The sequence below is a fragment of the Clinocottus analis genome, unplaced genomic scaffold, assembly GCF_023055335.1.
Source record: "Clinocottus analis isolate CAN_PGR_092001 unplaced genomic scaffold, fCliAna1.0.p SCAF_6, whole genome shotgun sequence".
Classification (NCBI taxonomy): domain Eukaryota; kingdom Metazoa; phylum Chordata; class Actinopteri; order Perciformes; family Cottidae; genus Clinocottus; species Clinocottus analis.
Genome location: NW_027176218.1, coordinates 2,268,437 through 2,517,586, shown reverse-complemented (window position 1 = coordinate 2,517,586; position 249,150 = coordinate 2,268,437). Strand labels below are relative to the sequence as shown.

Genomic DNA, 249,150 nt, shown 5'->3' with positions numbered 1-249,150 from the left:
AGCAGCTCTGCAGCTGAAGGTCAAGAGAGGTCGACCCTTAAGGTCAAAAACACTGTAAATGTACAAGCGCTCGAGCCGGAGGCCGAAACAGAAGAAGATCCCAACGGATTGACGTTTTGTTAAAACGTATAAACACCAACCACCCGCACATGAACCCTTGCTGCTTCCTCCTCTTCCTCGTCCTCTCCCTCTGTCGATACACACAAACTGTTTGCAGCATCGCTCCCAGTAGCTGCAGCTCTGGGATGCGTTCCAGTGCATCTGGCAGTCAAAGCGCCTCCCTGCGGGGAAGAGAGACCAGGTTCTCTGGAGGACCACGGCAGAGCGACGGGGTCCTTCATGTTCTCAACTGCAGAGCGATATGCACTTCCTGTTTGAAGACCTGCGTTCCCTCAACAGCTGATCATCTCTGGAGACGAGGACTTCCCACTTCAGATTAATATTCTCAACAAAACCTCCAGCTGATGACGACGAACACGCCGAGCTGCAGCCGACCGTCTCTGAAGTATGATCCAAGTGCACAAGTAGGAATGTGAATATGATGCAACTAATCCTCCACCCACACCTACACACACACATACGTACACACACACACACACACACACACACACACACACATACGTACGTACACACACACACACACACACGGATTACTGAACCGGCCTACGAAGCTCAGTAGCCCAAAGTGAGACAAAGAGACAAAAAACAACATGAATATATATATATATACATATATATGTATGTAAATATATATGTATATATATATACATAAATATATATATATATATATATATATATATATATATACAGTATATATCATTCATACTGCATAAGTAGTGATACATGGATGCATACTGCGTGTATTAGTACATCAGTAGTGATACATGGATGCATACTGCGTGTACTAGTACATCAGTAGTGGTACATAGATGCATACTGCGTGTACTAGTACATCAGTAGTGATACATGGATGCATACTGTGTACTAGTACATCAGTAGTGATACATGGATGCATACTGTGTACTAGTACATCAGTAGTGATACATGGATGCATACTGTGTGTACTAGTACATCAGTAGTGATACATGGATGCATACTGTGTGTACTAGGCTGGAAACTGAACGACAGCTTATTGCAGTCGTGAAAAGAGAATAAAGTCTGAATGCGACGGCAATAATCTGAGGTTTGAATTCATTTCCTAGAAAAAAGCAGCAAAGTGAAGCCATAACGTTTCACTTCTTCATTTAAAGGCGCAGTACACGGAAACTACGATACAAGTACATTGACTTAATGTTGTGTTTCTTCTTGTTTTTATTTTTATTCTCATCTCCTCTCCTCTCTCCGAGGGCGTGTCCTGTGGAGGCTGAAACACTCTGGTCATGTGAATGTATGAAGATGTGTGGTGATGATTCAGGCCAGCAGCGCCCCCATTAGGTGGACCTGCATCATTACAACTCAGTGTAGTCTGAGAGGCCTCATTGTTCATTATTCTGCTGAGCTTCATGTGTAACAGTGCAGTGCATCTCTTAAAGGAACGAGGCTAAGCTCACAGTAATGACAATAATAATAATATTTATGGGTAAAGAACGGCCTTAAAAGAGGCAGTCGAAGACAAAACGACTCAAAGCAGCTTTTTTTAATTAAAAAATAATCACCTCTAAAAGATCTGGGTTTCCTTCTCACACTGCAAAGTCTCATCACAACACATTAAGCATGGACTTCTATACAACCAGAGGTGTCGCCCCCCTAGTGGTCAGCAGAGAGAATGCAGCTTCAACACACGAAGCATAGACTTCTTAATAGAACAAGATGTAAAGTTTTTTTTTCATCACAAACAAACTAATGATCATTTACATTCACAGAACAAAAAGGATATATAGAACAACAAAAAAAAGATTGTCCTCCATTTTGACAATCAAGTGATGAGGACGCAGACTGGAAAAAAAAACCTGGTCCTCATCAGCGTCCACCCCGACTTCCATCCACCGCTCAGTGTTCCTGATGCAGAATATAACCTCCCATCAGAGTGGGCGGAGCTTCCCATCAGTGGGTGGAGCTTCTATTCAGTGGACGAAGCTTTCGTCAGTCGTCGGGCTCGGTGACGCACTGCTCCACGATCTCCCTCAGGTTGGGGTTCTCCATGGCGGCCGCCACGCGCTCCTTATCGTTGATCTGCTTGTTGACTGAGACACAAACATTGACCAGATAACGTTACTAATGAAGTATTAATCATCTTTAATAAACATAACTAAGTATTAATCATCTTTAAACTTAATTGAGTAACTTACTATCTTCTTCAGTCGAATGCGTTCCCTCTGAAATGTAAATTTCCAGCTGAAAGAGAAAGAAAAATGTGTTAAACCGCTTCTTTGTGTTTTATTTACATTATTCTTTCTCCTGACCACCAGGGGGCAACTCCTCTGGTTGTATAGAAGTCTATGCTTCATGTGTTAAAGTTGCATTCTCTCTCCTCACCTTGTGTTTGAAGGGCAAACAGCGCTGCAGCTTTACTTGTAAGCAGAGGCCTGCGGACACAAAGACAAATGGAGGAACCGGTCAGGAACAGAGGGGAAGACGGGGTTTTGAATCCCAGTCCAGGGGATGTGAACCAGTCTCTTCAGTGTCAAATAAAGAGCTGCAACAGGAAGTCAGCATCATTGTATTTCTTATATATATTTTTAAGAGCTATACATTTCCTCAGTCACAACTTCTGACATATCGGAATTATATATTCTGTAACAATTTAATAGAAGTCCCTTCCTGTAACATTATTAGCAGCATATAAACATTTAATTGTCTCACTAAACAATAATGTATTTGTGAACAGGCACGAGTGAGACGTTATATTGTCTAAAAAAACATATTAAATATTATTAAAGTTTATTACCATTTAGTCTCATTACTTACGTAGTTACAACCGTTTAAAAATGCATTAATAAACACTTAAATCTGCGTTCATTAGATGATAATGACGTCAAATTGCTTCATGTTGTAAGCTGCTGAGCGTTGTGGTGTTGTTGCCTTCGTCCGCCACTAGGTGTCAGCAGAGGCTATCGTGAGTTTCACAATGTGACAGGATCCGATGCATCAAACCCAATATAGGATTTATTGAATGGAGTTTGGTGAGAGTGGAGTATTAAGAACATAATAGTCCTGGAACCAGACTAAAACACATAGTTTCTTAATGGAGTTTGGTGAAAGTGGAGTAAAGGCCACAACGTGAAGTTAAAGATGTGTTTTCTGTTGTTGTCAGACTCACCGATGAGAGTGGCCAGAGAGCAGTGAGGGACGGTGGGAGAGAACTTGATGACGATGAGGTACTCTTCTTCCCCGAGCTCGCGGACCTCCACACATTTCTCCGTCACCACGTCCAGCTCCTCCAGGGTGCTGGGCTTCTCCGGGTCGCGGATGGATCGGATCACGTCTGGTGGAAGAACGGAGACGTCGTTTGTAAAACTAGGAAGTCATTGGTAACTGCTGGAAAACCCTTGAGGGTGAAAAAAAGTTTACGAGGATCTTTCATATGTATGATGACTGGAGCAGCCAGAGACCTCCAATATCACCAAACTCCATTCAATAATTCCTCTATTGTATATACGTAGTCTAAAATGTGTCATTTACTTCACTCTCACCAAACTCCATTCAATAAATCGCATATTTTAACTTCGGCTCCAGCAGCTAACTCCGTCACGTCATTAAAATCAGATCAAAGTAGTTGCAGCAGGAACCATCTGGCCTGCTGGGAGTTCCTCTCACCGTAGACTTCTAACGCCTTATCCTCCATCTTTGTAGTCCTCAGTCGATATTGTGTAGTCCTGCGGGCATTCCGGCTAAATAACAGCCCAGAACACCGTCACGCCTCGGTGGCAGTTAGCGACACGAGACCGAGCCCCGTTGCCGTTGTGTAGAAAACAACATGGCGGGGAACGGGACCTCTTGCTGGGACTTTGACAAGAGAAGCGCGCGAGCCGTTTGCTGCGAGCAGCTATCAGGAGAGCGCTATCTAAACCGGAAGTACGTTTAACGGACACCGGAAGTATACTTGTATTTATCTTCCCGCAGTCAGAATGCTTTTGGCCTCAGCAGGTTCCGGGTCCGTGTACGTTTTGTTCGTTCCGACCTGTGTGAATTTTTTTATTTTTATTTATATATTAGAATTATTTCTTCAAATATTGAACATTTACGATTTCATAAATTGTAATAATAAGAATTCATATACTCTTTGTATATACTCTGCATGTTTCTTATTATTTCATATATATCAAAAATTATCAAAATTATGTCATATATATAATATATGTATATATATATGTATATATATAATATATGTATATATATTATAATTATTATTGATTTAAAATAATGTAAAATACATTGTATTTTATATGTTTTCATATGTTTTCATGTTCCATCTTTAATCCATAATGTTGTAGTGTAAAGGTGTTTAGAGTTATTTTATCACGTGTCTCTTTGTTTACCTTCTTTTTTTTTTTTTTTTTACGTCCAAGCCTCCACTGGGAACTTCTTGTTTAACCTCATGTTGCAATGCATTGTGGATTATGCATTATGCATTCCCTGAGGCAAAGTTTTCATAAACGGCTCAATATGTCTGTCAGAGACTCAAGTGCTCCATGATGAGATAAGGGGACAGAACTGAACTCTCAGTCCTTCAGGCTGGAGACAGACTCAACCACCGCCTCACCAACAGGATGTATATTTTACAGTAAACTGTTCCGTTCATAGTCGTTAAAAGAGAACCTTTAAAGAATGTGTCAGAGGCTCAGCGACTGAAGTGTGTGTTTCATAGTTAGTCAACACAGGTCTTGACAGGCTGCCCCTACGCCAACATGAACCAGTTCATTAAAAACCAGTACACCCGGACCAGCGGGTTAGTGGGTGTCACGTGGGTCCTGTGAGGTACAGTAACCGCTTCATCTCCAGTCCACTCTTTAAAACACACAAGAGTCAGTTTCCTTTCATCTCAGCATCTTTTATTTTACTTAAGTTATTTATTTTATTTCATATATTTACTACATTTATCATTTAATTTTACTTGATGTATCTATTCAGTCCTCCCTCCTCATTGAACTCTCTTCGTCGAGTGTATAAAAGTACATGCATGTGTGAAGGTGTATGTGGATGGTTGTGTACATGTATAAGCATTTATACTCACTGTAAAATGTAAAAGCAGTCCAGACTTACATTAAATTAGGTAACTTTACTCGGCTTTCAAAAAATATCACTTTTTACTAGTTTTTACTAACTAACAGTTACTTGCAGGTTAAAAATAACCAATTTACTAATTGTTTTCAGTAAAGCTAACTTGATATACTCAAGTAAAAAATAACGGCTGCGGTCTGATCATGTGCAGAAGCCAACATTCAGTCCATGCAGGTTCAAGACGTGATGTAAAATGTTTAGCGCTTCTTACTTCTGCTGAAAGACACTTCAACATGTGAACTATGGGGATACCAGGGATCAAACGGGTCACTGCGTTTTACAGGACAACAACTTATCCCCCTGAGATAGTCAGGTCACCTAAAAACTAATTTAATTGTCACATATTAAAAGTTGACAAATGCATTTTGGTCGCAGGGACATGGAGCACCGGGAAAGTCCGAGTTACAAGTGAACGCCCCACGAGCAAGCTTTCTGCAGAAGCAACGTTAAACAAGGTTGTGTTGAAAGTTGCAGTCCGTGTTAAGAGACATATTCACTGTTTGTGACCAACATCTGTTTCCCTGGAGAACTGTGTTGAAGGTTTGCAAGAGGCTGCAGCAACAGTAAGGTGACGTGTACCCAGCATGCATCTCGGCGGTGTAATTTTATAAATGTACAATTATTAGTGTTACAAACTGTTTATCTGTCACAAACCGTTGTGTCGTGGTGTTTTACCCTATTAAAGAACGTTAGTTGAGGGTTGTTAATTGTTGTTATGAAGTCAAAACCATGACTAAAGTCATGGCTCTGATAGGTAAGTAGCTCAGACCGCTGTCTCTTTATATGAGAGCATTGAACTTTACATGTTGTTGCATGCTGAAAAGCGACAGTAGCTCTAATGGTTAAGTGAAAACCGTATATGCAAAGTTTATACGTATGGCTGGTTAAACTGGTGTACTGCACAGCTCTAATGTGCTGTTAGAACAACACAAAGTATATTTCCCTTGAAATATTTTAATTTTTTGAAGTAGATTGTACTTGTCAAAAGTGCATCTTGAGTAAATTTTAAGTACTCCTTACACTGCACTAAATAAACATGTGTTTGTACAACATACAATACATAGTCAACTTTACTTGCCTATAATAAGTTCCTTTACTTGATTTTTTAAGGCGATCGGTTTGCAAGCTTTTAACAAGTAAGGTTAACCAGTCGGATTTTACAGTGTAAAAGCTAAACTATTGATTATAATATTACTGTTTGATTATTTACTATTTATTTTATTTCATTATGTTTATGTCAAGAATTGTTCTGTTGTGTTGAATAAAAAAACACAGGAGCCTTTAGATTGCTTCACAGTCCATTAGATATACAAGTTTATAAAATAAATCTATAAAGTAAATCATAATGTTTAGTTAACAAAACCACCTGTCAGGAATAAATTATAGACAAATCCACTAAATTGGTATCGTGGTTTATTTGATGAATGAACATAAAAAACTCACAAGTATATTTCTTTTCTTAAGACGCTCGAGCTACAAAAGCATTAAAATAATGAAGCTCAGCGATTGCTCCGACAGTTACTCCAAGTCTTGACAACTACTCGTTAAAGAGGACCTCACATTCTGAGATGGCTCCATATTTACTGAAGGTCTCTCTCACGCTCGCTTCCTTGGTTTCTAGGTTCAGTCCCCCGACGAACAGTTTCCCCTCGACCGTCATGATGAAGCGTGACTGAACCAACTAGAGTCTCAACGAATCTGAGCTTCAGTTGCTGTTGCTGCATGTTCATATAAAGAGATCCGGTTCCTGCTTTGCGATTAAAAAAGCTTCTCGCTTCAGGCACTGTCAGTGGAATGTTTAGGAGCTATGTACTCTGTGAAGAACACGCCTCCATAACGTATGGAGCTAAATGCCAGAAAATGTTTTGTTCATTTGAAAAAAAGATTTGAACCTGAAAAATCTAGTTTTGTTGTTGAACTGGCCTCAACCATGCCTTAACTATGACTCACTACCCTCAAACCATGAACCCTACAGAGGAAACTCTTCTCCTTCCTCTATCTCTAAGGCTGAGCCCTACAGAGGAAACTCTTCTCCTTCCTCTATCTCTAAGGCTGAGCCCTACAGAGGAAACTCTTCTCCTTCCTCTATCTCTAAGGCTGAGCCCTACAGAGGAAACTCTTCTCCTTCCTCTATCTCTAAGGCTGAGCCCTACAGAGGAAACTCTTCTCCTTCCTCTATCTCTAAGGCTGAGCCCTACAGGGGAAACTCATCTCCTTCAAGGGACAAAGAGCTGGTCCACTGGTCCACGACCGAGACAGAATCCACACTGGTAGTCTTGAATCTGATGTTCGACAAGGTCCTGGTGCCGCTCACGCCGGCCATGGTTCCTCCATTCACTGATCACGGGCAGCACCGACACTTTTCCGACCTAAAGAGGGGTCCTCAAACACCAGGGCAGGAGTGTTGGAGGTGCAGGCAGCCCGAAGGGAGTGTCCGCTGATGGAGGTAGGCCAGGTGATCCGGGTTGCCGGCCCTCCGACGTCTCCCCACCCCTGGTCCGGGAGAGGCGTACCGCGTTCCGACAAGAATCCAGGAGGGTACACATCAGGCAATGGTGGATTCGGGCTCAACGCAGTCTATGATCAACCAGAGCCTCTGTCGACCCGGGGCATTGGTGGAGGCATTGTAGGTGGAGATCAGATGTGTGCATGGGGACGTTCACAAGTATCCCATAGTGTTTGAAGCAATTAGATACACGGGGAAGAAGCACAATATAAAGCTTGCGGTTAGCTCCCGCCTTACACACCTCCTAATCTTGGGGGAGCGGTCACGGCAGACGGAGTCATGCGATATGTGCGCTGTGCTCAGCGATTACACAAAGGCAGTCCGACATTGCGGACGGGAAAGGGAGAACCGGCGTTGCCTCCCGTGGAGACTCCACCGGCTCCCGAGTTCTCTCCATGGAAGATTTTCCAATCAAACAGTCTCGTGATGATACTCTACGCTCGGCCTTTGACCAAGTGATCGAAGGCTTCCGTGGCCTAGTGGTCGTTCAGAAGACACAGTTTCAAACGGTTTTCATTTGCACACAGTGTGGGTTTTGAACGGCACAACCAGGCATAGTGTATTGCTCTTACACTGCGATAAGTCTGGTCTACAACAAAGTTTATAATTCATTCCTGAAAGGTGGTTTTGTTAACTAACGTTATGGAGGAGCAACAACGACTCTCTGTTGCCATTTTATATATTATATTTATATATTTATTTTGTAAACTTGTATATTTCATGAATCATAAAGCAACTTCTAGGCTCCTGTGTGTTTTTTGTGTGTTTTTTAACTTTTTATTTAACATTTTCAACAGTACAATCCTTAACATAAACATAATGAAATGAAATAAATAGTAAATAATCAAACAGTAATATTAGTAACGATAGTTTAGCTTATAGTGAGTATAAATCCTTATACATGTACACAACCATCCACTTACATGCCCATATATACCTTCACACATACTTTTACACACACACACACACACACACACACACACACACTCACTCAACGAGGAGCGTTCAATGAGGAGGGAGGACTGACTAGATACATTAAGTACAATTAAATGATATATGCAGTAAATATATACAGGAAATAAATAACGAAAGCAAAATAAAAGATGCTGAGATCAAAGGAAAGTGACTCCTGTGGGTTTTAAAGAGTGGACATGAAGCAGTTCCTGCCTCTCACAGGACCCACGTGACACCCACCAAGCCGCTGGTCCAGGTGAACTGGTTTTTAATGAGCTGGTTCATGTTGACGTGGGAGCGGCCTGTCAGGACGCGCGTTGACAAACTAGAAAACACACACTTCAGTTGACACAGAGGCCTCTCACACGAGTAGATTAACCAGTTCATCTCCAATGTTAAAACACACAGGAGCCTCTATGTTGCTTCATAGTCCATCGGATGTATAAATATATAAAATAAATATATGAAACAAAACCACCTTTCAGGAATGAAGCACAAACAAATCAAAGAGCACTTAACTGGAATTAGAATCATGGTTTATTTGAGGAATGAACATAAAAACTCATGGGTACATTTCTTTTCTTGAGATGCTCGAGCTACAAAAACAGAATAAAAAACCATGCTCAGTGATCACGCGGCCACGTCAGGTACCAGAGGACCGACAGACTTGAGAATTACTCTTGTTCTTGACCGGATCCGTTGCCGCCGCCATGGTATCCACCATCGCCACTGCCAGAACTGCCGCGGTATCGACCGCCGCCGCCGCCGCCGCCACCGCCACCGCCACCGCCGCCGCTGTAGTATCCACCACCGCTACCGCGGTATCCACCGCGGCCACGGTATCCACCGCCATCGCCGTATCGATTGCTGCCGCCACCGTATCGATCGCCGCCATATTCATCGCTGCCGCCATATCGATCGCCGCCATATCGATCGCCGCCATATCGATCGCCGCCGCCATATCGATCGCCGCCGTATCGATTACCGCCGCGGTGTCGCTCGTCGTTGTATCCGCCTCTGCCGCCTCTGCCGCCTCTGCCGCCTCTCCCAGTTGCCACGTTCACTTTTATGAAGCGGTGGCCCAATTCCGACCCGTTCAGGCCCTCCATCGCGTCTCTGGCGTCCTCTACGTTCTCGAACGTCACAAAGCCGAAGCAGCGAGAGCTGCCCGTTTCTCTGTCCATGATCACAACACAGTCGTCGATGGTTCCATACTTTTTGAAGTGCTCTCTCAGCTCGTCCTCTACGGTATCGGGGCTCAGTCCCCCGACGAACAGTTTCCTCTCGTCCGACATGGTGGAGCGTGACTTAACTGCCCGGAGTCCAAACGAGTCTGAGCGCGCGGCGGGGTTGACAGTATGCTCGTTCCAAAGAGCTGCGTCTCACCTGGAATGCAGCTGAGAGGCGCGGCAGCAGCCGGGGGCAGTGACAAAAAACGACGGTTTAGTCGGAGGCCCAATCCCAACGCCTCCCTTAACCTCTCAAATCCTGAAACCCTCAGTGACTCACTGACTCCTAAGGCCTCGCATATCATTTATTGGTTACTTGTAGTTCTATATTTATCTAATTGTGTGGAAGTCAACCTTTAAAACATAATAATATGAACCAGGTTGTTTATGTTAATAAAGTAATGCGATGACCTAGGTTGAAATGGGACGATCACAGAATTTGTCCCATTATTGTTTAAAGTCTTCCAGACAGCACCAAAGCTGCTGCATAAGGGAAGGATGACACTTTGAGGAGGTGGAGGGGCAAACATGTCAATAGTAATTGTAGTTGTAAAGGTTTTCAGGGTCAGACCTCCGAACCATCTGGAGTGAAGTGCTCTGTCCATTCAATTTAAGACATTCAAGTGTGTCACATCGCATTTGTTTTCTCGAAAGGAGATCGATTGAATAAATTATAAACAAATCAAAGAGTCATAAATCATTGTTTATTTGAGGAATGAGCATGAAAAACTCATGGGTACATGTCTTTTCTTAAGATTCTCGAAATACAAAAACAGAATAGAAAACAAAGCTCAGCGATCACGCAGCTGCCTCAGGTACCAGAGAACAGACGGCCCTGAGAATGACTCTTAGTCTTGACCAGCGTATCCACCACTGCCGCCACCGGATCCACCACTTTGGTATCCACCACTTTGATATCCACCACTTTGGTATCCACCACTTTGATATCCACCACTTTGATATCCACCACTTTGGTATCCACCACTGCGGGGTCCACCACTTTGGTATCCACCACTGCGGGATCCATCTCTGCGGTATCCACCACTTTGGTATCCATTGCCGCCGCCGCCGCCACCATGGTATCCACCACCGCCGTGTCCACCACCGCCTCCCTCGCCTCTGTTCGTCGCCACGCTCACGCGGATTGTGCGGCCGTCCAGGCTCGTCCCGTCCAGGCCGTCAATCGCCGCTTTGCCGTCCTCTAGGTTCTCGAATGTCACGAAGCCGAAGCCACGAGAGGCCTCCGTTTCTCTGTCCCTGATGACAGCACATTTTAGGATGGTTCCATACTTTTCGAAATGCACTTCCAGGTCTTTCTCTTCGGTTTTGTAGCTCAGGTTTCCGACGTACAGTTTCCTCTCATCCGACATGGTGAAGCGTGACTTGATGAACCAGAGTCCAAACGAGACTGAGCGCGCGGCGGGTTGACAGTACGCTGCCGCGCCTCTCGTCTGCATTCCAGCAGCCGAGAGGTGCGGCAGCAGCCGGGGGGAGTGACAAAAAACGTCTGTTGAGTTGGAGGCCCAATGAGTGTGCTCGTTCATTAGAGCTGCGCCTCACCTAAAATGCAGACGAGAGGCGCGGCAGCAGCCGGGGCTGTGACATTAAACTGCGATTGAGTCGGGGGCCCAATCCTAATGTCGCTCCTCAAACCCTCAACCCTAAACTCTGAACCTTCAAACCCTCAACCTTTAAACCTTGAACCCTCAAATCCTACATTTTCAAACCGGGACGACGTGGGGAGCCGTTGTTGCTCCTCCATAAATTTTAGTTAACAAAACTTGTATAACTCTAACTTGTATATCTGATGGACTATGAAGCAACTTAAAGACTCCTGTGTGTTTTTTAAATTTTTTTTAACATTACCTTTAATTAGCGCATCTCTACTGGATATTAATAATGGGTCTTAATAGATACAATAAGTACAATTAAATGATATATGCAGTAATTATATAACATGAAATAAATAAGTAAAATAAAAGATGCTGAGATGAAAGGAAAGTGACTCGTGTGGGTTTTAAAGAGTGGATTGGAGATGAAGCGGTTACTGCCTCTCACAGGACCCACGTGACGCCCACCAGCCCGCTGGTCCAGGTGAACTGGTTTTTAATGAACCGGTTTTTAATGAGCTGGTTCAGGACCCGTGTTGACTAACTAGGAAACAAACATTTCAGTTGACACAGAGGCCTCGCACACGAGTAGATTAGTCAGTTCATCTCCCATGTTAAAACACACAGCAGCCTCTAAGTTGCTTCATAGTCCATCAAATGTATAAATATATGAAACAAAACCACCTTTCAGGAATAAAGTACAAACAAATCAAAGAGTCCTTAACTGGAATTAGAATCATGGTTTATTTGAGGAATGAACATAAAAAACTCATGGTTACATTTCTTTTCTTAAGATGCTCGAGCTACGAAAACGAAAAAAAAACGAAGCTCAACAATCAAGCGGCCACGTTAGGTACCAGAGGTCAGACGGCCCTGAGAATGACTCTTAGTCTTGACTAGAGTATCGGCTACTGCCGCCATAGCTGCCACTGCCATAGCTGCTGAATTCACCACCACCACCTCTGCTGCGTTGCTCTTCCCGCCGCCTTGGTATCCACCACCGCCTCCCTCGGGTCTATCATTCGCCACCACATTCACAACAATGGAGCGCTATCTCTGGCGCTCCTCAGAGGGGAAGCGGTGGAACAGCTTGTGTTCAGGTGATCTAGACGATACCACTAGAGTTCATCTGATTCCTAAACCCCCAAATATGTACTTATTCTTGACAATTGGAGATTCGTTAACACAATAATGAGTTTGATTAAGTAAATTGTTTCCTATTGTATTTGCCAAAAGATTTTCAAAAGTTCTAAACTCAATTAGATGAAAATCAATCTGGATTTATGAGTAGCAGACATATTTTTATTAATATAAGATTGTTTTTTTTCAATCTTATTGAATATTCTGCACTGATCACTAAGGATAGTCTGAAGCATTTCACACAGCTGAACTTCATGTTCCATCGTCTGGAACGATCTGGAGAATACTTTAGCAATAAAAACCTTCGATGCTGATGGGAATAGGTGAGGTGAAGCGATGCACAACTCAAAGACTGTGTAGAAAGAGACACACATCCAGGTTGTCCTGCCTCTCTTTACTTGCTCTTCATTGTTGCTTTATTTACTTTATTCTTGAATTTTTTACAGGTGAAACCTGCAATCATAATTATTGATTAGTTGTCAAGTTGTAGGTCTCTTGTCTGAATTTAAAGAAATGGGAGTTATGAGGGTAAAGCATGTATTATTTCATTAATCATCTTTGACACATTTTAAATTGACAAATATAAATTTACAAACGCAAAACCTTGTTGTTGTTTTTTTACAAAGAATTCAAATGAAATATAACTCTGAAAGGCTGTTTCAATTAATAGTATTACACAATTGTGCCTTGTGCAAACATTTAATCCATCTGTATATTTAATATTCTTCTGACAGTTTAATTAGCGTTTTGTTTATATTACTTGATTTGCATCTTTTATTTACTGGCGAGCAATGCTTCTGTAATCCTGTAATTTCCCCACTTAGGCACTAATAAAAGATTAATTTATCTGCTTGTGTCAATTTATGAAATTGTACTTTAAATGATTGAACACATGTTTAATTAGAAGACACTGGTCGTCAGAGCCATGCAGCCAAGTTAGAGAAGCAAGTCTATTCTGAATATGAAAAAATAAAAGAACCCAAATGTGGAGAGAAAAAGCAGCGACAGAAATGTTTACTTCCGGGATCGTTGACGTCACCAAGGCCTTCAACGACAGAGGTCTCGCACACGAGTAACCAGTTCATCTCAATCCACTTTAAAAAAAAAAACAAAAAACTTTAAGTTGCTTTATAGCGCTATTTAGAATTGACTCCCATAAAAGTCAGTTGCGGATAAAGTCTATTAAAAAAGCCCATCGGAAATATAAAATAAAATGGCGGAGTTCTGGACCACGCGGGGACCCGTTCTCCGTTCCATAACGTTTACTTTTATTTCGACTTGTAACAAAAAAACACTAGAGAATTAGATATAAACAAATCAAAGAGTCCTTAACTGGAATGCCAACATTGTTTATTTGAGGAATGAACATAAAAAAAACTCAAGTGTACATTTATTTTCTCTTAAGATGCTCGAGCGACAAAAACTGAATAAAAAAAACGAAGCTCGGCATCGCGGACATCTTTGTTAGAGGAGGTGCGCGTGCTTAAAGAGACGCAGCCGAGCTACGTGAGGAACGCCGCGCCGGGGTTTAACTCGTTGCTGTCCCGTTATGATGGCTGGAGTAGCCGCTGCGGCCTCCTGCGGTAGTCTAGTACCGGTCCTGCCCTGAGTAAGAGTCCTGGCCGGAGCCCCGGCCGCCACCACCGTAGCCGCCGCCGTAGCTCCTCTGGCCGCCGTAGCCTCCGCCGCCGCCGCCGTAGCCTCCACCGCCGCCGTAGCCGCCGCCACCGCCATAGCCTCCACCGCCGCCGCCATAGCCTCCACCACCGCCGCCATAGCCTCCGCCGCCATAGCTTCTCTGGCCGCCGCCTCCCCCTCCACGTCCCTTATTCGCTTCGTTCACGCGGATCTGGCGGCCGTCCAGGCTCGTCCCGTTCATGCAGTGCATCGCCTCTTTGGCGTCCTCGGGGTTCTCGTACTTTACGAAGCCAAAGCCGCGAGACCGCTGCGTCTCTCTGTCCATGATCACGTCACATTGCTCGATGGCTCCATACTTTGCGAAGGCCGCGGCCAGCGCGTCGTTGTTGGTGTCGAAGCTCAGCCCTCCGACGTACAGCTTCCCGTCTTCCGACATGGCGTTGCGTGACTGAGCGAAGGAGCGTGCAAACAAATCTGAGCGCGCGGCGGGTTTACAAAGAGATCCGGGTTCCCTTGTTGCGGCTTAAGAACGGCTTCTCACTTCCGGTTCCGGTGTTTTCAGGGGAAAGCAATCGAGGAATCTTCTTCTTCTAACTAACAAAAAACTTAAAATAACATGAATAACCCCTGTGCTGTAGCCTTCATTTCCATCGTACCCTTTAAAGAACACTACAGTGCTCTTACCTGCTCACTACTCCCTTCAGTGAACATTCATGCACCCTACTTCCTTCAGATTCATCATCATCATCATCGCTCTGCTTTACACCTCACCACTGCAGGCTCACCTTCCTAAAGTACTGAGTAGCAGAGGTACATTTTCTATTATATTTATGGGAATAACTTTAACAAAGAAATGTCCCTCTATAAACTGTGTTAAAAAGCCTTGTATCTGTTTGTGAGAGTTGTTCATGTCTTAGTGTTCATGTCTTTCTTGTTTTAGCCATTTATGCCTGGAGAGTTGTAGCATCACCGTTGATTAGGAAACACCACAGAGGCATAATAACATACACAACATGCTGACTTTCACATGCACACACTCGACATAATCACATTATTTGTCTTTCTTTTTCTTTTCTTGTCTGTCTTGTGCATATTTCATTTCATAATTAACATTTTAAGGTGAAGGCTTCACATAAGCCCAGTTGTCTGTTTGTGTCTTCCTGCACTGTGATGTTCATTTATCTCCTCCACACAGCCTGTCTGCTGCTTGCTATCATCATCAGTGTGTTGTTTAGTGCACTAAGGCCCAGCACCAACCTGTCAGAACGGTTTCCTCTCTCCTGATTCATCCTCCTACCCCGTTGACTTTAACGCTCTTTTTAATTTTTTAATATAAATATCTCCTCTCTGTCCCACCTCTTCTGCCACATTTGGTTGATATTTTTCCAGTTAATACACTTGACCTCTACCTCACTGATACTAATCTTCATTTCTATATTTCCTTTCTATAAAGCCCTCTCACTCCAACTTTCTGCGACTGAAGCTGCATCGGAGCATAGTAACACCTTTTCCACCCATTGTAGTGCCCCTAGACCCCTGTAACAACATGTAATATGTACACATGTAACAACATCCAACATGTACACATGTAACAACATCTAACATGTGCCAACATGTAACATGTACACATGTAACAACATGTAACATAGACACATGTAACAACATGTAACATGGACACATGTAACATCATGTAACAACATGTAACATAGATACATGTAACAACATGTAACATGGACACATGTAACATCATGTAACAACATGTAACATAGACACATGTAAAACAGTTTAATCATCAATTTAGCTTCCGAAATACTTATATGTAAATTAACAATATTTATCCAACTCTTCAAAGACTTTTTTTTGCTTCTTTATCCGCCTTCTCATTGCCATTGACTCCAACTTGGACCGGGACGGACACAAAATGAACCCCCATCTTCATTTGATGGATTCTGAGTCGCGCTTGTAGAATCTCATCCAGTCAATCCTCTTTGCTTCTGGAGCAACTTGTCCACCTTGTTAGCGCTGCACATGAGTCTGCTGCAGCGTCCCCTGTGGCTTGACCTCCTCTCCCACAAGGCCTTCATCCCACATGTGTACACACACACACACACACACACACACACACACACACACACACACACACACACACACACACACACACACACACACACACACACACACACACACACACACACACACACACACACACACACACACTCATCCTGGACTTCTGGGATTATTGCTGCTGCTGTTCTCTTTCAATCATTTTATTTTAAGTTTTTACAAGTTACACATTGCCTCACATTATTAGACAACAACATAAACAACAAATAAGTCAAATAAAATTTAAAAAAACACAACAGCACCACAATCAACTATACGAACAATCAGACTCGGACAGAAAGCATCATAATCCAGATTAAATCTACACAAGATAATAATTATATTCATCTCATTATTACCACTATTTTATGTTCAGTTCATGCAGGCCACTTATCTTAAGATTATGTTCAACATTCTCGCTACACAGGAACCAATGCGAGAAAGAAAAGGGTACAATAGAAATGCAAAGATCAGGAAACCCTATGTTATGTCCGTCAAAAGCATTAAATCATAATACATATACATATTGTGGAGCCATCCCTTCAGAGTCACCTGGGTCCCAACTGGGTCTCACTGAACTCATCATTCCACCACGGATCTAACTCACGTCTCTTTGTACAGGTTTTCTTGAGAATGTCAGATGTGATTAGATGAGTTTTTAGCGAACAGTCTAATGAAATATTGATAAAACTTATATTATATTGCTATCTATGTCTGTCATATATATATATATATATATATATATATATATATATATATATATATATATATATATATTATAAATATGTGTATATATATATCTACATGTATTATAAATATTGTAACGACCCTGCGTCAGGACGTTGCGAGACGTTGTTGTTGACTCGTTTGTTGATTTATTGTAGAACAACAGAACAGGCTACTGTTGGCCGTAGCCTACGCCAAAACAACAGAAAACACACTTCAAGCCGCATCTTCAGGTTCACTTCGGCTCGTAGACGTAGACACACACACACACACACACACACACACACACACACACACACACACACACACACACACACACCCCACCTCACTCGCTCTGCCAATCACAGCCACGCTCTTAGGCAGCTACAATGAGTGACAGGTTATACAGCAACACATCTTATGTGACATTCACTGACCTCCCGAACCAGTAACTTTAGTAAACACTTTAACATAACAGTACATGTCACTGAGTTCGTTACAGTATGTATGTATGTATGTATGTATGTATGTATGTATGTATGTATATATATATATGTATATATATATGTATATATATATATATATATATATATATATATATATATATATATATATATATATATATATATATATATATATATATATATATATAGCTACTATCTGTCTATCTATATTTATTATAAATATATATATCTCTATCAACGTTCCACCATTTTGTCACAGTAAGATCGTTCCTCGATTGCTTCCCCTTGACAATACCGGAACCGGAAGTGAGAAGCATTCTTACGTCCAAACGAAGGAACCCGGATCTCTTTGTAAACCCGCCGCGCGCTCAGATTCGTGCTTCATCATGTCGGAAGAGGGGAAACTGTTCATCGGAGGCTTGAGCTTCAAAACCGAACAGGAGAATCTGGCCGAGGCCTTCGGGAAGTATGGCCCCATCACGGACTGCGTGATCATTAAGGACAGAGAGACGCTCCGGTCCCGCGGCTTCGGCTTCGTCACGTTCGAGAACCCGGAGGACGCCAAAGACGCGGAGAAGGGCATGAACGGGACCGAATTGGAGGAACGCACCATCCGCGTGAACGTAGCAGAGAGGGGAAGGGAAAGGGTCGGCTTCCGATCCGGACGCGGTGGCGGCGACCGGAGCAGCGGTGGCTACGGCGGCTACGGCGGCTGCGACAGGAGCTACGGCGGCGGACGCGGGGGCTATCGCGGCGGCAGCAGCTACGGCGGCGGCGACCGCAGCTACGGCGGGAGCGACCGCAGCTACGGCGGCAGCGACCGAAGCTACGGCGGCAGCGACCGGAGCTACGGCGGCAGCGACCGGAGCTACGGCGGCAGCGACCGGAGCTACGGCGGTAGCGACCGGAGTTACGGCGGCGGAAGCGACCGGAGCTACGGCAGCGACCGGAGCTATGGCGGCGGTAGCGACCGGAGCTACGGCGGGGGCGGCGGCGGCCGGAGCTACGGCGGCGGTCGGCAATCTGACGGGAACCAGTACCAGAGTAGCGGCTACTCACGCCAGTCCTACCGGGACAGCAACGAGTAAACACCGCCCCGGCGCGACGTCCTCACGTGGCTCGGCTCTGCGTCTCTCAAACACGCGCACTCCTCTAACAAAGATGGCCGCGTGATCGCTGAGCTTCGTTTTTTATTCTGTTTTTGTAGCTCGAGCATCTTAAGAAAAGAAATGTACCCATGAGTTTTTTTTATGTTCATTCCTCAAATAAACAATGTTACCAATTCCAGTTAAGGACTCTTTGATTTGTTTATAATTTATTCCTGAAAGGTGGTTTTGTTAACTCGACGTTATGGAGAAGCAACAACGGTTCCCCGCGTGGTCCCGACCGCTGCCATTTTAGAGATTCATTTTATATATTTTATCGCGACGGGCTTGCTTTTATTTTATTTATCCTCAACATCCTTTTTGGGAATTTTACGCTAAATATGTGTTACTGTGAAGCAACTTAAAGACTCGTCTGTGTGTTTTAAAGAGTGGCTTCAAGATGAACTGGTTAATCTACTCGAACGCGAGGCCCCTGTGTCGTAGAAGGCCTCTCGCAGGACCCACGTGACGTCGACGAACCCGGAAGTAAACATCTCGGTCGCTTCTCCGTCACGTTCTTTGTTGCTGCTGTTCTTCTTTAAAGACTTTACGCGGATAAGTTCGATGTAAACAGTCACTACCCGCTCGTGAGGCTGCGGCTGAGACGTCACTGAAGATGTTTTTTTTTATACCTTTTATTGATTTCCACAAAGCCTGTGACCCAGTTCAGCCCCTTCATGTGTAAATAGTCTTACAGATTATATAACGTGAAGGTTACATAATGAGCTCTGATGTCAAGCAGTTTAACAAAGGTGGAGAAGATCTGACCCTCTATAATTTAAACTCTACCTCTTGAACAGAGACTCATCTTTTAGGTTTTGGGGAAACGTCGCAATGTATTAGCGACTTAGCAATATTATAAAGCATTATTTAATGAGCATGTTATATTTGGATTCTAGCTATGACAGATATGTTAAGGAGAGGGTGTATTCATACATGTATTTATTACATTTGGCAATGACAGATATGTTAAGGAGAGGGTGTATTCATACATGTATTTATTACATTTGGCAAATTCTATATTCATAAGTAAGGTTAGAAGCTAAAGATCTATTTTTGTGGGGGGTTTTTTACAAATAGTTGAAATGTATATACAAACTAAACGGCATAAGTAACAGAAAGGCCACGAGGACAGTAATGAATGTGTTGCTTCTGAAATATGTTTGTAATTTACAATCACTGTCTGTCTTAGTGTCCTTTATTTTTATTGCATGCTGTTTTTCTGCCTTTTTGTTGTTCTGGGGTCTGTTACTGACTGCATTTAAATGTATTTTTACTTTTTTCTTATTGACAATTCAAGACACTGTACATGAAGACACTAGTAAGGACACTTGGTGAGGACACTAGTCAGGACAAGAGGAAACAACAACGTTGGAGGTAGACGTGACGATGCCTGTTCAAAACAACAAATAAATCCTTTATAAAACACTCCAGTTGTCATATATGTGTATTATATCTCATTTATCTGATGTCAGCGGTGGAACTGAGATAGATATGTATATATATATATCTATATATATATAGATATAGATATAGATAGATATAGATATAGATAGGTATGTGTGTGTGTGTGTGTATATATACATATATATATACACATATATATATATATTTATGTATATATATTTGTATTTATGTATATATATTTGTATTTATGTGTGTGTATATATATATTTATATATATATTTGTATTTATGTGTGTGTATATATATATCTCCACAACTGACATCAAAGATTACAGACATTAATCTCATCATAAGATACTTTATTTATCCCGCAAGTGGACATTGTTTTTTTGCCAAAGAAGCATTTACACATTATCGTAAGGTTGTGTTGTGTGTGAGCCAACGCAAGAAAAAACACAGAAAATAAAGTATACAGACACTTGCAGCATAGAATCACAGGAAGACTGTCCACATACTTTTTATGTTACTGCCATTTTTCAAGGCCTCCTTTCGCACAAACATATTTTTTAGAGAACAAAGCTTCTAAATGAATTAAATACGTTCTCACACTAACACTGTGTCGTATTCCTTCATGGGTTATATGCAAATTATAATCTGACCATAACAATATCCAGACAATAGTTTATGACATTATTTACATGAGGATCGTTTGTTCTCGTGAATGGCCAAATGACGCATCACTTTACACGTGGCCACCGCAAGGGATCGATCTCTGTAGTTTCATTACAGGCGAAGACGAGCACAGATTACACTCAAATTACTCACGTTACATTAGATCTGTTTTAAAGCCTGTTTCCTCCACAAAACATCCACAATATCATCATTATGAGAGAATAAAGTCGAAATTGTGAGATAAAAAGTCATAATTGTGAGAGAGTAAGTGTGCTTCAGTGACGCTGGCTTCTCTTCTCATGTCTCACCATGCAAACGATATGCAGGCTGCTGTTGACATTTTAGCTCAATAATTAGTAGCATTGCTATTCCTGTAGCATAGACTTCACATAGGCCTACTAGCGATAATGCAGTATGTTAAAAAGTAACACATAATTATTACTTTTTATCTCATAATTTGAACTTTATCTCATAATTTCATAATTCTAACTTTCATCAATATGTACCCTCTGTACAGGAGGACTTGTGGGCTCTTTCATGAACGTTTTGGTTTTGTAAAGATGTAAAAAAAAATTTGAAAAATGATCTCTCTTTTTTGACAACAATACTGAACAATACTGGAATTGTCACGCATCTTACTAAGCGGCCTGACAGCCACTAACAAAATGTTAGCAATGCTCTGGAGTCCACCTCAGACTCTCATAAAATCCAAGTGGTTAGATAACTTTATTGTGTGTGCATACATACATACATACATATCTATACAGTATATACATACATATCAATATATATATATATATATATATATATATATATATATATATATATATATATATATATACATACATATCTATATCTATATATCTATACATACATATATCTATATAGATATATATCTCTCTCTCTCTATATATATATCTCTATATACATCTCTCTATATCTATATCTATATATATATATATTTATATATCTATATATATCTATATATATATATTTATATATAGATATCTATATCTATATATATATTTATATATAGATATCTATATCTATCTCTATATATATATATATATATTTATATATAGATATCTATATCTATATATATATATAGATATCTATATCTATATATATATATAGATATCTATATCTATATATATATATAGATATCTATATCTATATATATATATAGATATCTATATCTATCTATCTATCTATATCTATATCTATATCTATCTATATATCTATATCTATATCTATATATATATATATATATATATATATAGATAGATATAGATATAGATATACCAACCTATAGAGAGACATATCTATAGATATATAGAGAGATGGATAGACAGATAGGTCTATCTATGTGTCTGTCCACGTTCCACTTCTGAGTCACAGTTCGATCGTTCCTCGATTGCTCTCCCCTGAAAATAGCGGACACGAGGAGCGGTCTTACGTCGCAACTAGGGTCCCGGATCTCTTTGTCAACCCACCGCGCGCTCAGATTCGTTTGGACTCTCGTGAGTTAAGCCACGCATCACCATGTCGGAAGATGGGAAACTGTACGTCGGAGGCTTGAGCTTCACCACCGACCAGGAGGGCCTGGCCACGGCCTTCGGGAAATATGGCCCCATCTCCGACTGCGTCGTGATCCTTGACAGAGAAACGGGATCGTCTCGCGGCTTCGGCTTCGTTACATTCGAGAACCTGGACGACGCCAAAGAGGCGGAGAAAGGCATGAACGGGACGGACCTGGACCGCCGCACCATCCGCGTGAACCCGGCGACTAAGGGAGGCGGCGGACGTGGAGGCGGCGGCGGCGGAGGCTACGGTGGCGGCGGCGGAGGCTACGGCGGCGGCCAACGGAGCTACGGCGGCGGTGGCGGCGGCTACGGCGGCGGCGGCGGCGGCTATGGCGGCCAACGGAGCAGCGGTGGCTATGGCGGCGGCGGTGGCTATGGCGGAGGCGGCGGGGGCTACGGCGGCGGTGGATACCGCGGCGGCCGAAACTCCGGTCAAGACTCTGACAGGAACCAGTACTAGGCTACCTGACGCGGCCGCAGCGGTTACTCTAGCCAACCTAATGGGCCAACCTAACGGAACAGCAACGAGTAAACACCGCCCCGGCGCGACGTCCTCACGTGGCCCGGCAGCGTCGCTCAAACACGCGCTCCCCTCTAACAAAGATGGCTGCGATGCTGAGCTTCGTTTTTTTTTTTCATTCCGTTTTTGTAGCTCGAGCATGTTAAGAAAAAGAAATGTACCCATAAGTTTTTTATGTTCATTCCTCAAATAAACAATGTTACCATTCCAGTTAAGGACTCTTTGATTTGTTTACAATTTATTCCTGAAAGGTGATTTTGTTAACTGCGTTATGCAGGAGCGAACTGTGATTCTTTTTTGGGTTGGAGTTGAACAGGTAAATCTAATTGTGCGCGAGGCATCTGTGGGTACGTCCCAAGTCTTAATTTTAAGTTTCTTCGATGTTCCTTTAACCGGAAGTGCGCCACCATTTTGACGGCCTTCTCTAAGCTCTGCTCGGAGGAGGAGCCACGAGCGCGGGCTTCCAGGACACGCCCCCTCATTGTTCACCCGTCATGTGATTGGACGCTGCAGTTTATCTCTGGACTTTCAGCCCAGAGTGAAGACGAGCACAGATTACAAAGTACATCAGTTGTTTTGTCTCAATTAGAACTTCAAACCCTACAGATGTAAATAATTAAACAAGACAAACTCATTCTGCTGGAAACCAGTCCTATAGAACACAGTATAACTACTGTGTGCAAATACCAGAGTATAAATATCTGTATCGACATACATATTTATAATACATAGACAGCAATATAAAAATCACACAACTCCATTCAATAATTCCTCTATTGTGCATAAAGTCCTCCCTTTACTCCACTCTCACCAAACTCCATTCAATAAATAACATTTTTTTTAAACTTTGGCTCCAGTAGCTAACTCCGTCACGTCATTAAATTCAGATTATATTGCAGCATGAATCATCTGTTCTGCTGGGATTTCCTCTCACCTTAGACTTCTGATGCCTTCTCCATCTTTGTAGTCCTCCAGCTATCAGGAGAGCATTTTTTATGTCGTATTGCTGTCTTGTAAGTATAAAAGCTGCTGTAGCGAGAAACAAAGTAACTATCTTATGAGATGAATGTACGCAGTCTTTGATATAAATATGAGCGTTTAAAAAGTACCTCATGTGATGTATAGATGAAACCTCTGGCCATTAATAAAATAAAACAAGTTCAGGTTATTCTTGAGAAAAAAAAAACCTTTATTCACATATTTAGAAAATGTACTTTTTGTATAAATATGTACTGTAGTTATTAGTTCTGTTGACATGGTCCAGAGGTCTTCAGGCAGCTGCTGGTCTTCAGGTAGCCTGGAGGTCTTCAGATACCTGCTAGTCTTCAGCGGGCCAGCCGGTCGCTCAGGTATCCGGAGGTCTTGGCGTCCTGCAGCAGCGTCTTGGTGACGTCGTACAGGTTCTGCTGGTAGGCCAGCCGGTAGCGGCTGTACACGTCCTCGCAGTGCGTCAGCAGGCGCTTCACGTTGGCAGTGACGCTGCTTGGAGGGCCGGCGTCCAGCCTGAACAACAACAACAACAACAACAGGCCGTGAGAGCTGTGCCCTGGTGATCGGGCCTTGGGCCAGCTGCCGGAGAGAGAGACTCACTTGTGGAAGACGTCCTCCAGCAGGCTGGAGGTCAGCGGGCGGTGCCGCTTCAGCTCCTCCAAGTACACAAAGTCTCCGTCCAGGATGACCTTCTGGTACAGGACTTGGGCCCAGTCCGGACTGTAGCCGTAGGCCTCCGCCACCACGAACACCTGAGGGGACGCAGCATGTAACTACTGCTGATACATGCTACACCCATGGGGCTTAACTGAAGGGAGAGGCTTCCCTCACCTGGAAGCAGCGCGGCAGCGCCGTCACGGCCTCCTGCAGCTGTGCCGCTTTCAGCTGGATGACACGCAGCTCAGAGCCAGAGTTCAGGAAGTGTAGCTGCAGAGCGACGAGCTTAGCCAAGCGCACACAACGGCTCGCCTGACGCACACATGAGTCCTGCACACACACATAAATGTAGAATATATATATACACACACACATATACAAAATATATATATAAAGAAATAAACATATTTATATATATAAACTGTGTCGTTTAGGGTTAACAGGTTAACCCTTAAACCTCTACGCTACATACTACACAAAGGGTTTACAGGTTAAAGGTCGCGAGGCGTTCAGGTACCTTGGAGAAGCTCTCTGCAGCGTCTCTCAGCAGACCCAACACTTTGACCAGCGAGCTCTTCAGTTCCGGAGTGACGACTGAGAGAGACACGAGACCCACACATCCATATATGTATGCACTGTGTATACACACACACATACTTATATACTGTACATATACATATATATGTACTCACCCCAGGCCTGAGACTCGATGATCTTCAGCTGCGTCCTCGCTGCCATCTCGTGGTTCTCTCCGATCTCTCTCCTCATGCTGAAGCACAGCGCCACCATGTTGTGCTTCTCACTGTCTGCAGGGAGGCAGCGCTTTATGTAGTCCAGCAAGGCCGTCTTCAGGGAGGAGCTCTGGGTGGGGGGGGATAAGGCGTTACTGACCCTGATTGGGTCTGTCCCCCCTTACAGTGTTTGGTTAACTATCAAGGTGTAAATAAAGTTTTATCCGCCAGTATCCAGTAGCTTATGTGATCAGGACATCATAGATGTTTCTCCCTGATTTCTGGTCATGTGACTTTGAAACCAATCAATCAAAGTTTAGACTAACAGGAGCAGAGCTAGTAACATTAGCAGCACCGCTAACAGAGAACCAACAGAACTTCAGTTTCATGGCGCATGATTCATGGTGCGTTCAGGCTCTGCTCAGTGAACAGGAGTACTGACTGAAAGTAGATAACGGATATGTGTGTGTGTGTCTCTGAGTCTACCTGTCCTCTGTCGATGTCCATCTTCTTCCTCAGCAGCATCTCAAAGCGATGGTTCTGATGCAGCAGGTCGAAGACGTAGGTCATCTCATTGTACCGGCCGATGCCCGTCAGCAGGCGCACCTGCACACACACACACACACACACACACACACACACACACACACACACACACACACACACACACACACACACACACACACACACACAAGCACATAAATATTTCTACCTACATTTAGATATCCTTTTGCAGGTGTGTTTGTGGGCGGGGCTTACCAACAGGCTGTAGTGCTCTCCCGGGGCCAAGTAGGCGTGGCTTAGGTGGCGGGCGGCCTGCAGCACTCTGACGATGCCCTCCATGTTGCAGGTGAGGCTGAAGCAGTCGTGAGCCACGACCAGCAGCTCCACAACTACGGGAGGAAACGCGATGACGTCACCTCGTGATGTCACCTGCTACTTGATGACGTCACTTCATAACGTCAGTCATACTGCAGCTCAGGTCTTGTGTGTGTGTGTCTGTGTCTCTGTATGTGTCTGTGTGTGTGTGTGTATATGTGTGCATGTGTGTGTCTTACTGCAGTTCAGGTCTCTCAGTGGAACATTGTTTAGGTTCTCCAGCAGTTTCTCTCCCACCAGGTTCGGATCGTCACACAGTTTGATGAGCTGGACGAGAGAGTCATGACCTTCTGACGGCCGAAACACCTGCCTCTCTGCTAGGACACACACAGACACACACACACACACACACACACACACACACACACACACATTATTGTCTGATGTCGAATGCATTCATACATGACTCAATAACAAGATGAATGACCCCACCGGGCTGCAGCTCGTGGGCCAGCAGCGCCTGCACCACAGCAGAGGCCAGCAGCTGGGCCACGGCCGGAGCCTCCAGGCCCTGAGCCTTCACCAAGGCCCGAGCCTTCCTGAAGCGCTCCGGCTGCTCCGACAGCAGCAGCTGCTGCAGCACCGAGAGCGGCTCCTCCTGGCTCATCTGGCTGAAGGAGCACTGCAGCTCCTGTTCAGGAGGGGGAAGAGGAGTTTAACTGGTTGGACTGGTCTGTAAACAGGACACAGCTCTACGGGCACTAGTGGGGGGAGACCGGTACCTTGGACAGCTGGTACAGGCTCAGGACTCGCTTGCAGTAGTTCTTGCCGTGACGACACTGATCCACTAGTTTCTGGAGCTGGACGGCCACTTCGTCTTCAGGGAAGGGGAGCATCACGAAGGACGACAGGCTGCTCATCGAGGCGGCTACAGGTCAGGAGGTCAGAGACAAGGTCATTAAGGAGGTCAGAGACATTAAAAAGGTGAAAATAGAAGGTCGTTTAGGAGGTCTATGAGGTCCTTAGGGGGTCTGGGTGGTCCTACAGGAGGTCTAGGTGGTCATACAGGAGGTCTAAGTGGTGCTACAGGAGGTATAGGTGGTCCTACAGGAGGTCTAGGTGGTCCTGCAGGAGGTCTAGGTGGTCCTACAGAAGGTCTAAGTAGTCCTTAGGGGGTCTAGGTGGTCCTACAGGAGGTCTAAGTGGTCCTACAGGAGGTCCTGTAGGGGGTCTAAAAGGTTCTACAAGACCTCCTGTAGGACCTCCTTTCTAGGTGGTTCTACAAGAGGTCTAGGAGGTCCTGGAGGATACAGAAGGACAGGGAGGCTTACAGCTGGTAAGGTTCTCCTTTGGCAGAACGTCTGCCACCTCCTCTTGCGGTTCTGGGTTCAGGTCTCCAGAGGCCAGACCCCTACAGCGCAGCACCCCCCACACGTCCCGGTGGTACAAGGAGAAGTACCGGCAGACCCGGCTGGCCTCGTGGACGCTGCCTTCGTCCAACAGCTGACCGACGAGCGCGTCCAGAGCGCTCCTCTCCTCCGGGCCAAGCGACTCCTCGCGGTCCTCGCCGGGCCCCGGGAGCCCCTCCAGCCGGAGGCAGCTCTCTGTGTTCAAGCTCGGTATGCTGGCGAAGGAAAACTCCTTCATGAGTGCCTCGTACGTGCTCGTCTCCGTCGTTCCGGCGGGCGGCGGCAGCTCGAAGACGCTCTCCTTCTCCACGGCGGCGGCAAGGACGTGGCGGCGCACCCGGCTGGCCCACAGCCGCTCCTCCAGGCGCTGCAGGCGGGCCGGCGGGCCCTGCGGGGCCAGCCAATGGGCGGCCAGGCAGAGCAGCAGGCAGCGCTCCTGCACCGCCAGCAGCTCTGTCGCCGGAGACTCCGGCAAGCCACCGCCGGTCACCGGTGCCGCGGCCGTCGTCGCCTCGGCCTGCGACAGGAAGAACCCGGAGGCCGATTCCGGGTCGGCGCTTTCGGCCTTCAGCCGCTCTTGGCATCTCCTCCAGAGGCCGACTCGGGTCTCCAACCGCCGCCACTGCTGCCTGGACCTCTGGGAGGTGACTTCCTGCAGGAGCTGAAAGGATGAGAGGCCACTGGAACGTCAGCGCTCCGACCGATGCAGAACTTTTTCTAACTACAGGGTTCGTGCACATTCTGACCGATCACTTTACCATCACTTTTCGCTAACTTTCCATTACTTTTGAATTGTGAAAATCCACTGGTCTAAATGTGTATGAACCCTGCGTTTGAAGACTTCAAACCAAATTTCCATGACATTTAACCAAATTTCAATAACTTTTAACCAAACCTCCATGACATTTAACTAAATTAATAGTAGATGCATATATTTGAGGGACAATAACAGATAAATTATTTTGGCTGCTTCATCACATGTGATGTGTTTAAGGACCGTCGGAAAGATGTAAAATCTGACCTGGCTGAGCAACAGGCGCTGGACGGGCAGGCCGGCTAGCAGGGCGACCTGCCGGGCCCGATTGTAGTGGCCTCGGGCCTGCAGGGCGTCCACCGCGGCCTGGAACTCCTCCTGCTGGACGGAGGGAGAACTGCACTCCAGCAGCCTTGGGGACAGGACGACCTCTGACCCCTGAAGCAGCTGACTAAGCTGACTGAGCTTCCTGAAGTCTGGACCTGCACAAACACAAATTATATATACACAGACATTATATACACACACACACACACACACACACACCTAACAGCGTGAACCGTTTAGCGGTGCGTTCGGGCTCCACTCTTACCGTTAGACTTGAGCAGCTTGTCGACGTCGGCCAGCAGCTGCAGCAGCCGGTGGAGGTCGTACTGGGAGGAGCAGCGCTGCAGCATGATGAGCAGCAGCAAGGAGGCCTGGCTCTCCACCCACTGCAGGGGAAGCCCAGCAGGGGGCGCCGGGGTGCTCCTCAGCTGATCAGAGAGAGAATGCAGCTTTAAACACATGAAGCATAGACTTCTTTACAACCAGAGGAGTCGCCCCCTGAGTGACTCACGGTGATGAGCGTCCTCTGGAAGTCCAGCAGCTTGGCTTTGGCCTCAGAGAAGTTCCTGTAGTCGCAACACAACTCAAACATCCTGAGCACCAGAACCAGAGGACAGTCCTGAGGGACACAAGGAGAATTATTTTGTTTCAATCGAGTCGAGCGAAGTCACTCGCCGCGCGGCCTCGTGATCTCACAACATTTTATTTTTTTTTACCCGCTGGAAGAGCTGGAAGCCTCGTAGGAGGGGCCTGACGAGGCCCCGCCCCAGCAGCGTCCTCCAGATGATTGACAGGTCGTGCAGAGTCCACTCGTGGTGCTGGGGGGCGTCGGCCAGGTGGGCGACGGCTTCTCCCGACGCCACGGCATTGACGGAGGTCAACAACCACACGCAGAGAGGCGGCAGAAGCTCCGCCCCCTGGGACGACATTTATGATGGTTAATAAAAGAGGGGGGGGCGTTTTTTATTGCCTTTGATATTAGTTATTGATCATTAGTGATCCATATTATACTGAATATAATATATACTGAATATTATATAAGTGAAAAAAACATTTAAAAAAACTAAACTAAATGCTGTACCCTCCTAGTGATTTATTCTTCATGAAAAACACACAATTTAAATGATAAGCAAATTACAGACAGTATTTTTATCCATCTTTAGTGTTACTGAAGTGTAATGATGAGCTTTAGGAAGTTAAACACCATAATTCATCTTTAATATCTATTTATTCTAATCACCAACACAACATTTTACTAGATTACACCTGAATGCATCACGTGAATGTTATGTACCTTCAGCCAGTACTCATGTTCACTGAGCAGAGCCTGAACGCATCCTGAGAATGTCATCACTTCCCTAGATTCGTGTTCACTGATCTGTGTGTATTCTGTTACCTGTTGACAGGCGGCCATGACGGCCAGCGTTGAGCTGCGTTGCAGCAGCGCCTCCTGCAGCAGGTACCTGCAGGGCGACGCCTCCTCCTGGCTCTGCAGGAGGACCTGGAACAGCTCCACGGGGCGCTCCGGGCTCCCGGCGGCGTTCGGGGACGCGGCCCGCTCCCCGGAGCCGCGGGGCCGCGTCCTCTGGCCGCTCACCTGCAGCTCCTGGAACGCCAGGCTCAGGTGGGCGCGCAGGGTGGGGCCGAACCGAGCCGCCAGCGAGCGCACCTGCATGGAGATCCAAATATGGTCAGAGGAAGCAGCTCGACACCGACGATAGAAGCTCCGTGTGACGGTCACACGTGTTACAGGTGTGTATTGTCACCTGCTGGGGCGGGAAACTGTGCAGCTGGACGAACAACAGGAAGTGGATGAACTGTCCGTCGGCGGTGCAATGGGCGGGATAAACCGAGCTGAGCTTCAGATGGTGGAGCTGACAGAACTGAACGGGCAACGCCCACTCCTGAGCCGCCTCGTAGGACGACCTGCGCACACACGCACAGTATACATGTGTAACCTTCTATGTGCGACAGCCACAACAATCACCTCGATGACTCGTGGTTTTACCTGCTGATGCCCTTCTGCTCCAGGCTGTCCGTCACTGCAGCTTCCAGGTAGCCAATCAGCTCTTCTGCTGCACCGGGCTCCGCCTCCGCCAGCTTTACACCTTTAGACAGTGAAAAGACACAAATCAGTGTGTGTACCTAGAGCATGGGTGTCAAACATACAACCCGCGGGCCGGAGGTCCAGTACGGCCTGCCAGGGTCTCCAGTCCAACAGAAGAATCCAAATTAGCAGAGCTTGGATTCAAACCTCTGATCTTCCGCTTGTAAGACGGACATGCAAACCATTGTTCCACAGTCGAGATTGATGTGACCGCTGATATTATTGTGTTGGAAGCCGTTAAAAATGGATCCCGTCATAAAAGTGGCGTCACAAAGCGAGGGAATCTGCAGAGGAGAGCCCAGGCAGATAAACAGTGGGCTGATGTGTAGCTGCTGTGTTCTGTGTGTACCCAGAGTGTGTAGCTGCTGCGCGTCGTCCTGGCTCCAGTGCTGCATGACGGCGTTCATGGCTCTGAGGTCGACCCTCAGCTTCAGGCTGCAGACTCCCAGCAGCTCACAGAAGCAGACGGCCGCCGACGTCACAGACGGGACGTTCAGACTCTGGAGGGCCAAACTGTACGTCTGCTGCCCGACCTGCTGCAGCCTAAAACACACACACATACTAGTAACGTGCACTTGCGTGCAGTTGTGTGCAGTCGTGTGTACTTGTGTGTACTCACAGCAGCCGGACGTCGCTGCAGCCGCTCAGCTGCTGCACGAGGAAGGTGGCGAAGGCAAAGGCCGGTCGGCCGTGACGGAGGTAGTACAGGAAGTCCAGGTTCTCCACCAGAGCGAACCTGCCGACCAGGTGAGGGCTGGAGAAATGAGGCAGCTCTGACGTTTCTGTGGAGGAAAAGACAACCATTTATAATATGACAAAGTAACCAAGGAAAGCTCGGCTTCATGTGCTACAAAGGCTACGATGAAACGATGAAAACAGCAGACAACTTCACACATGATGTCACCGCATGATGTCACACATGATGTCCGAGCCTACCGGTGGAGTTGAGGGTGTTGGCTGCCTGCCAGCCGAACAGCCTGGTGGGGTCCAGCGGGTGGAGCGACTGCAAAAACAAACACAACGTAGCGTAACAACAGAGGCACCGGGGGGAGGAGGGAGAGGGGGTTTCTGAGTCGCAGGTGTGCGAGCGTACCTGCAGCAGGTGGTACACGGAGACGTCCGAGGACGGGCCGGTTCCTCGGGGCCCGGAGGGGAACAGGGCGGCCCTCAGCTTTGGGTGGGGGGCCAGCGCCAGCTTCAGGAGCTGCGGGTCCACCGTCCTCTCCGACCTGCCCGACCTTTCACCCTGAACCACCACCTGCACACAGGAAGCTCACTGGAGGACCGGACGTATGGAGCACATCGTATTCATGTTTACGTCTGCATCTCCAGCGGCTGAGAGGTCAGAGGTCGCAGGGGAGTTTACCTGGTTGATCCCTCCAGGGGCGAACATGATGGCCGCCAGGGCCAAGAGACTGTGTCCCTCCAGCAGCAGACTGCTGAGAGACGCCTGGCTGCCCGGCAACAGCACCTGAGCGCTGGTTAAACTGGCCTGGAAGACCAGACCCGGATCTGGAATCAGAGACACAGAGACAAGGTCACACTGTGGAACCCAACACCAGAACCGCTTCACCTCAGGAAGGGTTCTTCTTCTTCTATGGTGCACTAAGGAGGTCAAACAGCCACAGAACTGATGTATTGTTGGAGCAACGAGGCTCTGTTTGTGTTTTTCACAAAAACCAGAACCAGGACTAGAACCAGAAACGGGAGCAGAACTAGAACCAAGACCAGGACTAGAACCAAGACCAGAACCAGCACCAGGACTAGAACCAAGACCAGAACCAGCACCAGGACTAGCACCAGGACAGCGGTCTAGCAGCAGTCGGTACCTGATAGATCTCTGGTGATCTCCTGGATCCTCACCAGCATCTCAAACCAGGGCTTGCTCTCAGAGAGGCTCTGATTGGTCAAGAGGGGACAGTTCCTGGGCGTCAACCTGCGGAGGCGGAGACAGATTATCATCAACGAATAAGAGGAGGAATGTTATTGATCCATGAGCACTGGCTGAAGGTGGATGATGACGTTCTCGTGGTGCGTTCAGGCTCTCCTCTCTACCTGTGGTGCTCCAGGTAGGAGTACAGCAGGTACTGCAGGCCTCGGTCCACGCAGAAGGAGATGAAGAGGCCGTGGAGGTCCCGGCCCAGCGGGGGTCGGTACTGCGGCGCTTGGGGGGCCGAGGCCATGACCCCCCCCGCCTGAGCCAGCCTCCACAGCAGCCGCTCCAGGTCCTCCAGCTCCTCCGCCACCAACAGGCCTCTCCTGGATAGAAACAGACAGCAGCGTCATCCAGCAGCTACGGAGACCCGGAGAGGTCAAAGGGGATTAGGTGTGTTCAACCTGTTAAAGCAGCAACTGGACGCACACAGAATCACTGGTTTTACTGGAAATAACTGTTAAGAAAGAGGAGAAGAAGAAGAAGAAGAAGAAGAAGAAGAAGAAGAAATAGTAGTACTTGGCCAGCAGGTCCAGGATCTGCTCCCTCATGTATATGCTGCAAGCGGTGTTGTGGTCGACCAGCTCCGGGGTCAGCTCGGGCCAGTGGGACCCCTCGGACCCGCCTGGGCTCTGGACCCAGTCCAGCACCCGGCGCTGGTCGTGCAGAGCGGTCAGGTAGCGCCACAGCACGGCGGCGGAGCAGGAAGTCACATCTGATGACGCAACCACACAGAGAACTCCTTCAGAACGGGGTTCTGGACTGATGGGGGCGTTCAGGAGACCTTGAGAGCTTTGGGGGCGGGGTCTAACCTGTGTGATGCAGTCGGGACAGGAGCACGGCGGTCTGGCAGCTCGGGTCCCAGTTCCTCACCCAGTCCAGTCTGAGATTCCTCCAGAGCCCTGCCTCCTCCTCCTCTTCCTCTTTCCCAGCCCTCTTCGGACCCAGCAGCTCTTCCAGAACCTGCTGGCCTCCACCCAGACCTTCATGGACCATCTGGACCGGGACCGGCCTGTCAACGGGGAGCGGGACAGAAGGAGCGTTTTCATAAGGAGGTGCAAAGGAGACCACGATGAGGAGCTCAAACATTTGTATATCTAAAGATACAGTACCACTATGATTTGCATATTTAAAAATACAGTATCACTATGATTTGCATATTTAAAAATACAGTAACACTATGATTTGCATATTTAAAAATACAGTAACACTTCAGAAAATTTTATGTTGCCATTTATTCAGAATTAAACGAACACTCAACGTCTTTCTTTTTATTATCATGTTGATATCAATCAAGATTGGAAGAAGAAGAAGAAGAAGAAGAAGAAGAAGAAGAAGAAGAAGAAGAAGAAGATCTGACAGGAAGAGGCGGCAGCAGGCTTCCTGTCTCTACCTGAGAGGGGGCGTGTCTGCGGGCAGGCGGGTTGCCGGCAGCGAGCTCAACCGCTCCATCTGCCGGATGAATGCCACGCTCTGTAGCTCCTCCTCCGGGAACTGACTCCGCCCACACAGCTCCTTCACCTGTCCAACCGACCAATCAGAGGCATGAAGGGCTCGTTAAGACTCAGAGGCTGCCGCCAATCATCAGGAAAAATGCAATAAAAAGACAGACACACACACACAAGATATGCGCACACAAAAGACACACAGTAAGACACACAGGGAGCCTGAACTCACCACAAACTCCCGCAGGTCCTTGTCGTCTGTGTGGAGGCAGATGCTGTGAAGCTGTTTCCTCACGCAGAACCCCTGAAAGCACCACGGCTCACATCATGTTCAGCCGCGAGAAACGTGACTCTGTTTAGGTTTCACGCTTTTAAAACCACTGCTAATGCTAGCATGCTAATGTTAGGCTAATATTCATTTTAAAACATTTTACTTTTAAACGTATTAATGAATTTTTTTTTAAAGCATTGACATTTTTTTGACAAAAACAACTGGCCTTTAATCAATGAGCTAGCGAGGTGCTAGTAGGTGTAAGCTAAGCCTTTATGCTAATGTAGGCTAACCCAGCCCTCATCCTAGCTTTGAACACAGACATGACATCGCTCAGCGTTTTTCTTAAAATGTAGAACTGTTTCTTTAAAACACACAAACGCCATGTGACGAGCAACAGTAGCATGTGTGCAGTTAGCATTTTTATCTAGCGTGAAGAGAGTAAACTCTGATTGGTCGAGGAGTCCTCACCATGTTGATGAGCAGCGTGTTGGCGGTCTGCAGGTCTCGGTCCTGCAAGCAGCAGAACACCTGACGAAGACCCTCCATCCTCAGAGCCGACAGACGCTGCTCAGGCAGGCTCCGCCTCCTCAGGACGGCCTGAGCTCTGGGGATCTGATTGGTCAGGACGGATTGACGGACCACTTCCTGCAGCACACAGTTGGAGACATGAGGAGAGTGCATTCTCTCTCTTGACCACTAGGGGGCGACTCCTCTGGTTGTATAGAAGTTTAACTACATGCTGAACATGTTTTGTGTAAATATCTAAAAGTCACCTCCGTCGGCAGCTGCTCCCACTCGTCTCTCTGAGCTTCCTTCTCCACTTCCTCCTCCTTTTCCTCATCCTGAGCGCGCTCAGTAGAGTCGTGGGCGGCGCCCCCTGCTGGCCAGGGGAACCTCTTCATGTAGCTCCTCAGCTCGGTAACGTAGCGGTCCAGAGCGTCCACGCAGCCACGAACACCCTCGTCTTGGACTGCAGACAGCAGAGAATAACCAAGCTTAGTGTGTGTGTGTATGTATATATATATATATGTGTGTGTGTGTGTGTGTGTGTGTGTGTGTGTGTGTGTGTGTGTGTGCGCTCACGTTGGTTGTTGGACAGGACCGAGCGGATCTGTGTGTTGACAAAGCTCATGGTGATGTTGAGCAGCTGCTCAGAGAACTGACGGCTCTGAGCTTCACTGTTTGAATCTCTGACGGCTGAACAGAGAAGATCCAACGCAGGAGAGAGCTGCTGGAGACCTACACACACACATAAACACACATACATAGATAGACAGACAGACAAGACAGACAGACACACACACACACACACAGCTTTATAAACAGGCTTTGAGACGCAGACCTGAAGGTGGAAGCTAAGCTGTGATGTCAGGAGTTTCACACGAAGATGTCTGCCATTATATCTGACCTTGTTGAGTTTGTCGTGTGACACACAGAGTTGTGCATTCCTCCGTTGCATGAGGACACGAGCGTGTGTGCAGTGTGTAGTTCTTGGTGTGTACGTACGGTCGTTCAGGCTGCTCGGCGGCTCGGCCTCAGGGACCAGCAGCTTCTCTTTGCTCTTCAGGTAGAAGTCCACCGTGTCCAGCTGACGGTTCTTCAGGCCCGCCTGCAGAGAAAAAAACCCATGGCTGTAAAACCAGAGGCGTAGCAGACAGACGGGTCTCCCCGAGGGGTCAGAGGTCGTCCTCTACCTGCAGGGCGTGGACGGGGATGGAGCAGCGCCCCCAGCTGTTCAGGTGGCAGACTGCGTCCACCGTCGCCGCGCTGCCGAACAACATCAACCTGCTGAGCAGATCCTGCTGGGACACCGAGAACAGGACCTGGAAGACTCCAGACTCTGGTGAGGGAGGAAGGGAGGGAGCGACAGAGCATGTTGACTACAAATGAGCATGTGGGACATGTTGGACTACAAATGTATTCCACATCCTCCCCAGCAGAGCTGCAGCGTGGCCTCACCCTTCAGCAGAAGTCGGTGCTGCCTCTCTCCGCAACGCTGGAGTGGAGCCGCCTCGTCATCGGCCCGGTGGTGGCTCACGAGCCCGGACTCAAAGTCCCACAATGCCACGGTTGTCTCCCTGTTGCCAGGGGAGGCGAAGGTCAGCTGGGCGGAGAACTCGGACACGGTGAGCAGAGACGGAGCAGAGCGCTCGGGGGCGAGGAAGGCCGCGGTCGCCCCGCCACAAGGCACTCGGCTGTGGGCCGAGGACGAGGCCCTGTGGGACCCCGAGGGCTGGAGGGAAGAGGACCAGGAGCAGAAGGAGGAGGAAGAGGAGGAGGACGAAGACACAGACTTCTGGGCTCGGCTGTACATGGAGGCCAGACGAGCTTCCCAGGAGCTACAGAGGAGTTTAAGTTAGAGGTCAGAGGTCAACTAGCGGTGAACAAGCAGCAGCGCTAGCTGGCTACAGTGGAGAGCTAGCAGGGACACTCACCGAAGGTAGTAACGGCTTGTAACCCGACTTTTATGGTAATGATAATAATAATGCAAAGAAAAGCATTAAATACTCAATTTGTTGTTACTTTATTAGATAGATTTTTTTGCTACTACTGTATGTATTTTCGCCTAATATTTAAATGTTATGAGTGCGAACGGCATCATGTGTCAGCAAATTAATGAATTAATTAATATTATATCCTAAAATAAAGTATGTAAAAGAAAAATAAAGGTCTGAAAGCAGTGAAAGTTAAGCCTTCTTTGCTATTAATCACTTCTTTCATTTTGTGTGATCGACAAGTTGAGTAGCAACATAAAATTATAATGTATGTTAGGATTCTGATTCATATTAACTGCCTTCATGTTAAAAAGCTCCATTTTGAAGCCCAGAGATCATGAGAGAGTCCTTAAAGTTTGGAATTTATAAGTCTTTAGAGAGTCTTTATCAATGTACCGGTCGGCGCTGAAGGGCGAGCCAAGAGAGGCGAGGCTGCAGACAGAGCTCGCCAGGCCGTCCTGATCTGAGGAGGTCTGGGGCTGGACAGGGGGTCCAGCAGGAGGTCTGGACACCGGCAGGCGGTCTGGGTGCAAACTGGGGAGACAGACAGTTTGTGTCCTTTCTCTTCCATTCAAATGAATAACAAAAAGTCAAACACGCTTGCGGCTCGTTTTTTCCCGCTGCTGCACCTGAAGTAGCGGTCCAGGTCCACGGCGACGGCGGAGTGAGACTGAGTGACAGCGACCGCCGTGCTGAGGTCAGAGGACACCTGCAGGAGGCAGAAGGAGGAGGGGGAGGTGGAAGAGGAGGAGACGAGGTCATCTTCAGTCTGGAGAGACGTCAGGTAAGCCGGGAGGTCGATGCTGGCCAGCAGACTGCCATCAGTGACCTGGTACACAGCTGGAGGGTAAGTTAAAGATACAGGTTCCTCTGTGGTTCTCCAGTCAGTCAGTTAGTTAGTTAGATAGCTAGTAAGTCAGGTTAGTTAGTCTTGTTAGTCAGTTACATCAGTATCAGTTTAAGTGAGTGCTGTGTTTAGAGTCTTTTCACCTTGATGTCAGACAGGAAGTGAACTGTATCTAGGAGCTTTTCATCGACACCAAACTCCATTCATAAAATCAGTGATTTAACCTCTCAGAGCAAAGGAGTTACTGGCCTCCTGCTGCCTCCAGTTACTGAGAGATTTTGGTGAATCAGAATGAACCTTTTAAACATCGTCCCACAATAAGACTAACTAACTAACTAACAGCAGTATAGCAGCAGAGACGATGTTCTCAGAGGTTAAATCCCTGTTTTTATGAAAGCAGTCTGGTGACCAACTAACACCTTTTAGCTTCAGGTTCGCCTTGTTTGGTTTAGTTTCACTCTTTAATTCAGACTAGTTCTGTTATGAAGTCACGTTGCGCGAGCAGCGGCACCAGCAGCAGGATACTGATGAGTCCGGTGGAGCTGAGGACAAACAGGAAGTCTCTGCAGACGCAGCTGTGGACAGCAGCGCGTCTGCCATCGTCGGTCAGCCGGATGTTGCAGCAGGACACCGTCTGCGGCTCCTCCTCAGTCGTCGTCTGCGGCTCCTCCTCTCTCGTCTGTAGCTGCTCCTCCTCCTCTATCTGCGGCTCCTCCCCCATCTGCCTCCACTGCAGCTGCAGCAGCCAATCACGGTTCAGCAGCACACAGCCGCGGCCGGCAGCAAACGACAACACGTGCACCGACTGCAGTTCACACACATCTGAAAGGAAAGGCCTTGTTATTATAGGACAGTGCACAACAATTATTATTATTGTACTACAAATTAGCGTGTTGGACTAAAAATGTACAACAACCGTTGGACTACAAATGAGCATGTTGGACTACAAATTAGCGAGTTGGACTACAAATTAGCAAGTTGGACTACAAATTAGCGAGTTGGACTACAAATTAGCGAGTTGGACTACAACTGTCGGACTACAAATTAGCATGTTGAACATGTTGGACTATAAATTATTAAATTAAAAAATACTGGAGTCTAAATATCTGTATAAATCAAACGGTTAATTTTATACGGAATATATAATAAGACGTGTAGGAAGAAGATATCTTCATAAAATATCTCAAAGTTGGGAAAGTTCAATTTGTGAAGCACTCACCGGGGTCCTGCTCTCTGACGGTCTGCAGCAGGCGACTGGCAGGACACCCAGAGACCCGAAGGATGGCGATGGAGGACGATGGCTCCGCCCCCGCCTGCAGTAGGGAGGGGCTACTGCTGGCTCCGCCCCCTGGCTCCTTCCTCACCTGCAGCAGCGTCAGATCCCCCTCAGCCGCCACCGCAAGCAGGGAGGAGCTACTGCTGGCTCCACCCCTTGGCTCCTCCTCCCAGGAGAAGCTGGAGGAGAAACATTGAGTACTTCTTATTGTACTATACATAGAGTACTTATTGTACTACACATGGAGTACTTCTTATTGAACTACACATGAAGTACTTCTTATTGTACTACACCTCAGATGTACACAGTACTTTTTGGTACTACACCTCAAAAGGTAGATAGTGCTACATGGAGATACTACTTGGAGGTACTACACCTCGGAGGTACACAGTACTTCTTGATGCTACACCTCAGAGGTACACAGTACTACATGAAGGTACTACATGGAGGTACTACATGAAGGCACTCACTCAGCGTAGCAGCCGTCCACCACTGCCGGGGCCGCCCCTCTGTCCGCCGGGTCGCAGAGCTCCAGGCGGCCCCGGGCCACCAGACATGCAAGCAGCGAGCCCCCAGCAGCTAGCGCGGCTCTCCGGATGTCCGCCACCCCGCCACATTGCCGGTTCTCTGGGATCACGCACACCTCTATGGCGCTGCTCTGCGGCCGCGGAGCCGCCTCCCGCATCTGCTGCGTTCAGGGGCCTCACCGCGGAGACGTGTCTGGGAAAAAAGACAATTACGTTAAACGTGTCACGAGGACATAGACGGTAACGGAGACAAGTTTGGACGTTTCTTCCTCTAACGCAAAACAAAGCAGCTGACACCGAGTGATCACGTGTTCTGTCAGCTGACCGGGTCTGACCAATAGAAAGACGAGACAAAAGTCCAGTTAATCGAATGACGACGTTGGTTTCAAGTAAACGATTATTTAGACAAACAGCATTTTATAATCATTTTTATTTTTGTATATCCTTTAAAAAAAAAGTAAAACATGTAATAATACAATATATTTAAATAATAATAATTAAGTCATAAAATAAAAAAATATTTATAAAATAAAAAAGAATGAAATGTATTCATGTATTTATACAAAATGCCTGTTCTCTATTTGTGTGACCAGTGAATTTAAACTTATACATTTTGTAAAAGCAAAGTGATAACCTACCTAAAGAGTACACAAACTTTTGGTTAGTTGGGAAATTTATTGGTGTTAACTTTTTTTTTTTTTAAACTGCACAGTTTTGGCTAAAATCTATGAGGTAATGTTTGTATCGTTTGGTGCATGTGACATTTCCAAATAGTTGTGTCTGCCTGTCTATATTTGAACATGTGTCTGTCTATCTATCCATCCGTCCACGCTCCATCACAGTCAGATGAGCGATTTTGTTGGCCGGCCAGAAGTGTTCGTTGTCGGCTGCAAACAGATTCAAATGTAAGGGTAATTGAAGATTTTATGGGTCAACGGCAAGGGTTACGGCAACTAGGTGGGAGGTTGGAACGGGAGAGAGGAAACAGTGCTGACGAGGCTACGAATGGGACGTACTGCACTTAATAAGACACTGAAAATGATAGAGAAACACCAGACAGGGATGTGTGAAGGATGTGGAGAAGAGTAGTCAGTGGAGCATGTGGTGGTGAATTGTAAGGCGCACGAGACTCAGAGAGAGTTGATGAGAAAAAAACTGAAGGAATTGGGGGTGCATGAGTGTACATTGAAGGTAATATTGAGCATGGGTGGGAGAGGCACAGTACTGCCAGCATTCTTACAAAAGACAAGGGTTTTTCACAGGATATAATTGAAATTTAGTGATGAGGGTTAATTATTTATTTTTCTTTTTTTAAGTTATATATATATATATATATATATATATATATATATATATATATATATATATATATATATATATATATATATGTATTAAACAATATATTTATGTTTTGTTGTTTTTTTGGGGGGGGGGGGGTGTTTTCTGGTGTAAAGAGAGCCTACAGTCTGATAACCCGGAGCAGAAGATGGCGGTAATGCACCAAATGTATGGTTGCCAACCGCCGTTAAACTTGAAGAAGAAGAAGAAGAAGTAGACGCTCACAGTCAGGTCGGTCCTCGATTGCTTTCCCCTGAAAAACCTAGAATCCGTTACAACGAGGCACCCGGATCTCTTCACTACCGCGCGCACAGATTCGCTTGGACTCTCGTCAGTGAAGTCACGCTGCACCATGTCGGACGAGGGCAAACTGTTCATCGGGGGCTTGAGCTTCAACACCGAAGATGACGATTTGAGAACGGCCTTCGAAAAATACGGAGTCATCGAAAAATGTGACGTGATCATGGACAGAGAAACCGGCAGGTCTCGCGGCTTCGGCTTCGTGAAATTCGAGAACCCGGAGGACGCTAAAGACGCGATGGACGGCATGGACGGGAAGGACCTGGGAGGCCGCCAGATCCGCGTGGACGAAGCGGGAAAGGGCAAAAGCGGCAGCCGGGGGAGCTACGGCGGCAGCCGAGGAAGGGGCAGCTACGGCGGCGGCGGCGATCGGGGCTACAGCCGGGGCGGCGACCGGAGCTACGGCGGCGGCGGCCGCGGGGGCTACGGAGGTGACGACCGGGGCTACGGCGGCGGCGGCCGGAGCTACGGCGGCGGCCAGAGCTACGGCGGCGGTCAGAGCTACGGCGGCGGTCAGAGCTACGGCGGTGGCGGCGGCGGCCGAAGCTACGGCGGTGGCGGCCGGAGCTACGACAACGAGTAAACACCGCCCCAGCGCGACGTCCTCACGTGGCTCAGCTGCGTCTCCTCAAACAAACGCACTCCTCTAACAAAGATGGCCGCGTGATCGCTGAGCTTCGTTTTTTATTCTGTTTTTGTAGCTCGAGCATCTTAAGAAAAAGAAATGTACCCATGAGTTTTTTATGTTCATTCCTCAAATAAACAATGTTACCAATTCCAGTTACTCTCTTTGATTTGTTTATATTTTATTTCTGAAAGGTGGTTTTGTTAAGTAAACGTTATGGAGGAGCATCAACGGCTCCCGCGTGGTCCGGACCGCCGTGTTCTATATTTAATTAATATATTTATATATCAGATGGACTACGTAGCAATTTAAAGGCTCGTGTGTGTTTAAAGAGTGGATTCAAGATGAACTGGCAAATCTACTCGAGCGCGAGGCCTCTGTGTCGTAGAAGGCCTCTCGCAGGACCCACGTGACGTCGACGAACCCGGAAGTAAACATCTCAGTCGCTTCTCCGTCACGTTCTTTGTTGCTGTTGTTCTTCTTTAAAGACTTTACGCGGATCAGTTCGATGTAAACGTCACTACCCGCTAGTGAGGCTGCGGCTGGGACGTCACTGAGGATGTTTTCATACCTTTTATTGATTTCCACAAAGCATGTGACCCAGTTGAGCCCTTTCAAGCATGATAGTCTTACAGATATGGATTAGGAGAATACTTTTACAAAGAAACCTCTTAATGCAAATAAATGACATGAAGTGATGGTAAATATTGTTGCCGAGTCATCCGATGAAGCCTGGAGGTCATATAATGACCTCTGATAAACCCTGAAGGTCATCTAATGACCTCTGACCTAGTTTAGTTCTAGTGTACAGACCTAATGTTGATGATTATGGCGGAAGAAATAGCGCTTGCATTCTTGATAGCTTGATATGAAGTGAAATGTACATAATAGTTATACACTTCGCTTTATATACACTACTACTACACTACACACTTTTCATTTGTGCACTTTCTCTATTGTTTAAATTGAATGGCCTACGTTATTTCTCTCTGACCAGTGCAGATCTTTCATCCTGTTATTTTCATTGTTGTATATGTAAGCTGCTACTAAATAACGACAACTAAAAGTATATATATATATATATATATATATATATATATATATATATATATATATATATATATATATATATATATATATACATACACACTGTATTTATCACCATAGTGAAATTAGTTGTCAGAGTAGCAGCTTACATATACAACAATGAAAATAACAGGATAAAAGATCTGCACTGGCCAGGGGGTCTGTGGCTGAAAAACTATTTAACACATCACTGAAAAAAGGTTGAGAACAGTCCTATGGCCAACTTGAACACAGTTCTATTCCATCATTGGGGTCTCACGGGGTCCTTGGTGCTTCAACGTGTCCTCTGTTGAGACATCTGATGAACCTGCAGGGACAATGACACCTTACCACCAACAACTGCACTTTTTACCTCAGTTACTCTTTTATTTTGATGAAAGTAGTGACAGACCACATTTCTACTCAAAAAAAATCTTTTATTTATTTACATGTGTCTACCATTGTATTCATATATTTTACTTCTTTTGTAAACCTAAGACCTTTGGTAAAACAATTTCCATCACCAAAACAGTTCTTTCACATGAGTAAAGTTATGTTTTCACAAGAGATATGAAGAATTTTTAAATGATCAAGCTTACCACTTTCATTTTACAGAGTAACTGTCTTATCTTGATAGTTAGCTAACATTGGATCATAATGTCAGGTAATCATGATAGTTAGCTAACGTTGGATCATTATGTCAAGTGATCTTGATAATTAGCTAACATTGGATCATAATGTCAGGTAATCTTGATAGTTACCTAACATTAGATCATAATGTTAGGTATTCATGATAGTTAGCTAACAGTGGTTCACAATGTCAGGTAATCTTGATAGTTAGCTAGCCAGCGAAGGAGTGTGATGTTTGTTATTGCCATTCAGTCTAAACTGTCATCAGACTGTTTGTGTGCAGAAACCCTAGAGGCCCTCGGGGGTTCTGGTGAATTAGGCGACCGCTTCTCTTCTTGTCCAGTTTTAGTTTATCAAAAAGACATTTCTCACAAACACAGACACGTAAATATTGTTCTTAACGTTCTTTATTGCCGTTTTTCAATAAAGAAATGCATTCTCGTCTCTGCGTGACATGTGACCTGTGCAGGCCACCATTTTGTTATCACACCTCACCCTCTGGTCTTTGAGGCGCTCGCTGCTCAGTGGTGACTTCGGTCTGCACGAAGAACAACAAGGTTGTCTGTTTGCTGTAACAGGACACAACATGATTCTCATCAAAGTCACATATACAAAGCGGTTATTTCTAGTTTGTGTTACAGAGTTACCATTGTAGGTGATAAAAAAAAAATAGAAGACGAACACTCAGAGAGCAACGGACATGTAAGATGTGCTTACCAAGAAGCTCACAGGAGATGTCGCCCAACAGCGGCTTTTTAAAATCTATTTTTAAATATACTTTATTTGGGAATATGGATGATATAACGAGGACTGTGGTGGTCTAATTGTTAGGAAGAGGACTGTGGGAGTCTAAGTCCGGAGCTTTAGTCCTGTTGGCCTTTTTTTAAAAAAATGTATTTTATTTGTGTTACGTGATTTCTGTGTGTCTTGTGACTGTTGAAACTTTTGTATGCTACTGTGTTGGTCAGGCTTCCCTTGGAAAAGAGGTCATTGTATCTCAACTGACCGACCTGGTTAAATACAAGTTAAATTTTTTTTTAAAAAAGAAAAGTGTTAGTAAGAAGATTGTGTTGGTTCGGGTCTGAAGGCGCTGTGGGCGATATGTGAACGAAGTTCAGGAGCTGGAGGACTCGGTCACAACGCTGTTAGAATACATATAAGAAAGTTTCAGATTCAACTTCTTTGTCATTACTGACAAGAACTGAAACAATGAAAAGTTTTGCATCTGTCCACAGTGCAAAAGAAGCAGTTACGGTGCAGTGTGGTGGATAATATAGACAGTATAAACAGGTATTTACATTATTTGTGTGTGTCTGGTGATGGGGGCTGTCACCGTGGTGCAGAGTTAAAGAAGGACTTGTGTGCATAACATGAATCACCTGGATTTTCTTCTGCAGCTCTCATTTGAGCAATTGAGCTTCTGGAAACAGATGGAAGTCCTGACACACAAGGAACAAAGTTATGAAGGAACTTTTCCGTTTTAGTTACTCACTTTCAGCTGCATGGCTCCTCTCGGCTCTCTCAGGGTCACCGGGAGATTCTGTCGTTGACGTCAAACCGAAGTTCTGCAAAACCTTTTGGACCCGAAGAATGTTCTGCCCTCATCTGCTGGAAATGAAGCGTGTCGGTTCTGCTCAGAACTGGCTCATCTCGAACAAACCTAATATATGACGTTATCAGAGACTCGCCAACAATATGTACCATCACTTCATGTCATTTATTTGCATGAAGAGGTTTAACAACTTTTGTAAAAGTATTCTCCAAATCCTTATTTGAAAGACTATTACACATGAAGAGGCTCAACTGGGTCACATGCTTTGTGGAAAACAATAAAAGGTATAAAAACATCCTCAGTGACGTCTCAGCCGCAGCCTCACGAGCGGTAGTGACGTTTACATTAAACTGATCCGCGTTAAGTCTTTTAGGAAGAACAGCAACAAAGAACGTAACGGAGTAGCGACCGAGATGTTTACTTCCGGGTTCGTCGACGTCACGTGTGTCCTGCGAGAGGCCTTCTACGACACAGAGGCCTCGCGCTCGAGTAGATTTGCCAGTTCATCTTGAAGCCACTCTTTAAAACACACACGAGCCTTTAAGTTGCTCCGTAGTCCATCTGATGTATAAATATATTCATTAAATATATAACATGGCGGTCGGGACTAGGCGGGAGCCGTTGATGCTCCTCCATAACGTTTACTTAACAAAACCACCTTTCAGAAATAAAATATAAACAAATCAAAGAGAGTAACTGGAATTGGTAACATTGTTTATTTGAGGAATGAACATAAAAAATCATGGGTACATTTCTTTTTCTTAAGATGCTCAAGCTACAAAAACAGAATAAAAAAAAAAACGGAGTTCAGCGATCACGCGGCCATCTTTGTTAGAGGGGGTGCGCGTGTTTTGAGAGACGCAGAGCCGAGCCACGTGAGGACGTCGCGCAAGGGCGGTGTTTACTCGTTGCTGTAGCTGTCGTACCCCTCCCGGTAGGATGAGCCGCGGTCCCCGCCGCCCTGAGACCGGTTGTCTCTGTAGCTGGAGTAGCCCCCGCCGCCGCTGCGGTACTGGTTCCCGTCAGACCGGGACTGGTAGCTCCGGTCATCGCCGTACCTGCCGCCGCCACGTCCGCCACCATATCCCCCTCCTCGCGAGCCTCCCCCGCCATATCCTCCTCCTCCTCGTGAGCCTCCCCCGCCATATCCTCCTCCTCCTCGCGAGTCTCTCCTACCGCCGCCATCTCCTCTTCCTCCGCGCGAGTCTCTACCGCCACGCCCGCCCTTTCCCGCTTCATCCACGCGGATCTGGCGGCCGTCTAGGTCCTTCCCGTCCATGCCGTCCATAGCGTCTTTGGCGTCCTCAGGGTTCTCGTATTTCACGAAGCCGAAGCCGCGAGACCTCTCAGTTTCTCGGTCCCGGATCACATCACATTTTTCGATTGTTCCGTACTTCCCGAAGGCCGAGGCCAGACTCTCCTCGTCGGTGTCGAAGCTCAGTCCCCCGATGAACAGTTTCCCCTCGTCCGACATGGTGATGCGTGACTTAACAAACGGAGTCCAAACGAATCTGAGCGCGCGGCAGGTTGACAAAGAGATCTGGGTTACCTCGTTGAGACGTGAGAATGGCTTCTCGCTTTCCGGTCCGTTATTTTTTAGGCGAAAGCAATCGAGGAACGATCTTTCTGTGATTAAGTGTTGGAACGTAGATAGAAAGACGGATGTGTGTATATATAAAATAAATATAAGTATACACATGCACCATAATACATACAGATAAATAGATCAAAATACAATATAAAAAACCCCGCAATATAATAAATATTAATAAAAGAATAGCATCGTAATGTAACTGGGTGGAACTGACGGGGAGATGTGATTGGGTCCGCCGGACGGGTGACGGGGTGCACGGGCCCTGATCCAAGCGGGGGCGTGGCCGGACTGCCGGTGGGTTGAGGCAGCTTAAGTGGGGGTTGGTGATTTTTTTCCTTTTTTACAATCAATTTCATAAATTAACAAAGCAAACGGCAAAATGCATTAATTTACAGCGAATCCAACAAGTCAGGGGGCAACCACAGCGAAAAAAGACAAACAAAAGAAAGACAAAGAATGAAATAAAATAAAAAAAAGAGGACACTAAGGCACGATTGTGTAATTACAAACATATATTACTGTCAGCACATGCCGCTACAAAGAAGGAAAAAAATAGATTTTTGGTTTGTAATTTTACATTTGTTAATATTAGATTTGGCAAAGATGATTAATGTATTCATTAAATATGCCGTTTTCTCAAATTTTCCGTCACAGCTAACAAATCTAAATGTAACATGTTCATGAAGTAAAACATCGCTAATAAATCTGGAGGCATTTTTCCATAACCTTTTGGAGATCTGACAATGCCAAAATACACGAGGCAGAGTTTCAGGTTGAACTGTATAAAAGGTAGGAGACAGGAGCTGATCAATGAGAAAACAATCCAATAGTGAAAAAATATTATAATACATGTTGTGTATTTGTGTGAAACAATTACGTTATAAAAATATATAACTTTTAATTATATATTTTTTTAAATGTGTGTGTGTATATATATATATTATATATATATATATATATATATATATTCATATATATATGTGTTCATCAGTGATGCGATAGGACACGCCCCCTTATATATTATTGTTAATCAGTTATGTGTTGTGATACGCCCCCTCATTGTTGATCAGCAATGTGATAGGACACGCTCCCTTATTTTCATGAGTGATGTGATAAGACACGCCCTCTTACTGTTAATCAGTGATGTGATAGGACACAACCTTCATTGTCCATCAGTTATGTGATGGGACACACCCCCTCATTGTTCATCAGTGATGTTATAGGACACGCCCCATAATTGTTCATCAGTGATGTGACAGGAGAAGCCCCATAATTGTTCATCAGTGATGTGATAGGACACAGCCTTTATTGTTCATTAGTTATGTGATGGGACACACCCCCTCTTATTGTTCATCAGTTATGTTATGGGACACCCCCCCTCATTGTTCATCAGTTATGTGATGGGACACACCCCCTCATTGTTCATCAGTTATGTGATGGGGCACACCCCCTCATTGTTCATCAGTTATGTTAGGACACGCTCCCTCACTGCTCATCAGTTATGAACACCGCTGGTTGTCTTTTCCTAACTCTTCATGAAGTCTCCTTCCCATCTTTCCTTGACCCTGTGACGTTTTCACAGAGGTCAAGGAGAAGTGGTCAAGGTTAGATGTCAGACAGTCACTTTTTGACAACTGCCCATGTCTCTCATAACATATTTCCTCGTGTCCTCTCTCCTCGCATGGTTTCCTTGCGTCTCTCCATGTCTGTCTGTCTGTCTGTCTTCCATCGCTTGTTCACAGTAAGATTGTTCTCCGATAGCTTTCTCCTGAAAATACCGGAACCGGAAGCGATAAGCATTCTTACGTCGCAACGAGGTTCCCGGATCTCTTTGTCAACTAGCCGCGCGCTCAGATTCGTTTGGACTCGTTTGTTAAGTCACGCATCGCCATGCCGGACGAGGGGAAACTGTTTATCGGGGGACTGAGCGGCTCTACCGACGATGAAATGTTGAGAAGTGCCTTCGAGAAGTACGGCGCCATCGAAGACTGCGTCGTGATCATGGACAGAGAAACGGGCAGGTCTCGCGGCTTCGGCTTCGTGACATTCGAGAATACGGAGGACGCAAAAGACGCGACGGACGGCATGGACGGGAAGGACCTGGAGGGCCGCCAGATCCGCGTGAACGCGGCGAATAAGGGAGGAAGGGGGGGCAGGCGCGGCGGCGGCGGCGGCGGCGGCGGCTACGGTGGCGGCGGCTACGGTGGCCGCGGCGGCGGCGGCGGACACGGTGAACGGAGCTACGGGGGCGGATACGGTGGTGGCGGCGGCGGCGGCGGCGGCGGCTACGGTGGCCGCGGAGGCGGCGGCGGTGGCTACGGTGACCGGAGCGGCGGCTACGGTGACCGCAGCGGCGGCCGGAGCTTCAGTCGAGGCGGTGGATCCGATGGACGGTCCGACAGGAACCAGAGTAGCGGCTACTCACGCCAGTCCTACCGGGAGAGCTACGACAACGAGTAAACACCGCCCCGATGCGACGTCCCCGCTGCGTCTCTCAAACACGCGCACTCTCTACAATTTTTTTGTAATTCTGTTTTTGTAGCTCGAGCATGTTAAAAAAAGAAATGTACCCATTAGTTTTTTTAAATGTTTATTCCTCAAATAAACTGTTAACAATTCCCGTTAAGGACTCTTTGATTTGATTAGTTTAATGTGTTTTATGTTAACGCGACGTTATGGAGCAACACCGGGTCCGCGCGCGGCCCAGAGCGCTACCATTTTAGAGATTTATTTTGTATATTTGTATTTCCGATGGGCTTGTTTTCATTTCATTTATCCTCAACATACTTTTGGGGGGTTTGTGCTAAATAAATGTCCCTATGAAGCAACTTAAAGGCTCGTGTGTGTTTAAAGAGTGGATTCAAGATGAACTGGTTAATCTTTTCGAGCAAGAGGCCTGTGTCGTCGCAGGCCTCTCACCGGACGTGACGTCGACGAACCGAGAAGTAAACATCTCTATTTTGACAGTTATAACACTGTTTTAATAAGGATGCCTGTTTAAAAACGAAATTTTCAATTTCATAAATTGACGATAGCAAGCAAGTCGGGGGGCAAGACGAACGAGACAAAGCACAAAATAAAAGTAAAAAGGACACTTAAGGCAAGATTATGTAACTACAAACATATTATATCTCTGTCTTTCATTGAAGTCTTGAAACGGTGATGTCAGATGAATGGAGCGTTTGTGTGAACTGATAAACATTACAAGTGAAAGCCATTCGCTATACGTAAAGTAAAGGACGTGCATTCGGTGTCGCTGTCATCTTTTCTTGCCAGTGCATCAGCATGGTGTCGGTTTGGTTTTGGGGACATATCTGTTCTGATCCTCTCACGCCCATGTTAGAGGAAGAAACTTGTTCACGTCACAACGTGCTGCTCTTCTATTGAAATCATTTTTTGTGACACCTCAACCTCTTTGACCTCGTTAATGAAATAAAGTGAATCTGCTTCAAAGAGTATTTTTATTCTTAAATTAAACTCTAATCACAACAAGACCGCCAAGTGGACGACAACATTTATTCAACAGAAGATGCTTCTTCTTCTACTGTCGTGCACTTTCATTTTTTCTGCAATTTACAATAGAGTAATAAACTTAACATCAGTATGAAATCCAGCAGCGAGTCTGCACGTCTGAAAAGTTCTCTGACGGGTTTTAAAGTGCACGTTCAGGGAGGAATCATCTGAGTCACCTGCAGGCTCGTGCACGGCATCTAGCTGCAACAGCCTCGGCTCTTCAGCAGCTGAGTGATGTCTCCGCTCTGCTTCAGCGCTCGCAGCTCGGAGTCGTCCTCGCCGATTACTGGCACGTCCTCATCTCCGTCGCTGTCGCAAAGCGAGCAGAGGAGGGCGTCGTTTTCATAGGTCGGGAAGTAATACCTGAGGACAGAGGCGGGGCTTAAGTGATACCTGAGGAAAGAGGCGGGGCTTAAGTAATACTTGAGGAAGATTAAACCTTGATAAATATTTGGTAGCGTAAAACAAAAATCTATTATTATTGGGTTTTTATTCATTTGGTTATTCTCTAATTGGGGAGATCATCATATGCTGAGCTTTGGAACTACAGTTCCCACAATGCTTGGACCAGGATGCTTAGTTACCACAGCCCGCACAGACAGCTCCGTTCCTCCCTCACCGGCTTCCCCCCAACACTATCCTGATGTAATAACAATAATAATAATAATAATGGTAATAACAATAATAATAAGATGGGCTTACTGTGGCTGGTTCCAGGTGGCGGCGTCCGGCAGTGTCATTACGTGACCTTCGTCCTGAAGGTGCTGCAGGACTGCGTCTCTGGACTCAAACGTCTGCTGGCAGCCGTAACAGCGACTCTGGTGGAGCTGCCGCCGGATGAAGTTCACCAGTTTGACCTGCTGGTAGAACCGAAGGTCTAGGGATGGGGGAAGGGGACGACGACACAGATATTGTGTTTTTCTGTCTTAATTCAAAACTAAAGCCACAGATATGATGTTTTTCTGTCTCAATTGTCCACTTATGTCATCAGTGAACCATTTTATTTGCATATTTAAAAAGAAAATCCTCTTAATGCTTCACACTGGCCTTTTAAACGAGGTGATAATGATGGTTATGGTGATAATGATGGTGATGATGATGAAGGTCATTCTAAGAGGATCAACTGGGTTTTACTTACTGAGCTCTGTCCTCAGATGATGAAGGTCAAAGCCATGAGCTTCCTTAAGAAGAAAAAAATCGGAACAAAGATCAAATGTTTATAACTTGTAAGTCTAAGCTCGACCCCGTTAGTCTAAACCAAGTGAAAGTACATCATCAGTAAGTAGAACCTTCATGTGGGCGTAGATCTGCTCCATCGTTTCCGACTGGTCGTCACAGAAGAGACAGACGGCGGAGACCGGATGAGCTCTCCAGTCCGACCAATCACTGCGGAGCGACAAGGAGGCGGAGCTTAGTCTCACAACACAGGAAACAGGAAACGTAATTTGTGGTGGACCAATAGGAGCTCCTCACTCGTCCTCGTCCAGCAGCTCCCGGTCGTCTTCGCTCTGCACCTCCTCCCAGGTCTTCCCCAGCTCCTGAGCGCGGGACATTTAAACAACAGTGTTGTTTACTTGAGCTCAAACAGTGCAGCCACAATACTGAGTTGTTTTGCTGAAGTTGTGTTTGAACTTGACGCATGCTAGCGGGGCGTACTGCTCTGCTTTGTTGTGCTCGTGCTCCCTGTGGAAGGAGCCTCACCAGGTAGTTGATGACATAGAAGCGGTCGTACAGCCGGTTGCTGGCGTTGATGCGGCGGTGAGCCTTCTTCCTCATGTGGTCCTTCAGCGTGGTCTTGTCCCTGAAGGTCTTTTCACAGTAGAGACACTGCAGGCTGACGGGTGAACAAACCCGTGAGCACGCACATACGGCCTCATGACCTTCGGGACGTTCCACACCCCCGCACTTACCTGTCCAGCTTTCCCTGCAGCGTGTCCAGAAACTGGTCGCAGTAGACGATGTTGTCCGGCAGCCCGATGCTGAAGGAGTGCTCCCGGGCCATGTGGTTAAGCAGAGCCGACCTGTGGAGCCACGCGTTAGTGTGCAGGGGAAACCAGTGGGACCTTCGGCTTCCAAGCCAGCGGGACCTTCGGGTCCAGAGCGCTACCTTCGGTGATTGTCGGGGAGCTAGCTGCTGCAGCTGGCGCTAACAACAGTTTGTGTCGGTTGCAGCTAGGGCTTGCTATCTAGCGCCCGAGGCAGTGCTGTTTGCACCATTTGAGCTTAAGTAAACAACAGTGTTGCCAGCGCTAACTCCCGGTTTGGTAGCCAGCGCTCGCCAGCTTGCTGGGTTTGGACCCCCTGCAGTCAGACCCATCTTCCAACGCGCCTCATCGTGTGAGTATTTCACGTACATTTTGTACCGTATGTCTCTGCAGCTGCTGCTAAATTTAGAGTCGGAAAAAATCCACAAAGTAGCCGCACGGGTCAAAGTTGAGAAAAAAAGAAGAAGAAAAAGTAGCAGCTTATAACCTGCATTTTACGGTGGATACCTGTTTCCTGTGAACTCGTCGCTGCAGAACATGCAGAGGCGACGGAAGCCGCCGTCGTCTCTCTCCTGCTGCTGCTGCTCTAGCACCTCCTCCTGTGGGACGATGACGACAACAACAAAAGCGTCAGAAAAGCACCACCGAAAAAGAAGAGGAGTGGCCCTCAGAATCCTCCTCCTCGGTCCTCACCAGTCGCTTCTGCTGCAGTTTCTCTCGGAGGATCCGGTCCTCTGGAAGGACGTCGCACAGCAGGAAGTAGTTCTCCTGCTTCTCTGTGACAGCAGGAAACAAGTTTTACATTAAGAGAACTCATAAAGACAACCCATGATGTTATGGGGGTGAACTCATAAAGAGAAGCTATGACGTTCTGGTAGTGAACTCACCCGCCGGCCCGTGTGAGTTGGTCTTGATGACACTGCAGAAGTCGGTGAGCGGCTGCTGCAGGAAGCGATGCCTCCAGTATGACACATACCTGAGGATAGAGGCATCTATGTCATTATTATTTAACATTATCCACTAATAGTATTATATATGTGAGGCTCAAAGGTCTTTGTGATTTTGGGCTTAACAATTGTAATAGTAAAGAGACGTTGGCTGTTGCATTGTGGGTATTGTAGTGTCTAAACCTACTTGGGGAGGTCGGCCACCAGCTTGACGTCGGCGATGACCAGCTTGTGCTCCAGCAGCAGGTGCTTCAGGAGGACGTCCAGGGGGGCGGACTCAGCACAGAACAGGCACAGCAGGGGGGCGTCACCCAGCGCACTGGGAGCACTGGGAACGCCGGGGGGGAGCTCTGGGAAACACAGCGGCTCCAGTATGCTATCCTGACCTGGTGGTTGCACACACACACACAAACACACAATGCTGTAAGACTCAGTGACACACACACACACACACACACACACACACACACGATACTGTAACCCACACAAAGAATAAAAGTGAAATACTATGAAAGTAGACTTATTTATTTTAGACATGTAGATTTTATTTGAAATACTTTACATACTGGGTATTTTAACCTATAATAACAACAGCAATATTATTCATAATAATAAAATAATATAATAATAATAATAATAATAATAATAATGGTAAAGTGCAATAAATCAACAACAGGCGGTGTCAGTTGATTATACAGTGAAACTTAGCTAAATAGCCGTGTTGATGGTTAGTCTGTTAGCTTAGCCTGTTAGCTTGGCCTGTTAGCTTCATGCCAGTCCGCAGAGCGGAAATAGTTTCAGACTTTATTGTTTACTGAGTTTCATCTCTGAGTGAATCATCTCTTCCCAGCAAAAAAAGCCGCTTCTTTAAATCATCATGTTCAACGTTTAAAACCAGAAACATCAACTCACCATCACGACTGCGGTTAGAGGCGGCCATCTTGGATGTCACGTGGTCAAAACAGCGCAGATTGGCCAATCAGAGGCAGGAAAACGTGAGCGTGCTGCGTTCACGGACTTTACAGAGAAAACGTTTGTTCCACGGTGCGTTAATGTGTTTGAAAAAACATTTAGAAACTCACGAGTTTGCAGTTGAATTGAGCCGCTATGTTTGAAACCAACGCCTTTATTCACCAGTGATCACGATGAGAACAAAGTTCAGACCACAAAATATTTTTAATATTACATTTTACCTATATACATATATGTAGCCCCTCTTTTAGTAATCACCTGTCTGTCTCTCTCAGGTTTTTTGAAATCTTATTCCCAAAGCTCTCCTATAACATATGTTTTTAGTTTGTAGAAGAACAACAAACTAACTTCACATTAAATCGTTGAATAATTGATACTTGTGTCATAAACATCTGGTAGAAACCGGTTTGAACAGCTGTTTTTATTTCACATTTATTTGTTCCAGTCGATGAGCACTAGGTGGAGCTCTTTTTCTTCTTTCATCTTCTTCAACCTCCCGAAGTCGCTCTTTTAAAAAATGTTTTTTTTGTATTTTTTAGTTTTTCTCTAAAATGTCAGTTAGTGTTATTTGTTTTATTGAAGGTAAAACATGTAAATAAATGCAGACATATGAAGACTTACGATACAATACAACTATATATATATATATATATATATGTATATATATATATATATATATATATATATATATATATATATATATATATATATATATATATATATATATATATATATATATTCACACACACTTCAGTTTAAATAATTTAATTAATTAAAAATAAACATTGAAACATTAGTTTTAGGACCCGGCGGGACGACACGTGACGTCAGACCACAACAGGAAGCCGGAGTCACGTAGCTGGTAGGTGTGTTAGCATTAGTAGCTTCAGCTCTCGTTTCTCTCAATTCTCGCGGACGCTTCCGGTGTTTTAAAGCACGTGAAATGAGACTCGCAGCTTTCTCCCCTCGCGTTCCTCTGGCCCGCTGCGCATGCGCAGCTCGCCGTGTCCGCGACGCGGTTCTTTAGTCGTGAACCCGCCGCTGCTGCTGCTAGCTGCTAGCTCCGCTAGCACACAGGTCAAAGCACCGCAGAGCGACCGACACAGATTTAAGGCGGAATGGGGAGATAGTTTGAGGACAGTGTTTGTTAAGGGGGACGTGTGGAGATGTTGGCCTGTTTCTCTGAGTCTTCCGTTTGTTGTTGCTGCTGTTCATCAGATGTACTCATTACATGTACTCCAGTACTGTAAAACATGATACTTTTTACACATTCATGCATTAATTACACCCAATAATAATATTTCGAATGAGCTATTCTGCTGAATGAATACTTTTACCTTCATTTCAGTGTGTGTGTTTTTATAATAGTTTTAAACTGTGGCATTTGAGTAACTACTTTTCCTTTAGTTTTTCTTATTGTCTCCGTTAGTGATTAAATCACAGATCAGAAAACGTATAAATCACAGAAGTTTATGAAACAGAGGAAGAGTTCATATTGATATGACGTTATGAATCAGATGTGGAGATCTAATCTGCTGTTGTTTGTTTCATTAAAGCACCTATCAATCATCTTGTCAAGCTGAAGTTAATATTTTCTCTGTTAAACTGTATAACTTGCCGGTCGGCACCAAAAAGACATTTGAAGACGAAATGATCAATAAATCATAAAACTTGCTGAAGCTGTTCGCTCTGTGGTAATAACCAGATGAGTCTCACTTCATGAAATGTCAGATATTCAGATGTAATCTGACATTATGACTTCATATCACACATCTATTGAATATTTGTAACTATATCTTTAATTACTTCTATTTGTATTACCGTTATAGATTTTTAAAAATTATTAGAATACAGCGGATGTAGACTAGTGATTCAGTATCGATCCCTCTGCTTTCTCCTCGGCTCTCAAATCGTCTCTGTAGAGCTCCGCGGCTTCCCATCGGTGGCCATGTTTCCATATCGGTGGCCATGTTTCCATATCGGTGGCCATGTTTCCATCGGCAGCTACGTTTCCATCGGCGGCCATGTTTCCATATTGGTGGTCATGTTTCCATATCGGCGGCCATTTTTCCATCGTTGGCCATGTTTATATATCGGCGGCCATGTTTCCATATCGGCGGCCATGTTTACATATCGACGGCCATGATTGCATCAGCGGCCAAGTTTGATTAACACAATATGCCATGAATGAACATTTAGATTGAAGCGAACATTAACCGTCGACTCCAGAAGATCGTAGTTCTGGTACTTCGGCCGTTTTTCCTTTTTTTAAATGTATTAATTGTTTGAATTGAGTTTAATGTTTAACTAAAAAAAAACAGTAACCTTCATTAAAACGTGACCCCCAGAGAATCGTTTCTCAACCCAAACAAAGTGGTAGTTGATATGTTTTCATGGTGGTATTGTGTATTTAGTGCTTTAGCACATCAGCTGCTGCCCTTCCTCCTGAGAGGCGATGGACACACAGGTGTGTGTTCGTCCTTCTCCTGATGGGGTTTCATGTAAAGTGGAGGTGATGATGAGCTCCAGCATGAGGACGTCCATACGAGGCTGTCAGGTGTTCTTGCTGAAGGCGGCGGTGTGTGACCGCCGGCTGGTCATTTCACGCCTGTCTAGGCTTGCTGGAGCGGCGCGCAGAGCCGAGCGGATGAAAGATGGCGTCCGGGGAGAAGCGGCTCGGCAGAATGCGTTTTCAGTCTCCAATCAACAAACCTGCAGAAGAAGAGAACTCTCTCTTCCGGTCGGCTCATGTATGATGAAACTTTACACCAGTTGGTCCGATAGATGACGCAACGTGTCCTTTTCATCGGGGAGGGGCGTGTCCAGGTCTGTGCGGAGCGCTGTGATTGGTCGGAGAGGTAAAGAAAAACCGAACCGTTGGGTTGTTGTTCCTTTACTTAACTAAGTCTCTTTTATTTAACATAACTATCTTTCATTAAACTTAACGATCTTTTATTAACTTAATTAACACCTTACATATTGATACGAATACATAATCTTGGTATTTAAGCTGCGGTTGGAGATCTTACATTCCTCGGTCAAGCCCAGTCAGAGCGTTTCGTCCATCCATCGGAGGATCGGCGGTTCGATATCCGGCTCGGCGAGCTGGCTCCCTCTCCTGCGTGTCCCCAGTGGCTCTGATGATGATGACTTCCTGTTTCCCCGTCCAGGCGATGGCGCACCGGGCGGCGGGGCGGCGCTACCTGCGGGCGTTCGTTAGCGGCTTCTTCGTGGCCGTGCCCGTCACGGTCACCGTGCTGGACCGCTTGGCCTACGTGGCGCGAGTGGAGGGAGCGTCGATGCAGGTGAGAGGCGCTTCTTCTGGTACCTGTTCAGAAAAGAAAACATTTATAAACTATTTATGTATGTTAACTTGCTGTTGCTCCAGAGTGCCTGTTATATTGTTCTGATAACATTACTTTTGAAATAAAAGCTGCAATACACTAGTTTTGAGATTAATCACAAAAAAATCATGAGATATACGCCGTTTGAACATTCTTCAAAACAAGTCAAACCCTAAAGTTATCAATGTCCAAATATCAATAATATCACGTGTCTCTGTGGAGGGCCCTGGAGGCAGATCTGTGAAATGCACTTTATAAAGAAGTGATAACGGTCCGAGTCCCGATGTCTCGTGACAGCGACAGTGGAACCATCGGCCATGTTGGAGACGAGTCTTCCTCTTCATACACACAGGAAACACCTGCTGCTCTCCTCATCGAGACACAAAGCGCCCGTTGGGTTTTGACCGAGTTGGTTTCCTGTCATGCGGCGTATTCTTATGCATCATTATGCATTATGCATGAAGCAGTCTGCTCTCTATCTTTAATGAGCATGAATATTAAACCGACCGGCGTGTCGCCTCTTTGGTTCGTGTTGTATATTCATGTAGCGCCGGATGTCGGTCACGAAGACGACCTTTGCGAGGACAGTTTGAGGTCAAAACGCTCCAGAATCACTTTTAAAGGAAGAAAATGCTGAGAACGCAGCTTTAACACATGAAGCATAGACTTCTATACAACCAGAGGAGTCGCCCCCTGGTGGTCAGGAGAGAGAATGCAGCTTTAACGCTGCTCTGTGTAACCTGCGTCTCTCTCCATGCAGCCCTTCCTGAACCCAGAGGGCGGGTCCGACTGTGACGTGGTGCTGCTGAACCGCTGGAGCGTGAGGAAGTACGAGGTCCAGCGCGGCGACATCGTCTCCGTCATGTGAGTCACCTGTTTGCTTCAATTTTATATATATAAGTATTTGTATATATTTATGTCTATGACACACTGAGGTGCATCTTTCATGCGGTCTGGATTCAACAACCAACACATTCATCTTGTTTCGTGCAGCAGAAACACTTTAAAAATAATGTTTTATATGTATTAAAAGCTGCTCTCGTTCGCGGCTCCTCGACATGTAAACCTCCAGCGTGACGAACAGGAAGTCTTCCTGCAGTTTTACACCATTTTGTGTTTGAATTAAATCTCCAGCCGGCTGATGGGCTGTAAAGTTGTGATTGGAGTGTCAGCTCTGTGTCATCATTCAAAGAGATGAGTCCCTTCTCTCTGAGGTGGAAGGAAAAGTACAAAACATACAAAGAAGTAAACAACTCATTGTGACGTGGTTACGCAACACATACAGAATATCAGACTGTCAGTATTTTAAGCAGCAACAACGCATCTCCGTATATATTCTTTACTTCTCCGGGAGCGAGAGCGCCGGCTGCAGGGAGATGAGTAATTTATGTAAATGATAAAAACGCTTGTGAAGCTGTCGGAGCGAGCGGCCGGTCCGGCAGCGTCGCTTCAGCACTTCAACGTGAGCCTGAATCTCCTCCTGGAGGGACGGTGAGTTCAGGCGCTGCGTGTTATTTACGTTCATCCAACTTACGGAAGAGGCGCGGCAGCAGAACCAGTCGGGAGGAAATATTCAAACACAGCTGCAGGGATTCAGTGAGAATCCCTCAAGAAGCCGAAACCCATCATCTGACAGGAGCGTCGCATCGGATTTAAATTCCTAATGTGATCCGGCTGCAGGTACAAGGGGGGGGGGGGGGGGGGGGGGGTTGTAATTGGCAGCGGCTCATGTGAGAGGAAACCGTCTGCAGAGTGATCTCTTATTTACAGACGGCCTCGTGCTGATTGTCATGCAGCGCGACGCCTCTGAACCGGGACACAACATTTTGTTCTGCAGGACGAGGAGGGGAAATTATTTCTCTCCGCTTTCATCAATCTGTGGCAGGAAAAAGATGAAACCTCCTCGTCCTCCTCCTCCTCCTCCTCCTGGCTCGCTGGGGTTTCGAATTGAAAGGTTTTGATGACAGCCGTCTCCGAGCTGCGAAGTTTGATTATGAATATTCATGGCAGCCTTCAGAGCGACGGGCTTCAATCGGCTCTGACTCGAGGACGAACATCTGCTGCTCCCGACGGCTTCCTGCTTCCTGGTGACGCGAGCGCTGGGGAGAGGAAACGCCAACTCCCAAACAGTTATAGTCTATGCTTCATGTGTTAAAGCTGCATTCTCCCTCCTGACCACCAGGAGGGCGACTCCTCTGGTTGTATAGAAGTCTATGCTTCATGTGTTAAAGCTGCATTCTCTCTCCTGACCACCAGGAGGGCGACTCCTCTGGTTGTATCGAAAAAAATCTTATTTCCAGGCCTGGAAAAGTCTTTGAAAAACATAAAATCCCCAAAGTGTAGTAAAAGTCCCGTAAATGTGTTATATTCATGTGTTCATGAGGTTCATTTACGCTGAGTTTAAAATGATGAATATGCTTTTAAAAGAAAGAGGCTCAAAATATTAGCAAACACAAAGGGGTACCGGCCCTTTAAATCTTAACTCTTAGCGCTTCGCTTTCGAAGGTAACGGTGACGAATTGAGTCTCCTTCCCTCGTCTCCTTTACTGGTCTCCTTTACTGGTCTCCTTTACTGGACTCCTTCTCTCATTTATTTTACTGGTCTCCTTCACTCGTCTCCTTTACTGGAACCATTGGAACCAGTAGAACCAGTAAAACCATTGGAACCAGTGGAACCATTAAAACCATTGGAACCAGTGGAACCATTGGAACTAGTGGAACCATTAAAACCATTGGAACCAGTGGAACCATTGGAACTAGTGGAACCATTAAAACCATTAGAACCATTAAAACCATTGGAACCATTAAAACCATTAGAACCATTAAAACCATTGGAACCAGTGGAACCAGTGGAACCATTGGAACCAGTGGAACCATTAAAACCATTGGAACCATTAGAACCATTAAAACCATTGGAACCAGTGGAACCAGTGGAACCATTGAACCCAGTGGAACCAGTGGAACCAGTGGAACCATTAAAACCATTAGAACCATTAAAACCATTGGAACCAGTGGAACCATTGAACCCAGTGGAACCAGTGGAACCATTAAAACCATTAGAACCATTAAAACCAGTGGAACCAGTGGAACCATTGGAACCAGTGGAACCAGTGGAACCATTGAACCCAGTGGAACCAGTGGAACTGTGTTCCTGTTGCATGAAGCATCAGAGGACTGTGTTGTGAGCATCAGTGGTCGTCTCCATGGTGACGAGGCCTTCAGGAGTCCTGATGTTTCATTTCATTGTTTAAAACAACAACAACAGATAATCATTGATCAGCTGCTGATTATCAGAAGTGTTGCTGGAACACAATCAATAACACAACATGAATAAATATATATATTTCTTACACACACAGACACACACACACACACACACACACACACACACACACACCGACACGTAGGCAGCACAATAGAAGCAGCCTTGGACACGAGCGTTGCTGTGGCAACTGCTTCTAACGAGTCCACCAAAACACACACACACACACAGACACACACACCTACTGACGCAGGTTGTTGACCCATAATGCCTTGCAGCATCGTGGTTGTTATTTCTTCTTCCAACACTTCCTGGAAGTCGTTAGTGGAAATAAAGCTGCTGCCTGAACACAGAGGAATAATAATATAATTATAATATAATATTGTTTTATACAAAACAAGCGTCCAATAGAAAGCATGAGAAATACAGATTTTACACCTTTTAACATCTTTGATCAACTAAATGAAAGTGAACTTTCTTCCTCAAACCTTTTAAGTGATTTCTACATTTTCATGTTTCTCTGCTGGGGAAGAACCTCTGCACATGAACCCATCAAAACCATCGAAACCATCACAACAAAATGCAAAAGAAACATTAAAAATCAAAAAACAGAATATGCACATTTTAAGTCCCAGCATGCACCATTCAGACAATGTTTTACCATTTCTTTTAACTGAACGACAGTTTTTTGACTGAAACTCCTTATTGTGATTTGTATTGCATTCTAGGTCTTAATCCTTCCAAAAAGGTGTGTTATTAGTATGCGAGACCGCTCCAGGAGACATTTCTGGATTATCTGAGCGACATTGATGTCTCTGGTTTCCAAATGTTTGTAATAATTCACGAGAGAAATAGTGTCGCTCTCCCGTCGACTTCTTTTTATCTGCCGACGAGCGGCAGAGAAATGAGGACATTTTAACTTTAGTTTTTTGAAAGCGGAAGCGCGGTAATGAGAGGTATTAGTTCACTTCACACAGCTCATGGTTAGCAGGAAGGAGGAGGAGCGGCGGGTAAATCGCAGTGATGTGGCGGTGTATGAACGGACCGATGTGAGTCCTCTGGGACCCGACGCGCAGCCGGAGCTCATGAAGCCGGCCGGCTGGTTCTTGCTGTTATCTCAAGCGGCGCTCTGGTCTTTGATGAGGTCGCTGTTTGTTCCTCTCGCTCAAACCGCTCAGGACTCAGAGAGAAGCTTGGCCTGGGGGGCGTGGCCTGGGTGCGTGGTCCGGGGGGGCGTGGCCTGGGGGGGCGTGGCCTGGATCCTTCTGCTGCAAAGAGCCCCTCCAGGAGCTCGTTATGCACAACCTCAAAGTGTGTTTTCCCCTCGAGCGCCTCGCCGCTGCAACTTCCCACGCTCGGCATGGAACGGGTCACTTTTTATATACGATGTATATACCATACAGGCGTCTGTCTGTCTGTCTGTCTGTCTGTCTGTCTGTCTGTCTGTCTGTCTGTGTCTGTCTCTCCGGGTCACACCAGGGTAACAGGATGCTGACCCGCTCACTGCCTCTAATGGGTCATATTTTATCTCCTGAGGCGGTGACGAATGGCCGCGCTCTGAAAGCGCTGTCCAAGGTGCTGAAGCTCAGGTGATCTATGGCTGCCCCCCTCCTCTCCTCTCCTCTCTCTCCCTCCCTCCCTCCCACCTGATAAATGCCTCCCATCAGTTTGCGCGTGATGGCGATTCATCACCCGCTGAGGTTTGTGTTGGAAATCCATATTGGATTTTTAATGAAAGGGTATATAATGCAATTCAAAGTCAACGAGGTGGCCAATGTCCTCGCTCTATACAAACACACACACACACACACACACACACACACACACACACACACGCACGCACGCACACGCATTCCCCTGACAGTAAGAGCATGTTGAAGGGCAGTGGCTGTAATCTTGTTTGTCGACAGCAGAACTCACACCACAAGATTTATAAACCGCAAATGAATGTTTTTGCATTTCAAAGAGTTTCCTTTTTTCTTTTCTTTGGCAAAAAGACACACATTTAAAGACATATCTTTTGATAAAAGAGTGTCCGGATTGTCGTTATAAGTCACCACACAGGTTTAATGAAAAATGTATTTGTTCATAAAATTGTTTACATTATAATCGGCTTGATTGTCCACGAGACTAAGCATATTGTTTTCTCTCTTCCGTTGTTATAAGCCATCTTCGCTTCTACGTAACACAGCAAAGAAATCATCAAAGCATCTTCAACAAAGTATTTAGGACAATTTTTCCGTTGCAATAATGACCAGCGTAGATTACAGCCCCATGAAGCTCTTTATGACGCAGGTCTGAAATACAAAATAGTCTCTGCTTTTAGTCATTTCTGTCGATGTTCATTCCTCTCGATGCGACCTGCTGAGCTGCAGTCCAAAACGTCTTTTTTTTTTTTTAAGAGGGTTCTAAATCACATCGTCCGGCGTCTTCATCACTCTTCATCTTCGCTTAATCCCAAAGTGCTCCTGCAGACAAGGACGTTTTTTTTTACATCGAGTCATCCGGTAAGTCTATTACAGTGGCCTTCACCTCCATCCCAGACGCTCCGAATTCCAGTAAAGAAGAAGAAGAAGATGAAGCGGAGGAGGAATGAGTGCTGGGAATCAGCCGCGTTTCAGCCGGGTCCGCTACGAGCTTCCTGTAAAACATTTGGCTGTACAGAGACGTGTAGACGACGGAGCAAGACACGGCGACCACGATGAAAAACACGGCACAGGAAGCCATCACCAGACCGTCCCGGTTCTCGGTGTATGCCCTCGGGGCGGCGGCCTCCTTCGTGGTCACGTTGACGCAGGTCCTGCTGTAGCCGGCCGGCGCTGCGGTGAGCTCGACGCAAACCCGGTAGCACGTGGAGGCCTTCAGTCGCTTGATGTGGTGCTCTTTCACATCGGCGGGAAGCCTGGCTGTGAGCGGCATCAGGAGGCTGCCGCCGCCGCCGCCACCACCGCCACCACCGCCACCACCGCCGCCGGGGGCTAAAACCGACCAGTTCAGTCGTGATACCAAACCCCTGGCGCTGTCCCAGGAAACCGTGAAAGAATGAGACTGCACGGATGTGACGTACACCTGTGGAGGTTGTTTGTTTGAGCGCAGGGCGACGTATCCGTCGACGGTGACCACCACGGACTTGAGGTCCGCCCCGACTAGATTGCGGGCGAGGCAGGTGTACGAGCCCGCTTCCCGCTCTGTGGCATCGTAGAGGTCAAAGGTGCCCTCGGGGTGCATGTAATACTTATCCGACGCGCCGCCAGGTAGGACCTTGTCGCCCGACGGCGTCACCCAGAAGATCTCCGGCTCCGGTTCCCCGAACGCCCGGCAGTGCAGCGACACGGACCTTCCGCGACCGACGTCCACCCGAGTCGGGAGGCTGCCGGGCGAGATCAGAGGGAGGCAGATCTCCGTCATCTCCCTGAAGTGCACCTGTCGGACACGCCGGCCCCGGTACTCCGGCGGCTCCGCGCAGAACAAGGAGTCGGGCTCCATGAAGCGAACGGCGGTCAGGTTCATGTTGACCCAGCGGATGACGCAGTCGCAGCGGATGGGGTTGCCGTGCAGGCTGACCTCTCGCAGGTTGGGCAGAGCCTCCACGGTGCCGTGGTGGAGCGCGCTCAGGGCGTTGCCATTCAGCATCAGGGTCTCCAGCCGGGGCAGCCTGTGGAAGGCCCGGGGGTGGATGTAGGACAGCCGGGGGTTGTTGGTGGCCTCAACCCTGGTCAGCTCCGGCAGGTTGTTCAGGGCAAAGCTGTCGATGGACACAAGCTCTGGCATGCTGTTGATGCCGAGCTCCTTGAGGTGCATCATGTCCACAAAGTCCCCTCTCTGGAGCCTCTCGATGGGATTCTTGTTCAAATCCAGAAACTTTAAACTCCGCACTTTCATCAAGGCGCCTCGCGGGACTCGACTGAACAAGTTGTCAAAGAGCGAGACGCTCTCCAAGTTCTCCAGGCCGTCCAGAGCATCCTCGGGCATTTCGGTCAAATTCATATTGGCGAGCACGAGGCTCCGAAGGTTCGCCAACGGTTTGAAGTTCATGTCCGACAGCTCGACGACGGGGTTCTCTCCCAACATCAGGATCTCTAGGTCGGGCAGATGGCGGAACCACCGGCTATCGATGCTCGTCAGTCGGTTGGAGTTGAGATGGAGCCTCAGCAGCCGGCTTAGACCCCGAAACGCCGCGGGGTGAATGGAGAAAATCAGGTTGTGGTTGATGTAGAACTCCTGGAGGTTGGGCAGCGACGCCAGGCCGCCGTCGGGAAGCTCCTGAATCCAGTTCTCCTCCATGTGGAGCGACAGCAGCCAAGGTAGCGACCCCAGCCGAACGTCGCTCACGGAGGAGATGTTGTTCTGGGACAAGTCGATTTCAGTGACCTTGGCCAAGTGCTCCAAAGTGTTCTCCACGCGACTGATGTCGTTGGCCTGCAGCAGAAGCACCTGCGTCTCCGGGGGGAGTCCGGCCGGCAGCGCCGAGAGGCCCAGGTCGTTGCAGTCCACGGTGGCGGCCTCGGCATATACGGAGCCGGGCGAGAACCAGGGGCGCGTCTCGCACCGGCACAGCGCGGGGCAGCGAGCGGAGGCCAGACCCACGGCCAGAGACAGAAACGCCACAAACGCCGGCTCCTTCATCTCGGCCCCCGGGTTCTCCTCTGCCGATAGTCGACCCCGTATGGAGTCAGCTGGTACACAGCGGAAACTTCACGAATAAAAGCTCATCTGCATGAGGAGGCACGAGTCCTTTAAGGGCCAAGAGTCCTTCAGGAGGCACGAGTCCTTCAGGAGATACACGTCCTTCAAGGGTCAAGAGTCCTTCAGGAGGCACGAGTCCTTCAGAAAGCACGAGTCCTTCAGGAGGTACGAGTCCTTCAGGAAGCACGAGTCCTTCAGGAGGTACGAGTCCTTCAGGAAGCACGAGTCCTTCAAGGGCCGAGAGTCCTTTAGGAGGCACAAGTCCTTCAGGAGGCACGAGTCCTTCAGGAGACACGAGTCCTTCAGGTGGTGCCGCGGTGCAGTGCCGGAGCGGCGGAAGAGCGCTGAGGCGCCGGCTGAGGACGAACCGCTCTGCTTTCCATCTTTATTATCCTCCGTCAGCTGTCGCCCGCATGGGTTTCCATCTGGAGGAGACAGGAGAGAGAAAGAAAGTCCGATATCACACCGTGATGAGAGATGGAGACACACTGACATTTGGGAATATTGAAACGTATTCAGCTTTTTCTGCCTCATTTGATTTTACTGCTTTCCTCGCACCATCGGAAATTGTAAGTTATGATAACCGTGACCTTATGTGTGTGTTTCCTGACTGGGTTGAAACAAAGAAACGATTGTTTTTGAGTCTCTCTCTCTCTCTCTCTCTCTCTCTCTCTCTCTCTCTGTGTGTCTTGATTGGTCTTTGTGTTGGGAGAGATGTCTTCTCTCTAAATCCCTCCTTCCCTCCTCACTCCATCCGCCATCGATTTACCATTAAACCAGTCCCATGTGAGTCTGTTCCCTCCTCCTCCTCTTCTTTCTCCTCCTTTTCCTCCTCCTTCCTCCCTTCCTCTGCCTCCTCCTCCTCTTTGTTAGCATCACCAGCATCAGTATATGCACTTAGCCTCCACTCCCACGAGTCACATTTCTCTCTTTAATTAGCAGCCGGTCTTCTGTTAATTACACACACACACACACACACACACACACACACAGACAGACACACACAGCCCTCTCTGACCTCTGTACATGTGTGCGCTGTGTGTTCTCTGTGGAGGCAGCAGGTGTGTTTCTGTCTGCTGAGACGAAGGCGTCGATTCCTTCTGATGAACGACCTCACAGGATGAGGCTGCTGTGACGCTACATCGTTGCTACTGTAGTGAAACAATGTGTCCTCCTGCAAACAATGTGTCCTCCTGCAAACAATGTGTCCTCCTGCAAACAATGTGTCCTCCTGCAAACAATGTATCCTCCTGCAAACAATGTGTCCTCCTGCAAACAATGTGTCCTCCTGCAAACAATGTAGTCGTAAGGAGAGCTACTCCTTGGTTTCTGCACATTTCTCTACTAAAGTCGAGCTAAAAGATTGTTTAATACTCAAGTTAGGTTTAGAAAAGGTTGTAAAATACTAAGTTAGTTTGAGGAAATATCGTAAAATACTAAGTTTGCTTTAGAAAATATCGTAAAATACAAAATTAGGTTCAGGAAAACATCGTAAAATAATAACTTAAATTCAGGAAAAGATTGTAAAATACTAAGTTAGGGTCAGGAAAATATCGTAAAATATTAACTTAAGTTCAGGAAAAGATCGTAAAATACTAAGTTAGGTTCAGGAAAATATCGTAAAATACTATTTTAAATTCAGGAAAAGATCGTAAAATACTAGGTAAGCCTCAGGATTTATGTTTCTAAACCGGCTTCTCGGATTTAAGATCAAACCCAAACCCCAGAATATGAATATATAAATCTTCAGGAACGGCTTCAGATCAATCGTCTCGTTGGTCCAGATCATTTGTGAGCCGGAGTCGAGCGTCTGCTTCATGCTTCATTAGACAAATGAGTTTCCATCAACATTAATTACAAGCTGCATTGGTTTTCCATGGAACTGTCCCTCAAGCATCCGTCAAAGAAAAGAGATCATGAAAAATCATGCATCTTTAAACAAACGTCTGAATGAAACAGAGGCAAGAAGAAGTTTGCCGGTCTCGTTCTGACCGAACCAGACGTGTGTTTTCGTTTCTGTCGTTCTTTCGTCAGCACAACAAGTTACGTTGTTGTTGTTGCATATAAAACTAACAGGAAGTGAACAGTTGACTGGAGGACGCTGCTCGGTGACGTGAGGAAAACGAGTTTTGGAAAATGTCACCATGTGCACTTAAGAAGTGGCCTTTCATGGAGGAGAGGAGGAGAGGAGGAGAGGAGAGGGTGGAGAGAGCAGATGAGATGAGAGGAGAGGAGATGAGGAGAGAGGAGAGGGAGCTGAAGTAAGAGAGGGAGCAGAAGGAGGTGAAGGAGCTTTTCCTATACTCGTCTAAACTGCTGCTCCGTGTGTTTGCTGCCTCTCTCTTTTGACTTCAGAGTGAACCTGTGGAGCGACACAGAGAAACAGAGACTCAGAGACATAGAGACTCAAAGACTCAAAGACTCAGAGACACAGAGACACAGAGACTCAAAGACTCAAAGACTCAGAGACTCAGAGACACAGAGACTCAGAGACTCAGAGACACAGACACTCAGAGACTCAGAGACACAGAGACACAGCGCTGCAACACACGAGCAGGGGCAGCGTCCTCGAACGCATCTCAAAAGCCTGCGACAGAGTAATCCCCTCAGCCTCTTTCTCCTCTCAGCTGTCAGAACCGCAGAAAGGACTACCGCAGTCCTCCCAACACACACACACACACACACACACACACACACACACACACACACACACACAGCTGTGAGACACTCACCAGTAGAAGCTCTTATCTATCACCTCCCATACAGCAGATATTCAGCAGGTATTCCTGGCATGGCTGCAGCTGAGTGTGTGTGTGTGTGTGTGTGTGTGTGTGTGTGTGTGTGTGTGTGTGTGTGTGTTTGCTTTAAGGCTCGCAGCGCTGCATGTTAACGTCCAGCAGCAGCAGATATTTTTACCTCGAATATCTCCAAGAACCCTCTGTGTGTGTGTGTGTGTGTGTGTGTGAGAGAGAGAGAAAGAGAGAGAGAGAGAGAGAGAGAGAGAGAGAGAGAGAGAGAGAGAGAGAGAGAGAGAGAGAGAGAGAGAGAGAGAGAGAGAGAGAGAGACTCCTTTACCCTTAATATTAAAACACACACACAGTACACACATCGATACGATCCGGTTCCCCAGAGACCGGCCAATGAGCAATCAGCTGTGTGGTTGTGGGAGGGTCCACTGAGCTGTCTGTCAGGAGGAGGGGCGAGGGGGGGGGCAAGAGTAGGAGGAAGAGGAGGAGGGTAAAGTCAGTGGCAGGTGGTCAGTGAGAAAGAGGAGATTAACTTTAGAGAGGATGAAGGTTGCAGGTCCATATCAGACTTCCTTTATTATTGGTATGAATAAACATAACTCATTATAACTTGTTCTGTCCCCCAGGTCCCCCAAGAACCCTCAGCAGAAGATCATCAAGCGGGTCATCGGCCTGGAGGGAGACTTCATCAGGTAGGAAGCTCCTCTCTCCTTTCCTCCTCCTCTCTGTCCTTTCCTTCTCTCCCTTCCCTCCTCCTCCTCCTCCTCCTCCTCTTCATCCTCCTCTTCCTCCTCCTCCTCAGATACTAAACATGAGCGAACATGAAGCTCAACTTAACATGCAGTTCAATATGAAGCTAACATGAAGCTAACTTCAGATCCTCCAGCCAGTCGGGCGAGCTCAACCAGAGGAGGAGGCGTGTTCACGATGTCATAAAAACATGGCGGCGTGTCGCCCGCTGTAAATCAAGAGCGCTGCTTTTACTTCTGGCCGCGCGGTGCTGACCAGACGAGTGTTTTACAGGTCGTCTCCAGACAGAGACGCTCATAAATCTAACGCGCAACCAGCTAATGGAAACTCATAAATAACGTTTATCTGCGTGTTAAGTTACGCGAGTCCTCGCTTCTCCAGGAAAACGTCACACGGCGACGGACGCAGAGAGTCGAGGCCTCGATGCTCTGAAAGCATCAAAACACATGTTCACTTAGTGCATGACGGTCATTTAGAGTCAAGCAGACCATGAAGCAGGGAACGCTTTAGGGGCGGGGCTACAAGGTGATTGACAGGTGTCTTCCAGAGCGTCACCCATTGGCATTGTGTCTTTCCTGTTTTGTTTGTTTTCGCAGCCAGTGGTCGTGACCATATTTGGGCACTGGAGGAAGTGATCGTATTTCATGACTCACTCGAGACTCGTTTTCACAGGGAAATAATAATCAATAATCAGGACACCAGAGAGAGTGGAGCGCATGAAACTGGAGGAGGAAGAGAAGGAGGAAGAGGAGTTCGTCCTCTTCCTCCTCCTCTTCGTAGCTGCTTCAATAAGCTCGTCATTTTTATGAGGAGCGCTCTTCATCATCACTCTGGACGGTTATGGGCCTCTAGCCGGATTTATCATTTAGAGTGTGTGTGTGTGTGTGTGTGTGTGTGTGTGTGTGTGTGTGTGTGTGTGTGTGTGTACGCGTGCGCGCAACTGAAGAGGCCTTGGATACATAAATATTGTTTCAGCCGCAGAAGTTTAATTGACTGACTCGCAAAAAAGGGTAAGGGTTTTTTTTCTTCTTCACAGCAATAATAATAAAAACATATAAAGTTTGAGCTGGTATGACTCCAACGTCGGAGACGGAGCAGCTGGGAAATGTTCACAGCACGAGGACGAGTGACTTCATTCGGAATCCTTTATGTTTATTGTTTTCGGTCCAGAGGGAAAAGTCCACTAAGCGGCAGGAAGTCCACTATGTGGCAGGAAGTCTTCTGTACACTGAAGTGTTTGTTCTCTGGTCCCTGCAGAACTCTGAGCTACAGGAATCGATACGTCCGAGTTCCTGACGGTCACTTCTGGATCGAGGGAGATCACCACGGACACAGCCTGGACAGCAACAGCTTTGGACCGGTGCGTGTGTGTATGAATATATACATGTATTTCTAAATGTATTTATTTGTATTATACATGCATTTATACTTATATTTATATATGTATGTATTTCTGCATGCATTTATATGCATTTATACTTCAATTTATATGTATTTCTGCATGTATTTATATGTATTTCTGCATGTATTTATATGTATTTCTGCATGTATTTATATGTTTTTCTGCACGCGTGTCCCAGGTGTCGGTGGCGCTGCTGCACGGTCGAGCCTCCCACATTATTTGGCCTCCAAGTCGATGGCAGCGCATCGATGCGTCGCTGCCGGAGAACCGAGGACCGCTGTACATGGAGGAGGAGGAGGAGGAGGAGGAATGAAGAGCCACCAACAAACACTCTTCTTTTCATTTGTTTTGTTTTAAAATAACCGCCATGACGTCATCTAGACTGAAACCGGGCGACCGCTGAAGAACATTCAAACCACGAAGTGTCTCCTGTGGAACTGTGGAGAGATTGTTGAAGTTTGTGGATGTGATTCCAGTGGAGACATTTCTATAAAAGTACTGTTTCCTTCTCCATGGGTGTGACCTCTTGACCTCTAGAGTCTCATTACATTACAACTTACATATGTTCTATACACCGGAGGCACAGCACTAAAGGTTATGTGTCTTGCTCAAGGACACATCAGTATGGGCTAGCAGCTGCGAGCTTGAACCACAGACAACAAACAGGTAGCTAACGGGACAACAAACAGGTTGCTAACGGGACAACAAACGGGTAGCTAACGGGACAATAAACGGGTAGCTAACGGGACAACAAACGGGTAGCTAACGGGACAACAAACGGGTAGCTAACGGGACAAGAAACGGGTAGCTAACGGGACAACAAACAAGACAAACCCTCATGAGGTTCCTCGTGAGCCTCTAACTCACTGAAATGTGTGTTTCTGTTCATTCAGGGTTCATGTTGGAGGTTAATGTGCATTCATTAAATTATATTAATAATTCAACTATTCTGCCCTCCAGAGATTGTGTTTGAACGTCTCTTCAGACTTTACATTGAGTTTAGCGTGTGTGTGTCTGTTTGTGTGTTTGTGTGTGTGTTGCTAAGCTTCTGCTCTGTTTCCGTGCCAACAAGCGCTGCAGCTGCTAGGATACCAGCGTTGCCGTGGTGAGCTACAGACGAGCAGGAAGGAAGCAGCCGGTCCTCCGTTCTGCAAACACGTTGTTTGTTTGTGAATCTTCATCTTCGTCTTCAGTGCATTTTACACAGAATCATAAAGAAGGCATTACATACAGGCCGGAAGATGAAATGATAAAGTCATGGAGATGGATGACCACATAAGTTGTAATATATATATATATATATATATATATATATATATATATATATATATTATAATTTATACAAAATATGATTTATATATATATGAGCTTGAAGGATATTTATCAGGATGGATGAGATTAACTCAGCGAGAGAGCTGCCAGTGACCTTTCCACGTTCAGAAGGGCGACGCTGTTTTTTTAAATTTTTTAAATTGCCGTGCGATGTCATTACCTTCTTAATGGGAACAATAATTGCTTAGCACTTAAGAAATGCTTAAAAAACAAAAGCAACTTCACAAACCATCAGCGACAATAAAGAGAAGAGTTCCCCTCTTCACTGATTAAAGCTATTGTTCAGGCCGACGCAGCAGATTTCAGAAAGACTCTTAAATGACCAAAACCTCAACGCCGGATTAGAACAATAAATTATCACAAGTTGCGTGCTGCACAAAGTTTATAGTTAAGTAAAGTTTTTACTTAGCGATTGGAGTTTTGTAATTGTGTTTCCTCCGAGAGGTTTAGAAGACCAACGTTGATGCAAATTAGTTTTACATTGTAGTGATGCTGAAGATACTGATGCTCAACATACAATACTAAAGATACCGACGCTGAAGATGTAGATACGGAAGATATAGATGTGGAAGATGCCGACGCTGAACATACAGATGCGAAAGATACCGACGCTGAAGATATTGACGCTTAAGATATCGACTCTGAAGATATCGACGCTAAACATACAGATGCTGAAGATACTGATGATGAAGATACAGATGCTGAAAATATAGATGCAGAAGATACCTAAGATACCGATGCTGAAGATATAGATGCTGAAGGTATAGATGCTGAAGATACAGATGCTGAAGATACAGATGATACTGACGCTAAAGATACAGATGCTGAAGATATATATGCTAAAGATACAGATGATATTAATGCTGAAAATATAGATGCTGAAGATACTGACGCTGAAGATACCTTTGATACCGATGCTGAAGATATAGATGCTGAAGATGCAAATGATGCTGAAGATCCAGATGCTGAAGCTACAGATGCTGTAATACAGATGCTAAAGATACCTTTGATACCGATGCTGAAGATATCCAGGGGGTCGTAACGAGCGTCAGGTTGCAAACCCGCGTGCCGGCAGTTTGCCACAGCTGAGTTAAGGAGGTGGAGAGGTTCCCACACCCGGCAGCAGCGTGATGTGATGTAACCGAGTGTATTAGAGAGATTAAAGCTCTGCGTCGTCTTCCGGGCAGAAGCTAAGCTGCTGTACGAGCCGCTTTGATACGTTTCCTCCCTGTGAGCCCCTCAGACGGCACCGGGGACAATTATTTTTCACTCCATCGGATCGGCACATCATGAAATAAAACAAAGAAATAAAAGAAATAATGGTTCGGAGAGATAACTACCAAGTCGTGTTTAAAAATAAAATTTGAGATTAATTTCTTCTTTTTTTCATTTTTCACCTGCTGTGACAGAAGTTAAAGTTCATTATCTTTAGATTTCAGCATCTGGTGAGATAAAGCAAGCCGGAGGAGAGAAAATAAACGCTTATTGGACTTTAAAGCCTCGAGCTACAACATTAAAGTATAAGCATCCACTTTGAATTAGGGTTCAGAGATCCATATCAGATCACAACGCCTTGAATGAATCCCCTCTGATTACTTGAAGGCTTCTTACACACCCTTCAGAAGTTATGATACAATATTGCAGGAAGAAAATGAAACACATATCTTACACTCATATTTAAACACATATGATGAAGAGAGACACAAACACACACATCAGACAAGAGATACACACAAACACACACACATCTGACAAGACACACACACACACACACACACACACACACACACACACACACACACACACACACACACACACACACACACACACACACACACACATCGCTCCTCTTCTGACGTCATGTGATCATGAACATAAAACATAAGAGTTTAATTCCTTCAGCACTTTGTCAACAGAAAGTAGAGGAGAACATAAAGAACAACAACACAATAATAAAGCTACAATAATAATAACACAATACGAGCACAAACACAGAGTGAAGCAGTAAAACGAGACGACGTCGTGAAAAGACAGAAATAAAAAGTAATCGTCTGCAGATCCGTAAACACGATTCTGAGAGGAAATTTGAAAACAGACAAAAGTCTGATGTGTGTGTGTGTGTGTGTGTGTGTGTGTGTGTGTGTGTGTGTGTGTGTGTGTGTGTGTGTGTGTGTGAGCTGAAGGACGAGTCGTGGAGTTATTCTGCTGACTCAAGTGTGACACCTTGTGGCCACCAACACTTCTCAAAACTATTTTTCACAAGAGATTTTATTTTATATATATATATATATATATATATATATATATATATATATATATATATATATATATATATATATATATATATATATATATATATATATATATATATATAGTTCTGTTTAACTGGCAGCACTGAAAAATTTGTATTTAGTTTTTACGTCTCATAAGCTGGAGGTCGTGTTTCGACGACGGACCACTTCCGGTCTGCGCAGCGGACACGTGAGAGATGGCGTCACCGGCCCAGGAGCTCGCGCTGCTCGGTCTGTGTGACGCAGAGGTCGACCCCCGGAGACACCGGTGCTCGTTCCGGACCAGCAAGGTCGGGGGTCCGCCGGACTGGCCCCCGGGCGCCGACCGGAAGTGCCCGCGCTGCGCCCGCTGCGGGGCCCCGCTGGCTCACGTGGTGCAGGTGTACTGCCCCCTGCAGGGCTCGCCCTACCACAGGAACATACACCTGTTCGCGTGCACGCGCGCCGCGTGCAGCGGCGGGTCGGACAGCTGGAAGGTGCTGCGCTCCCAGTGTCTGGAGGAGGAAGAGGAGGAAGAGGAGAAGGGGCGGACATCCGGCAGGCCGCCGCCGGCTCAGGAGGCTCCTCTGTCGGCCACCGAGTGGTGTGACACCGCTGATGACTGGGGGATGGAGGAAGAGGAGGAGGAAGGATGGGGAGGAAGAGGAGTGAAGGAGGAAGAAGCCGCTCCTGAGACAGAAGGTGAGCAATATCAATACTATAATAATAAACTATATAAATACTATAATAATAAACTATATAAATACTGTGAACAAAGTAAACTATATAAATACTGTGTGTGTTAACTAAATAAACGTTATATTTGTGTCACAAACAAAACTATATATTTAAAATCCATCTTTTATTTTTCTATATATATATATATATATATATATATATATATATATATATATATATATATATATATATATATATATATATATATAAAAAATCTTTTTTTCTCTCTTTGCGTTTATTTCTTTGTGTTTTGATCCTTTAACCTCTAACACTCTGAGTGAATTCCCTTCTATCCGTTGACTCGCTCAGCTTCATGAATCAGAAGGACCGGCGGTTCGATCCCCGGCTCTGACGTTTCTAAACGGAAATATTAAATCTGTCAGATGAGCTTCTTTTGGTCATCGACTCGTTTATTTCCTCCCAGCTGGCGAGAGCGACGTCAGCGGCCGGCTTCAGGACCTCCGCCTGCTCGACCCGCCGGAGGACGGCCCGCCGGAGGACTCTGACGTCCCAGTCCTGCGGGCGTTCTTCATCAGCGTGGTGGAGGAGGCGGACCTGAGCGGAGGAGAGGAAGACGAGCTGCAGCACGCCCGCCGGCTGCTGAGGGAGTACGAGAGGCGAGAGGGCGTGGTAGCGGTGGGCGAGCGGGACGACGGCGATGGCGGCGGCGTGGAGAAGTACGAGAAGACCAGAGCGCGGCACGGAGACGCGGCGTTCTCCCGCTTCCTGAAGGAGATCTGGCGCTGCCCGCAGCAGATCCTGCGCTACCGGCGTGGCGGGAAGCCGCTCTTCGTCTCCGAGCCGCCGGCCGAGGCCACGGCGCCGCCGGCGTGCGGCGCCTGCGGGGGAGGACGCGACTTCGAGCTGCAGCTGATGCCGGCGCTGGTCAGTCTGCTGAGGAGGAAGACGAGCACGAGGAGGAGGGGCGACGGAGAGGAAGAGGCCGAGCTGGAGTTTGGGACGGTGCTGGTTTACACCTGCAGGAGGAGCTGCTGGACGGAGGGAGCAGGAGCAGCTCTAGAGGAGTTCTGCTTGGTTCAGCCGGACCCAGACCAGCAGCTCTTTAAGTGAGCCGCCGCCTTCTTCTTTTCCTCCTTCTCCTCATTCTTCTCAATACTCGAGCAGCTCCTGTAACTTCCTGGTCCTCGTGACCTTTGACCTCTTTGTGTCGAGTTTCTGTAAAGGGACAGTGCTGCTGTTATGAAGTGAGGCTTTGAGGTACTTGTACACACTCAAAATATTACTAGTAGAAGTACTGCTGTGGACGTTGTATTCAGAGTATCTTCACCTGGAGGTCAGACAGGAAGTGAAGCCTCAAACGCACCAGACTCCATTCATAAAAATATGGATTTAACCTCTCAGTGATTGTGTTTTATTGTTATAAATAGACATTAAACACTTCAATAAAGATTTATTTTAACGTACTCTGTTTGTTTACCTTCATGATATTTCTTCTCCGTTCAGGCTGAACAGCAATCAGTCAGGGGGCGGGGCTAAGCCAGTGTAAACATCCAGAGAATCAAAAATAGATTTCATAATTAACAGGCCAATAAATATAGATTTTATTTTTCAGCGATTGTTCTGATTACGTAACAGTGACTTTCAGCCCTTTGGGATTGTTTCCTTTGTTTGTTTTTTACAATTCTATGAAAAAGATGAATAAACAGAAGCAGTCTTTGGTTCGAGTCCCGCTGAACATCCCTGAGACAGCAGCCAGGGGGCGGGGCTTCAGTCGGAGTCTTCTGATTGGTTCTCTTCAGGCACTTGAGGATAAGAGAGGAAGCGGCTACGGAGACGCCTCGCGCTGCCAGCCGTACTGCTGGTACTGGTCAGACTGGTCAAACTGGTCGCTGCCACTCAGGCTGAAGATGTCTCTGTCGATTATCTCGCTCACTGCAACAAAAACACAAGACAAAATGATTACTATTAATTTTACAATAACAAAACTAATTAATTAACTTCAAACTCAACTCCACTAATCGATGAAGAAGAAGTAGTGTGTATAATATATATATATATATATATATATATATATATATATATATATATATATATATATATATATATATATATATATATATATATATATATATCTTGCGTAATGTACTAGTTGTTTTGCTCCCTTGAACTTTTTTTCTGTTTGTATTTATTTTTATAAAGAGAGGGGGGGGGGGGGGCAACAACAGCTGCTGCTCGCTGACTGAAGCAGAAACACATTTAACCTCAACGCATGTTTCAGAGCAGCAACAAGAGACTATTATTAACCACACACACACACACACACACACACACACACACACACACACACACACACACACACACACCGTCGTCCAGTGTGATCTCCTGGAGGCCGGAGGAGTCCGGGTCTGGACTGTCGTCCGGCTCCTGCTTGACGCTCGGCCCCTGTCCCTCCAGGGGGCTGGCGGAGGTCCCGAAGGCACCTCTGGAGATCAGGGGCGGGGGGTTCCCCCTCCGAGGTGCACCGGAGGAGGCCTGAGGGGGGGCGGCGAAGGTCTGGAGAGGAACCAAGCTCTGGAGGGCGACTGGGGAGCTCTGAGGGAACCCTGAGGAGGTCTGGGGGGGCAAGGAGGAGGTCTGAGGGAACCCTGAGCGGATCTGGAGGGCGGCCGGGGCCGGAGGGGGGTGATGCAGACGAGGCGCGTCTTGGCCGAGCGCCCGGTAGCCAAATGCATTGTGGGAGACGCGGTCCGCCTCCCGACGCTCCTGCTTGACTCCGGGCAACAGGGTCAGGCTTTGTGACAGGCTCCGCCTCCTCTTCCCGTTGGAGACGTAGAACTGGACCTGGACCGGCTCCGAGGTCTTCCTGTTGTAGGGAGGGACCTCGACCACGAGGCGGGACTGGAACACAGAAACACAGCGATGGGTTCTTTAAAAAATAAAACAAGGTTCTTACAAAATAAAACAAGGTTCTTACAAAATAAAACAAGGTTCCTTTCAAAAGAAACGACCAGAAACTCACCAATAAATCAGCGGAGGTACTTCTACCTCATCTGTATATTACTACAAATCATGATATGGGTAGATGAAATCAAGCATTCTGATTGGTTGAGAGTGAGTCCCTGGGTGTACTGTATTGAGCCATACTGTACTGTATTGAGCCATACTGTACTGTATTGAGCCATATTGAACTGTATTGAGCCATACTGTACTGTATTGAGCCATACTGTACTGTATTGAGCCATACTGTACTGTATAGAGCCATATTGAACTGTATTGAGCCATACTGTACTGTATAGAGCCATACTGTACTGTATTGAGCCATACTGTACTGTATAGAGCCATATTGAACTGTATTGAGCCATACTGAACTGTATTGAGCCATAATGCACATGTTTACAATGTTTACATTTACCAGAGCACTCCATATCAGTGCACACTCAAAATAGGATGAATGCCACTCAGCCAATCATACCACAGCAATGTGAATGAATGAGATGGTGCGAGATCTAGCTAGGCTAACAAATCTAGCTAGGCTAACAAACATGTTTCATGTTGCATAGGAACAGCCCCACATACGGAACTATTTTCTCTCAGCTATTGAAGTGCGATACACAACGTTTGGTGGCTACAACTACTTTGTGCTGAAAGGCAGCTCACCATTTACTTACTGTTTATAATAGTAACCGTATTATAAAAGCAATAAGGTACTCGAGGCAGTACTGTATCAACAATAATGTACCGTTCAAAGGTTTAACCTTGAACTGTACACAGTTAATATATTTCAGTGTTTTTTGGTTATATGAATGTTCACTTACTCCGCTGCTCTTTTCTGGCACAACCCTCGCGTCCGTCTCCCACAGAGATCTCCCGTCTGAAGGGACGAGACACAAACACACACAGGCACACATCGGGTTAAAGCCACCATGAGGCTGACACCCATCTGTGTGAGAGAAGTGAAGGTGAAGGAAGTGAAGGTAGAGCCTCACCAGACCCCTTCTCCGTGAAGACCACCCTGGATTGGGCGGACATGTTGGATCCTCTGATGAGCAACTCCTCCCCGCCGGCCGCGCAGACGCTGCAGGGACTGAAGGCCTCCACCAGGGGGAGCTCCTGAGCAGAGCGCTGGGCTGGAAGAGACTGAGCTTTAGACTGAGCTTTAGACTGCTGAGCTTTAGACTCCTGAGCTTTAGACTCCTGAGCTTGAGATTGAGCTTTAGACTCCTGAGCTTTAAACTGAGCCTTAGACTCCTAAGTTTTAGACTCCAAGCTTTAGAGTCCAGAGCTTCACATAGTCACACACACACTTTAAGGCGACTCACAACACTCCACTGGGCTGGACGTGGTCTGCAGCCACAGCGTCTGTCCGTCCGGCTGCGGGATGGAGACCCTGAACACAACACGCACTCTAGTGTTCTTCCTGCCGATGTCCACCTCTCCTTTCTTCAGCTCGATGTCGGCGTTCCTCAGCTTCAGGATGCCGGCGCAGTCGATGCTGCGGAGCGCAAAACCACCAGAGACCGGTGAGTTCACCATGGCTTTTCCATGACTTTAACCAAATTTCCATGAGCAAACATGCAGTGAAATCTGAGTGTAGACATGAAAAAGGGATAAAATGTAGTATTTAAAGAATATAACACATTTTCATGACTCTTCCAGGTTCTCCATGAGCGTATGAACCCTGAGAGGACGCGTCACCTGGCGGCCATGTTGTTCTCCGGGAGCAGAGGGACCTCCAGGACCTTGGTGCCTCCCAGCAGCGTCTCGCGGCAGGACGTGGTGACCGTCTTGCCCGTCACGCGGTGCGCCTGGTAGAAGGCGTGCGGCCGCAGGCAGCGCTCGTCCGCCGTGCCGATGAAGAGCAGCAGGACGAGCGGCTGCTGGACGTAACCGCTCAGCTGAGGAGAGGAACGTTACGGTTATCTCTTTAGAACGACACGTTAAAGAAATAAACTAAACGTTGGAGAGTCAGACTAGCTTAAAGCTAAGCTAGAAACATTTGCTATTATAAAAAGCTCCCTGACCAGTTCATAAGGTCAATAAATATTATTGACGACAATAAAATAATGAGCAACATATACATATATATATATATATATATATATATATATAAAAAATATATATAAAATATATATATATATATAAAATATATATAAAATATATATATATATATATATAAAATATATATATATAAATATATATATATATATATATATATATATATAAAATATATATATAAAATATATATATATATAAAATATATATATAATATATAAAATATATATATAATATATATATATATATATATAAAATATATATATATAAAATATATATATATAAAATATATATATATATATATATATATATATATATATATATATATATATATATATATTATTAACAAAATTAAAAAAAATAAAAACATTAAAAACTTAAAATATAACAAAATTAAAAAAATTCATAAAAAGGGCAATAAAATAATATTAAGATAATTGCAAACAAAATAGAAGCAAAAATAAAACAAATGAAATGTAAACAACACAGAAGGCTGTCAACAACAATGTAAACAGATAAATCCTGATTCCCTGAGTGAAGTCAAACACGTTGAACGTGACACCAGAGCAGCTGCTGCTGGTGAGTTACACCAGCTGCTCTCACAGGAAGCTCTAGGAGCGGCAGAGATGAAGTTTATTTAAATAAACAAGAGACCAGGCCCACAAACGGAGTGAACAGTTTCCTAATAACTTAAAAAAACATGAATTGATTATCAAAAGTTGTTGTCGGTTAATTTCTGTTAAATAGAGAAAGAAAGAAAATCACAATTATTGTTATTAGTATTATTATGTGTTTATTCTAGGTTATGACATATTTTAGGGGATTGCTCATATTTTTGTAAAAACCTTAAACGCTTCCATCAGAACTTCCTTCACATCATGTGTTTCCCAGATAAACGACAAATAACCCAAAATATTCACAGAGCTACAACTAAATCTATGTGTGTGTGTGTCTGTGTCTGTGTGTGTGTGCGTACTCTGACGACAGGGTGTCCTGCGGGCGTTGCCTTCAGGGACCCCCTGCTGCCCTCCGTTTCATAGTGCGCTCGGTGGTACGATCTGGGCTGAACATCCACCTTCAGCTCATACTGGTCATACTGGTGGGGGAGGGGCCAGTCCAGAGGCGGGGGGGACGAGGTCCTGCAGGACACACACACACACACACACACACACACACACACAATGTGATATCCCTATCATGCCTGTGAGATAAATATGAAGTCAGAGCCCGTCTAGCTGTTTCCCCCCCGTTTCCAGTCTTTGCGCTAAGCTAAGCTAACCAGCAGCTGGTTGCAGATGGGAGTTGTCACGTCATCTCATTTAACTTTGTAATACAAACACCGGAGAACCGGTACGTTTAAGCTCCGACCCACCTGAACAGAGGCGGGTTCCCCGCTGTGGGTCTGTTCCAGCTGAAGTGGGAGGGCACCTGGAAGAAGAGGTCCGCCAGGCCGTCCTGCTGGAGGCGCTCCTCGCCGGGAGAGTCCAGGAAGGGCTCCAGCCCCGGGTCTCCTTGACCGGTCAGAAAGCCCGGCTGGGCCCCCGACGTCCTCCTGGTCTTGGAGGGGACATCCAGCTCCTGGTAGCCGGACATCAGGAGGGGCCCCAGGGCGGCGGCGGGGCTCCCCGCCCAGCCGTCGTCTGACACGCTGCCCAGCGGGGAGGCGCCTGCCGTGGGGCTCGGGGAGTGGTGCGGCGAGGGCGAGCGGGCGTGGGGGTCGGCGCCGGAGCGCCGCCTCTTCCCGCAGGGGGACGTGGGCCTGGACGTGGGCCTGGACGTGGGCCTGCGGGAAGAAAAAGATCGGAATCAGCAGGGGGTCTCGATCCCGCAGAGACGAGTCACATCCATGAGATACAGTTTCATCACATTGAACCAATCATGATCCACAGAAACTTTGGTGAGAATCGGACACAGCGTTGAGGAGCAGCGGGCGATAATGCGTTTTCCACAAAATTCAAATTGGCGGGAAAATCAAAGGAGGTGGAGCTTAAGGGTCTCAATGACTTTTTTGTAGAGCAGACTCACCCGGATGTGTGTCAACTTTCAAGTCAATCGGTCATTGATGGCAAAAAGTGTGCTCTTTCACACCTAAATGGAGCGCTAGAGAGACGTTTTTATAACCAAATGTCCATGACTTTAAATCACATTTACATGACTTTTAAATTGTGAACCCTGCGTTAATGCATGGTTTCCATGGCCTTTAACCAAATTTCCATGACTTTTTTTTTTCTTCCCACAATGCTTTACTGTATTTAAATAAAGTGGTGCTTCAGGAGATCCTTTAGCAACGTTATTAGACTTATTCGTCTCTTTTATGCCGCGGGGCTTCGCCTGCTAAAGGGTCCGGGTACCTGGAGGTGGGCCGGCGGTTCAGCCAGCTCTCCTCGGTGACGCTGGTGCGGGGCGAGTGGCAGGGCGACTGCCGGGGCGACTGGTGGGGCGACAGCGCCGGACTGAAGGCCGAAGGGTGCTGGTATTGTTGCTGCCACAGCTCCACCCCGAAGGCCCCGCCCCCGCAGCCCGGGGACCCCAGGGGGGACCCGCCCGGGGACCCCCGGGCGAGGAGGGGGGACCCCAGGGCGAGGCGGGCGGCGTCGCGCAGCTCCACCTCCACGTCGTCGTAGACGTGGGAGAAGGACTCGCAGGAGGAGAGGTCGGACATCCAGCTCCTGGAGGACAGGCTGCTGCAGGGGCTCGGGCAGAGCGCCGGGTCCCGGTAGCAGGGGTCTAGCGGCAGGTAGAGCTGGCCTCTGGACCAGGACGCCTCGGGGTAACCCCCCTCCGCCCCGCCCCCCGCTGAGACACCCAGCCCGCCGCCCGGCTCCATGTGGTTGTTCGGCGCGATGGAGGTGATCTGGATGCTCGGACAGTCGAAGGTTCTGGGGTTCCCCAGGGCGCCGTACTGGGGCCCCTGAGGCTGGGAGTCATTGTGCTGGAAGAGGAAGCTATGCGGCTCCTGGCTGACCGGCTGCTCGGCCTGAGCGGAGGAGGGGGCCGTTCTCCCGTTGAGATCTGGACCTGAAGGGGGAACCGACAAGGACATCAGACCCGTGTGATGGTTTGCATTGCAAACACGCTTGTTTTTTTTGTGTTTATTTGTTATTTGCCGTGTCGCAGCTGTGACTCACTCATCCATCGCGACACTCTGACACCTTTATAGAACCAAACAACAAAGTTTATCTGCAGAGGAAGTAATTCAAACAGGAAATGCAAAACATTTCTTGTGTTGATCAGGATTCAGTTGCTTTATGGAAAGCCTGTTTTCTGCATTTTGTAACGAAATGAGTGAACAGGAAGAAAGTTTAACAAAGACTTCTACTGATGAAGATGCAGTGTTTCACTCCTCACCACACACCACACACTCCTCACTACACACTCCTCACCACACATTACATGCAAAATAAACGCCAGCTGGGGGCCACAAAGCGGTTAGAAAACCAGGAAGTAAAACCTGCTGTTTGGCTGTAGAAGTGTGTATGTAAAAGTACACAGTAGAGTCCAAGTATAAGATAAAAGTCTGAATGTAAAAGTACACAGTGAGGTAAAAGTAAAATATAAAACTGTGTATGTAAAAGTATTCAGTGAATTTCATTATTTTTAATAAGCAATTAATGTTTTGAGTCATTTTAAGCTTCTTAAATATTAATATTTTCTGGTTTCTGGCGACATTTTATGAAACAATTCAATGAATTGAAGACTATTGGGGAGATTAATGGACAATACAGATAATCATAATAAAGGATAACGCATACTAAGTGATTCCTGACGTCATTGTATCTTTAAAATGTAAAGGTTTATGTAGAATATAATAATGAAGTGATCAATAACACGAGGTCACTGGTTTTCAGAAGACAGCTGGAGGTGTCACATCCACTTCAGTCAGACAATGCTACTTCCGGTTTACGATTTTCAAAGTAAAGGTTCTTATGCCAAAAGAGAACATGCTCTTTTCTCTAACAGATCTGATGCCTCGTTATACATCATAAAACCCAGCATACTATTTTTTTATATACAATACATACATTAATATTATTATACATTATTAATGCTATCACTGTACTATTCACAATACTTTATAATTGTCGTATTTTTAGTTCTGTTCTCAGTAGTTGTGAAATAAATCGAATTTAAATAACAGTAAGTAACACATGATGCAATGGAAAATAACTCATGTACTATTTCCTGAGGTAAATGTAGGTTTTTTTTAACTTACATTTATCTGACTTAAAATATGGGACGAGTTTATAAAACATGACGTTTACAGGATGAAAATAATTATCAATTAATAGTTAAAAAATGAGGTAAAATAGTAGTCATAGTATTACATATAGCAGATGCAGGTTTAATACTACATTTTAAAAGTTAAATATAATTTAAATATAAGATATATAAATATAATGTATATAAATAGAGCCGGACATTAAAATGAATGCAGTGTACTTTAGTAAAGCACATTGGTACGTTATTAATTTTAAAACTACGTTTCCGGATCTGTTCGCGTCCCGCGTTTTATTTTGAAGGCCACTTCCGGTGTGACGCTCACCGGCTGGCCGCTTCACGCGGACAAATCCCCAAAAAGAGAAAGAAGAGGAAAAGAAAAGAAGAAACAGCGAGAGGGGGACTCGAACCTGCGCCGCGCCCGTCCTCCTCAAACACCAGCCGGAAGTCCAGCTCCTCCATGGCGCTAACCCGTCTGTCGCGGAGCGGAACCTGAACCCGTCTCACGCGCTGCCATCCGAGCGCGAGCACAACTGCGCTCCAACAAACAAACAAACAAACAACGTCGACTAATCCCGCCCCACACCCCCTGATTAAAAGTTGTCTCCCGGCATCGACTGGGTCAATGAAGAAGTCACGTGGCTCCGTGGCGAAAGCGGGAAAAGAAACATTGTTGCATGAACTTGTTGCGTTCTTGTGTTTTCTGTTCCTCAGGTTGATCCCAATGCTGCGTTTAAGTCCCCTCGGAAGACTCACACTCTCTCTTATAGTTTTTTTTTTTTTTTTCACAATTTCAAAAAAGTTTTCAAAACGACAAAACATACAGAAGCAAAATTAATAATATTGAAAACTGTAATTTAGGTTTTGGAAATTTGCCTTTTTTTTTTTTCCATTTTTCTTGTAAAATGTATACATTTATATTTTTAAGTACTTTTTAAATACAAATCAAATCATGTCATTTGAAAAATCTGCTATTTTTTTCTTGTTTTCTATTAATATATTTTAGATTTTATTTTCTTCACCACTGCGTTGTTTAGTTGTACTTATGTCAGCACTTTGTGACCTCCGTATGAGCGTTTATGAATACATTTTACTTTTGAAGTTATATACATTTAAAATACAGCGGTTGAAAGTTTAGCATTTTAGCGATGGGAATTTTATGATTGATTTATTAATTAATAATTCTTTTTTTTTAAGTATTTCTCAAATATAAAATATGAAGTCTATTTTATATTTCATTTTAATATGACTCTGGTGGTACAAACTGTTTCTTTGACAGAAATCGAGTCGCTTGTTTTGAACGTGGCAAAAAGCGCGGCGTTGCAGTTCAGTTGTCATCCTCATATCTCCCAGTGACCGTAAAGGCACCATTACACAGCCCGGTGATGACGTCAGCAGCTGGGCGTCGACGCCTCTCAGGTTCAATTCTGGACCGTTTGATCATAAGACCAGAGACTGAGGAAGTATGTACTTCCTTTTCTGTACAAGTAATAATACCACACTGTAGAAAATTACCATATTACAGTAAAAGTACTAGTGAACAAGGTTCTTCAGTACGTCAGTATATTCTGTAAAGTGTAGTTAAAGTGAACGTGTTTCTATGTAAAAATAGATTTTAGCTGGTTGAGCATTTTGAATTAATAACTAATTATTTTTATTATGAATTAATCAGATTATTTTCTACACTAATCGATTAACAATAGAGAAATATCATCACAATTACCCAGAATCCTTTTAGTCCAAACCTCAACATTTGTACTGATAAATATAATTATTACACAATACAACTAATTGTTTCAGCTGTACTCTAAAAACTCCTGTTTTTTATTAACAATATATATATATATATATATATATATATATATATATATATATATATATATATATATATATATATATATATATATATATATATATAAACAAATATATTATTAATAATGGTTTCATTCCAGCGCTGCGTAAATAAAGTAACCAACGGTTTCAACAATCCAGTTGATCAGAATAAAGACATAATAAAGAGTTCAATAAACACTTTGTCTCTTTCTGGTGTTTTTAATGGTTTTATAGTCGAGAGCTTCAGGATCATAAAACAATGAAATAAAACTGTCTGTTGGAAGATTTCTCATCTGAAAACGTTGGTGAGCGACGAAGATTAATTAAATAAAATTGATCAAACATGCTCCTCTTCCTCCTCAGAGACTGAAGAAGAACCACCAGGAGTGAAAGGGTTAAACGGTGAAAGGGTTAACTGAGGTTCCAAATGTCTCAGGAAGAGTTAAAAGATGAATCTTGACTGAAGGCTCTGCTGCGCCCCCTGCTGGCTGCACAGCCTCAGTACCACACAGACAAAAGAAACAGACTATTAGAATAAAAACGAACAATAAAGACTTTGTTCCATCAAGCCGAGGAAGAGGAGAAGTGTTCCAACACCTGAAAACAGTTCTGATGAAAGTAAAACAAGTATTTATTTATATATATAAGAAATATTTATACTTGATGGTAAAATAAGAAGAGAAGCCCTTTCATGAAGAGAAAAACGTTCAGTCTGTTCCTCCGGGTCATGCAGACGTTTGCAGCGTCTCGCCTCCTCATCTCCTCAACCCCTCGCCTCCTCATTTCCTTGCCTCCTTATCCCCTCAGCTCCTCGACTTCTTATCTCCTCGCCTCTTCGTCCCTTCGCCTCCTCGTCCCCTCGCCTCCTCTCAAAGTTTCCAACTCTTCATCAAGTCTCCTGCTGGGTCTCGAACACGTGGCGTTTTTTGCTACGCTCTTCCTCAGCGCCTCCGTTCATCTTCCTCTTGCAGACAAGACCGGAGTCTTCCTCGCCGATGAGCCCCTCCGGCACGCCGAGGACCCGTAGACACACGATGGCCGCCGCCTGCTCGGCGAACTTCTTAGATTTTTCCCTGAGACACGGCGACGGGGGGCGACGGGGGGGGGTTAGGACGTGTGTGAGTGTGTTCATGTGTGTGTGCGCGTGTTAATGTGTGTGCCCTCACCACAGAGTAGATCTGTACTTCTTGCCCTCGACAGTGACGGTGGATTGAAAGGATCGGTCCTGAGAACGCTGCTCCTGAAGAACAAACGACTGTTCACTAATGTCTGACTCAATAAACACACAAACAATAAAAACAAACCTCAAACATAGCATGAACTATTTAAACATTATACTGTCAACTTTTGCAGATTTTATAATCATCCAGTACCCATAACCCAGTACTCCCAGTCCTCCTGGTCTGAGGTCTGTCAGAGGCCTCTTACCATTTCATAGAGCGGCTGCTGCAGCTTCTCCTTGCGGCTCCATTCCAACAGGAACATCTTGGGAGTGATGTGAGGAGGATACTCTCTCCTGAATGAAGAGAGAGAAAAACATACTTATATAGAAGAAGAAGAAGAAGAAGAAGAAGAAGAAGAAGAAGAAGAAGAAGAAGAAGAAGAAGAAGAAGAAGGTCTCACCGCTCAAACCTGACAGCCATCACCGTGACGTCTCCCTGCATCGAGGTCTCCGGCTGGCTGCAACTCTGCAGAGCGTCTCTCTTCACCTGCAGCTGCTGCTGCGTCAGCTGGTAGAACTGCTGCAGCCCGAAGGCCTCACTGCACACACACACACACACACACAGTCAGAACCTCTGGCCCGGGTCAGAACCTCTGGACCGGCTCAGAACCTCTAGCCCGGGTCGTACCTGATCTCACGGCTATTTTGCGCCGCCTGCAGCTTCTTCCCCAGAGGAGACTCCACCTTGTCCCTCAGCATCTGGCACAGGCAGTACTTTGTGTTGAAGGCGTGGTTGTTGTACCGGATCGCCTAGAAAACCACACACCAGCCAGTTAGAAGAGCCCGCCTCCCAGTTCCTCCACTGGTTTCACACACGCTTTTCAAATACATGAGAGTCAAAAGATTTTACATTTTATGTTATGAATGAATGAATGAAAAGTACTTTATTAATCTCCAAGGAGAAATTTTTTGTCGTACTAGCAGCATCCCAATGCCGTAAACTAAGTTAAACACACAGATGATAAAATAAAATAAATAATAACAGGAACAGCGGGTAACAGATGTATGCATAAGTAAGAAATAAGTATAAACATATATATACATACACATACATGCAAGAAACCCAATGTGTTGTGAACAAACACTCAGGGTAAGCGTATATGACTCACTGAGGTAATGGTACATAAGGGTACAGAAGGGTACATAAGCGTGTATCAGGGTGTAGAACTCACGTGCTTGAGGTACTCCTCCATCACGGCCTCCAGAGGAAGAGGCCCTCTCTTTCTGAACACCGAGGCGTTCCACATGGCGGCCCGAGCCAGCATCACCGACGAGGCGCCGCTCGCCCTGCGGAACGCCTCGATGTCGCCGTTCGACTTTACCAGATCCAGAGAGCCCCCGCTGGAGAGAGCAGGGTACTGCATGTAGGACGTTACACTGTAGTGCATCTACATATTATACTTCACATCTCAGAGGTACATGTTGTACTTTATACTCTACTACTTTTAGGAGGTACACATTGTACTTCATATGGTAGTACATCTAGATATTATATTTTATACTGTAGTACTTCTAGGAGGTACATATTGTACTTTATGCTATAGTACATTGCGTGGAGGTTTACTCACTTGGCGATGACGGGGATGGACACGGCGCGGGCGGCGGCTTGGATGTGGTCGAGGTGGAGCGGGTGGCGATTACGCTCCTCCTTCAACCTGAACGCCGAATCAACCAGTCAGTGAACGCATCGTGGCTCTCAATTACTATAAAGTATCATTATTATGAATAATACAAAGCCACATAAAGACATGCTGAATGAAATGTAAAGTCATATTTCACAACGTTTACCTGCCGTGAACGGCGACGGCAGCGACGCCCGTCTTCTCGATCCTCTGAACCAACGCCACTGTCTCCTCCAACTGGAACCGGTAAGAGGACCAGTTACAGGACACGGAACCAGTTACATGACAGAAAAATCCTAAACGGATGAAGATAATGATGAAGATGAAGAGGACTTCTTCGCATCTTACCGACGGCAGGATTCGTATTTTACACGTGATGGGTACGGACACTCCAGAGACGAGCTTCCTGAGGATCTGCACAGGAAAGAGGACGTGTAGAAAAGTAAATGTATGTAAATAAATAAATGTACATGAACATGTATACATGTGTAACTAAACAATAAATATGAGAAAAATAACAAAAATGTCAGAAAATACGACAAAGATGTCTAACATTGTGAGTTAATTATGTGCAACAAAAATGTGAAAAAATGTCAGAAAATGGTTGGTGAGATATAGATATATATATATAGATATATATATATATATATATATATATATATATATATATATATATATATATATATATAGCTCTGTACACACTCACCGCCTCGATCTTATCAGGATCTGACAGGAGAGCCGCTCCCATCCCGCCCTGCAAAAAGTTAAGGTCAAGAGGTCAAGAAGTCAAAGTAAGCCAGAGGTCAAGAGGTCAGCCAGAGGAAGCTCACCTTGGTGGAGTATTCTTTGGGACAGCCCATGTTCACATCGATAGCGGCCACATCCTGCTCCCTACATCAACCGGCCAGGTTCAGCAATGCATCATGGGAAATAAATATCTCATTCATTACATGGGAAATGCCTTTTCTCATAATACCCTCCACAAAGACTTTCCCGGATGACGCTTTGGAAAGTAGCCTTTTAAACGCAGTTATAAAGGTCGAGCGATGGAGCGGGGAACTCACACAAGCCGGGCCACGAGCAGCGCCCGGTCCGGGTTAGCGGTTCCCTAGAAGAAGAAGAAGAAGAAGAAGAAGAAGAGTCACGTCTCTGAGCACGTACAGCGACCTCACGCCCAGTGTTCATGTGTTCATGTGTTTCCGTCTCACCATCTGGAAGACGACCCGGTTCTTCTCTCGCTCGCAGGTCCTGAACATCACACGTTCATCTGGAGCCACAAAGTCCACCGTGTCCAGAACCTCTGAGACACACGCAGTATATAGTGATATGAAATGTATAGTATGTAATATATAATATGTAATTAATAGTATGCAATATGTAATACATAGTATGTATATACATATTAGTTCATTTGAGGGAAGTAACATTTTGAATGCAGGACTCTTACTCACCGTTCACTACTCTCTGACATTGAGCCATTTTGATGTCGATCAACTCCTGAAACAGGAAACACAAAGGATTTAGTTAATATCTCAGGATTATGAGAAAGCTTTTTAAATAATGACTTAGTATCTCAAAATAATGACCTAGTATTGTAGAATAATGACTTCGTATCTCAGAATAATGAGAAAGTTTTTTATAAATAATAAGCTAGTATCTCAGAATAATGACTAAGTATCTCAGAATGATGACTTAGTATGACAGAACAAGAACAAACTCTCTAAGTCATGACTTGCGAGGTACTAACTCTTGTTTCATGACAGTTGGGGGTCTTTAACGGGATCTTTGGGGGGCCTCCCCAGACCTCACCTCGCAGTAGACCAGATCGGCCCCGTAGTCCAGAGCCAGCAGCCTCATGGGCAGAGTCCCCACCCGGACCATCGGGGCCAAGGCGGTGATGTTCCGGAAGCTCAGCACGCCGGCTGCCATCGTGCACGGAGGAGACGCCGGGTCACTGCAACCAGCGGGTCACAACGCGCTCCTGCTGCTCACGCCAAACCCCGCTCAGAAAACCGCTACATTTGCTGCGGTTTTGGTTCCAGTCAAAGTTCACCTTTAACAGCCGACAACTGAAGAATATAACCGTGAGACCTGAATTGTAGTAAGTCATATTTGATTCGGCACAATCACAATGCCACAAAAATAACATTAACTTGCATATCGAGCTAATGTTACTCCGACAGGTCGGCGAATTAATCCGCTTCTCTCCATCGGCAAGAGCCAACATTGATCCATATTTTATTAAAATTGAATTGCAATTGACGATGTAAAAGTATGCCGAAGTAACAACAAAGCGCTATGGATTCATAACATCATCATATTTAGGCTTTGCCAGGTCTGTTAGCAAACCTACAAGCACGCGACCTTTAAACTATGAGATGTCTGAATTGAGTTTGGTGGAACGGATTGATAAGGGCGATGCCATTGCTGTTATTATGGCACAGAGGCTTCTGTAATATCACATATATAATATAATATATTATGTGTATCTGTATGACGAAACGTTCGCATTAAATGAACTTACCGGTATTAATGTTGTCTAATACTGACGACAGCAGCCGGAACGTGGGGGGGAAGGAAAAAGAAGCGTGCTGCTTAAACTTCCTGTTTGGACTCTGACGTCAACATAACGCTATAGATCCGCAACATGTAGATCTGCAACGCATTCAATAGAAACACGGCGATACAGAGCAGGAAACATTCACATCCTGAAGGACCTTACCAATACCACAATGTGAAACATATTAAAACTGTGTCATATTATGTTTTATATTGCAAGATTATTTTTCTTTACGTGTTATTCACCAACAGGAGGAATCTATAATGAAGTCAATAAAATGAGCTCCACTGTTACCAGCTGCAGCATTTAATTGATGAAGCTGCATTCTCTCTCCTGACCACCAGGGGGCGACTCCTCTGGTTGTATAGAAGCTTTTTTAAGTCATTTATATAGATAAATGACTCTACTTCTCTCTTGATGTATTCCCTCAGTAAACATTGTAAACATGAGTTTATGTCTCAATCTCTAGTTTCAAGTCTTCTTCAATAAAGCATGATGTTCATTTAAATAAATTATGGTAATTTAGATTCAAACAGACCATAAAGCAGGAGATGCTTTAGGGGCGGGCCTACAAGGTGATTGACAGGTTGTTGTCGCTGACTGGACAGGTGTACCAGAAGTTTAGTAAATACAAAATAAAGTGACCACAGAGTCGGGATTAACGGAAAGTTGGCTTTGTACCGTTTATAGAGTCAACATGGGTAAAGTGATTAATACCAAGAAGAAGTGGAGCTACATGGATAATATTAAGAATAAAAAAGGGCTCATTCTGTCTTAGTCACACATCTCATTAGCATGGCTTAATAAACACAACAAAAGCTGCCACAACAACGTTTTAAAAGCGTACTTTCTGCTGCGAGTGTTCGTCAGCACGTTCACAGTAAATCATGTCACATTCTTTTGTTAACAACAGATTAATAAACTCGAGCTTGCACTTGGTTTCAGGGGATTCAACAGTGATTTGTGCAAAAATGAGTCCGCGGCGCCACCTGGTTTTACAAAAAGAGAGAAAAAGAAAACAAGACGGTGGAAGACCAAAGTGCTTCTCCAGTAAACAAATGCAAGACACAATAGAAAATAAAAGGCACTCGCAAAAAATATATTAAAAATCTAACAGTCAATCAGTTAATAAACTTTTGAATATATATTTTCTCCCAGTAAAGGCCTTTTCACACAAAGTCTTAAATGTCCATAAAAATAAAAACAAAATGACAAAAAGCAAACAGTCTGCCAGTGTTGGAAAGTACACTTGTACAATTTTGAGGTACTTGTGCTTCACTGAAGTATTTCCATTCTATGCCACTTCATACTTTATAATCAACAAATAACCACAATTAAATCAACAAAAGTGATGTTCCCTTTAGTGCATCAAGAAATTTCATCCAAAAGTTGTGTTATAAACCGCCACTACCTTCAGTAGTTGTACCAGCTGTAGCCAGCTAGCGCTGCTGCTATCTCCCTGCTGTAGCCAGCTAGCGCTGCTGCTATCTCCCCACTGTAGCCAGCTAGCGCTGCTGCTATCTCCCCACTGTAGCCAGCTAGCACTGCTGCTATCTCCCCACTGTAGCCAGCTAGCACTGCTGCTATCTCCCCGCTGTAGCCAGCTAGCGCTGTTGCTATCTCCCCGCTGTAGCCAGCTAGCGCTGCTGCTATCTCCCCGCTGTAGCCAGCTAGCGCTGCTGCTATCTCCCCGCTGTAGCCAGCTAGCACTGCTGCTATCTCCCCACTGTAGCCAGCTAGCGCTGCTGCTATTTCCCCACTGTAGCCAGCTAGCGCTGCTGCTATCTCCCCACTGTAGCCAGCTAGCGCTGCTGCTATCTCCCCGCTGTAGCCAGCTAACGCTGCTGCTAGCTCCCCGCTGCTGCTGCCCGCGTCGGGCGTTAAAGAACCAAAGTGCTCATGAACCAAAGTGTCGGACACATCAACCCGTTAAGCTGATGGTGGCGCTAGAATAAAGAAAATCAGAGGATTATTAAAGTTACCACAAGAGTTATTACAAGTCATCCTGAGGGGAACACGAACGATCGTTTTTATCACAATGCATCCAGTAGTTGGAAAATGTAATTCCAAACTACAATTGTAAATCTCTCGGTGGCTGAGAGGAAACATCTGAGTATCACCAAAGTCATTGGGATTCATCATCAGGGAACATGAATATCTGCACCTAAAACCCTAAAACCATGGGAACCAAAGTCTGCCAATGGGATTAAAATGAAGATTCCTTATTTCTGTTGCAGAACCCAAAGTTCTGGTTTTCACTTCATCTGGACGGTACTATCGATCTCTACTGGCGCACAGACCTAAACTGCTGACTCAACCTCTTTTTCTAGTATGCAAGATTGGTAAAAATGCCCAAGAAATGTGTCTATTAGTGGCAACAACATGCCACTACAAGCAGAAAGAGGAACAGAAATACACAAAGGCTGAAATAATAAAGTATTATTTAGGATACTGGCGACAGGTTGGTTTGGGACTCTGTGTGAAAAGGCCTAAAGGCACGATACAACAGCAGCAACACTCAGAAGAAAGAGCTGCCAGTCGGTCAGAGTTCTGTCACGCTACAGGGGGAAAAAATGGGATCCAAAATGGGAATAAAAGTCATTTTCAACAGCGTGACCGCATTGTCATTAGGTTGTTGTAACTTGACGATTTAGTAGAAAAGAGAACATAAAAAGAAGAGGCGTTTCCACTCGACTGCAGTGGGAAACCAGAGTCTCGGAGGGGTCAAAGGTCAGACAGGAAGATCCCAAACCAGGAAGTAGTGTCTGGACTTACACGGTGACGGAATAAAAACAAAAAGGATCTTCATGTATTCAGAGGAAAAACTGTTTTTTAAGAATTGCCAGACAAACGGCTCCTTCCTGATGACCGGTCCGTCCATTCTGAAGGATCGTCGATCTCAATGGGGTCGATCTGAGGAAAGACCACGAAACACAACCTCTGGCCCACGTACGTCGCCCTCTCTGCAGGGAAACAAGCGCTATGTGTTACATCAGAGATAATAAATGTATATACAGTATGTATATATAGCTTAAACAGACGTGGTCAACATCGTTTTAACTCACCAATGAAGTGGTAGATGCACTTTGGTTTTTCTTTCCAATGGACGCCCAGGAAGTAGACGGGGACGCCGGTGAGCATGATGACTAAACCGACGCCACAAACCACCGGCTCCGAGTAAAGACTGAAGCCCAGCAGCAGCGCCCAGAACATCAGGTAGCAGACAGGAACCAGCAGGTTCACCTGCAGGAAACATGAGGTGTGAGGTGTGCAATCACTTGGTTCCATCCCGCCGGCGGTGTGAATGTGAAGCGTTGGTACCTTGATGGGCCGGAACAGGTTGGGCTTCTTCCAGCGGTAGTACAGCAGGCCGGCGATGGTGACGCCGTACGACAGGTAGTTGATGAAGGAGACGTAGTTGATCAGGTTGTGCGTCTCTCCGATGCAGAGGATCACGATCGTGGCCGCGCACTGAAACACACACAGCAACGCACAACACAACGACGACAACAACGGGAAGAACATTTAAAAAAAAGGGGCCTGGACAGATGTCAGAGTTCTACCTTCAAAGATCAAAAATACAGCACTTCTTGTCGTCATCGAATTGTCGTCGATGTTATTGGCGTCGTCATCGCTGCTGTCGCTGCTATTGTCGCTGCTATCGTCGCTGCTATCGTCGCTATCGTTGGTATCACCCCTATAGCTGTCATCTTCTTATCCCTATAGCTCCAGAGCTTCCTGAAGCTTCTTCCTGAGTTGTGGAGCCGCTTCATCGATGGGTCTGAATCGGAGCTCGCTGAGTTTCTCCGAGTCTCTCTGATCTCTCTCTGGCGGGTTCTTCATATCTGAGTTAGGAGGTCGGTGGTGATGTAATGACCTCTGACAGAGAGGACACTCTGGCGTCTCCTTGTCTGTCCACCAGCTCTGCAGACAGACTCTACAGGAGCTACAGGACAAGATGTTGCGTTCTTTAAGGACGTCACTGCAGAGATCCTCCTCCAGTCTGGAAGCCATCGAGTCTGTGAGAGAAGCCGTGAACTCGGCCGCTCCCTGAACGTTACTTCACTTTGAGTCTTTGTTCCTTGAGTTTTCTGTTCGGTTCACGGATGCAGCAGCTGGTTGAAGTGGTGGTGTGCCAGTACTCCCAGTACTCATTCCTGTGGAAGTGGTGGTGGTCCGTCTCTCAGAGTGTCTGTGTGTGTCTGTGTGTGTCTCAGGGAGGCAGAGGAACCAGTTCCCTTGCTATTTAGCCCTCGGGCGAGTCACCTGAAGGGCGTTCATCGTCGTAGTTTTTCCGGCTGAGTTTCACTGCAGCCGGAGAAGTGAATATGTTGACCTCATGCGATTGTCTTCAGTGAGAAATCATACAAATTTAAATAGTGTTAAATAATGTCGGCATGCAGTGACCGTGCAGCGGGGCTCTGGACGTTGAGGTCATGTGAAGTAGTATTTCTCTTAGCTGTTAGCTATTAGCTGTTAGCTTTTACCGGTGAGCCAAACACGTGGTCTAGACAAGGCGCAGAGCAATAGACTGTTATGAGCCACGAGCCACAGATGTTATGCAGTGTGCTGCAGCAGAATGAGGTCATTATGTGAAGAAGACTTGCAGAAACCTGAAAGTAATGCAGGCCATTTGGTCATTTTGGTTCTTTGTCGGTCTCAGAACAGAAATAACAACACAATACATATCACATGAGCTGTTTCTTCACCCTTAGCTAATCTATAATGCAAACACGTTGTGTACGTACGCAGACCAGCAGGGCCGGGATGGGCGTGCAGTTCTTGTAGTGGATCATGGCCAGCAGGCTGGGCAGGTGACCCTCCCGGGCGCCAGAGAAGCACAACCTGCGGGGCAGAAGCGTCGTCAGCGGCCGCACGGCGAAGGCGAAGCGGGCGGCGACGGGAGTGGGCGGAGCCGCGGACTCACCTGGAGGAGGTGAACAGGTAGCCGTTGATCCCCCCGAAGGTGGACAGAGCCACGGAGATGGGCATGATGACGGAGAACATCCCCAGCAGCTTCTCCCCGAACGTCTGGAATGCAGAAAACCACAAAACGAGTCAGGACGGGGCCGACGGGGCCGACGGCACGGCGCTCTGACCGAAGAGCTCCAAGCTTTCGCATAATGAAGCTGCGTTTGAGGCAGGCGCCGCATGAGGATCAGATATTATGATCGAGTCCAGAAGTCTAAAAACATGTTTTTAACCTTTTGGAAACCAGCACCAAAGCTCCTCCGCGACTATCCTGGGACAACAGCTCTTTTCAAATGTTTCATTCACGATCTCCACAACCAAAGGGTTGTTCAGAAGAGGCCTGTGGTTTAAAAAAGTAACCGACAAGGTTTAAACTTTGTAAGGTTTCACCAAAACGTTCATGAGAACCTTTTACGACTTCAGATTTCAAGCAAAGACACGTAACTGTAGGGGCTCGTGGGAGTCCAACAACGCTATAAAAACAACAACCATTAGTACCTGTGAAGTCACAAAACGGCCAAAAGGGGTTCGTTCTTCTTTTTCCGGTTTACATTTCTGTAGTGCGGAAGCTGCTGAACATTTCATTACCCAGCATGCCCCAATCAGAAGATATTTTACCAAAAAATAAGTAATCTTTCCATTTCTGAACGACACAGTTTTCTGACTGAAACTCCTTCATAACATGCCGACGCTTCGGTTTATTGAGATGTGTGTTGTTTCCAAAAGGTTTTAATTCATGAAATGTTCGATTTCAATCCATGTTTTTTGGCCTTCTATCCGATTCGAGGCCTTTGTACTGCGTGATATTCATCGTATCTCACAGAGGTGCATTCTGGACCCTCGTCCAGGAACATAACCTCTCTGTCGTGGTGTACTTGATGCTCTCCGCGTCTCTGATCTAGAACACAGCGACCTGAAGGCCCCAGGGAGAGAGATGAAGCACGGTGACCCTCGTCATCGTCGTTTACTCACTACGGCCACGGCGTTGGAGGACAGCAGCTCCTCGGGCGACATGGAGGAGAAGTAGGCGATGTTGGTGAGCGTGTACACAAAGGTCACCAGAGGGATGGAGATGTAGATGGCACGAGGAAGGTTCCTGACACGGCAACGGCATGCAGAGAGCAGCACATGCATGAAGGGCGGGCTCACACACACACACACACACACACACACACACACACACACACACACACACACGTATATATATATATATATATACCAACAAAAAACTCTCCAATAATTCGGCTCTTTGTTTTTTTAATTACTTTTATCAGTGTAATGAAGAAAAACATGCAATGAAAACATGCTCCTCTTCCTCCTCTCTCCTTCCACTTCTTCCTCTCTCCTTCCTCCTCTATCTTTCCTTCTCTTCCTCCTCTCGCCATCCTTTCCTTTCTACTCTCCACTCTCCTTTTTACCTCCGTCCTCTTCCTCTTCTCTCCATTCTTCTCCTCTCCTTCCTCTTCCTCCTTCCTCCTTCCTCTTCCTGCTTCCTCTCTTTCCTTCTCTCCTTCCTCTTCTTTCTCTCCTTCCTCTGGAACTCTTATAAATCTCATAAAATGTTCTGATTATAAAAATGTCGCCTTTATGAAGTAGAGAATGAGAATGACGAGTCAAGAAGAGAAAAAGTAAAGGAATATTTCATATCACACGTCTGTTTCAAAACAGCCCCAAAAATAAACCTGCACGTTTATAAAACATTTATAACATTAAACATTTATATTCAAACTGTTCCTCTTCAGACTCGACTCCCCTGAAGGAAAATGTCTTCAGCAAACAGACAAACTGCGTCTGAAGCTGGAAGAAGATGAGAGGAAGATGAGGAAGAGCGCAAACACTCACCGTCTGGGTTCAACCACTTCCTCCGTCACGTAGTTCAGGAAGTTCCAGCCGCTGAAGGCGAAGGACGCCTGCAGGAAGGCCAGCGCGATCTGCCCCACCGTGGGCGTGCGCTCCATGGCGAAGGCCACCTGCGGGGTCAGCGCCTCGTAGTTCCCTGAGAGAGAAACCACACGGCTGAGTTTGAGGGTGGGGGAGGGGAGAGGGGTCGCTCTTCTTCATGAGCGGCGGACGCTTTCGGGGTCGCGGGCGTTACCGTTGCAGATCTGGACCAGGCCCACCACGATGATGAGAGCCAGCGCCATCAGCTTCCCCACCGTGAACACGTCCTGGATCCTGGTGGCCAAGCGGACGCTGGAGCAGTTCACCCAGGTCAGCAGCACTGAGCGGGGAAGGAGAGGAGGAGGTGAGGAAGGAGAGGAGGAGATGAGGAAGGAGGGGAGGAATCAACACGGCCCCGTGTTCTGATGAGGAACCAGAAAGAGAGATCCGGTTTCTGTTGTGTTGACACGTCTGGAATGAGCCACTAGGGCTATACCTCGCTACGTCCAGTCTGCTGGTTAGCTAACAGCTGTGAGCGCTAACCGGTTAGCTAACAGCTGTGAGCGCTAACCGGTTAGCTAACAGCTGTGAGCGCTAACCGGTTACGCCTCTGGTATCGACCTGTCCATCAGCTTGTAGCCCCGCCCCTAAAGCGTCCCCTGCTATACCCTTAAGCTCCCAAAACACTGTCTCATCCATTTCCCATCATGCAACTCTGCAGCATCTTTTCATCAAACGCAAACATCCTCAAAACTCTACGCCTGAAGTTTGTAAGGCCGGCTTTCTGCTGTGAGTCTGGTATTGATTTATTATAATAATAATCACCATAGTATGACATCATCACAACAGTATGACATCATGACTACAGTATGACATCATGACAGGATGACATCATCATTACAGTATGACATCATCATTACAGTATGACATCATCACTACAGTATGACATCATCACTACAGTATGACATCACCAAAATATGACAGCAGAAGACTTTCTCCTGTTGTTACCAGCCGTGATGAGGGAAGTGACTTTTGAAACTCGGTAGCGCTCCTTTAAATGATTCAACGGCCCTGGTGTGGGAGGGGGGGGGCAGCTGGTTGCCATGGGAGGCAGGAATGTGTGGAGCGGGGCGAGCGAGGGAGGGCCCGATTGTTTCACCTCGTCCATCATTGTCACGGCTCTGGCCCGCCGCCCCTCACGGAGGCCTCGCTCTGCGGCACAAAGCTGTCAGCCGGATGGACCGCTTCCGTTCCCCCCCCTCAGCATCCAGCTCCTTAAGAAACCAACTAGTGAATGATGGAGTCAGGAGGAGAGGAATCACACCGAGGAGTCGGCTCAGCGCTGACATCCTCATGACCCAGGATGCAGCGGCGTCGCTCCTTCTCTCTTTACACCATCAATTTTTGATGTCAACAACTTTTAATGTTTTAAAGAAGCTGCTCTCACATCCACAACTTCACTAGACTTCTATACAACCAGAGGAGTCGCCCCCTGGTGGTCAGGAGAGAGAATGCAGCTTCAACACATGAAGCATAGACTTCTATACAACCAGAGGAGTCGCCCCCTGGTGGTCAGGAGAGAGAATGCAGCTTTAAGGAAGTTGCTTGGAAGATAAACATCTTCTCGTTCCTCTCCGATACTGCAGCCATGAAAACGAAAGGTTTTTAAAAAGCTTTTAGCTGTTTCATGAGACTTCACACGTGACCAGTTCCCCTTCTGACTCACGAAGGACTCTGTAGTTTATTGATGAGGCGGATCACGATCAGCATTAGCGAGCAGCAGACATCTCCCTTCATGAATGATGCAGGCGGCTGAGAGCTCGTAGTGGAGCCGTTATGAGCGATGGCGTCCGGGTGAAAATAAAAACATGACGGAGGAAAAGACGTTGTGTAAAGGACCCACGATGCCTCACTTTGCAGGTTTGGATCAGACTGAGAGTTCTCATCCTACTTTATGAATTTATTTCCTCTAAATGTTCCACCTAATCTCTGAGATTATCTCAATCTTTCACATGAATGTAAACACTTTATATGCGAACATTTGTGGCTTTTTTTCTCGGAAACTTTCCGCTTAATCACAGAAAATACCTCTTTGAAATAGATTTTGCAACTTCAACGCCAACGATTTTTTTTCTTCTGAAAATTCATGTTTACATTTTAAATTTCATCTCAGAGAAAATCTACATTGTTCACAACATTTATTTTTTTCATATTATTGATCCATTATTGTGTTAATCACTTTATGTTGATGTGTTTTTTAATGACTTTACACCTTTAATCATACATCATCATTCATTAGTTGATTATATTTAGTGATATAAATATGCAAAGTACCTAAAAGTATTTAAATTAACATTGAGGAGTAAAAACTTCTATCTGAAGCAGAAAATACTGGAAATGTAAATACTTGAGTACCAAAGTGTGCTTCAGTTCAGCTTGAGTATATATATATATATATATATATATATATATATATATATATATATATATATATATATATATATATATATATAAATATATATTAATAAAAGACGTACGCAGGCAGGTGGCGGACAGCATCCTCGTGGCCATGTACGGAGGGACGCAGTCCGGGAAGACGGGCTGCAGAACGTAGCTGGAGAACGTGAGCGCGATGACGGCCAGCGTGGTCGGGTACATGATGAGGACGGCACTCCAGAGCAGGAGGAAGCTGAGGGAGAGGAGGAGGAAGAGGAGAGAAAGAGAAAAAACATAAATAAATACAATTATATATTTATGTTTTTTTTTAATTATTTTTTTTAAAATGTTTAAAAATATATATACAGTGGTATGAAAAGGTTTGGGCACCCTGATCATTTTCAAGTTTTTGCTTTATGTATCATTGGTTGTTCGGAAAACAGCAAATTCAATTAAATATTTCATATAGCAGACAAACACAATGATATTTAAGAAGTGAAATGAAGTTCATAGGATTTACAGAAAGTGTGCAATAATAACTAAAACAAAAGTAGGCAGGTGCATGAATTTGGGCACCCCAACAGAAAAATTACATCAATATTTAGTAGATCCTCCTTTTGCAGGAATAACAGCCTCTAAACGCTTCCTATAGCTTCCAATGAGGGTCTGGATTCTGGTTGAAGGTGTTTTTGACGATTCTTCTTTACAAAACATCTCCGGTTCAGTCAGGTTTGATGGTTTCCGAGCACGGACAGCCCGCTTTAAAACAGACCACAGGTTTTCAATGATGTTCAGGTCTGGGGACTAAGATGGCCGTTCCACAACGTTGTACTTGTTCCTCTGCGAGGATGCTTTGGTAGAACTTGAGCGGTGTTTCGGGTCGTTGTCTTGTTGAAGTAACTTCAACAGGATTGTCAGTACCTGCACTGGCCCCACAAGCCCAAGCGTTCCATGAAAAGCACCTGCTGCCCACAGTAACATGTGGTGGCTCCATCACGCTGTGGGGCTGTGTAGCCAGTGCAGGTACTAAAGTTGAAGGTCGCATGGATTCCAGTCAGTATCAGCAGATTGTTGCAAACAATGTTCAAGAATCAGCAACAAAGTTGAAGTTGCGCCGGGGCTGGATACTTCAACAAGACAACGACCCGAAACACCGCTCAAGTTCTACCAAAGCATCCTCGCAGAGGAACAAGTACAACGTTGTGGAACGGCCATCTCAGTCCCCAGACCTGAACATCATTGAAAACCTGTGGTCTGTTTTAAAGCGGGCTGTCCGTGCTCGGAAACCATCAAACCTGACTGAACCGGAGATGTTTTGTAAAGAAGAATCGTCAAAAACACCTTCAACCAGAATCCAGACCCTCATTGGAAGCTATAGGAAGCGTTTAGAGGCTGTTATTCCTGCAAAAGGAGGATCTACTAAATATTGATGTAATTTTTCTGTTGGGGTGCCCAAATTCATGCACCTGCCTACTTTTGTTTAAGTCATTATTGCACACTTTCTGTAAATCCTATAAACTTCATTTCGCCCTGCACTCACCCCATCAGACCGCCGAATATCTCGGTGACGTAGGAGTAGTCGCCCCCGGACTTGGGGATGGTGACGCCCAGCTCGGCGTAGCAGAGCGAGCCCAGCGCCGCGATGCAGCCGCCCAGCACCCACACCACCAGCGCCAGCCCCACCGAGCCCGAGTGCTCCAGGACGCCCTTTGGAGAGATGAAGATCCCGGAGCCGATGATGTTCCCTGAAGGAGAGGAGGAGGGAGGGAGGAAGAGGAGTAGCATCTCTGTTCGTAGAATGAAAACACAACTTAAATCACACCGGGACGACTTGAAATATACTTCTTCCTGCCTGTGTGAATGTCTTTCCACCTTTAGTCACAGGGTTCATAGTACGGTCATGGAAAACCTGGAACAGTTATGGAGTTTTAAAATGGTTATTTCCAGGTTCTGAAAAAGGCCTGGAAAAAAATAAAAGCCCCGAAGTGTAATAAAAGTCATGTAAATGTGTTATATTCATGTGTTCACGTTCATTTACGCTGAGTTTGAAATAATGAAGATGCTTTAAGTTGGTTTAAAGTCATGAAAATCTGGTTAAAGTCATAGAAGTTTGGTTAAAAGTCAGAAACGTGGTTAAAAGTCATTACAAAATTTGGTATAAAGTCATGATATATAAAGTGAAGTCCTGTTTTGTATTTTTCACAGGTGTGCAGTCAAGTCACAAATCTGATGACTTTAGATTCAACAAAATAAAAACAAAAACATTGATGAACAACTTTTCCTTCAGTATGATATCTTACGAGAAGTTACTACTCATTTTTTGTGCGACAGAGGTCCAGACACACGAGTTGGTTTCTGCTCATTTCAAAATAAACTTGGTTTAAATTCACCACTGTTATCAACATTGACGAGGCAACAAGCTTTCGCCAGTTTGCTGCACAACCTGCATATTATATTGCTGAGTGGAGTAAAATAATGCTTATCTTACATCTTCACATCTCCGTTGTGCGATGTTTGATGAAGAAACGTTAGCTAACAGGACTCAACCGTCACTAATGCTAACGTAGCTTCTTATCATTTTAACAACCTAACTGTTGAGTTACAGTTGTAAGGATTTGGGCTCTTGGTAGTTTTTGATTTTGTTCAAATATGTGGAATTTTTATTCAATGAGTTATTGTTTTTGAGAGGACTATGTCTCTTCGTCACTCCTCCTCAGTCCAAATAAAGTCACTTCCTGGTCACTGGTTGCAAAAAAAACAAGATGGCGACGGCCAAACTCTTAGCTTCATAGCATCAGTCCACAACTCCCCGACCTTGTCCTACACAAAATCTGTAGACCTAAAACTAAACCTGTTGGACTTGTTGTTTTTTGACTTAAAAACAAAGACTTTGCCTCCACTCTGCATATTCTTTCATTTCTGAAATAAATAAAGAACAAACACACATGAATCCAGCCCGAGGACGTTCAATGCAAACACTTTCCCACTCGTTGAAAACACTTTAGCAAGAGCACTTTAGCACTTTAGCACGAGCACTTTAGCGCGAGCGCGGCCACGCGGCACACGTGACTCGTCTGCAGCGTTCTCAGGGTGTGCATCACCCGGAGCGTTGCCAACATTTCTGATTGCAGCAACTTAAAACCACCAGCGACCCGATGAGAGACCTCGGGCTGTTCCCCCTGTGAGTTTATACAACGGGCATTAAAACACAAAGAGCTCTCTAAGGGAGTGAGTTAGAGGAGGAGGTAAAGGCCATCACTCAGCCCGGGACAATCCCTCCTGCCGGAGCCTCAGTATGCAGCGTGGAGGACCAGCAGGCCCACGCATTCAGGCGACAGCGCTACCAGTCGCGCGGCAGGAAGCAGCCAAGTGGCACAGACGGCCGTTACATAACCGGACATAAATTATCCTCTCCGGGGGCTGCGGAGGTGGGAAGTGACCCGCTCACCTTCCGCGTCCTGCAGCTTCCTGAAAGTGACCCCGCCGGGAGAAACAAACAGGTTTGGTGGTGTTGGTTGTGCAAATGAGAGACCTTTTTCAAGCGGCAATCAAACGTCTGCCCGGCATCTGTCGCTGCAGCAGGGAACGCGACACCAGGGCCCGGTTGGGAAAGAGACAGGAAGTGACTTTAATCTGGAGGCAGGAAGTGACTTTAATCTGACTCTGGAGCAGCCGGCGTGTTCACTCGCTGTCTCTCTGAATGGAGAAGTGCTCCAGTATTCTGCTCTCAGGACCTTTTCTCTCGTCTTTCTGCGCACAAAATAATGTCCGCCTCAAAGCGAGGAACTTATAGTCGGGAGGGGAAATACAAATCCGAGAATCCGAGTCTGCCAAAAGACTGCCCGCTTAGACAAAGGTCAGCCTCAGGGGGATCAGGCTCAGGAGGGGTTGCCCTCAGGAGGGTCAGTCTCAGGAGGATCAGTCTCAGGAGGGTCGCTCTCAAGAGGGGTCGCCCTCAAGAGGGGTCGTCCTCAGGAGGGCCGGCCTCAGGAGGGTCGGCCCACCAAGCACCTTGGACAAACTAATGCAAGCGGCATGGCTGGCATTTTTGAGAAGGGTCAATTCCCCAAAAACTTCATTCAGCACTCTGCTTGTCAAAACACCAGAAAACCAAATTTGTCAGATGGTTGAAGAAGATTTGCATCCTCACCACTAGAGGGGGGTGTCCGTCTGGGAACCCGGGATCCAGTTTTTCTCGAAACATTCGGTTTCTACGACTAAAAGATGTCTGATCAAGCTCAACGCGATCCGACCACTGATCCGGACTTTTCAACCCCAGTGCCTCACTGTTCAACACTGAGGTTTATTTGAACTCAATCCCTCAAATTCTCACCAATAAATGCTCTATTTTTTGTGGTTTTAGTTATGCCCCGGGCCAAATGCTATGTCATAGTATGATTATAATCACAAATGAACTGCTTCTAATTTTGTTGTTTTTAAAGATGGACGTCTTTAGTGGAAATCAATGAGCCGCAGGCAGGAAGTCAGACAGCTAAGAGAGCGGACCTGATGACTGTTAGACATTTACGCAATAGACTCAACAAATCCACCAGATCCACACGTCCTTGTCACATTTGTGACTGGACTAAAGGGGTAGTGTTGGTTCTGGTGCCCCCTGTGGACTAAAGAGGTAGTGTTGGTTCTGGCGCCCCCTGTGGACTAAAGAGGTAGTGTTGGTTCTAGTGGCCCCTGTGGACTAAAGAGGTAGTGTTGGTTCTAGTGGCCCCTGTGGACTAAAGGGGTAGTGTTGGTTCTGGTGCCCCCTGTGGACTAAAGAGGTAGTGTTGGTTCTGGTGCCTCCTGTGGACTAAAGAGGTAGTGTTGGTTCTGGTGCCTCCTGTGGACTAAAGAGGTAGTGTTGGTTCTTCTGCCCCCTGTGGACTAAAGAGGTAGTGTTGGTTCTTCTGCCCCCTGTGGACTAAAGGGGTAGTGTTGGTTCTAGTGGCCCCTGTGGACTAAAGAGGTAGTGTTGGTACAAGTGGCCCCTGTGGACTAAAGAGGTAGTGTTGGTTCTAGTGGCCCCTGTGGACTAAAGAGGTAGTGTGTATGTGTGTGTTTGTGCCTGTCTGTCTGTGTCTGTCTGTGTGTATATATGTGTATGCGTGTGTATATATGTGTATGCGTGTGTGTGTGTGTGTGTGTGTATGCGTGTGTATGCGTGTGTGTGTGTGTGTCTTTCTGCTCCAGTAGTTAATGTTCTTCAGGTCTTCACATTATTTTTGCCACGTAAGCTTACAACTCAGTTCAGATGTGCACATGCAGACAAACATGGAGGCCATGGACCCCCCCACTCCCATCAAGACCCCCCCCCCCGCCCTCCGCCCCCCATGTTGTGCTGTCCAGGAGCAGAGATCTTCATCCTAACTGCTGTTAGCGCATCTTTCCTGCAGAGAGACACTTTGTGTGTAGCAGCTCCCTCGTGTGTTGTGTGTTTTGTGTGTTTTGTGTGTGTTTCGTGTGTTTTCTGTCTTACCTATGATGATGGTGCACGCGCTCAGCAGCCCGATCTCCTTCTTCAGCGTCACCCTGTCGGGGATCTCCTCCTCCTTCCTCTTCCTCTCCTCCCGCTGCTTCTTCCTCCTCCCGCCGTCCCCCCGGCAGCTGAGGCCGCCGCTGCCGTTCTGTCCCTCCATGTCCTCCCGGGTCCGGGTCCGTTCCAGTCCGCTTGTGTCCTCCCAGTCCCAGTGCTCCCCAGTCCCAGTGCTCCCAGTGCTCCTGTCCTCTCCTCGCTCCGCATTCATGCAGACTGAATGGGCTGCGCTTGCGCAACAAGCTGCCGCTGTCCAGGGTAGAATGTTAAATACCCTGGACCCGCCGCGGTGCGTTCAGGCACACCGGGAGGAACCTGGACCGCTGCTCCTAACTCCTTTAACTGAAGGACTCCTCACGTGCAGCATCAGCGGTGGAGACGATGCTCAAGAAGTCCTGGAAGTAAAGTGCAAACTATAAGTATTGATGTTTGTATTTGTAGAAAAGTTTCCAACTCAAATGAAATACATTTTGATAATATTCAGCAACGTTTCAATTCAGCCGATGAGTTAAAGGGAACATGTTGTGTTTACTTTATGTACTTTAAAAGTGTAATCAAAGAGTGTTCATGCTTGAGTAAATGTATTTATTTACAAGGAAAAGCACATTAATCAGTGTAAATGTTCCAGAGAGATTTCCATCTGCAGGTTATTATTACAACTTTGTGGCCTATATATATATATATATATATATATATATATATATATATATATATATATATATATATATATATATATATATATATATATATATAGACTTGCTGGAGGAGGTTATGGCATGTTTAGCGGTGACGATCCCCATATCGATGACGATCCCCATATCGACTGCCAGTGTACCAACACTACCTCACACTACCTCTTTAGTCCACAGGGGGCGCCAGAAACAACACTACATGAACAAGTTCTCCTTCTCCTGAAGGCTGATTTATACTCGGGTTTTACGCAGAGACGCAAGCACGCAAGACACGCATGGCCGATCTTGCGTGGTCAAATCGGCCATTTTGCGTGCTTGCGTGCGTCACCCCAAATTTCGCGAGCCGTACGCAGCTCGGAAGGGACTTCGTAGCATAATACCGCTGTTTTTAAAAGCCACAGCAGAAACACCAACAATGGGTCCCGTTAAAGAACGTGTAGCTGAAGAGGTCCACAAATATGAGCATTTATATAACCCGTCTGACGGAGTATAAGGACACGCAAATGGAGGTGAATTCCTGGGGGGAAATATCGGTGAACGTCGGTGTGCAGGTCGACTCTAACGCTCGTTGCACCACCTGCTGTTCTGGAGTATGGAAAACGCAGTGGAACTAAAAATCAAAACGAGTCCGTCAATCCGACTGCGTGGCCAGCAGCAGTTGTAGTTGCAGAAGTATAATTCAGCCTTGAGCCGCGCACCCTGAGAACAATGTGTGTCAAGCCGCGAGGGCGGCGTCTACGTTCATGCAGGAGAAGGTCTTGAAGGTGGAGGCCCTGAACGTGTGAACCAGGGTTACTATTGTAACCACGAGCTTCACTGAGAGGAGGAGCCACTCTGGAAGAGGAAGGCTGCGGAGTCACACGTCCTGAAACAAAAGTGAAAGTTAGTCAGAGCGACAGCAGAGCTGCTGTCCAGACGAGTCTCTCTGTTTCTGAAACATTCACCTGAAGCAGCAGCTTCTCTTCTCTCATCAACGCTACAGGTGCTGTGACCAACACGGTGAGTCCACTGTAAACACACTCAACATGTAGTTTGAGTCACAAAGTACCATCACACCTGCTAGAAGCTAACTAGTGTAGTTTAAATATGCAATACCTCTATTTATCTGACTTTATTTACCCATAAAGGCAGAATGTGACATATATATCAACGAGCAATTTGGTGAATATCCTTGAATGTCAAACCTTTTTTTTCTCAACTGTAGTTACTGCTGTTTGTCTTTGTGAAGCAGATCAACTGTTAATATCTACTGTGATCCAACATCAGGTGTTAACAGAAAACATCACATCTACTCGGACTGGAAGGTCCACTCGACAGATTCACTGTATCGGTCCACTATGTATTTATCAAGTGCGTAGGATCTATACTAAAAATGTTTGTGCGCATAAACGCAGTAAATGCCTCACGGCCAATATAAATTTAATGAGACTTGTGAAACCGGTTGAGCCTCATATCCCAGCCTCTCCACGCCTGCATTCAACCACACACTGTACACACCCTGCATTGGATAGTTGTGACTCACTGTGAGGATCTCGTTATTCCCGTGAGTATCGGTCCAGTATAAAGAGGGCAACAAGCTCTACTGGGGTATTAATGTTCTTTTGTTACGAGGTCGTTCTGATGTGCGCTCTCCCTCAGTATCTCTCGGCTGTCTCGGTCGCGTCCACTCCGCCTCCGCTCTCCCGTTCCACAGCCGCTACTACTGTTTATATTGGGGAGAGACAAGCACAGATGCTCATGATCACACTTGTTCCCCAAACCACTCCCTCGCGCAGTTTCCTCCGCAGCTGATCGCAACCCCGACCCACTGCCACATACCTCCACCGCTAGCCTTAGGCCAGGGACCTAACCTTAGGCCAGGGACCTAACCCTAAACCTACTTCCCTCCATTTTCATGAAAGCAGAAGAGGAAGTCGGCTACAACCATCTGTGTCCCCGGCTTATGGATCACCTTGAAATTAAAAGGCTGTGAAGCCAGATACCACCGAGTGATCCAGGCGTTGGTATATTTCATGCGGTGGAGCCACTGAAGGGGAGGGGGAGGGGGGCGTGGTCCGACCAGAGGGTGAAAGAGCGTCTCAGGAGGTAGTAGCGCAAGAAGTCGACCGGCCACCGGATGGCCAGGCACTCCAACAACACCCTCTACCTGCTGGGACAAAATGACCTCCAGTCTGTTCGACGCATCAGTCTGCAGAGTAAAGGGAAGAGAGAAGTTATGTGTGTGAAGGAGGGGTTCCCCATAGAGAGTCTGGCACAGCTCCGTCCACTGGACCGAATCTGAGGCAGCTTTCAGGGACAGGTCAGTCAGTGGGCTGGTCAGGTCTGCGATAGCGGCGGTCTTGTCCACCTGAGGGCGCACATGCCCGCCGCCCAAGTGGAAACCCGGTGTTGGCTGCAGAAAGGAGGTGGCGGGTGGCGCAGACGGACTAACAGTGGGTGTAGCAGAAGCCCCTGCAGCTGACCGAGCAGCCTAGAGCTCCCTGACCCGTTCCAAGTCTGCGGCAATGGTCCGTAACCCCTCCTGCATCTCCTGGACGCTTGCCCCATACTGGGCATGCAGGGACTCTCCCTGGAGCTGGACGGACTGACGTGGAGCAGGCGAAGTGGAAACATCAGCCGGGTCCATTTCTGGTGGAGTTGTTCTGTCACGGGAGGCTCGGAGACAGGACCCAACTGCAGATGTGTGTTAAAAGAAAGTAACTTCATTCTTTCCAAAAAAAGACGACGAGAGCCTCAAAAACAGGATTCCCAACAACAAAGAGAATTCCGGTGGAACGGAACAGTACAACTCGACCAGGGGACAGGAGACAAACAGGGTTTAAATACAAGGGGAAGGTAACAAGACATAGGTGGAAACAATGAGGGCAGCACAGGTGAAGACAATCAGGAGACACATGTACAATCAGAAACAAGGCATACAGGCGCAGGAAGTGCGAAGACATTTGTTATATACGCTCTGTGTTCCTTGGCCTGATTTTATTGTCCAGTATATATGCAGTCCAGTATATACTCCATTTGACAATGCAAATAATTATATTGATGCTCAAGAGTGGCGTATAATTACATTAAAGCTGGAGAAAACGCAAACTCCACACTGCAAGCCACCACACTGCCCTGCAGATCACTATGTTCCCTCCATCCATTCATTTTCTGCCGCTTATCCAACAAATTTCTTCTGAAAACTTATTAAATAAATTTCCCCTTGGGGATTAATAAAGTATCTATCTATCTATCTATCTATCTATCTATCTATCTATCTATCTATCTATCTATCTATCTATCTATCTATCTATCTATCTATCTATCTATCCATCCATCCATCCATCCATCCATCCATCCATCCATCCATCCATTTGTCTATCTATCTTATCCGGGGTCGGGTCACGGTGGCAGCAGGCCCAGCAGGCCGACCGAGGCTTCCCTCTCACCCGCAACATTTTCCAGCGAGATATAATCGATCCAGCGTGTCCTGGGTCTTCCCCGGGGCCTCCAACCGGTTGGAGATGCCTGGAAAACCTGTAATGTGAGGCATAGAGGAGGCATCCAAATTAGATGTTATCATTTTATATTTTCTGAGGTTGGGAATATCATAGAAATACTACGACTGAGCTGAAGGTCAACGCGTTCCTTCACTGGCAACTCGGTTTAGGAGGTGTCTGCATAACGAGATGCAACTCATATGTAAATCAGATGCTGAATACATGCAGACTGTGACTTACCTTACTTCGATAACCACAGCTTGTATTTGCATTGCACCATTTCCTGAGTAGATTTGTATCTCAGTTGGGCGCAAAATAACAACACAATTGTATTCTAATAACTATATTTGTATTTGATTGAAAACATATTAAAATTATATCATATACGATTTTTGTTTTTTCACTTTTTGTCCTCAGAGTGTAGATATGTCTGCTGCCAGCTGTCTGCTGACTGAAGATCAGTTTCTGTGCTCCATCTGTTTGCATGTGTTCACTGATCCAGTCACCATACCATGTGGACACAACTTCTGTAAAGCCTGCATCACTCAACACTGGAACACTAACGTCCTCTATCAGTGTCCCAACTGTAAGAATCCTTTCAACACCAGACCTGAGCTGAAGGTCAATACCTTCATCTCTGAGATGGCTGCTCAGTTCAGACAGGCAGCTCAACAGAAAGCCAGCAGCAGCAGCTCAGAGCAACAAGAGTCCAAACCAGGACAAGTTCCCTGTGACGTCTGCACTGGAACCAGACTGAAGGCCCTGAAGTCCTGCCTGGTGTGTCTGGAGTCCTACTGTGAGACTCACCTGGAGCCTCATCTGACAAGACCAGGTCTGAAGAGACATCAGCTGATCGACCCTGTGGAGAACCTGGAAGACAGGATGTGTACAAAGCACGATAAACTGCTGGAGCTGTTCTGTAAGACCGACCAGATGTGTGTCTGCATGCTCTGCACTGTTCTAGACCACAAGACCCATGATGTTGTTCCTCTGAAAGAAGAGTATGAAGAAAAGAAGGCCGAGCTGGAGGATGAACTGCAGCAGATGCTCCAGGAGCGACAAACAAAGATTCAGGAGATCAAACGCTCAGTGGAGCTCAGTGAGGAAGATGCAGACAGAGAGATAGCAGGTGGTGTTCAGGTCTTCACCGCTCTGAAGGAGTCTGTTGAGAGAAGCAAGGCCGAGCTCATCCGCACCATCAAAGAGAAGCAGAGAAAGACAAAGAAACAGGCTGAAGGCTTCATCAAAGAGCTGGAACAGGAAACCTCGAAGCTGAAGAAGAGACGCATTGAGGTGGAGCAGCTCTCAAATTCTGAAGACCACCTCCACCTCCTCCAGAGCTTCAGGACCCTGAAGGCTGCTCCACCCACCAAGAACTGGACAGGAGTCAGAGTCAGTCCACTACCTTGGAAGACTGTGAGGAGAGCTGTGAATCAGCTCGAGAACACGCTCAGTAATGAGATGAAGAAGGTGGTTGCCGAAGTCGAGCTGAAGAGGGTCCAGCAGTTTGCAGTGGATGTGACTCTTGATCCTCATACAGCTCATCCCAAACTCATCCTGTCTGATGATGGAAAACAAGTTAAACAAAGTGACGTACTGCAGCATCTCCTAGACAACCCAGAGAGATTTAATAGATCTTTAAATGTCTTAGCAAAGCAGAGTTTCTTTTCAGGAAGATTTTACTACGAGGTTCAGGTTAAAGGGAAGACTGAGTGGGCTTTAGGAGTGGTGAGAGAGTCCATCGACAGGAAGGGAATAAACATAAAGAGCCCTCAGAACGGATACTGGACTATACATGTGTTGGATGAGAATCAGTATTACGCTCTTACTGACCCTCCAGTCCGTCTCTTTCTGAAGTCTCGGCCTCAGAAGCTGGGGGTGTTTGTGGACTATGAGGAGAGTCTGGTCTCCTTCTATAACATTGATGCTGCAGCTCTTATCTACTCCTTTACTCACTGCTCCTTCACTGAGAAACTCTACCCATTCTTCAGTCCTGGTCAGGGTTTTGGATCATTCTTAGATCACTTTAATAACGCTGACCCTCTGATCATCTTGCCTGTCAATGAGTAGAACAAAACTTTGATATTCAACAGAAAGATAATATAACGAAGTGCATGTAGAGGTTTTGACGATGTAAAGTTTACATTGTTGGGTTTTACATTTGATGATGTAAAACCCAACACCCTTTTTTCTGTAATTGTTTTTCTTTGATTTGTCACAGTTATTTTTTTAACAGATCTTTACTAAAGTGACTTATATATATAATGTAGTATTGTATATTGTAATAACTGCATAACTGCCTTTACAATCCTCAATATTGTTAAATCTTAAAAACACAATGTACTCTGAAATAAAAGCTTTTGCATGTTCCTTTTATTGCAGTAGTTTTCAAACTTTTTCTGTCACGCCCCACTTTGGAGGAAGAAACATTATTATGCCCTAATGCCCCAACAACATTTGTAACAAAATGGCCCATGATGAATTTTTATTGAAATAACAACTTTTTGTGACTCCATTTGTGCTTTTATAAATAATAAAATGAAGAAAATTGCAATAATTTTCAAGTAAACTAGATTGCTCCATCTGACAAAAACAAAACAAATGTGCTATCACTATGTTAGAACAATGCAAATAAAGTTCCATATGTGCAAAAAATTTTTTTTACAAGAAGCTAACAAAAAAGCTTCTTTTTTTGGAAAAACTAAATTTGTACAGATATGTGTGAGCCATCACGTTTTATCAGTAAGTATTAGGGGCTGCAATGAGTCGTGCTCCCACAAAAAATATTTATAAAATGGGGTTGCAGACCACTCTCACTTCACCACTCTCACCAGATGTGTGTCTGCAGGCTCTGTACTGTTCTAGACCACAAGAACCATGATGTTGTTCCTCTGAAAGAAGAGTATGAAGGAAAGAAGGCCGAGCTGAAGAAGACTGATGATGAAATCCAGCAGATGATCCAGAAGAGACGAGTGAAGATTCAAGAGATCAAACACTCGGTGAAGCTCTGTGAGGAAGATGGAAATGAAGAGATAGCAGGTGGTGTTCAGGTCTTCACCGCTCTGAAGGAGTCTGTTGAGAGAAGCCAGGCCGAGCTCATCAACACCATTAAAGAGAAGCAGAGAAAGACAAAGAAACAGGCTGAAGGCTTCATTAAAGAGCTGGAACATGAAATCTGTGAGCTGAAGAAGAGAAGCACTGAGGTGGAGCAGCTCTCACTCTCTGAAGACCACCTCCACCTCCTCCAGAGCTTCAGGACCCTAAAGGCTGCTCCACCCACCAAGAACTGGACAGGAGCCAGAGTCAGTGTACCTTCATATAAGGGGACTGTGAGGAGAGCTTTGAATCAGCTGGAGGAGACGCTAAAAAACCAGATGGAGAATGCGGAGGCCAAAGCCGAGCTGAAGAGGGTCCAGCAGTCTGCAGTGGATGTGACTCTTGACCCTGATACAGCTCATCCCAACCTCATCGTCTCTCGTGATGGAAAACAAGTTAAACAAAGTGAGGTACTGCAACATCTCCCGGACAAGCCAGAGGGATTTGATAGATCTTTAAGTGTCTTAGCAAAGCAGAGTTTCTCTTCAGGAAAATTTTACTACGAGGTTCAGGTTGAAGGGAAGACTGAGTGGGCTTTAGGAGTGGTGAGAGAGTCCATCGACAGGAAGGGAAGAAACACAAAGAGCCCTCAGAATGGATACTGGACGATATGTTTGAGCAATGAGAATGAGTACTACGCTCTTGATGACCCTGATACGTTTTTCTCTCTGAAGTCTCGGCCTCAGAAGGTGGGGGTGTTTGTGGACTTTGAGGAAGGTCTGGTCTCCTTCTATGACGTTGATGCTGCAGATCTCATCTGCTCCTTCACTGGCTGGTCCTTCACTGAGAAACTCTACCCATTCTTCACTCCTGGTCTTTCTATATGCTCAGCCTTTTATTTCTGTACAGACTCTAACCCTCTGATCATCTCGCCTGTCAAGTAGAACAACCCTTTGATTCAACAGAAATATCATGTATTGGAATACATGTCGTCATTGACGATGTAGGGCATATACACTGTTGTTGTTCTTTTCAGATTCTGATAAATGTGTTTTTTCTTTTGATGTGTCACATTTCTTTTTACTACAACAACATAGATTTGATCAAACTGCCAAATGTAGTAGTATATGTAATGTAGTATTGTGTGTTGTAGTAACTGCTTTACCTGCCCTCAAGATATATCATCTAAACACAATGTCCTCTGAAATAAGAAGCTTTTGCATGTTACTTTAATGTGTGGTTACCATATTTTAAAATTGTATTATCTGATTTCGTTAAAGAAGCAAAATAAAGTGTTCATGTTGTTTGTCTGAAGTACCTTCAGACAACATCTTTTTGGAGACGCTACTAATGTATGATAATCTGATAGACTATGATGAATTATTGTAGATTAAACTAAACAACAGGAGTTAAAAACATGCACATACACATTATTGCAGCAGGAATATTAATCCAGATACAGCAGATATAAAAAGAAAACATTTACTGATCAATACTTTTACTTTAACTAGCTACAGTTAGCTGAAACGTACAATGTTATAAATGATTTTACTTGCAGTGGTGTGTTTTCACAGTAAGTTATACATACTTTAACAGAAGTAAAGGATCTAAATATTTCTGAATGCCTCCCAGGGGCCAGAAACAATATTTGTAAAACATTACAGTTGTTTGAATTGTTTTTAAGCCTTTCCCCAGCCGGAAAAGTGAGAGTGACGTCATATTGTGGCGACCAACTCTGGCGTGTTTTCTTTTTTTTTAATAGTCTGGTACTGCGCACGCGCAATGACGGTAGTCCTTGGCTGGTCGGCCTGCTGTAGGTTACAGATCCGGTGAGGCAACACACAGACACAATGCAGAGCTGGACGCAGGTTTACCGCTCTCTGGCCACGGTAGGAACGGGTTTTATTACTCTGTCGACCGGTACGTGTTGTCCGGAGCGGCTCTTTGCTTGTCGGGTCCTGGTTGGTACTCGTGTCTGCAGGCTCGCGGGGTTTGCGGCGGGCGGGCCCTGGCTTAGCGGGTCAGCTAGCCGCGGGGAGAACGTAACGCCGGGCTTCACCTGAAAAACTGACAATTCAAGCGTTCTTGTGGTTGTCGGTTACGAAAATCTGTCGCTTAACACGTATTTGATGCATTTTGTAATTCGATAACCCCTCCTTATTAATTCGGCACTACCACATATGGAAAATATTTAAGTAAAATTACTTATTCTGGTGTTTTCTAAATGTTTTAAATCGCGTTATGTGAACTCGCTTGTCAATGTTATCTAACGTGACTTCGTTCCCACACTGATGAACGGCCTCCACGGGCTCCACAGCGGGCTGCTGAAGTGCCCTTGAGCAACACATTGAATCTACAACCTGTACTTGTGACTCCTTCGAAATTAACGTATTATATATACAAAACTAAAGAAAACAACGTGAATATGCTTCCTGTTTCCGTCACGTGACTTTTCTCCATCCGGCCGACAGAAATCTTTTTGACGATTATAATATATATACATATACTATTTTTTATTTATACTCTCCATTTTATTTTACATTGTTTTCTATATTTGGCATTTTTATTATTCAGTTCTATTTTTTATTGTATTAACATTTCTATTTTTTTTGTATACAGTGGCCTGTAGGAAAACATGTTTTTTTTGCAGAATGTATAAAGTAACTATCGATCTTCAATGTTCACTTTGGAGTTTTTGTTTTGCTAAACAAGGAAATAGTCTGTCTGTCTGCCTGTCTCACCTTTCCTGTATCTGTCTGTCTGTCTGTCTCACCTCTCCTGTCTCTCTGCTTCCCTCCAGCGGAGCCACCAGCTTCCCTGCCGGCTGCCCGGCGCCTCGTCGCTGTCCGTGAGGAGCTACGCCGACAAAGCAGCGAGTGAGTCCACTGCTGAGCGTTCTCCTGGGCACGCTAGCCGGATGAGCTGTTCTTTAGCAGGATGAGCGACGCTGTTCTTTAGCTTGATGGACGACTCTGTTTTTGTGTTTATTTCCTTGTGTGGTCATGAGGGAGGTGTGCGTTCTCTGTTCATTTCGGTTCTCTCCGTAGTCGATGCAGACGTCACTGTGGTCGGCTCCGGGCCCGGCGGCTACGTCGCTGCCATCAAAGCAGCGCAGCTTGGCTTCAAGGTGATTATTATTATTATTATTATTATTATTATTATTATTCATAACTGACTCATTCCATAACTGCTGTTTCTCTTCCCTGGTCAGACGGTGTGTGTGGAGAAGAACGCCACGCTGGGGGGAACCTGCCTGAACGTCGGCTGCATCCCCTCCAAGGTGATGAGCTGTGCTTCTTCTTCTGTGGTTTTGAGCTCCAGCTCGTCGGCTGAACCTGAAGCGGTGAAGTCCTTCAGCAGAGTGACGTAAGAGGCGTGAACACAAGAGCTGACGGATGTGTTGTGTCTGCAGGCGCTGCTCAACAACTCCTACTTCTACCACCTGGCTCACGGCAAGGACTTCCAGAGCAGAGGCATCGAGAGTAAGAGCCTCATGCACCACCTTTGATGACCTTTAAATTATCTTTTATTTATCTTTGAAATTACTTTTAAATACCTTTTTAAATTACCTTTTTAATTACCCTTTTAAATACTTTTAAATGACCTTTTATTTACCTTTTTAGAGACCTTTTAATTACCTTATAGATACCTTTAACTTTTTAAAATAACTTTAAATACCTTTTAAATTACCTTTTAAATACTCGTCTTGTACTATGAGCAGCAGCAGATCTCTGGCTTGCGTGTCGATGAATAATCTAAAACTTTTAACTGAGTGATTTCTTTTTCATCTGCGCCATTTTTGTTTTTTGCTAATTATGATGTAATATTTTAGTATTTCTAAAAGGTTTGAGGTGAAGCGGCTCTTCAGTGATTTGTCGTCGTTGTTGTTGTTGTGGTGGTGGCACACGACCCCTTCAGGGTGTAAATGCTGGTTTCAGTTTCAGGCATCTCGTTGAATCTGGAGAAGATGATGGCTCAGAAGAGCGGAGCCGTGAAGGCTCTGACGGGAGGAATCGCTCTCCTCTTCAAGCAGAACAAGGTCAGTCTCTCTCTCTCTCTCTCTCTCTCTCTCTCTCTCTCTCTCTCTCTCTCTCTCTCTCTCTCTCTCCCTCCCTCTCTCTCTCTCCTCACCTCTCTGGTCTGACCCCCCTCTCGCCCCTCAGGTGACCCACGTCAGCGGCTTGGGGAGGCTGAGCGGTAAGAACCAGGTGACGGCGGTCGCAGAAGACGGCAGCGAGCAGATCATCAACAGCAAGAACATCCTCATCGCCACCGGCTCCGAGGTCACGCCCTTCCCCGGGATCCAGGTACGTAAAGGTACTCGGACATACTGTGAGTAAAGATACCAAGTACTCTACTGGGAGTAAAGGTACTCGGGTACTTTACTGTGAGATAGGAAAAGGTCCGTAAACATCCGTAAAAACGAAACGTGAAAACTGTGTTCAAACTCGTTCTCTGGTTCTCAGATCGACGAGGAGAGCGTGGTGTCGTCAACGGGCGCTCTGTCCCTGAAGAAGGTTCCCGAGGAGATGATCGTGATCGGAGCCGGAGTCATCGGCGTGGAGCTGGTCAGCATCTCTGATTCCTGCTTCATACACACGATTACATTAGATTACTGTACTATCTCGCTAGCTCGTCAGCTGTATGCTAGTTAGCATTAAAGCATAGCTATTGTAACCACCAGTTCCTCGGCAGTGCACATCCTCACACTCAACAGACACGACAGTTGAAGGAAACGCTAAACAAGTTGGAGACATTTTCATATCTGTTTTCTTTCTTTTGCGTGTGAGTGTGACATGAGGCCATGATGCATAATGACGCCATCTGTATGGTCTCCCGCCCCGCCCCTCCTCCTCTTCCTGCAGGGCTCCGTGTGGCAGCGTCTGGGCTCCAAGGTCACGGCGGTGGAGTTCCTGGGCCACGTGGGCGGCTTGGGCATCGACATGGAGATCTCCAAGAGCTTCCAGCGCGTCCTGCAGAAGCAGGGCCTCAAGTTCAAGCTCGGCACCAAAGTCATGGGCGCCACCAAGAGGCCCGACGGCAAGATCGACGTGGCGTGAGTAAAAAATACACATTTTTTTTTAAAAAAGTTACCAAAAAATTTTTTTTTAAATTAATTTTTGTATTTAAAAAAAAAATTAAATGTATTTTTTTTTTTGTATTAAAAAAAATTATGTGTTTTTTTAAATTAAAAAAAAATATATATTATTTTTTTTAAAAAATGTTTTATTTACCCAGATAAGCCTCATTGAGATTACAAATCTCCTTTTTAAGAGTGTCCTGGCCGAGACAGCAGCAACGCATAGTTTCACAAAATTTCAGACATTCAGATAAAAACAGAACATTTGTAGATCTCAGCATGAGACTCAAGACTTTTCTTTTATTATTATTATTATTATTATTAATAAACAACACGTGACCTCTTGGACCCGGCCCGCGCTACAGGGTGGAGGCGGCGGCCGGCGGGAAGAGCGAGACGCTGACGTGCGACGTGCTGCTGGTCTGCATCGGCCGGCGGCCATTCACCCAGAGTCTGGGGCTGGAGTCTGTGGGCATCGAGCTGGACGGCCGGGGCCGCATCCCCGTCAACAACCGCTTCCAGACCAAAGTCCCCAGGTACCAAACCCCTTAACGTGAGATAAACCTTTATGAGTCCACAGGTACAGGATTATGCAACGATGTGTCTTCATTCAGTGTTCATGGCATAAACACTAAATCAACAATTATTGATTTAATTAAATGTAACTTTTGGTTCAGTATTTGTAGAAGTCAATCAAGTTGGTAGTTATAAAGCCACCTGAAAATCAGCAGAAAACTGAATTTAATTACTGTAATTAGATCACATTTTTGCATAAAAAAAAAAAAAAAATATATATATATATATATATATATATATATATATATATATATATATATATATATATATATATATATAAATATATAAATAAATGCATAATGTGTTTAATTTTGATCCCGTGAATTGAAGCATTAGTTCATGCAAAATAATAAATAACAATAAATAAATAAATTCATTTTCTTTCTCAGTATTTTCGCCATCGGCGACGTGATCGCCGGCCCGATGCTGGCCCACAAGGCCGAGGACGAGGGCATCATCTGCGTGGAGGGAATGGCCGGCGGCGCCGTGCACATCGACTACAACTGTGTTCCCTCCGTCGTCTACACGCACCCTGAGGTGGCCTGGGTGGGCAAGACAGAGGAGCAGATCAAAGAGGAGGTGAGGAAGAGGAAGGGCATATGACGGCCGAAGGGCCAGTTTTTATTGACTTGAACCTGCAATGCTTATGTTTGCCACTTGGGGGCAGCAGAAACGAGCTGAACACTTCTTCTTCCTCCTCTTCTTCTTCCTCATTTTTCTCTTTTTCCTTCTTCCTCTTCCTTCTCCTTTTCTTCCTCTTCCTCAGGGCATCCCCTACAAAGTGGGAAAGTTCCCGTTTGCAGCAAACAGCCGAGCAAAGTGCAACAACGACACGGACGGCATGGTGAAGATCCTGAGCCACAAGGAGACGGACCGGATGCTGGGAGCTCACATCCTGGGAACCGTAAGAGCATTCCTCCTTTAGCCAGCTGTTTGAGCTCGTTAGCTCGGCTGCTAGCCGTTAGCGCATCAAGTGCCAGGGTGACTTGCAGTGAGGTTGTGGGTACTGGATGACATGAAGACACTTCCTGTGGTTTCCGCGCAGGGAGCCGGAGAGATGATCAACGAAGCCGCTCTGGCCATGGAGTACGGAGCTTCCTGTGAGGACATCGCCAGAGTCTGCCACGCCCACCCTGTAAGACACAGACAGACACACACACACACACACGTTTTATATAATAATTAATTATTTAAACACAGAAATGGGTTTCCCCTAAGAAAAGCTCATGATTAAAAAAGACCATAAATATTACTAGTTTAACCAAAAAATGAACTGAAATTGACTCTCCTTCCTCTTCCTTCTCCTCTCCCCCTCTCCTTCCTCCTTCTCCCCCGCCCCCCCTTCCTCTTCCTCATCCTCCTTCCTCTCCTCCTCCTCTTCCTCCTTCAGACGGTGTCGGAGGCCTTCAGAGAAGCGAATTTAGCCGCCTCCTTCGGTAAAGCCATCAACTTCTGATTGGCCGTTGTCCGCGGCCCCTTCATGTACATACGGAGAGGAGGAAAGCGACTGTACCGATTAGTTCTGCTGTTATTTAAACCGTCAGCCCTTCAGCTTCATAAACACATTACCATTTACGGACATAGAGATATACTTATATATTGTTTTGGCTTTGCGTTCCCTCATGAAGGAAGAAGGAGTTTTCTTTTTGTGTTTCTCAGTTTTTTTTTTACAGAATTGAACACAAATGAGCTGCGAGGTCACGGCAGGAAACGCTTCAGCAGCAGGATCTCTAACGGTTTCACTTTGTGGATCTTCAACCGGCTGACGCACAGCAGCTGATATATATGAATATATATATATATATATACACACACACACACACACACATTATCTTTATGAAAGGCGAAAGAGCTTTTTGAAAAATTGGCGGGTGAAATCTAATATAATCAAATCTTTATTTGTTTTAAATAACAGTTTGTCGATACTTTCCAGATGAAACGACACAAAATCACAATACTTTTGTCCTCTAAAGTGTTTTAAAGGTCTGTGTAGTTTGGGGTTATTTGTGGTTTGAGTATTAAATCAAAGCAACAAAATTATTTATTCATAAATCACGCTCTTGAAGGTTTCTCCGGTACCGGCCCTTTAAGAGCGAAAGCTGCTGTGAGTCGCTGGTTGACCTCTAGGGGGCAGTGGTGTGTTTCCTGCTCAGATTGCTGCTCTGTGATTGGCTGCGGCCGGCTCCTGTTTATCATCAATTAATCAATAAAATGCAGTTGAACAACTCCTGTGTGACTTTACTTTTGATGATGTCATCGATGAGAATACTCGAGGAAAAGTACTAATACACAGGAAACAAATATAATACTGGTCTAGTTGCGTGTTATATAAATAATCTTTATTATTATCAACCACACAAGATATGTTTTCAGATCAAACCTGAGACTAACAGTCAACAATCGAGCGTTACGTATTATAACTCCACATAAATTAAGAATTTTCTACAACACGTGTTTGCTGTCCGGTCAAAGAGCCAATCAGCTCTCTGATGTGGGGACAGCAGGCGTTTCCCATCATGCACTGGGCCACGCAGTCGATGCTGCCTCGCTCTCGTGAGATCATCGTTAACCACGACTGCATGATGTCAGCAATGCGGACACACACCTACCCAGCATGCATTGCAGAACGTCTCCAAGGAGCCTGTCATGGTTGTCACAGACTTCAACCAATCAGATCTTTAGTTCGACATGTGGGCGTGGTCTCTGACGTGCAGGGTTAGTGTCAGGGCCTGCTAGGGGGAGTCAGCATTAGCATGCGCTGCTAGCATTAACACTAGCTGCTAGCATTAACACTAGCTGCTAGCATAACTCAGTAGTAGTCAGAAGAGTTCAGACTGAAACATCAGTGAAGTTATGACATGTTTAGTGTTTCTTTAACACTTGATGGCCGAAGGAGAAACCACCACTGTTCTACAGTATATATATATATATATATATATATATATATATATATATATATATATATATATATATATATATATATATATGGTAAAATATGAATTATTTAATTAATAATCCAGAAGTTCTGTCTTTGAATTAAAGGAACTTTCTTCAGTTCAGACGTCACGACGCTCATGAAGAACTGGTTACAACGACTCCACCTCTGTTTGAACTGTGTGTGTGTGTGTGTGTGTGTGTGTGTGTGTGTGTGTGTTCAGCAGGTGTGGTGCGCTGCAGGTTAAAGTCGTCACTCTTTCAGAGTTGAAGCTGAAGTTCAGCGAGACACCGAGCAGGAAACTACTGGAGGATAAAGAATAAAGATATTAAAGGTTAAAGATATTAAAGATATTAAAGGTTAAAGATATTAAAGATTAAAGATATTAAAGGTTAAAGATATTGAACAGCCGAGTGAACAAAAGGAGAAGAGATGAAATCTAAATAAAGGAAAACTTCTGTCTGGAGCGTCATCGTGTTGGTGAGGCAGAGACTTGTTTTCCCTTCAGCGATGCTGTCGATGTTGTTGTTGTTGTTGTTGTTGTTGTTGACACGTTCACTGCATCTCTTTCTTGCTCATGTCTTTAATCTTTTGTTGTTTCCTCTCCTTTTAACTTATATTGGTTATATTCCATCTCTTTTTACTTTTTTGCATCTTTTCTTCCTAAACATTTTATTGATTCATTTCATGTTCGTTCTTTCACGTGGTTGCGTTTTGTTCTCGTGTTCCTGTTTCCTCGTTTACGTTCCACTTCCTGCCAGATAGTGTGACTTTATTCATCGGCCTCAAAGACTCATCAGGAGTATTGTGTATTCATATTAATATTAATATATTTATGTGTTAACAAAGCAGACAGAACTGTAGAATAATAAATTAATATCTGAACTATTTTGTTCGTCTTAAAGTCCTGAAATGTTTATATTTATTTATACAAAACGTTGCACATACAATGAATCTGTAAAATATACGATACACATGAAATAAAACAATAACATTCATAATGAAGACAGCAAACATATGCATAAATCAATATAAACAGATAAATATGTAAACATCAAACATGTTGTGAGATTTAGAATCATCATTTTGCTGCAGGTCTGAGTTCCACGTCTCTGTTTGAGCAGACAGATGTTTGAACTGTTGTAAATAATAATAATAAAAATAATAATAATAATAGTTATAATACATCTGGTTGGTGTTTCCTGCAGATTGCAGTGAACATTAAAGACTTTATTTTTCTTTGAGGAGAACGACTCGGATGGACGTCACCTCCTTCCTCCTCACTCCTCACTCCTTCCTCACTCCTCCTCTTCCTCCTCCTCGACGCTCTTTGTGTCCTTCCCTTCTGACTCAGACTCTTTGCAGCCAGCGAGCCGGACGTCTTCGTTCTGTAAACTCGTCTCTCGTGAGTAAAACCAGCTTTTAGTTCACAGGTGAGAAGTTAAAGTTCAAAGGTTAAAGATGTTCGATGTCGACCCACGTCAGAAAAAAACATATTGTAATGTTTTCAGGTTCTTTTCAATTTCGTTCATACATTAAAACTTTGTGTGTAGAACAGAGGAACACAGTTTGGTGGCCGCAAAGACATTTCTTATTGTTTGAAAGCTTTAACATCAACATGTGGATTAAAGCTCAGTGTTATCCGTCGTTACAGAAAAACATTTCTACAGTTTTGGTAACAGCCGCAGCTTTTTTCTTTTCTCAACCAGAACAATCCAACAACACTCTGAAGCAACGGCAAGTTAACATCCATACATATATAGTTTATACACATGTTTTATTTTCATGAACAGGTACCAGAAGAAACATTAGTATTTTATCAGGGAACATCGTTGCTCTATTTTGTAAATCAAAGACCCGGTTTTAGGGTTCAGGTATGTCAGGTAGTCCAGGTAGTCAGAGTGCAGGTATTGAGGGTGCAGGACAGGGTGCAGGTAGTGAGGGTGCAGGACAGGGTGCAGGTAGTTAGAGTGCAGGTAGTCAGGGTGCAGTCCAGGGTGCAGGTAGTTAGGTTGCAGGTAGTCTAGGGTGCAGGTAGTTAGGGTGCAGGTAGTTAGGGTGCAGGCAGTCCAGGGTGCAGGTAGTTAGGGTGCAGGTAGTCTGGGTAGTTAGGGTGCAGGTAGTAGAGTGCAGGTAGTCCAGGGTGCAGGTAGTCTGGGTAGTCCAGGGTGCAGGTAGTTAGGGTGCAGGTAGTCAGGGTGCAGGTAGTCCAGGGTGCAGGTAGTTAGGGTGCAGGTAGTCTGGGTAGTTAGGGTGCAGGTAGTCTGGGTAGTCCAGGGTGCAGGTAGTTAGGGTGCAGGTAGTTAGGGTGCAGGTAGTCCAGGGTGCAGGTAGTTAGGGTGCAGGTAGTCTGGGTAGTTAGGGTGCAGGTAGTAGAGTGCAGGTAGTCCAGGGTGCAGGTAGTCTGGGTAGTCCAGGGTGCAGGTAGTAGGGTGCAGGTAGTCAGGGTGCTGAACTAGAGGCCTGGTGACTTACTCACATGGATTCCTCCGGCTTTCTTGTTGTTATCAGACGGTGAATCAGACGGCGCTGCTGCTGTTTGCTCATGGCGGAGGCCTGAAGGCCTGAAGGTGGAGTTTCTCTCCGTCACGGTGAACTCCTGCAGGGCTCTGACGTTTGAGCTCACACGTCGCTGCGGTTCTACGGTGGGAAAGTTAACTACAGCGTGTGAGGAGCCTTCACTTTCCAATCGCTTCTACTTCCTCCTTCTCGTGGCTTTAGTGGCGTTTTGTCGTCCGCTTCCTGTCTGGTGAAAAACCTTTTGTCTCCAGGTGTGTTGATGCTGAATGTTTCCCGTGAACTCTCGTTGTTTATTTGTGTTGACGTCCAGACGCTCTTCACTTCTCTATCCTCCTCAGATCTCCTCTTCATCCTCCTCTTCATCATGCCTGCCCACCAACAGCCACTGAAACCGGCTCACCTCTCCCCCACCGCCCTGCCGGTGACCAACTACCCCCACACCTCCACCCACACCAACTCCACCGTCAACCCGGTGGCCGCCGCCGCCACCAACTACTTCAACGACCTCCTGAACAAGATCCCCCGTGAGTCGCCCCGAAAGAGACGACATGGAAGAAGTACTCAGGAAACGTAGTACTTAAATACTCCAGTACGAGTAAAGTAGTCAAAGTGGTCGTGTAGTAAAAGCGTTAACAGCTTTAACACACGAAGCATAGACTTCTATACAACCAGAGGAGTCGACCCCTGGTGGTCAGGAGAGAGAATGCAGCTGTAACACATGAAGCATAGACTTCTATACAACCAGAGGAGTCGCCCCCTGGTGGTCAGGAGAGAGAATGCAGCTGTAACACATGAAGCATAGACTTCTATACAACCAGAGGAGTCGCCCCCTGGTGGTCAGGAGAGAGAATGCAGCTGTAACACATGAAGCATAGACTTCTATACAACCAGAGGAGTCGCCCCCTGGTGGTCAGGAGAGAGAATGCAGCTTTAACACATGAAGCATAAACTTCTATACAACCAGAGGAGTCGCCCCCTGGTGGACAGGAGAGAGAATGCAGCTGTAACACATGAAGCATAGACTTCTATACAACCAGAGGAGTCGACCCCCTGGTGGTCAGGAGAGAGAATGCAGCTGTAACACATGAAGCATAGACTTCTATACAACCAGAGGAGTCCACCCCTTCCATTGGAAGCATCTCTTTCTGTCCAGTGTGAAGGAATAATATTCTGCGAGATCTATTGAAGTTATAAATAATATAATAACAGGTGCACCTTCTCGCCCCCCCTCAGTGCCCCGATGGGCGATCTACACCATCTTTGTGGCCGGCGTTCTGCTGATTCTGCTCTGCTGCCTGTGCATCTGCGTCAAGTGCTGCTGCAGAGGGAACAAGAAGAAGCGGCAGAAGAAAGAGAAGGTCAACCTGAACAGCGTCAACGGGAAAACCACCACGGCTCTGGTGAGCGGCGGCGGCGGCGTCTCTGTTGCTAACGATCGGCCGGATCTGTGAAGAAAGAATGAATTCCTTAAGTCATTCTTTCATTGAGTCTCTGTGTGCGTTGGTGTCCAGACTCCCCGTGAAATGATCGTGTTTCCCGTGTGCAGGTTCAGCCGGACGTGGCGGATGGCGGCTACGGCTCGACACAACAGAGAGGAAAACTGCTCTACTCGCTGGAATACAACGCCGTCGAGTCTGTGGTGATTACACCGGCATTACCCCACCGCTGACCTCTGACCTCCACACTGTCCCTCTGCGTTATCAGAGCGCTCCACGGATTCATCTTTTCACTCTTAAAACTACAAAGGGTTAAAAATTGTTGCAGCAGAATCAGAGATATCTTAATTTTTTTTTGGTTCCACATATTCTTTTTGGTTGTCAAAACTTACATTTCCCACAATTCAACTTGGAAATTCAGGCACGTTATGCTAGTTAGCGGCTAATGTAGCCTGGAGTCTCTAGCCTGCAGCAGAGATGATCAATAAAAAGCCAAATAATGAAACGATAATGGCAATTTCTTACAAAGTTTGATTTCAAATTTTTGTGTGTTCTTTTAAACTTTTAAAATGTTATTTTTCTTAGTAGAATTTGGATCTATCAGCACTATGATAAGCTAACATCGTAGCTGCTCCACTAAGACTCACCATATCCTAATTGAGGCGTAAATGTAGAAACTTCTCCCAACGAGTATTTAACTCATGGTGTCACTAAAGGTCTGTTTCCTGTCTGCTTCCTGCCTGCTTCCTGTCTGCTTCCTGTTCGTCTGTCACAGCTCACGGTGGGGATTAAACAAGCCAACGGCCTGAAGGCCATGGACTTGGGAGGAAGCTCGGACCCGTACGTCAAAGTCTACACCTGCCCCGACAAATCCAAAACCTTTGAGACCAAAGTGTTCAAGAACACGCTGAACCCCGCCTTCAACGAGCGCTTCAGCTTCCAGGTAACAAGTCGTATTCTGATGAAACTAAAAAACATACACACAAAAGGTTTCACTTTTTTCTTCGTTATTATTCCTCCAGATATCGAAATCGTTGCTGCTGAAGTCGACGGCGGTGATGCAGATTTTTGACTTCAACAGATTCTCCAAACATGAAATCATGGGGGAGCTCAGGGTGCCGCTCTGCAGCGTGGACTGGAACCACGTCATCGAGGAGTGGCAGGACCTCGCCGAGCCCGCCGCCTTCGAGGTTCTCTTCGTCGTTGTTCCCGGTTTTCACTTTCCAGATTAGAGTTGTAGTTATTATTTATCTTTATTCTTTATCTCAGATGTTGTGCATTTCGTATTTGTTAAAGATCTCCTCCAGACGAAAATACTCTTCAGCTTTGGATGATCATTTGTGTCTTTTCCACAAAAAATACTGGACGTAGGGGACGACTAGATGTAGGGGACAAATGGACGCAGTGGACGAATGAACGTAGGGGACGAATGGATGTTTGGACGTAGGGGACGAATGGACGTAGTGAATGAATAAACGAAGGGGACACATGGATGTTGGGGACAAATGGACGTCGGGGATAAATGGAGGTAGAAGAAGAATGAACATAGGGGACGAATGGACCTAGAAGATGAATGGACGTAGATGAGATAAATAAACTGTATTAATCTCTATGCATTTTGGATTTTCAACCCCTCTTTCCATTGACTCGAGTGGGGATCTCTGCTGTAAAGCTTTCTTTGCGCGTCAGGAGGAGAACCTGGGCGAGATCTGCTTCTCTCTGCGCTACGTTCCCACTGCCTCCAAACTGACCGTGGTGGTGCTGGAGGCCAAGAACCTGAAGAGCATGGACACCGGAGGGTCTTCAGGTAGGACTCAGAGAAAGTTCTGTCACCAAAATCATCATTCAGTCCCCGCAAAAAACAGGACACACACAAAGGTCGTCGACGATGACGACGCGTCGTAGTTGATGGCACAGTCTGCGTCGTGTAGATTTGTTTCGTTCGGTCGCATCACCATAAAAACAAAACTAATCGGCCTAAATGCTACAACGTAACAGAAGCAGAACCTCGGTTACATTATTTTAAATCATATTTAATTCTTACAATCCAGGAAATACCAATCAAACTGTGTTGATTTGTTAAGATGCCGTTTAAAATCACGTTTTTTTAATGGTGAAATTGAGGGAATGTCAATCAACCTCAGTGTTTAAATCTGTTTTAATTTCTGTTGTGGGTCGACGCAGCTGAACAACAATAAAGACGTGAATTATGACGTTCCAGTTGAATATCTAAATCACCTGTCAATAAACAATCAATCAATCAAATCAAAGAATGATTAGTTTTCAGAGTAAATCCCTAAAAATATTTCTAACTACTTCAAAACATTGTGGGATGTTTTGCTCCTTTACATATTTCTTTTAAATATGTATTTTCTTGTTTTTCATTGTAGTCACAGGCTGTAATACTCCTCAGACAAGTAAAGCGACATTTCCTCTTTCTTTTGAACAAATATCACTTCATTTCCTTGAAGCTTTAATAAACGCTAACGAGCCGCTCCGCTCTCAGACCCGTACGTGAAGGTGCAGCTGGCTCTGGACAAGAGGAAGTGGAAGAAGAGGAAGACCTCCGTCAAGAGGAAGACGCTGAACCCCTATTACAACGAGTCCTTCACCTTCGACGTGTCCTTCGACCAAATCCAGGTAAAACAATTAGACCTTTTAATATGATATTTGTTTTTGAACAAATTAATACATCGTCTAACGTGTTTAATACGGATTTGTTTATGTGCTTAAGTCATCATAAGTCTTCATAAGGGCAACATAAGTCTTCCTGAGGTCATCATATGTCTTCATAAGTCTTAATAAGTCTTCATAAGGTCATCATACGTCTTAATAAGTCTTCATAAGGTCATCATACGTCTTAATAAGTCTTCATAAGGTCATCATAAGTCTTCATAAGGTCATCATAACGTCATCATAAGTCTTCATAAGGTCATAAGTCATAGCTGTATTTCTCAGTAACGCTGCTTGTCGCCCCCTAGAGGGTGCACCTGGTGATCTCAGTGTGGGACCACGACGCCGTGTCCAGGAACGACGCCATGGGGAAGATCTTCCTGGGCTGCGACGCGGCGGGGAACCAGCTGCGGCACTGGGCCGACATGCTGTCCAGCCCACGCAGGCCGGTGGCCCAATGGCACCACATGCTGTCCGCCGAGCAGGTCAACAGCACCCTGACCCTGAAGAGGAAGATCCCTCTGCAGAGCAAGCTGCCCTTCTAGGAGGACGTTATAGCACGAAAACATGCATCTATATACTGTTATAACATGAAAACATGCATCTATATCCTGTTATAGCATGAAAACATGCATCTATATCCTGTTATAGCACGAAAACATGCATCTATATCCTGTTATAACATGAAAACATGCATCTATATCCTGTTATAACATGAAAACATGCATCTATATCCTGTTATAACATGAAAACATGCATGTATATCCTGTTATAACATGAAAACATGCATCTATATCCTGTTATAACATGAAAACATGCATCTATATCCTGTTATAACATGAAAACATGCATCTATATCCTGTTATAACATGAAAACATGCATCTATATCCTGTTATAACATGAAAACATGCATCTATATCCTGTTATAACATGAAAACATGCATCTATACACTGTTATAACATGAAAACATGCATCTATATCCTGTTATAACATGAAAACATGCATCTATATCCTGTTATAACATGAAAACATGCATCTGATTAACGCTATAGCGTCTATATATCGTTAATGATCTAATTACTGTTTCAAACGTTTACGCATTTAAACGTCTGTGAGATTCTTTTGTCGAGTCACAACTTAAATATTAAAAGCACTTTTTTGATGATACCATTTTATAATCAAATGAAATGACCTCTGTGTGTCTTGAAGGTCAAGTCTGAACGCAGTTCACCTGAAAGGTCACGCGTGTGTTTATGAGTCAAAACATATCAGTTTTACTTAAGAAATAGATTTTTTAAAATAAATTGCTAAAATAAAATGGTAAAACATAATGAATATATGTTCTTATTATTTTCTTATCGTATTATCAATATTGTAAAAATTATATATACATATTTATATGATATTTACAAAATGTATAATATGAAGAAATGCATTAAATAAATAGTTTTGTATATTTTCTGTATTTATTTACTTTGATATATATAAGTTTTTATTCTTTTGTAATTCCTTAGAGGGCCGAGCTGTCAATCAACTGTCAACGGGCGGGCTTTTAGTCATTTGTTTGCAAAAAATTACATTTACAAAAAAATGTTCACAAATAAATGTAATAATAAATATTATTATAATTTGATATTGTATTATTTGTCAACCTGTTCATTGTCTGATTAGGTTTATACTTTTTTACTTCGTTATTATCTCTGGAATGTCTCTGTTGACATCAGAAGGAACTTTCCTTTCCACCACGAGCACAAAGTAAACAAACGTAAAGCGGGTTCCCTGGAGAACGTTCAGGGTTCCCTGGAGAACGTTCAGGGTTCTGCCCGGAGACCAATCAAGCTGAGCGCAGCAGGTTGTGGGTTCTGCTGCTCGCGGACCTCCAGAGGCCTCGTTAGCTGAGCGCTGAATCATCAAAGAGGCGGGACGAGAACCCATCAGGTAAATACTGCTGAGACACATCGTGTACTCTGGAGGTACTTTTACCTGCTCACAGAAACACGGAAGTATTCGACCATGCAGCAATGACTCATGCGTTCAAAAAGGATTATTTACAGGTGAATAAAAGCCGTGCAGGTGAATAATGGCCGTACAGGTGAGCCTCGTTGTGCGTCTTATCTCCTGTGAGTTTCCTGCTGCTTATTGACTGACTCACACTTCATTATGAGAGATGTGAAATCAGCCGGCTGGAGGGTTACCAGGAGACCTGGAGAGCCCGGCCATCCAATCAGAAGAGGAGGAGGAAGAAGAGGAAGAAGAGGAGGAGGAGGAGGAACAAGCTCCAGATCAGCTCCCAGATGATAATTGTTTTCAGACCGAGCTGCTGCCGCTTCAGTCGGTCCGCCGACACACTCACACACACACTTACCTACACACACACAAACACACACACACAGACACGCTCACTTACACAGACACACACACGGTGAGTGCGTTTCTGCTTTCTTTAACGTGAGCGTGCAGCTCATTTATTATTCTTTTGAGCAACATATTGCAGCTGTTCAGCTAAACTTTTACTTTGAAAGGGAAAAAGCAAAGCTAAACTTTTACTATGAAACTTTACTTGATGATTTATGTTGTGATGTATGTTCTCTCACTGGACGTTTACCTTCTGACAGAGATTATTTAATTATTTTAAAGTCATTTTTTCACTTTACTTTTATTTTACGGATAAGATTAATGAAACCTTTCCAGATACGACTCGATGTGAACGTGAAGGGAAAAGGAGTTTACATCGATCACTTCAGTTTAGAGCAAATACGACGCTGTAAAGTTCTCAAGTAGAAGTACACAAGTACCAGTGTACAAGTATCAAAAGTACTCTTGTCTGATGTTTTGAGAAGTTTCTAGGTGCGTGGATCACGGTAAGCAACGTGTTATAAGATCATCGTTTGTTTTTAAATATTACCGTTAACCATGTGTGTGAACATAAATATAATGTAGTTAAAAAGCAGAAATGTTCAGTTAAAGTTCCGGTGTGTTCACCACGAGAACACTGAGCTCCTGTCAGTGAAGTGTGTGACGTCTGTCACAACCAGAATATGGTTCATAATAAATAACAGCATGTGCCTCTGTGCTTTAGTGCGTTACATGGAAGCTTGTTACTGACAAAAAAAAGAAAGTCATAATCATGCAATAGAAAGTCAAAATTAGGAGATAATATGATTTTGAAATTATGATTTTTGAACTTATAAATATGACTTTTTATATCATAATCATGACTTTATTTAAGAATTATAGATACAAAATAATAATCTTGAGCTAATAAAGTCGAAATTATGAGATTCAAAAAAATCTCAGAATTATGTCTTTATTTAAGAATTATAACTTTATTGTCTCATAATTTCGACTTCATTAACACATAATTATGAGTTTTTATCTCTTTTTTTGTGTGGCGGAAACGGTCTTTAAATAAACATAATAAGAGAAAATAAAAATATAAATAAAGACACGAGCTGCAAAAGTAAAAAAAAAACATAAATAGAGATGTATTAGAACAAGTACACTAACATATGTAATAATACTACATGCGTGTGCAGATTTATATTATTGCTGTAATTATATAACGTTTGCTAATAATCAACATTCGCTAAATATGATCTTTGTAATCATTATTAAACGTGTTGACGTCCTGAAGGCGTTTGTTTTAGTGTACTGTGTCAGACGGGAGGCGAACACAATCGGGCTCAAGTGAAGATTAAGACTAACTCCGCCCGTTTGGAGAGACGCCGGTATTTGCATCGAGCCTACTCCTACATGTGTTAGTTCTACCGCCGCGCAGGTCTGGCAGGTCGCGTCTCCTCTCTGGAAGCAAACAGCTCCTGCTCTCGTTCACCGTGTGGGACCGAGACTTCAACTCCAGCTACGCCCGGTCGTCATTTTGATAACTCCATACGTAAAGCATTACATTTTTAGAGCAGTATGAGGTCGTGAACTCAACCTGAAAGTCCTCACCCGGGGGAAGCAAAAACTCTCATGAGCCTGTAACCGCAGTCGAGCCCGCGCTGCAGGGGGTCGGTGCTCTGCGCGCGCTGCCGGAGCGACATCCGTCACGTTGCGGGCTGTTAGTCACCGCGGAGAGCCGGATGAGAGGCGGCTTCACGGGCCACACGACGCGCGCTGCAGGCCGGCTTGTTCAACGCGCCGCCATGTTGGCCCCGTCCCCCCGCAGAGAGAGCTTCCAGTCTGCAGTGGCCTCGCGCCTCCCGTCGGGGCCGAACTGACCGCCGGGCCGGTGGGTGGTGGAGGTGGGTGAGGGGCTGGTGGAGGTCGTCCGTCTGTCCGATGGAGCCGCGGGGTCGCTCGGCATGCCAACAAAGATGACGGGGCCGCCTGCGCCGGTGTTTGCGCCCATGTCTGCAGGAGGCGCACCATGGACGCCGAGGAGGAGCGGAACAAAGACCCGAGTGCTCACGAGCTGCTGCTGGATACGAAGCTGCTCTGCAGGCGAAGCGGGGGAAACGGTGAGGAATGTTGTTGTTGTTATTGTTGTTGTTGTTTCCTCCTGCACGACGCTCCTCTGCAGGGAGCCTCTGTGTGCAGGTGAAGGGAGAGTTCTGCACGTGCGGGCCGCTGGTAGGTGCAGCACAGCGGGGCGCCTCGGCCACCGTACGTCCTAATGCAGGGTTCTTACGGTCCTGGAAAACCTGGAAAACCTCTGGTATTCCTCTAGCGTTCCTCTAGTGTTCCTCTAGTGTTCCTCTGACGTTCCTCTAGTGTTTCTCTGACGTTCCTCTATATAAGGTATACTGCATGCTTTGGAATTCTTATTATAATTTGTCGTTTGAACTATTACATGTTCTCACTTTCATGTTTACACACAAATTTCACAGATGTTTGCTCATGGACATTTGGTTTAAAGTCATGTAACGGTGGTTAGAGGTCATGGAACGGTGGTTAGAGGTCATGGAACGGTGGTTAGAGGTCATGTAAATCCTTTGGTCACAATGCATGTGACCCCTGCAGGCTCCTGTCCTAACCTGATGATGAGTAGGAGCGAGCCCGCCGCCCGGCCCGGCCCCGTGGCCCTCACCCCTCAGCTGGCCCCCCGGGCCCACCGGCCCCTTAGCATGTCGGTGTCCTCCGACAGCAGTGGCCGCTTCCGAGCTCTGGAGACGCAGGAGTGGAAGAACAACCTGAAAGCTCAGGTAAGTCCGACGCACCTGGTCTCTCTTCCAGGTTTCTCTTCCGCTTTGAACTGGCTGAGGTCAGACTGATGTTCTGAGTGAATACTCTGTACAGCTTTTCATACTAGCGGGAGACAAATATGTATCACGATACTTGAGTCCCGATTCAATACTATCACAATACTGCAATACGACTGTGATACTATCACCATACTTTAATACTATCGCGATACTGTGATACCACTATAATACTATCACCATACTGCAATACTATCATAATATCACAATACTGTAATACTACTGTGCTACTGTCACACTAGTGTGGTGCTATCGCAATAAGATTACAATATTGCGACACTATCGCACAATGTGATAATATCTCGATGTTGCAATTTTTCAATAGTATCACGCTATTGTATCACAATATTGATGCAGTGTAGCGGTAATGCTATACTTTTGCGATATTGCTACAGTATCGCGGTATGTCTATATTATTGCAACATCGTTATACTATTCTGTTATTGTGATTCTTTCGCGATTTTGCAACAATATCACGATGTTGTGATACTGTTGTGACACATCGAGTATTAATCTTTTGTTCCACTGCAAATTGTCCCCAAATTAAAAAAGTGTCATAAATATTTTACTGACTGTTTTCCTTGTTTTTAAATCTTCTCTTTTTGTGCGTGATGCATGACCTCTACGTGACCTCCTTCTCGTGCAGATGGAGCAGGCCCACAGCGCCGGCGCCGCCAGCAGCACCGGCTCTCTGGAGCGGGCCTCGCTGTTCTGCGCCTCGGCGACCAGCGCCTCGGCGTCCGGCTGCGGCCTGTCCAGCCCGGTGGAGCCGCTCAACAAGAGCCGGTCCTCCAGCCGCTTCTCGCTCTTCTCCCCGCCCTGGAACAGCAGCTCCGAGTCTGACTCCAACCCGCCGTCCCGCTCCGGCTCCAAGAAGCTGCGCAACTACAGCAGGAGGGCCGCCACAGGGCCGGCGGGCGCCAGGGCCCCTGACACGCCGGAGCTCAAACCCGGCAGCGCCGGCGGCCCCGAACACTTCCAGTACTCGGAGCCCGTCATCTCCAAGGTCACGGACTACATCTACGTGGGCAACCTGAACGCGGCGTACAACGGGCGCACGCTGTGCCGCAACAACATCGACAGCATCATCGACATGAGCAGCGTGCCGGGCGAGCCGGGCCCCAGCCTCAACCTGGTGCCATGCACCTGCTCCCGCGGCGCCCGCCACAGCTGGTCCCGCCTCAAGGTGGACATCGGGGACGTGCCGGACGCGCTGGGCGACGGCCCGGCCCTGAAGCAGCGCTGCTTCGAGGACATCAACGAGTGCATCGGCGCCTCCACCGAGAAGAGGAAGCGCGTGCTGGTGCACTGCCGCGACGGCTTCTCGCTGGCGCCCACCTGCATCATCCAGTACCTGATGGTGCGGCAGAACATGAGGCTGATCGCCGCCTACGAGCTGCTGAGGGCCAGGTACCCGGTCAACATCCGGGAGTGCCACCAGAACGTGCTGGTGAGCCTGGAGAGGGCGCTGCGTCCCGGCGGCCACACCGACCCAGAGTGCTTCAAGCAGGCCATTTCACGCAAAGTGGCCTGGACCTGACCGGGGCGACCCCGAAGTGATATCTTCCCTAAAGACAACCCAGGGCAGCTGTACTTTCCCCACTGGATATTATCATCCCCACTTGAGTTCAGTGGTTGTAAAAGTTCTGAATTTGATGTGTTGCCGCTTCACGACCTGTAAATGTGACCCTCCCGACAGACTTCCTGTAATATAACGGCGGGTGTACTGGTGTTGGCTGTGTGGTGGTGTAGTCCTGCTTCAGTTCCGTCTATGCCGTCCTGTGGTGGTGTTTTTATATATCTCAGGAGAATATTGATGTCATCCCAGCACCGTGGCGGGACTAGCCTGCAACCTCGTTCACACCTGGCACACTGCAATGCATCTTGGGAAGCCGAGTGTGTGCACGCCACATTTCATAATGAACTGAAGACGCTCTTAAATTTCTCAGCCGGCCAGCGCTCAACCCAAATTTAATAAGCTTTGATTAGATTGAACGATCCGGGCGTTGGTAAAGTTTTTATTATGTAATATGAAGTATAAATGAGTGCAGTGGTGTGTGGTGTCTGACGCCATGTTGAGAGCCATGAGGAGGCAATCCAACTACTGTAGATATGCTCAGATTTTTTTAATTTACCTTTTTTTTTGAGGATGAAGAATTAAGAAAACTACCCTCATAACCATTTAACTCAAACATGGATTTGTATCTTTTCTTCAAACCCAGTTGGGACCCATTCATCTAAACTTCAGTCACAGGAGATGTACTTTTAAAAATATGTCTGATGCCAGGTGTGAAATCTACAAAGATCTCACAAGAAGCAAGTTAAGCAAGAGTTTTCCAACAAGAGTTAGCTAAGTTTAGTTATAGTTGGATCACGGCTCATTTATGTTACTAAAGGTTTAGCTTCTGGTTTAGCTAACGGGTCCTTTTTGCAGTAGCTAAACAAGTTAAATTGTAAAGTTAGCTAAAGGCTCATTTATGTTGCTAAAGGTTTAGCTTCTGATTTAGCTCACAGGTCCTTTTGAAGTAGCTAAACAAGTTGTAAAGTTAGCTAAAGGCTCATTTATACAACCACTGGGTCACGTTTTGATTTAGCTAACGGTTACTTAAACTGAACGTTTGGTTTTAACAGTTCACAGTTTGTGTTTCTGTTCAACCAAAGATTAATTATTCTCTGAACTTTGAGAGATGGATATTGACCCACTATTTTTCATCTGGGACAATACTAGTTCAAAAGTATTGTACAAATGATTTAATTTAGCACCTTTCTTTTTGGATGAAGAATTGAGAAAACTACCTTTTTTATAACAGATTGGAGACGCAAAATAAGTCACAGTTGGGACCCGTTTATCAAAATTTTGCTCCATTGGGTTGAAATGACAACAACAAAATAACCTATTTTGAGTTTGTATGTTAACTTAATACACCACAGGTCACAGGAGATGCACTTTTAGGAATACGTCTGATGCCAGGTGTGAACTTGCAGTCGGTTTTATGACACAATCTGCAAAGGTCTTACAAGAAGCAAGTTAAACAAGAGTTTTTCCTTTTTTTATTTTTATATATTTTGCTGGTAAAAAATAAATAATGGTTGTTTTGGATGTTCTAGCCGTTGTCTTCGGTGGGGAAAATGGAACGGAGTCGGTTTCCTGCTATTGATACATATGATCGGTCCCTATTGGATCTATCGCCGCCGGCTGGATCACGTTGCAGATCAATCGGATTCTATCGCAAGAGAAGGAAACTTTGCTCTCCGACGTGTTTTAAAGTCTGACTTTTCGCGCTTGATGGAAGAGGAGCGACTGTCCTCCGTGAGGATCTCTCCGCCCTGCACAGGACGTTTTGGGGTTTAATCTCTTCAGTGGTGCTCGGGGCTGAGACTTTTGTGAACTTTGAACTCCGGCGTGTGCGGTGTGAATCTCTGTGGATTATCAAGTATTATTGTACCGGTGCCACCAAAACTGCGATCGATCTGCGGCTGGACTGGGAGCTGGTCTTTGCACTCCTCACCGGCTCGCCCCAAAATGCAAAGTTGTTTTTTTCCTTCAGCTTCTGTTTGTTCTCACCTGCGTATATTCATACCACAACTTTATCCAGTAAAAATATGAATCAGTGACCGTCTACAGTAAAAGTCGGGTTACAAGCCGCTACTACCTTCGGTGGGTAACCCAACTTTTACAGTGCTCACAGAACAGCTAGGGCGGAAACCTTTGATTTACTTCTTAATAAAATGATGACGGACGATAGTTTCGTTTTAACCGACCAGAAGTCCCAAACGCCAAAAATATTTAATTTAACATTAACTATAAAACAGGAAACCAACTACTCCATTTGGAGAATGTTTGGTATTGATGCTTTGATAAATTACCTGGAAGATTAATTCATTCGCAGACGTATTTTTCTGTGTTTTGACGAACTACTTAATCGGTTAATAGTTTGAGCGCCAACATTCGGGACTCGACAGGTTTTCATGCTCGGTGCATCACACAATCAGCAAGTACTGAGACAACCAATCAGGGTAAATCCATCTAATTACCTAGAGGACTACTTTATTAGTTTAACTTTTCAACCAACATTATGATCTGAAAACAGTCATTTGAATATTTCCATTTTCACCAAAATATTTAATTTTTTTTCCTCATCCATTTTGTTGATTTGTTAAACCAGGTAGAGCGACGGTGATGCCAGCGAGTACATTTTAATGCTCAAAATATTCAGTTTTTTTGCCCTTAAACCTCAAAGTAAGAAGAACATATTCCCACTAAACTGTTTACATGGCTGACACACATGTATTTTTCAGCTAATATTTTGTTGCGAAATTTCTGCCAAAACCAGTCGAGACGCACATTCTGACAGCGCTGTTTACAATATAATTTATCTAAATAATTTATCTCAATAATATCGGCACATCACATGTCTAAGCTACATTCAAATTTAAAGCTGAAACTATTTTTTTGTGCAAAAGCAAAAATGAGACATAACAATCCGTTAGCTCATGACCGTTAGCTTCTGGTGGGCTAACGGAACGATCGAGCAGAAAAAAGTTTGGCTTGTAGTTTACAACTTAAATTCTGATTAGCTAACGGTTCGTTAGCTAACGGTTTGAGGGTGAAAAACACATATTTTGTCTCACATTAACAATTTCAGAACAGAAAGATTCAATTTCTACCTGTAAAGATCATAAAAATACTATATGTTTTGTCTGAAAACGACAACATTGCACTGTTTATTTTTTATTACATTTTCATTTAAATTTTTTTAAATTTAGATATTGTAGTTCATGGGCAGCCGCGTTTTACCGCCAGCAGCTTGGAGTTCGGTACCTTCGTCTTGGAGTCGTCTCGTGACCGTCCGGTGACACTTTGCACACTTTGTATGACTTAACTCTCGATAATGTGGTGAAATGTTGAATATATTTTGGGGACGTTTTTAATTTTGTGGAAACAAAAAGTGTGAACATGACATGAAGAAAAAAAAAAAGGTCCTTGCTGTAATATATATATATATATATATATATATATATATATATATATATATATATATATATATATATATATATATATATATTTGTGGCAGTGTTTTTATGGATTGAAGGCGACGAGGCCGGAGGAGAGGACGACGTGTTCGCGGTAGACGAAATTATCGGCATATCTCGGTTCATCCCTCGTCGTCGTGTCGATCCGATTTAGGTTTTCTAACTCGTTCTCTCAGGTGATTTCTCTCAGTGGCCCAGAATGTTCTCAAATGAATATGATATTCAGAAATGTGAAGCGATGTATTTCTCATGTCATGTTTCTTAAAAAGTCAAGATATTAATTTGTACTGTTGAAATATTAAAGACAAGTATGTACTTAAACGGTTGTTCTGGTGCTGAAAGTACAACGCCGAGTTTCGTCGGCGCCTGAAGGGCTTTTGAAGAACTTCAGACCCGATGGTAACAGATCTCAAGACGGGGTTAGAAGTCATAGTTATAGTACGTAGAGCAGACCCAGGGGGTGCCACAGTAATCCTAAATAAACTGGTTTAATGTAGTTTAATGCAAGTGCTTTCCTCTGACGAGCTGTTTGTTTGTTTCAGAAACTAAAAGCTTGACGAACCTTAAACCATAAACTCAGCAGAGTTCCTGTATTCATCTCTGTTTGACATGTTTTCGAGTATTAATCCTGGCTTTCACCATACGTGTAGAGGCACATCTTCATCTTCATATTAGACCTGGTTCACATGCTGCAGTTTGTCTGTCACCAGCCTCTCTCTCTCTCTCTCTCTCTCTCTCTCTCTCTCTCTCTCTGTTGTGTAATCTAGTCCTCAAATGAAGCTTCAACCCATTTCCTCCAGTAAAAGAAAATGATTAAATGAAAATGTAGCTGTAATAATAAAAAAGAACAAAAAAATAATTTCCTGCTTCTTCCTGTTATCTGCGCTGTACAAAAGATAAACAGGAGAAGAAGAAAAAACGATGCTAGAAAAATACATTTTATCTCATAATTCTGACTTTTTTATCTCTTAGCATGGGGATATGTTTTCATTTTCTTCTTCCTGTTATCTGCACTGTACGGTATGAAAGATAAACAGAAGAAGAAGAAAAAAAATAAAATGAAGCTAAATGACTGTCATAATTCTGACTTTTGATCTTTTGCTATGGAGATATGTTTTATTATCACAGCTACATTTTCTTTCTTTTACTGATGTCAATGAGCTTCCATACTTTTCCACTGAAGACTTTTCGTCATTTCTTTCAGTGTATTTCTCTTGTTTTCATTTCTGAAAACATTCCTGCGAGATCTTCGTCCCATTAAGCTCCTGTCAACGGTTCCTCAACGACGTCCACTTAGCGCGTCTTAAATGGCCGCCTTGAAACCGGACCGCCCACCTGCCGTCCCCTCGCCTCTCACCACGGCTCCCTGGCGTCCTCATGGAGCCCTTACTGGTTTCATACTGGTTTATACGATGAGAATCTGCATCGAGTCGACTCATCTCTGTTCCCTCCAGGCCCGTGTGGGTGTGTGGGGGGGTAAGAGGCCATCAGTGAAACATTTCAAGAAAGGGTTATTTATAATGCTCAGATAAGGGAGGCGATGGGGGTAAGATTTCAGGTTCTGGTGCGCCCATTGGCCTGAGAAGAACGCCACTTCCTTAAAGAGAAAGTTGGGGTTCCCTTTGCCTTCGGGGAATGCAATATATACCAACTTCTGGACGCAGAACCGAGCCGCTTCCCAAAACCTCGTAGCTCCGTTTATTTTCCGTCTCCGAACCCGGAAGGTGAGAAATCTCCTTTGCTTCTTCTCAGCTCATTGTTTCTTTGTTGGTGTCAAGACAAAATGTGCTTTTAAAAAATGTTTAAATTGTTAATAAACCAGCTTGTTAGAGGCGGCAGTTGAGGTTTTCTGTGGTTGATTTGGTAAAGTTTTGGGGGTTGTCGATGCTGCAGGTGTGCGGTGAAGCATGGTGCGATTGTGTAAACGGACTCTGGGGTTGGAACCCGATAGTCCGGGTGTTTATGAATCTGTCATCTCCGGACCGCTCGAATGTATTTAGAATATTTAGGAGACGCAATTATTAATCTGACAGCTTGGTTGGATTTTGGCTTTATGTTCTTCAACGTTAAAAAATGAAAGGGTGTTTTTCTTGGTGATGTCGTGGACAGCACTGTCGCATCACAACCAGAGGGACCGGGGTTCGGTTCCCGGGCTGAGCAGGTCCTTCTGTGTGGCTTTGCCATGTTCTCCCCGGGTCAGTGTGGGTTCCCTCTGGTTCTCCGGCTTCTTCCCACAGTCTAGAGACATGCAGCTTAGGTTAACTGGACTCGAAATGTCCCGTATGGTTGTCTGTCTGTATAAGTGCCCTATGATAGACTGGAGACAGGGTTCTTACAGGTCTGGGAAAGTCCTTGAAAACCCCTAAAGTGTAGTAAAAGTCCTGTAAATGTGTTATATTCATGTGTTCATGGCGTTCATTTACGCTGAGTTTGAAGTAATGAACATACTTTCAAAAGAAAGAGGTTCAAAATATAAGCAGCATACATACAGGCATCTATATAAATGTTTATTCTTTTAATCAAACTATTGTCTCTCATTCATTTGTGTCATTTAAGGTTTAGTGTATTCTTTGAATCCTCATTGTTAGTTTAAATACTACATTTTTATCACTTTTTAATGTTTACACACAGATTTCACACGTTTGCTCATGGACATTTGGTTTCAAGTCATGGAAATTTGGTGAAAAGTCATGGAAATCTAGTAGAAAGTCTTGAAAATTTGACTAAAAGTCATGGAAATTTGGTGAAAAGTCATGGAAACCCATTGGTCAACATGTGTATGAACCCTGTGTACCCTGCCGGTGCCCAATGACAGCCGGGATCGGCTCCAGCAACCTAAACAGGATAAGCGGTTTGGTTTGGATAATGGATGAATGGACAAAGGATGGATGGATAAAGGATGGATGGATAAAGGATGGATGGATAAAGGATGGATGGACAAAGGATGGATGGACAAAGGATGGATGGATAGGTCTTGAATTGCAAGAGAACAAAAGTCATCTTATCATTTTGCACTAAAGCGTCTCATCCCGTGTTGTTTGTAGGAACACAACTCAGGATGTTCAGGATGTTTCAGATGAGAACAAGATTCAAGGTTTTTCATTTTTGAGCAGAGACCAACAGTCCAGACACATTGAAATTCTTGTGCATCGCTCTCTGAGTCAACAGATTAGATACCCAGACGAGTATTTGATATTCAGTAAAAGAGAAAAAGTTCATCAAGTATTTTAGTAAAATGATTTGGAGCAATTCATGATTAAGCGTTCTTGCTCAAGGACACATTGACATCGACGTGGACTAGCCGAGCCGGGGCTCGGACCACCGATCCTCTGATTGAAGGACGGGCACGCGAAAACACAGCCAAGTGCAGTCATTGAAGCATAGACTTCTATACAACCAGAGGAGTCGCCCCCTGGTGGTCAGGAGAGAGAATGCAGCTTCAACACATGAAGCATAGACTTCTATAAAACCACAGGAGTCGCCCCCTGGTGGTCAGGAGAGAGAATGCAGCTTCAACACATGAAGCATAGACTTCTATACAACCAGAGGAGTCGCCCCCTTGGTGGCCAGGAGAGAGAATGCAGCTTCAACACATGAAGCATAGACTTCTATACAACCAGAGGAGTCGCCCCCTGGTGGTCAGGAGGGAGAATGCAGCTTTAGTCCTCCATTTGGATGCAGTTGTTTTCGATCTGGATTGTTCTGCCGTCTCTATTTCCGGAGTCACAGTCAGAGATGTTTGCACCATCGAAGGAGGTATCAAGTGTTTCCTGTTAATCTTACAGAAGACAGATCGTTCATGACTGGGATGCCCAAGAGGACAACTGGACCCACAGATCCTTGTCCTGATTTAGACTCGAGGTTTTTCCTCGGCTGATGCTCCGAGCCGGTGTCTCGTTTCCTCTAAGTGGAGTTATTATTTCTGAAAGACCGGAGAGGGCATGACCCCATCTTCACCTTGTGTCCCTTTCCCATCTGTTTGTGTCAACTGCCTCATACTTAATGACTTTTCTGTGATCTCGTGATTACTTTAGTTGTATAATAATAAACCATTTCAAATTGGAAATTGTGTTTTTCTGCAGGCTTTGAAGTAAAAAACGCAAAGATGTCGGAGTGAGTAATTCTGAGTCTCATTCATCTATATGTGCATGTATATGTTTTATTTTGGACCACTAACACGTTTAACTTCAAAGTGTCAAACGTATTAAGTTACTTTCTAATCTGAAGAAGCATATCTTGTATATATAACAGGATGGTAGAAGTGAAACAGAAACATTTGTGCCAACATTTGAATCATTTCCTCTGTCATTGAGTTGTTTCTAGTCAAGATATTTAAATTTCAGCAATTTTCTAAAATCAAGTCACCTGCAATAGAAATCTGTCTTCAAGAATATTTTTTCTCAAACCCTTCAGGAAAAAGATGTCGTCGAGTCGCAAGCATCACCTGAAGGTAAAATATCTCTATTTGACATTTCTTTACAGCGTTGTGTAAAACAAAATCCAAGAAAAGCAAATGGTGAAAATCTCTTCACATTCTCACGTTTTGGTGACAGAAACAGAGCGATGTCTCTTAACTCCAGATGTAGAATCATATCTGATGTGACGTTGCTGTTTGGCAGAGCTTGATGCTGTCCATCGCCAAAATCTTACTGGAGGAGGAGGAGAGGGAGCGAGAGCAGGAGAGGGAGCGCTACATGGCTGAGAACTGCCCTCCTGTGGCCATGCCCCGCAGCATGCAGGAGCTGCAGGTACGCCCTCAGGACAGTCTCCAGGTGTTACCTCTTGGCTTGAGGGACACCAAATGTTACCGCTTGGCTTGAAGGACACCAAATGTAACCTCTTGGCTTCAGGGACAGGGAACCCAAATGTTCCCTCCTGGTTTCAGTGACACCAAATGTTACCTTTTGGTTTCAGGAATGCCAAATGCTACCTCTCGGCTTCAGGGAGATTAAATGTTACCTCTTTGCTTCAGGGACGCCAAATGTTACCTTTTGGTTTCATGGACGTCAAATGTTACCTCCTGGTTTCAGTGACACTAAAATGCTACATTTGGTGTCCCTGTACTTTTAGGTACAGGGACACCAAATGCTACAGTTGCATTATTTTTCGTACTAATTAACAAGAAGAAGAAAAAAACAGACATGATAATTTGTGTCCCTGTACATAAAAGCAATATCTATATTAGGGTTAGCTATAAATATTAGGGTTAGCTACATGTGTTAGGGTTAGCTATATATGTTAAGGTTAGTTAGGGTTAGCTATATTAATACAGAGATGTTTTATCTCATATTGAATATTAGAAGACGTACATAATAGAATGAACTGGTCTTAATTTGAGACGATACGTGATGTTTGTGGTCTGCCATTTCTTATCGTGACCATGTTGCTGACGCTTGTTTCAGGAGCTTTGCCGGGAGATCAACCACAAGATCGACACGATCGACGAGGAGCGATACGACCTGGATATGAAAGTCAATAAATGCGACAAGGAGGTAAAGTATGACATTATTCAACGATTTAACTCCTGCAGAACCTTCAAACGCTTTGCTCCGATACCAAAACCTACGTTGCTTTATCTTTTAAAGCGCGTGTTCTCCGACTTTACAAAGAGGAATTTGGGGTACATTCTTTTTAAAATGGAGGTCAGTCTTCCAGATTTTAATGACCTCATAACTTTTCTCTGTTTCCACCCTCATTGTCTTGTTTAGCTTCTCTAATTTTAGAATCTGAAAAACTAAATTCTTGTCCAAAGTAGGTTAAAGTATTCTGGGGTATATCACTTTTCCTCGGCTGTACATGTGGTTTTGTGGCGTGCTCGAGGCGTTCGAAGTGAACCCAGACTCGTTTCCACCTTCCAGATCAACGACCTGAAGATCAAAGTTCAGGACCTGATGGGGAAGTTCAAAAAGCCGGTCCTGAGGAAGGTCCGCATGTCAGCCGACGCCATGCTGAAGGCTCTGCTGGGCTCCAAGCACACAGTCAACATGGACCTGAGGGCCAACCTGAAGCAGGTCAAGAAGGAGGTCAAGGAGGAGGTGAGGAAGCGACTGGTGCAGCAGGTTAATGAAGGAGACTTCCCTCACATTAATGCAAGAAGGAGACAGACCATCTGAACCTCCTGGTCGTCTCTCTGTGTTTCAGGACAAGGAACCAGTCGGCGACTGGCGTAAAAACATTGAAGACAAAGCCGGCATGGACGGGAGGAAAAAGATGTTTGAGACCGAGGCTTAAGTCAGCGACAGGTCTGCTCGAGGGGAAGCTGCACTATCTTTAGATCCGGTTATTTATTGGCTGGTCTAACCAGCACGCATGTTTAAGATGGCACAGATACATACAATAATAATAACAATAATACTGTTTGACTCAATAAACAAACTAAAGGATTTAATCATGCTTTTTTGTTGTAATTCGACAACTGGAATCCAAAGATTTTTGGCAGAAATCAGCACTGTTAGCTACGAGCTGTCACCATTTTGAGAGCCGTTTGGAGGCAATCATCGGAAACTAGCTAGCTGGTCCTTGATACGCTAACAGGAAACTAGCTAGCCTAACTTTGATACACTAATAGGAAACTAGCTAGCTGGTCCTTGATACGCTAACGGGAAACTAGCTAGCTGAACTTTGATACGCTAACAGGAAACGGATGTCTCAGGTTTTTCCATCAAATTAATAGGAATTCAATCATTATAGCTAAAATGAACGTTAGCTAAGCAGCTAAATAGCATAATTTAGGGACAAGTTGACTTTGGAAGGTGTTTTTTTTTCACCCTAACTACACAATAACTTTTAAGTGTCATGATGATTACTTCTCAATTTTGTGAATTTAAATTGGTTACAAAATGCATGCATTCAAAATAAAATAATGGATATATTGATTTTAATTGGTATCCATTGGATGCAGCTGCTGCTGATGGATAGAACAGGTGGATGTAAATCACTGAGTCTCGTGGCAGTGTTGAAAAGCAGCGAACATAATCCGGCTCTGAGCGAACGCTGCTCCTTGAGGCGCTTTTATGACGTGCGAAGCTTCTAACGGGCTCGTCTTCAACACATCGTTGACGTAGAAACACGACCCCGAATAATGTCGTTTAGAACCATTTGTCCCCTGAAAGGAACTCTGTGAAGTATATTTATCTACACGGATCACAAAGAGAGGAACACATCTGAGGTAAGTCATTTTTTAGTAATAAATAATTGTATTAATATGTCATTTATTCATAGTGAATAGTAGTAATAATATAGACATTGGGATATTTAACTGTTTTATTAAAATAACAATATTTAACAAATTTAACTCAATGAGTCACATTATAGGAAACAGTTATAAAATAATAATGGGTTGTTTCACGTGTTCCCGTGAGATCTCGTTGGTCTTTGACGCGTAGACGCGTTCACGTCACGGATGAATAACGTGCCGTTTGTTTTCTCGTCTCTTTCAGAGCCGCCGGGCTGCAGCAGCACTGTGAGTTCAACTTCATATTAAAATCCATAATCCAAATATAATGAAAAGGGTTACAGTGGACAAACATTGATTTAGTGTCTGTTGATCAGGGATCAGTGATTATTGATTGAAGAGGTTTCGGCTGTGATACGATCAGCTGGTTTCAAGAGACCTCCAACAGACCAACCTCCTGCTTTATTGTGAAGTTTAAAGGTGAAATGTTGACGGCAGTTGGCTCTGGGCTGCTTTTATCGTGAAACTCTTGTCACTGAAACAGGAAGCTGTTTTCATTTTAAATCGGAGCTTCCTGTTTCTTCGTGCTGATGCGTCCTCCTCTCCGCCAGCTGCCGCTCAAAGGATCTTTGACTCTTTAGGTTGAACCTTTGAGCGGAGTTTACGTTCTCCAAGAGACTTCCTTCAAAATAAAAGCATCACTGGTCCTCTCACATGCCTGAACTGGATCCAGTTGATCTCTGTGGCAGAAACTTTAATTCCTGCTTAATATTTAATCGTATTAACTGCTGATTACGAAATGCCTCTGAGGTTTAATCACTTTCCCGCGGAGCCGGATGAAAGGAGATAATACAGATAACAATCTTAAAGGGCGGGTTATTTATAATGAGGCGAGCGGCCGGGGGGCCAGACGACACTGGACTGTATTTCATGACCTTGCCAGCTCATTGGTTTGACCACTAATCCGCTTCCATAAAGAGAAACTGGAGGATTTAGAGGCTATCGGAGATGGCGATATATACCTCGTGGCGCTCGGTCCGGCCGGGACTCGACCCGCGTCTCGGACGAGCTGAAGACTCCTCTGAAGTAAGGACTCTTTCTGCGTGTAGTCACGAGCGTGAGTGTGTTCACAAGTGTGTGTGTGTGTGTGTGTGTGTGTGTGTGTACATTCTTTGCAGGACAGCAGGCGTAACATCTTCATTCTCAGGACTTCATGTCGTGTTTGTCCAGATGAGTTACGGCTGCGTTCCAGAAGGAATTCTTCGTGATGGGTTTTAGTAATCTGCATCCATAGTTCATTTTTGTGACACAATTGGGAAAAAAAAGTAGATTTTTTTTTTTTTTTTTCTATTGGTATCTTTTGTCCTGACTGGTTCGGGTTCAGAAACGCATTTATTTTGTCATAAATGTGCCGTTCGTCTGGTCTTTTGTCAAAAGGTCTCGTTCAATGGGGAACTCTTTACGATTCAAGTGTTTGAACATCCCCGTATGTTCTGTGGTATACGGTATGTTCCCGGTGATGTAGATCACTGGGCCGCACATCCCAGGATGAAAAATACCAGGATGTAAAATCCAGTGATGTACATCTGGGGATGTAACAAAAACGGGATATAAAATACTGGGATGTACCAGGTGAAGTTGCGGTCCGGTGATGTCTGGCGGTCTCGCTGCAAGGCGACACCGCTACACGGTCCGGAGCTGAAAGCGGAGCCTCCCGTTGATCCTCCTGTCAGCGCCGAGCAGCAGCGTCTCTAATCTGCGGCGGCTGCCGGCTTCAGTCTCGTCTTCGCTTCGCGCCGCTTTAATCCAGCGCCACTTTTAGCTCGTTTCCAGACGCTAAAGCTTCGCTCCACTAAACGGAAGATTTACTACAATTCTTCTCCTGAACAACTACACGAGGAGCGTCATGTCGAGTATCTCCTTTCTGTTGTACTTTATATACTTCTACTACATCTCAGAGCAAAGTATTTTACTCTTAGTGTGCTCCAGTGTTTAGAGTATACCTCACAGCTGGAGATGCTATCGAACTTTTCAACATGTCAAACATAACGAGCCTGAAGAAAATGTATACGTTCTCTAAAACGACATAACGATAACGTTTGATTTAAGTTATTTAAACAAGATTCTCCCTGTGTTGAGAAAATAATATTTGAAAAGTAAACAACAACAGTATTTGAGCAGTTCATTAACATCATCAAACCATCATTTAAATATACTACATATATATATATATGTGTGTGTGTGTGTTTATAGAGCGGTAACGTTTGATGTTATCTTACTCCGCTCCACCCTAACAACATTGAAGTTAGATACAGTAAATATGTTTTATTTGAATGACTAAAAAAACAATAGGAGCTTTTATTTTTAGTTCATGTCGTCGACCCGGACTCGAGCGACCGGCCTTCCTCCAGACATCTTTCTCCTGGCTCTGGTATTTGAATGCCTTGCGGCCTCTGGTCTGTGTTTCTGAGCCTGACAGACAGTTATGTTAGTGATCCGATCCGCCCGCTGTTGGTTTACGGCCGTGTGTTCATGTGTTGCTGGGCCAGCGATGTGTTCTGGGACGTCTTTTGAGACGAGCCGCGGTTATTATTATTCTTTTCTCCGTCACGAATGCTGGAGACAGCTGCGGTTCCAGGAATAGGCGTCCTAATCCTGCCGCTTCGTCGCGAGAAGCGACCTTGCGGGCCTGGAAACCCTGGAAACCCTGAAAGGGGGAAGGTTCACCCCGATGGGAGGAGGACTTCCATTTTTATCTGTTTATGACTTTCTGACAGTCAGACTCGGATTATAAAAGACATGTCTGATATATTTATGAATCTAATCCCTTAACCTTCTGGAAAACTGTGCGCGAACCCCCCACCCCCTTTTTTTAAAAACCTTTCGCGGCAGAAAGGAGGCGTTGCTACGTTACCCAAAGTTACCAGCACGTAGCCTCACGAGCTAACCTAAACGGACCCGGTCAAGTTCCTGTAGTTACCAGCGGATATTAGCAACGCTTTTTCGAGTCGCCCCCGTCTGCCGGCTCTCGCTGGGATCCGATTGGCCGGACCACATGCCGACGTGGTCCGGTTCACGTAGAGGTCAGAGGTCAGCGAGGCGGCGACAATCATGTGGACACGATCCGAGAAAAAAATCCTGAAAGGGACAGAAAGGAGGAAAAGTGGAGCTGCTGCTTCAAAATAAAAGGTTGCGTATCAGGTAACTTTTATTGTGAAGAAGTTATAGTAAAAATGTTTTTACCAACAAATTAGTGGCTAATTTCAAATAAAGCAACTCAATAAATACTACAGGGAGAAAGAGAAAGTGGCAAAAATTTACAAGGGACTTTTATTGTGAAAAATGAATAGGAAATGAAATACGTTCATCACTAAATTAGCAAAACTATTTAGCTCCTATTCAATAAAACAAGTCTAAAGATACTGCAAGAAGAATAAGAAGTTACTTCTACTGTTAAGAATTTACAGGAAGTAGCGTAGCTCTGTTAGCGTAGCTCTGTTAGCGGCTACTCTTCGATAAACAAGTGGACTAAAACAGCAGAGAGGAAGATGAATCAGATGGGAAGAAGACTTTATTGGGACTGAAACGTGTTGACCACTCGAAGTATGCAATCATTATCTGATCAGGAAGGATTCTTAGACATACAACAGAAACATTGAAAATTCAAAACGAGAGGATTAGAGACGAATAAATATAAAATATTTCACAAGTAAAAAAGAAAAAAACAGTATCATTTCTCTCTTTTTAATCGTCTCAGGACCCCTTCAGATTCATCTGCTGACCATTGGGTCCATTGGGGCCATTGGATCCATTGGGGCTATTTGAATGACATTTTAATTTTCTCATGTCCCAAACTATATATTTTCCTTGTATATTACCTATGGTGTTTGATACATCCAAATACAACAGGTTTTAGCTTTTATTTTAATTAAAAAAGCTATGATTTACAGTTTTGTACAACAATCGCTCAGTCCCCCCCCCCCCTCCCTCGAGGGAGAGAAGGGTTTCTAAAAGGTTAAATCGCGTTGGAAGTTCGGAGGTGATATGTCTTGGTCTCGAGTCCCAAATACAGAGAAGTACAGTAATTTTAGAAGTGTATATCCCAGCGTGAGGTGAAACTTTTGGATTCAGTTTGACCCGTTGGTGGCGCTAGAAGGACAGCCAGAGGATCGCCGAAGTCCTTACGAGTCTGGACCTCTATCTCCCCCCCCCCCTTCTCAGAGCCAGCGAGGCTAAAAATAGTGTCCTGGTCGTTTAAGGCATTAAACCTTGGTTACAAAGTTCAGTTCCACTTAATGTCCTGGATTTAACTTTGAAGTCTCAAGATAGATTGAACTTGATCCGAGCATGAAACGTGAGACAGGTGAGTCTCTGTGGCGGGAAGGAGACATGAACACTTTATTTATTCATTTATATCATCCCCTGCTTTGTGGTCTGTTTGACTCTAAATGACCGTCATTTACTGAATGAGCATCATGCTGTATAGAAGAAGACTTGAAACTAGAGATTGAGACATAAACTCATGTTTACAATGTTTACTGAGGGAATACATCAAGAGAGAAGTAGAGTCATTTATATAGACTTCTATACAACCAGAGGAGTCGTCCCCTGGTGGTCAGGAGAGAGAATGCAGCTTTAACACATGAAGCATGGACTTCTATACAACCAGAGGAGTCGCTTCCTGGTGGTCAGGAGAGAGAATGCAGCTTTAACACATGAAGCATAGACTTCTATACAACCAGAGGAGTCGCTTCCTGGTGGTCAGGAGAGAGAATGCAGCTTTAACACATAAAGCATAGACTTCTATACAACCAGAGGAGTCGCTTCCTGGTGGTCAGGAGAGAGAATGCAGCTTTAACACATAAAGCATGGACTTCTATACAAGCCTTTAGACAACAAACAGTTAACTTTGTTACAGACAGATTAATTGTTTTTTTTCCACACATCAAAAGGTACAAATGTCATTTTAACGCTCCGTTCTTTATATGTTTTTCATCAGATAGCATCCGATTCCTGCTGCCAAGATGGCCTGCGAGTGAGTGAACAGTTTGATATGTATCAATATATTTATAGGTCTGATATTCATTAACAGATTTAGGAACACTTTTATTTCATCTTTAACAACATGTTTCTGAACACCTTTGACTCAAGATGTTTATTTTGTTGTATTTCTGAGTCACATTGTGTGTTTTTCTCCGGCAGGAAAAGACTGTCCGCGAGGCGCAAGCACACCCTGAAAGTAGGTTTGTATTCTTGACCGAGAAAAGCGGAGATGCTGTTTTAAAAACAAGTTGTACCTGGACATTTTCAACCGTTGGTCCGCAGGGATGCATGCTGCTGGTGGCCACCAACATGCTGGAGGCGGAGGCGGGGGTGAAGGTCGGGGAGAGGGAGAGGTTCCTGTCAGAGAAATGTCCTCCTCTGGAGCTGCCGTACTCCAAGGAAGAGCTCACGGTGAGGCAGAACTTTTTGAATAGGTGGGAGGAAACCGAATCACCAGAAGTAATCCTAACATGAGTAGGACTAATTGAAGGTGATCATAGTTTCAAACTAGCCTAAAGTGAATATTTTTTGATTCTGTGGGAGGAAACCTGTAAGGAGTAAACCCACGCGAACACAGGGAGAATATTCAGACTCCAGCATGAGCGACGGGTGGAGGTGTGTCTCTGTGAGGCCGCGACGTCGTCCCGTCCTTGGACATCCTGTCGACCTCGTCCTGTTAGGCCGATGACATCGTTGTCCTTCTCCTTCATCCGTGGCGGACGGAGGACGATGTCATCTGGAGAAGAATGAGGAAGAAGCAGGAGGAAGGAGGAGGAAGTAGGAGGAAGGAGGAGGAAGCAGAAGGAAGGAGGAGAAGGATGGAGGAGGTCGTTATCGCTGCTGCCTGTCACCGTATTCTGCAGTTTTCTTTTCATTTGATCGGACTCACTCCACCTGTCTTTCCTCCATCCGGCCAAAGACGCCTCCACTCTTCCTCTTCAGCTTCAGACAGATGTCCTCCAGGAGCTTTTTTTTTTCTTTCTTCAGCTGTTGGAGTTTCGTCTCCTGGGTCTGTGTTGTCATCCTGGATCTCTCTCAGTGTCTCCTCCAGGGCTTCATATGGTTCCTGAAGGCCTCTCCAGTCTTGAGTTCTTCTTCTTTGGTGCTCAGCTGTTGTTTTTTTTGTCTCTGCGAGCATCTCAGAGAGACTTTCATTTCTCCCTCCAACTCGATGACGTGTTCTGCTGGTTGTAGATCTTTGTAGTCAGCCACAAAACAAAAAACAGAAAAAAACTAAAATCCAGTTTCCTCGGCAGGCGCTTTGCCAGAAACTCCACGAGCAGATCCACATCAGCGAGGAGGAGAGATACAGCATCGAGTTCAAACTCAACCTGGTCCTGAATGAGGTCAGATGCTTTGTTTCAGGTTGTTATTTACTGTTGTAGATGAACTCAATTCAAAATACACTCATAGAATAAAGGAGGAAAATACATGTTGCTTTGAGATTTATTACATTCATTGTCCTCGTATGTGAACAGATAAAAGGAAATGTACAGGAAGATGGCAAAAGACATTGAACACAGGGACTAATAAAGGATTACCTTGTCTTATTTTATCTTCTTGTGTTTCAAACTCGCCGTCATTTCAAAGTCCCGTTCTATAAAAAAAAGAGAAAACTGAATGACCACATTAACATATGAGGATTTGACTCTTAATAAAAAGTCCATACTTGTGTCCTGAATCCCAACCTGAAGGTTAGAGACCTCAACATAAAGATCGTGGACATGAGGGGGAAGTTCAAGAGACCGCGTCTGAAGAAGGTCCGCATGTCGGCCGACGCCATGCTGAAGGCTCTGCTGGGCTCCAAGCACACGGTCAACATGGACCTGAGGGCCAACCTGAAGCAGGTCAAGAAGGAGGTCAAGGAGGAGGTGAGCAAGCTGCCCGTCAATGTTCAGCCTGAACTGCGGTTTATTTTGGTGTCTTGGTTTCTTATTGGCTTCTGTTTTGTTTGACTGGCAGCGAGATGAATGTGGTTTATTAAAACTTGTAATTTTGTAGGTTGGGTCACGTGTTATGATCACACTAAAGTACTCACAAAGTTTAGTACTGGAATCTGAAACACTGCTCTATCGCTGAAAAGAAGTTTAGGGACTGAGGCCATTTTCTCGATTTTACATCATTTTTTTAATTCCTCTTTTTAAAGGCACTTACATATGAGATACATACCCATGTGTTTACGTCTAAAATGGCAGAACAGTCCCAGCTCTCTATGTAAAGAGGCACCATTGTCATAAGACACAATTGTAAAGTGATAATATCACCCAAAAGCTAAACAATGGAATCTCAATTTTGGATGTTCTTCATATCTCTGGTAAAAACATAACTTTACTCGCACGGGTTTGGTGCTTTAAATTGTTTGACAAAGGTCTTAGGTTTACACATGCAGTGAAATATGAGAATAAACTGCTATACATGTAAATAAATGTAAGAAAAAGTCGTCAGACGATCATAAAACACCTTGTTTTAGTCCTGATAGGTACGCATATCTATGTTTTTCTAGTTCGTTTTTGCACGCACTATTTACTATACGCACCTCTATTGGGTGTCGCTAAGAGCCCCGTTTAATAGCCCTCAAAACAGTAAACCCCTTTAGAGAGAGCTCACTCATAGAACTGGAGTTACATCCAGTAACTACTGGTTCCCAAATGTTAAATCTTGCATAAACACAGACGCTGGTACACACAAGTTGCCTAAATAGTAGGAGTTATGTATTTAATGAAAACACATTTAAAATACATAATAATAATAAATAGTATAAAAATACAAAATATTTGGTGAAGTTCATTCATAGACTAACTGTTGGCTTCTTTCTTTCAAACGTCATTAAAGTTCATTAGTGAAGATTATCTTAATGAACTAAACCTGGAAGATCCATGGATGTCTGTTTGACACAGAGATTAATCCAAGTATATTATTATTATTATTATATATGTTGGTTTATATTTTCATCATGACACAATGTTTATGTCTGACATTAATAAGAGTTGAAAATAAAGAAAACATACGATCACGGTCTTGTAGTTTTTGTGGCTTGCCACCTTTTGGCTCTTGGTACTTTGTTGTTCTTCAGATCCTCTGTGATTCTCTCTTTTTACTGCTGGTTTCTTTAACGAAACACCATCTGTGTTCACAGGACAAGCAGCTGCGCGATGTGGGCGACTGGCGCAAGAACATCGAAGACAAGTCCGACAGGAAGAAGATGTTCGACAGTTAAATGTTGATCCGTGCCGAATAGTCGGGCTCAAACGAATGCTTTTCAGGTCTAATGTCTTTGTAAACGGAGAGTTTTCTTCCAAACCGCTGCATATCCACCGTAAACCTAGCGCCTACTTTTCATTGAGCAGACGAGATGTGAGGGTTTCACAGTTTAAAGTCAACTGAAGGTTCACATCTTCAGAAAGATGACGGCGTGACGTAAGTGATGAACGATAATCTCCTGCTAACGTTGGTTTGTAGGATTGCAAACCTGAAATTATTTTTCAACCTTTAACTTTTTAATTCAGGCTGGTAAAAGAAAATTGTTGTTTTTTCCAAAGCTTGAGTTGAGTGAATAAATCTGAGGGAGAGTTGCAGGTTTCAGGTAGTTTTTGGATATTTTACGTTGGAACAAAACTCTTTGACTCCCAGCTGCCTTCTGCTTTATGCTTTTATTCACACTGTACTGTGATGTATTTGTACTGCGTGTACCGATGTCAGTATTAGTACCTGAGTGGTGAATCAGACCTGCTTTCATACCATGAAGGCTGACTCATGCTTCTGCATCCAAAAAGTAAACATTCATTGTTTTTTTTTCTTCTTTCTCAAAATACAGAAATAAAGATGAATTAATTTACTTAAATGTGTTGATATATATATATATATATATATATATATATATATATATATATATATATATATATATATGTATGTATGTATATATATATATGTATGTGTATATATATATATGTATGTATATATATATATATATATAGATATATATATATATCTATATATATATATATATATATCTTTACTTTTTTCACAGGAAAGATTCTTACAGCTATATCTCTTCTGCATTCAAAGATAAAAAAAAATAAAACAACAAAGTTTGACTATTTTAAAATGCAGTCTATGAACAAATTTGTCTCCTACGCCAATCGTCTGACACAGAGTTACGTTAGCTTAAAGCGTTACATTAGCTTGAAGCGTTACGTTAGCCTAAAGTGTAGCGTTAGCTTAGAGCGTTGCGTTAGCAAGGCTTCTCTGCAGCAGAAGCACGATTCAGCCTTCTATCTGTACTAACGTCATGTCGTCTTTTCTAAGCTGTTCAAGCGGAAGTGTGATGTACGTTTATCGTCTTGTTGCTGTCACATTAAATACGAAAGCTCCATGTTCATCTCGCTCGTCGTGTTGTTGAATTTCTATCCGTTTTTTTAGCAACGGGGTTAACTTGAATAGAAAAGGGGACAATTTTTCGCCAAATGTATAAAAGATATATCTTAGTTTTGGTAAATATAATGTGTAAATAATAAAAGAAGCACGAAGACGCTACTTATAGCTTTGTTAGTGACCGGCACAAGTTCAAATGCTGCAAGTTTAGGTCTTAAATTTATCCTAAATTGTCTGTGTTCAGTTAAATAGCCCCTTCTAATACATACTAGTGTAGCTTCATGATAATAACTTCTAGCGCCTGTTATACATTTAGACAGAAAATGTCTGCTTTTCTCTCATCAAGCAAATTAATGTTAATTTATTTTAACGTCACCTTTATGGTAATCCTTAGCTAATGAGACATTTCACAAAGATTTTAAAAGTCTTTTAAAATGTATGTACACTCAAGTCACATAATTTAAAACAATACTAATATATTTTTTAAATGTTTTAAAGGTTTACTGACTTCAGATGTAGCTGTAGCCAATAGCTAACCGTTAGCTAACATTAGCTAACGGTTAGCTAACGTTAGCAGGAATAACAGGCAGCTAAAGGCCGAAATAATTTTGCTTCCAATAAATGCAGACTTAACAATTAAGAACAACAAAAACAAGCTCTCACCTGTCTATTTTAGGTGTATTTTATGTTTTACGACCTCAAGACGAATTGTGTGCGTTTCATTCGTGATCCTAAGAGTTCACTTTTGTAGTAATTAATAAGTTGGCTTTAACAGCTGAATCCTCAGTTTGGTTCCTGGATTTGGGTCAAAGCTCTTTAGTAGTAATGTCTGCTGTTGGTTCAAACTTCAATGGAAATGTTCCAGTCAGAGCAGGTGAGCAGATGAGGTGAGTTATTAAATCCAGAGTCATTATTTGTGGATGTGAAAGTCACAGTTTGTAATAACTCCCTGATTTTATGTTGTTTTTTTGTTTTGTTTTTTTGCAGATCAACTTAACTTGAGCCGGTGTGCTTTGCTGCAGGTATGTTGGTATGGTTGGTATGGTGCTGGCATTGTTCTTGGCGGGTTGTGTTTATGAAGCCTGTTCTATAACTCACATATACATACATTTAAAAATCATTCTTGTGGTTTTCACAGCCACTAAAAAAAACAAACAAATAAAAGATAACAATGCAAAATGGTGGATGTAGGCGCCAAGAGGGTCTTGGTTTCAGTTCCAGCTGCTTCTTTGGGTTCGGAATATCAGAGAATATTTGACAGACGTTTTTTGTATTTCTCTCATCATGCCTGAAGAATGATAATCACGTTGATAATCTGCATGTCAAAAATAGGCTCGTGCCTTAAGGGTCCACTGGCTGGTGAATGCTCTATATGGTTTGTTTCTCTGGGCAACAGCGGTTATTTCTCTCAACAGAAAACCCTTTGACAGCCTTAAACAATGTCTTGAGTCTGGCACGCCGTCTTTAATGCTGGTTATATTTGACCTCCGCTGACAGCTGTATCGTATCCTCATATAACAGCTGCCCGGCTCTCCGACGGGCATCAGACAGAATTAGACAAGAGTGACAGAGTACGAGGGCCATCTGGAGCGAGGAGAGCCGCGAGGCCGGCTTCTTATGATGTTACTGTGTCATTAACCTCAGACGACAGTAAACCTGCGGAAGAGCCTCTGAAACGCTCTCCTGATCAGTGATACCACATCTCCTCCTTCCAGGCAGGAGGTGACCGGGTGGCTTGTCTGTCCGAAAAAAAAGAATGGAAACTGTCATCAGGACATGTAGGTAAAAAAAAACCACGGACAGTTCAACAACAGAATAAGTCGTTTACCTATGTAATCTAGCTATAAAGAGAGGAATCTGTCTGCTCAGGAGGAGCCCTGATAAATCCCAGTCAGGTCTTAGTGGGCCTCCACAGGGGTCTATTGTGGGCCAATATAACCATACTGGGGCACACAGTGGACATACCCCGGGGTACACAGTGGACATACTGCAGAGTACACAGTGGACATACACCAGGGTACACAGTGTACATACTGCTGGGTGCACAGTGGACATACTGCAGGGTACACATTGGACATATTGCTGGGTACACAGTGAACAAGAGCTTTGTCGCTTACTTCCTGTCCCTTTTCTACTACAGACCCTCTTTTTACGACACAAATTGCCAGCAAAATGTCCTTTTTACTATTTGACTTTTTCCTCCAGACCCTGGAGCTGGATTGGACTCAAGCATCATATTTCATATAAGAGATGAGTTCACTTTCATTTTACGTTATTTAGCCTCCAGGTTTCTGTTCCAATCAACGCCGCAGCGGCTCCTGTCACTGGTTAGTTCTTCCTCTCCAAGCCGGGGTGGCTAATCGGGGAAGTCAGCTGCTCTCAATATCACATCCTGAAACAACGTGTTGCAGCCGACTCTGGCGTTAAAGCATTGCATTGCAGTTACCGGGTTACACTTTTAACTGCAGTCAAATGTGAGAAATGAAGAAAAGGAAGAAGACGAAAGTTAACAGTCTAGTCTCTTCTTCTGAGGGTGTAAACGGAAACCAGACACCTGCCTCGAGAACTTTGTTGTCCAAACGAACCGTCGTGCTCAGAGGGGTGTATCTGGAACGCTGGTGTCGTTTTCTGTTACAGCACATTTTTTCATGTGGACCCCAATTAGTAGATTTATGGATTTAAAAATGTTGTGCTTTGCATGATTAAATGTGTTGGAGCAAAAAGTAAAAACCAAAAAGCAGCCGTCAGTCTGTCAGAAGTTATTGTCTTCAGCTGCAGCGCCTTTTGTGGCCACTAGGTGCTGCTGCAAGCTCCACAACGTCTTTACTTGTCCTCCATGTTTGGCTTTCAAATATGGAAGCCCATTGGATCCTATGAAGTGATAATCCATCATAAATATAACTTACTATCTCATAGTTAGCACTTAGTATCTCATAATTATGAGACCTTACACATGGACGTTTTAGGCTTTTGAGCTGTTTATTACTTTCACTCTACTACATCTAAGAGTACTTCTAACTCTACTACATCTCAGAGGTACATATTGTATTTTTTACTTAACCTCAGCGCTGCAAATTGTACCTCAAGCTTCAACTAAAGTATTGTACTCTAGTAGATTTACTTTATGTACCACCTCTGGCAGCTGCTCTGCAGTATTTTGTATAATTCTAGAAAATGTTTTGAGTGAAAACATTAGTGATGAAGTTCAGAAACAAGCTGTGATGAGATTGATTTACATCAATCAATCTCATCACAGCTTGTGGCCCAAGTGTTCCCTTTTGACGGGCATCTGTAAACCTGTAAACATGTAAACATCACGGACACTTGGTCCACGCTAACGCAGTAGCTACTACTACTACTACTACTACTACTACTACTACTACTACTACTACTACTACCACTACTACTACTACTACTACTACTACTACTACTACGACCACTACTACTACTACTACTACTACCACTACTACTACTTCTACTACTACTACCACTACCACTACTACTACTACTACCACGACCACTACTACTACTACTACCACCACTACTACTATCATTATCACTACTACTACTACTACCACTACTCTATTACTATCACTACTACTACCACTACCACTACTCTATCATTATCACTACTACTACCACTACCACTACTACTACTATCACTACTACTACCACTACTACTATTACCACTACCACTACTACTACTACTACTACTACTACTACTACTACTACTACTACCACTAGCACTACTACTTCTACTACCACTACTACTACTGCCACCACTACTAATATCATTAACACTACTACTACCGCTACCACTACTACTATCACTATCACTACTACTACCACTACTATTACTATCATTACTACTACCACGACCACTACTACTACTTCTACTACTACTATCACTACTACTACTACTACTACTACTATCATTATTACTACTACTACTACCACTACCACTACTACTATCACTATCACTACCACTACCACTACTACTACTATCACTACTAACACCACTACTACCACTACCACTGCTACCACTACTACCACTACTACTTCTACCACTACCACTACTACTACTACTACTACTACTACTACTACTACTACTACTACTATCATTATTACTACTACTACTATCACTATCACTACCACTACCACTACTACTACTATCACTACTAACACCACTACTGCCACTACCACTACTACTACTACTACCACTACCACTACTACCACTACTACTACCACTACTACTTCTACTACTACCACTACTACCACTACTACTTATACTACCACTACCACTACTACTTATACTACCACTACCACCACTACCACTACTACTTATACTACCACTACCACTACTACTTATACTACCACCACTACCACTACCACTACTACTAGCGTGAGTGTGATGAATCAAACCCCATGTAAACATAAACATATAGTTATAAACGATGCCACATAGTGAGGAAAGGCCACACGCTTCTCAGAACATTCCTGAGGCTCGAGTAGAGAACACCACCACTGCCACATTCCCAGCATGACTGCACCTCCATCATACCCGCTGTCTGCACCTCCCTCAGATATGTCACCCCCTCATCTCTCACTGCTATAGTCTGACCTACTGCATGTGTTTAGCTTCATAGTTTTCATTCCGTTATTTTAAGGACATTGACTTAGGGAAAGGTTGCATGAAACAGCGTAAATGTTACTTCTCGTTTTTTCCAGCGACAAGCGTCAATCTCCTCTCCTGACGTGAATACACAGGAAACGACTTATTTAGGTTGAGGCAACAAACTAATACTTTGTTAGGTTTATGAAGATATTCTAAAATATTTGTTAGGTTTGGGAATAAAAAACGACTTCATTTAGGTTTTGGAAAGATTGTGATTTGTGTAAAAATAATTATGAAGGGGCCACTGGGACTAAAGAGGTAGTGTTGGTTCTAGTGCCCCCTGTGGACTAAAGAGGTAGTGTTGGTTCTGGTGCCCCCTGTGGACTAAAGAGGTAGTGTTGGTTCTAGTGCCCCCTGTGGACTAAAGAGGTAGTGTTGGTTCTAGTGGCCCCTGTGGACTAAAGAGGTAGTGTTGGTTCTAGTGGCCCCAGTGGAATAAAGAGGTAGTGTTGGTTCTAGTGCCCCCTATGGACTAAAGAGGTAGTTTTGGTTCTAGTGCCCCCTGTGGACTAAAGAGGTAGTTTTGGTTCAAGTGGCCCCTGTGGACTAAAGATGTAGTGTTGGTTCTGGCACCAACTGTGGACTAAAGATGTAGTGTTGGTTCTAGTGCCCCCTGTGGACTAAAGAGGTAGTGTTGGTTCTAGTGCCCCCTGTGGACTAAAGAGGTAGTGTTGGTTCTGGTCTCTGAGCACCAGGGTCCCTTTAGAAAGCCTCTTATTTTACTGTCCTGGTTCTGGGTCTTCCGTGCCCCAGTTCCCTCCAGCAGGGAGAAGCTCTGCGCTGGAGGAGGAAGAGGAGAAGACACTGCTGATGCCAGGAGCTGTCCTGAGCTCTGACTTGCAGGTTCTAGGCTGCAGGTGATCTTGCTCCGTCCACTGTGGACTGGTCTCTGCCGAATCTGGGTCGGTTCATAGTTACCGTTGACTTCCAGCTCAATGTGTTTATCCCTTTTGAATTGTAAAACCAGAGCCAATGATTACTGAGAAGTAAGGTCCTTCAAATCTCACCCGAATTCAGACGTGGAAGACGTACTCGGGAACTTGAGCAAAGGTAGTAATACCACAGTGTATAAATACTTTGTTACAAGTAAAAGTTTGGCGTTAAAATGTTTACTGAAGTGTAAGTACAAAAGTATTCTCGTCAAAATATCCTGAACGTACCAGTTTGGACCAGTCCCAGGAAGTTCTGGCAGGCTGCAGTGTCTTAAACCTGCATTCTCCTCTCTGATGGTGCATCAGATGCTTTTCTCGTCTTCTGACAACCAAAGTTCTTCAGTTGCATGTCATCCTCATTCACACAGATTCATACACCGCCAGCATAACCTGCGCGACTACCACCAGGGGGCGACTCCTCTGCTTGTATAGAAGTCTATATAAATTACTCTACTTCTCTCTTGATTTATTCCCTCAGTAAACATTGTAAACAAAAGTTTATCTCTCAATCTAATGCATATATATATTTATATATATATATATATATATATATATATATATATATATATATATATATATATATATATGCATATATATATATATATATATGCATATATATATATATATATATATATTATATATATATATATATATATATATATATATATATATATATATATATATATATATATATATATATATATATATATATATACATGGCATACTCAATAGTTTGGTAGTCTCTCCACTGGAACGCACACATTTTTGGATGTTCAGGTTTCTTATAGCATGCTAGCAGTTGGTCATAAACCAAAGTAATGAAGTTGCAGCTCGAGGACACATCAGGGATCACCAGAGTCGGTAAGAATGATCCTCAGGGGGAACATGAGCGCCTGTACCAAACCTCATGGACATCCAGCCAATCGCTGGTGAGGAATTTCCATCTGGAGGATCCGCTTGCACGGCCATGAAATGACACTATTGTTTGTTAAAGGAACAACAGTGAAGCAGTTTAAAGTATCCTGACTTTACCTTTACTTAAGTTGAGATATATAAACAATGGTTTAAGATCTTTTTAAAGGATCTTTGGAGCAAAACGTAACTAAGTCGTCCGATCGAATGCATTTCCTAAAAATAGTTCCTACTAGATGACGTCAGAGACGTTCTTGAGAACACGCAGAAGGGAAACAAACCACCCACACTTTGATATCGGTTTTAACTGTTGCTCTAAATAAAAGAAGTGCTGAGCAAGCTTACATTTCTGCCTCTATAAATACCCGTCGATCGGCCCGGCTGTCCTGGTTAGCGTTTCATCTTGGATTGTGGGCCCAACAGAAAGCCCTCCAGACCTTTCTTTGGCCGCAAACGGGCCCTCTCATATTAACGCTCGCGCTATGAAAATATATGGGCATGAATTCAGGTGGTCAGGAGGGTTTTCCATGCGGGTAATATTACCTTGTGACTCATAAAAAGCATTCTTACTTAATTGCTAAAGATTCCCCCACACAGATGCTTCCTGCAAACCATAAAAAGCAAAACCAAGACATGTTGAGGGATCAGAGAGTTCACACTGTGTGTATGTAAGGTGAAGGTGTGTGTCATTGTTTGAATTTCCCTTAATTGCCGACTGCTTAACCTTTTGGAAACTGTGTGCGAAAATCATCCCGTGCCCATTTTAAGTCCCAGCATGCCCCAATCAGACAATCTTTGGGCCTAAAATAAGTAATTTTCCCCATTTTTGAACCAAATGACACTTTTTTGACTGAAACTCCTTTCTAACAAGCCAATGCTTTGTTTTATTGTGATGTTTGCTGCAGATTCTGATTCTTCAGGTCGTAATCTTTCAAAAAAGGTGTCTTATTGACCGCTCGTGGAGGCATTTTTAGGGAATCTGGCTCATACCATGCTGCATGTTCATAGTTACGATCAAAATATATTTTAAAAGCGATTCTTTTTGCAGATATACATTTTTTTCCCCAAGACTTTGCTAAACAAATACATACAATAAACACAAGTATTGGAACTAATTTGGGGTTCCTACGACGACTCAAACACAGGGAAAAAGAGGTCTAGAGACAAAATTTGTTCCAGTTTTCAACGGGCTAACCCTCTGGTATCTGAGGTCATTTTCTTGATTTCACATCATTTCTTAAATTCACTTTTCCTTTTAGACTATCGCATATGAATTACATATCCATGTGTTCCATCAAACATTGCAGAACAGTTTTAGCTCTCTATATAATAAGACACCATTGTCCTAAGGCAAAAGTGATGATTTGGCCTTGAAGCTGAGAAAAAGCCGGCGCGAACCCCAGAGGGGTAAATACAAGTTCACAGCAGACGTCAGCAACAATTTAAACTGTTGGACGGCGTTAAAGCTCCTCGTTAGCTCGGCGACAGCTGAGGAGCCGGAGGATCAAACCACCGCAGCTGACGGGTCAGCGGAGGCGGCGCCGGGGGGTCGATCTCCGGCCAACTCTGAACGGACAAGTTGCGAAAAATGTAATCAGTGATGAAGCGTCGACGCTTCTGACGTCAACGGAGGCGGAGATCGAACATGTTCAGTCCTGCAACACTTCATCTCAGAATTCATCTTATTTTAGTGTCGCTTCCTCTGATTGTATAGAAGTCTATGCTTCATGTGTTAAAGCTGCATTCTCTCTCCTGACCACCAAGGGGTGACTCTCTGGTTGTATAGAAGTCTATCATGTGTTAAAGCTGCATTCTCTCTCCTGACCACCAGGGGACGACTCTTCTGGTTGGATAGAAGTCTATGCTTCATGTGTTAAAGTTGCATTCTCTCTCCTGACCACCAGGGGGCGACTCCTCTGGTTGTATAGAAGTCTATGCTTGATATGTTGTTCCTTCTTCGATGTCTTTTATTGGCCGTGGGGCATGAAGGGGAAAGTTAAGGGATTTTTTAATTGAACCGGATAAAAAGAGGATTCAAGGATTTTTGTATGTTTTTTATTTGCTCTTCGTCACCTTCATGACTCCCAGCCAGCGCCTGAAAGTTTTATTGCTCTTTTCCTCCTTCTTCCTCCCTCTTCATCGCACCCCCCGAGTGGAGGAGCCCTAAAAAGACCCGAGGCTCCTCCTCGGCAACGCCTTGAGGATTGGACGTCTGTCAGCAGCCGATGATGATATTTCAGGAGCTCGCTGGCCGATTGGTCTGAGGAGCTCTGTGTCAGTATATAAACCCTCGGCGGGGAAGAGCTGCTCTCAATCCTCCTCCTCCTCTTCCTCGCTCAGGTGAGACCAGCTCCAAGTCCTTCCTACTCCTCTTCCTCTCTTGCGAAGCTCGTAAACGGATACAACAGATTCTTTTATGGGGGGCGACGAAGAGCGCTGCAGACGGCCGGATGCTTCGAGGTGTCGGATGATTCGTTGGCTTCGTGCTCGTAGGTTGTTTCTGGAGCTTTTGGGAAGTTTTTGAAGGATTCCTGAAACACGAAGCGTCTCCATCGGGAGGTTTTTTATGTCAAGCTTTTGGATTTGAGAGAAGATATCGTGCGCTGAGTTTAAGAGTTTGTTTGTAAAAGAGGCAGATTGGAATGAAATTTTGACGTTGAGAATTCATTTTTTCAACAAAATCTTTTTTTTAGGTCGAAACGGTTCAGCTACAAGATGAGAGCCGAATGACTCAACCACATCTTTAAAATTAGCAAAAGAAGATTATCTTTTATTTACTCTCAAAATAAAACAATTCATTAGGAGATGCATTATTATTTTTTCATTGGTAGGTAACTCGTTAATTTATGTGACTTCTGGGCAAATAAATAAACCCTAAACATAAATGATGTGACTAAAAAGCATTCCAAATATATATATATATATATATATATATATATATATATATATATATATATATAGAATTTATAGTTTTTATGTAGTTGTTGTGGTTTAAAATTTTTTGATTTGTACAGTTTTGAGTTTTTTTTAAAAGTTTCTGGAGTTTTGATGTGGAAAACTGAGAGACGGTTTTGATCCGAGGAGTTTAAAAAATAGTTTGTTTCATGTAAATAGATACCAATTAATAGAAAATCAGCTCGTTATCCTGAAAAAACTAAAACCTTGAATTATTAATAGTTAAAATAACTCTTGAAATCTGATTCTTCGTGCAGCCTGATTTGTTTGTGTAGGTGTGTGTGAGTGAGTGAGTGTGTGTGTGTGTTGACAGACAGCCGGCGCTCTTCCGCAGCACATTTCTCCCTGAAAGGAGTTGAAGTGTTCCCTCAGGGCCGCGGGCCTGAATCCCTGTAGAGGAGCTTATCGCGCTGACATCTGACCCGCGGGCCAAACTTAGCCGCTGTCAGCGCGGCGCGCTCGTCCAGCGATGATGGATCGCCTTCCTGTCGCAGGACGACGGGATATTTAATTTATTTCTTCTTCTTCTTCCTCTTTTGGTGTGTCCAACAGGTCGTGAAGAAAATAAACCGCCATCATGTCTGAGTAAGTGTCTCTTTTTTTCATTATTGATTGTTAATATTCAGGGATTAAAACAACGAAAAAAACATTTAACTTTCCTCTTGTTAGCTTTCTATTAGCATCTCTTGTCTTAGCTTTCTGTTAGCATCTCTTGTTTTAGCTTTCTGTTAGCATCAAGGGATGAAGGGAGGAAAGGAAGAAGAGAAGCGAGCAAACGAGGAATGGAAGAAGATAAGGGATGAAGGGAGGAAAGGAAGAAGAGAAGGATGGAAAGATGTAGAAAGTTTAATACACAGAAACAAACGCCTTAGAAACATGAAAGCATGTTTTATTAAACGTTAAACAAGCTTGTGGTTTAAAGTCCGGCTGCAGTGAATCACGACCTCACATTCACTTACGTGTGTTTTGTAATTCAGAAAATGTTCTCATGCCTCTTGTGGCTAAAATGCGCTATTACAACAACAACCACTTCATCCCGATAAAACCTCTTTATTATAAAAACACGGCGTCGCTGAGGTTGTTTTTTAACTGAATGTCTCCAGAGATGAGAAACTGTCATTTTCTTTCATACCGTTGTTTCTGACCTTCGCAGAAAGAAGATGACTTCCAGCCGCCGGCATCACCTGAAGGTACGCGGGTCACTTCCTGTCTGTCACAGTTTTTTGACTGAAAATCCTCCGTAACACCCCGATGCTTTGTTTCATTGTGACTGCTTAGATCATGCTGGACGATTATAGTTATGATCAAAATATGTTATCAAACTGATTTGAAAAATAATAATAGTAATTTCACAAAAAAATTCTGAAAAATAAATAAATAAAAAACACAAGTATTAGAACTCATCTGGGGTTCATAAGACAACTTGAACACAGAAAAAAGAGGTCCAGACCCTCATGGGGATCTATGGGTTTCAAAAGGTTTAAAGTATAATTTCATTATATTTATAAATAGATGGGACCAATAATAAGGACTTTGTTTTAAAATAATTTAAAAGAACTTTGCTGGTCTCCTCCTGACGCTCGCTCCACGTGTCCCGCAGAGTGTGATGCTTCAGATCGCGGCCACCTGGATTGAACAGGAGAAGAAGGAAATCGTGGTCGCCAAGCAGGCCTACATGTCGGCGAACTGTCCCTCGGCCAACACCAGCGGCAACCAGGCCGCCCTCATGGTGAGCGACGCTTTGAGTCCTTCATCAGAACCCATCACTCCACCTTACCGGAAGGAAAAGAAAGAGTTATTGAGCCTAGTTATCAAAAAAACAGGGCCGACGTGAATCCTAAATATTACAGACCGTTTCTACGTTCTCTTGTCTCTTGATATAAACTTAATTTTTTAGAGATTAGTAAAGGTTGTTTTCACAATGGAGGGAGTTGGACGTTTGAAATGACCGTGACATATGAGATATGTTCAACATATGAGATATGTCTGACATACAATATATGTTTGGACATGTGAGATATTTTAGACATACAAGATATGTTTCACATACAAGATGTGTTTGGAAATACAAAATATGTTGGGACACAAGAGATATGTTTGAAATATGAGATAAGTTTGCGGATGAAAGGAATAAGTGCTTCTTCGTCATCAGTTTGAAGTCAAACATTCATCGGTGGAGGTTCGTAGATAAGGAAGTAAAAGTCTCGTTTGTTCGTGTCTACAGGAAACCTGCAAAAAGATGGCCGCCCTCATCGACAAAATAGACGAAGAACGGTATGACTTGGAGTCTAAAGTGGGCAAAGCTAATAAAGAGGTGAGTTCCTGTGACGTCTTCAGTGTGTCAGCTGGCTTACACTAGATCTGTTCTCTGGTTTTTCCTGTTGCGTCTGTACGTTCACGTCTTGTAACGCCTTGGGAAAGGTTTTAGTGAAGATGAAAACTAGGTTTGTTCATCCTGGGGAATCAAGCGACAACCTCCGAGCCCGAGCGAGAAGTTAGGAAAAGACAAGAAACAATTAACTAATCACGAAAGAATATCTTGATGTAGCACTCCAAACTAAACAGCAGGATCTGGGCTACAAGAACATATAAGACACGCTCCAAACTCAAACCCAACGCCAACTAAATTACCTACCAAATATCAATATCGCCCACTTGGCACTCATGTAGCTCTCCCAGCTAGCTAGTGTTATGCTACTTAGCTTTATGCTACAAACAAACACGATATCTCAAAGGAAAACAGACGGTCCACAGATTCCGCAGATCTCCATCAAATCCCTGAACACCAAAGCATTCGCGAGTTTAAGACTACCTGCTTCAAAGATTATATATCACACTGAAATATGTCCGACACACTTCATGTGTTACACTGAAACACGTGGGAAGGGGTTAGAATCTCAGCGTCTCAACGTCACTCCTCTTAAGTCCATACATGGCCACTTCCTGTTCTCTGGTTGCACTAAAAACAAGATGGCGATGGCCAAATTGTTGAACTCGAGGCTTCAAAAGGTGTCAAAAGAGTCAAAATAAACGGCAGGTTTTGAGTCTTCTCTCGTGCGAGGACCAAAAGAAAGACGTCTCACCAGCCTTGTCCTCGGTCGCTCTCAGATTGAAGACCTGAAGATCAAGGTGGTGGACCTGGCCGGGGTGAAGAAACCGGCTCTGAAGAGAGTCCGCATGTCAGCCGACGCCATGCTGAAGGCTCTGCTGGGCTCCAAGCACACGGTCAACATGGACCTGAGGGCCAACCTGAAGCAGGTCAAGAAGGAGGTCAAGGAGGAGGTCAGTCTTCAACACTCATATTTCATCCATGTCGCCATCAGAAGATACGTATTCTGATGCTTTATGAGAGGAAAAGTACTCAGATAATACTGCATTACATAATGAGGGACATATTAAAGTATAACAACTATATATGTGATATCATTAGATCGTACTAAATGCTATTAGAATTAGTTTCATAGTATTAGCTGAGGTTAGGCTCATTTTGAACTGATGATTATTTTTATTATGGATTAATTGTCTGACTGGTTTGTAAGTCGCTTTGGATAAAAGCGTCAGCTAAATGTAATGTTTATAAATATTGTGAATTTATTGAGAAATGTTCTCACCGAGGGTCCAAGCCTCAAACATTATTACTAAAATATTAACAGTATTTACTTCACACAAAGGAGAGATACATAAACAACCAATTATCTTATTTATAAACATTCATTGTATAATAAAGCTATTTCCCAATTGACATACAATGAAGTCAAACTCTCTAACGCTTCAAGACAAACTTTATTGAAATAACTTTCTTTTCCTCTGCAGCCGCTAGAAGCTGCCGGTGACTGGCGTAAGAACATCGAGGACAAGGCCGACAGGAAGAAGATGTTCGAGACTTCATAGAGACTCGACCCGTCGACTCTCTGCCGCTGCTGTCGACCGTTTTTTTTTTTTTTTAAGGAATTTTGAATTGAAAGAGCTTTTTTTTTTGTTTCATTAAAACTGTAAGTTTCAGCTCGGCCTGTGATTGTACATTTGTAAAGCGAGTGGTTTAGTGACAAATCTCTCTCTCTAATATTAGACTTTTATTCTGAAGGGTGACTTCCTGTTTCCTCCTGCGCTGCCAAGGTTCACTTTTGACAACTTCCTGCTTCGTTTTGTTTTTGGTAATAAACGGGTTTTGCTTCTTCCGTCTCGCGTCATCGTGAAGCCTTCACGTAAAACACCCAGAATTGATCATTTTAAATAAACTCAACCAAAAGATATATATACAATGTCATACATTGTTCTCAACTGGCCTTTCCAGAGCTTTTACCACTTGTTTTTTTTCATGTGGTGAAACTTAAATATTGGCTGAAGAAGACCACGAGAGACGAGCATTAGTAATCAACAAAATTAATAATAATGATATTTATTTTATATATATATATTTTAATAGCTATACATTTCTTCAGTCACGACTTCCGACATATGGAAATATATTCTGTAATAATTTAATTTAATTAGCATATTAACAATTAATTGTCTCATCAAACAATAATGTATGTGAGCGGACACGACTGAGACGTTATATCGCCTCCTATGAATACATATTTCATAATATTGGAGTTTATTACCATTTAGTCTCATTATTTACGTCGTTATAGCCGTTTACAAATGTATTAATAAACACTTAAATCTGCGTTCATTACATCATAATGACGTCATATTGCTACATGTTGTAAGCTTCTAAGTGTTGAGGTGTTGTTGCCTTCATCCGCCACCAGGTGTCAGCAGAGGACTTCCTGTTTCACACCATCTCTCTTATTCAGTGTCTTCATCTCCTGACTGAGGAAGACATCTTTACAATCTTTAAATCACAAAATGTTTTGACAAACTTACGTCATAACAATTAAAAACTAATGTTGTTTTATCTGTCTTTAAAATATATATATATAAGTGTATTAATATTTCCTCATGGACAGTATTGATCAGAGATGGACTCCAGCAGAAGGTGAGCATCATCACTTTATATTTATTAATTATGTCTCCAATAAATATACTAATTATTGATCTTTGTATTAACAGTTTTATTTCTGCCTGCTGTGTTTTCAGTTGTCTGGATCTGAACTGCAGCAACAACAGTAGGTAAGAAGTTTTTGAACTATATTTTGTCTTTTCCCTCACGAGGACGGAGCTGACGGGGATTTACGAGGCGAGCGGTCAGAGGATGAAGGTATTCAGAGGATGAAGGTATTTCAAGAGCCGTGAGCCCCTCATGGCCATAAAAGACGACAGCGCCCCCTGAAGCCGGCTCACAGCGCTTATAAACCGCCAGAGATTTCACTTTCCCGTCTCCGGTCTTCCTGCCAGCTGCTCGTCATCGTCACTGCGAAGGTGAGAAACCTTTGTAGGTTTTAAGTAGTAAAGTAGTATTTTCTGTTCATGTTCAACAGAAAAGTCATAGTTTTTATGTCCAAAAAAAAGTGATAGTTTTTATCTCCAAATAAAAGTCATAGTTTTTATGTCCAAAGAAAAGTGATAGTTTTTATCTCCAAATAAAAGTCATAGTTTTTATGTCCAAAGAAAAGTGATAGTTTTTATCTCCAAATAAAAGTCATAGTTTTTATGTCCAAAGAAAAGTGATAGTTTTTATCTCCAAATAAAAGTCATAGTTTTTATGTCCAAAGAAAAGTGATAGTTTTTATCTCCAAATAAAAGTCATAGTTTTTATGTTTAAAGAAAATTCATAGTTTTTATGTTTAAAGAAAAGTCATAGTTTTTATGTCTAAAGAAAAGTGATAGTTTTTATTTCCAAATAAAAGTCATAGTTTTTATGTCCAAAGAAAAACAAGTTTTAAGTGAAAATTAATGATATTTTAGCAATATCTGCCATAGAGCTCCATAGTGTCCCATTAATAATTCATAATAATTCATAATTTACTTAAAATAAAAGTGAAATCCGTTTCTAGTCATAGTTTTTATGTCCAAAGCGAAACAAGTTTTAAATGAACGTATATGATTATAGCAACATCTGCCACAGTTTTAAATAAATAATTTATAATTACTCGTAATAAAAGTGAAAATAAAAAGTCATAGTTTTTATGTCCAAAGAAAAACAAGTTTAAGTGAAAATGAGGATTTATGCGTTCAGTTCTTCTTCTAAACATCTTTAATGTCTGACTCTTCTCTGCATTATTATATTCTTCTCAACTTGTCTGGCTTTTTGTTTTTATCGTTCAGTATTTGCTCTTTCGGGTCGTCTTCTCTCCGTCTCGCATGTCCATGGACCTCCGAGGGGAAAATACTCCGAATATCACATTACTGATAAATACTAAATATCATATTTCTGCTGATCTTTCCGAGCGAGCCCATCAGCCGGTGGAGAAAACATTGAATCCATTAGTTCTGCATTTACAGAATTAATTTGTGCGCAAACGGCACCAAAAGGTTTTAATCATCTGATATTAAATATGTGAAATTATGAATGGAGTTTGGTTCATTAAATCATATTCTGATGGTTACCTGACTGGAAACCTCTCCCGTTACCGCTCATGAACAAATCATTATGAGTGTCACCGTTGACCTTTGACGCCCGGCCAGGATTAGCTCTGACCTGACGCAGAAATGGCACTTGGGTCCCCAGGAAGCTGCTGAAGGGCCCCTAGAGGCCCCCAAACCGCAGTTTGACTAACACTGAAACTAACACTAAATTTATTAATATGAAACATAGATTCATTTTTGTCTTTGACAGTTTGTAACCACTTGAGATGATTCATCTGTTCTGTTTGGTTTCGTTTCAAAGAATATGAACTATTAAAATTTAACATTTAGTTTTTTTTACAGGGAATATCGAAGGTTGAACAACAAAATCTATAATTACGAAAGTGGAATATAAATGTTTAGTTTTTAGATTAAATGTTTTTTTACTTAAAAATGTTCAAGAATTTATGAGTGAAGTTATTTCAAAATAATATTAGAGAATATATCGTTATAAAATAAAGATTGTGTTTGTATGACTGAAAGACAGACAATATTATTATTAAACTGATAATGAGATTAAAATAATTGTTTGTTGATTAGATGTACATACAAATACGAGTTAAGTTTTCTCGCAGACTTAAAGTATTTAATATTTTCTGATTTGTATTATATAATACTATTGTATGTTATTGTTCATCTGTTGATAAACTTAGTTTATACAAGCTCAATAACTTTTTATGATTCTTATTGTTTTTCTCAAAATTAGCAGTCTGAAACAAAAAAGTCAAGATGTCTGAGTGAGTATGAGTTTATCATTTATTCTGAATCTAAGAAATGTCTTCAGATTAAACAATATTCAATATTTCTTGAGTATCCCATGACGTGGTTATTAATGCTCTTCATTATGGTTAAAGGGGAAAGAAGATGACATCGAGCCGCAGGCATCATCTCAAGGTGAGACTCACAACTCCTTCATAATCAGGAGAAAATATGAAATAAATAAAGCTGACGGTCCATCAGCTGGACGTGTGCATAGTGACAGCTGCAGGGTCGGGTGTTTCTGGAACTGCACTGTCATAACTTTAACAATAATACACAACTAGTCTCATGGACAGGCTATGAAACAATGGGCTATGAGACAATGGGCTATGAGACAATGGGCTATGAGACAATGGGCTATGAAACAATGGGCTATGAGACAATGGGCTATGAGACAATGGGCTATGAGACAATGGGCTATGAGACAATGGGCTATGAGACAAGGGGTTATGAGACAATGGGTTATGAGACAATGGTGTATGAAACAAGGGCTTATGAGACAATGGTGTATGAAACAAGGGCTTATGAGACAATGGTGTATGAGACAATGGGTTATAAGACAATGGGTTATGAGACAATGGGTTATGAGACAATGGGTTATAAGACAATATGTTATGAGACAATGGGTTATAAGACAATATGTTATGAGACAATGGGTTATAAAACAATATGTTATGAGACAATGGGTTATAAGACAATATGTTATGAGACAATGGGTTATAAAACAATATGTTATGAGACAATGGGTTATAAGACAATGTGTTATGAGACAATGGGTTATGAAACAATTTTGCATCTCTTTGTCATTGTTCTATGTCTCTTTGTGGTTGTTTTGTTTCTTTGTGGTTATTTGAGTATTGTTTGAGTATTGTTTGTGGTCACTTGGTCTCTTTGTAGTTTATGTTGTTTTGGTCTTTTGTGTTGTCATTTTGTGTCTTTTTATGTTACTATTATGTGTATATTTGTGTTCCATTTGTGTCTTTAAGGTTGTGTCATGTTTTTTATGTGTCTCTTTGGGTTCATTGCATCTCTTCCTGGTCCTTTTGTGTCTCATTGTGTTTGTCATTTCCTGGTTGGAACTTGTGTCTTTGAGTAACACTTTTCAGGTGAAGGCCTGCGGGGCCCCTGGCTCCTCGGGGCCCCCGAGTGCCATGTTGGCCGGTTCACTCATCCCTCTGTGTTGGCCCTGCAGAGTACCATCCTGCAGATCGCTGCCACCTGGCTGGAGCAGGAGGCCGTTGAAAATGTAGCCGCCAAAGAAGCGTACATGGCGGAGAAATGCTGTGCCCCCGAGCTGAGCGGAGACCAGGCCGCTCTGATGGTACGACAATACAAATAAAAAACACACAATCTTCATACTCCGAGTCCACAGACGAGTGGAAGACATGAATTTGTTTCCTTTTTTTCATTTCAACAGGAAATCTGCAAGAAGCTGCACCAGGCCCTGGACAAGATCGACGAGGAGCGGTACGACTCGGAGGCCAAAGTGATGAAAGCCGACAAAGAGGTAGAGAAGCTTTGGAAAAATAGATCAAATAAAGTATTAGAACTAATTTGAGGTTGATACGACTACTTGAACACGGGAACATGAGGTCCAACCCCAGCGTACTTGACTTCATGTCCTGCTCCGTAATAACAGATTATTTTTTAGGTGATTATTTGTTCTAATAATCTGAATCTGCAAAGTAACCAAAGCTTTAAAGTGAATATCCTATAAAGTTAAAGTAGAAGCAGAAGATGGAAATACTCAAGTGAAGTAAAAAATATGACATGATGCGGTTTTCTCACTTCAGATCTGTTCGAATGATTGTAGATAAATCTTCTGGATGCTTGTGGACTCTTTTAATATGGATCATGGACGTGATCGGATCTAAAAGTCCCATTTGCTTCATGTTTTCTTGGCGTCGTACTCGTTGCGTATGCGTTGACGTGGTTTCCTTCTTGCCTCCAGATCGACGACCTGAAGCTGAAGGTGGTGGAGCTGGCCGGCGTGAAGAAGCCGGCCCTGAAGAAGGTCCGCATGTCGGCCGACAGCATGCTGCAGGCGCTGCTGGGGGGGAAGCACAAGGTGACCATGGACCTGAGGGCCAACCTGAAGCAGGTCAAGAAGGAGGTCAAGGAGGAGGTGAGTCCTGCTCTCCGTCGTAGCTTCAGCCAATCAGCTTGTAGCTCCATCACAGCTGCAGCCAATCGGCTTGTAGCTCCGTCACTGCAAGCTAAACACTTAACAAACGCTCGACAGCAGAAAGTGTCTACATATTCCTTCACAAACTAAAAACACATCTTTTTGACTTTGAATAAGGAAGGTAGCGCAGTAGTAGCTATTCAGTAGCACTTAAATGTCTCTAACTGGTAGCACTGTGTGGTTTGGCTTTATTGAAGAAATTGTACTTTCTTGATTCTTGTTGTTCTGAGTTTGTTCTCACGGTTGAATGCACTTATTGTAAGTTTCTTTGGATAAAATATTCAGCTAAATGTCAAGTAGTAGGATAATAGAATGTTTAATATATATATAAATATGGCCGCCGCCGCGTCACTGAGCGCCATCTGTCCGTCCTGCAGGCCGGAGAGGCGGTCGGCGACTGGCGTAAGAACATCGAGGACAAAGCTGACAGGAAGAAGATGTTCGAGACTTCCTAGATTTCCTAGTGACTTCCTTTAGACTTCATAGAGACTTCCTAGTGACTTCATAGAGACTTTTTTAAAGACTTCTTAGAGACTTTCTAAACTTCCTAGAGACTTCCTTGAGACTTTCTTGAGACTTTGACTTCCTCCTTGTTGCTTCTCGACGTTTTCATGGAAAAACTCGTGCCATTAAATCGTTTTTTACAACAAGGCAATGATGTCAAATGCAGTTCTTTTTAGTTTTATTTTGAAAATCTGATATTATCAGAATCAGAGGAACGTGGGCAAAAACATCATTGGTGTTGTGTTCAAGACGAACCAGCAGATGTCAGCAGAGAGCCTCTCTCTCTCTCTCTCTCTCTCTCTCTCTCTCTCTCTCTCTCTCTCTCTCTCTCTCTCTCATCATCATTACAAAGTGCTGTCTTGTTACATCTCTTCTTCTCCTCCACTGAGTGACCATGAAGTTCTTCAGACGGTGAGTTTTTAATCTGTTTTTCACTTTTATAAAATATTTGCATGTTTTTTTGTTAAACATCTTCATCCACTTCTTAAAGAACACAAACACAAAGAACACATACACAAACTCAAAAATCATTTCGACAAATTACCAAAAATCATTTTAATATCCATCGCATTTAAATTATTATTGGAGCCAAAAGACGATATTTTAGCAAGAAATGAACAAACAGAGAAACTAACGCTTTTCAAAACATCTGGTTTCACCTCCATGGTCAAAACAAAAAGGATTAATTCGGATTTTGGATTTATTTAATAAAATAAACAGAATGAAAGATGATTTCAATCATTGTGGAGTTCAGTCCTCTTCTAAAACATGGCAGTTAAACGTAACCTTATGAACATAAACCATGAATGTGACTCAATGGACTCGAAAGTGACTCGAGAGAAGTTACGTAAATATACATGTGCGTATCCCTAGCTTGATGCTACACATGATTAGCACCTTAATGGAAAGCTGTGGGGGAAAAAAACCCGCTGTGGGACAAAAGTATTGAACTTAGTTATGGATAAATAATACTTGGTATATATTGTACTTACTTATGGATAAACAATACTTGTTGGTATGTATCGGTGCTTCTTCTTGAGCAGAGCTCCTCTGTTGTGGAATCAGAGGCATTCAAGGTCCAGGAAGAAAGTTAAGGTATTTTGTCCCTCAGTGGACCTCAACCTACGGTACACGAAATCTGCACCGAATTAGTTACAAAAAATACTTAACTTCACTTCATCAAAGTCAAGCTTTGCAAGGATATTCTTAACACATAGTGATATTTTATAGTTGAATAAAACACAATAATTTGCATAATTAAAAAGAGGAAATACATCCTGAAAGTCTTTTATTTTTTCGGATTTTGTTTTTCTTCTTGTCTCCTGTGTTCTAGTAACACATACACTGATATAGGAACCTCTTAACTGGTCTCACAGGTGTTTTCTGTAGATTTGTGGTTGAGGAGATATTCTGTAAAAACATTCGCAATTTTTGAGAAAAATGTCTGAGGCTCAAGTGAGGCTAAACTAGTCCTATTAACGTTTATTCATGAATGCTCATTTATATAACTTTACTCTTTCATTCCAAAACATATTCTGAGTGTTTTGCATTCAAGCACATTTAGTAACACCAACATGGAGGAAACAGGTTTGTTGACAGACCTTTCTGATTCATGGAGTGGAACAAAGAGAGATGTAAAATGTCAAACCTTTGACTCTCTTGTGTCAACAGCATGAAACATGAATTTTGAACCTGACTTCTGACCTGTACCTCTGTGAACGTGACCGCACACGTATGACGTGGTCACGCCTACGCGAGTCCTCATGTGTGAACCCTTCAGGGACTCGTGGGAACAATGTACCGGGAACCCGATAGCGAGCGCTCGGCGTCCGCTCGGCGAGGGAGAACTTTACGAGGTTCCTCGGCGGAGTCGCTGGTATTTCTGGAGCCGGCGGCTGCCATTGGTCTGAGGGCTCTGCTACCATAAAGAGGACCCGCCTGCTGCTGAGCCAGCACTTCACACCCTATATACCCTGTTTCATCCCTCTGTTCCGGACTTGGCAGCTCTCTCTCTCCCTCTTCTTCTTCCTCCGCTGCGTCTTCCTCCTCCTCGTCGTCAGCAGGTGAGTCTCTGCAGCGGGTTCTCCCCAGCAGGTTGAAGTGACTTTAAGCTGCAGGTGTGACCTCTGACCTCTGAGGCTGCTCCAGAGAGTTTGTTGTGACAGCGAAAGGTTTTTGTTTTCCGACCCTGCGGGGGTTTGAACCCTCGGTGTTCTGGATCCCGCATGCCGTTGGTTCCTGTTGGTTTCGCCAACAGGAACCGAGTGGTCTTTATCATTTAAAGTATTCCAGATGTTCCCGTCGTCAATATTTAAACTCTACGTGTTGAATTGTTTTGCTTGTAGTTGCATGTCCAGACTTTCATCTCAACGTTATTGATTAGCACTAATTGAACGCTGTAATTACCGGATATTAATTACCCAATTACACCAGAGAAATTATCTACAAAAAAGAAGCCTTACAGCATGAATTTATGATAAATGAGATGCATTTGGATCCATAATATGTTATGAACGAGATACATTTATATCGATAATATGTTTTAGGGCTTTTTGTTTGTTATAAATTAGAAGAAACAAATTCTTTGTGACGAGGATTTTAGATTTGAAAGACTCTTTAAGACTCTTTATTTCTGTCGCTTCTCTTTTGGGACTGTGTGTGATGTTCTTTTCTCCTCCACGTCGTCTGGAACGCGTCTCGTGGGTTCTCCGTCCCTTGGGTTCTCGGTCTCGTGGGTTCTCGGTCGCGTGGACTCCTGGGTTCTCAGGTCTTGGATCCTGGGTCCTGGTTCCTTGTGGACTCCTGGGTTCTCGGGTCCTGGATCCTTGGTCCTTGGTCTTGGTTCCTCGTGGACTCTTGGGACCTGGGTCCTGTGTCCTGGGTCCTCGTGCTCCTCTGGTGGTATTTGGTGACCAGATGAGAGCAGAAGTTACATTCCTGGCAGCGTGTCTGGAGGTGTCGGGTCCAGGATTAGCCGGTTTGTGAGGTTCCTGAAGCGGATCACGTTTCTCTGCTGGAGGTCGAGGGGTCGCGATCAATAACGTGTTGGCTCCTTGTAACATGTCGACTCTGATTTATTGTTTCTGTCTCCACAGAAGCAAACCAGCAGCAGCATGTCTGAGTGAGTACGCCTCCTCCTCCTCTTCTTTCTGCTACTCTTCCTCCTCCTCCTCCTCTTCCTCCTCCTCGTCATGGCCTCTCTCTTTGTCTTCTTCTTCTCCTCCGTTTCCTCTTTAGCTTTCTTCTTAGCTTTCTGTAGTTGTGATGGACTTGAGAGCATAGACACAAGTCACTGGTTACCATGGCTCCTACTGCCTGCGTGTGTGTGTGTGTGTGTGTGTGTGTGTGTGTGTGTGTGTGTGTGAGACTGATTTATAAAATGAAATAAATTGACAAGTTTAACAGGTTTCTGCTGCTGCCTCTCACTCACCCACACACACACACATTGTAAACTCTGAAATAATCTGAAAATATTCCTAAACTTTAACAATATTTACATGAAAACTGTGCTAGTTTAAAAAAATGGCCAATTGGTTAAATCAACTCCAGACTTTTGTCAACGTTTTAAACATTAAACCATGTCTCTGTGTTGTATGGCGAGTCACTATGACCACAAAGATTAAAAAAAATAAAATCTCTCATAGCACACGATTCCTTATGCAAGCCGCACATTTTGATGTATTTTGACACGGGAGGAGATATTCACCAAAAAATATTATGAATTAAGTTTTTAAAAAGGTTACTTTTAAACTTAATATAATGGAAAATATATAAAGTACCTGATGCATTTCTAGACTTCCTTTTTTATTGTCTTAAAAAGACGGAAACAAAGTGAAAGAATAATAATCAGAAAACAGGAAACAAACTATGAAAATTTGGTTCTGACTCATCATCATCATCGTCATCTTCTTCTTCTTCATCCTCTCCTTCATCTTCACGTGGTCTCACAGCTGTTGGACCGTCAGAATGCCTGAACATGTGACGGCTTCAGATGACAGCAGCTGGACAGAAACACGACACTCTTTAATATTCTATATTTATGAACACATTTTAAAAGATGTTTCAACTTCTCAGAAGTTTTCTGTTTGTTTTTTCTCCTACTGTGGGATAAGAGTCATAACTAAAACTGTTACTTTACTGTTTCCACACAGTGTTATTGTTATGTATTTACCATTCATTCACCTTTTTAATAATTTTTATTTACATTATGTGTTAATCGCAGGACGCACCCACAATGACAGGATGTTATTTATTCATTAAAACATAACAGAACCCGTGAAAATAATGATAAAATAGTTTTAATGAAGATGAGAAAAGAGCATAACTATTATCTACCTCTATCTTTCCATTTCCTCTCATCAGTGAAACAATCACAACGTTAGATTTAATTAGAATACAACGATCAGAGCGATACGAGCATTCAGGCGCCCTCATGTGGCCATGAAGTGAACTGCAGACAGAAATGTTAAGTCAAAGACAATGCAGACGTTCTGATCAAATCTCCTGCGACACACTGAGGGTCCCTGGAGATTATCAGGCTAGCTGTTGCCCCCCGTTCCTGCTCTTTATGCTAGGCTAGGCTAATGCTAACCTCTTGTGTTTCAGGGTAAAGAAAATGACGTCCAGCCGCCGGCATCACCTGAAGGTAAGACGGAATTCTTCTCGCCCGCCTCACCGACGTCTTCGTAGGCGTCTCTGTGGCGTCTCTGTAGTGAACCTTTAATGGACGCTTCTTCCTCCTCTTCCTCCTCCTCAGAGCATCATGCTGCAGATCGCCGCCAGCTGGATCGAGCAGGAGAAGATTGAACTTGTGGCGGCGAAGGAGACGTACATGGCCGAGAACTGCCCCGCCCCCGACACGAACGGAGACCAGGCCGTCCTCATGGTGCGACCCCGAATACTCACAATATAAGTACTATTACCACACTGTAAGACAACTGAGTCACTTACAAGAGTAGTATCTTTAGACTGTGGTATTACTACTTTTACTGATGTCAAGGATCCCAGTATTTCCTCTACCAATGCAAAATGAAGTATCAGATTCATGACAATCCTTGTTTTGTAAAATCTTCATTTAGAAACACTGAAGTAAAGTTGTTGTTGGTTTGTTTGTTTGTTGCATCAACAGGAACTCTGTAAGAAGCTCCAGAGTGCCATCGACAAGATCGACGAGGCGAGGTATGACGCCGAGTCCAAAGTGGGCAAGTGCGACTTGGAGGTGAGACACACACTGAGCTGATGCCCTCAGGGGAAATATCGATATAACTACATCTATAAAACCTTGAGGGGCAGCCTTTTTTCTGTGAGCAAAAATCAAGATGGTAGTGGACAAAAAAAACAAGATGACAGACAAAAAACATGATGGCGATGGACAAAATCCAAGATGGCGACGGACAAAAAACAAGATGGTGACGGACTAAAACCAAGTTGGTGATGGACAAAAACTAAGATGGCGACGGACTAAAACCAAGATGGCAACAGAAAAAAACATGGTGGTGGACTAAAACCAAGATGGTGATGGACAAAAATACAAGATGGTGATGGACAAAAACCAAGATGGCGACGGACAAAAAACGAGATGGTGTTGGACAAAAAAAACAAGATGGTGATGGACAAAAAACAAGATGGTGACCGACAAAAAAACAAGATGGTGATGGACAAAAACCAAGATGGTGACAGACAAAATCTAAGATGGACAAAAAAACAAGATGGCGACGGACAAAATCCAAGATGGCGACGGACAAAAAATGAGATGATGACGGACTAAAACTAAGATGGTGACGGACTAAAAATCAAGATGGCGACGGACAAAATCCAAGATGCCGACGAACAAAAAACAAGATGGCGACGAACAAAAAACAAGATGGCGACGGACAAAAAACAAGATGGCGACGGACAAAATCCGAGATGGTGACGAACCAAAAAACGAGATGGTGACAGAAAAGAAAAGTGCGAGTTTGGAGTGACAACCGCTTGCAATGAATAGAGATACACAAAAGTCAAAATGTCCTCAATGCTGAAAATATGGACAATAGTAAACAAAATAACTTGCTGCTCATAATATGTATATAATCAACACAATCAGCTGCTTTCTGGACATTAAATCATTCTTTTACAGCATCAGAAGTGGCCTCCTATCCGAACACTGTTTCACGCGTGGTTTCCTTCTTGCCTCCAGATCGACGACCTGAAGCTGAAGGTCGTGGAGCTGGCCGGCGTGAAGAAGCCGGCCCTGAAGAAGGTCCGCATGTCGGCCGACGCCATGCTGCAGGCGCTGCTGGGGGGGAAGCACAAGGTGACCATGGACCTGAGGGCCAACCTGAAGCAGGTCAAGAAGGAGGTCAAGGAGGAGGTGAGGACATCTTCAACATGAACGCATCGTGTGTCAGCTGGTCGTGACCTCCAGCTGTTGGCTGGACTCAGATGTTCCTTCTCGAGAAAGAGTTTGTCCTGATTCAGTTTGTTGCAGGTTTGCTCGGCACTGGAAGAAGTAATCTGACTTTAGTACACAAAGTAATACCACAATGTAGAACTACTCCATGACAAGTAAAGGGTCTGCATCCACACAATGTTCCCAAAATCTGTCCTGTGACATTAATAGGTTATTAATACGTCAGTGACGACGTCTACATGCATCAATTATTCTTTTTTGGGCTGGAATTCTGAAAAAGACAAGTTTTGTACATGGCTCATAAAGAACAATATTACAAAACTAATCCCATTGACCATCTTAAAGCAACGTATTTAATCATCTTTATTCACAAAGCAAAGTATTCAATCATATTTACTAAACAAAACAAAGTATTTAACAATGTTTTTTAAACATAACTAAGTATTAGACAATATTTATTAAACATAACTAAGTATTCAACTATCTTTATTTAACATAATTAAGTATTTAACAATCTTTATCAAGCATAACTAAGTATTTAACCATCTTTATTAAACATAACTAAGTATTTAACAATCTTTATTAAACTAAGTATTTCTGAATAAGCAGGTTTAACGTCTCTTATTGATTGTTTTTATACTTTAGTGAATGAATGGAAGTCAACGGCTTCCTGTAAACAATGAAAAACTCATGGCATCGTGGACTAAAACAATAATTAACATAAATGTGTAAAAACATAATTAACGTTGTGATGTCTTTGTTCAGTCGACAGAAGCTGGCGACTGGCGTAAGAACATCGAGGACAAAGCCGACAGGAAGAAGATGTTCGAGACTTCCTGAAGTGTCTCTGTTGCATCATGGGACGACAGCTAAGACACTTTCCTTCTTGTTGTTGATGTTTATTTGCTTGTTTTTTGTGATACCGACTGAGCTGAGACAAAATAACGTCAACGTGGACGCAGTTCAAATGTCTGACAGGAAAACACAATTTAAAAAATGTACAAGTTTCCACCGAGTCGTTAGAAATAAATGTTTTGAAATCAGGATTCATTTGTGTGTTACGTTTATCCTTCTGCACGTTGTTTACACACAAAACCAAGCTTCTGTTTTTACAATATTTAGACTTTTAGCGTCAGTGTTAGCTTAGCTTAATGTTCAAAGTCCATTAGTCGTTAGATGTGATTTAAAGATTAAAAAATAAATCTAATAATTGGACTTTAAGTTAAGTTATTTTTTGTCTTTTATTCTGCAGTTAGAAATAAAACAATTGTTCAAATAGTCAATGAAAGATTTTTTTTTTTGGACCAAAATATTAGCTTAGCATCTTTAGTCTGAATACACAAAACAGAATGGATGGTTTTTGAGAACAACAACCTTTTGACACAAAGAGCCGAGCTAGCAGTTTCCACCTGCTTCCAGTCTTTATGCTAAGCTAAGCTAACAGCATCCATGTCTGAAACTCTGTACACATCACACTATCTGAGCGTCTCTCCTCCCGTGTTGAACAATCTTTTCTAAAGAAGACAGAAGAAGAGAAACATTTCATTCATTCATTTCTAGAAGCAGGTGATTTTACCTGTAACGACACGATACAATAAGGGAATATTTCCACCTGAAGTGACGGCTCAGCGGTTAAAAACCAGCCTGGTCTCAACCTGCGTCTTAACTTACGCTTCAAGGTTATGTGTTTTCTGTTTTTACACAGGACTTTCACTCAGGAGACAACAGTTTGAAAGCAAAAGCGACTTCCTTATTTGAGTAATAGTTTTGTTGTCTGAACGTAATTGAGAATTCGCTTTCGTAACGCCAAAAAAAAGGTTGCGAGGGGTCACGACGTCGACATGAAAAGCATTTTTGGTTCGTAAACGTTGAGAGTCATCGTGTCCGTGGTTTGCAGAAGCATACAGCGTACGTCAAAAAACGTTAAAATAACTTCAGAAAACGTCGCTAAAGCCGAACTTCAAGGCTTTAGTGACCTCTGGTGGCGAGGTTGCAGATTGAAGCCAACCGATTACCCCTCGGCCCCTCCTCCCTCTGCAACGGTGCCTTCAGGTGACCGAAGAAACCTGAAAATCAGTGCTTTGGTTTTGTCGGTTCTCACAAGGCGGTGCGACAAAAACAGATTATTTAGTTACATTTCCTCTAATTGTGTCTACTGTTGGATTCAGTCTCTGAAGGGTTAAAGATAGAAAACAGAAAGATGTTTTCTAGTTCAAGAGGGGGGGGGGGGTCACACCGGGCGACTCCTTGTGTGACTCCTTGTGTGAATCTGCATCTTGAGGCTTGAAGTCGACTCAGTGGGGGGTTTGGGGGAGGAGGGAGGAGCTCTGGTGTATTTCAGGAGCTCGCCGGCTCATTGGTCGGCCCGGGATCATTTCCATAAAGAGGATCTGAGCGTTTTGCTGAGGCATCGCAACCCACCATATAAACCCTTTTTCTCTTTTCACTGTGGGAGTTTGCCAGTGTCTCCTTTTCATCCACAAGTGTGTCGTGGGTCTCTTCTTCTTCTTCTTCTTCCTCCTCTCAGTAGGTGAGAAACTCTTCATTTTGTCTCTGCTTTTCTTCTCCGTCAGCGTCTCTGAGCGCAGCATCTTTCCTTTATTTCTCCAGACGTCCTCCACCAGACTTGTAAAACTTTAAGAGGCGGAGATCGCAGTCGTTCGATTCTCCACCTCTGACCCTTCCCGACATCACGAACTCGCTTTCTGCATTTTCGCAGCAGACGTTTGACCTTTTCCTGATTTACGGGCCGCGCTCGCTGGCTGCGTCGTGTTTTATGGTCCTGAAGCTGTTTGGAAAGTCACTGAAATACCAGCGTGTCATTATGCCGACTGAATTATTGTTGAGGCGTCGTTCTAAAAAAAGGGTTTGGAGACGAATTAGAGCAAATTAATGAGATTGGATCACGGATTAAAAAGAAATGAAGTGTTTTTTGTTTGAAATGGGACGTGAACATGTTGTTTTAAACGTGTTGGTTGTCCTTCATTTGAAATGAATTGCTCTTTAGTGCATGCATTTCTCTGCAGCTGTTTGTTTATCGTTTTTTTGGACGTAAAATTTAAGAAACTCAGAAAAAAATGGACTTAAATTTTTTTGAAAATACATTAAAAGTCACTGTTGAAATGTGGAATACTTCATGAAACAAAGTACTGGAGAAAACCACTCGTTGATGGTTGCTCCTGATTTAGATGAACTTAAGTTAACAATATTCCAGTAGAGAATTTCTTTAAATGAACTCTCCACCCGATCCGCTTGTGAGCCGTCGGACGGGTCATCGGATCCCGACCGTCCCGGTTTAGTTCAGTCGACGTCGCTGCTCTTCAGCTGCGGGTTCGGATCCCGTTACGGCTGAAATATGCCCGACATCCGCCGGAGCAGCAGAACACGCTGAGCTCAGAGAACCTCACCCCGACATCCTGATCTGACATGTGTCTCACCGTGTGTGTGTGTGTGTGTGTGTGTGTGTGTGTGTGTGTGTGTGTCTTCACGCAGGTTGTGGACCGTAAAAAAACGCCAAGATGTCTGAGTAAGTCTGAGCGTCCTCTTGGATCAGATCCTCCAGGTTTAGATCAGGATGTTTTATGGAAAAAGCTGTAAAAAAAAACAACGAACGGATTTTTTAGTGCAAAGTTTTGTTCCTGAAGTCACAACAGAAATCAATTAAAGTACTGAAAGTGGAGAAAGAAACATTTAGAGATGTGTTTCCTCCATAAGTCTTATTTACATGAAAAAAAACAACAACCTTTTACTACTTTCTTTATTTACGTCTGTAGATTTCTTTCTAAATTCACCACAACATAACGCCTCATTAGCATATTCAACCACAAGATTTCATAAAACTTGTGACACAGTGAATCCTCTTAGTGTGAGTGGTGAAGTGGTGAAGCGTCACGGTGATATCTATGAGGTCATGTGTTGACCCTCTTCACCTGTAGAGTCTTCATCAGGATGTAATGTCACTAAACTTCTCTTTACAGAGGTTTGTTCACATCATGACCTCATTTATTATTAAAAACATGGAGGACATATTAAATATGGCTCTCGACAGTATTTTATGATTCATGCAGTGAAGCAACAAGATATTTATAATTCATTCATAGCTCTTCATGAAGAAAACTGCATTTAAAAAATAAATCAATTTATCCCATCGTTAAGAATCACCTGTCCTGAGTAAAGCATCATTGATGATGATGATGATGGTCTGACTTCCTCCCAAACAGAAAAAAGATGACTTCCAGCCGCAGGCATCACCTGAAGGTACTTGTTTTAAATTTAAACGAGGACTTTCATTGCAACAACGCGAGTCGTCGGCGTGTGAAACAATAAAAACATGTCGTCTGTCCCGCAGAGTCTGATCCTGGGTATCGCTCAGAAATGGCTGGATACGGAGAAGACGGAGGACATCGCGGCCAAGGAGGCCTACATGTCCCAAAACTGCCCTCCACCCACGACTAGCGGGGACAGTGCCGCCCTGATGGTGAGAAACAGCATCACAACCACAGGAAACAGCATCACAACCACAGGAAACAACATCACAACCACAGGAAACAGCATCACAACCACAGGAAACAGCATCACAAGCACAGGAAACAGCATCACAACCACAGGAAACAGCATCACAAGCACAGGAAACAGCATCACAAGCACAGGAAACAGCATCACAAGCACAGGAAACAGCATCACAAATACAGGAAACAGCATCACAACCACAGGAAACAGCATCACAAGCACAGGAAACAGCATCACAAATACAGGAAACAGCATCACAACCACAGGAAACAGCATCACAACCACAGGAAACAGCATCACAACCACAGGAAACAGCATCACAAATACAGGAAACAGCATCACAAATACAGGAAACAGCATCACAACCACAGGAAACAGCATCACAACCACAGGAAACAGCATCACAACCACAGGAAACAGCATCACAAATACAGGAAACAGCATCACAACCACTTTATCTTCAGATGGTAGTACAGGTACTACAGGTGTACCGTACTTGTATGTAACATGAGTACTGTGTGTATTTGCTTGTTTCAGGAATACTGCAAGAAGCTGAACTCCCTCATCGACCGGATCGACGAGGAGAGGTACGACATCGAGGCCAAAGTGCAGAAGGCCGACAAAGAGGTAACCGCCCAATGACATCATGAACTACAGCTACGCCCAATGACATCATGAACTACAGCTACGCCCAATGACATCATGAACTACAGCTACGCCCAATGACATCATGAACTACAGCTACGCCCAATGACATCATGAACTAGCTACGCCCAATGACATCATGAACTAGCTACGCCCAATGACATCATGAACTAGCTAGGCTCAATGACATCATGAACTACACCTACGCCCAATGACATCATGAACTACAGCTACGCCCGATGACATCATGAACTAGCTACGCTCAATGACATCATGAACTACACCTACGCCCAATGACATCATAACATGACCGTAATAACATGACCGTAATAACATGACCGTGATAACATGACCGTGATAACATGACCGTGATAACATGACCGTGATAACATGACCGTAATAACATGACCGTGATAACATGACCGTGATAACATGACCGTAATAACATGACGTTGGTTCTTGTATGGTCTCTTTTTTCACGTCTTGATCATTTCTCATGTCAACCGATCCAAAGACTTCATTTCACTGGTTCATCTCACCCAGAGAGTGTGATCCCTCCTCAGATTGAAGACCTGAGGATCAAGGTGGTGGACCTGAGAGGAGTGAAGAAGCCGGCCCTGAAGAAGGTCCGCATGTCGGCCGACACCATGCTGAAGGCTCTGCTGGGCTCCAAGCACACGGTCAACATGGACCTGAGGGCCAACCTGAAGCAGGTCAAGAAGGAGGTCAAGGAGGAGGTGAGTCTTCAGCACTCATATCTCATCCATGTCGTCATCACTCAGACATCAGAAGATACTATTCTGATGCTTTATGAGAGGAAAAGTACGAAAATATACCAGCATCACCTTGAAAACGGCGTTTTACTCTTTGGACTCATATAAAACATAGTTTCCTACATGGAGTAAAGTCAACACCGACAACGCTTGAACACAAACGGTTTGTTGTTGTTGTCCTCTGCAGCCGACAGAAGCCGCCGGTGACTGGCGTAAGAACATCGAGGACAAGGCCGACAGGAAGAAGATGTTCGAGACTTCCTAGAGACTCGAGCCGCCGCCGGTGTCTCTGTTTTTATGAACTCCACGTGTCGTACTTGTTGTGTTGGTTTGAACCGGACGGAGCTGAACTGCAGCAGGTGGCAAGTCTGAGAGGAGTCGCTCTGCGTTGGAGGATTTCGTTGTTTGTTTTTTTTTGGTGTGTTTGTCTAGACGGAGGCGGAGGAAGGAGGTTCACGCACCAACACACAACACCAAGTCTTAAACTCCACACGTCCAGGGAAACATGTTGAAGAGAAAGAATAAACTCAAAATGTGGAAGAGAAGACGTCTCGTGTCTTTATTGATATTGTTTGATTTGAGATAGTCTGTTTAAATAATGTTGTCATATTTGATCTTCTTTTATACACAAACAGAAAGTATACATCTGGGATTTCACGAAACACAAATTACTGGATTTGTTGTAATAATTCATACAATTTTGTTTATTATATTTTGTCCACAAATATCACATTTTCCACTTTTTTTTTCAAAAAAGCACAAAGTGAGTCATCGAGTCACTGATGACATTATTCTGTAGTTTTAATTATAATTATATTATTATATTATACAGTCATCGATTCTGTGAAACACAAATAAATATTTTTTTAAAGTTGTACTACAGCGTCATTTGACTTCCATACAGGATAATAAACAAAATGACCCGACAGGAAGTGGAAACATTATTGTAATTTAGTTTCTGAATGTGTCTTTTATTTTATTATGAATAAGATGAGCTTTATGTATGTATAGTAAATGTAGGAGAGGTGAAAATATAAAATATATACACACAATGACAAACAGTCACAAGACTCTTTTTGATATTCATGCATGTGAAGCGTTTATAGTTTAACAAATTAAATCTGAGCATTGACGTTTGACTTAATGACTCATGAAGTCCTTTATTACACTTCAATTCACATCGTTTAGTCAGAAAAATAATATGAAAACGGCTAAGACAACACATAAAGGAACACTTCATCCTTCAGTTTATCACAAACATTCATCAACACAAAGGAACACTTCATCTTGCAGTTTATCACTAACATTCATCATCAACACATAAAGGAACACTTCATCAGTCAGTTTATCACTAACATTCATCAACACTTCAACCTGCAGTTTATCACTAACATTTATCAACACTTCATACTTCAGTTTATCACAAACATTCATCATCAACACATAAAGGAACACTTCATCCTTCAGTTTATCACAAACATTCATCATCAACACATAAAGGAACACTTCATTCTTCAGTTTATCACAAACATTCATCATCAACACATAAAGGAACACTTCATCCTTCAGTTTATCACTAACATTCATCAAAAACACATAAAGGAACACTTCATCAGTCAGTTTATCACTAACATTTATCAACATCACATAAAGGAACACTTCATCCTTCAGTTTATCACAAACATTCATCAACACTTCATCCTTCAGTTTATCACAAACATTCATCAACACTTCATCCTTCAGTTTATCACAAACATTCATCAACACTTCATCCTGCAGTTTATCACTAACATTTATCAACACTTCATCCTGCAGTTTATCACAAACATTCATCATTAACACATAAAGGAACACTTCATCCTTCAGTTTATCATGAACATGCATCATCAACTGTTTTCATATAATTAACACACACACACACACACGCACGCACGCACGCACGCACGCACACACACACACACACACACACACACACACGCTCCTTGTAGGGGCCCTGAGCGTTGCCTCTAAGGTTTCTCAGGTTCTAACTTTACCGTCGCTCTGTGGGGTCATGTGACTCATCGAGACGCTTCGTTCTCTCTCAGGTTTAAATTTAGTCTAAAACGTCTTGAGGCGTTTATTGATTTATAAATAAGATCATATTTTAAAGCCGTTAGCAGTTATAATAAACAGCTTGGAAAGAAGCGATGGAAACATGTTTGACATCTTCTGGTTTTCTTTAGTTTTAATTCATGTTAATAATAAATTTACAAAGTAGAAGTTACTCAAGAAAACTGCTCAGATTTATGTACTTATGTACTTATACTTCACTGGAGTATTCTTTGTTTTACTTCTACTCCACTACATCTCAGAGGTACATATAGTACTTCTTACTGTACCACATCTCAGAGGTACATATAGTACTTCTTACTGTACCACATCTCAGAGGTACATATAGTACTTCTTACTGTACCACATCTCAGAGGTACATATAGTACTTCTTACTGTACTACATCAGACCTCGGATCAGATATTGAGCTCTTGACCACTAGGAGGCGTGTTTGTTCTGTTTTTCTGCTCTGAACAGAAACTCAGGAGGATTTTACAGGATTGTCCCTGCAAAAGATTATAGATTATACACTATAGATTACAGATTATAGATTATACACTATAGATTATATATTATACACTATAGATTATACATTACAGATTATACACTATAGATCCACTGTAGATTATTGTATATATTATATATTATACACTATAGATTATATATGATACATTTAAATTTATACACTATAGATTATATTTTACATTATACATTATACACTATAGATTATATTATACATTATACACTATAGATTATATATTATAGATTATACACTATAGATTATATTAAACATGATAAACTATAGATTATATATTATACATTATACACTATAGATTATATATTATAAACTATAGATTATATATTATAATATAAAACATCTGAAGTAAAGAAATGAAGTGTGTGAACAAAGGAAAGTGACTGAACGCTTCATCTCACATGAACTCACAGTATGAACTCCTTCATGAAGCTGAAGCTGCATCCTGGTAAAATGAGACGTGATGAGCTGACAGTTCAAACACAATCCTGTTTATGTTTTATAGTTATTTGATATTTGATGTTCAGCCTCAGGATGCACAAAGAGAGCACAGTGCTCTCTTTGTGTCGCTGCAGCATCCAGTTACCGGCTAAATAATCCAGGTCCTCCACCACTAATGACTAATCTGAGACACCAGAATAATGTTTATCATCTGCTTTGTTTTCATTGGCATCAAAGAGCTAAAGCGCATCGTGAAGGGAAAAGTCTCCACTTGTATCAAAGAAGTGAAGAAGCGGTGAGGTCTGCAGCGGAGCAGGATGCTCTGACCACATTCTAGTTGAATCTTTGTGTGTTTTATTGCGGCGTTGTGTACATCCCAGTGGAGGTGTGTGGTGTTTTATCTGCTTCCTGCTTCACCTCACGCTGCAGGAATGCAGCGCCGCCGCTCTGTTGCTGCTTTAAAGAGCTCGCTTCCCCCCGAGCGCAGCGCAGGAACACCTGGTGGAGCGCGAAGGAAGGACTACTACTTGTACTACAGAGTATTCCTACATTGTAGTATTACTACTTCAACCCTTTAAAAACACTTATTTTTAGGCCTCTGCTTGAAAATGACATCACACCCAAACTAAACAAGGTGCATCTCTGCAGCCAGTAGGGCTGTTTGAATAGTGTTGGTTACAATAAAAGAGTGAAACCTGAGTTGTGTGTTCAGATGTGTACATATCAGTCGATGTGTTACTGCTTAAGAGTAAATTAAGAAGTAAATTATACATTTTTTATAGCAATATCTGCCATAGAGCTCATATGGGCTGCACAGCACTTCTTACACTTGTGATTCTCTCCAGCGTTTCACGAGTTACCGACTTAAACAAAAAGTACTGAACATGCAGATGTGAAAAACCGACCGCTGCATCCCGAACGGTTTCATCACGGGTCCGGTGTCAGCGGATCTTTGCTGCCATGGCAACCGGTGTTTATTTACCGCCGCAGGCTGACAACAACAAAGTGTTGTCGTGTTGTTCGAAGAAAAAGCCCCGAAGGACAAAAAGCGGCAACAAAATAAGTGAGTTAATGTCGAAGTGTTTACAGGACACAGATCTCTGTTTTCTACACAATGAGACTGTTGATGCTACAACATGAATATGATGAACACATGAAAGCATCAACAACCAAAAGAAACCTCCAGGTCAGAACAGTTACAGCTGCAGTCTCTCTCCTGACCACCAGGGGGCGACTCCTCTGGTTGTATAGAAGTCTATGCTTCATGTGTTATAGCTGCATTCTCTCTCCTGACCACCAGGGGGCGACTCCTCTGGTTGTATAGAAGTCTATGCTTCATGTGTTATAGCTGCATTCTCTCTCCTGACCACCAGGGGGCGACTCCTCTGGTTGCATAGAAGTCTATGCTTCATGTGTTGAAGCTGCATTCTCTCTCCTGACCACCAGGGGGCGACTCCTCTGGTTGTATAGAAGTCTATGCTTCATGTGTTAAAGCTGCATTCTCTCTCCTGACCACCAGGGGGCGACTCCTGTGGTTGTATAGAAGTCTATGCTTCATGTGTTAAAGCTGCATTCTCTCTCCTGACCACCAGGGGGCGACTCCTCTGGTTGTATAGAAGTCTACGCTTCATGTGTTAAAGCTGCATTCTCTCTCCTGACCACCAGGTGGCGACTCCTCTGGTTGTATAGAAGTCTATGCTTCTTCTTCATCTCTTCCTGCTGACGCGGTGCTTCTTCTTGTCGGGCGCTCGGTGTCAGAGAGCAGACCTGAGAGGAGATGAGAGCCGCTCGGCATCGAACACTTTCTGGGTTGCAGGTCAAACCCCCGGAGCTGCGATGAGCGTCTCTTTGTTCCAGACTGCAGCTTTAATCCGGATTGAGCCAAACAATCAAAACACGTGTTTATTCTTACGTCTTTCTTTCTTTCTTTTGTTTAACCTGGAAAACAAAAACAATAAATTCCATAAACTGAATCTTGAGAATCACCTGAAGAAAAAGTTTAAAAAACAATATAATAGTTCATGTAAAGGTATTTATTTATCATTAACAGATAATTAGACTTCAAGAAGAAAATATATGTAGAAATTGAACAAACAATAGAAAAATAAAATAATAATAATAAAATAAATAAATAATATATATATATATATATATATATATATATATATATATATATATATATTTCACATTTGTTAATTTATGTATGTATATATTTATTATTGTATAGTTTAAAGAAATATTTATAAAATTTGTTGCCTAAAAATATTTTTTCCACATTAAAATGTATACTTGTACTCAATTTTAAAAACCAAATCAGAATATTAAAATTTACAAAGTACTTTAGTTAATATAGATAAGTAAATAAATCATATATGTGTTACTCTCCGTTGTAGAAACGTTTCTTTGACGCACAATGAGAGATTTGTACGCGTCTTTTCTCTCAGGAACGTTTGTGTTCTCACGTTTGTTCGAGTCGGGAAGTCAAAGTGTTTCTGCCTCTCGGCTCTCTGCAGCGCTCTGATTGGACGCCTGAGCGCCGCTGATAGCAGAAACACAAACGCTCCGTTTGCTTTGAGCTGAAAGGGAAAGCGAGCTGTTTGTTCTGGAGCAGATAAAGAGGAACAAAGGTTCTGCAGAACAGGGACGCAGCAAATCAATAGTTAAGGTGTCAACGGATCCATCAGGATGATTCTTCATGCATTCTAGATAATCTTCATCTTCGGGTGCTTGTCCGAGAGCACAACGAGCACAAGTTATGTAGATTTGTGTGTCATCTGCATAATTGTGATAGCACACTTTGTTGTTTTTTGTAATCTGAGCCAGTGGAAGCATGTAGATGTTAAACAGAAGAGGCCCCAGTATTGAGCCTTGGGGAACACCACATTCTAGTCAGCTCTGATGTGTAATTAACTACCACAAAGTATTTTTCAGTCCGTCAAGTAGGATTTAAACTAGTTAAATGCTGCGCCAGCAAGTCCTACCCAGAATGCAGCACTGAGATCCAGTAATACTGAGACTGACGTGTTTAAGTGGACGTTGTTTGCTGGAAACCGCAGCTCTGTTTTATGAACACGAGCAAGAAAAGAGAGGGGGGGGGGCTAGAGTCCCCTTCCCAGAATGCCCTTTTGTCTGACGTGCCACCGAGCAAGACTTACCGACACTCCAGGGGTGAATGGTGATAAGTGGGTTTGTTATGCCAGTGCTACAGGCTGCAGGCTTCTTCTTCTTCTTCTTCTTCTTCTTCTTCTTCTTCTTCTTCTTCTTCTTCTTCTTCTTCTTCTTCTTCTAAATATAAATTGCAGAGAGCGGGAGATTGAAATGTTGACTATAGGAGACGCTCATTGTTCAGTAGTGGGGTTATTCTGGAGAGGGTGTATGGGGTGTGTGTGGGATTATGGGGGGTGAATGGGGTGTATAGGGTGTATTGGGGGGGGGGGGGGGGGTCGTATATCTTCTTTCATTCCTCCTCAGGGAAGAAGACCACATGACCCGACAGAACAGAGGGGCAGCGGAGAGAGAAACAGAGAGAGATGTCGGGCCTCTGAGCTCCTCAATGAAAGCCACATGTAGGACAGAGGGTGTGTGTGTGTGTGTGTGTGTGTGTGTGTGTGTGTGTGTGTGTGAGGAGGGGGGTCGGTGTAATGACTAAAAACCCAGCCTCCAAAAGAGGAGGGAACTCACCGCTGACATTCCCAACCAGCCTTGCAGGGGAGAAGCGTGTGTGTGTGTGTGTGTGTGTGTGTGTGTGTGTGTGTGTGTTTGTGAAAGCAGCAGAAGAGTCTTAACAGTGAAACACACACACTCAGTCATCAGTGTGAGCTCTGGGCTTCGGTGCGGCTGCAGGACAGAAAGCTGCTCCGTGACGACAAAAAGAAGAAGAAGAAGAAGAAGAAGAAGAAGAAGAAGAAGAAGAAGAAGAAGAAGAAGAAGAAGAAGAAGAAGAGAAGAAGAAGCCAACATGTCCAACGCTGTCCTGAGGAGGAACTCCAGCAAACAGGGTTTACAGAACCTGATGAGGTACGAGATCGACCCGCTTTCTGCTGCTCACACAGAGAGTTAATGATTAAACTCTTCAGTTAGACATTATTATTCACTATTATTCGTTCTTATTATTTATTATTAGTCATTATTATTCATCGGAGAGGAGAAATGGATTCTCTCCTGAACTCTGGAGCAGAACCCACTGACGCGTTTCATGGTTTCAGGATGAAAAGCAAAGCGTTTTCATGTGTTTGTTTGTGGTTGGTCTTAATGGGAACAGTGGGATTACTGGGAGTGTTTTGGGTCACGCAGGGTTTTGGGGGTGTGGTGGTGTTGGTGGTGGTGGTGGTGGAGGGATTACCTCCACTCACGTGAAATAATCACAACAACAGAGCAATATTAATAATCCATTTCGAGCTGGTAATCTTGACGGCTTCTCGAAATGAATTAGCGGTTAGCGGTTAGCATGAAGGAGGCGAGTGGGGCAGCTCCGCTGGGAGGGGAAGCGCTGGCGGGACCCGGGTCAGAGGTCAGAGGTCACCTGAGTCAGGCTTTAGTTTCCTCCATCCTGTGTCGGGTTCCTGAGATGAGATAAGAGGGTCACGGGGGTTTTTACTGAGGATGGAGAGCAGTCTGCGCTGTGATTGGTCGACGTCCACCAACTGGTCACAGAAGTCCTCCAACAACAAGAACACGCTGGTCTCGTGTTGCACATTGATGGCGTTATGAAGAATGTCGGGTCACAAAGAAACCCATCGCTCTGCTGCAGTTGCTTTTCACAGTCATCGTTCTTCCTCGTTCTGGATTTCGTAGCTAACAAATTCAATTGTTTCGTGGCTTGTCTACGAATCACGACGTATCTGTTCTTCCTCAACATAACTCTTTGGTTTTCTTGAACATAAAGGTGGCAGAGTATGGATGAGGATAAAGTAATCTTAAAGGAGATTATTTGATGTAATAATGGAGTATTTGTCTCTTTGTCAACTGTTGGTCCATCTCTCTGGTTTTAAGAGAAATATCTCAACCCACGTTCATGTTCCCCAGAGGATGAACCCTCATGCTTCAACAACCCTCTGACTTTTCCTCTATTACTGGCAGCCAGTCCACATTTCCACTTGTTAAAACCTTCAGACCGTAACTGGGTTCCTCTCCAGCTGCTGGTGAGTTTCCATCAGATCAGTTTCATCAGTGAGGATTTCTCACTTCTGGGTCCGTTGTTCTTCAGATGAGGTTCTCTGTGATTGTGAAAATGGATTCAGGAGCGTCTGGTTGGTGGAGCTGTCCGTCTCCCTGCAGAGAGTTCAGACTTCGGGGTTTCTGAGCTGTTGTAATCGGTGAGTCACAGTTTAGCAGCTGGAGGAGGAGGCGTCTCGCTGTGACTCATAAACCAGCAGATGGCGTCGGTCTGGAGGCTGGGCGCTGACATCACTCCTCAAACATGACGCGCTGGAGCGTCCATCATCGCCCGCGTCAGACGCCGAGATTTATGATTCAAGTTTAGTTTGATCCTGTTGCTCATTTATGTTTGATTACAGAAAAATTAAACTCAGATTTAAATAAATATAGTTGTATTAAGAACATCTCATTAGACTTTATGCTTCAGATCAAGAACAGCGTTCAAGATCCTTTTCTTTGACTCGTCTCTTTGCTTAACGACTTCTTTTCTTGTCTTTTCTTCTTCTCTGGTCTTGCACCGCCTGCCTCTGGTTGAGAACATATTTTGAGGACGTGGCCGAGTCACATGACCTGTTCTCTTGTCTTGAAACAGAAACAGCATTGTTGCTGTTACTTCCAGAGGTTTGAAGGGTAAAAAGAACATTTAATAAAATACTGAAGTATTAAATACATGTCACCAGGAACATCAGATGTCATAAAACACTTTCCTGATCAATCAATATTTTACTTTCACTATGTTTAGCTAACACAACGTATGTACCTTTACTGAAGGGACGTTTTAAAGTCAAGTATTAGTACTTTAACTCGGTATTAGTACTTTAACTGCAGTGAAGGAGTATTTCCTCCCCCTGGTACTGCTGTATCTCCAGTGAGTATCGTCTTCTATACACCATCCTGGTACCTGACACATGTTGTCAGATCCTGGCATTCGTGGCGGCGGGTCAAGGCTGTTTTTAATCAGCTCTGTGTGGGTGATGTCATCCAGGAGGCATAACTGCTGCGACCTCCGACCCCGACTCCCCCACACATGGCCGGGTGTTTACCATACGGGGAGATAAGAGGCCGAGGAATGTTTTTGGGCTGGTTTTGGGGAGGAGGGCTAGTTAGCTGATGAGTGATGGGAGGCACTGAACTCACCCCATCTCACCCCCGACCCCTTCCCCCCAGCTGGTTGTCTGCACTAGGACAGAGGAAAAGTAAACAGAGTGGTGCTTCCTGTTTCCAGGAGTCCTATCTGTGAGAGCCTGACGTCAACAGAGAGTGTTGGTTCCCCCGGAGAACGTCGAAGCAGAAAAACGATTCTAAAACGTTAGCTAAACGTTAGCTCAACGTTAGCTAAACGTTAGCAGAGAGCGTTGGCTACGCTAGCTACTGAAGGTACTTTGAATACATTTTAATAACTGTAACAAAGAATGAAGATAACCTTCAACAACAAGTCTTATATCTCACTAAGAGCTAACAATCTTTTCGTGGGTTGGTAACATTTCTGCGCTCGGCAGGAAGCTGATTGTTCCCCAGCTCCCTCCTCTTCACCTTCGCTCTCTGCTTTTTGCTGCTTGTCATCTATGACATGAGGCAAAGAGCTGCTGCCCCTTTAGGCTCTGCATGGGGGTCTGGACTCAGACCGGCAGCCATAACAGACTGCTTCAGTCTGCCTGGAGTCTCCGGGGGTTTGATGGACTTTTGGTCATTACAGCTCGGTTAGGGTTAGCTGTAATGTAGCAGGTATACATACTTACTTATATCCCTTGACACCATGAAGATTTACCTCTACATGATGTGTGAAGAACGTGAAAAGCTTGGAGAGGAGGGAAGACCTTGTCTTCACTTGAGATGAGCAATAAACTGACGAGAATCTCTTCTGGAAAGACTCTACTATTCTGCACAAATGCAGCTTTTTAAAAATGTCTCACAGAAATATACCGACGGTGCAGGTGTGTTTTTGAGTCTGTGTTTCTAGATCGTGACATTTGGCACAATTTCCCCTTCGCCAAGCCCCGCCCTTTGAACAGAGTGGCCAATCACAGTGTTGAAAAATAAGGGGTATTTCCCGGAATTATTGATTAGCACTAAATAACTACAGCTGCGGCTGCTGGGAATGTTTTCAGTTCTTCAGGTATTCAGTCCTACAAATTAAAAATGTACCTGATGAGAAGAAAAACACTAAGAGACCAAAAACTGTTTCAATTCATGCCAAAAATAAACATTGATGTATGAACCAAATTGTCGAGACGTTTTGCTGTTGCCTAAACTCAAAACCCCGTCATTCTCCCGGTGACGGAGGAGGAATCAGTCAGAGGACAAACTAAACCAGTCATCTGGGAACCAACGATGTCTGTTTGATATTTATTGGCAATCAGTCAAATAGTTGAGACACGAATGTCTGCAGGTGAAGTTGATGGCAATGAATCAAATAGTTGTTTTTCCAACGCTACACCCGCAGGCTGAACAACGAGTTGTGTGTCGGTGGACGTGAAGCAACAGCAGCTGGGAGGTGTGTTCATGAACGACAAGCAGCAGTCTCTTTGTCGTGAGAGTGTTGTTACAATATTTAAGTTGTTACGTTGTTACATTGTTACGTTGTTTACGTTGTAACAATGTGGTAACGCAAACAACGTAACACACTGATGGTGAAGCAACAGAAGCAGCAGTTTGACTTATTTGTCGTCTCTTTGTCGCGAGAGTGCTGTTATATTGTTACGTTCTTACATTGTTTAGATTGTTACGTTGTTTAAGTTGTTACATGTTACGTTGTTTACATTGTTACGTTGTTTATGTTGTTACGTTGTTTACATTGTTACGTTGTTACGTTGTTTACATTGTTACATTGTTTACATTGTTACTTTGTTATATGTCACGTTGTTTACATTGTTACGTTGTACACGTTGTTATACTGTTTACATTGTTACGTTGTTTACATTGTTACGTTGTTTACATTGTTACATTGTTTACGTTGTTACATTGTTTACATTGTTACTTTGTTACATGTCACGTTGTTTACATTGTTACGTTGTTTACGTTGTTACATTGTTTACGTTGTTACGTTGTTTACGTTGTTACGTTGTTTACATTGTTACATTGTACACGTTGTTACATTGTTTACATTGTTTACGCTGTTTACGTTGTTACATTGACGGTGAAGCGGCAGCAGCTGGAAGGCGTGTTCATGAGCGGCGAGCAGCAGTTGGACTCATTCGTCGCGTCTTTGTCGTGAGAGTGCTTCAGCGCGGTGAAGTCACCGACGTGCCCGGACACGACGGTGACTTCACCTCACAAGCGTCTTCCCACCGTCCTCGTCTGTCCGCCGGCTGAAAGCGAGCCGTGTTATTATTGTGTCATTCAGCCGAGTCATCACAACGCTGACAGCATGCGCGCTCACAAAAGAGCAGCTAATACTTTTAACCTTTTCTCCGCCCGACAGCCAACCTCTCTTTCAGTCTCGCTCCTTCAGACATTGCCGTACTATAAAGCCCGAACAAGTGCAGGCAGACGGAGGCCCGCAGTGTGTGTGTTGGTGTGTGTGTGTGTGTTGGTGTGTTGGCAGGTGCTGCAGCTCTTTTATCTGCATTGTGTGTCGGGTTTCTGATGTCGGCCACAAAACTGAATTATTGAAAAATCTGCTGGCAACCAGCCGCGTCTCCAAATCACTGGAAGACTGTTTGTTACTGAAAGACACAGGGCGGCCTTTTGGGACACCGCTCAGGATGTTCTTAAAGAGCTAGCCTAGCTTAGCACAAAGACTGGAATCAAGGCCTGACTCTTAGCGTAGCTTAGCACAAAGAGGGGGATTGCGAGTCTGGCTTAGGCAGGTAGGTTGCTTTATTTGTACCGGTTGGTAGACTTGGTTTGAAGTAGAAACACTGGAAGCAGGGTGGACTGCTAGCCTAGCATAGCATATTCTGGCGATGAGAAAGGTGCCAGATGTCAGAGGTCAGAGGTCACCATGTGAAAGTGAGGAACAGACGGAGCCATTAGTGATCTGTTGGTAACTAGACACTTGAGCCTCCAGATGGATCTCATTGAGCCGTTAGTCCTGAACAGGATCCACATGAACAGTAAACATCACTTTTGCCGTTATTTTAACCAAAACTAAAAGCTTTTTCTCAACCGAACTAAGTAGTTTAGTGGCCTGAAACTTTAAAAGTTGTTTCCTCTGAAGTCTGAAGTTTATTTTGAAAAGACTGGACGCATCTAATGAGTAGAAATAGACAATTGTTGCTTGAATGTTGTCAGTAAATGCACAAAAAACAAAGAGTAACTATTTTTCTAACATATTACATGTGTTTTTTTTTAAACCAAACGTCGATTCTGTAAAGACGGAAGTTTATTTTGAAAACATTTCTTTCGTTCTGAGCGACAACATATTTATAAAAAGCACAACGCACAATGTGGAGTTTCACTCCTCCAGATAAAAGTCTCATAATGAAGTTCAGACATCAGCGTTTGTTTGTATTTTCACTTCCTCTGCAAAACCATTGTGTTGGAAACTATTTTCATTTGTTACTTTGTCTTAACAAATGTTTCAAACTAAAGTCACGACGGAACAAGAAATCCTCATTTTCTGCACCAAGCACCCCAATCGGCCAATGATGTGTAATAAAATATGTTTGTTTTTTTAACTGAACGGCTGACTAAAACTCCTTCCTAACATGCCAATGCTTTGTTTTATTGTGACTGTTGTTCCAGATTCTGATTCTTCAGGTCTTAATCTTTCCATAAAGGTGTGTTTTTAGTATGTGGGCTGTTGTTAAGACCCTGAACCATACAGGTTGAACAACTCTGTGACCGCTCCAGGAGACATATTTGGTGAATCGGTCTCATCCTCATGCTGGATGTTCATAGTTATGATTGAAATATCTATTGAAAGTGATTTTTTCGCAGATATACATTTTTTCCCCGAGGCTTTGCTGAACAATTCATACAATAAACACACATATTGGAATAAATTTGGGGTTTCTACGACGACTCAAACACAGGGAGAGAGGTCCAGAGCTCCAAGGGGTTTTAACACACAACTCAAGTTTATGAGTTTATTACCGCAGAAGCTTCATTGCCTGACGCGTGAGTCATCCTGTTCTACACATCCACAGTGTTTGTAATGAACAGATACACATCTGGCAGATGTTTCTTTTGTGCTCCACTTCTCTGGTGTGTCGCGTGTGATTCGTTTCAAGCTTTTATAGTTTTCCACAAGCCGCGATGGAAAAGTACTCAGTGCTCAAACAAAAAATCTGAAATTAACTGATGGGATTTTGGGGGATTGTGTGTTTAAGGATGAAATCCTTCAGTGTTTAATTTCATACTGTAAGCGATGTATTGAAGTGGAGCAGAAAGTCCCAACAAACATTCTCTTCAATAAAATGTCAAATCTGCAATCCCTTCCTCCTCCGTCTGCAGGCTGACGGCTCAGAGGAGCGTGGAGGACGCCGAGGAGGTAGAGAGGGAACATCGCCGCAGAGCCAGGGAGGCGTCGCGATGGACCGACGGCGGCTCGATGCCCGGAGAGTCGTCACCGGAGGACGGGACGCTGGCAGAGGACGGCATGTACGTACAGAGCAGGAAACCTGCAGAGAAGACTCCTCTGGTTGTATAGAAGTCTATGCTTCATGTGTTAAAGCTGCATTCTCTATCCTGACCACCAGGGGGCGACTCCTCTGGTTGTATAGAAGTCTATGCTTCATGTGTTAAAGCTGCATTCTCTCTCCTGACCACCAGGGGGCGACTCCTCTGGTTGTATAGAAGTCTATGCTTCATGTGTTAAAGCTGCATTCTCTCTCCTGACCACCAGGGGGCAACTCCTCTGGTCGTATAGAAGTCTATGCTTCATGTGTTAAAGCTGCATTCTCATATATAACTTTATCTTTAATATATACAGTCGTTGATGCAGACAAACTGTTTACACAGTCTACAAATAATGAATAACAATAAACTTTATTAATACATCTCTTCTGAAGACAAAGTGCTTATCGAGGTCGGACCGGGAGAATCTCTTGTTTTCTCTCCGTCGCCGTAAAACATTCCAACGTTAAACGTAATCGTGTGAACTCAGGAAGTCATTAAGCGCTCGACATCATTCACTCGCTCGCCTCACGTCCAGCGACTTCCTGTTCCAGCTGCTAACGGTGCGACTGTTGTTCTTTCGGGTGACGACTGCCAGCTCGCTCGCTCGGTCCGCACAGGTTTCCCCTGAAAAGAAAAACGATGTTTCCACCGAGAGAGGAGCTTACAAACAACCTCAGCCCACCCCCCGTCGACGTGAAGACGAACGCGCAGCTGCTTTCTCATGACTCCACCGCAGAGGAATGTTTACTGCGGAGCGACTCCCGCCGTGTCAAAGCTTGCAGCCGACTTTAAGTTTAATGACAGTTTTCTCCTCCATCATCACATCACAGGGATCGGTTGGTTTCGGGCCGCGATGCCTCGGCCGCAGCCTGTAATTGAAAGCTTTCCCGTATGGGACGCGGCCGAGATGTAACGCTGGGTTGAAATCCCCTTTTGCGGCTTGATCTTATGAATCCAAAGAGGTCAGAGGTCAAGTTATATCTAGAGTTTGAACCAGAAGAAGTCTATGCTTCATGTGTTAAAGCTGCATTCTCTCTCCTGACCACCAGGGGGCGACTCCTCTGGTTGTATAGAAGAAGTTGCATGGTATACAATGTCTCTATAAAAAAAAGCGAGAGACGTTTCCTGACGGATGTCTCGGTCTCCTCTCCGTCACCGCGGCTCAGGAATTCGTCCAGGTGTCACAGACGCGGAGACGTCGCCGCTCGTTAAGGCTGATTAGCTGCCGAGAGACTCCCATCATGCAGCGGGAGGCTCCCATCATGCAGTGGGGAGTGGTGTGTGTGTGGGGGGGGGGGGGGGCTGCGTCTTAATCATCTGGGGAATGCTGAGTGAATTCCTTTCTGCCAGCTCTTGGAAACACAAAACACACTTTCATTACTTTCACCCAGCGGGGGAAGCAGCTGGAGACGTTGTGCTAATTGTTGAGAATGAGTCCAATAATAAGTTCACTTCATCAACACTTGACTAATGTTCGACACTTAAATGAAAGGTCAAACCTCATATAAAGTAGGTTTGGGTTGTGCTGCGTGTTACAGTGTGTTTCCCTGCAGAGCTGCACACATCCTTTGAGGTCAACATAGATCGGTACTGAGGAGCTGCAGGTTTAAATACGTGATGAGTAAATGTTCCAGAGGAGTCGCCCCCTGGTGGTCAGTAGAGAGAATGCAGCTTTAGCTTTGTTTTTGTAACTTTGAGACTTTGACCACCTGCTCCTCGTCCTCAGGTACGACCTGAAGCCGAGCAGCTCTCTGGCTCTGGAGGAGGACGAGGGCTTCAGCGACTGGACTCAGCGCCGAGAGCGGCGGCGGCAGCAGCGCCTGCAGGAGCTCAGCCAGGGAGGCGAGGAGGACGAGGACGAAGAGGAGGACGCGATAAAAAAGGCCGTTCCCGCGAAGACCGCGAAGCCCGTCCAGGCCTCGGTCTCGTCCTCCGGCCGACTCCAGAGACAGGAGCGTCTAAAAGAAGACAAGGCCGGGGTGGAGGTGGAGAGGAGGAAGGAGCGCGAGGAGAAGGCGGTCCGAGATGCACGGGCCAGGAGGGAGGAAGAGGAGGACGAGAGGATGAAGGAGGAGACGATGAAGGAGAGGAAGGAGGAGATTCAAAGGCTGAATACAGAGGTAAGAATTGATCTTCAAATCTTTTGAATAGGTCGGTAAAGTACACAAAATGTTTGAAACGAACATCTGTTGAACTCTTCAGGTGGAGAAAAGAAAAGAGGTTAAGATCTCCTACACGTCCAAGGTGTTTCTCCACCAAGAGCCGAAACACAGCGACGCCAACGGAGACGCGACCAAAGAGGAAGTGACGTCGTACAAGACCAGCAAGACAAAAAGGTCCACCAGGTGTGTTGTGGGTTTCATGGCGATGGATTACCATTTATTTCAGAATATCAACAGAACATCGGAGCATCCAGGAAGACAGAACGTCTCCTGAGTGTCAGGGTGTCCACAGAGTTTTGGCCGTTTTGTTTCCGCTAGCTTAATTTAAACCTCGTAGCAAAGACCCCGCCCATTATCTGACGAGTATCTTTTTCTTTTAACGTTTCCTTAAGTATCTCCGCATCCACATCGTTGTTTTACGTCATTTACGTTGCTTCAATGCAGCATCTCTTCTGAGAAGACGTATGTGGTGTAAAACATAACAAATTAACCGTTAAGTTTAAGTACTTTTTAAGCAATTTCGGACGACTCGCCGTCAGCTACGTCAACTTTCCGCGGCGTCCGTAAGGTTTCAATACAACGTCGGATTTCACGACATTAGTACCTGAAGAATCACGGTTCCTGTTCCCGTGTCTTTCGTGTATCGCCCACGTTTCTCAAAACACTTCATACCACAACGGGGAAGGCATATGCAAATTTAAAGTCCCAGCATGCTCCACTGTGGTAATGTTTTGCATTAAAAAAAAGCATTTTTTTCCTCTTTTTTTTACAGAAAATCCTTCGCGGCACCCCTATGCTTTGTTTTATGCTTATTAGTATCTGTGACGTTGGTATGGACCTGAAAATATGTTATAAAAGTTTCTTTTTATACATTTAAAAATTTTATTTTTTTTTGAGAATCCCAAATAAATTCATAAAAAATGCTATAAAATAAGAAGTATTAGAACTCATGTGGGGTTCATGCGACCACGGGAACCCCTTGAAGACGGTGATCTTTGAGAACTGCCCCCATATGGGCGCATGGGGCTCAAAAGGTGTCTAAAAAGCTCTTTGGCCTTTGCAGCAGAGCCGCGCAGCAGCCGGAGCAGCCGGAGCAGCCGGAGAGCGTCCCGGAGCCGGAGCCGGAGCAGCCGAGGCACCGGCAGAGCGAGGCCGAGCAGGAGCTGGAGCAGCTGAAGAGGAAGAGGGAGGAGAGGCGCCAAGCCCGGGCGGGAGAGGAGCGCCGGAGGGAGGAGGAGGAGCAGCACCGGCTGGCCAAAGAGGAGGTGAGCGCGCCGCAGCCAAGGCTTCAATATCGCATGTTTAGATGGAACTTTTAACAAACTACATTTCCCATAAACGCTCGACTACTATGGCTCAGATTATTTGGGGTGAAAGTTAAAAGGATAAAAGCATCCTCTGCACTCATATTGTCTTTGTATATGAATGTATTAGGTTGCTAATCTAGATTATGAGTGTCTTTTTAAAGATAAACTCTTTTATTTAACGTAGCGCCACAACGTAGCGCCACAACGTAGCGCCACAACGTAGCGCCACAACGTAGCGCCACAACGTAGCGCCACAACGTAGCTCAAACAAAGTAACGCCACAACGTTTAAAAATGGCACACTGTTTGCATGTCAACAAACATATGAAGATCTATCATCTCGCTAGCAGTCAAACTGATTCATCATGTTTTATGTTTACAGGAGTTTCTTCTGCAGATAATGAGACTCAGCTCATGTAGAACTTTGGAGTTTAACATGTTTGTGCTGTGACTCGCAGGAGGAGAGGAGGCGCATGAAGGAGGACATCGAGAGGAGGAGGATGGAGGCAGCAGAGAGGATGAAGAGCCGGAGTCCGTCCAGCGTGGACGGAGACGAGGTCTTCAGTTCCTTCAGTCCCAAAACTCCCACTCACAAGGTAGAAATCACTTTCATGCATAAACTTCTTCTTCAGATCGATGAATGAGTGCTCGCTTTAAGCTCCAGAAGCTCGTAGAAAGAGGAACAGGAAGTGACATCATGTATTTGATGACATCACATCTCACAGACTCGTTGACGTGAGCAGAATGATGTCTCTGTTGTAAACAACACAACTGTGTTATCTTCACAGATGATGGGTTCAGGCTCAGCTCGTAAGTTGCATGTGTATGTGTGTGTGTGTGTGTGTGTGTGTGTGTGTGTGTGTGTGTGTGTGTGTGTGTGTGTGTGAAAAGCATGTTGTGAACTCACTGATCTTGTGTGTGTTTGATTCGTGGACAGGGACCTCCCACATTGTGCACAACGATGTGTCTTCACACTGAAAGTTATTATTGTTGTCATGTTGCACATTCAAGATTTAAAGTAAACACAACTTTCCTCTTCAGGTTTTCTGTATTTTTATATTTAGTAAATCTATGAATCTGTGATGTTTGATTGAAATGTTCAGGCGCATGACGCTGCATGTGTGCGGCAGCTGCTGCTGTTTAGTTTCAGACTTTAGTTTCTCAGCCTGACGCTCAGCCTGACGCTCAGCCTGACGCTCAGCCTGACGCTCAGCCTGACGCTCTTCTTCTTCATCTTCTTCTTCTTGTTTTCAGATCTCAGAGAGGACGGAGTCGCTGAACCGCTCGCTGAAGAAGAGGTGGATATCTTCATCAGTACTCCTCCTTTCTTATTCATGGCTCTGCTGAACTTTTGTTTTTTATTTTTTTTATTTGTTTAAATATTTTTATTTTTTTTCTTCTTCATAATTATTATAATTTGTTTAATTAATTTTAATTAATTTTAATAATTTATTTTAATATTTTATTTTATTTGATTGTTTATGTAAAAATCAAAATTTCTTTTTAGACTTTTTTTGGGGGGGGAATAATGTTTAATTTTTTTTATCATTTTGTTTTAAATATTTAAACCATTTTAACATTGAGCCAAAAAAATGTTAAACATTCTTATAAAGTTTTTAATTGATTTTTATCCTCAGTCACAGATCTGACCCTGAGTCTGTTTCCACTGTTGGTGATGTCATAACAGAGTCACAGATCTGACCCTGAGTCAGTTATTAACTGTTGGTGTTTCCTGTTGTCTGTCTGAATCAGTAACAGCTTCAAGAAGACGCAGCCTCTCGTCCTGCTGCCGAAGATCGACGACAAGCTGGAACAGTACGCTCACGCTGTGGAGGTCAGCACACACACACACACACACACACACACACACACACACACACACACACACACACACACACACACACACACACACTCTTTGACCTTCGGCCGCCGGCAGCAGATGCAGCAGAAACTTCCAGCTCTTTTTTTTTATTTTTGACGTTTTTAATGCCAAGACACTTTTATTGAAGGAGAGCTTGTTAAAAAAGAACTCAGGTTTGACACAAATTACACGTTTTGAGAAGGAAAATGTAGAATATTTCTCACCGTGGACTAGTGTTGAGAAGTTCTTCATATCTTATTCTTACTTTACTCACATGTGACACTTTTAAAGTGCGGAAGTCCAAGAGTCTCCATATTCAAATTAAACCATTTCATCAAACTGAAATACATTTTTATTTTAATTTGTGTGCACATGATGTTTGGATGTTCAGTTTTCATTGTCTTGTTTGAAAGTGCATAATTTGACCCAAAAATTAATTTAAATCACAATATAATGTATTTTTTAATGATTTATTATTATTTTTAATTTTTTTGTCTTGTTTTATTACTTTGTATTATTAATTCATATCTGATAGTGTAATTACCGTTTGTATTCTCGGGGCACAATTAGCCCAAAACATGAAATCGAGAAGGTTTTCACATTACAACTTTACGCTACAGTGACACACGGTTGTTTACTCTTGTTGTTGTTGTTGTTGTGCAGAACTCCCAGGAGGTCCGGGCTGTGAAGGCATCGCTGACCGACCTGCCCGGCTCACCTGAAGTCGTCACCTCCAAGAAAAACCTGTTTGAGGCAGGTGAAGCCTGGAGCCAGAGTCCCACCAAGGGACCCAGCTGCAAGGTAAGCCACGCCCCTAATGCTAAGCCCCGCCCCCATGTGTTGATATTTAGGAGAAAAAACGAATCAACTTTATTTGGAAAGCATCAAAATGAAGAATGTGTCTTTATCTTGACGAGATATTAGGAGATACTTACTTTTTATTGGCACCTTTGGGCTTCCGTACTTTTCAAACAAACTCTTTTCTGAACCAGGACGCCGAGGGGCTGAAAGTGGGCGTGGCCAACCGGATCAACCAATGGGTGAAGGGTCCGTCTGACGGCAGCAAGCAGGCGCCCTGCAGACCGACTGTGAGTCACAACATAGAAATACACCACAATGAGTACTTCTGCTGCAGATACTTTAACATTTAAAGTATGTTTCCATATGTTTGATGGTCTCTGATTCAACACCACTGATTGGCTGTGAAGTGATGTGTTCAGGTGCAGCTTAAAAGTCAGTTATGTGAGGTTTCCCTCTTGTGGAGAAACGAGATACAACAGTTTAAAAACAAAAGTCTTTCTTTCCTCGTTAATGTGTGAAGTAAAGTGCAGAGTGATGAACCTCCAGCAGGAACAAAGCTTAAGTTTACTTATTTTACATTTATGGGGAAAAAATATTGAGAAACCGAAAATAAAAAAGTAAAAGTTACTTTTATGTCTGCAAACATCCCCACGCATGTATTCTTTTATTTAAATTCATAAAATGGGGGAAATCATGTAAATAGACACACAATTTTGTTAAAAAAAACAACAAGAACTTTCTATTTCTGGTAATATTGTATTTTTTTTCCTGTTAATATGTAATTATTGTATATTGATGTGTCAGGAGGTGAGACCTGGAGACGTGATGCAGAAGAAGAACATGTGGGAGGGGCTAAGAGACCAGAGAGGGGGCCGGGGCCAGGGGGTTAAGGTACACACACACACACACACACACACACACACACACACACACACACACACACACACACACACATCAATTTATCTAGATGGATAGATCAATAAATGGATGGACAATGTTACAAGATAATACATAAACATAAACATGTATATTGTATATTTTCTCCCTTCAGGGATCATCAGATGGAAAAATGTACAAATTTGTGGTCACTGGTCACGGAAAATATGAAAAGATCTCCAAGAACGGAGAGAACAGAGGAGAGACCGCTGATTCTGGTAAGATTTATGAATATATAGATATATATTTATATACTGTGTATATATATATATATGAATATACACTCACGGATCCAAAGTCATAATTCATCTTTTTGTCCTCTCTGTTCTGCTCATCTGGATATTTGAAATTAAAAGCTCAGCTGCGTGTGAATAAATCAAAATGTGACTTTAGTGTTAAAAACATCAGAAACAGATGAAATCAAGACGAAAAAACTCCGCTTTTCTTTTTTTATTTGTTCGTAAATAAACTCCGCCACACACTTCAGAACTCGTTAGAAACAAGGACAACAAAAACATGAAAAATGAAACTACAAGAATAAACTGTAAATACCTGTAAATGTACCGTCATCTAAAATAACGCTCTTGACCTTTGACCCCTGAGGTCCTGACCCTCTGAGCTCCGTCCCGCTCTCCGTCCTCCTTCTCTTTAAAACTTACGTCCGCTTCACGTCTTCCAGTCACAGTGAAATCTTTCTTTTTGTTAGCGGCACATTTTTCCTTCCTTCCCGCTGCTGTCAGGCTGCATAACAAGCTGAGCTCTCAGTCGACCACAAACACGTCAACACTTTAATTACATTCACCTGGTGCAATAAATAACACACTTAAGTACTTTATATACTTGTTTATTCCGTCTGTATATTTACTATTGCTCCTGTAATCTTCTTTACTATTTATTTATTATACTAAAGGTTTATCTTATCTCATGCAATGTGCTGTTTTTTATGGATATCGACATTGAAAATGACAGAAATCTCAATTTATTGATCATTATTAAAAAGCTAAGTGTAATTTCTAACATGAGTGAGATTACGTGTGAGAGGATACGTTATACATTCATCTGTAGTGAAGACAATCAAACTCTTTTTTTGTGTCTGACTGTAACTGCTGCATTGTTTTTCTTCTTTATTTGCACGTTGTTGGAACGGGACACTGTCAATCTGTTCTTTCATTGTGACTTTCAGAATGTTCAATTACAAAACAAAAACCATCTACAGTCTAAACAGATTATTTCATAAACATCTGTTTCTTCTCTTCGTACGAGGTTGTTGGCCGTGAGGCGAGGAGCACCGTTATGAACACAACTATTAAAATGATCTTGAAAGAGATAAAATGTTCCTCTATCACCAATAAAGATACAGACATGTTTTTCTTGTACCTTCTTTACAAGAACCACATATGTTCAATCCGTTAATCTGTATTTTATTGTGGACATGTGATGAAAGAAACAAGAAGCTCTGAAGTACAGAAAACATGAACGCTTTAATCTGAAACGTCTGAAAGACTTTAAGACAACGTGGCCGTCGCTCTCCTTCTCTTCTCTTCCAGCTGATCCACACACACCAACATGTAACGTCCACACAACCAGCCGCACAAATGCAACACAAAGCGTTTGTCAAGTATAAAGTTCAAAGCCTTCTTCTACCAAACGCCATTCGTGACCACGGAGACGGAGATTTACGCAACTGTACATTGAACATAAAACAACTTGTTCTCCCTTTACAATTTCGTCTTGGTATAATATATATATATATATATATATATATATATATATATATATATATATATATATATATATATATATGTATATATATATATATATATATGTATATGTATATGTATATATATATATTATATATATGAATATATTATATATATATATATATATATATATAATTTGTATGTGTTATATATATAATATATATATATATATTATTATTTATATATAATTTATATATATTTATGTATAATATATATATTTTAATATATAAATATTAAATACATATTAAATATATACATATTTTATATATATAATTTTTAAATATATATTATCTTAAGTAGTGGTGAACCCCCTCGCTGTTCTGTTAAAGTCTTTTGGCTCCTCCTCTTTACCTTTGCGCCCGATCAGACCCATTTCAAACACAGTGGAGATCTTGGTTACCGGCCTCGACGCCGCCTCTTTCAGCCTCTTAGCGTCAAACTTTGGACTGAAGAGCAAGAGGGGCAGCCGGTGGGCAAAGGAAGGGATCTCCTTCGACTCGTCCTTTTGCGGCTCGTCCTTTTGCGACTTGTCTTTCGCCTCCTCGCTTCTGTTCATCTCGATCTGGTGCATGATGTTCTCTTTGGTGGAAAACATTTGGAAGAGGACGGCGTTCCACATCTTCGCTGCCACGGGAGCATCTTTGGGTTGGTTGTCATCGAGAGGAGCGTCGGACCCTCCGCCGGCCTTCTCGTCACCGGCCTTCTCGTCGCCGGCCTTCCCGTCATCGGCCTTCTCGTCTCTTCCCTCGCTCTGCACCGGCCCTGGGGCCTCCTTCTGGGAGCCTAACTCTGGAAACTTGGGCTCCTCCTGCTCCACAACCATGTGCTTCTTGAGTCGGGACCAACCGCTCACTTTGGATTTCACGCCCTTTGGCTTTTGCATGACCTTGAGAAGTTGCTCGGCCGGGAGGGATCCACCGCCATCCTTTTTCTCCGTAGCAGATTTAACTGCCAGAGTTGACTCTGCTTTCTTATCCTTGTCTTGACTTCCTGTTGACTCAACTGCAGACGTTGTGACAGGAAGAGCGGGCGCTGCGGCGCTTTGCTCTGAACACTCGGCAGTTTTTGTCTCGGTTACAGATTTCGTGACTTTGTCTTTGCCCAAAAGTTTTCTCACCGCCTTTAGAGGATCCTGGTCATCACTTTTGGTCGGAGGATGTTTGGCTTCCGGAGGTTTCGTCTTTGGTTTGGCGACTTCTTGAACCTGTTTCCCCTGTGCCGCTGCCGGAGGCGTAGCCTTTGGTGATTCTCCAATCAGCGTTTTTTCTTGCTTTGCTGCAACCCGACAAGATGGCGTACTCGTGTCTTGTGTTGACGTTGTTCCTGAGGTGTCCGAAGCTTGTGAAACAATGATAGTAGGCATTAAAGGGGTGACGGCATCCTTTTTATCCTCCACACGGGGTTTATCTACATCTTTGGGGGTATCTTTGGGTTCAGACACCGCTGACGTCTTCACAGATGGTTCTTGGCTCGTTGTCTTGCATTCTGCCGATTCCTCTTTTGTGGCTTGAACCTCCTCCTTGGAACCGGAGATCCCAAATGCCGGAGAGTAAGTTCTTATTCCGCCGTGAGCAGCATATTCAGCCGGTGTCAGTCCACGGTAGCCAGACTTTGACTTTTGAGCCACTTGGGTTGGGGTTTTAGGTCTCTGAAAGGCTACATGGGACGCTCCAACAGGTGACGTCCCATATGTTGGCGTCTTTGGTCTTTTAAAGCCAGGTGACGTGGTCATAAGTCGGGATGCTTCGTATGTTGGAGTCTTGGGCCTCGCATTGTTGTAAGAAGTCACTACCGGCGTTTTCAGCTCAGAGGTTGGCGTTTTAGGTCCTTGAGAGCCAGCTGGAGCGGTTCCTCTTGTCAGATCGGGCTCTGATTTGGACTTTGTGATGCTTTGTTGAATTGTTATAACAGCATGAGGAATTTCCGAATGAATGTGCCCATTTGGTATTGTTTCAGTGGGCTTAGGTTCAACAGTCTTGACACTCTGGGAACCGCCCGCGGCAGAAACCGTTTTGGGCGTTCTTGACCTCCCTGGTTCTACTGTGATTGGCGACACCGCGAACAAGAGAGGGTTGGGTTTTGAGACTTCAAAGACAGGAGTTGTTGCTCGAGACAAGTGGTATGCTGGGGTTCTAGGCCGTCCTGCTGAAGCTCTCGACGTTTGAAACTCAAAAGTTGGTGTTTTAACTCTGATTTCAGCTGATGGAGTTGCTCTTTTGATATCACCTGTTGGGGTTGCTCTTTTGATATCAACTGTTGAGGTTGCACTCTGGATTTCAACTGTTGGGGTTGCTCTCTGGATATCAACTGTTGGGGTTGCTCTCTGGATATCAACTGTTGGGGTTGCTCTCTGGATATCAACTGTTGGGGTTGCTCTTTTGATATCAGCTGTTGGGGTTATGACTGCATTGATCCCTGAAGTTGGTGTTTTCCTGTGCGGATCCACGCCCATTAAAGGAAGCTGAGCCGTCGGTGTCGTACCTCTTTTGACCTCGGGTGCCGAAGTCAAATCTAGTTTCGTCTCTGCCGGTGTTTTACCTTGAGGTACCGTGCCGCCAATCGCGGTTAATCCGGCCGTGTCGTACACCGGCGTGGTCCTGGACAACTCGTAGAACGATGTGCTCGCTGTGTACATCCTAATCTGAGGAACATCAAACATAGGTTTGGGCGATCTTGAATGTTCTATTGCTCTGAACGTCGGACGTGGACTTTTAGATTTGCCGTGAGGAGTCAACACGATGAGTGGACGAATCGTGGCTTGACCCCCTGTTGCCGAATAAGAAGTCACACCCAGACTTTTTGTCTTTGGGGTTTCTCCAGCATGAGTTTTAGCCAACGTGCTAAACGCTGGCTTTTTTACTTCAGCGGCTGTTGCTGTCGCTTCAGGCAGAGATATTTTGGGCACCACCAACTCTGCGACTGGCCCCGCAACCGGTACATTTACAGGAAGGTGGGTCGATTCAGAGGACGAGGAAACAATGGTAACGTGCTGCGAGTACGAGTACGACGGGATCGCCACCGTCTGAGGAGAGAACCTCGCCCGCTGTGGGTACGGGGACGCCACGTGCTGATACAGCGGCCTGACGGTGAACCGGGGCGGCGCCGGCTGGACGCCGTAAAGGCCAAACGGCGTCTCCGGAGTCTTGGGCGGGGTGGAGTGGTCGCTGTGCTCCAGGTCGGCGCTCGCTTCGTTCACGGGGGAAAGGCTGCAGCGGAAGAGCGCGGCGGGCTGCGACGCCTGAGCGGAGGCCTTCTTCTTGGCGGTTCTCTTGAGGAGCTTCTGAAGCCGGACATTGTCCTTTCCGGGCTTCGGCAGCAGGGGCGGCGGGTAGTGCTGGGAGAGCAGGCCCGGCTGGGCGACGGCACCGTACGCGACCGCCATGAGCACTTCAGCACCTCGAGGAGAGAAACAACAACTGTCAGATGTCTGAAAAGGATGTTTCATAGCCGGTCACGACCGAAGCATTCGTAGAAGGAATGTAACACGTTCAGGTCGAGTTCTCTGAGATCTCTGGACCTGTGCTGATGTATATGCATATTATTTAAAATGCATATTATTTGCATGTCACGTTAACAGAAGTTTGAAGTTTGAAAACGTCTTTGTGAACTTCTTTTCTGGAGCAAAACTAAACCAGGTTTATAGCTTTTTTTTTATAGTTGCTGTTTTATCTTCAGAGGTTTTTTCAAGACAAATTTGGTTTCGCGAGCACCTATAACTGAATCTTCAGCAGTGGCAGTCAATTTTTAAGTCCTGCTATCAAATCAAACATCTATCTCTAACCAAAACTTCCCATACGGAAATACAACTGGACTCTCTCAAAAGGCAGATCTACTTTATATCAAAATGAAGGAAAGTAACATCTACATATTTAACTATTTTCTTTCTGTCTTTTGCAGATAATGATGATTATTGAGGAGGCGTCGTCTCTTCAGCTCCGTCACAAGACTCAATATTCCATTCATATCCAATAAATCCTTTTTTCTGACTCTCGGTTGGACGACTACAAAACAACAACAAGCGCAAAATGTCTGATCATCAAATATTATTATGGTGACCTATCCTGGTTAAATTTCCTCTTTGTATTTTCTGATATTCAGTGTTCATTATGGTGTATATATCTGACTGAGCTTTAATGTCTCTGTAGTCTGAACCTTAACCTCCAGCTGATCCTTGTATGGTGGTGAATGTAGTCGATGGATCACAGTTTAGTTATGTTGTTGTTGTTATTATTATTATTATATTGTCTGTTCTGCACTTCAACTTTTGGCTAAAGAACAATCTGAACATTTTAGGAGAGACATATTTTGTGTGTTACAAAGTAAATACTGATGACAATGAAAAGACTGAAAGTATGAAACTGACTCATTGAACATTGATTTGATCTCTGTTACATTTCAACATTTATGATCTGATATAAACAATCAAACATTTCCTGTGCATGTTTTTTTTATCCGCTTGTCTCTGCAGACGTTTCTCACTTTTAATATCAATGTACTGAGATTTCTGATTGTGTGTGTTTTTTAATCCCCTTTCTTACATAAATTAAACATAATTTTCTAATGTATCTTTGCCCTTCGTTTTGTTTGTTTATTCATTCAAACACAACAGGATGCCTTTTTACATCTGAAATCTTCCATAATGTCACTTTGGAGAATAAATGGCTCTATCTATCTATCTCTACCTCTATCTTCATTTACACAAGAAATATCTTATTGTAATTTTCTGATGACATCCGGCTCCACAGACGATGAACCCTCGAGTCAAACAAGTTGAAAAGTGAGCCGGTGAACCAGGAGACTGGAGCTGAACTCCTCCCGGGTGATGTTTCCGCCTCGCAGCTCATCCTGTGAAGCTTTGCACTCGGCCTAATTTTAGTTCCTTCCTTCCCGCTGCTGTCAGGCTGCATAACGAGCTGAGCTCTCAGTAGACCACAAACACTTTAATCACTTAAAAACCCTTCAGGGACCGAGGTCTCGACTCTTTTAAAGTCACTTGCATATGATTTACATACCCATGTGTTTTACATCAGAACAATCTCTGATCTCTATATAATGAGGCGTAAAAATAAAATATGACTCTAAAGCTGAAAAATGCAATCTCGATTTTTGAAATTCTTCCTATCTCTTGTGAAAACATGACTTAACTCATGTGGATGAACTGGTTGGGTGATGGAGATTGGTTTACCAAACGGTAAATAAATGTCTAAAAGCTAAATTTGTTATCGTTTTTTGAGTAGAAATATGATCCGGCACACAGAAATGACTTCATACAGCAGATGAAGCTTCATGGGGTGTGTGCACATGTATTAAAGTAAATCTGTCTCCTGTTCCATCCCTCGCCTCCCCCGAAACCTAATATGTGCCGTGATAGTTGTTCTTAAAGAGGTAACATGTTGTACATCTGTATTAAATATTGTTAAATGCACTTTGTCGGCGTCTCTGTGAGTTTTTAGGGGTTCATAAGCGTTCGTCTTCATCAGGGTCCCAACATGAATCCACTCATTTAGAAGTGTGTATATATATCTGCTGAGGGGGGGGAAAGTGAATGCAGAGCATGTGACCTCATGACATCACAGCCCGGGAGACACCGGATAGGACGCCAGAAACATTGAAAATACCCAATCACACGAGAGGATGAGGATGGAGACACCGAGAAATATAAATATGGTGGAACATTTATATTTCCAACCCCCTCTTCCTCCATGTCCTGATACGTTTGTGATCATAACTGACCATGCAGTCTGCACAAAAACAACTGCTTAATATCCTCAGTTTATTATGTGTGTCACCTCAGTGAAATCTCCCCCCCCCCATCCCGAAACTGTTGCCATCTGACACATGAGAGCACACGCCTCCATTTAAGGCTCTGGTGGGTTTGGTATGCGGAGCGCCTTCAGGATGCAGGTTCAAAAGAGGAAAGGGTAATAATAGCCGGTGTAAGAAAAAACCAAGCGGCTGCACAATGGCCTCCTTAAGTGAATGAATCCCACGGAAAGAAGACGAGTAACGAGGCGTCGACACACACAGCAAACTGTATTTAGGTGCAAAGAGAAGGAAACCTACCGGGTAAAGTAGTGTTGCCGATGTTCAAAGCGCTGCAGGCGGGTTCCCCTTGACAGAGCAGAGAGAGAGAACATTCAGGTTTCAACGTACAATATCAAACTTTATTCTTCATGATCACACAGCAGGACGATTACAACTCAAAGATAAAGAAGCAGCGTGTCAGTCACGCCTCATTCCTGATAACAGAGTGTTGTAAAGTCACAGGGAGGAGAGAGAGAGCGCAAAGCTAACAGTTAGCTCAGAAAGAAAAGAGCCAGATCTCTGGCTGCAGAGGTCGAGGGGAAGGAGGGGGGCGTTGGCAGGAGGGAGGGGGGGAGGGGGTTCTGCATTCGACGGCAGCTGCCCCCCCCCCACCCTTTTCTTCCCCCACCCTCACCGACGCTGCTAATGCTGCTTCCCTGCGCTCTACCTGTAGATAAAAAGGTGTAATAGCGGCGGGTTTACCTGTGTGAGTGCTGCTCGGGGGGCGGCCGGCCCGGCTGCTGCCTGCGAGTCCCAGCCCGGAGTGTCAGAGCGTCAGGTTCATGTTGAGAGAGCCCGACTCGACCAACCCCCCCCCCCCCCCCCCACACCCCCTACTTTCCTACAAAATGGAAGGAACGGACGCCATGACAGTCCAGAAATAAACCCTGAGCCCTGTGAGCTGTGAGCTGCTCAGAGTGACAGCGGGGTCGAGGCGAGACGCAGCACAGGCCACAAAACCTTAGGTTTCACCACCTCAGGGCTCTAAAAGTAGGGCTCCTTAGGGTAGGGTGGGGGGGCGTTAGAGGGTAGTGAGAGGATGTACTGGGGATCCAGAACCAAAATATAAATTTCCCATGATTTCAATTCTGTAGCTGTAACTGTTGGTGTTGTTGTCTGAACCTAATCTCCCTTTTCAATGTGAAGTTATTCCAAAAAAAGAGACTATTTAACAAACTGGTTGGTGTTGGATCCTGATCCTCACAGATGTGCTGCAGCTGTGGGTGGATTGGCAGGGATTTAGGGGCTCATGATGGTGGTTTTGGGTTCTTCAAGGACTCCCAGGAACATACAAGTGGGTTCTTCGCATTCTTGGGGAGGTCTGAGGGTCCTCTCTTCACCGGACCTCCATGGGATGGAGGAGGACTTAACGTCCTCACCTATAAGATGGCTTGTTGGAGTTGGCTTTGAAAATACTGTGCATTGAAAAGACAAGAGCATCTATATGCATTTGTAAAAAATACCACATCGTATTACTAATCTATCACAGGTAAACGTCCTGCATTTGAGAGTCTAATGAAGTAAAAACACATCAATATTATCAGCAGGGTAGCATTGTATGTGTATGTGTTCCAGGAAGATTTTATATGTGATTATAAAGTAAGCATACAAGACAATCATTTCTACACATAATTTATTATCACAAGATTACGAGGTCAGAAAAGAAAATAAATTGCATTTTTGATTCACAATATTTATTTTCTCACAAAACCAACTCTTCAATCAATTGATTTTTGTGAAAATTGTTGAAATTTCTACCATCCGTTCTTTCATGACTTTCAAAGGGGACTTTGTGGGTTCTTCATGGGTTCTTTAGGCGGCTCTAGTTCCTTAAACTGGTTTCCACTAAGACTTTTTTATGATCTAGAACCCATCATCCCTATTGGAAGTCAGTCAATGACGCCCAGGGATCCAAGGTCCAGAAATCCTTGAAGGGGGGGTACCAGGAGGCATTCACAGGGCTGTCATGTTGTTGATCCTGGACGGACTCTGAGAGCGTTCCCGGGCCTCCTGAGGGACTGTTCACACATCGAGTCCAAAAACCAAAGGCGGCCCGCCGTCATCCTTTATCCTTTTTATCCTTTCATCCGAGGGGCTTGGGAGGCTGCGCTCCAGTCGTGCCTCCGCCGGCACTGAGCTAACCGCAACCTGCATTGCTGCGGCGGCCGCGGCAACGCCCGTGGAGTTGCAGGCAATTTATCGGTAATCCTCGTTGACTAAGCTAAAGTCAAAACAAAGATAAACGGATTTTACAGCACCGTAAATCCCTCACGGTAGCTTTACTGCTCCTCTTGTCAGTTTGGCTGACCTTTTTTTGTGTGTCGGCATGCGTCTCGGTCCTTCGGTAGGTTAATGTGACCCAGTGAGAGTGACGACCTCGAGGTGCTCGGTGGTTGGCGGTTCGATCCCCTGCCTCATGCTGCATGAGCGGGACTCTGAACCCCGAGTTGGTTAAATGTAGAGTCCAGTTTTAATGTCTTCAACCTGAATGTTTCTGACAACTGTAACCAAGATTAAGTCAGAGAGCTATTGGTTTATTTTGTATAGTCCAAAATCACAAATACAACATTATCCTCAGAGGGCTTTATAATCTGTACACGTGACATCCCCTGAATAAAGATAGTAAAAATCCTTTGGACAGAAGCAACAGATGTCATGTGACCAGAATGAGCAACGTAACAGAGTTACAGCACATTAATATAATGAGTAGTATACGCATGGTCCACAATCTAGATAACGACAGTCCATGTTACTGGAAGAAGTAGAGAGGAGGGCTTCAGTAGGACCATGGAGTGGTTCTGGAGGTCCTTGAGATGCTCAGGTGCTCTCTTCAAGGATCCTTCATGGGACAGCAAAGAGGGTTTCCTAATGTTCCTTTAAAGTGGAGTCCTTAAGATGATTCATGGGGTTCTTGTGGGGTTCAAGAGAGCTTTCATGAGGCTGTGTGGGATTCCCAGGTGTCCTCAAGAGGACTTTAGGGGTCTTTTGAGATGTCTATTGGCAGCTCTGGACCAGGTTGCTCCTTAGTGGGGCTCAAACTGCACTAGAGGAGGGTATAAAGGATCGTTGAGTGTTTGCAGTGCATCGCAGCCTCGGCGGTTTGTCTCTGGATCGCAGACATGTCGACCGTAACGCAGCAACAACTCAATCAAACCGGAGCCCTTTGTCTATTTGTGTCTGAACACATTGGACACGCCCACATGTCACTTTTCTGTCACAGCGGCGCCCTCTGCAGGAAAATCAAGAGGATCATTCTGGACTCCTCCGAGACCGACCCTGTAATCACAGATCCTGCTTGTGAATCAAGTCGAGGAGTTCGTTTGGACTCGTTTAGAACCAAAAGACATTAGCAACAGATCAGACCGATCCTCCATCGGACAGGTCGGTGTCCCTGCTGATGCGGAGTATACGCATGTAGTCCATGCATATACTAACTCAACTCTGTTACGCTCATTCTGGTCACATGACATCTGTTGCTTCTGTCCATCCGGGAGAGGGATCCTCCTCTGTTGCTCTCCTGAAGGTTTCTTCCCTTTTTTTCCTGTGAAAGGGTTTTTTACTGTCTTTTTTTGGGGAGTTGTTCCTGATCCGATGTGAGGTCCTGGGACAGGGATGTCATGTGTACAGATCATAAAACGCGCTCTGAAGATAATCTTGTATTTGTGATTTTGGGCTATACATAAAAAACTGAATTGTCTGGAGGAAGATTCAATCTTAAATGGGACATTTCCTGAGGCCAAAAAAAGAACTACAAACATTCATTTAGCAAAGATTTCACATGTTAAATAATGAAAAGACAGAGTCAAACACATTCAGCAAACTTTACACCAAATATTCTAACATAAAAGTTTGATTGCATCTTTTAAGAACAAGTCTGAAGTATATCCAGTGATTTCTTGTGTGTATGTGTGTGTGTGTACCACTTCTGCACTTCTAATATATTATTGCAAACCAGGGAGTCAAAGACAACGAGCAGCAGATGGATCAACGCGACGCATTAACAGCTTCCAGAGGCACATTCTTCAAGTTGCCGTCCTCATCGGATCATCGGACTGCATTATGTTTATGTGTCCCTAACTTCAGGATCACCACCTGCCCTCGCTTCCCTTGACGCCGTTCTCTCGGTCACACTTCAAATTTTGCTTGCCTTAAAATGCAGCTGCCCCAGAATAGCGTCTTGGCTAACCCCCCCCCCCCCCCCCCTCTCCAAACTTGAGCCTCCCACCTTAGCATTCGACCCTTCCATCTCCTTATTGAGTGCCGGTGGTGGGAGGACTGAGGGGGGGGAGAGAAGGGGAGGGGGGATGGCCCGAGAGTCGCGGCCCTCGAACCCCCGGCCTCGCCTCCGGGACGTCCGTCCAGCCAATGGGGAGGCCGAGCGGATCGCGTGTCACTATAACAGAAGGGCATAATCCGTGCGGTAAGTTTGCAGATCCTTACAGCTAGTCTCAGCCAGCGGGGAGCTCACTTCTTTCTGCTTTTCTGAGGTAAGAGAGTGATGAAGAGTGATGAAGAGTGCGTGTGAGTGAGTGGCAGAAGAGGATGCTCAAGTGCAATGTCACCCCCAACCCAAAAAAAAGTGTCCACATGTGTTAAAATCACTGCCACGACGAGTAGACGCTGCGACCGCAGCCGGCCTCCGTCTGAAGCCCGGGGAGCGACGCTTCTCTCGGCGTTTTGAGTCAAAACGACTTTGTTGCTCGTTTGTTTGCTGACTTTTCCGTGGCTGAGAAGCTGTGATGTTTGGACACCTTGCGGCATCTCTGTGGCTCCACAATGTGATCTTTTAATAGAGTGTGTAATCTTGTTAAACACCCGTTAAACATCCGGCATCCTCGCTGGACGTCCAGCGTCATCCAGAACGCTTCTTCTTCTTCTTTTTCTTCTTCTTCTTCTGTTGTTGTTTCCGCGGCGTTGTTTTCTGGTCCGGGTCCAGACGCCCGGCGGAGGTTCATACCTGAAGGATTTACAGACGGCTTAAAGCCTTTGAAGCGGCTTTCCGCTTCAGGAGACAGAAGACGATCCTAATGAGTTATGCAACGCCGCGCGGCGGTGAATGGTGTTGTTATTTCTGACATTTGAAGTTGGAGGTTTGGGGGGGGGGGGCACTTTGTTTTGCTGTGCTGGCTGAAAACTTAAATATTGTTGGCGATGTCCATTGAGGAAGCTGTAAATCGGGCGTGGCGTGTGTGTACATTAAAGCTGTGGGGATGAACGCTTTAACATCTTGAACCGGGAGCCACGAACGGGGAAAAAAGAAATAACACAAATTTGGGAATTTACGAGGATCCAAAGAGCAAATACGAGGAAGCCGTCTGCGGTTGACCTTTGATCTTTAAGGTCCGCTCTCGGGGGTTTATTTTAATGTCCTGAGCACAAAAAAAAAGGCGCCTCGGTCAGCAGGGAGAACTCTGGGAGTGTGAGTGAAGGAACGAGAGGGCCAGATAAGGAGAGGAAGGTGGACTTATGGGTCGCGGTCCAGGGGAAGGAACCCAATCTTTCGTGGTACCCCCCCCCCCCCCCGACCGACTCCCTCCTCCTCCTGAAACCGGATCCGGGGAACCGGGCAGCTGTCAGTTGGAAATAGTTGTGATGTCGGGACGCATTCGTGGGCGTCCGCACGCTAATTTGACTAAGAAGCAACTAATCTGACATCTAATCGCCCCGATTGATGAAATCAGGGTTCATACACATGTTGACCAACGGATGTCCATGACTTTAAACCAAGTTTCTATGACTTTAAACCACATTTCCATGACTTTAAACCAAATTTCCATGACTTTAAAACAAATTTCCAACTTTTAACCACATTTCTATGATTTTAACCAAATGAGCAAACATGTAGTGAGATCTTTGAGTAAAAAAAGTGATAAATTGTAGTATTTAAACTAACATTCAAAGCATACAGTAAACCTTAAATGACACAAATGAATGAGAGACAATAGTTTGATTAAAAGAATGAACATTTATATAGATGCCTGTTTGTATGCTGCTGATATTTAGAGCCTCTTTCTTTAAAAAGCAGATTCATTATTTTAAACTCAGCGTAATAAACGTCATGAACACATGAATATAACACATTTACAGGACTTTTACAGCACTTTGGGGACTTCCAAGGACTTTTCCAGGTTTTCTATGCACCCTGTTAGATCATGAGGACGTTCGGGGTCGCGTGAGCTCATCGATGCTCAGACCCAGTGATGATAGTCGGAGGCTTAGCAGACGAGAGGTTCTAAAGATACAGAAGTCTTGAACGCCGTCGCTGCAGAGAGATGACAAACCTCCACCCCGACCCGACCCCCCGCCAAAAAAACCTTCAAACTCCTCCATCAGCAGTCGAGAGCAGAGCGATGGCATGAAAGCTAAGTCTGGCTCCCTTCTCACTTATCGCCAGAGAAGCAGATTCAGGACCGAGGCTCCGATTTCATCCCAAAGTTTTAACGCTAATTATAAACGGATTTTTAGGGGGATTTGACAAATTTGGGAGGGATTTTCCAACTACAACAAACATCCTCCAGGATGATGAGGAACAAAAACATTAGAGATATGAATGTTTTAATGCGTTTTGCTTGGCGGTGGGGGTGAACATGTGCAGGCGGCGGGGTGGGGCAGATATTTAAGACATCTGCAACTTAATCCCCCGTGCAGCTATAAATACAGCCGGGCTGCTCGGCCGCTCCACGCCGACAGACTTTAAGTCTCCTTCTCCTCTCTTTCGCCTCCAGGTTGCAAAGTCCGCTGTCACCATGTCTGACACTGAAGAAGTGTAAGTCTTCACATGCACGGTCACCAAATGAGACGCTTCCACGCCGTCTCCAAGCGGCAAAATGCTACAAAATGAAACCACTAGTCCAAGAGTATTTCATCAAAACTACGCTGTGAACGTTACCGCTGATATTTGGATTATTAATCATAATGTGTTTGTGTTTTCTCCTGCAGCGATCAGGGTAAGTAGCATCATTTTTTGGTTTTTTTCTTTGTAATATGAAATGAAACCTCGCGTATGAGGTCCGGTACAGGAGCTCCATGCTAAATGAATGTTACCTAACTTTTTCACTCCCTGTAGAGAAGTATTTGCACCGGATGAATCCGTAATGTTTACAGGTTTGGCTTGACTCCCTTCCAGATTCAAGTTGTGCAATAATGCTCTCTCTTATTTTGAATAAAGTAATAATCTGCTCAGATGTGATCCTCTGCGCTGCTGCATGGTTGCAGGTTGCACCAAAGCTGGCTATGAGAAAAGTGTCAAAAAAAAGTATTTTTTTACAAAGGATAAAAGTTTACACTGTAAAAAAAATAATTAAAAAAGGTAAAATATCTTAATTCAAATAAAGGGCAAATACCAGAAATTTACAGAATATTTTATTGAAGGTTTTGTTGTGAAATATTTTTATTTTGTATGAAATTCAAGAAAGCAGTAAAAATACTGTATGAATGATACAGTATTTTTTCTGTACAAAAATGAGATTTAAAAAAGAATTATTAGCATAATACCTGATTTAAAAAGTTGGGTTGATAATTTACAGATAATGTCTGTAATCTTACAATATATAATTAATTTTTTTTAAACAGAAAAACTACTGTTTTACGGAGTTATTCTTCCGTAAAACAGTAGTTTTTCGTATATTTTTTACAGTGCGCTGACCTGCTTGGACAACGAGTCCCGCAGCTCTGCATGCCCGGTCCTCCTGAGCGGACCAGCGCCGCAGGTTGCACCGCTCTGCTCGGCCCAGGAGGGCCGCGTTGTGTTTGCTTAGCATGGATCCCCAGTGTACCCAACGTTATCTTCTTTTGGATCGATGTATTCTGTCAAAAAAAACAACAAACAACACCAAAATGGGTACAAACCGGGATCCTTTCATAACGTTGTTCTGCTCCTTTCTTTTTCGGGCGGGATGGTGCAGAATACGATGGTAAGACGTAACATCTAATGTCTCTGATACTAATGCGTCGGCGTGTTTTTTTTCCGTACTTTCCACACACGGACCTTTCTGTGGCATGCTGGTTACAACTAACTGAGATAAAAGTTAAAGAGGCGCAGGAGAGTCCATAAGCTTCGTTCTAGATTTCTTCTTTTTTCTTTTTTTACCTTCGACCACGTCGAGTTGTCTTCAGGATCACATTTCATCCATCAATGACTGACCTTTTCTCTCCTGTAACCGCTTGCTGTCTCACATGCTTTAGCGCCATCTGGTGGCAGTTTGCCACGCCATGAACCTCCTCATATCTCACATCTTCCCACCCTCTTTTTTTCATGGACTCACCCCCCTCCACCTCTTTCACCCCCATGTTAACTCCCCCCTGTTCTCTACTTGCTTCCATTAACCCTCTCACCGCCCTTCCTCTCCCCTGGTGACTCGCTGCATGTTGTGTAGTACAAGAAGAAGTAGTAGAGGAAGTAGAGGTGGCCCCTGAGGCGGCCCCTGAGGCAGAGCCAGAGCCAGAACCAGAGCCAGTGCCAGAACCAGAACCAGTGGTAGAACCAGAACCAGAGCCAGAACCAGAACCAGAGCCTGAGTATGAAGGTATGTGGTATGGAAGCCAGACAGACCCCACTAATCCTGACTCCGCACACATGCTCATCATGTCTGCTAATGCTAACGCCACCTTCCCTTCACCGCTTTGACGAGAAGTCAGAAGACAACCCGTTCAGTGCTCAAAGGGGCGCGGTGTGTGTATCCATAGAAACACGCGTTGAGGTGATCGTAGCCAAAGCATTTTACAGTTAGTGGATGACTAATATTTAAAAGTCGATATTTTGGCACGAAAGCTCATGTTTTAGGCTGATAAAGAGCCAAAGTCCTGTTCCACTATACGTTAGCGTCTAGCTTTTGTTCAATTAGCTTATGTTCTCTTATCTTATGTTTCTTTAGCTTTTGTCCCGTTAGCTTATGTTCCATTAGCTTTTGTCCCGTTAGCTTGCGTTCCCTATCTTTTGTTCCATTAGCTTTTGTTCCGTTAGCTTTTGTCCTGTTATCTTATGTAGCTTTTTGAGATCCAAAGGTTTTTCCTTCTCAGAATTAAAGATTCACTGCTTATGGAAAATAAAAACCTCTTCTGTATAAGCTAACAAAGCTAACGTAACTTACTTTATGTGAAGTTAAGGACAGACATTGGTCTCTTATCAGTCTAATCCCTCTTCTACTACTGTTCTACATGTACTCTAAGTATTTTTATTTGGATTACATGGTTGCTTTCTAAGTATTTTGAACTCTAATGAAGTGTCCATGATATTAAATACATGAAATATTTCTTGAGATGCTCTTTTTAAGATGGTGTCTCAGATTTGCTCGACACACCATTTTATATTTAACTCACATGCTGGTGGAAAGTCGGTGTTGCAAACACACGTTTTTGTTGAAAACTTACAAAATTCATGGCTTGCACATCATCAAACTCAAGTTGACGATGTGCAAACGTCTACGCCGACTTTCCCGCTTTACTTTAATTTTTTTTAAAAAATTGCATGTGAATTCACGTGCGATTGTTAAAGGAATCCTACTTTTTTGAGGCAAACTGTGAAACTGTGGCTTGAACAATATTTATTTTTATATTTGTTTTGTAAAATCTCAAATATTGGCTTTTTATTGACCTCAAACCGCAATGAGACCGTCATTTGAAACAGTCTTATATTCCAGGTTTTTACTTAAAAGTGAGCGTGATAAGTGTATTTTGACATGTTTTTGCCTCCGTATGTTTCTCTGTAGCTTTTTATTTCTAACCGCTGTTAAACTAACATGGAAAAGCATCCACTGTTGCTGTACAGATTGAATTAGTGCCACGCAAAATGTACATAACGCAAATTACGAGCCACTTCTTTTATTTGTTCGTGCTGGCTTTTTAAAATCGGCTAATATTTGAGAATTTACAGTTATTATATTTGATAGTTTCTCAGTGTTAAACTGATGTGCTGCTTTTAAAGCTGTCGCTAACGCTTTCTGTCTATTCTGCTTTTTTTCGTTTTGGATGCTTGCTGCATGCAGAGACCTTGGAAGAGGAAGGTACGTTGATTTGGAAGAAGAAGAGAAAAAAAAAATAAAACTTCTGACGAATCTGTAATCTGTCATTCTGGTTTTGGGAGATCTGACATCTGCACCTCAGGGGGGAGGAGGGGGGAAACGCCTGCTGTTTTCAAAATGTCTGTCCACAAAAAAAAATCATCTGTCTTGTCAAAAACAAAAAAAAATCATCATCCAGGAGCGCCGCCCACTTGGCACCGAGAGTTTGAAATTTCAGAACAAAAACAAAACCCCATTTAAAAAAAAACAAACGTGTTGAGATTAAAGATGCTAGCGGAGAAAAAGGGTGAAAGGACATGAGATGCTAACACGTGCTAAGCGGCCGCAAGCGTCACACTCTCTGCTACGCCACTCGTCCTCTGCATGGCATGGAGCCGCCAGAACCTGAGGGCCAATCGGGGGGAAGTACTCTGTTTTGCTTGTGTAAAAATGATTTTGGGGTCAAGCCAAAAAATAAGTACACATAACACATATTGTACAGTACATACATGTCACAATTTAATTAAATAAAGGAGAAAAAACGGATTGTTTTTGTGATAATTCATCTGTGTGTTAAACTACTCACAGCAAGATGGTTCTTTGATGTCCACGAAACTTCCTCATGTTTTATGTTCATCTGTGTGTCATCACCTGTTCTAACCCTCATGTATCATTTAAACCGTTGTAATCTTCATCTAACACGTCACGTAGAGCCCAAACCCAACATGCAGTGTGATCCATGTAATGCCTTAAAGGAGAAATGAAACAATCTGCTTGGTTTCTAACCCCATGACGTGTACTTGTCCCTCTCTTCATTCCCTAACCCGCAGAGGAGAAGCCAAAGTTCAAGTAAGTTTCCTTCTCGTGCACTTCCAATTATTTCTGCAGACATTTTTTCAACCAGAGACGTTTGGCTGAAAAAAATGAAATAAAAGCAATCATTCAAACTGTATTAAAATCAGTGCACTTAAGGTGAAAACTCTCCCTCCTCCAGGCCGAGCGCTCCCAAGATACCCGACAGTGGTGAGAAAGTGGACTTTGACGTGAGTGGACCTGGAAGGGACGGCGTGGAGGATCTGAGTGTTTGTGTTTGTGTTGGGCTGAGGGCTGAAGGCGTGTTTATCTGCTCACTCAGGACATCCAGAAGAAGCGTCAGAACAAGGACCTGGTGGAGCTGCAGGGCCTGATCGATGCCCACTTCGAGTGCAGGAAGAAGGAGGAGGAGGAGCTGATCGCCCTGAAGGACAGGATTGTGAGTCTTCGTCTCTTCCAACGTGTTCTGACCCAGAAGCATGGCAGCGGGGAGCGTCACAACACGTCCGCTGTTTTTATTGTTCGATTAGTACAAAGATAAAAAAAGACCAACGGAGAGTCAAGCAGGAGCTTCTTACTGTTGTTGTTGTTGTTGTCTAAACCTAACTGTTAATTTTGTTGTCTAAACCTAACTGTTGTTGTTGTCTAAACCTAACTGTTATTGTTGTCTAAACCTAACTGTTAGTGTTGTTGTCTTAACCTAACTGTTAGTGTTGTTGTCTTAACCTAACTGTTGTTGTTGTCTAAACCTAACTCTTAGTGTTGTTGTCTAAACCTAACTGTTGTTGTTGTCTAAACCTAACTGTTGTTGTTGTCTAAACCTAACTGTTGTTGTTGTCTAAACCTAACTGTTGTTGTTGTCTAGACTGTTGGGTATTTTAAGGCCACCCATGATAAGTTCCCTGAACTTAAATAAGTGTTCATGTTGTTCACTTTCGTTTTCATTGTTATTTCGTCCCAACAACAAAGTCTTAAATAGCCGCATCCTCTGCCAACATCTTCAGTCATTTTAAGCCGACAGCTCGATGTTTTCACTGCGAACGCTTCGACTGCACGTAAACAACGTGTGGTGTCGCTGCAGGAGAAGCGTCGCGCCGAGAGGGCCGAGCAGCAGAGAGTCCGCTCTGAGAAGGACAAGGAGCGCCAGGCCAAACGCGAGGTGAGCGCTCTGCTTCAGGCAGGAAACCCTCAAACCACCAGGGGGCGCCAACGATCACACAAAAACACTTTCAGTGGATCGTTCATACAAAAGTATTTACATCAAACTATTAAGAGAGATATCTTATGTGTCAAAAACCCACAATGTGTTTGAACCTGGTAAAGATCAGTATTAGTAAACATATTTTATGTATATATGAAGGGATTACTATGAAGATACTAATCTATATTTTTGTACATATCCTGCGTAGGTTTATGTAGGTTTTAAGGCCATACAATTTACGATAATAAATCCATCAATCATTTTATTAACGTTGATAAAACTGAGTTATATTCATTAAATAATGTTTATTTTATTTGATAAATCAAGAATTTCTGTGTAAATGTTTTCACAAACGAACATGATTAGAAAAACGTATTTTAAGATGGTCGTGTATTTATGTATATTTCTGCAGTTTTATGAGAATATCTTCATGGTTTCGTTCATGTTTATTTTCCATTGAAGCAACATTGTAATGAAAATGCTACAATCCCTCATCTTATTTGTCAGTATTTATTTTTTACTACTCAAAGATCCTCCTTTACTTACCTTTAAAAACGAATCACTGGGGGAGTGATTGATAGGTGGGACGGCACATGGAGGTCTCACTCTGTTTTATTTTTATGCGCTTTAGGAGGAGAGGCGGATCAGGGAGGAGAGCGACATCAAGAAGAAGCAAGAAGAGGACGCCAAGAAGAAGTCGGCTCTGTCCAGCATGGGCTCCAACTACAGCAGCCACCTGCAGAAAGTCAGTACAGTCACACGGTAGTAGAAGTAGTAGTAGTAGTAGCAGTAGCAGTAGATGCTACTTTAACCTTTACTTAAGCAAAAGTAGGAACATAGCGTATTGAAGTATTATCAACTAAACGTACCCTAAGTATTCAAAAGTGAATGTACTCATGATGCAGAAAAGGCTAATTAATGATGTAAAATGCATTTTTAATCTGTATGTATCACTAATGAATACACATATTAGTTTTAATGCTGTAGTGTGTCAATGTGGAGCCACGTTGAGACACTTTGTATCATATTGTGCAACATTTAGCTAAAGAGTAACAGAACGTGTCAAATAAATGTAGCGAGGTACAAAGTAGCATAAGATGGAAATATCAAAGTACGTTACATGCAGTACTTTTCCGTGAGATAAAAGTACTGCGTTCTCTCTCTCTCTGAACAGGCTGACCAGAAGAGAGGAGGCAAGAAGGAGACTGAGAGAGAGAAGAAGAAGAAGATCCTGGGAGCCAGACGCAAGCAGCTGAACATCGACCACCTGAACGAAGACAAGCTGAAGTACGACTCTCAGCGCTCACGCTCCACTGATAAAACCGCTTCACTCTTCAAAACGCTTCACTGATAAAACCGCTTCACCCTCTTACCGCTTCGTTCTGGTGTTTCCTGCAGGGATAAGATCAACGAGCTGCATGAATGGATGACCCAGCTGGAGTCTGAGAAGTTCGACCACATGGAGAGACTGAAGAGGCAGAAATACGAGGTGACGATACCACTGCTTATAATATTTAATGTTTATAATATTTAAATATATATATATTTTTTATAATCACGTCACTGTTTAAAGGTTTTTTTACTTGCCTATCGAAGATATTTATTAAATATTTCACACTTTAAACTTTGTAGAACAAGTACGTATATACATATATATATATATATATATATATATATATATATATATATATATGTATATACATATATATATATATATATATATATATATATATATATATATATGTATATATATATATATATATATATATATATATATATATATATATATATATATATAGTTTGTCGGGTATCGTTTCATTACTCCTTATATGCACATGATTAACAGATCCATCCACAGATCTGTCCTCGGTGTGTACTCTTTCTGCTCTCCAAAGAATCCACACTCTTCTCAGTCTGTATACCAGCTGTTGTTGTTGTTGTTGATTTGTTGTTGATGTTAATGACGGCGAGCATCCAGCCGAGTGAAACCTCCGGGTTTCAACCCTCGATATGCTCTTTGAATCCCTCCAGGTTACAACCCTGCGTAAGAGAGTGGAAGAGCTCAGTAAATTGTAAGTAGAGCTGAGCAGCAGACGCTCGAGGCTCGCTGCATGTGGGCATGAAGGGCACTAGGAATCACTTGAAGGGCACTAGGAATCACTTGAAGGGCACTAGGAACCACTTGAAGGGCACGAAGAATCACAGCCCCCCCACACTCCCAGTGGCTGGCAGGAGGCCACACACCACCTGAAAGAGGGAACTGAAGAGTTTGTTTTCCAAAAGTAGCACCTGAACATCCGTCGCGTAAAAAGTTAAGCTGACTTTTCATGATCGATTAAACCATTTTAGCCAACTATAAACTGTAACTATTCAATATGAGATCCATTTTCTTATGTATAAATCAGGAATTTGTTGTCAAAATGAAATTCAAAAGACAAAAAAGCTTCTGTACGTAATTCAAACAAACAGGAAATTGTCATATTAATACACTAAATCACATTTCATCCTCGACATTTCACAATGTGAGGACCCTATTTTATATTTTTTCAAAGAATGCGTTTGTTGTTCTTGCTGTCATCTAATCAGCAGTGTCAATATTTGGAATCAAACTCTTCAGTGAAAAGCAGATTGAGGATATGAAGTGGACGTAAACATGGCGTTGAGCTCCTCCACGTTCTGTCCCGGTCTGGATGTCTTAGTTTTAGCATCAGGTGTGTGAGCAAGTGCTCCGACAGGTAAGTCAAGACTTCCCCCCTCGAGGTGAAGCCGAGTCTCTAAAGTGTGTCCACGGTTCTTTTTTTTTGAGGGGGAAACCATGACGGGCGTCTTAACGCCGATCAGATTGTTGACAATCAAGTTATTTACATCCGAGTCCACGATTACAAATCACGTGAACAGTGACCACAAAGGAAACGCTGATCACATGCTTTGGCCCCCATCTTGGTTTCCCATGATGCCTCAGCCCACGGAGCCAGGTTGGAGGGAAGCAGAGGGGGAAGTCCTTTTCCTCGGAGGTAAATGTGTTAAAGCTGCCGCTGTGTCGTCTTGCAGGTGCTCACGTGCAGGAACCGCATTGATGAGTTGCAGAAGCAGTAAGTAGGGGCTCTGCCGGTGGGCTAATCCTCCAGAACGTAACTCCCAACCGTCTGCGTGAAACCTTTTCTTTATCCGAACATGAACCGTCATGAGCATTCGTGGCGGTTCATGTCAGTTTATGGCAGAAAACCTTCCCTCGGTAGGGTCTGTTTTATGTTCTTAATTTGATGTTAACTGGATATTGGAAAAGGAAAATGTTTTCATGTCGGAGAAGATTTGGAGCTTCGCTTTTTAAAACTGATTTGTTTAGAAGTTTCAACGTAATATAACGGCCCGACATCTGAACTCAGAGATCATGTCGTCATGTCACGTTTCATTCAATCATTAACATCATTCAAATTAAAATGCTAATAAGCTGCAACTTAAAACACACATTTATGCTATTTTAATAGTTTATAGTGAGAAGGTGAGATTGATCATGAAAAGCCATTTATGCCATTTTAATAGTTTATAATTATGGTTTATAGCTGGCTACAATATTGGGATTGATCATGAAAAGTTACTCAATAGCTAGCTAACGTAGAAAAAAAATAGTTAACAGCTAATTTTAGTGTTTTTGGAGTTCAAACAAACATTTTGCTGAAGTTATTTTAAAATTGTAGCAACCAGCCAACTAGCTAACGTGAAAAATGTTTGTTGAAAAAAATATTACTTTTCCTTTTTGAACGTTTGGCAGGATAGCTGACCTGTTAATATTAAGAGATTGATTATGAAAAGTCCGCTAGACTCACTAGCTAACGTAGACATCTTTTGTTTTGTTTACAGCTAATTATAGTGTTTCTGTAGTTAAACATTTATGCCATTTTAATAGTTTATTGCTGGCTAAAATGGTGAGATTGATTATCAACGTTAGCTCTTGAGTCAGCTAGACTCACAAGCTTACGTAGGAACAAAATAGTTAACGGCTAATTAAAGTGGTTCTGTTCTGGTTTCAAAATTGTAGCAGCCGGCCAACTAGCTAACGTGGAAAACGTTAAAAGTTAAAAACATTTTACTTTTCCATTTTGAACATTGAGCAGGTTAGCTGACCGGCTAATATGAAGAGATTGCTGAAGAGAAGTCCGCTAGACTCACTAGCTAACGTAGAAAAAAAAGGAGAACTAAACCGAATTGTTTAGAACCAATAGTCGGATTTTATGATGTAGCTTCTCGTCTTTTTAAATAATACATTTTAGTTTAAAAGGGCCTCGAGGCGCTTTACGTGTTAAAAACAAACAATTTACAGACGACGTAACAGTAAGAAACAGAACATTTATGAATAAAAAATGAACCTCATTTAAATTTTATTCTCCTGATAAAACATTTCTGTCTCAGAAACATTTGTTGACTAAACTTTGTTCGTTTTCACGGAGACGTCGTTATGTCCATGTGGTAGAAAAGACAAATTGTGGAATTTCATGCAAATTGTTTGCTAAATCAACTGAATATATATATATATATATATATATATATATATATATATATATATATATATATATATATATATATATATATATATATAAATTGCTTTAGCAATCTGCGTGCAAATATTTCCATTTTCTTTTCCTGAGCTATATATTGTCCGAAAAATTCTATGTGTTGTTTATCTTTTGTTCCCATTCATAACATCACTTGTTACGTTTCATCCACAACTGGTAACATACTGGTATCACACCAGTGTCGGTTATGTGGGGAGCGTTCCCTGGCGTTCTCTGAAAAAGCATCAATAACCCTCTCAATAGTTACACTAGCCAATAAAATATAGACAGTGGAAACTCTTTTGAGACTGGAAAAGCACATAAAATAATGAAAGAAAATGTAATCAATAAGTGCAATTATGACCAAAGATGGTGCGACCTTTTTCAGTGTAAAGGTCGGGGCGCTTCTCCTCATACTGAGCCCTTTACTTCATTGTGTGTGAGCGCCATTACAACTGTAACGGTTAAAGGTATTTGGTCATTTGGCGGCTGTCGGGCTCGGTAACAGTTCGTAGAACGAGCAGGTAAGTGCTGCACGGGTTTGTGTTTGATTCCTGTCTGAACTTCAACATGTCTCCAGAGACGTCTGCTTTTATTTTTGCTATTTTGCATGTAGTTTGTAGTATTTTTGAAAAAGTCACGCATGTAAAAAATGAAGTTGTTGAACTGAAATGTTTTAAAATATTTTTCTCTCTGATTACTTTCTTAATACAAGCAGTTTAAAATATGAGAACTTAAACATTATGTCCTTTCATTCAGACTCTTGAACGTAAATGTTAACTGTGCCGGGAACGAGTCGTAAGCTACGTTAGCTGCCCAGAGGCTTTTGTCCAGAAAACTGAAAGCTAACAAAATATAAGCGAACAAGATGGAGAGTGTTTTAGCTGCTTTCTGCGTCAGTTAGCATCCTGTTAGCATTCAGTGTTAGACGTGGGAACAAACTTGACTTTTAAGTTAAATTAAAAGATGTATTTCTTATTTACGACCATTTCCGCTCCACCTTTTCCCTTCTTTGGAACAATAAGCATCCATTTAAGTAGTATTTTTGTTCAATTTCACTTTTTTCCCCCCTGCTTTACATTCGATGTTACGTGGACGGATCCACTTTGAAAGGTACCTGCCGTACATGTCGGATAGGATTTATGGATAGATTTTACGATGGACAAACAACATAAAAGATTTTACCCTGCAAAATAGTTTAGTCGTCTCCTGATCCATTAAACTTTCTCTATATAAGATTTCTTAATTCTTAGGATCCAACAGAGAGGTGTGAATTTTTGTTAAACAAAAAGCCGCTCATGAATGCAAAAAAAATGTTATATTCCTGACAATGTTTCCCGTTTTTTTGTGTTTTTTTTTTTCTTCTTCCGTATCACAGCAGCAAGAAGGGAGCCGCCCGCCGCAGAAAGTAAAAAGATCGTCTCAGAAAAGCCAACCGCGATCGCCCCGGACACACGCCTGATGAAGCAACGTGCGCGGCGGCGGCAGCGGCTAGCGAAGGTCGCAGCTCAGAAGAAGCTAGCAACGCTGAGGTGGACTTCAACCCACGTCCTGGTTCACGCAACCAGGAGCCTTTAGCTGCTGTTCAATCGGAATAAAAACACACAAAAAAATGAGAAAAACTTGTTTCGCCGTCACGCTTCCTCGCCCTCCGCTGTTTTGGTTCTCAGAATTTTTTTGTAAATAAAGTGTGACTCTTCAAGCCATGTCTGTAGAGCTGTTGTCATTCAGAAACCAATAAAGTTCAGCATTTTTCAGGCGGTCATTTGTTCAACACTGTTTTCTAGCTGCAGAGTTGAATGGAACTTTAGTTGGCGAAATATATTAAAGCTCTGCATTTAATAACTACCACAAAGTCTCAAAACCTCATTATTTCAACCAAAAAGGTAAAGGGAATGTTTTAGGGATATATAATTATATATATGGAGAGAGAGAGAGAGACAAATAATGACCACAAAGACACAGAAAACCTCTACGAAGAGACACAAAGACGACAAAACAACTAGTGTGATGCAAAACGACTTCAAAGTGACACAAATTGATTCACAGCTACTAAGAACGTGGCAAGAAAGACACTAAATTACTGCAGAGACGCTAAACAAAGAGACAAATGGTCTCACCGCAGTGAAAAGGGTCAAAATATGGCAATATACACAAACCCTGTCGCTTGAGACAGTGTCCAAGCTTTCATTCAGGGTTAACAACCATTTCATATTTATTTTAATTTACTGTGATGTAGTTAGACAGTATTGTCTAAATACTGGGGGAGAGAGAGAGACTGGGACAAATTTACAAATCTTGTAAAAAGTTTATTCTTAATGTACTTTGCAGCAAAGTGTGATTCTACATTTGAAAAAAGGGGTTACTACTCTTACTTCATCTACTTCAAACAGTGCCGGCCATCTGTTTTGGATGTGATTTACAGCACACTACTTACAAAACCATGTTATCGATTAATACCTCAAACAAACGTACACACAACGCAACCTTAGCCGTTAACGCCACACAGAGTCAGTTTAATTAAGTGCTTTTAACGTCGCCTGACTTTAATTACTGACTCGTTTTTAACTAGTAATACGTGGGATGTTTGCTAATTGAAACCATCGCTAACTAGCTAAAGTTAGTTGATATGTATTACAACATGTGCCGCGAGCCGACTGGACAAACAGGTTTGCAATGTTGGACTTCTTGGATTTGACAGTCAATATATCGATAAAAATGTGCCATAATATCAACTGCACTCGTAAAATATGTCCATACGCTGATAACAAGCAGATGAGATGACAGCAGATGTAACTTACCTGTTGCAGGCTGAGAGTTGGTCTGAAGTAAGATGGCTGCAAGAAGTCTGACGTCACTTCCGTTTCTGAATGATTCCATTTCCCGGAGTGAATATGTAAACCAATCTCATAAACTTTAACTAATTGATCACGCAGCGAGCTGTATTCAAACCGTATTCATATGTTTTAACTGATTCAATTGAATTGATCTACAAATTAACAGATTCATGCAGATTCTAAGGAACTTGAATACATATATTTTAAACATAAATAAAATCTAATAGATTAAAACATTTAATAATAAACTATGCCTTGATTCATTTCTTTGAGTGCAGGTGGAGACTTAAAATGACCAAGAAGAGACACAAAACAACTGCTAAGAGACAAATAGAACAAAACAACTACAAAGAGACTCAAAATGATCAAAAGAAAACAGAAATAACTACAATAAAGTAATACAAAGAGAAGTAAAACTACAAAATGACACAAAATAATGAATACATTTATTATTTTTCTTTTAAATTAAAATGTCTTTTAATCTTTTCTATTTTTCTGTTAATTAAGAACTTTAGTGCAAATAAAACTGATTTTCTAAGAATTGTTTTAAATTGTATTAATTTCAACAACACAATTGTGTGGATTTAGTTGGAGAAAAAAAAAATATGATCCATAAAAACATCTGAAAATTTTACATAATTTATATATTAATTATAACTAAAGCAACATTCAGTGAAACAAACAGAAACACCTGCGGTTCTTCAGGCGGCCACATGGTGGCGCTGCTGCTCATCTATTTGTTTATTAAATGAATAGTTTATATATTTATTAAATGAATAGTTTATATATTTATTAAATGAATAGTTTATATATTTATTAAATGAATAGTCATACATACACATATATTATATACAATTAATAATAATTTAACATGTTATTTGAAAGCTTGTTGAATAAAAATAAAAAGAATATTTGAATTCAAAGTTGTAGTTAATAGTCAAATGTTTATTTTATTTAAATTTTAAAAAACATAAACTTTAATTCTCCTGAATAAAAAAGTACATGTTAAATTATCATGAGGCCTAAATAGTAAATAATTCAACATGAAACAATACATATAAAATAAATAAACAGTCATGTTGTTTAGTATAAATAAGCGTTTCATTTATTTGTCACTCAGTTTGTATAAATATAAAGTTTAACATTTTTTCACAACAAACAAAAAGCACATACAGACGGAAACATTAAATACATAATTAACACGTTCAGTTGGAACAAATCAGCTCTTATTTACATAATATGTACAGAAAAATGGTCCTATGGAAATAAATGTTGTTGTTGTTTACTTTGACAGGAAGCTCTGAGCCGACTTCACAATAAAATACTTCCAGTTATTTATTCCTGCAGATTTTGATGATATCTTTCTCAAATGTTTGTGAGGGCGATGAACAGTTATGACTTCAGATGGAGGAATGTAAATAATGTTTGTTTGTTTGTTTTTGGCCTCCGTCCTTCATCAGAAAGGAAGAAAAATCCATCTGAAGGACTCGAGCAGAGCCTTTAAAATGTTTCCTCATACTAAATAAAAACACAGCAGGAAGTGAACAATGAACCTGTTTGACAAAATAAAACTACAATTCTCAGCATTCAAAGTCAGACGTACTTATTTTAACAGGAAGTAAAATCTGGGGGTCAGATATGTCGTATGGAAGATCATTCCTGCCGGAAAATACATCTTACTTTGGAATGATGATATCAACATTTACCCCCTTTTTTCAAAATAAGAGGATACAAGTTTAATTAACATAATACTTTGGTATAATTTAATTAAAAATACAATTATTTATCGCTGAAAGATTTTTTTTTTTTACTCTCAACATTCATTATTTATTAAAAAGATGTTGAATTAAGACTGAATTCATATTTAGAAATGAAGAAAACGTTTGACTTGCTGCTGGAGTTTCACAATAAAATCCATAAAATATTAAACTCTGCTAATGAGACTTAAGATTGTTCAAAGGGTCGCAGATGACTTTCACACTCACGTTTTAGTTGAATATATATATATATTATAAATAATAATATTATTTTCCTTCAGGAATGAGCTTCCATACTTTTCCGCTTCAGGAAACAAACCAGACGGGATGATTTTTTTAAAGGGTTGTGAATGCTCTTTCATACACAACTATTATTACTTTCTTATCAATATTTTCTTGACAGAAATGAGCTTCCATACTATTCAGACAAGGAAGATGATTTGTCTCCAAATTATAAAACACAAACATGTTGAAGTTGTTCAGTAAATTTCAGAATAAAAGGACTCTAGAGGACCTGGTAGATCAGGTTCGGGTCCTGGCTTGTGGTCGGGGCGTGGGCGGGCCCCGGGGCTTCGGGGTCCGGTGACGAGGCCTCCGGGCCGGTGGAGGGGTCGTGAGGAAGAAGAGGGAGAAGAGGAGGAAGAGGAGGAAGAGGAGCAGGAGGAGGCAGCAGGCTGCTGGCGGTGGAGATCCGCTCCACGATGCTGGACAGGCAGTCCAGACTCGACACCACCGAGCTGCGGCTGCTCCTCACGCCGCCTGCAGGCAGGAAGTGACATCACAACCACGGATTAATATCATAATATCATGACCACAGATTAGTTTCATTTTTTTTGAACAACTAAAACATCATTTACAAACAACATCCTGAACATCTGTTTAATTATTTTAATCATTAAAGTAATAAATAACATAATTACTATTTTAAACTGTAAATAATAATAACAACATACTCTTTCTTTATATATTCTTTACATCTTCTTTATATATTATCATCTAACGAGATATTATGCTGTGAAATAAAACTTCAATATTTATATTCATGTTAAATTATGGAACACTTTAGATTATTTCATATTAATTGAATGGCATTAAACTAATTACATTTTCGTCTTGTAATATTTAAATTAATACAAAACATTTTTCTCAATTCAAAATTATTATTATCATCATCGTTTCCCAATAAAGAATTTCAGTTTTTTATGGACATTTAATTCCATATTTGTATTTTCCTCATCAGGATGATAATTGTTTAAGTTAAATATTGACATAAGCATCATAATTAGCCTGTTAGCTGCTAATATTATCATAATAATAAATATAACGCTTCTTACCTTGTGGAGTCTCAGAGAAGTACGAGCTGTCATAACTTCCTCTCCTGTTTGATTGACAGCTGGAAGACGCGTTGAAGTCCGTCTGACAAACAAAAACAACTCATTTAAATAAAACAACTTGATATTAATATTCAACGAGAGAGAAAAACAAAGTTATTGTTGCTCCAAAAGAAAAATGTTTAATTAAAACGAAGAAAACACAAAAAGATCAAAACATGTTTCGAGATGTTAGAGAGAAACGGAACCTTTAGACTTTAAATAAAAATCACGAAACTTCAGACTTTTATTTCATTTAAAAGTTATTTTTCATCAAATGTTTGAATTAAAAATCTAATAAAAAAAATGTAAAACGAAGATTTGATGCAACTTTTGATTTTTTAATGTTAATTAAAGTTTCGTTTCCTTCATTCTGTCTGAAACTTTCATTTAAATATAAACATTTATACTTCTAACGAACAAAGTAGTTTTATATTTTAAAACATAAATAAATGTTTTCCTGTTATTTCAGAATAAAAGATCAAAAATAACGAAACTTCCATTTACAAAAAAAGTTTCATCAATTAAGAAACGAAACTTTACATTTAAACTTCTACTTTTGTTTCCTTCTGAGCTTCAATTACAGATATTTACTTTAACTTGACTTAAACACGCATTAATGCACTTTTGTTTAATATCCCAAATCATTGTGCTTTATTATTTTATTGTATATCTATATAGAGTACTTTGCATTTCTGACGTTGTTATTTTTATGTTATTAGTTGTGTCTCATATGTTAGTTGCAACTGTGACAAACGAATTTATATCTATTCATCTACTTTATTTTACTCCGAGTTGTGATAAATAAAGAGAAGATGATTTATTCCCGTCAGTATTATTTAATGAGATAAATGTCTCGTTTGAATGTCACAAAATAAAAATCAGAGTCTGCTCTGAAAAATAAAACACATCACAAAACACATCAGAAATAGAAAAACACAGAATGTCTACACAACTGCAGTGAAGAACAGAAAGAATCCTCACGCAGACCCAAAACAGACCGGATGAACCGAAGCGCAGCCCCGCCGGTCCCTGAACTCACCATGCCGTCGGAGCAGTCGGATCGCGGGCTGGAGGCGTCGGAGTCCCCGCTGTAGGGCTCCAGCAGCGCGGGGTAGAAGCCGTCGTCCTGCGCGCTCCCGCCGGCGCCGCGCAGCAGCGCCTGCAGGGACTCGATGTAGCTGATGGCGTTGCGCAGGATCTCCACTTTGGGCAGCCGCTGGTTGGGGTTGGAGCTCGTGCACCTCTTCAGGGACTCGAACGCGTCGTTGACCTTCCCGAGCCGCCGCCGCTCGCGCAGCGTGGCCGCCTTGCGCCGGTCCGCGTTGGTGGTCTTCCTCTTGCAGGCCTTGCAGGCCCACAGCAGGCAGCGGCCCGCCTGGTGGTGCCCGCTGGGCGCGCGCACGTGCTCGTGCTCGTCGTCCTGGTGGAGGTGCGAGGAAGAGGAGGAGGACGAGGTGGAGGAAGGCGAGGGCGAACAGCAGGAGGACTCGTCCGGCTTCAGCAGGCCCGCGTGCACGAGCCGCGGGTCCAGGTCCTCAAAGAAGTGCATGTCGCTGGTGTTGAAGCACGGGTCGTCGTAGAAGTCATCGGCCGGTAGGAACGAGATATCCGACAGCTCCATGGCCCTGAACGCACCACGGAGGAGGAACAATCCAGCTGGAGGAAGAGGAGGAGGAAGAGGAGCTGTCAGTGCTTGCGGGTCGGGACTGGGGGTCCCGTCACTGGCCTCTCAGCTGTTGACCTGGAGCTTCTTATACCTGGGGCTGCGCGCGGGAGGGGCGGGGCCAGATCGTGACGTCATCTGGGCTCTGACCAATCAGCGGGCAGGGGGCGGGGTTTATGGCTTCACGGTGATTAGTGTACAATTACCTCCAACAGTGCAGTAATGTACTGCAGTACTGCAAGGGGACACACAGTACATTATGTGTACTTGTGTTGTCCTGTTGTGTGTCTGTCAGTGCGGAGCAACACAAAGAGACACGCGATTAAATAAAGTCACTGTGTTGCGACATGAAGAGAAAAGCAGGACAATAAAACTATAATCAGAGGAAAAGTTTAAATGGAAAACAACTTATTTAATAAACTAACAGTTTAAATGAACTAAACGTCATTGAAGGCATCATTATTTTATTTCAAAAGCATAAAACATTTTGTGTTTTGCTTGTTTTTGTTCTGAACTTTAATATTGTGGCAAACTTCATTTATGTATTTCACATACACAGAACACAACAATATGTTGAGAAACAGTTATAATAATAATGAATACAGTCATAATCATAATAAATACAGTTAAAACAAAAGCCATGTCTGATTTAATAATCAACATTTCTGATTTGTTCTGTTAAAAGTGAAGAAAAGAGAACATTTCACAACAAAACAAGAAAAAACAATAAAAGATAACTTTTATTTGGTAGAAAACAGTTATACTTATCCATAAATAATAATGTGTGCTTCCTGTCATAACGAGCAGCCGCTGACCTTTTGACCTTTCGTTTGTTAAAATCTGAAAACGAGAAGAGATGAAATATGAATCCTATTTAAAATGAAACATGACTCATATGTATTGTCTTTACAGTCAACCTCATTTATTGAAGAGAAACTGAAAGAAACGTGACCTCAGAATTCCTCTTCCTCCTCTTCATCACCACAACTGCACAGACTGCATGCAGAATCCTGATCAATGCAGATTATTAATCTGTAATAAAGCAGCAGAGCTCTTGCGGGCTGCAGTACAATGGCGCCTCCGCTGGAGGGCGCTATGGAGCTCCGGTCCAGTCTGGACTCACCGGGCCTCACCAGGTCCCTCAGAGCAGGAAACACAGACACACACACACACACACACACACACACACACACACACACACACACACACACACACACACACACACACACTTCCTGTGGCATCATGAAGCTGTTTGAGCTGCTGAATGATCTATTTCAATTCACTGAATTTGATTTTTTTCTTAATTGAAAAACGTTGGTTTCCACAGATCAATGTTTCAACCTTTTATTGTGAAAAGCTTTAACCGTATTTCTGGAAGATTAAAAATAATGTCTGATTTATATTTAACATCCTAAACCTAACTGTTGGTGGTTTAGTTGCCTGAACTTAGTTTATTTTGTTGGAATAAAAAAGAGCACGAAGTGAAACTAAATCAAAGTCCAGCGAGGCAGCCGTCGTCTCGTGCACGCCACTTTGCGGTGCACGCCACTTTGCGGTGCACGCCACTTTGAGAGACGGATAACGAGGTGTCCGAAGCTGCTGCTGACTGGACTCGGGGCCCTCGGCCCTGAAACGATTTCACACGAGTCGTAAAGCCGGGGGGCCGATGCCGCGGCGCGCCAAACGCCGCCCGCTGCCGCCCGGCCATCTGGAAACGCCATCAGCGCCGCTGTCCCTCTGCCGCGGCATTAATCTCGCCAATTTTACGGAACTCAAGGGTGGGGCGGCGAGGAGGGAAATGTACACCCCGACCGGCTTCAGGCCCGAGCCGGGGGTTCAAGTCTCTCGGGGTTCAACCCCTCCCCCTCTCCCTCCTCGTGGGGTCGTAACTCCCTCCGTCTCCGAGCGCCTCGCTGGATGAAGACGAGATCTCTGCCGCTCGGAGGAACAACAAGCGATGAAGACACCTGCTGACGGGATGAAGGGCGAGGAGTAAATCCTGCTGACTCCGCGTTTTTTTGGGGGAAGTAAAACGAGAACGCCGTCACGGACCGAAAGAGTCTCCGCCTCGCAGATGAAGTTCAGATCGTACGTTTTGGTTTTAAATCAACTCTTCTTACCGAATCGTCTGGAGGCTCGTGACCTCTGACCTCTGACAGTAACTCTCGTACTGAAGTACTGAAGTACTGCAGTGTTTTACTCCAGTACTTTTATCTCTGGTTACTTCTCACTTTCAGGTTTTACAGGTTAAAATGTGAATGAAGTCTCAGCGCATGAGACATATGCAACTCTAATAAAAGGGACATTCTGCAGAATTCTACACGTACTTTTGATACATAACAAAGTACATGTTGTTGATTGTACTCTGCATAGTTTTTTATTCCATTCTGTAGTAAAAGACCTTGATAAATGCAGTATTTATATTGTCTTGTGTGAGCAATGTTACACTTCCCCCGCCACAATAAAAGCATAATTAAACTGGATTCCATTCATTTTGATAAAATGAATAGTTTCGAGCTTCCTGATTGGCACCGTGCACATGCTCAGTCGGGACGACGTCACACACGTAACACCAAACTTTCGGTCCTCAGTATCCCACAATGCACTGGGCACATGTCAACTTATATATACTGTATCTGGTCTCTGTCAGACCTCTATCTGGTGTCAGACCTCTAAGTGGTCTCAGTGTGGAAGCGGACCCGCCTCCTGTAGAGAGGCTGCGGTCCTTTACTGTGAGGTCCGGTGATTACCGAGCTGTCGGAGGTGGTCTGATGGTCTCAGGGTCTAAGGGGGGGTTCGTGTCAAGGGTGTGGGGTCCTGTTGACCCTCGGGGTGCTCCGGGGCTGAGAGCCGGCCTTTCTTCCCTCCTGGACCAGCTGACCCCCCTGGGAGCAGCAGCCCTTCCCGTCACTCATCCTGCAACAGGAGAGGAGGCCGAGCCAAGGGGGTCGCCTCCGAACCTGCAGCCGGAGAGAGGACCCAGGACCCAGGACCCAGGACCCAGAGAGACCAGACTGCCGAGCAGGTTCACAGTCTGGGTCTTGGACCTAAACATTAAATATATAATATACATCATCACATGAATATATCATCATATAATTCAACATTTTAAATTGTTAAATGTTCAGATTTCTGTTCAGTGAATATGAAGCCTGTCGGCCTACACTGTAAAAAACAATCAAAAATTTACTCAAGTATTTCTTCATAAAAACTTATGTAAAAAAACAATATTTTACTGCAAAACCTTTAATGAAAATTCCCCAAAATGTATGTTTTTCACCCTTTATTTGATTTAAAATATTTTACCGAAGTTTTACGTTTTTTTTGTTTGGCAGTCATTTGACAGTTTTGTTCGACGCCTTTTTTTTTTTTTTTTTACAGTGTAGCTTAGCATAAAGAAACGGCACAGCTAGCCGGGCTTATTTACTCTACTAATAATGCTACTGCTCAATTATGTGAAAAAGTCCCAAATGAAGCAGATTTATGTGAAACTGATTGTCTTCTGGTCTATAATTACAGTTTACATGTAACATAAAAACAACAATGAATATATAAACTGTAAAAATATAAATAAAAAAGTAATATTTTGGGGGCGACTATAAAATACCAGACCAACATATTACTGTCCCTTGTTATTAGAGACATTTCCCATTTTTGAAATGCATGTTTTACCTTTAATGTCAAAGATATGTATTTTATTTTTCATGTGTTTTTAGAAAATGGAAAAAACGTTTAAAATCACAGTTACTTCATAAGAAGTTTAATTTTAATTTCCAATATGTGATGTTGAGTTATTTTAACTCAACAGAGCAGCAAAAGAGACACGGATACGACATGGATAAACACAAGATAATAACGAGACAGGACACACACACACACACACACACACACACACACACACACACACACACACACACACACACACACACAAAGCACTTAATAAACCTAAAACTTGCAGACTGACAGCGGAGGTGTCGGCCTTCACACCTGCTGCCTGCTGTAAACCACCAACACTACAACGACTGCATTGTGCTGCACTGGTGGCAGATTACTTTACACACACACACACACACACGCTCACACACTGAGCTGGATTACCTCGCAGCAGCAGATTTACGGCCCTGCAGACAGTTGTGTGGTTTGTTTGTGGACTGAATGGATCGTTCGGCTGCCGTTTGGCTTCAATGACATCGTGTCTTGTGTTGCGTCATATTAACTTATAAAGAAACTAAATGAAGACGAGAGCATGTTCTGGTCCACATGGAGAAACTCTGTGAGCTTTAGAAATATAGTTCTCTGTTAGTTATATAGTTATAGTTTCGTGTAGGATCATAAAATCTAATTTTCTCAAGTAAAAATTCTGAGTAAAACATCTTCAATATTTTCTGAGAGAGTCCAAAATCTGCAAAATGTTACTATGAGCACCGTGTTGCACAATGTCGACATCGCGTTGGCACCGTGTTGGCATCACGTTGACACCTCGTTGACACCTCGTTGGCACCTCGTTGACACCATTGGCACCTCGTTGGCACCTTGTTGGCACCACATTGGCACCTTGTTGGCACCACATTGGCACCTTGTTGGCACCGTGTTGGCACATTGTTGACACCTTGTTGGCACCTTGTTGGCACCGCGTTGGCACCACGTTGGCACCTTGTTGGCACCGTGTTGGCACATTGTTGACACCTTGTTGGCACAGTGTTGGCACCACGTTGGCACCACGTTGGCACCTTGTTGACACCGTGTTTGCACCGCATTCGCACCTCGTTGACACCTCGTTGGCATCACGTTGGCACCTTGTTGGCACCATTGGCACCACATTGGCACCTTGTTGGCACCATTGGCACCTTGTTGGCACCATTGGCACCACATTGGCACCTTGTTGGCACCATATTGGCACCGCGTTGGCATCGCGTTGCCACAATGTTGGCACAGTGTTGCACAATGTCGGCATTACGTTGGCACAATGTTGGCACCGTGTTGGCACCTTGTAGGCACCACATTGGCACCGTGTTGGCACCATGTTGGCACAATGTTGGCACCGTATTGGCATAATGTTGGTACCATGTTGGCACCATGTTGGCACCACATTGGCAACAAATTGGCACAACATTGGCCAAGTGTTGGCAGCACTTTGGCCCGGCACTGCCTCGGCCTGCAGCGGGTCACAGCTGTCAAACAGACCAGCAGAGCTTCTCTCTGCAGCAGCTGTCTCTTAAGAATCCTCGTGGTCGTCATCAGCGGAGAGTTCCTCAGCTCACAACTGGCCTCATTACCGCCTTAATGGAGGGAAGACGGAGACAAGGTAAATAACATTACTGATCAGAGCCTCAGAGACACCCGAGCCCGGAGCGGTGCCCCATTTCACAGCCGGTACCCGACACCAGAGTCTTCCTCGTTACGGGGTCCACAACCCCGGCGCACTCGTTACTCCTGTTGTAAACCTCATCGGACCAACAGAACCACGGCCGTTTGAAGCATGTTGTTGCCCTTTTGGTAAAGGGAGGGAGGGGAATGTGAGTGTGCCGCTGAGGCACCCGATGAGACCCCCCCCAGCCTCCTCCCTCGGGTGCCTTTTCGTGCCAGACACTGTGATTACCCAGAAAGCCCCTGGAATGCCCCCCTCGCTCATTAAAGAGACCAAGATAGCGCGCCCGCGGGCCGGTGAGGGACGGAGGGAAAATGGATGCCGCGAGTGTTATGTGTCAGAAATTAAACAATGACGAATGATGACGCTGAGAGGAACGACTATTTCCAGCGATGCAGAAACACATTCTTTACACATGAGAGGCGTTTGGTGTCTGCGGGAAATCGGGCCGCCGTCATGGAGAAAAGTCGAGCGTCAGGTCTATTTTTCATCTCTTAAAACTCTAACAGGAAGTTATACCACCAGGACTGCGAGAATAGTAATACTACTGAGTACTACTGAAACACACACACATACACGCACACAAGCACACACAAACACACACAAACACACACACACCTCCAGCAGGCCGACGTTCGTTCCTCGAGTGAGACGAGAAGTCAGCGTTGATTTATTTGTACCTTGTGTTCTTCAGTAACGACACCGCAGTACTTATTTAACCCAAACTGTGTGTGTGTGTGTGTGTGTATATGTGTGTGTGTGCGTGCGTGTGTGTGTGTGTGTGTGTGTTGAACACACAAGTAGCCGTAAACACACTCTACTGTGTGTTGAACAACAGTTAATGTTGTGATGAGCAGATCACAGACTGAGACTCCGATTACACTTTGTGTGTGTGCGTGTGTGTGTGTGTGTGTGTGCGTGCGTGTGTGTGTGTGTGTGTGGCCTCTCTGTGTGGTCTGTCACCTTTAACCTGAAGGCCTGAGGAGCCTCTTCAGTCTGAGACAACACGCTGCTGCTCTTCACACTTTAAAGCGTCATCATCCTCATCATCATCACCGTCTTCTTCATCATTACCCGTCCCGTCCCGCGTCACATTCTTCTGTCAAAAGGCGACGCCGCCGCTTGATGAGCGGAGCGCTTTTATTTTGAAAGGATGTTTGTGTGTGTGTGTGTGTGCGTGTGTGTGTGTGTGTGTGTGTGATGAGGTTGATCCGACCGTCAGTGTGTTTCTTCGGCAAAAACAGAAACAAATTCTAATGATTTTTCTCATGAATTTGTGTCTTTAGTCCCAAAGATTTTAATAATTACAGAGATTTTTAAAAAAAAATCAGATTTTAATGTCAGATGAAATAAGAAACATTTCTTTTCAAATGCTGACTTTGATCTCAGAGAATCTTTTAAAAATGTTCTGACAATATTTTGATCGTGATGTCAAAAAAATAATAAAATCTTTCTTTCAAATTTTGACTTTAAATTCAGAGAATGTATAAAAGATTTCTGTTCAAATTTTGACTTGAATTTATGAAAATGTCACGTCACATTTCTGATTTTAATGTCACAACTCATGATTTGTCTCTGAAGTACTCGTCAGCTCGTCTTCAGGCCGTCGAGTTTCGAGTGAGAACACACGAGTCAGCGGATCTGTTTATAATCTTTTACACGGAGGAAGAATCTCCTCAGTCATGGAAACTGAAGCCGAGTCGGATCCAACTTCCTGTCTTCTTCTTCTTCTTCTTCTTCTTCTTCTTCTTCTTCTTCTTCTTCTTCTTCTTCTTCTGCAGTAAAGAGGCGCCCGGGCCTCGGTCCGCGGGCTTTATCTGTTGCACGCCGGCCGTAAACGCCGGGCCGAGGCCCCCGAGGAGCGAGCGGAGATCGGGTTTCAGCACCGTGGTGAATTCTACATCCCGAGGTTCACAAGTGGAGACACAAACTGCTGTTAACAGCAAATAAAGCGGCAGCAGAAGGAGTGGGCAGGAGAATACTACTCTGGAAATCAAGTTACCGAAGGCGTGTATTAATACGCACGGGGGGTTAGAGTACATTCACTAAAGTACTTCAGGACGACTTGAGGTGCTTCTCTAATATCTTCATGTGAAACTCTCCAGCACTTCACTAAAAACTGGAAGATACAACAGATTGTGTGTCATCAGTTCTTCTTCTCTGTTACGTTAATCATCTCTCAGGTTGGTAAGTACAACACAGACCAAGAAGTATTATTTATCCATAAGTAAACACAGAGGTATGTATGTACACACCTTTCGTATGCAGGTATGTACTCATGAGAGTACGAGGACTTGGAGAGTGAGGAAGACCTCCTGATGAAGAGCTCTGCCCCCATTGGACTGGTCTCTGCTGGATCTGGGTCTGTCTAGGACCAGGGACCAGGACTACACTGAGATTATAGAGGACCAGGACTACACTGAGACTATAGAGGACCAGGACTACACTGAGACTAGAGAGGACCAGGACTACACTGAGACTATAGAGGACCAGGACTACACTCAGACTAGAGAGGACCAGGACTACACTGAAACTATAGAGGACCAGGACTACACTGAGACTATAGAGGACCAGGACTATACTGAGACTAGAGAGGACCAGGACTACACTGAGACTATAGAGGACCAGGACTACACTGAGACTAGAGAGGACCAGGACTACACTGAGACTAGAGAGGACCAGGACTACACTGAGACTATAGAGGACCAGGACTACACTGAGACTAGAGAGGACCAGGACTACACTGAGACTATAGAGGACCATGTGCGATGTGTGATGTTGGTAACTGTAACGTAACCCCACTTCTATGCTGGTGCCCGGTGGGAGCTGATATCAGGGTTCTGGTTTGAACGTGTGACTGAACCAACCCGCTCACACACACTCTGCTTTATTTTCTGTGGTATTATTTATTCCAGGCTGCCATCAGCCTGCTGGCGCGCGGTTCCCTCTGCGCCATGGACTCCGTCCCCGTCAGCACCTGCACGCCTGCCAGAAATCTGCTTTCTCTGCCCCCCAAACAAAGTCTGTAAGTAGCGCCGGGGCCCAGGGGCCCAGGGGCCGGGGGGCCGAGGGGGCCGAGGGGGCCGACACATGAAGGCTCCGAGAGACGAAACACGAGCCGCTGTTTCTACAAAACAAAATTATGAAAGAGGGGGAGGAGACAAGAAGAAGATGATGGAAGTGTGTGTGTGCGTGTGTGTGTGTGTGTGTGTGAGGAGGAAGTCCACTTGGCTGTCAGCTCCATTTGGCTCTTGTCACACGTCCTCCATTTCTCATAGAGAGCCATAAGGAAGGCCTCAGCAGGACCAGTTCCCAGAATGCACCTCTGCCGCTCCCAACGGCAGCCATTCACCCCCCGCTCCCCTCTTTCCCCCCTTCCTCACCACTCCCCTGAGCCCTCATTTAAACCCATTTAAACCCCTCCGATATGACTGGGATCAAGTGTCCTGTGCAGGCAGAGCAAGGCACTCCGCTTGCTGAGGGTCGAGGGTTCGAGTCCCACCGGGGCCGTAAATACCTGCTGCACTTAGAAGCTCTGCAAGGTGCTTCGCTCAGGACGCGTGAGACGATCGGCACGTCTTGTGTTTCTGGGAATCAGTCTGCTTCGTGTCAGACGAATAAAAGCACTTTTAAAAGATGCTTCTAGGAACCAGAAGCCTTCAACATCTCAATGTGTTCAACCTGTTGTTTCTTCATCATACGTGTCATAGTTGACTTGTTTCTCTGCAGTTCTACTGAAGGATGAAGAAGGCCATGAGTACGAGTTTTAAGAGGTTTTGGTTTGTGGTGTTTTGCCGATTAATAGTGTTGTGTTGATAATAAACAACGCTTGAAGCTAAATGCTAACGCTATGGCCGTTAATTACTCTACTTTATGTAACTTTACACTATGTTAAGTTACTTTACGTTACTTTAAGTTACTTTATGTTACTTTACGCAACTTTTTGTAAATGTACGCTATGTTACATTACTTAACGTTACTTTACATTACTTTACACTATGTTGTGTTACTTCAAATTACTTTACACTATGTTGTGTTACTTTAAATTAGTTTACGTTACTTTACGTCAATTTACGTTACTTTACATTACTTTGCGTTACTTTACATTACTTTACATTAAAATGTAAATGTTACATTGTTTTTGTTGTTTACGTTGTTTACGTTGTTTATGTTATTTACGTGACTTTACGTGACTTCATTTTCGGGAACTTTACCTTACTTACTATTTTTAGGATTACATTTGTACTATAGTCACCTGCATCCTTGGTTAGGTATAATATTGCAGTACTAGTCGTTTACTATTTTCCATTTATTGCCACTTACTTTTTATTGCACTAAATTCATTT

At 43.9% G+C, this 249,150-nt stretch overlaps 32 protein-coding genes across 37 annotated transcripts; 19 read left to right on the top strand and 13 right to left on the bottom strand.

Annotated features, from left to right (window-relative positions):
- Nucleotides 1-1,621: 1,621 nt before the first annotated feature.
- ciao2a (cytosolic iron-sulfur assembly component 2A) lies at nt 1,622-4,019 on the bottom strand. The gene is made up of 5 exons (XM_068603887.1): nt 3,757-4,019; nt 3,260-3,424; nt 2,476-2,525; nt 2,289-2,334; nt 1,622-2,183 (listed from the first exon to the last, which is right to left on the bottom strand). Exons 1-5 carry the CDS (start codon nt 3,782-3,784, stop codon nt 2,083-2,085), a joined length of 390 nt encoding a protein of 129 aa, XP_068459988.1. The 5' UTR covers nt 3,785-4,019; the 3' UTR covers nt 1,622-2,082.
- A 5,180-nt stretch (nt 4,020-9,199) lies between these two features.
- On the bottom strand, nt 9,200-10,012 carry LOC137804567 (uncharacterized). Its single transcript, XM_068603867.1, has one exon. The coding sequence runs from the start codon at nt 9,973-9,975 to the stop codon at nt 9,355-9,357; it is 621 nt and encodes a 206-aa protein (XP_068459968.1). The 5' UTR covers nt 9,976-10,012; the 3' UTR covers nt 9,200-9,354.
- A 602-nt stretch (nt 10,013-10,614) lies between these two features.
- On the bottom strand, nt 10,615-11,300 carry LOC137804572 (uncharacterized). The gene has a single exon (XM_068603875.1). The coding sequence runs from the start codon at nt 11,277-11,279 to the stop codon at nt 10,758-10,760; it is 522 nt and encodes a 173-aa protein (XP_068459976.1). The 5' UTR covers nt 11,280-11,300; the 3' UTR covers nt 10,615-10,757.
- A 2,692-nt stretch (nt 11,301-13,992) lies between these two features.
- On the bottom strand, nt 13,993-14,853 carry LOC137804579 (uncharacterized). Its single transcript, XM_068603886.1, has one exon. The coding sequence runs from the start codon at nt 14,731-14,733 to the stop codon at nt 14,248-14,250; it is 486 nt and encodes a 161-aa protein (XP_068459987.1). The 5' UTR covers nt 14,734-14,853; the 3' UTR covers nt 13,993-14,247.
- Nucleotides 14,854-17,873: 3,020 nt separating this feature from the next.
- LOC137804565 (cold-inducible RNA-binding protein B-like) lies at nt 17,874-18,856 on the top strand. Its single transcript, XM_068603863.1, has one exon. The coding sequence runs from the start codon at nt 17,956-17,958 to the stop codon at nt 18,655-18,657; it is 702 nt and encodes a 233-aa protein (XP_068459964.1). The 5' UTR covers nt 17,874-17,955; the 3' UTR covers nt 18,658-18,856.
- Nucleotides 18,857-22,207: 3,351 nt separating this feature from the next.
- Nucleotides 22,208-23,105, top strand: LOC137804577 (uncharacterized). Its single transcript, XM_068603884.1, has one exon. It carries the CDS (start codon nt 22,335-22,337, stop codon nt 22,833-22,835), a length of 501 nt encoding a protein of 166 aa, XP_068459985.1. The 5' UTR covers nt 22,208-22,334; the 3' UTR covers nt 22,836-23,105.
- A 955-nt stretch (nt 23,106-24,060) lies between these two features.
- spg11 (SPG11 vesicle trafficking associated, spatacsin) lies at nt 24,061-41,786 on the bottom strand. The gene is made up of 41 exons (XM_068603844.1): nt 41,050-41,786; nt 39,430-39,679; nt 38,903-39,138; nt 38,209-38,505; nt 37,466-37,676; nt 37,233-37,370; nt 36,301-36,680; nt 36,036-36,181; nt 35,848-35,950; nt 35,425-35,580; nt 35,115-35,311; nt 34,810-34,986; nt 34,300-34,371; nt 34,016-34,143; nt 33,435-33,634; nt 33,142-33,337; nt 32,745-32,948; nt 32,519-32,625; nt 32,056-32,201; nt 31,783-31,947; nt 31,626-31,692; nt 31,309-31,471; nt 31,039-31,232; nt 30,591-30,690; nt 30,349-30,508; nt 29,979-30,251; nt 29,299-29,499; nt 29,094-29,201; nt 28,848-29,010; nt 28,523-28,737; nt 27,424-28,162; nt 26,875-27,020; nt 26,585-26,783; nt 26,332-26,466; nt 26,033-26,166; nt 25,760-25,879; nt 25,235-25,403; nt 25,060-25,136; nt 24,717-24,872; nt 24,486-24,637; nt 24,061-24,398 (listed from the first exon to the last, which is right to left on the bottom strand). Exons 2-41 carry the CDS (start codon nt 39,642-39,644, stop codon nt 24,221-24,223), a joined length of 7,323 nt encoding a protein of 2,440 aa, XP_068459945.1. The 5' UTR covers nt 39,645-39,679; nt 41,050-41,786; the 3' UTR covers nt 24,061-24,220.
- Nucleotides 41,038-41,904, top strand: LOC137804570 (cold-inducible RNA-binding protein B-like). Its single transcript, XM_068603872.1, has one exon. The coding sequence runs from the start codon at nt 41,177-41,179 to the stop codon at nt 41,705-41,707; it is 531 nt and encodes a 176-aa protein (XP_068459973.1). The 5' UTR covers nt 41,038-41,176; the 3' UTR covers nt 41,708-41,904.
- Nucleotides 41,905-45,693: 3,789 nt separating this feature from the next.
- On the bottom strand, nt 45,694-46,636 carry LOC137804564 (cold-inducible RNA-binding protein B-like). Its single transcript, XM_068603862.1, has one exon. The coding sequence runs from the start codon at nt 46,468-46,470 to the stop codon at nt 45,898-45,900; it is 573 nt and encodes a 190-aa protein (XP_068459963.1). The 5' UTR covers nt 46,471-46,636; the 3' UTR covers nt 45,694-45,897.
- A 1,732-nt stretch (nt 46,637-48,368) lies between these two features.
- LOC137804569 (uncharacterized) lies at nt 48,369-49,418 on the top strand. Its single transcript, XM_068603871.1, has one exon. The coding sequence runs from the start codon at nt 48,481-48,483 to the stop codon at nt 49,048-49,050; it is 570 nt and encodes a 189-aa protein (XP_068459972.1). The 5' UTR covers nt 48,369-48,480; the 3' UTR covers nt 49,051-49,418.
- A 669-nt stretch (nt 49,419-50,087) lies between these two features.
- Nucleotides 50,088-54,554, bottom strand: znf277 (zinc finger protein 277). Of its 2 annotated transcripts, none has more exons than XM_068603854.1 (12): nt 53,948-54,554; nt 53,223-53,421; nt 52,976-53,064; nt 52,782-52,864; nt 52,596-52,687; nt 52,014-52,124; nt 51,805-51,937; nt 51,577-51,641; nt 51,393-51,489; nt 51,242-51,284; nt 50,806-50,980; nt 50,088-50,496 (listed from the first exon to the last, which is right to left on the bottom strand). In XM_068603854.1, exons 1-12 carry the CDS (start codon nt 53,973-53,975, stop codon nt 50,301-50,303), a joined length of 1,311 nt encoding a protein of 436 aa, XP_068459955.1. In that variant the 5' UTR covers nt 53,976-54,554; the 3' UTR covers nt 50,088-50,300. The 2 variants fall into 2 exon arrangements, with proteins under 2 accessions (XP_068459955.1, XP_068459956.1); XM_068603855.1 differs by having other exon boundaries at nt 50,088-50,466; nt 53,948-54,552.
- Nucleotides 54,555-54,842: 288 nt separating this feature from the next.
- immp2l (inner mitochondrial membrane peptidase subunit 2) lies at nt 54,843-70,728 on the top strand. 2 transcript variants are annotated; one of them, XM_068603870.1, is made up of 6 exons: nt 54,843-54,869; nt 57,178-57,312; nt 58,112-58,215; nt 68,673-68,738; nt 70,054-70,156; nt 70,377-70,728. In XM_068603870.1, the coding sequence occupies exons 2-6, from the start codon at nt 57,181-57,183 to the stop codon at nt 70,509-70,511; spliced, it is 540 nt and encodes a 179-aa protein (XP_068459971.1). In that variant the 5' UTR covers nt 54,843-54,869; nt 57,178-57,180; the 3' UTR covers nt 70,512-70,728. The 2 variants fall into 2 exon arrangements, with proteins under 2 accessions (XP_068459971.1, XP_068459969.1); XM_068603868.1 differs by lacking the exons at nt 54,843-54,869; nt 57,178-57,312; nt 58,112-58,215 and adding an exon at nt 61,905-62,202.
- Nucleotides 62,469-65,445, bottom strand: LOC137804552 (leucine-rich repeat neuronal protein 3-like). The gene has a single exon (XM_068603849.1). The coding sequence runs from the start codon at nt 65,237-65,239 to the stop codon at nt 63,104-63,106; it is 2,136 nt and encodes a 711-aa protein (XP_068459950.1). The 5' UTR covers nt 65,240-65,445; the 3' UTR covers nt 62,469-63,103.
- Nucleotides 70,729-74,018: 3,290 nt separating the features above from the next.
- pdcd2l (programmed cell death 2-like) lies at nt 74,019-75,935 on the top strand. Its single transcript, XM_068603860.1, has 2 exons — nt 74,019-74,502; nt 74,963-75,935. Exons 1-2 carry the CDS (start codon nt 74,019-74,021, stop codon nt 75,607-75,609), a joined length of 1,131 nt encoding a protein of 376 aa, XP_068459961.1. The 3' UTR covers nt 75,610-75,935.
- LOC137804550 (nuclear factor of activated T-cells, cytoplasmic 3-like) lies at nt 75,907-84,484 on the bottom strand. Its single transcript, XM_068603847.1, has 10 exons — nt 84,180-84,484; nt 81,903-82,569; nt 80,924-81,334; nt 80,528-80,690; nt 79,195-79,394; nt 78,819-78,991; nt 78,486-78,626; nt 78,315-78,370; nt 76,863-77,397; nt 75,907-76,431 (listed from the first exon to the last, which is right to left on the bottom strand). Exons 1-10 carry the CDS (start codon nt 84,229-84,231, stop codon nt 76,325-76,327), a joined length of 2,505 nt encoding a protein of 834 aa, XP_068459948.1. The 5' UTR covers nt 84,232-84,484; the 3' UTR covers nt 75,907-76,324.
- Nucleotides 84,485-85,820: 1,336 nt separating this feature from the next.
- dus2 (dihydrouridine synthase 2) lies at nt 85,821-91,018 on the bottom strand. Its single transcript, XM_068603853.1, has 16 exons — nt 90,971-91,018; nt 90,256-90,515; nt 89,898-89,943; nt 89,655-89,746; nt 89,511-89,554; nt 89,277-89,337; nt 89,153-89,200; nt 88,795-88,860; nt 88,613-88,683; nt 88,393-88,479; nt 87,997-88,165; nt 87,453-87,574; nt 87,226-87,363; nt 87,031-87,118; nt 86,769-86,842; nt 85,821-86,675 (listed from the first exon to the last, which is right to left on the bottom strand). Exons 2-16 carry the CDS (start codon nt 90,373-90,375, stop codon nt 86,492-86,494), a joined length of 1,410 nt encoding a protein of 469 aa, XP_068459954.1. The 5' UTR covers nt 90,376-90,515; nt 90,971-91,018; the 3' UTR covers nt 85,821-86,491.
- Nucleotides 91,019-91,674: 656 nt separating this feature from the next.
- Nucleotides 91,675-106,019, bottom strand: slc7a10b (solute carrier family 7 member 10b). The gene is made up of 11 exons (XM_068603851.1): nt 105,768-106,019; nt 101,835-102,039; nt 100,396-100,547; nt 98,073-98,198; nt 97,820-97,973; nt 96,950-97,073; nt 95,934-96,037; nt 95,755-95,851; nt 94,328-94,477; nt 94,072-94,249; nt 91,675-93,969 (listed from the first exon to the last, which is right to left on the bottom strand). The coding sequence occupies exons 1-11, from the start codon at nt 105,925-105,927 to the stop codon at nt 93,839-93,841; spliced, it is 1,581 nt and encodes a 526-aa protein (XP_068459952.1). The 5' UTR covers nt 105,928-106,019; the 3' UTR covers nt 91,675-93,838.
- A 4,402-nt stretch (nt 106,020-110,421) lies between these two features.
- Nucleotides 110,422-112,065, top strand: LOC137804553 (E3 ubiquitin-protein ligase TRIM39-like). The gene has a single exon (XM_068603850.1). The coding sequence runs from the start codon at nt 110,422-110,424 to the stop codon at nt 112,063-112,065; it is 1,644 nt and encodes a 547-aa protein (XP_068459951.1).
- A 764-nt stretch (nt 112,066-112,829) lies between these two features.
- Nucleotides 112,830-113,975, top strand: LOC137803708 (E3 ubiquitin-protein ligase TRIM39-like). Its single transcript, XM_068602418.1, has one exon. The coding sequence runs from the start codon at nt 112,830-112,832 to the stop codon at nt 113,973-113,975; it is 1,146 nt and encodes a 381-aa protein (XP_068458519.1).
- An 842-nt stretch (nt 113,976-114,817) lies between these two features.
- dldh (dihydrolipoamide dehydrogenase) lies at nt 114,818-120,913 on the top strand. Its single transcript, XM_068603852.1, has 14 exons — nt 114,818-114,920; nt 115,832-115,907; nt 116,079-116,158; nt 116,243-116,311; nt 116,444-116,513; nt 116,970-117,070; nt 117,195-117,338; nt 117,498-117,599; nt 117,897-118,087; nt 118,477-118,647; nt 119,077-119,266; nt 119,454-119,591; nt 119,733-119,822; nt 120,078-120,913. The coding sequence occupies exons 1-14, from the start codon at nt 114,882-114,884 to the stop codon at nt 120,141-120,143; spliced, it is 1,527 nt and encodes a 508-aa protein (XP_068459953.1). The 5' UTR covers nt 114,818-114,881; the 3' UTR covers nt 120,144-120,913.
- Nucleotides 120,914-123,012: 2,099 nt separating this feature from the next.
- syt8 (synaptotagmin VIII) lies at nt 123,013-129,551 on the top strand. Its single transcript, XM_068603892.1, has 10 exons — nt 123,013-123,055; nt 124,134-124,393; nt 124,481-124,666; nt 125,376-125,542; nt 125,689-125,781; nt 126,354-126,521; nt 126,601-126,768; nt 127,268-127,385; nt 128,085-128,218; nt 128,560-129,551. The coding sequence occupies exons 3-10, from the start codon at nt 124,507-124,509 to the stop codon at nt 128,794-128,796; spliced, it is 1,245 nt and encodes a 414-aa protein (XP_068459993.1). The 5' UTR covers nt 123,013-123,055; nt 124,134-124,393; nt 124,481-124,506; the 3' UTR covers nt 128,797-129,551.
- Nucleotides 129,552-132,299: 2,748 nt separating this feature from the next.
- On the top strand, nt 132,300-138,438 carry LOC137804561 (uncharacterized). The gene is made up of 3 exons (XM_068603859.1): nt 132,300-132,713; nt 133,216-133,397; nt 134,101-138,438. Exons 1-3 carry the CDS (start codon nt 132,623-132,625, stop codon nt 134,992-134,994), a joined length of 1,167 nt encoding a protein of 388 aa, XP_068459960.1. The 5' UTR covers nt 132,300-132,622; the 3' UTR covers nt 134,995-138,438.
- Nucleotides 138,439-142,590: 4,152 nt separating this feature from the next.
- Nucleotides 142,591-144,719, top strand: LOC137804578 (troponin I, fast skeletal muscle-like). The gene is made up of 6 exons (XM_068603885.1): nt 142,591-142,601; nt 142,902-142,938; nt 143,108-143,236; nt 143,891-143,980; nt 144,347-144,523; nt 144,630-144,719. Exons 1-6 carry the CDS (start codon nt 142,594-142,596, stop codon nt 144,717-144,719), a joined length of 531 nt encoding a protein of 176 aa, XP_068459986.1. The 5' UTR covers nt 142,591-142,593.
- A 1,999-nt stretch (nt 144,720-146,718) lies between these two features.
- LOC137804571 (troponin I, fast skeletal muscle-like) lies at nt 146,719-154,501 on the top strand. Its single transcript, XM_068603874.1, has 7 exons — nt 146,719-146,748; nt 150,662-150,697; nt 150,865-150,901; nt 150,988-151,116; nt 151,962-152,051; nt 152,400-152,576; nt 153,842-154,501. The coding sequence occupies exons 2-7, from the start codon at nt 150,687-150,689 to the stop codon at nt 153,920-153,922; spliced, it is 525 nt and encodes a 174-aa protein (XP_068459975.1). The 5' UTR covers nt 146,719-146,748; nt 150,662-150,686; the 3' UTR covers nt 153,923-154,501.
- Nucleotides 154,502-163,904: 9,403 nt separating this feature from the next.
- On the top strand, nt 163,905-168,552 carry LOC137804574 (troponin I, fast skeletal muscle-like). The gene is made up of 7 exons (XM_068603878.1): nt 163,905-163,935; nt 165,103-165,135; nt 165,704-165,740; nt 166,151-166,279; nt 166,775-166,864; nt 167,659-167,832; nt 168,364-168,552. The coding sequence occupies exons 2-7, from the start codon at nt 165,128-165,130 to the stop codon at nt 168,439-168,441; spliced, it is 516 nt and encodes a 171-aa protein (XP_068459979.1). The 5' UTR covers nt 163,905-163,935; nt 165,103-165,127; the 3' UTR covers nt 168,442-168,552.
- A 99-nt stretch (nt 168,553-168,651) lies between these two features.
- Nucleotides 168,652-174,842, top strand: LOC137804573 (troponin I, fast skeletal muscle-like). Of its 2 annotated transcripts, none has more exons than XM_068603877.1 (7): nt 168,652-169,914; nt 171,770-171,797; nt 171,915-171,954; nt 173,012-173,140; nt 173,237-173,326; nt 173,771-173,944; nt 174,382-174,842. In XM_068603877.1, exons 2-7 carry the CDS (start codon nt 171,790-171,792, stop codon nt 174,457-174,459), a joined length of 519 nt encoding a protein of 172 aa, XP_068459978.1. In that variant the 5' UTR covers nt 168,652-169,914; nt 171,770-171,789; the 3' UTR covers nt 174,460-174,842. The 2 variants fall into 2 exon arrangements, with proteins under 2 accessions (XP_068459978.1, XP_068459977.1); XM_068603876.1 differs by having other exon boundaries at nt 171,767-171,797.
- Nucleotides 174,843-174,921: 79 nt separating this feature from the next.
- On the top strand, nt 174,922-183,116 carry LOC137804576 (troponin I, fast skeletal muscle-like). 3 transcript variants are annotated; one of them, XM_068603883.1, is made up of 7 exons: nt 174,922-176,571; nt 177,604-177,629; nt 179,114-179,153; nt 179,265-179,393; nt 179,637-179,726; nt 180,687-180,860; nt 181,665-183,116. In XM_068603883.1, exons 2-7 carry the CDS (start codon nt 177,622-177,624, stop codon nt 181,737-181,739), a joined length of 516 nt encoding a protein of 171 aa, XP_068459984.1. In that variant the 5' UTR covers nt 174,922-176,571; nt 177,604-177,621; the 3' UTR covers nt 181,740-183,116. The 3 variants fall into 3 exon arrangements, with proteins under 3 accessions (XP_068459984.1, XP_068459982.1, XP_068459981.1); XM_068603881.1 differs by having other exon boundaries at nt 174,922-177,485; XM_068603880.1 differs by having other exon boundaries at nt 174,922-177,629.
- A 210-nt stretch (nt 183,117-183,326) lies between these two features.
- LOC137804575 (troponin I, fast skeletal muscle-like) lies at nt 183,327-187,371 on the top strand. The gene is made up of 7 exons (XM_068603879.1): nt 183,327-183,429; nt 184,392-184,425; nt 185,120-185,156; nt 185,248-185,376; nt 185,946-186,035; nt 186,617-186,790; nt 187,014-187,371. Exons 2-7 carry the CDS (start codon nt 184,418-184,420, stop codon nt 187,089-187,091), a joined length of 516 nt encoding a protein of 171 aa, XP_068459980.1. The 5' UTR covers nt 183,327-183,429; nt 184,392-184,417; the 3' UTR covers nt 187,092-187,371.
- Nucleotides 187,372-193,849: 6,478 nt separating this feature from the next.
- Nucleotides 193,850-213,960, top strand: lsp1a (lymphocyte specific protein 1 a). Its single transcript, XM_068603891.1, has 13 exons — nt 193,850-193,908; nt 200,446-200,592; nt 202,337-202,730; nt 202,813-202,955; nt 203,836-204,037; nt 204,537-204,674; nt 205,333-205,376; nt 205,831-205,912; nt 206,603-206,740; nt 206,932-207,027; nt 207,545-207,631; nt 207,792-207,894; nt 213,334-213,960. The coding sequence occupies exons 1-13, from the start codon at nt 193,850-193,852 to the stop codon at nt 213,348-213,350; spliced, it is 1,650 nt and encodes a 549-aa protein (XP_068459992.1). The 3' UTR covers nt 213,351-213,960.
- On the bottom strand, nt 209,653-216,025 carry prr33 (proline rich 33). The gene is made up of 3 exons (XM_068603846.1): nt 215,944-216,025; nt 215,500-215,547; nt 209,653-212,832 (listed from the first exon to the last, which is right to left on the bottom strand). The coding sequence occupies exon 3, from the start codon at nt 212,816-212,818 to the stop codon at nt 209,729-209,731; it is 3,090 nt and encodes a 1,029-aa protein (XP_068459947.1). The 5' UTR covers nt 212,819-212,832; nt 215,500-215,547; nt 215,944-216,025; the 3' UTR covers nt 209,653-209,728.
- A 7,578-nt stretch (nt 216,026-223,603) lies between these two features.
- Nucleotides 223,604-233,571, top strand: tnnt3a (troponin T type 3a (skeletal, fast); the record flags this gene model as incomplete). The annotated part of the gene is made up of 11 exons (XM_068602417.1): nt 223,604-223,766; nt 225,225-225,242; nt 226,070-226,088; nt 226,234-226,282; nt 226,375-226,491; nt 227,134-227,211; nt 227,885-227,998; nt 228,428-228,540; nt 228,652-228,742; nt 229,285-229,325; nt 233,185-233,571. Coding segments are annotated over 11 exons (837 nt in total), but the record flags the coding sequence as incomplete, so codon positions are not given.
- Nucleotides 233,572-235,634: 2,063 nt separating this feature from the next.
- On the bottom strand, nt 235,635-239,483 carry myod1 (myogenic differentiation 1). The gene is made up of 3 exons (XM_068603861.1): nt 238,813-239,483; nt 237,735-237,816; nt 235,635-237,159 (listed from the first exon to the last, which is right to left on the bottom strand). Exons 1-3 carry the CDS (start codon nt 239,392-239,394, stop codon nt 236,906-236,908), a joined length of 918 nt encoding a protein of 305 aa, XP_068459962.1. The 5' UTR covers nt 239,395-239,483; the 3' UTR covers nt 235,635-236,905.
- Nucleotides 239,484-249,150: the final 9,667 nt, after the last annotated feature.

Excerpts from the sequence above, each read along its gene's own strand:
- ciao2a (XM_068603887.1), bottom strand. The coding sequence starts at position 3,784 with ATGGAGGATAAGGCGTTAGAAGTCTACG. Across the intron at positions 3,425-3,756 it reads TAAGGCGTTAGAAGTCTACG|ACGTGATCCGATCCATCCGC; the intron begins GTGAGAGGAACT and ends TTCTTCCACCAG. Across the intron at positions 2,526-3,259 it reads CTCTCTGGCCACTCTCATCG|GCCTCTGCTTACAAGTAAAG; the intron begins GTGAGTCTGACA and ends TTGTGTCCGCAG.
- LOC137804567 (XM_068603867.1), bottom strand. The coding sequence starts at position 9,975 with ATGTCGGACGAGAGGAAACTGTTCGTCGGGGGACTGAGCCCCGATACC.
- LOC137804572 (XM_068603875.1), bottom strand. The coding sequence starts at position 11,279 with ATGTCGGATGAGAGGAAACTGTACGTCGGAAACCTGAGCTACAAAACC.
- LOC137804579 (XM_068603886.1), bottom strand. The coding sequence starts at position 14,733 with ATGTCGGAAGACGGGAAGCTGTACGTCGGAGGGCTGAGCTTCGACACC.
- LOC137804565 (XM_068603863.1), top strand. The coding sequence starts at position 17,956 with ATGTCGGAAGAGGGGAAACTGTTCATCGGAGGCTTGAGCTTCAAAACC.
- LOC137804577 (XM_068603884.1), top strand. The coding sequence starts at position 22,335 with ATGTCGGAAGATGGGAAACTGTACGTCGGAGGCTTGAGCTTCACCACC.
- spg11 (XM_068603844.1), bottom strand. The coding sequence starts at position 39,644 with ATGCGGGAGGCGGCTCCGCGGCCGCAGAGCAGCGCCATAGAGGTGTGC. Across the intron at positions 35,312-35,424 it reads GGTCCTGTCCAACAACCAAC|TCCAAGACGAGGGTGTTCGT; the intron begins GTGAGCGCACAC and ends TGCTGTCTGCAG. Across the intron at positions 31,948-32,055 it reads CCCCTGGAGGGATCAACCAG|GTGGTGGTTCAGGGTGAAAG; the intron begins GTAAACTCCCCT and ends TCCTGTGTGCAG.
- LOC137804570 (XM_068603872.1), top strand. The coding sequence starts at position 41,177 with ATGTCGGACGAGGGCAAACTGTTCATCGGGGGCTTGAGCTTCAACACC.
- LOC137804564 (XM_068603862.1), bottom strand. The coding sequence starts at position 46,470 with ATGTCGGACGAGGGGAAACTGTTCATCGGGGGACTGAGCTTCGACACC.
- LOC137804569 (XM_068603871.1), top strand. The coding sequence starts at position 48,481 with ATGCCGGACGAGGGGAAACTGTTTATCGGGGGACTGAGCGGCTCTACC.
- znf277 (XM_068603854.1), bottom strand. The coding sequence starts at position 53,975 with ATGGCCGCCTCTAACCGCAGTCGTGATG. Across the intron at positions 51,938-52,013 it reads CTGCAGGGAAAGCTGGACAG|CCTGCAGTGTCTCTACTGTG; the intron begins GTAAGTGCGGGG and ends TTCACCCGTCAG. Across the intron at positions 51,285-51,392 it reads AGATCTACGCCCACATGAAG|GAAGCTCATGGCTTTGACCT; the intron begins GTTCTACTTACT and ends TTTCTTCTTAAG.
- immp2l (XM_068603868.1), top strand. The coding sequence starts at position 61,910 with ATGCACAACCTCAAAGTGTGTTTTCCCCTCGAGCGCCTCGCCGCTGCA. Across the intron at positions 62,203-68,672 it reads TCCAAGGTGCTGAAGCTCAG|GTCCCCCAAGAACCCTCAGC; the intron begins GTGATCTATGGC and ends TCTGTCCCCCAG. Across the intron at positions 68,739-70,053 it reads CTGGAGGGAGACTTCATCAG|AACTCTGAGCTACAGGAATC; the intron begins GTAGGAAGCTCC and ends TGGTCCCTGCAG.
- LOC137804552 (XM_068603849.1), bottom strand. The coding sequence starts at position 65,239 with ATGAAGGAGCCGGCGTTTGTGGCGTTTCTGTCTCTGGCCGTGGGTCTG.
- pdcd2l (XM_068603860.1), top strand. The coding sequence starts at position 74,019 with ATGGCGTCACCGGCCCAGGAGCTCGCGCTGCTCGGTCTGTGTGACGCA. Across the intron at positions 74,503-74,962 it reads AGCCGCTCCTGAGACAGAAG|CTGGCGAGAGCGACGTCAGC; the intron begins GTGAGCAATATC and ends ATTTCCTCCCAG.
- LOC137804550 (XM_068603847.1), bottom strand. The coding sequence starts at position 84,231 with ATGGAGGAGCTGGACTTCCGGCTGGTGTTTGAGGAGGACGGGCGCGGC. Across the intron at positions 79,395-80,527 it reads CAGGACACCCTGTCGTCAGA|CTGAGCGGTTACGTCCAGCA; the intron begins GTACGCACACAC and ends TCCTCTCCTCAG. Across the intron at positions 76,432-76,862 it reads GGAGATCACACTGGACGACG|TGAGCGAGATAATCGACAGA; the intron begins GTGTGTGTGTGT and ends TTTTTGTTGCAG.
- dus2 (XM_068603853.1), bottom strand. The coding sequence starts at position 90,375 with ATGGCAGCCGGCGTGCTGAGCTTCCGGAACATCACCGCCTTGGCCCCG. Across the intron at positions 89,944-90,255 it reads CCGATCTGGTCTACTGCGAG|GAGTTGATCGACATCAAAAT; the intron begins GTGAGGTCTGGG and ends TTCCTGTTTCAG. Across the intron at positions 87,364-87,452 it reads CAAAATAGCCGTGAGATCAG|TGAGGCCTTCGGGCTGCAGC; the intron begins GTACGACCCGGG and ends GTGTGTGTGCAG.
- slc7a10b (XM_068603851.1), bottom strand. The coding sequence starts at position 105,927 with ATGGAGGGACAGAACGGCAGCGGCGGCCTCAGCTGCCGGGGGGACGGC. Across the intron at positions 102,040-105,767 it reads CGCGTGCACCATCATCATAG|GGAACATCATCGGCTCCGGG; the intron begins GTAAGACAGAAA and ends CCTCTCCTTCAG. Across the intron at positions 94,250-94,327 it reads ACCTGTTCCGGCCCATCAAG|GTGAACCTGCTGGTTCCTGT; the intron begins GTACCAACGCTT and ends TGTTTCCTGCAG.
- LOC137804553 (XM_068603850.1), top strand. The coding sequence starts at position 110,422 with ATGTCTGCTGCCAGCTGTCTGCTGACTGAAGATCAGTTTCTGTGCTCC.
- LOC137803708 (XM_068602418.1), top strand. The coding sequence starts at position 112,830 with ATGTGTGTCTGCAGGCTCTGTACTGTTCTAGACCACAAGAACCATGAT.
- dldh (XM_068603852.1), top strand. The coding sequence starts at position 114,882 with ATGCAGAGCTGGACGCAGGTTTACCGCTCTCTGGCCACG. Across the intron at positions 114,921-115,831 it reads TTTACCGCTCTCTGGCCACG|CGGAGCCACCAGCTTCCCTG; the intron begins GTAGGAACGGGT and ends GCTTCCCTCCAG. Across the intron at positions 117,071-117,194 it reads TCCTCTTCAAGCAGAACAAG|GTGACCCACGTCAGCGGCTT; the intron begins GTCAGTCTCTCT and ends CTCGCCCCTCAG.
- syt8 (XM_068603892.1), top strand. The coding sequence starts at position 124,507 with ATGCCTGCCCACCAACAGCCACTGAAACCGGCTCACCTCTCCCCCACC. Across the intron at positions 126,769-127,267 it reads CCGAGCCCGCCGCCTTCGAG|GAGGAGAACCTGGGCGAGAT; the intron begins GTTCTCTTCGTC and ends TTTGCGCGTCAG. Across the intron at positions 128,219-128,559 it reads TGTCCTTCGACCAAATCCAG|AGGGTGCACCTGGTGATCTC; the intron begins GTAAAACAATTA and ends GTCGCCCCCTAG.
- LOC137804561 (XM_068603859.1), top strand. The coding sequence starts at position 132,623 with ATGGACGCCGAGGAGGAGCGGAACAAAGACCCGAGTGCTCACGAGCTG. Across the intron at positions 132,714-133,215 it reads CAGGCGAAGCGGGGGAAACG|GCTCCTGTCCTAACCTGATG; the intron begins GTGAGGAATGTT and ends TGACCCCTGCAG. Across the intron at positions 133,398-134,100 it reads AGAACAACCTGAAAGCTCAG|ATGGAGCAGGCCCACAGCGC; the intron begins GTAAGTCCGACG and ends CTTCTCGTGCAG.
- LOC137804578 (XM_068603885.1), top strand. Across the intron at positions 142,939-143,107 it reads GTCGCAAGCATCACCTGAAG|AGCTTGATGCTGTCCATCGC; the intron begins GTAAAATATCTC and ends GCTGTTTGGCAG. Across the intron at positions 144,524-144,629 it reads AGAAGGAGGTCAAGGAGGAG|GACAAGGAACCAGTCGGCGA; the intron begins GTGAGGAAGCGA and ends TCTGTGTTTCAG.
- LOC137804571 (XM_068603874.1), top strand. Across the intron at positions 150,902-150,987 it reads GGCGCAAGCACACCCTGAAA|GGATGCATGCTGCTGGTGGC; the intron begins GTAGGTTTGTAT and ends GTTGGTCCGCAG. Across the intron at positions 152,577-153,841 it reads AGAAGGAGGTCAAGGAGGAG|GACAAGCAGCTGCGCGATGT; the intron begins GTGAGCAAGCTG and ends CTGTGTTCACAG.
- LOC137804574 (XM_068603878.1), top strand. Across the intron at positions 165,741-166,150 it reads GCCGCCGGCATCACCTGAAG|AGTGTGATGCTTCAGATCGC; the intron begins GTACGCGGGTCA and ends CGTGTCCCGCAG. Across the intron at positions 166,280-166,774 it reads GCAACCAGGCCGCCCTCATG|GAAACCTGCAAAAAGATGGC; the intron begins GTGAGCGACGCT and ends TCGTGTCTACAG.
- LOC137804573 (XM_068603877.1), top strand. Across the intron at positions 171,955-173,011 it reads GCCGCAGGCATCATCTCAAG|AGTACCATCCTGCAGATCGC; the intron begins GTGAGACTCACA and ends TTGGCCCTGCAG. Across the intron at positions 173,141-173,236 it reads GAGACCAGGCCGCTCTGATG|GAAATCTGCAAGAAGCTGCA; the intron begins GTACGACAATAC and ends TCATTTCAACAG.
- LOC137804576 (XM_068603883.1), top strand. Across the intron at positions 179,154-179,264 it reads GCCGCCGGCATCACCTGAAG|AGCATCATGCTGCAGATCGC; the intron begins GTAAGACGGAAT and ends CCTCCTCCTCAG. Across the intron at positions 179,394-179,636 it reads GAGACCAGGCCGTCCTCATG|GAACTCTGTAAGAAGCTCCA; the intron begins GTGCGACCCCGA and ends TTGCATCAACAG.
- LOC137804575 (XM_068603879.1), top strand. Across the intron at positions 185,377-185,945 it reads GGGACAGTGCCGCCCTGATG|GAATACTGCAAGAAGCTGAA; the intron begins GTGAGAAACAGC and ends TGCTTGTTTCAG. Across the intron at positions 186,036-186,616 it reads TGCAGAAGGCCGACAAAGAG|ATTGAAGACCTGAGGATCAA; the intron begins GTAACCGCCCAA and ends ATCCCTCCTCAG.
- lsp1a (XM_068603891.1), top strand. The coding sequence starts at position 193,850 with ATGTCCAACGCTGTCCTGAGGAGGAACTCCAGCAAACAGGGTTTACAG. Across the intron at positions 205,913-206,602 it reads AGTACGCTCACGCTGTGGAG|AACTCCCAGGAGGTCCGGGC; the intron begins GTCAGCACACAC and ends GTTGTTGTGCAG. Across the intron at positions 207,028-207,544 it reads AGGCGCCCTGCAGACCGACT|GAGGTGAGACCTGGAGACGT; the intron begins GTGAGTCACAAC and ends TTGATGTGTCAG.
- prr33 (XM_068603846.1), bottom strand. The coding sequence starts at position 212,818 with ATGGCGGTCGCGTACGGTGCCGTCGCCCAGCCGGGCCTGCTCTCCCAG.
- myod1 (XM_068603861.1), bottom strand. The coding sequence starts at position 239,394 with ATGGAGCTGTCGGATATCTCGTTCCTACCGGCCGATGACTTCTACGAC. Across the intron at positions 237,817-238,812 it reads CCGACTGCTCCGACGGCATG|ACGGACTTCAACGCGTCTTC; the intron begins GTGAGTTCAGGG and ends TTTGTTTGTCAG. Across the intron at positions 237,160-237,734 it reads CTTCTCTGAGACTCCACAAG|GCGGCGTGAGGAGCAGCCGC; the intron begins GTAAGAAGCGTT and ends TCCTGCCTGCAG.